At 46.8% G+C, this 286,663-nt stretch overlaps 6 protein-coding genes and 1 pseudogene across 19 annotated transcripts; 3 read left to right on the top strand and 4 right to left on the bottom strand.

Moving 5' to 3' along the window:
• Window positions 1–1,925: 1,925 nt before the first annotated feature.
• DSTYK (dual serine/threonine and tyrosine protein kinase) lies at window positions 1,926–73,628 on the bottom strand. 6 transcript variants are annotated; one of them, XM_009440229.5, is made up of 13 exons: window positions 70,601–73,628; window positions 46,836–47,197; window positions 28,576–29,245; window positions 23,143–23,375; window positions 22,344–22,427; window positions 21,457–21,633; window positions 20,669–20,798; window positions 19,522–19,678; window positions 18,960–19,092; window positions 16,680–16,793; window positions 10,094–10,208; window positions 7,614–7,748; window positions 5,565–7,163 (listed from the first exon to the last, which is right to left on the bottom strand). In XM_009440229.5, exons 1-13 carry the CDS (start codon window positions 70,866–70,868, stop codon window positions 6,976–6,978), a joined length of 2,766 nt encoding a protein of 921 aa, XP_009438504.1. In that variant the 5' UTR covers window positions 70,869–73,628; the 3' UTR covers window positions 5,565–6,975.
• Window positions 61,495–62,162, top strand: LOC107969867 (large ribosomal subunit protein uL22-like; annotated as a pseudogene).
• A 14,219-nt stretch (window positions 73,629–87,847) lies between the features above and the next one.
• On the top strand, window positions 87,848–133,284 carry TMCC2 (transmembrane and coiled-coil domain family 2). Of its 7 annotated transcripts, none has more exons than XM_001160985.5 (5): window positions 87,848–88,675; window positions 101,417–101,956; window positions 128,889–129,823; window positions 131,058–131,193; window positions 131,752–133,284. In XM_001160985.5, exons 1-5 carry the CDS (start codon window positions 88,469–88,471, stop codon window positions 132,061–132,063), a joined length of 2,130 nt encoding a protein of 709 aa, XP_001160985.1. In that variant the 5' UTR covers window positions 87,848–88,468; the 3' UTR covers window positions 132,064–133,284. The 7 variants fall into 7 exon arrangements, with proteins under 7 accessions (XP_001160985.1, XP_063648931.1, XP_063648928.1 ...); XM_063792861.1 differs by having other exon boundaries at window positions 88,044–88,675; window positions 131,735–133,284; XM_063792858.1 differs by lacking the exon at window positions 87,848–88,675 and adding an exon at window positions 88,859–89,032.
• A 28,655-nt stretch (window positions 133,285–161,939) lies between these two features.
• Window positions 161,940–181,696, bottom strand: NUAK2 (NUAK family kinase 2). Its single transcript, XM_003308709.6, has 7 exons — window positions 181,262–181,696; window positions 171,574–171,694; window positions 168,452–168,603; window positions 168,036–168,101; window positions 166,063–166,182; window positions 165,070–165,202; window positions 161,940–164,384 (listed from the first exon to the last, which is right to left on the bottom strand). Exons 1-7 carry the CDS (start codon window positions 181,622–181,624, stop codon window positions 163,321–163,323), a joined length of 2,019 nt encoding a protein of 672 aa, XP_003308757.3. The 5' UTR covers window positions 181,625–181,696; the 3' UTR covers window positions 161,940–163,320.
• Window positions 181,697–191,826: 10,130 nt separating this feature from the next.
• KLHDC8A (kelch domain containing 8A) lies at window positions 191,827–216,953 on the bottom strand. Of its 3 annotated transcripts, none has more exons than XM_009441285.4 (7): window positions 216,895–216,953; window positions 216,441–216,476; window positions 203,135–203,699; window positions 199,532–199,696; window positions 199,082–199,297; window positions 198,383–198,484; window positions 191,827–197,477 (listed from the first exon to the last, which is right to left on the bottom strand). In XM_009441285.4, exons 3-7 carry the CDS (start codon window positions 203,508–203,510, stop codon window positions 197,284–197,286), a joined length of 1,053 nt encoding a protein of 350 aa, XP_009439560.1. In that variant the 5' UTR covers window positions 203,511–203,699; window positions 216,441–216,476; window positions 216,895–216,953; the 3' UTR covers window positions 191,827–197,283. The 3 variants fall into 3 exon arrangements, with proteins under 3 accessions (XP_009439560.1, XP_054530027.1, XP_001161298.1); XM_054674052.2 differs by lacking the exon at window positions 216,895–216,953 and adding an exon at window positions 204,040–204,363 and having other exon boundaries at window positions 216,441–216,857; XM_001161298.5 differs by lacking the exon at window positions 216,895–216,953 and having other exon boundaries at window positions 216,441–216,870.
• On the top strand, window positions 211,110–211,432 carry LOC107969868 (small nuclear ribonucleoprotein G-like). Its single transcript, XM_054674055.2, has one exon. The coding sequence runs from the start codon at window positions 211,155–211,157 to the stop codon at window positions 211,341–211,343; it is 189 nt and encodes a 62-aa protein (XP_054530030.1). The 5' UTR covers window positions 211,110–211,154; the 3' UTR covers window positions 211,344–211,432.
• A 24,444-nt stretch (window positions 216,954–241,397) lies between the features above and the next one.
• LEMD1 (LEM domain containing 1) lies at window positions 241,398–281,919 on the bottom strand. Its single transcript, XM_001161560.5, is given in 7 exon segments — window positions 241,398–241,786; window positions 241,788–241,838; window positions 244,266–244,342; window positions 276,075–276,139; window positions 279,085–279,207; window positions 280,310–280,429; window positions 281,834–281,919. Coding segments are annotated over 6 exon segments (504 nt in total). The 5' UTR covers window positions 280,392–280,429; window positions 281,834–281,919; the 3' UTR covers window positions 241,398–241,680.
• Between the last annotated feature and the right edge of the window lie 4,744 nt (window positions 281,920–286,663).

Below are 286,663 nucleotides of genomic sequence, written 5' to 3'. Positions count from 1 at the left end.
TTTTCATGGATTTGAAATGCTAACTTCAAAATATACCAAGGGGGCCAGGCGTGCTGGTTCATGCCTGTAATCCCAACGCTTTGGGAGGCCAGATCACCTGAGGTCAGGGGTTCGAGACCAGCCTGGCCAACGTGGCAAAACCCTGTCTCTACTAAAAATACAAAAATTAGCTGGGCATGGTGGTGCGTGCCTGTAATCTCAGCTACTCAGGAGGCTGAGGCAGGAGAACAGCTTGAACCTGGTAGGCGGAGGTTGCAGTGAGCTGAGATCACACCATTGCACTCCAGCCTGGGAGAGTGAGACTCTAGCTCAAAAAAATAAAAATAAAAATAAAATATACCAAGGAATAGACTCCCCCTAGAAGGGTCACAAGAGGCCTCAATCAGTGCGTGTCTCCCCGTAGTAACTGCACTCCAAAGGAGGTTATTCAGTTAGCACTTCATGGACTCCTTGGGATTCTGCTAAAGACAGAAATTTTGAGGTTGAATTTAATAATGTTCAGAAGCCTGAACTCCACCGAAATAAAGGATCAGGAAGGCCACCCAAGTTGCCCTACTCAGGGCACATACCTACTGAGGGATGTGTTCTTGAAAAAGCATACCCAATCTGAAAATGTGTATACCACAAGCTATTTTTTTCCAAAGTAATAAGGGCAAAGGAAGAGGTTAAGAGAACTCCGTCACACTGAACTTCCTAGGAAAATACAGGGCATATGCATATAAGATGGGATATATTTAACTATGAAGGGTGGCTGGAGTTACTAGAGAGTTTCACAAGTGTTAAGAGGCTTATCTGGGCTGGATGCATGGCTCACACTTATAATCCCAGCACTTTGGGAGGCTGAGGCAGGATTGCTTGAGCCCAGGAGTTTGAGACCAGCCTGGGCAACATAGCCAGACCCTGTCCTTAAACAAACAAAAACAGCCAGGCACGATGGCATGCATCTGTGGTCCAGATACTCAGGAGGTTGAAGCAGGAAGATTGCTTGAGGTCAAGGCTACCGTGAGCTATGTTTGTGCCACTGCACTCCAGCCGGGGCAACAGCAAGAGCAAGACACTGTCTCCAAAATAAAAAATAAAATAAAATAAGGCTTATCTGCATTATTAGCATTAACTAACTGAGCTAACCGGCTTCAGTTGCATTAAATGAATACTGTGGCGGTATAGGTATAGGCTGAGAACCAGCGAGATCAACCTCAAGGAGCAGGAATACACCAGCTACTTAAGATGTGCTGCCATCTGCTGGCTAACCTTGTGTTGCAGTCAAACCAAAAGTACTTACAGCAAAAAATGACAGCCACACAAGCTGGACATGATATGATAACAAAAAACAAACCAAAGCAAACGCACCTCGTGCTGCACGCTGACCTTCCCTGGTGACTAGAAGTGGTGCCTGTCTCTTGGCGGTGGCCCATGGTGGTGCCTGTCAGGCACTGCTGAGCAAGCAAATCTCAGCACTGGGGTGAGCCTAAATAGAAAATGCAAAATACACTACATGCAGATAGGCCAGCGTAAGATTATGTGCCCAGTTCCCTCACCATGTATTATAATAGAGTAGCTAGGCTCATATATGAACTCACAATGCTGCAGGTTCGTGCTTAAAAGAAGCTGGAAAAAAGCATGTCACCCAGGATAGGCTCTGGAAGATACATGACTATCATCTCACCCCTTTTCTCCACTATCCTATCTCCCATTCCCTTGCCCCACCCTTCAGTAGTGATGATGTAAAGTACCCAGAGGCCAAGAGCCATGGTGGCTGGGGAGGGCCCCTGATGGGAGAGGAACATGTTCCATCCATCTCTCCTAAGACAAACTGAAAGACATCTGACTGAAGGTCACCAGTGGAAATGGAATGGATTAGGGAACGTCCTGTTACTATGGGTAGTGAGGTAAGGGAAAACCAAAACCAAACAGATAGAAACCTAAAACGTTAATGTGATCTTTATTATACAGCACATCTGGTATTTGTGTATCCCAACAAGTATACAGAATACTCTATAAAACCAAACCCAACCCTTCAATATTACACTAATGAAGATTAACCCAGAGTCGCATCTCTTCAAAATGCACACAATTAAGACGGTCCTGCTGTAACAATATTATGGAAAGAGCCAGGTAGCACAAGAAAGGAGAGAGGATAAAGACTGAAGTGTGTGCCAAAGTCATTGTCTTTTGTTATTGCACTTTTATTCTACACACTTAGTATCTTACACTTTTATTTAACACTGTAATAAACATTAGTCCTTTAAAACAAAGAAAAAACATTACATGAAGACAAAAGACAACAGGCTGCCCAGACCAATTTTCTTTTCAACTATCTGGGCAAGGTGGCCTCCCCAGTGCTAGATGTCCTGATGCACCTCTGAGATCACCTCAATTGGACTGGATGTTAACAAAACAGATGAAGTTAAAAATGAAACCCTTTTAGGAACAGTAGTCCTACTGGAAACCTCCAGGAGAGTTTGGAATACAAGTGTCTCAAGGCCACTCCCTCCTTACCCACTTTAACATCAAACAAGCTCTATTCATCCCACCTCCATAACTGAAGGATTAACCTTCTTTTTCTTTTTCTTTTTTTTTTTGAGATGGAGTCTTGCTCTGCTGCCCAGGCTGGAGTGCAGTGGTGTGATCTTGGCTCAATGCAGCCTCTGTCTCCTGGGTTCAAGCAATTCTCCTACCTCAGCCTCCTGAGTAGCTGGGACTATAGGTGCCCACCACCATGCCTGGCTAATTTTATCTATTTTTAATAGAGACGGGGTTTCACCATGTTACCAGGCTGGTCTCGAACTCCTGACCTCAGGTTTTACAAAGTGGGTTACTTGATCCAGAAAATCCAAAAGCTTTGGAAATTCCAGGAAAGCAACTACTCTTTTGGCAGTGGACTCTTCCAGGGTTGTTAATCCCACTCTGACGCAATATGGATGGACTAGGGAGGCTTCCTGATTATCCAAATGGAATACCAAGCATGCCATCATCTCTCCAAAGCAAGCCCAAAGGGGGCTTTAACTTCCCAAAGTACTACTGTAATCACCAATTCCCCTGGGCCTCCCAGTACTAAATAATAAGCCAAAGCCAAAAAATAAAGTGTCATTCAGTGCAGTTGTCACTTTGCAGCCCTGCAACCCCGAGGCACTTCTTCCATGAGGAAGAACACTTTGTGACCCTTCTTTGGCAGCTCAAGCAAAGACACAAGAATGCATTTGAGAGCTGACAGGTACTAGTCGAGAGTTCTATGAGTCCCCTATTTCTATCTGTGGTAGTAATGCATTCTTTCCTCCACTGCTTCCTTGAATTTTAGTGTTAAAAATTAGGAGAAGCTGCTGCCTAGGCTCTGTCCCCTTGAAGTTGATGGAGTCAAAAGTGACTCTCTTTGGTCTGGGAACAACCAGCACAGTCCTCCTGAAGTGCTTGCTCAGTCAATGAGCTACTCTTTGCAGAGGATCAGGGAACTAAGGTATGCCTGGGGAAACCCCACCCAAATGAGCCATGCCAGACAGCCCTTGTCATCAGCTCTCTAGGCACAGGGTCAGCCATTCCAGGGCCCCAGGCTCCACCATTTCTCCTGACTGCTCTGCAGGAAGGCCTCTCACTCATTTCTGAAACAAAATGAGAGACCAGACTTCAAGCTCTGGCCATTAAAAATGGCCAGGTCATCATTTTCATGTTGGGGTAAGCTGCCCTAATTATGTTGATTAGAAGGACAGACCACAATAAGGGTCATTCTTTCATGCCATCCTTTTTCTTCCTCCAGCCACAATCTCACCTCACCACTTGGGAACACATACAACCAAAGCTGGGAGGTAAAATCTTTAGGACTTTGGTCATGCTGAGCCCTCTATAACCCAAGTGCTGCCAGACTTCTTTGAAAACCTAGTGTCCTCCCAAGTAATATACAATACAGTACATTTCATGGCATTCCATCACTTATAATAAGAATGGATGCCAAAGAACAAAGCCAAAATTAGCTGACAATGTTATAAAACAAAAGCAAAGTATACACACTCTATACACACGTATACCTGCACTCAGCCTGCTGAGTATTTAAATAACATCCCCAAATATCCATATGTGGACTTTGGCTGGCCTAGAGACTTTCAAGAATATTTTGCACCTTTTCTCAAAATACTTTTTTTTAAAGAAAATGAACTGTAACACAACTACTCATCTCCTTACTTATATCAGTCCCTCCCTTCCACCCTCCCCACTGGGGAAAAAACTGTTGGGGAATCTGCTAGAGAACTGGTATCTGACAGCAAACTAAGCCGTGGGGTAAACTAAAAAGGGACTCTGGGTAGAGGAAAAAAATCTAACCTCCCATATGTGAATGAGAGTATGAGCTAATACTTCCCAAGAATGCTAGGAATGTGACCTTCATAATGGAAGCACAGACTTATGATTATAGTTAGAGTCAAAAGAAAACAGTCTGGAAAGGGAACTATATAAGACTTTTCCTAAAATTTCATACACAATAGACTTACAATGATTTTCCAGCAAGTAGAGAGTACTTACCCCTCCTTTCTTGACACCTGACTCCCTTGAAGCCCCATCATAGTTCCCAGAAGGACAGTAAGTTAGTGCAGAGAATAGAGTACTTGAAGTATAGCTAAATAGGTGGTAAAAATTCTGAGAATATACTGAACATCCTACCAAAACAAGGCTAAAGCCTGCAGAGCCCAAAGACACTGAGTCAGTTACTTTATCATTTGCAAGTAAAAAGGTTATTAGCACTACATGGAATTTCTGAAAGGCTCCAAGAGTTTAGGGAGCGACTATGCTCAAACATATCATGATCAGAGCCCAGGACAGCCAAAGAGTTAAAAGTTATATGAAAGACCCATTATAGACTCCATTTATACTCCATTAATATTTAAAAGATGGTCATTCTGTCATAGACAACCCTAGAAAATCCCAGCAGCAGATGTGCGACTCATCTTTGTTTTTTGTTTTTTGGTTTTTTTTGAGATAGAGTCTCGCTCTGTTGCCCAGGCTGGAGTGCAGTGGCGTGATCTTGGCTCACCACGACCTCTGCCTCCCGGGTTCGAGTGATTCTCCTGCCTCAGCCTCCCAAGTAGCTGGGATTACTGGTGCACGCCACCATGCCCGGCTAATTTGCAACTCATCTTATACACCTACCTGGGGACCTGTTTTACAAACTCTGGGGCTGAACACAGGGGCCAGACCACAGTTATTGGGGATTAGGCAGATGGAGGGAGACTACTCACTTCCACTGTCTACTTCCTCGTCTACTTGTTTTTCGGAATCTAATGGACCAGTTTGGTTGAGGAAGGCTTGAAGTCAAGTGCATCTGAGATGCACCAATATTTAAATTGTTCCCCTTCCTCTGCCTAGAATCAGAATTTCTTTCCTCAAGCACACTTCATGAGGAACCCTCCAAAAGACCACCCACCCGCCTCCCACCTTTCAGGGAAACTTCCCAGACACTAGCACACAGGGGTGAGGGGCACACACAGAACTACCAGAGGAGGGTTTTTCTCTTTCGTCTGCTTCTTTTTTTCTTCTAACAGATTTTTAAAAAGGTAAAAAGAAGGAACAAATTGCGGGAGAAACCGTGGTTAAAAGCTCATTGATCAAGTTTTCCAAACGTCAGTGTGTTAGATTCAAACACAAAAAGAAAAATTTCTGATTGTGTTAAGTTTTAAAAACAAGCTGGTTTTCTTCCAGTATGTTTGTACATAGGCCATGGCCTCCAATCATCTCCCACCTCTCAGTTCTCACCCAAATACTTCGCATTGGGTTGGTTTTGCTTAGACACTCACTCCTAAGTACCATGTTATCTGGAGCTTTCCCCCTTTGAGATGAAAAGAGGCAAACAAAAGAAAAGACTCAAAGGTAAAAGAACAGATTCTGTTCTGGGGTTAGCAGTAACTCTAAATCCAATAACTTCTGTGTGTATGTCTATATAGATAGAGATATAGACACACACACATATATACATATACACACAAATATATGCATACACATTCTATTTTTTTTTTTTTTTTTTTGAGACAGAGTCTCACTCTGTCGCCCAGGCTGGAGTGCAATGGCATGATCTCAGCTCACTGCAACCTCCGCCTCCCAGGTTCAAGCGATTCTCCTGCCTCAGCCTCCTGAGTAGCTCGGATTACAGGCATGCACCACCATGCCCGGCTAATTTTTTGTATCTTTAGTAGAGACGGGGGGTTTCACCATGTTGGCCAGGCTGCTCTTGAACTCTGGACCTTGTGATCCGCCCGCCTCAGCCTCCCAAAGTGCTGAGATTACAGGCGTGAGCCACCATGCCTGGCCTCTTTTTTTTTTTTTTTCCTCTTTTCAGGGCCTCTTGGTGATGTAACAGTGAAACCCTCCCCCAGAAACCAGGGATATGTGGTCCTATAAATGTAAACACACTGGCACTATGAGGAACAGATAGCTCTGTTTCTAGCTCCCTCACTGGGACTTCTGACCATTGCAACCTGAGATCCCTGGCTGCAGACAGCAGGAACCAGGCATCCACAAGTTATTGTTTTTGTCCCCATGTTTTCATAATCCCAGAACTAAGCTCAAATTTTCTGAGTCCTGACTAAACTATTCCTAGCTAGAGCCAAAAATCATGAGAATGAGATTTTTTAACACTATTGCCACTGCAGTGTCCCGCTTGCTGTCTTAGAAGTATATACAGTGAAAAGACAATGGTAACATCTGCCTCCTTTTCATTTGTGAAGCCAGAACACCACATTCCTCAGCTTTTACACATCTGAGACACTTTTTTGCTAAAGGGATAGCTTGGCGCTTCAGTGAGCTGCTGAATATGCTCAGTCATTCAACTCTTCACTGTCCAGCAGTCATCCCTGCCTGGGAAGGTTCCAAGTTTCCCAGCAAGCACCAGTTCCCTTGGGAGTGTGTCCTATAGTGAATAAATGTCAAATTCTCCCCATGGCCAAAAGGTGAGGGGGAAGGAAATAACTAGAGAGTGAAAGAGAAAGGTCTTTGCTTTCAAGTAGAATCATCTAGTCCTCTGTTTGGCTGCTCAGAATTGGACTTGCAGAGCCGATCCATGATGCCCTGGAGCATGGGCTGGACAATGCCCAAGAGAGGCCTCTTCAAGGGGTCGCCATCCCAACAGGCTTCCATCAACTGCCAGCACTCCTCATCAAACACAGGAAGACGTTCTGGGCGAGCCCCTAGAGAAAGGAGCATGGAAACAAGATCACAGTGAGAGGGACCCAGCACAACAAAGAGGCATGACCAGCTCAAAGGCTGACTTCCCAGTGGGGCTCAGAATACTAAGAATGCAAGGAGTTTTGACTTCGATTGCAAACATCTAGGTTAGAACCTAACAGTAAGAGTAATTTAAAAAAAAAAAGAAAGAAAGAGAAAAGAAAAACTGGAACACATTAGCATATGAAGTTGAAGAATCGGACATTTTTTAAAAAAGACTTTTTGAGATAGTTCAATAGAGAGTTGACTTGAAGCAAAGGTTGACTTAAATATCTTTTCTGGATTCATGACAGTTTAAACGTATCTACGGCCCTGCTATGGAGTGGCCAGATGGGATGACAGGAGGCCCGGTGACATTGCCTGGGCTCAGTCTGCGCTAGCCAGGGGGACAAGGTAGTACTTGTGGCTCTTACCCCTCCGCACATTGTTCCAGAGATGGTCTTTGCTAGCACACCTCTCAAATGCCTCAGGGAGCTTGACAGAGCCTGAGCAGATATACCAGAAAAGAATTCCAAAAGCGTAGACATCCACGGAATTATCGTACTTCCCTGATGGCAAGAAAGGATGAAACGTAATGAGCCGCGGAGAGTCAGGCAGCAGCATCTACACCACCTTGCCTCGGTAGAGGGTTGGCTTTTTCCAAAGCTTTTAACATCTATTATCTCTCAATAACAACCCTGCCAGGTAGGCAGGGTACATTTATAATGCCCATTTTACAATACAATCAACTAAGACATTGGGAGGTCACAGCTCAATACTAAGAGAGCCAAGCCTAGAACTTGACAAAGGAGAAGGAAAATAAGGCCTTTCATTCTGCTAGGACAGTCAAAAAGATTAATCACAAAAGGTCATATTAGGGAAATAAAGTTGGAAATACAGGTGGGTAGGTATGTTGGAACCAGAATATAATAATTTTTAAAGTCAGGTAGAAGAGTCTGGATTCAGTGAGAAGCAGTAGGTCATTTATGTTTTAGAGTAGGAGGTGACATGAAGAATATAATATTTTAGAAAGATGATTCCGACAGCAATAGGGTGGACTGTAATAGAAACAATAAAAGAAATTTAAGTATGAAGTAGCCAAAATAGAATAATAGCAGTGGAATTAGAAAGTGTTTTTTTTTTTTTTTTTTTGAGATGGAGTTTGACTCTTATTGCCCAGGCTGGAGTGCAGTGGCATGATCTCGGCTCACCACAACTTCTGCCTCCTGGGCTCAAGCGATTCTCCTGCCTCAGCCTCCTGAGTAGCTGGGATTACAGGCATGTGCCACCACGCCCGGCCTATTTTGTATTTTTAGTAGAGATGGGGTTTCTCCATGTTGGTCAGGGTAGTCTTGAACTCCTGACCTCAGGCGATCCACCTGCCTTGGCTTCCCAAAGTGCTGGGATTACGACGTGAGCCACCGCACCTGGCCGAAAGTTTTTTTTTTTTTTTAAGTAAATCAAGAGAAAGAAAAATGATGACTACCTACTTGGTTCAGATGTTGAGTACGACTACAGCTGTCTCACTAACACCTAATCCTTACATGTATCACCCAGTGAAGGGCTGGGGGAAGACTCGTACATGAAATGAAAGAAATTTAAATATATTGCTAATTTTAACTCTTACCAATACTAATGACTGACCAGGGACTACCTTTCTATCTTCGCTGGCAATGGAACAATCATTCGCATCACTTGGGCTCAAAACCTTGGAGTCATCTTTTAGTCATTCTTTTCTGTTCACTAACCATATCAAGTTAGCACCAAAATTTTGTTCATTCTTCCTCTGAATTAATCTCAAATTTCTCACGTTTGTTTGTTTTAGCACTAACACCAGCTTAATCATGGAGGCAACCATAGAAGACCAGCTATCTAGTCTTACCTTGGTTCTTCCCAAATCATCTTTACCTAGTGTTGCTAAAGCTCATCTTCTATCAACATTTTCCTCTGTCCCCTACTCAAAAGCTCAGTAGCTCCTTAAGTCTTGCACAACAAGCCTTGATTCTTCTGTGGGAATTTCAAACTCAATGTATTTTATCTCCAACCTTGTTTGCTACTATTCCCCAAATGGATTTCTTTCCTGTCATGCTTATTTCTATTCTGTGATTTTCTTCATTATTTCCCCTTCTTTAGCCTCCAGAATTTTCTCTCCTTCATGCTACAGGGTTATACTATGGAGACAGAAAGTCCTAGACTTAAATCATAGCTCCATTACCTTTTAGCTCAATGTTTTTGGGAGTAGGTTTCTTCATCAATCTGGTCTCAATTTTATCCATTGAATGGACATAAAAATACATCATCATCACAGAATTAAACAAAATATGTGAAAAACCTACCCATACTGCTTAGGTCAAGGTATATACTTAATAAATGAGTTCCCTTCTCACCTACCAATTTCCCAAATCTGACTCAAGTTCTATTCAAAATCTCACCTCCATCACAAAACCACCAAACATTTCCACCTTCATTTATTCCTTCTCTAAACACCAACAGTACATTATATAGCACTTAATTTAGCACTTAATCATACGTTGTGTTGTACTGCTTCCTATTTTACCTCTTAATATATCTCTATGTCAACGGTAAGTTCTTTAATGATAGAGGACAACTCCTATCACACAGGAGTTATTCAATCAATACTTTATGATTAAATAATTGGCTGATTATGGCAATTATGGCACTAATAACCGAGAGAGATGTCCAAATGGTGATTCCCATTTGTACTTTTTCTTTCTTACTCCTTTACCTCTTCACTTTCCCTGCTACTTGCCTTAGGTAGGTCTCCCCTCATCTGGTTTCTCCCTTGCCTGTGCCAGACCTGCCAGTAGTGATTGTGGAAACGAGCTCAAGGGGTAGCACTCAGGATTAAAGTAGTACGCCCTGCCCAGACCCACTGCCTGCCCTCCAGCCTTACCTGTGAAAAGTTCAGGGGCCATATGGATTGGTGTCCCCACAATGCTGCCTGACATCATGGCCTCTGGCTTGCAGAATCCTAAGTCAGTGATCTTGGCACGGTTCTGCTTATCCAGCTGCCAACAAAGCAGGGCAAGAGTCACCTTGTTTCTGATCCTGCACACAGCACTGCTGCGTACCTAAGCTCAAAGGTAGGTACCTCAAGGTAGTGTCACTGGATAGGATTATGCTCTGAAAATGAGTTGTCAGGTGATTTCATCCTTGTACAAACACCAGACTGTGCTTACACCAACCCAGATGGTATACCTGCTACACACCTAGTATGGTCTTTTGCTACTAGGCTACAAACCTGTACAGCGTATTACTGTACTGAATACCATAGGCAACTGTAACACAATGGTATTTGTGTATCTAAACATACTTAAACATAGAAAAGGTACAGTAAGAATACGGTATAAAAGATAAAAAATGGTATACATGTAGAGGGCATTTACAATGAATGGAGCTCGCAGAAGTGGAAGTTGCTCTGGGTGAGTCAGTGAGTGAGTGGTGAGTGAATGTGAAGGCCTAGGACGTTACTATACACCACTGTAGGCTTTATAAACACTGTATATTTAGGCTACACTAAATTTATTTTTAAAAGCTTTTCTTCAATAATAAATCAACCTCTACTTACTGTAGTTTTACTTTATAAACTTTTTAATTTTTTAAGCTTTTTGTTTGACTCTTTTGTAATAAACATTTAGCTTACAACACACATTGTATAGCTGTACAAAAATAGTGGCTTTTTGTTGTTGTTTTAAAGAGACAGGGTTGTGCTCTGTCGTCCAGGCTGGAGTGCAGTGGCACAATCATAGCTCAAGGCAGCCTTGAACTTCTAGGCTCTTCCTACCTCGGCTTCCTGACAGCTAAGACTATAGTTGTATGCCACCATGCCTGGCTAATTTTTTGATTTTTAGTAGAGATTGGGGTCTTTCTCTGTTGTCCAGGCTGGTTATAGGCTTTCTTTTTTTTTTTTTTTTTAACTTTTAAAACTTTTTTGTTAAGAACTAAAACACAGACATATTAGCCTAGGCCTGCATGGGGTCAGGATCATCTATATCACTGTCTTCCACCTCCACATTCTGTCCCACTGGAAGGTCTTCAGGGACAATAACACACATGGAGCTATAACAGCAACACCTTCTTCTGGAATTTGTCCTAAGGTCCTGCCCAAGGCTGTCCTTACTGGTTTATATATTTACTATATTATACTTTTTATTGTTAGAGTATCTAAAAGGTATGAAAAGATAAAAAGTATAGTACAGTAAATATATAAACCAGTAACAGAGCTGCTTATTATCAAATATTATATACTGTACATAATTGTGCTATACTTTTATATCAGTAGGTTTACACGAGCATCACCACATGTGTATTGCACTGTGCTGCAACATTACAACAGCTATGATGTCACTAGACAACAGGAATTTTTTAGTCCATTATACTTTTTTGTTTGTTTTTGTTTTTTGAGAAGGAGTTTCGCTCTTGTTGCCCAGGCTGGAGTGCAATGGCATGATCTCGGCTCACCGCAACCTCTGCCTCCCGGGTTCAAGCGATTCTCCTGCCTCAGCCTCCCGAGCAGCTGGGATTACAGGCATGCGCCACCACACCCAGCTAATTTTGTATTTTTAGTATAGACAGGGTTTCTCCACGTTGGTCAGGTTGGTCTCGAACTCCCAACCTCAGGTGATCAGCCTGCCTCGGCCTCCCAAAGTGCTGGGATTACAGGCGTAAGCCACCGCGCCTGGCCAGTCCATTATAATCTTATCGGACTACATCGTATATGTGGTCTCACTGACCAAACTGTCATTACGCAGTGCATGACTGTACTTCATAAATCCTGCCACCAACCTTCCTGTCTCCAGGTTCATTTCCATTACAGGTTGAGTATCCCTTATCTGAAAGGCTTGGAACCAGAAGTGTTTTGAATTTCATTTTTTTTTTTTCAGATTTTGGAATGTATCTATTATATTTGCTGATTCAGCACCTCTAATTAAAAATCCAAAATGCTCCAGTGAGCATTCCCTTTGAGGGTCATGTCAGTGCTCAGAAACTTTTGGATTTTGGAGCATTTTGGATTTGTAATTTTTGGATTAGGAATACTCAACCGGTACTGTCTTCCTCCCCATACTATGAGCAGCATGAGGGCAGGGATTGCTGTTTTCATCTTTGCATCCCCAGTGCTTAGCACAGTGCTTAGCCTGGTACATATGAAGATCCTAAAAAACCCTGGAAGAATGAGGAAGTACAGGTCCATGGAAGGACACCAGGGAAACACTTCAGTGCCTGACTCTCCTCCTGACCCCAGGGCAGAAAGTTGAGGTCCTCCGGTCAGCTAAGGAGAGTTTCCTAAAGTCCCTGTAGTTTCCTTTCCTAAAGGTCGAAGAGAATAAGTCTGTCTAATTTGGCTATTGATCAGCCTTTTAGGTTTCAGCTGTCAATTTTAGGGAGATCGTTCCCTTCCCCTAAATTGCTGTCATCTTTATAAATCATTTAAGTATTGTCAGAAACAACTTAATGATATGCCAGTATACTTTCAAGAGGAGTAGGTCGAAAGATTCTTTACAATTCAAATTACAGGACTGGAGGGTTCATGACCATCTCACCATTTAAGGTACACTTACCCATCTCAGCCTTCATCCTACATCTCTGATCAAACCTTAAGCAATAACAAGGCTCAGACTCCTCAAAGGCAGAAAGACTATTCTAGATTAAAGGAGACTAAAGAAACATGACAACAAAATATACTATATATTTCCTGGATTGGATCCTGTATCAAACAAACAAACATACCATATTTAGGGCAACTGAACATATTTGGGACAACTGAAAAATGTTAATATAGATTACATATTAAATAATAGTATTGTATCAATGTTAAATTTCTTGGGTATGATAATGACACTTTGATTATGTAGAACAATGTCCTTTTTCTTAGGCGATACTTAGGAATAAAATGTTTTCTGTAACTTACTTTCTTTTTGTGTGTGTGTGTGTGGCAGGGTCTCACTCTGTCACCAGGCTCCAGCCTGGTGCAGTGGTGCGATCTCGGCTTACTGCAACCTCTGCCTCCGGGGTTCAAGCGATTCTCCTGCCTCAGCCTCCTAAGTAGCTGGGACTACAGGCATGCACACGCCTGGCTAACTTTTTTTTTTTTTTTTTGTATTTCTGGTAGAGACAGGGTTTTACCATGTTGGCCAGGCTGGTCTCGAACTCCTGACCTCAGGTGATTCACCCACCTTGGCCTCCCAAAGTGCTCGGATTACAGGCATAAGCCACTGTGCCTGGCCTTGTAACTTAATTTCATATAGCTCAGTAAAAAAGTATGCACACGTGTGTGTGTGTGTGTGTGTGTGTGTGTGTGTGCATGTATAGAGAGAAAGAGAGTACATTTTGGAGAAAAGAATATGAATTTGGGTGAAGGGTATATGGGTCTTCATTGTACCACTCTTCCATAAGTTTAACATTTTTCAAAACAGTGTAGGGGGAAAAAACCTTACACAACATCAGCTAAGTCTATGATGAAACTCCTCCCTAAGCTTTAAGTCTCACACACCATCTTTCACCATGCTGTCAACTCTACTACTTTCTGATATGATTTGTCCCCATCCAAATTTCATCTTGAATTGTAACTCCCATAATCCCCACATGTCGTGGGAGGGACCTGATGGGAGGTAAGGGGCTTTTCCCCCCCTTCTGATCGGCACTTCTCCTTGCTGCCACCATGTGAAGAAGGACATGTTTGCTTCTTCCCCTTCCACTATGATGGTAAGCTTCCTGAGGCCTCTCCAGCCTTGCGGAACTGTGAGTCAATTAACCATTTTTCCTGTAAAAGGTACCCAGTCTCAGGTATGTCTTTATTAGCAGTGTGAGAATGGACTAACACAGTAAATTGTACCAAGAGTAGGCTGCTGCTGTAAGGATACATGAAATTGTGGAAGCGACTTTGGAACTGAGTAACAGACAGAGGCTGGAACAGTTTGGAGGGCTCAGAAGAAGACAGGAAAATGTGGGAAAGTTTGGAACTTCCTAGAGACTTGTTGAATGGCTTTGACCAAAATGCTGATAGTGATATGGACAATGATGTCCAGGCTAAGGTGGTCTCAGATGGAAATGAAGAACTTGTTGGGAACTGGAATAAAGGTCACTATTGCTATGCAAGGAGACTGGAGGCATTTTGCCCCTGCCCTAGAGATCCATGGAACTTGAACTTGAGAGAGATGACTCAGGGTATCTGGTGGAAGAAATTTATTTATTTATTTATTTATTTATTTATTTAGAGACAGAGTCTCACTCTGTCACCCAGGCTGGAGTGCAGTGGCGCAATCTCAGCTCACTGCAACCTCTGCCTCCCAGGTTCAAGCAATTCTCCTGCCTCAGCCTCCCAAGTAGCTGGGACTACAGGTGTGTGCCACCACACCCAGCTAATTTTTTATTTTTAGTAGAGACAGGGTTTCACCATGTTGGCCAGGCTGGCCTCAAACTCCTGACTTTAGGTGATCCACCCACCTTGGCCTCCCAAAGTGCTGGGATTACAGGTGTGAGCCACCATACCCACCCCGGAAGAAATTTCTAAGCAGCAAAGTGTTGAAGAGGAGGCAGAGCATAATAGTTTGAAAAATTTGCAGTCTGACAATGTGATAGAAAAGAAAACCTATTTTCTCGCTGGGTGCAGTGCCTCACGCCTAAAATCCCAGCACTTTGGGAGGCCAAGGTGGGCGGATCACTTGAGGTCAGGAGTTGGAGACCAGCCTGGCCAACATGGCAAAACCCTGTCTCTACTAAAAATACAAAAATTAGCCTGGCTGCCTGTAATCCCAGCTACTTGGGAGGCTGAGGCAGGAGAATCGCTTGAACCCGGGAGGTGGAGGTTACAGTGAGTTGAGATTGCACCACTGCACTCCAGCCTGGGCAACAGAGCGAGACTCCATCTCAAAAAAATTTAAAAAAAAAGAAAGGAAAAAAAAAGAAAACCTATTTTCTGGGGAGAAATTCAAGCCTGCTGCAGAAATTTTCGTAAGTAATGAGGAGCTGAATATTAACCAGCAAGACAATGGTAAAATTTCTCCAGGGCATGTCAGAGACCTTAACAGCAGCCCCTCCTATGACAGGCCTGGAGGTCTAGGAGGGAAAAATGGTTCTGTGGGCTGGGCCCAGGGCCCCCCCTGCTCTATGCAGCCTTCGAACATGGTGCCCTGCATCCCAGCTGCTTCAGTTCCAGCTGTGGCTAAAAGGGGCCACCATATAGCTCAGGCCATTGCTTCAGAGGGTGCAAGCCCCAAATCTTGGCAGCTTACATGTGGTGTTGGGCCTGCAGGTGCATAGAAATCAAGAATTGCGGTTTGGGAACCTCCACCTAGATTTCAGAGGATGTATGGAAATGCCTGGATATCCAGGCAGAAGTTTGCTGCAGGGGTGGAGCCCCCATGGAGAACCTTTGCTAGGGCAATGCAGAAGGGATATGTGGGGTTGGAGCCCCCACAGAAAGTCCCCACTGGGACACTGCCTAGTGGAGCTGTGAGAGGAAGGCCACTGTCTTCCAGAACCCAGAAGGGTAGATCCACACACAACTTGCACCGTGTGCCTAGAAAAGCCACAGACACTCAACACCAGCCCACGAAAGCAGCCAGGAGGTAGGCTGTATCCTGCAAAGCCACAGGTGTGAAGATGCCCAATGCCATGGGAGACCACCTCTTGCATGAGTGTGCCCTGGATGTAAGACATGGAGTCAAAGCAGATGATTTTGGAACTGCAGGGTTTAATGACTGCCCTATGGGATTTCAGACTTGCATGCGCCCTGTAGCACCTTTGTTTTGGCCAATTTCTCTCATTTGGAATGGGTGTATTTACCCAATGCCTGTACCCTCATAGTATGTAGAAAGTAACTAACTTGCTTTTGATTTTACAGGCTCACAGGCAGAAGGGACTTGCGTTGTCTCAGATAAAACTTTGGACTTGGACTTTTGGATTAATGCTAGAATGAGTTAAGACTTTGGGGAACTGTTGGGAAGGCATGATTGTGTTTTGAAATGTGAGGACATGAGATCTAGGAGGGGCCAGGGGCAGAATGATATGGTTTGGCTGTGTCCCCACCCAAATCTCATCTTGAATTGTAGTTCCCATAATCTGCATGTGTTGTGGGAGGGACCCAGTGAGAGGTAATTTAATCATGGGGACAGTCACCCTCATGCTTTTCTCATGACAGTGAGTTCTAATGAGATCTGATGGTTTTGTAAGGGGCTTTACCCCCTTTTGTTCAGTACTTCTCCTTGCTGCTGCCATGTGAAGAAGAATGTGTTTATTTCCCCTTCCACCATAACTAAGTTTCCTGAGGCCTCTCCAACCCTGTGGAACTGTGAGTCAATTAAACCTCTTTCTTTATAAATTACCCAGTCTTAGGTATGTCTTTACTAGCAGCGTGAGAATGGACTAATACACTTTCTGTGAGGACTTTTCTTAGGATCTAACTTACATTTACATGTACCCTCCAAAATCACTCAGCCACAGAGGTAGGGTATAATCTTGGGGAAACAGCTTTTACTTACCAGCACATTTTTCAGTTTGATATCACGATGGACAAGTCCCTGGCTGTGCAGGAAGCGGATTCCCTCCACCACATCTAGTGCTATCTGCAAACGTGTCTCCAGGGTCAGCCCAGCCTTGGGGAGACAAAAGAGCTTACTTGTCATGATAAGGCAACTCCTCAATTCAACTGACTATACTAGGGCACATGAGGACAGAAAAGTGATTTTTAAAAAGGGGAAGAGCCGGGCACAGTGGCTCATGCCTGTAACCCCAGCACTTAGGGAGGCCAAGGTCAAGAATTTCAAGACCAGCCTGGCAAACATGGTGAAATCCTGTCTCTACTAAAAATGCAAAAAAGAATTAGCTGGATGTGGTGGCAGGTGCCTGTAACCCCAGCTACCTGGGAGGCTGAGGCAGGAGAATCACTTGAACCCAGGAGGCAGAGCTTGCAGTGAGTTGAGATGGTGCCACTGCACTTCAGCCTGGGTGACAGAGCAAGACTCTGTCTCCAAAAAAAAAAAAAAAAAAAGGTGGGGGGAGAAAAAGCAGTTAGGAGAGGGAAGTAGAGGAAAAGCAAGGAAGAGCAAGTTGTAAAGGAGACAAAGCCAGATGAAATCCCTTGCAGGCTGCAGTTAAGCCAAACAGATAACTTCAAATGTGACTAGCAGATAGAACCAAACAACTAAGGCATGAGCTCATTTCTAACACTTGAAAAAATTCTGGAACTGCCCTTGAGGCTCAAAGTGACTATTTCTAGGTCCCTCAGGAAGATTTATTTCCATTGCTTTACAGGCCTGGTTAGCCCAGGTTTGGTTTTATGGATTCAAATACCAAAGTCACTCATATTACTTCAATTCAGGGTCTCCTGAATACTGGAAAATGTCACATCACTCATTCAAAAGCTCAAAGGACATTCTCTAGCTCACTTGTGGAAATGCATCAGACAATGCTTAACTCCTCTGAAATGAAGAGGGAAAGCTGCTTGGAGAGTCATTTTCTTCATCATATTGATTCCTCATGACTCTGAGAAGCATTTCTAAGGTTTCCTCTGCCCTACTTCTGGAAGCCTCCATATAAACTGGTCCAAGAGGAATCTGTGAGAAGGGATCTACTCGGAGACTCTGAGGTCAGCTTTTCTCTCCTTCTACTCAGCTCCTACATAGGGAACAGACAAAAGAAACCTCTCTAATTCCCTCTTGGTGGTTTAGATAAGGGAAACTCAACATCCAACTGAGGGTTTCACCTTCACTCAAATAAAATCCTTTAGTAGCTTCTCACAGTCTATAACAGAATTCGAATTCTATGGAAATTCTTAACATTTTGGGTCTTATATAATTTGTTCCCAACATCTCTTTGCACATTATGTCTCCTGATTCCCAAAATGAACCAGCTGCTCCAATGTGCCCAGTGTCCTTACCGGCCTTCGAATGCTCTAGGCATTAAGCTGTTCCTTCCCCTTGCTATGGCCTCTTCCTTCCACTGCCCAAATTCTACCCATCATGGTATATTTGTCAAACTCAAACGCCACATCTTCCTGAAATGGTTGCTGACTACAATTCTCTTAATAGTGCCTGTCAATTATACCTTCTGATATCCTCTAATGGTGCTTAATGCTGGACCTTGTACAAAGCAGTCACTAATAAATATCTGTTGACTAAACAACAAAAACTAGCTTTATCCTCTTACAGCAAAAATGAGAAAGAAGAGCAGAGTTACAGGAAGCTATACTGCTCTTCTAAGGAGTTTAGATTTTTACTACCACCACAGGGGTCTGAGTGGTGATGACAGTATTCTGGGCATATAATGGGGTGAAAATAGGTTCTGATAAATCTTTAAAATTTATTTTTATTTTTATTTTTAGAGATAGGGTCTTGCTCTGTCACCCAGGCTAGGGTGCAGTGGCATGATCATAGCTCATTGCAGTCTCAACCTCCTAAGCGCAAGAGATCCTCCCAGCTCAGCACCCTCAAGTAGCTGGGACTACAGGTATGAGCCACCATACTCAGCTAACTTTTAATTTTTTATAGAGACGAAGTCTCCCTCTATTGCCCAGACTCGTCTCAAACTCCTGGACTCAAGTGATCCTCCCACCTTGGCCTCCCCACGTGCTGGGATTACAGGGGTGAGCCACCATGCCCAGCTGAGAAATCTTTAAGGGTTTTTGGAAATAAGTGAAATAAACCCTAATTACTCCAACAATCTCTGATGAAAGCTAAAAGCTCTTAATAAACAGGAGAGGATGAGTGGCCAGAAAGGAATCCGTGGATTTGGCTGCCAGCTGGATCTTGCTCTCTCCTTACCTTCAGCCCTGTGTAGAGATCCCGGTGTAGCCGCTCCATAATGAGGAGCACAGCAATGCTGGAGCCACCACCATAGTTGTAGTCAATGACTGAACCATGGAGATCCACCAATCGCTCATGCTTCGGCAGAGACCTGGAGGGAAGGAGAGAGATCTGGGCTACAAGGCTTGGGCTCTAATCCTGCATGCCATGCCACAATGTATGAGACAATAATTTCCAGACCATGCTTAGGACAGGTCCAGAGGTAATGGCCCTCAGTGCAGACAGAGCCCTCAGTACAGACAGAGCATGGCCTCTTCAACAAGGATGAAGAATCCTGGATTCTAAAAACTGATAAGGCTTAAGGACTAAAGAAGAAAGTTAAATGGAATGATGAGTCTGAGAAATTAGGATGGTGGGGAAAGAGCAAGCAAAGACAGTAAAGGCCTGAAAGGGAGCACATGTCTGTTAGACACAGAAAACTAAATATAGAGAGGCCATGCTGTAGCTCTTGGTACAAAATCTAAACTTCTAGATTCTTCTCTGGATTTTTCTCATAGAGATGAATGAGACCAGGACCCACCTCATATAGTGAAATTCCAAAGCCAGATCATTCCAGTGCTTCTCATCTGGAGGGACAACTGATTTGAGGGCACAAGGGAAGTGTCCTCCCCAGTTGTCACACAGGTATACCACACCATACTGGCCCCGGCCCAGTTCCTGTCCCAGTTTAGGTTTACCTATAAGGTACAGAGACAGAGATAAGGCAGGAGGAATGGGAACTTCATGGGCAACCTCTGTAAGATTCTTTTTTTTTTTTTTTTGAGACAGAGTCTTGTTCTGTCACCCAAGCAGGAGTGCAGTGGCATGATCTCTGCTCACTGCAACCTCTGCCTCCTGGGTTCAAGCGATTATTCTGCCTCAGGCTCCCAAGTAGTTGGGATTACAGGCATACGCCACCACGCACAGCTAATTTTTACAGTTTTATTAGAGACGGGGTTTTGCCACATTGCCCAGGGTGGTCCCGAACTCCTGGGCTCAAGTGATCCACCCACCGTGGCCTCCCAAAGTACTGGGATTACAGGCATAAGCCACCATGCTGGCCCTGTAACATTCTTCATTATGAACCTGCCTTTAGGGTCAGGAAGCTGTAATCAAGCCCAGGGATAAAATTCTAGTGTCATTCTAACCCAGTAGAAAGTAATCTAACTGGTTTAATTCAAATAAACTGTGGTTATGTGGTTTTTTGTTTTTTGTTTTTTTTTTTTTTTTGGAGACAGAGTCTTGCTCTGTCACCCAGGCTGCAGTGCAGTGGTATGATCTTGGCTCACTGCAACCTCTACCTCCTGGGTTCAAGTGAATCTTCTGCCTGAGCCTCCTGAGGAGCTGGGGTTGCAAAGTGCCACCACGCCCAGCTAATTTTTTTAGTAGAGATGGGGTCTTGCCATATCGCCTAGGCTGGTCTTGAACTTCTGAGCTCAGGCAATCCACCCACCTCAGCCTCCCAAAGTACTAAGATTACAGGTGTGAGCCACCACACCTGGCCTGGTCATGTTATTTGAACTATATAAATAGCAGGAAGAGACTTTAGGAATTCAAAAACATCAGTAAGGGTTTAGGCAGCTTTGCAAAGAAGCAGCTTTAGACACTAGGATTCTCTGAGGCTGGACATAAGAATGTCAGGTATCCTGAACCATCCTCCAGTTTATCTAGAAGAAAACCAGACTCACGATGAAGCAAGACATCCTGTAAAGAACGGCTTTCCAGAGAAAGGCGGGCCAGGCGGGGAGCATGATCTTTCCGAACCCTCAGCCATAGATCTTCCGTTTTCTCTAACCGGCCTGAGTGGCCAGCTTCCAGCTGGGAGAGAAACAGAAAAATTACATATGACTTAAGCCCCTAGCTTCAGCTTCCTCACCTGTTATACAGGGATAATAACATCTACTTCATATAGATAATTGTGAGAATTAAACAAGATACATGTAACATGTTTAGCACAGAGACTGGCACAGAGTAGACTCTCAATAAATAATAACTTTTCCTCCTGGATGCATACTCACATCTATCCACTCTCTGCCTGGACACACCCACTCCCCGCCAGTGGACAATCAGATGTCAAACAATTATGAAATAATATAGAAGTTGGAAAGTCATGTCCTTCTGTCATTTGTTCCTAAAATACTATATAAACATATAAAATTCCTACTCCTATTATCTTTCCTCACTCTGAAATGGGCAGGAATTAACTGAGCTCACTCCATTCTCCCGAGAGTTAGGAAAATATCCACATGAAAAATTTATTGAAAAAACTTCCTATAACAATCTAGAAAGAAAATATACTGATGATTTTAATATACATATGTGTGTGTGTGTATATATATGTGTATATATATGTATACACACACACACAGACACACACACACACATATATATATGAAGAGCGGAGAGCAAAATATTCCCATCTGGATGAGGCTCTTCTCTGCTTGATCCAGCTGTATCTCCTTTCCTACATACCAACCTGCCGCAAGGAGGCTGCAAAAGCCTCGTGGGAACTATTGAGCCGAGTCCGGAATTGGCTGCAAATGCTCTTAGCCAATTTGGAGGCGCTGAGGCTCTCAATGGCTTCCTGGGCCACCTTCCTCTTCCATTCCAGAGTGATGGCAGGTGGGCTCACCCATGTGATGCGCTGGATGATCTACCAGGATGAAGACAGCGAGATCACCGAGGAATGAGAGACAAGAACCACTACAAAGATCCAGTGTCCTTCCTTTTCTGGGTTACCCATTCATTAAGAGCAGGCTCATAAGATGGGAGCCATACGAAGTCCAAAGTTCCTTTCCAATTCCATCTACCACAAAATCAGGTCCTAGCCCAGAGAAAAGCATCAAAGAACACCAGGCCTAGTCTACATGCTCACAAACCCTCAATATATTACATTCAGTGCCAGGGAGTGCCTGATAATCTTTCTGAAGTCAGTAAATAACTCTACATAAGAGCCAGATCAAATTCCAGAACAGAAACCACATTCACAGCCTCTGGCAACAACAAAGCCTAGTTCTGAGAAAAGATTTAGGCTGGGAAAAAGAAATATGAAGAAGCTAGTGTGGTAGAGTCTTATGGCTCCATGAAATATCATTTATCTTTTTTTTCTATTTTTCCATTGTCCACAAAGAGCACCCAACATAAAAATCATTTAAACCCAAAACTTCTGAGAGTTCAAGGGAACAATGTTAATAATTATTTAAGAATAGGCATAAACCAGAATTCTCCCAGGCAGGCAAACCAGAACAAATGGTCACCCTACCTTAACAGAAGATCCTAGATATCTGTTTCCTACTGGGGTCACTATGATTCATTTGAGCCAACTAGGGGCTTTGAAATCTTTCTCTAAGTAATAATCCCTACCTGTTTGATTTGCTCCCATAGCATCCTTGTAACTGACGACCCTGAGTGAAACGTGACTTCAACATGATAGGCAGCATTTAAGATCTGAAAGAGACAACGCCAAAGAAAACATGCCCTCAGTAGTGTGGCTATTTCAAAAATGCAATAAATGATACTTATTTCAAGAACACAGTCCAGACTCGGGGTTTCCAAACTTACCCCTCAATATATATGCAGAGTCAACTTAAGCTGATTATTTATTTTGTGACTATCTAGCCCCTTCTACCTCATCTTTATATTCATCAACTTATTTTTTTATTTATTTTTTATTTTTTAGACAGAGTTTCGCTCTTGTCCCCCAGGCTGAAGTGCAATGGCGTGATCTTGGCTCACCGAAACCTCTGCCTCCCAGGTTCAAGCGATTCTCCTGCCTCAGCCTCCCAAGTAGCTGGGATTACAGGCATGCGCCACCACGCCCAGCTAATTTTGTATTTTTAGTAGAGATGGGATTTCTCCATGTTGGTCAGGCTGGCCTCCAACTCCCAACCTAAGGTTATCCGCCCACCTCAGCCTCCCAAAGTGCTGGGATTACAGGCGTGAGCCACTGTGCCTGGCCTATATTCATCAACTTAACTGCAGTTTTACAGCTCACCAACATCTCCCACAGGCAGTGGTCATGTGACAGGAAAACAAAATAAAATTCAAACAAGATTCGCAAGAAGCTGAAAGGGAAATTCTTGCCTAATTTGAAGTGTGGACTTGTGCAGATTTTTCATGTGCTATCTATGACACCATGTCTTAAAAATCATTCTTTGTCTACCTGTTTGAGATAATTACTGGTGATGTGAACTGAGACATCCTGAGACTTCTCCAGGCTCTGCAGACATCGTTCCAGGGTTCCGACGAAGCTTTCCCTCAGGTAATCCACTGAGCTGATCAGCTTATTAGCCACTGCCTGATTAAGTCGGGAGATGATGAGTTCCTGGATCTGTCGGATGCAGCATTTGATCTCTCTGGTGCCTACTGGTTCTCCATTCTCAGGGACAATGACGTCTATGGAGGCAGAGAAATAAGCTGAATAGTTGTGAGGAAGAAGGGGCAGACACACTAAATAAAGTCATCTCCCAAATCAGAACCATGGAACTACCGTGATGATGATGGCTGCAAAAAGACATGATTCGTTGATGATGTCTAACTCTCACAATGATCAGGGGTCACATAACCCTCAACTACTAAAGGCAGCTAAGATCCTGAGAAGAAGCAATTAAGTCCAGGTGCAGTGATTCACGCCTGTAATTCCAGCACTTTGGGAGGCTGAGGCAGGAGGATTGCTTGAGCCCAGGAGTTCAAGATGAGCTTGGGTCACAGTGAGACCTCATCTCTACAAAAAGTAAAAAGATGAGGCAGGCGGGAGGATGGCTTGAACCTAGGAAGTAGAGGCTACAATGAGCGGTGATTGTGCCACTGCACTCCTGCCTGGGTGATGGGAGTGAGACCCCGTCTCAAAAAAAAAAATAAATAAGAAGCAATAAGTCTAGAATGAGACTGTTGATTTTGTTAGCTTTTTTTTTTTTTGAGACGGAGTCTCGCTCTGTCGCCCAGGCTGGAGTGGAGTGGTGCAATCTCGGCTCACTGCAAGCTCCGCCTCCCGGGTTCAAGCCATTCTCCTGCCTCAGCCTCCCGAGTAGCTGCGACTACAGGCACCCGCCACCACGCCTGGCTGATTTTTTGTATTTTTAGTAGAGATGGGGTTTCACCATGTTGGCCAGGATGGTCTCGATCTCCTGACCTCGTGATCTGCCCACCTCGGCCTCCCAAAGTGCTGGGATTACAGGTGTGAGCCACCGTGCCCGGCAATTTTGTTAGCTTTTATGTCACATTTATAGGAGGGGAGGAACAACATTTATGAAGTGCAAACTATTTGAAAGGCACTAAAATAAGGATTTTACACATGTAATCTAATTTCATCTTCACAATAACTTTGTTAGATGGGTATTATAGATCAGGAAACAGCCTCAAAGAGAGAACAAAGTAGACATGGGAAGGGAATAGTACAGTTAGGAAGTAATACAGCCAGCTTTTGAACCCAGTGCTCATTATTCCAAATCCTATGATCTTTGCAAAATTTCACACTCCCTAGCATATTAATGAGAAAAACCCAAGAGTCAGGAATTGTATTCTATGTTTTGTTTTGTTTTGTTTTTTTTGAGACTGAGTTTAGCTCTATCGCCTAGGCTGGAGTGCAGTGGCACGATCTCGGCTCACTGCAACCTCCGCCTTCTGGGTTCAAGTGATCTTGTGCCGCAGCCTCCCAAGTACCTAGGATTACAGGCACCCACCACCACGCCAGACTAATTTTTGTATTTAGTAGAGATGGGGTTTCACCATGTTGGCCAGGCTGGTCTTGAACTCCTGACCTCAGGTGATCCGCTCACCTTGGCCTCCCAAAGTGCTGAGATTACAGGCATGAGCCATTGCCGCCGGCCAGGAATTTTATTCTAATCAATTACTAGATAAATAAAAAGTAAAACTCAATTGTCCCCACCATGCTACACTATCTCTTAGGATTAGAACATCTATTAATATTGTAAATCAGAGGACAGAAGAACTTGAGAGAAGTCAAACTACTTGCAAAAAGATGTGCTCCTGAAAAGGCACTCTCATGTCTACTGGTGGAAACTTAAATGGGTGCCACTTCTTCAGAGGAAATTTGGCAATATCTATTAAAATGTTCAACCAACGAAGAAAAATCTACATACCCTTTGATCTAACTATTTTGCTTCTAGGAATTCTTTTTCTTGAGATATACCCTTACAAGTCCCAAGGTGTATATGTACAATGATGATTAATGCAGTACATTTTGTATTAGCGAAAGAGAAAATAAAAAATAAACAAATAAGCCTGGCCAACATGGTGAAACCCTGTCTCTACTAAATACAGGTATGATGGTGTGATGGTGCACACCTTTAGACCCAGGTGTGATGGTGCACACCTTTGACCCAGCTACTAGGGAGGCTGAGGTGGGAGGATTCCTTGAACCCAGGAGGCGGAGGTTGTAGTGAGACTAGACCAGGCCTCTGCACTCCAGCCTGGGCGACAGAACAAGATCCTGTCTCAAAAATAAATAAATAAAAATAAAAAACAAAAACAAACAGCTTAAATGTCCACCAATGAGAGAATAGTTCAATAAATTCAGGCATATCCATTAGAAGAAGACAAATTTGTATGAATATTTATGGAATGCCCTCTAAGATACATATTAAATGAAAAAGACAAGTGCAGAAGAACATACGGAGAAGAACTGGGTGGCTGGGGGATGGTGTCTTTATAACTCTGAGTTAAGTACTATACATATAGGTTTTATCTTAAAAATAAATTTTATAAAGTGTGAATATCATGATACCTAGCACATATGCATTGTCTTTATTTAAAAACAAACAGTAATAGTAATCTGGCTCAACGCTGGGCACGATGGCTCATACCTGTAATCCTAGCACTTTCTGGGGGCTGAAACAGGAGGATCACTACAGGCCTGGGCAACACAGCAAGACCTCGTCTTTACAAAAAAAAAAAAAAAATCTGGCTCCATAGAATATGTGCTAGCTTGCTTCTAAATCTTCTTATTGTTTCAAGGATACTCAGAAAGCACTTAGAACAAGGTAAGAACAATCGAATACTTTACTGTCTGCCCAACCTAGCTGTCCTGACCTCCATTCTGTGTAATATGATGCCGGCAGTGATGCTCTGGTGTCTTTAATCAAATATTGAGAAGACTTCCTAAGATTTCCACTGCAAGTAACACTTCTCAACAACTCCTCTCGCAGTGGGGAATTAACCAAAGAGGTATCTCTGTTCATCTTTAGAATGACTATAAGAAATCAGGCAACCTATGTTTGCTAAAGTCAACCATACTTCCTTTGTATTTATAAGTGTAACTTAAACTAGATACCATCATTCACGCACTCATTGATTCTCCAAAGACGTACTGTATACAAGAGTCTGTGTTATTTGCTGCAAGGAATATGATGATGAATAAGACCCAGATCCTACCCTCTTTCAACTCTAGGATTTTAGGAAGTAGTCCGCAGTACATAAATAACTATAATAAAAGATAGAAAGTGAAATATGCCAGAAATAAGTTACAGATGGAATGCTATGGGATTTCAAATGACTGCAATTGTTATTAGCTAAGAAAATTAAAGCAGAGCTAGGTGTGGTGGCTCATGCCTATAATCCCAGCACTTTTTAGGAGGCCGAGGTGGGAGGATTGCTTGAGACCAGGAGTTCAAGACCAGCTTGGCCAACATGGTGAAACCCCTGTCTCTAAAAAAAAATACAAAAAGTTAGCTGGTGTGGTGGCATGTGCCTGTAGTCCCAGGTGTGCAGGGGGCTGAGGCAGGAGGATTGCTTGAGCCCAGGAGATTGGGGCTGCAGTGAGCCATGACTGCACTACTGCACTCCAGTCTGGATGGCAGAGCAAGAACCTGTCCCAAAAATAAAAAAAGAAGGAGAAAATTAAAGAAGACTTCATGAAAAATGGCATTTGGGAGACAGGCCCTGATGGGTAGGTAGGATTTGGAAGTTCACAGACAAATCAAAGACATTCCAGGTTTAAGGCAGGGTGTTAGCAAAGAAAAAGTAAAGGGAGCGTATGGAGGACAGAAAGAAGTTAAGACCAACTGACATAGAAAATACAGGAAAGTGCATAGTGAGGAAATAAGACTGGAAAAGTTGGTAAGGGCTAGGCTTTGGGAGGTCTTTAATACTAGGTGTAGGAGTTAAACTTAGTCTGTAGAAGTAGGGAGCCAGTAAAGGTGAACTGGAGAAAGAAGTCAGGGAGATCAGTTAGATAACAATAGTTCAGTTAGACTTAAGACAGAATAGAAAAGCACAGATAGGTATCGAATATGTAAGAAGATTAATCGAGGCCAGGTGTGGTGGCTCACGCCACCCAGCACTTCGGGAGGCCGAGGCGGGTAGATTACGAGGTCAAGAACATCCTGGCCAACATGATGAAACCCCGTCTCTACTAAAATACAAAAAAAAATTTAGCCGGGAACGGTGGCACACGCCTGTAATCCCAGTTACTCGGGAGGCTGAGGCAGGGGAATTGCTTGAACCCAGGAGGCGGAGGTTGCAGTGAGTCGAGATCACGCCACTGCACTCCAGCCTGGGCGACAGAGCGAGACTTAATCTCAAAAAAAAGAAAGATTAATCAGTACTTGGCAACTGATTAGCCAAGGGAAGACCATTCAAGACCATGCTGAGGTTTTGAAGGTGGGTACCAGGAAGAAGGTGGCATCAGTAACTGGAAACAGATTAAGAAGCAGTAATGGATGGAAATTAAGAATATGGGCTCAGGAATCAGACTGTCTGGATTCAAATCCTGCCTCTAATATTTACTAGCTGTGTGACCCTGGGCAAATTACTTACTCTTTCTAAGCCTTAGTCCCTCATCTAGAAAAAGGAAATAAGCAGAATCTACCTAGGGAGGTTATTTTTTAAAAATACTGATGCTGGGTCCCATGTCAGAAATCGTGAATAAGTCTGCAGTCATCTTTAGTGGTCTTGAGCATCTGTATTTTCAGAAAGCCTCCCAAGGGATTAGGATACTCACAACTGAGACTCTAAAGGGTAACTTGCAAACCATGTCATTTTAATCTTGCATGGAGGTTTATACAGAAGTCAGTATACAAAATCAGCAGCATCTCAGACACCCAAAGACCTGACCAATCACTTTCACCCAATTTATTAGTAGCCATTTGTGAAGAATAGGACTGTCAAAAGGCTAAAAACACAACTTTGGGAAATCCTCCTGATGTGGGCTTCAGAAGCAGCCTGAAAGGAAATTAGACCATGAGACAAAAAGAACCAATAAAGAGGCATGAGCCATCCTGCAGGAGCAAAGGTTAAAGCACAATTTACTAACATTCTCCAAGCAGCTCTTCTCCAGCTCCATTAGGGGTTGAGGGGGTACAGGCAGAAAGTGGAGATTACAGAGCTATTAGGATGAATTTACCAAAAGTTGAGCTAATGTTCTTGGGAAGGAATGAGGGTGGAATCTTCCACAATGATCTTTGACAGCAAGAGAGGCCACCTTGGCTAAATAGTGGGCTCCTGCTGGTAACAGTGGGGTGGATGAAGTTACCCTGAGATTCCTTTAACCTTAGGAATTAACGTTCTTAATTTCCGGCTAGAAAATGGTTAGAGACTCCTCCCGTGCCAGCACCCCAACAAGCTCTCTGGGACCTACCTTTAAACTCCATGTTAGTAGCATCATCCAGAAGTTCCTCCTTCATGGTATTAAGTGTCTCAACAATCATATCCTTCATTTCCTCCTGCTTTCGGTTGGCAATATTCATCAATGATTCATACAACTCATTCTCCTTTTTTCGAGTATATTCCAGACGTTTGGGAGTGATCTGCAGGTCCCGCTGCATGTCAAATGCCTGGTTAATAAAGATGTCAAGGCAGTGGCAGTGCACCAGGTTCAGGGCCTTGGCTGCATCCACCAGGCGAGTCTGTAACACCTGGTGAGAAAATGTGCTCAAGTGTCTCAGCTTTTCACTCTGTTCCACCAACATGCTCTGAGCTTTAGTATCCTGGCCAGGAGCCCCACAGTTCCAGTGACTGCTGCTCAGATAGCCCAGGTCAATTAGCTGGCGATAAAGCAGTGATCTTTCGCTCTCCATTCTCTTGGTTGAGGAGTCTATTATCTCCGAGCCCAGTTTCGGCACTTTGAAAAAGAATACAGGAAAGGAGAAATACTTTCGGATTTCCTGAAGCTCTTGCTCATCCCTCTCAGAGAGTTCATCTTTGTGGAGTGCATAGGTTATCACAGGCAAGAAATCATTCACCAAGTCACCCAGAACATCCACTGTGGGCCGGAGGCCTTGGCATGGTGCTACCACAACGTCCACTTCCTGGAAGGGGAAGGGGGTCATATATCAGCGCCTCAGGGTCAGAACCAATCCCTGTCTCCCCAAAGTCCCACACTGAGACCAAAATCCTGATCTACAATGGAACAATTGGACTTCGGTACCCCAGCCATTGATCCACCTCCTTCCTCGGTTACCAACACTCCCTGGTGCAGCCTATGAAGGCAGGCACTCATCTAGAGAGAGTGAAAAAACAAAGAAGTAGAAAGGATGGCAACCCCTTTAGCCATCAGATTAAAAAAAAATTTTGGTCTCTGCCTTCCTTTATTGCTTAGACATTCCCACTGATTCCCTCTGATGAAGAATTAAGACAAATAATGGAAGAAAAAGGAATTGTAATGGAAATTATCAGACTGGGACTGAGTCGACCTGGGGCACTCCTCCCCCTCTTGCTCTCCTCTGACACCTCCATCCCTGCCATTCTGACCTGGCTAACTCCTAAGCATCCTTTAAGTTTCAATGTATATGTTATGACATATCCTTATAGAGCCTTTCCTATCACACAGTCCCAACCAAGCACACTTTACTTCCCTCTTCTTAAGGTTCAACATATTTATAATCCACTTCTTTAAAACCTTTCTTTCCCCCATGGGTCTGTAAACTCTTTGAGGGCAGGGACTGGGTCTATTTTGCTTACTATTGTAGCTCCAGTGCCTAGCATGTGGTAAGTCCTAAATACTGTTGAATTAATCAATTACGCAGGAAACGAAAAGCCAGGTTCACCAAACATTATTACTGTCCTGTTCTGAGTCTGTAGATATCCCAAAGTCTTAGCAACCTAAGTCTAAGAAATACCTTTAGGAATATGATCGATCACTTGGTATGGCAGAGACCAAGGTTTGCCTATCCAGTATCTAGTCTCCATGTTATAAGGGAAGGCAATGTCCTTTACAGATAGGGGTATCCAATAAGTGGGTGGGGTTTCCAGGAAAGCCCTTTAGGGTACAGGGGGTGGATTCTACCAGGAAATATGTCCTTTGGCCTTGTCCTTCTTCCTGCTTGGAGCACAGATATGACAGCTAGAACAGCAGCGATCACTCAGCAGCCCTAAGGCAAACCTGATGGTGGAAGCCAGCACTAAAGATGATGACACCAAAAGAAAGAGGGAGCTTAGGTCTCTGGTGATCACAGAACTGCCACGCCAGCTCTCAGTTACCTAGCTTCAGACTTCTTTCATGTAAGGGAAAAAAAAAAAAAACCCAAAAACTCTATCTTTAAGTTCCTGAGTTTTGGTTTTTTTGTTTGTTTGTTTGTTTGATGATCTGTTACAATTGAACCTAATCCTAACTGAAATACCCAAGTTTGCTAAAGTGAGTTTCGAGAATGATCTTTAAGCTCGGCACAGTGGCTCACGCCTGTAATCCCAGCCCTTGGGAGTCCAAGGCAGGAGGATCGCTTGAGGTCAGGAGTTTGAGATCAGCCTGGCCAAGATGGCAAAACCCCATCTGTACTAAAAATACAAAAATTATCCGGGTGTGGTGGTGGGCGCCTGTAGCCCCAGCTACTCCAGAGACTGAGGCAGGAGAATGGCTTGAACCCAGGAGGCGGAGGTTGCAGTGAGCTGAGATCGCCCCACTGCACTCCAGCTTGGGCGACAAAGCAAGACTCTGTCTCAATTAAAAAAAAAAAAAAAAAAAAGATCTTTGAGGTTTGAGGTTTAGAAACAAACCTTCCACAGGTCCTTTGCCTAGTCTGCACTTTCCACTTTGTGTTCTACTTCTTTCCTGTGAAGGTTCCAAACACACAAGAGCATATGTCCATCTACTGCATTTCCATCCATTGCACAGGTTGTTCCTCTGTGTCTCTAACATTGTCTACTTTGCCTGGCATTCCAAGTGTAAACGGTTAACTAGGGACTCACACATATTAATATATTACCATTGTAGGTACACAGACTCCTGATGTCTTCAAGGGTCTGCAAACTCAGAATCAATCCTCCCCAGAATTCTAGCATATTTTAGAGTTATAAAAGAACTCAACACAAATATGCTCAAGTTTGTGTCCTTAACAGTTATCAGATGTTGAATATTTACTTTGTCTGAAGTCTAAAAGATACACAATTTTGTTTCTTTCAGATGATTATGCTGTTTTTATTTCTTACCCTATCTGAGCAGCAGGTTTATTGATTGATTGATTGAGATGCAGTCTCACTCTGTCACCCACGCTGGAGTGCAATGGCACAAGCTCGGCTCACTGCAACCTCTGCCTCCTGGGTTCAAGTGAATTCTCCTGCCTCAGCCTCCCGAGTAACTGGGATTACAGGCACGCACCACCACGCCCGGCTAATTTTTCTATTTTTAGTAGAGATGGGGTTTCACCACGTTGGCCGGGCTGGTCTTGAACTGCTGACCTCAAGTGATCCACCTGCCTCAGACTCCCAAAGTGCTGGGATTACAGGTGTGAGTCACCACACCCAGCATGAGCAGTAGGTATTTTTGATAAAAGTTTTTCTGTTTGTTTGTGGTTTTTTTTTTTTTGAGACAAGGTCTTGTGCTGTTGCCCAGCCTGGAGTGCAGTGGTGCAATTAAGGTTCACTGTAGTCTCAACCTCCCAGGCTCAAGTGGTCCTCCCACCTCAGCCAGCCAAGTAGCTGATACTACAGGTGTTAGCCACTACGCCCAGCTAATTTTCATTCTTTTTTGGGTTTTTTTTTTTTGGTAGAGATGGGGTTTTGCCATGTTGCCCAGGTTGGTCTTGAACTCCTGAGCTCAAGCGATCTGCGCCTCAGCCTCCCAAAGTGCTGAGATTACAGGTGTGAACCACTGTGCCCAGCCTTGTTTGAGTTTTTAAAATCTTTTTTATTTCCAACAAAGCACAAATATCTCACTTTCTTTTCTCACAAAGAACTATGCTATATTCTCAGATAGGTCACATAACTTTAATTTGCCTGGCCACTTTGAACTCCCTAAAGCTCAAAGTGCTTTTAGCATCTCACCATTTGTCATTTTAGCAAACACTACATAAGTCAATCTACCCTTTATCCAACCCCAAGCCAAGAAGAAATTTGCTGTTTCATCTGTGTCTCAAGTTGCATGGAATGTTTTCTGGTTGGAAGACTAGTCTGATGCTCATCTTGCTATTCAAAACAAACCCCCTTTCACTACCCTGAGTCACACATGCTACAGTATGAATCATTTCAGTCAGGCATATTCAAAAAGTTGGTAAGTAACAAATTTTAAGGTTTAAAATAGAACATACAACTGCATAAATGACAACATTATAATCAAATATAACAATGAGATAAAGACTAAAAGGAAAGGAAAACAGTTACATTAGGCTGGGTGTGGTGGCTCACACTTGTAATCCCAGCACTTTGGGAGGCTGGGGTGGGCAGATCGTTTGAGGTCAGGAGTTCAAGACCAGCCTGGCCAATACGGGGAGACCCTGTCTCTACTGAAAATACAAAAATTAGCCGGACATGCTGGTGCACACCTATAATTCCAGCTACTCAGGAGGCTGAGGCAGGAGAATTGCTTGAACCGAGGAGACGGAGGCTGCAGTGAACTGAGATCCATGCACTCCAACCTGGGTGACAGAATGAGACTGTCTCAAAAAAAACAAAAAAAAAACAAAAAAAAGAAAAGAAAACAGTTACATTAAAGTAAAGAATTATAGGTGGAAATATTTTTTATATTACAAAGCTGCCCTAAAGACATATTTTTTAAAAGATATAAATCAACCAATCAAATTTATGAAAGGAAAGCCTAAATATTCAAAACCAAAGTATTGTTTAGAAATTTCAGGAAGAATTTTGTTTGTTTTTTCTGATGGATTATCTTAAAATTCTAGAATAAATTTTCAGGTTTTCCTTAAAGGACCATTTTGTGTGCACAACAGAAACATCAGCCAAAGCTGCCAAGTCCATTTGTAAGACAAATACGGTTGTTTTTTTTTGGGGGGGGGATGGAGTTTCGCTCTTGTCACCCAGGCTGGAGCGCAGTGGTGCGATCTTGGCTCACTGCAACCTCTGCCTCCTGGGTTCAAGTGATTCTCCTGCCTCAGCTTCCTGAGTAGCTGGGATTACAAGGCATGTGCCACCGTGCCCAGCTAATTTTTGTATTTTTTGGTAGAGATGGGTTTTGCCATGTTAGCAAGGCTGATCTTGAACTCCTAACCTCGGGTGATCTGCCTGCCCCAGCCTCCCAAAGTGCTGGGATTATAGGCGTGAGCCACCATGCCTGGCCCAATACTGTTTTTAAGAGACCAGTTGACTTTATTTGCTCATAGGTGTAAATTCATTATTAAAGAAATGAATTTTGGAAGTCAGGCACAGTGGCTCATGCCTGTAATCCCAGCACTCTGGGAGGTTGAGGTGGGCAGATTGCTTGAGGCCAGGAGTTCGGGACCAGCCTGGCCAACATGGCCAAAACCAGTCTCTATTAAAAATACAAAAATTAGGCTGGGCACAGTGGCTCACACCTGTAATCCCAGCACTTTGGGAGGCCGAGGCAGGTGAATCACGAAGTCAGGAGTTCAAGATCAGCTTGGCCAATATGGTGAAACCCCGTCTCTACTAAAAATACAAAAATTAGCCGGGTGTGGTGGCACAAGCCTATAGTCCCAGCTACTCAGGAGGCTGAGGCAGAAGAATCACTTGAACCCAGAAGGAGGAGGTTGCAGTGAGCCGAGATCATGCCATTGTACTCCAGAATGGGTGACAGAGTGAGACTCCATCTCAAAACAAAACAAAAAAAAATTAGCTGGGCATGGTGGCATATGCCTGTAGTCTCAGCTACTTGGGAGGCTGAGGAATCAGAATCACTTGAACCTGGGAGGTGGAGGTTGCAGTGAGCTGAGATCACACCACTGCACTCTAGCCTGGGCAACAGAGTGAGATACTGTCCAAAAAAAAAAATTAATTAATTAATTAATTTTAAAAAAGGGATTTCAGGCTTTATTTTTAATTTCTTTTTTTTTTTGAGACGGAGTTTCACTCTTGTTGCCCAGGCTGGAGTGCAATGGCACAATCTTGGCTCACTGCAACCTCCGCCTCCCAGGTTCAAGCGGTTCTCCTGCCTCAGCCTCTCGAGTAGCTGGGATTACAGGCATGCGCCACCACGCCGGGCTAATTTTTTCAGTAGAGATGGGGTTTCTCCATGTTGGTCAGGCTGGTCTCAAACTCCCAACCTCAGGTGATCCACTCACCTTGGTCTCCCAAAGTGCGGGGATTACAGGCACCAGCCACCGTGCCCTGCCATGGATTTCGGGCTTTCTAATGGTAGAGTATGGCCTGATATATTGGCACCCACAAAGAAGCTGCCCTTTTTTTTTTTTTTTTTTTGAGACGGAGTCTCGCTCTGTTGCCCAGGCTGGAGTGCAGTGGCGCAATCTTGGCTCATGCAAGCTCCGCCTCCCAGGTTCACGCCATTCTCCTGCCTCAGCCTCCCATGTTGCTGGGACTACAGGCGCACGCCCGGCAATTTTTTTGTATTTTTAGTGGAGTCAGGGTTTCACCACGTTATCCAGGATGGTCTCGATCTCCTGACCTCGTGATCCGCCTGCCTCAGCCTCCCAAAGTGCTGGGATTACAGGCGTGAGCCACCGTGCCCAGCCAGAAGCTGCCTATTCCTAAATATACCTTGTACTAAACAAAAATGGATAGAAAACAGATATCATGCTCTGTCTTCTCCCTTCCCCAGTTAACCAACATGTGCAGTTGGTCTCACTGCTCTGAGTATCATGATTGTCAGAAGATAGGCAAAGAGCTGCTGGCAGAGACCCTGGCAGCAGTACGAATTAGGCTGGAATGTGATATGCGATTCTGCAATACTCAGTGAAGGGATGACTCATGCTTGACGGTTATAAACAAAAAAGGACGCCAACACTGTTTCCTGGAGACAGGGAGTGAAAAAAAAAAATTAATATAAAGAGGATGAGCCAGAGCTGTTATGGGCCTTAGCATGGCCACCTGAGAGGGAAGTCTGACCTCAGACTGTTTCATGGATGGCTATATACCTTCTTAGCACCTAGAACAGTGCCTGGCACTTAGTAAGCATCCAATAAATAAACATAGAATGAATTAATGAAGAAATGATGCTCAAAGCCACTTTCAATCGGCATATGTAAACTCTTCTATCTTTCAACTCCCATCCCACACATTTTATCCCACACATTTATCTGAAATTGCATTTGCCTCTACTCCAAGAATAAAGCAATGAGTAAGCATTTTGCTCCTAACTCAATCAAGTAAAAAGAATCTCAAGGAATCATGACAGTAACCCATAATTCCTATATTGAGTCACAGTGAATTCCTAAAGAGATTTCTCTTGTAGAATGCATTCTGCATAAATCTGTGGAGTTTACAGAAGTTGATCTGTTACCACCCATTTTCTTGGCATGATTAAGAAATGCAATAGAGGCCGGGTGCAGTGATTCACGCCTGTAATCCCAGCATTTAGGGAGGCCGAGACAGGCGGATCACCTGAGGTTGGGAGTTCAAGACCAGCCTGATCAACATGGAGAAACCCCATCTCTGCTGAAAACACAAAATTAGCCGGGGTGGTGGCGTATGCCTGTAATCCCAGCTACTCGGGAGGCTGAGGCAGGAGAATTGCTTGAACCCAGGAGGCGGAGGTTGCGGTGAGCCGAGATCATGCCATAGCACTCCAGCCTGGGCAACAAGAGTGAAACTCCCTCTTAAAAAAAAAAAAAAAAAAAGAAATGCAATAGAAAGGAGCTTGCTACTCTACAAACACCAGAATATACTTCTTTGGTTTTGTTTTGGGTATAAAGTGTAAAATGACACTATTTTATTTATTTTTAAATTTTTTGTAGAGACAAAGTCTCACTAAGTTGCCCAGGCTGGTCTTAAAACTCCTGAGCTCAAGCGATCCTCCTGCCTCTGCCTCCCAAAGTGCTAGGATTATAGGCATGTGCCACTGTGCCCAGCCAGTGACGCTATTTTAAATGCCAAGAGGTAATCACTCAATCACTGACGAAGGCTGACCCCTTCCTAAGAATACTGACTCTTATAGGTAAAGAATCCTTACTCTGTAGCTCATGGCACATTACTAAAACTCTATTTTAACAAAGGATGATTATACTAACTGATAATTCAAACAGAAAACAGTGGCCTGACACAGTGTCTCACGCCTGTAATCCCAGCACTTTGGAAGGCTGAGGCTGGAAGATCCCCTTGAGCCCAGGAGTTCGAGACCAGCCTGGGCAATATGGCGAGACTCCATCTCTACAAAAAATAAAATAAATTAGCCGGGTATGGTGACATCCACCTATAGTCCCAGCTACTCAGGAGGCTGAGGCAGGAAGATCCCTTGAGCCTAGGAAGTTGAGGTTACAGTGAGCCGTGATCACGTCACTGCACTCTAGCCTGAACAACAGAGTGAGACCCTATTTCTAAAATATAAACAAACATACAAACAAAAAGCCAGAAAACAGTTATGTACGCAGGCTAAAGTTGGTAGGTAGCAGATGTCTTTGCTTTCTCTAGAGTTCTGAAGCCTCAGGTTCACACACAACTATATATTAGTAATCGTCCTGCCCTTGGACAGCCTTGACCTCTATCCTTGTCCCCATATTCTAGCTACTTTACTTCCAATTCTCCTCTCGTGACATTCTCATGGGGCATTTGAAAGGTTTCTCCTGTTTGTTTTCACACAGGGCTGATTCTTTTTCATTTCTAAATAGTTCCCTGAACCATCACTCTTAAATATTAATTACATATTAAGTAAAATACCTCCCTATTTTTGTAATTGTATAGAAAATACCTTGACTTGGCTGGGTGTGGTGGCTCATGCCTGTAATCCCAGCACTTTGGGAGGCCAAGGCGGGTGAATCACTTAAGGTCAGGAGTTTGAGACCAGCCTGGCCAACATACTGAAACCTTATCTCTACTAAAAATACAAAAATTAGCCAGGCATGGTGGCAGGCACTTGTAATCCCAGTTACTCAGGAGGCTGAGGCAGGAGAATCGCTTGAACCCAGGAGGCGGAGGTTGCAGTGAGCCAAGATCGTGCCACTGCACTCCAGCCTGGGCGACAGAGCGAGACTTCATCTCAAAAAAAAAAAAAAAGAAAAAGAAAATACCTTGACTCTTGTTGGTACATATACTTTCCAAGGGGGACCTGCAACCAAACAGGCTATAACATGTTTCTAGGTTATAATATGCCTCAAAGAAACTGGGATCAATGTGAAGGCAAACCAGAGTTTTATCCCAGTAGTCAACATTGAATGGATACGAGCTCATCTCCCTACCTAGTAAAAGCGTCAGTGTGTAACTCAGGCCAGATATAAGACTTAGAAAAAACAGAATCACAGTCATAGCCCTCAGTAGCCATAGAAAGCATGAGACCATCATGCTAAAAGTAGAAGAATATTTATAATCCCAAACACCCCAAAGGAAAGGCTTTAGCTCTGATTCTCAACTCATAAGCATGAAGACTTTAAGGATCTCAACTCTCTTCTATCTCAAATGACAATGGATTAGGTAACCGACAAGTTGATAAGAATATATTGAATGGTCTCTATGCATTCTACCTAATGGACAGTCAAACACCCAGGTATCTACTGATGCAGATAACAGTAGAAATCTGAATTTTATTCTCTTGCCACTTACTAGATTGAGAGAGAGAGACAAAATATTCTGTCTAGAATGGAGAAGAGGGAAATAGAAAGGAGGGAAAACTTTACCTTTCAACTTTTATATACTTCTGTATTATTAACCTTTTATAACAGCTTTCTCCTTTCATTTTATTACAAAAATAAGCCATAATGAATTATGAAGAACGTTCTCTCTAATAAGAGTAGAAGAATAACTATAAGTAAGTTGGAACAAGAAGCCTTAAGTTTTGGGAGGAGTTCCAGTGTGGATGATTGTCAGGGAAAGGATGGGTGACTGAGAGAGCAGGAAATCTTCTCAAGGACACTGATTTATTCAAAGGCAGGAGGAAATGGGCTTACTATGTGCCAGACACTGTGGTAGGTGCTTTCAACACATTCTCTCACTTTAGCCTCATACCAATTCTAAAAGATAGGAATTATAGGCCGGGCACACTGACTCATGTTTGTAATCCCAGCACTTTGGGAGGCTGACGCAGGCAGACTGCTTCAGCCTAGAAGACCAGCCTGGGCAACATGGCAAAACCCCATTTCTACAAAAAAATACAAATATTAGCCAGGCATAGTAGCATGCACCTGTAGTCCCAGGCACTCAGGGGCTGAGGTGAGAGGATCACTTGAGCCTGGGAGGTTGAGGCTGCAGTGAGCCAAGATCTTGCTACCGCACTCCAGCCTGGGCGACAAAGTGAGACACTGTCTCAAAAAAAAAAAAAAAAAAAGACAGGAATTATAGCCCCATCTTACAAATGAGAGAACAAAGTGACACAGCTAAGTGACAAAACCAGGATATAAATCCAGGTCCATGTAGCTACAAAGACAATGTTTAAACAGTCATTGAAGGCCCACTGTGTGTCAAGCACTGTCTGATTTGGTGTTTGGGAAGTTATGAAAGTAGAATAAAAGATAGACTAGATGCGGCCGGGCGTGGTGGCTCATGCCTGTACTCCCAGCACTTTGGGAGGCCGATGTGGGTGGATCTTGAGGTCAGGAGATCACGAGCATCCTGGCTAACGCGGTTAAATCCCATCTCTACTAAAAATACAAAAAAATTAGCCGGGCGTGGTGGTGGGCACCTGTAGTCCCAGCTATTTGGGAGGCTGAGGCAGGAGAATGGTGTGAACCCGGGAGACAGAGCTTGCAGTGAGCCGAGATCGCGCCACTGCACTCCAGCACGGGCGACAGAGTGAGAGTCCGTCTCAAAAAAAAAAAAAAGATATAGATGCTTTCAGGGGTCCTAACAATTCTAGCTAGGGTTCTGTATTAAGAAGTACATGCTGGTTACAAAGTAAAGGCTTTGTTATCAAACAAGATAATATCCTCTATGGATTGGCTGAGACATCACAATAGCAGTCAAAAAGAAAATATTGTTAATAGTCCTAACAACAGTTTCTGCCCGTTGACAATACTTTTCAATCTCTGAGTCTCTGAATTAGGGAAGATTCCCTACCCCATCCATCCTCTACTCAGAAGGAAACAAACAAATATGTGAGATAGTAAAAACAGAAAGGAAGCCATTTGGTGCAGGAAAGAGGTAGAATCCTAGCAAAGGCAGAAGACAAAAGAAGAAGATTAAGACTGTGACTGCTGTCAGATTTTTGCCTCAAGAGCTAACCCTGGAAGGCCAGAGATGAATCACTGACAGTGAATTGAGAAAATACAGCCTCAGCTTCAGGATGTTATTTTGTTTTGTTTTTTTTTCACTTTAAGTTCTGGGATACATGTGGGGAACGTGCAGGTTTGTTACATAGGTATGGTTTGCTGCACCTATCAACCCGTCATCTAGGTTTCAAGCTCCACCTGAATTAGGTATTTGTCCTAATACTCTCCCTCCCCTTTCCCCCCAGCCCCCGACAGGCCCCCGTGTGTGATGCTCCCCTCCTTGTGTCCATGTGTTCTCATTGTTCAACTCCCACTTATGAGTGAGAACATGCAGTGTTTGGTTTTCTGTTCCTGTGTTAGTTTGCTAAGAATGATGGCTTCCAGCTTCATCCATGTCCCTGCAAAGGACATGAACTCATTCTTTTTTATGGCCACACAGGATGTTTTTATTTAGTTAGTTATTTTTTGAGACAGAGACCCAGGCTGGAATGCAATGGCGTGGTCTCAGCTTACCGCAACCTCCACTTCCCAGGCTCAAGTGGTCTTCCCGCCTCAGCCTCCCGAGTAGCTGGGACTACAGGCATGTGCTACCACACCCAGCTAATTTTTGTATTTTTTATAGAAAGAGGTTTTGCCTTGTTGCCCAGGCTGGTCTCAAACTCCTGAACTCAAGCGCTCTGCCTGCCTCGGCCTCCCAAAGTGCTGGCATTACAGGCGTGAGCCACTGTGCCCAGCCAGGCTGTTCTTTCAAGAGATATCAAGGTTACTATAGTGAGCATAGGGATTAAAAAAAATTATTGCCTCTGAATCACACATATCCTTCATAGGTATATTAGCCTATAACAGGAACTCCCAGGTTTTTTGGTAAAGAGCAATGTATGCAGGATGGTTAGATTTTACTATGTATGCTAGTGCATGCTAGGGTAAAGGTGAGAGAGATATTAAAAACAAAATAGGATTACTGCCATAAAGAATTTATAATTTAGCATTTACCTGAACTTTCCACATCCTTTTTAAATATATCACTTCAGTTTCCTTTTTTTGCCACACAAAATAAGAGTTTTTAAAATTTTAATTATACCTCTAGAATATCATTTCTTGTTTCTCTGTCCTGTACATATAAATGATCCTTGTTTCTTTTCCCTTGGAGTTGACCATTTTTTGGCCCAATTCCATAGACTCCCTCCTCCAACAGTATCTTCTTGCCCTGAGGATCTCACTCAGCAGTCTTTCCTACCTTTTACCTATCAACTTTTATCTTTTAACCTAGATATACTCAAGAGACAATATGGTATCTAACTAAAGGTAAGTAATATATAACAAATGTTGGGTTTGTTTTTTTTGAGACAGAGTTTCACTCTTGTTGCCCAGGCTGGAGTGCAGTGGCATGATCTCGGCTCACTGCAACCTCTGCCTCCCTGGTTCAAGTGATTCTCCTGCCTCAGCCTCCTGAGTAGCTGGGATTACAGGTGCCTGCCACCATGCCCAGCTAATTTTTGTATTTTTAATAGTGACAGGGTTTTACCATGTTGGCCAGGCTGGTCTCAAACTTCTGACCTCAGGCGATCCGCCCACCTCAGCCTCCCAAAGTGCTGGGACCACAGATGTGAGCCACAGATGTTGGGGTTTGTGTGTGTGTGTGTGTGTGTGGCGGGGCGGGGGTGTGTTTTTTTTTGAGATAGGGTCTCACTCTGTCACCCAAGATGCAATGCAGCCTCGACCTCCTGGGCTCAAGTGATCCTCCTGCCTCTGCCTCCTATGTAGCTTGGACAGGTGTACACCTCCACACCTGGCTAATTTTTTGTAGAGACGAGGTCTCACTTTGTTGCCCAGTCTGGTCTTGAAATGCCAATACCTAGACAAGAATTGAGAGAAGCCAGTTTTCTAGCAACAAACAGTGTTTAGTAAATTTGGGGTTAAAATTTTATGTAAACTTGTCATTTTAAGATCCTTTATAATGCTTATGAGTTGTAAAAGCATTAATTACTGAAAATTTTAAAATACCAATATCTGTTTATTAAAAACAGGTTAGCAAAACAGACGAACAAACAAACAAAAACAATTAGTGGCCAGGCGTGGTGGCTCATCCCTGTAATCCCAGCACTTTGGGAGGCCGAGGCAGGCGGATTGCTTGAGCTCAAGTGTTCGGGACCAGCCTGGTCAACACGGTGAAACCCTGTCTCTACAAAAAACACAAAAATTGGTCAGGCATGGTGACGCACGCCTGTAGTCCCAGCTACTTGGGAGGAGGCAGGAGAATCACTTGAGCCAGAGGTTGCAGTGAGCCAAGGTCGTACCACTGTACCCCCAGCCTGGACAACAGAGTGAGACCCTGTCTCAAAAATTAAAAAGCCAAAACAAACCAAAACAAAAAAACAGATTAGCTATTAGTTGAGGACTATAAAGATAAAACTTTACTACTCCCATTGGTTAGAGTTAAAAACGGTTAAAAAAAAAAAAAAAAAAAAAAGGCCAGGCGCTGTGGCTCACGCCTGTAATCCCGGCACTTTGGGAGGCCGAGGTGGGCGGATCACCTGAGGTCAGGAGTTCGAGACCAGCCTGGCCAACATGGCGAAACCCCATCTCTACCAAAAGTACAAAAATTAGCCAGGCATGGTGGCAGGCACCTGTGATCCCAGCTACTCGGGAGGCTGAGGCAGGAGAATCGCTTGAACCTGGGAGGCAGAGGTTGCAGTGAGCCGAGATCGCGCCATTGCATTCCAGCCCGGGTGACAAGAGTAAGACTCTGTCTCAAAAAAAAAAAAAAGTTCCCCGAAGTAAACCCCAACAGATAACACCATGAGCCAAAAACCAAGTCAGTATGTGGAAGCCCAAAGGGCCAAAAGCACCTGGTGGGGATAAACAGGCTACTGATCAGAGCAGATCAACTGAAGCTATGTAACTGCCACAGTAAATGAAACGCCACCTCCAGGCTGCAGGAATCCCATCTTAGGCTGAGCAAGTTTAATCACTTCTGCTGCTGCTTCTTCCTTTTCTTATAGGTGTTCACAGGAAGAAAAAAAAAAAAAACCACACACACACACACACAGAGATATATGAGATTGAGCAACTCTAAGGCAGACAACTCTTCCATCAGATTTGTAAGAAGAAAGAAAAAGAAAAGGAGGTGTCAGATATACATGCTTGAAGGAAAGGCAGGAGGGTGGGGAAGGGGGAGTACTTTTGTATACAAAGACACAACTAGTGAATATGGTGAATGGTGAAATGTGCTGCCAATTGGAAAGTGACTATATTTGAACACTAAATGAGGTTTCAGATACTAATGGCTTGACGGTCTTCCTCTATTGTTGAATTATGAACTGAGAATCTCAGGGGATCCAGAATTAAAAAGGTGGAATACCAAGCAGTGTGGGTCCATGTGAGTTGGCCTATTCTGGAACAAACTGAAAATGGCTAATTTATGAGGACTTTAAAATAACGTATTAGAAGAATGACCATTGTATAAGAGGGCAGGGGAAATTCTGCTTTGATAATTTGACAGTTCAAAATGAACATTGCATTTCCCCTAATTCAATCTTGATTTCCTTTAGCTAAATGTTTCCTTTCTTTACTACCCTCTTCACAAATCAGATGGAAGGGCTGTTTAGAGCTAACTCACTGGTCCTAAAAATAACTGGAGCTAAACAAAAAGCTCATTCTTGCTGGCATGAACAGTCTTCCAGGTAGCTGCTGTACAATGCCCCCAGCAGTAAGCTGAGCATTGCTGATGTATCTAACAGAGACAGGAGCCGGGCTGCAGTGAGAGGGCAGTGCTTGGATTCCACAAAGGTTGCAAGACCCTCTGAGACTCAACATCAAAGGGTTCTAAACTTAGAACTACAGGGATCTGGTATGAGGCCTACATCAAAACCACTGGAGAATAAAGCAGATCTTGAGAAACACTGGCCAAGGAAGCCTCACAAACCACATGAAACAACATGAGAGGCTAGAGAATTCCTCAAGAAAAGAGAAGAGAGAATATATTTTTTTAACTATGCTGAGAGAAAGCTGATTTGGTAACTCAACATCCCATCCAAGTAGTCTCCTCAGTTGTTCCCTCTGTCTGCATGCTTAGCACACACCAGGAGCAGGCCCTGGGAGCTCTCAGTGGGAAGACACATGCTCAGATACGCGCTTGGGGGGATGGCTCATACTTTCCTTTTTGTGACTTTCTTATATCACCTCAATTTATGGAACAAAAGTAAATGAGCATTAGAAATTAAAAAAAAAATTTAGGGCCAGGCATAGTGGCTCACGCCTGTAATCCCAGCACTTTGGGAGGGTGAGGGGGGCGGATCACTTGAGGTCAGTAGTTCCAGACCAGCTGGCCAACATAGTGAAACTCCATCTCTACTAAAAATATAAAAATTAGTCGAGTGTGGTGGCAGGCGCCTATAATCCCAGCTACTTGGGAGGCTAAGGAAAGAGAATCGCTTGAACCCGGGAGGCAGAGGCTGCAGTGAGTCAAAATCACTCCACTGCACTCCAGCCTAGGCAACAGAGTGAGACTCCATCTCAAAAACACAAACAAACAAAAAAGCCCACAAAGTAATGAAGAGAAAGATCTTTAAAAAAAATTTTTTGAGACAGGGTCTCATTCTATTGCCCAAGTGTTGTACAGTGCTACGATCACAGCTGACCACTGCCTCCACTGGTTGAAGGATCACTTGATCCCCCAACCCCAGCCTTTCAAGTGGCTCAGACCACAGGTGTGTACACAGGATCTCACTAGGTTGCCCAGGCTGGTGTTGAATGTTTGGGCTCAAGCTATCCTCCTCCCTCAGTCTCCCAAAGTGTTGGGATTACAGGCACAAGTCACTGTGCTCAGACAAGCATTAGAAATTTAAACCAATAAAATGAAGGGACCGGGTATGGTGGCTCATGCCTGTAATCCCAGCACTTTGCAAGGTTGAGAGGCGGGAGGATCACTTATGGTCAGGAGGTTGAGACCAGCCTGGCCAACATGGCGAAACCCCATCTCTACTAAAAATACAAAAATTAGCTGGGCGTGGTGGCACACACCTGTAATCCCAGCTACTTGGGAGGCTGAGGCAGTAGAATTGCTTGAATCTGGAAGGCGGAGGTTGCAGTGAGCCAAGACTGCGCTACTGTACTCCAGCCTGGGCCACAGAGCAAGACTCTCTCTCAAAAATAAAAAAATAAATAATAATAATAATAGTAATTTAAAAAAATAAAATGAAGGGACTAAGAGAAAAAAGTCAAATGATTTGCCTCTCCTGCAGATGGCTTTGTCACATTCCAGGATTGTTATTAAAGGCAAGAATGGGGAAAATCACCACCTGACTCACAGCAGTCATTTCTGCTATTTAACAGTATTATTATTATTTTTTTTAGAGACAGGGTCTCACTATGTTGCCCAGGCTGGATACAACTTCTTAGGTTCAAGCAATCCTCATGCCTCAGTCTCCCCAGTAGCTGGGACTACAAGTGTGTGCCACTGAGCCCAACAGTGTTTTTTAAGCTACAGGTTATAATCTATCAGGTCATAGCATCAACTTAGTGGGTTGCTACTAACATTTTCAAAAAATGAAGTCGAAGAGAGAAGAAATTATCAGTATGTATTGCAGAAAGCAAAAGTAATATTTCATGAAACTTATATTTCAAATGTATATGTGTATATATGTACTGGGTCCTGAAAGAAAATGTATGTCTTACAGTGAATTAAAATATAAAAAAGTAGCCAGGCGTGGTGGCTCACGCCTGTAATCCCAGCACTTTGGGAGGTCGAGGTGGGTGGATCACTGAGGTAAGGAGTTCTAGGCCACCCTGGCAAACATGGTGAAACCCTGTCTCTACTAAAATTACAAAAATTAGCCAGGTGTGATGGTGGGTGCCTGTAGTCCCAGCTACTCTGTAGGCTCAGGCAGGAGAACCACTTGAACCCAGGAAGCAGAGATTGCAGTGAACGGAGATCGCACCATTGCACTCCTGCCTGGGCAACAGAGAGAGACTCCATCTCAAAAAAGAAAAAAAGAAAAGAAAAAAATATATATATAAGTTTGAAAACCATTGAGCTATTGGAAGCTTGAAGGAACTAGACCAAGACTGTATACTACAGAGAGACTGTGTATGGATGGATGAAATACTTGTGAATTGTGAAGAAGTTCATGGGTCAACTGAACATGCCACAGTTAATATACAAAGATTACTGCCAGAGTTACTATCAGAGCTATTCAAAAACCCTCACATTATCCTGGAGCTAGGAAATGTGAACTCTCAGTTTGAAAACACAGGAAACCACCACTGAAACTGAGCTGAGAGAGAATGGGGGCTTGTTACATAGCCCCCTGTGGCATTTATCAAGATGAAAGAAATATGGACTGTGTGGAAGGAAATGAGATGACAATTTTTACTTCTAGAGTGTCACAGGCCATGGCCACAACCAAAGGACTCATTCATTGACTGAGAAACTAAGCTTCTTAGAAGTGGGGTAGATGAAGTGGTTATAAGAAAGAAGGAAAGAAGAAACCACTCTTTCAGGTCCTGCCAAACTAGCCCATCCTTCCTGGCACAGTTAACCAAGAGTAAAACTCTGAGTATGGCTGAATTATTTTATCCCTACCCACTCCTGACCCTGCCATAGTCACATCCCCATTTGGTCTAATTAAATAGCCTGGTCCTAACTATCCAGTAGGAAAGGAAACGCAGACCAAGACAGAAGTATTTCCTAAGTGATAATGTATAAAGTCTTAGACAATATGATATCTTACGAGATGGCACAGATCTGTGCTCTCTTTGGGAGTTTATGACAGAAACTAAGATACTCTTCAAATAACAGGATTTCCGCGTCTCCTTACATTGAGCCAGACCTGTCCTCACATTCCCATGTTCCTTATAAAGTAGGAGAAACGATCTATCCTCTGTACTACTTAGTAAATTAATGGTTAGATCTAAGGAAGAACCCACAAAATTCTTCACTTGGTCTCAATTCCAATAAGAACAATACTCATCCATCATCTATCATTCCTTTTAGAAAGAGGTAACTAGAGACAATTCAAGCAATATCTTCCTGTTAAGAAATGAGAAAGGATTTCTAACTTTGATTACAATTATTCTGTAAAAGCATGCTAAGATACAAGTATCACATATTCCTTTCATTTCAGAAACAGAGATAAGGAAGTGAGGAGACAAGCAAACTACTCAGGGCCTTGCAGCATGGTAAGGAGAGGCAGGAATGGGTATTGCTACAGCCTTGTTTGTTTTTCAACTTCCCAGATTATGTTCCTCTGACTCCACTAGCCACTGCTGCTCAGAGTTCAGACTATATATCATCGAATTACTTTTTTAGAAAGTCAAAATAAAAGGAAAGCTGGTATATATGTATACAATTGGTATAGAAGTATGAGATTGGTACCTGTAAGAGAGCATGGTGCATCGTTACCTCCAGTTCCGCTAAAACATGAGCAGCATCCTCATTGTTCTCTTGGACCTCCAGATCCTCCTCAGGGATGGTCTCCCAGTTGCCCTGATGAGCAACCAGCGTGTGCACTAGTTCATACTGTCCAGGGAGCGCCAGGCTGACCCGAGTCTGAGTCCCATAGGTGAAGCGGAGGCGCCGAAGCTTACAGCTCTCCTCACTGCCCAGCTTGGTGGTGGGAAGCACCTGCACCCCCAACAGCAGATTCAACAGCTGGCACTTGACGTTACAATCCTGGCCGAGGATCAGTATGCAAGGGAGGCAGTCCACAATCTGCTGGAGGTACTTCTCTTCCTTAGGTGGGAAGGAAATGCAGCTCAGTTGGCCTGGTTGGGGAAGGGGAGAGTGGAGGAAGAGAAAGGAGTAGAGAGAGAGGAGTGAGGAAGGGGAGAGAGAGAGACTCACACAGAAATCCCATGAGGATGACAAGGTCCTAGAGGAGAAATTTCTAGGAACCTTGGTTGAAGGACATATCAGGGAAAAAACCCCAGTGAGAAAAGGCTCTTCACATATCAAACAGAATTCCTTTCCCCAGCTCACCCCCTAGGAACAAACTGTTATTTCTACCCAGAAATGTGGGAGTGACCTGATCTTCCCGCCCCGCTCCTTTTTCATTCAGTGGAGGGACAGCCTAAGGAGTTTATAAGGACTCCATCACAAACACCAAGATTATTAAAATAACAAAGCCAGAAAAAAACTACACTAGTTGGGATGTGAGCCCAAGGAGAAACATAACTGAATGTGTCAAAATTAAACCCTTCCTTCTGACAGAAGACCTAATACTTGAACACAGATTACAGTCATGTGTTGCTTAACAACAGGCATACATTCTGGGAAACGCATCATCAGGCAATTTTGTCATTGTGTAAACATCAGAGTGTACTTACACAAACTTAGGTGGTATGGGTATAGCCTACTACACACCTAGGCTATAGGGTGTAGCCTATTGCTCCTAGGCTACAAACTTGTACAGCATGTTACTGTACTGAATACTATAGACAGCTGTAACACAGTGGTAAGTATTTGTGTATCTAAACATATCTAAACATAGAAAACGTATGCTAAAAATACTGTACCTTTGTTGACCAAGATGCCATCATGCAGCACATAATATAGCACCATGGAGCCCTTTTAAATTATCTACCATATGCAGTTTTAGCTTATGTTCTTCATTGTGACATATTTTACTACTAAATGTATGAGCTATAAATGTATAAAATGTATAAATGTATAAAATGAAATGTTATTCAAGTTTGCATAAGCTCTAGAATCTTTTCCAGTTCATCTCTCTGATAGCTGGTGACAACGTCCCAGCTGCCAAGTCATCTGTTTCCTTAAAACACTGGGTGCTCAATTAACATCAATACCTCCTAATCAAATCACATTCCTTCTGTTTATGGGAGACAAGACCCTAAATAGGACAAAGGGAAAGAACTGCCTATTAGGATAAAATCCAGGCAAATCTAGAAAGAGATGTGATTTATTTCAAAAACATTCTCCTTGATGGACATCCCAATTACCCTGATTTGACCATTACCACATTGTTACCCACATATCGAAATACCACATGTATCCTATAAATATGTACAATTACTATGTGTCAATTAAAAAAATCTATTTTTCACCACCCTTATGTTTTGTACAAAAAATAATAGAAAATAAAAATCTAAAAAAAAAAAAAACAAAAAAAAACTTCTCCTTTCAAGGCAACTACTACTAATCTAAATGGATAACTTCCCCAAACACGTTCAAATAATGTTCAAGACAGAACAAGCTTCCTAAAGAATGAGAATCTGTGTTTGAGAAAAATAACCCGAAATTAGTTCACTGAAACTCTCAGCCTGAACTATATCACTTCCTTATTCCTTCAGTATCAGTGTCTGCCTATCTCTAAGACTCAGGCAATTCCTGCATTTGTTCAGAAAAGCACAGACACAGTTCTTAGGCTGCAAAAGGGCCAATCCTTAAGCCAAACACAACCATCATAACTGAAATTTTGAGTGGCACTAACTGAAACAGTATTTGCTTTAGTCACTTAACCATAAGCTGCATTAAATTATTTGTAGGCCATTTATTTTGTTTGTTTCCAGAATTGGAAGCAAAAGAGGCCTGAATCAATTAAGAGGTGGTTCTACTTCAGAGTGAACCTACCTAGCTACGATTTCAAATCCCCAAGCATCCTTCTCTTCCACAAACAGTAACACCAAAAGGGTTAAAGAGGTCTGTGTTCACGCAGATCCCTCTATGCATTTCATTAGGGCCCTTCTTTTCATGTCTGTCTATAAGGATATCAGCCTGGCTCGCACATATACATCAGCAACACCAGACACTGAAACAAGCAAATCTACTCTCCTGGGAAAGAGATGAGTGCCTTTCAAAAACCAACAGAGTTAACTAAGTATATAATTCTGTGCAAGGGTATTTACTAAATACAAGAGTGTAACACCAGACCACTAGTCTACTCTTTTGATCTACAACCTAAAAGCAAGAGGACACAGCCAATTGCTTGTGTGGCCACTTAACAAGTAGCAACAGGCCAGTCCTGAGTCCCTTCATACCTTATTCTCAACTGCAGAACACCTACCATGCTTTATTCTAATTATCTGTTTATAATCATCTAAAGCAGGAAGAACCATCCTATTTCATCCTCAACACCCAACACAATGCCTGACACTTACCAAGGGCTTAATGTCATAGATTTGTTTGTTTTGTTTGAGAATCCATTTAGTGGGGACAGCTACCTATAGAAAGCTGTAAGCAAACCCACTGAGTACTTTGAAAAGTCCAGTATCATGATGAATAGTTTAAGAGCAACCATCACTCCTAAAAACCTCCTTCATGTGGATAAAAGAATAGGACCCTTCGGCCACGTGCAGTGGCTCACACCTGTAATCCCAGCAGTTTGAGAGGCGGAGGTGGGCAGATCACCTGAGGTCAGGAGTTCGAAACCAGCCTGGCCAACATGGTGAAACCCTGATTCTATTAAAAATACAAAAAATCAGCCAGGCGTGGTGGTAATCCCAGCTATTCGGGAGACTGAGGCAGGAGAATCGCTTGAACCCGGGAAGCGGAGGTTGCAGTGAGCCAAGATCACGCCATTGCACTCCAGCCTGGGCAACAGAGCGAGACTCCATCTCAAAAAAAAAAAAAAAAAAAAAAAAAACAAGAGTAGGACCCTTCCATTCATCTTGTGGAATTTAACTATCATAGTCTCAGCTCCAGCAGTGAGAAGTCCAGCTAGACTGTCTTCACCTCATCTACACTTCCTAGCTTTCTTCTATTCCCTGTCCTCCCCAGATTTTCACATAAGTGTCTACGTGTGAATGCATACTGACAACCTTTAAATTCCTATAATAAAAATGGTTTCATCACAAAAAGACCAACAAACCTAAATAACCTTTGTTACTGCTACTACCAGGAGAGTGGATAATAGAGAAGAAAACCAACTAAATCACTTTTCAGGACGAGAGGGAGAGAGCCTCTGCACCTCTGAAACAAAGTGTCAACTATAGGACAGCCAATGAAACAGGCTGCATCAGCCAAAACCAGAGCAGACACACCCCATTATTCATCTGACCCAAATGAACACTTCCCCCCTCCATCTTTCCTACAAAAAGTCACCACAAATAAACTTGCTACTGTCAAAACGACCAAAGACCAGCGCAGTAGGAAAGGGTGCTGAAGTTGATCCCAGTACACTGTTAGAAGTCCATGGCAAACATCACCGTCTTTGTTTTCCAACATGTCACTATCCAAGCTCTTTGCTTCTCCCACTAAATCTTTAGCTTTTTCATCCATTTGACATCTCTACCAGATTTGAACAAGGGCATGGAGAGAAATGAAGTTGAAAGCAGATGGTTTTACTCCTGGATTCTTGCACACTGCTCAGTGATGTGGTGGAATGCAATATGGAAGCGGGAACAGCACGAGAATGAAGGCAGGCTTTGCCACTCTGACTAGCTCTGTGACCTTGGCAATCCACTCGATCTTTCTGAGCCTTGAAATGCTCGTCGGTAAATGGAGGGGGGTGGAGTTGGATTAGATAATCTTTAACATGCTTTCCAGTTCTAAAATGCCAGGTTTTAACTGCTGAAAGACCAATGATGTGAGGGGGATGGGTGGTTGGTGTGGTGGTTTTTATTTTATTTTAAATTATATGTGAATTTAATTACGCAAGCGCCCCTTGGACCACTATAACTGCAGAACAAAAAGTAGACTGAACTAGCCAGGGGCTCTGAGGACCTACAGTGCAGTCTTAGCAGTTCTCTAAAGAAGAGATTAAAAGCTGTAGACTGACAGTAGGAGGGAGGAAGAAAACCTGTTTCAGAGCTGGAGCAGCTGCCTCACTGACAGTTAAAGGACTTCAAGTTAATCGAGTTTTCTTTTGTAATTAATACAACAGCATCTGCATATGGGCTGCCAGAAGGTAACAGCATGGCTTCTCAGCTGGCTCACATTAACCCTGCCAACTCTGGCTGGAGGAAAAATCATATCAAATTGTCTTAAGTGCAAACCAAGGCTTTTGTTGTTGTTGTTGTTCTTGGTGGTTGTTCTTAAATACAGATTTTGATTTTTGTTTACTTCTAAACAAAAGTTTCAAGCTAGATGGAAGAGAAGAACAACTAAAGCAGCAACCTATTTTGGTTTTTGTTTTACATAACATTTATTGAGCCCTTTCTATGTATTGATCACTTTATTTGCTTCATTTCATTTAATGCTCACAATTCTACAAGACAAGGACTATTATTAACTCCATTTAAAAATGAAGAAATGGACCAGGCATGGTGGCTCACACCTGTAATCCCAGCACTTTGGGAGGCCGACATGGATGGATGGATGCATGGAGCTCAGAAGTGCGAGACCAGCCTGGGCAACAAAGGGAGCAACCCCCGCCGTGCCAGCCTGGGCAACAAAGGGAGCAACCCCCGCCGTGCCTTTGTTTCTACTAAAAATTTTTAAAAATCAGCTAGGCATTGTGGTGTGCTACTCAGGAGGCTGAGGTGTGAAGACTGCTTGACCCTGGGGAGATCAAGGCTGCAGTGATCTGTGATCACGCTACTGTGAGACTCTCCTGGGTGAGTCACCTACCTCAAAAAATAATAATAATAAAGATGAGGAAATGGATGCTCAAAAAACCAAATCAGGCTGGGCGCAGTGGTTCATGCCTGTAATCTCAGCACTTTGGGAGGCCAAGGCGGGTGGATCACCTGAGGTCAGGAGTTCGAGACCAGCCTAGCCAATATGGTGAAACCCCATCTCTACTAAAAATATAAAAACTAGCCAAGCATGGTGGCCGACGCCTGTAATCCCAGCTATTCGGGAGGCTGAGGCAGGAGAATTGCTTGAACCCGGGAGGCAGAGGTTGTAGTGAGCCGAGATAACGCCATTGCACTCCAGTCTGAGTGACAAGAGCGAAACTCCATCTCAAAAAGAAAAAACAAGAAACAGCTCAGGTTTCTCCATTTCTCTCAGCAGCTAACTGCAGAGCTCTGGGGGCCAGTAGACAATGACCCCTATGCCACATTGTTTTCCAGTCTGGGGTCAAATGCAATTTAGTGACTGTAGGACCTCAATGTAAAGCAGACTGATACAATCCCTATGCAAGTTGCCCCAAACCATGAGGAATAAAGCATATGGAGAAAACCGCAGCATTACCACTGGCTGGTACACACTTTCAAAAAATGTTATTCTACCTGAGATCTCTAAAGTCTCTTTGCTAAAAGAAAGAGTAGGCTCTTTTCAGAGAAATTCTTAGTGCTCTGCTCAACAGTCAGTGTGTATTACTGTTTGGGTGACTACTCTGAAAAGAGAAGATGGGAGGGAGGAAATACTCGTGACCTGTTTCTGTTGCTAGTGACTCTTTAGGATAGATACTTTATTTAAATTGTTTTTGGGGTAATGGCAATCGATTTGTAGCAACACACTCTCCTCCTTGCCTATTTTCCATCCCATCAGGCTCAGAAAACAATACCCCAAAGTATGGTGCTTTGGCATGCTGAGCACTTTGAACTAAAGGAGATTGGAAGGCTTCAGAAGCAAGGTTGCTCTCTGACCTTCTCCTGGCCTCCTGTCTGCCTCCCCTTTTTCTCCCCTTAAGGTACTCACAGAAACCAGAATTCCTCTTCCTCAAGACCATAGAAACTAGAAACCCTGGCTGGGCACAGTGGCTCACGCCTGTAATCCCAACACTTTGGGAGGCCCAGGTGGGTGGATCACTTGAGGTCAGGAGTTCGAGACCAGCCTGGCCAACATGGTAAAACCCCACCTCTACTAAAAATACAAAAATTAGCCAGGCGTGGTAGCATGTGCCTATAGTCCCAACTAGTTGGGAGGCTAAGGCAGGAGAATCGCTTGAACCTGGGAGGTAGGGGCTGCAGTGAGCCGAGATAGTGCCACTGCACTCCAGCCTGGGCAACAGAGTGAGACTCCATCTCAAAAAAAAAAAAAAAAGGAACTAACTAGCAAGCCTCTTCTCTGAAGCAAGCCATAAAACTAGAAAGGTTGCTCTCTTGTCCTCTGAAGACCCTCATTCCAGAGAGGACCTGCCACATCCCACACCCTGGGGGAAGGAATGCACATAAAGAGCCCAAGAATAACCTGAGCAGACCAGCCTTGCTGGGTTTCTCAGTCTATTACCATTAGATCATGTCCTACTGTCCAATCACTTTCTACAAAGTAGTCAATTCTTCATCAAACCTAAGCATAAAAACAGTTTTCCCTGGGTCTTTGTGACTTCATTTCTAAAGGCTCCCGTGTCACATAAATTTGTTATGCTTTTCTCTTGTTAAACTTTCTTTTGTTAGAGAAGTGTTGGCCATGACCCTCAAGATGAGTGAGGAAAACTATCACATCTTTCAGCCACTACCAATCAATAATACATACTCGTGAAAGGTAACTGAAGGCTCTTAAGGTACAGTCTATGTCCAAGGTAGGGAAGGCACTACAAAAGTTGGTGAAATAGAAAATGCTTTTGCTTTATTATACTCCTGCAGCTCATAAAGTTAACATGGACTTCAAAGTTAATTCAGGTCTCAACAGAGTTATTACTGCAATACTTGTTCCTGGTACCCAAGGATTTCCCTCCTTCAGTAGTTTTAAAAATCTCACTTTTTTTTTTTAAATAGAGATGGGGTCTCACTATGTTGCCCAGGCTGGTCTCAAACTCCTGGGTTCAAGCGACTCTCCCACCTCAGCCTCCCAAAGTGCTAGGATTATAGGCATGAGCCACCGTTCCTGGCCTAAAAAAAAAAAAAGACAGAGACAGAGCTCAAAAAAAGAAAACTCCAGCTCTGTCGCCCAGGCTGGAGTGCAGTGGCATGATTTTGGGTCATAGCAACCTCCACCTCCCTGGTTCAAGCAATTCCTGCGCCTTAGCCTCCCAAGTAGCTGGGACTACAGGCGTGTGCCAAAATTCCAGCTCTGTCGCCCAGGCTGGAGTGTAGTGGCATGATCTCGGGTCAGGGCAACTTCTACCTCCCAGGTTCAAGTGATTCTCGTGCCTCAGCCTCCCGAGTAGCAGGGACTACAGGCAAGTGCCACTAATTTTTTTTTTTTTTTTTTTTTGTATAGACAGGATTTTACCATGTTGGCCCGGCTGATCTCAAACTCCTGACCTCAGGTGATCCGCCTGCCTCAGCCTCCCAAAGTGCTGAGATTACAGGTGTGAGCCACCATGCCTGGCCAAAAATATCACTTCTAACATTGAATTTTCCATGCTTTTATGGGAAGTCAACTTAAGTCCCCTCTGAAAGTGAATGAAAAACAAAGGATTTTTATAGTTAACTGAGGCAACCAGTGACACAAAGATGCATTTCCACAAATAGGTAGTGATGTTTTATTTCTTACTATCTATACCAAAAGTAGAGAAAAGAACAAATCCTAAATTGAGAAAGTAATCTTATACAGTCTTTCTACTACAGTCAATTCTACCACAAGCTTCAAAGTACTAAGCTACAAAAATTCCAGGGACTGAGACAGAAAAAAATTCAGTCTAGAAATATTTATTTATCCTTCCTAAACAAGCTCTCTGACCTTCAGCTAAATTTTAAAGACTGACACAGAAGGCACCCTCATTTAAGGAAAACAGATGCTTAGGTAGTCTGGCTTTCAGAATCTTCAGGACCAAGTAGTACACACTATTTCTTTGGAAGGGGATGGTTATTGAAGATTAGAGACTGAAATGCACTCTAGTAGGCAAAGCTCTTGCTGGAATCGGAAAAGTCAAGTTGGCAGAAGTCTCTCTAAAGTTATTCTATGTCAGGACCATGTTAAGATCTCTCACAGCTTTTAAGAAGCAGATAGTATTGGCACCGGGGGAGAGGAGACCGCCTCCCTAGGGGCTGATACTCCCTGGGAGCCATGTGAAATGGGAACGCACTCAGCAGCATGCTGAACAAGCTCCTTTCTGGGTGAAACTGCTCCTGAGACTGGTCACACTACCGAGGGAACAGAATCACAGCTGGCAGTTGAAGCTTTAACGTATGGGACGCAGAGATGGAAGTAGTTCCTTGAAGGAAGCCGACCCCATGCTTTACAGAGGGCTTAGTTTCTGGCATTTGGAACGCAGTGTATAACAGTTTATAAGCATTACCAATGATCCAAAGGTGGGAATATGTCAAAAGGACACAGGAACCAGCTTGAAGGGAAACTCACTCACCAAAGTGGGGACAATTTATGCATAAAAAGTGATAGGAAGATATTACAATCCATTGAAAAAATTCACAAGTCTACACTGATTAAATAAACAAGAGAAAAGGAAAGCTCTTCTTTACAGTAGACTACAACTAATACATATAGAAGGAATGATGGATATAAAAATCACCATTGGGCTGCACACGGTCACTCATGCCTGTAGTCCTAGCACTTTGGGAGGCTGAGGCAGGAGGATCGCTTGAGCCTAGAAGTTCAAAACCAACCTGGGCAACATAGTGAGACTCCATCTCTACAAAAAATTTAAAAATTAGCTAGGCATGGTGGCATGTGCCTGTAGTCCCAGATACTAGGGAGGCTGAGGCAGGATTTCTTGAGCCCAGGAGATTAAGGCTGCAGTGAGCTATGATCACACCACTGCGCTCCATCCAGCCTGGGTAACAGAGCAAGACCTTGCCTGTAAAAAGAAAACAACAACAAAAAAACCCCATCACTGAGACAGGTGGGAGTTGTCAGGGAATGCTAGGTCTACTGGAAGGAGGTTTTTTGAGAAACAGGGTATCAGTGAAATACAAGAACACCTCTCCACAAACTAATCAATTGCAAAGGAAAAAATGGTGAATTCACAAACTAATCAATTGCAAAGCAAAAAATGGTGAATTTTTTTTTTTTTTTTTTGAGATGGAGTTTCGTTCTTGTTGCCCAAGCTGGAGGGCAATGGCATGATCTCGGCTCACTGCAGCCTTCCGGGTTCGAGCAATTCTCCTGCCTCAGCCTCCCAAGTAGCAGGGATTACAAGCATGCACCACCATGCCTGGCTAATTTTTTTTTGTATTTTTAGTAGAGATGGGGTTTCACCATAGTGGCCAGGCTGGTCTTGAACTCCTGATTTCAGGTGATCCACCCGCCATGGCCTCCCAAAGTGCTGGGATTACAGGCATGAGCCACTGCGCCTGGCCCTAAAACTGGTGAATTTAAGGTGGAGAAAACATCTCCAGGGATGGGTTGATGTCATATACCCTGTGATGAAAGGAAAAAAAAAAAAAAAAAAAGAGACATTGTTGGGACAGTTGGCAAAACCTGAACAGGGTCTGTGGACTGGATGGTAGTACTGAACCCATGTTAATTTCTTGATTTGGCGAGCTGTATGGTGATCATAGAAGCACATCCTTGTTTGGGAGGAATGCATACTGGAGTGTTTAGAGAAGATGAGAAAACCTAACTGCACTCAGCTCTCAAAAGGTTCAGAAAAAGACTACATCTAATATGGATCAGGAAGGAGAGAGACTGGGTGATGGAACAAATCCATGAAAATGTTAACAACTAGAAAATTTGCATGAAGCAGGTATTGGAACTCTTTTATTGTTCTCGCAACACTTACGTATGTTTGAAATTATTTCAAAATAATTTTTTTAGGATCCAAATATATACCTAGCAAAGCGTATCCAGCTCTTGATCTCAGAGGAAAGAGATCAAGAGATAGGATTTTACTTGACAAGAAAAACCAGCCGGAAAAAAAAAAAAAACATCAAATACAGCAATAACAGGATTTGAACAACAACAGTTTCTTCACTGTCTCCACTTTTGCCCTGCACATTACCTTCCATCCCATCAATCTTCCTGTGATGTTTACTATTGCTTGTTCAGAGTCTGGGGAGTTCAAGGCACTGATCTAAGCAAGTAGTTTAGGATCAGACTTAGAATCCAAATCCACAAGTCTGAGCAGTATAGACCAACATGATGCTCCAGTATAGAACAGTCTGATGAAAGTTACCTGTAACCATCAGGTTCATTAAATAAGAAACCACCAAGGCCGGGCATGATGGCTCATGCCTGTAATCCCAGCACTTTGGGAGGCTGAGGCGGGCGGATCACCTGAGGTCGGGAGTTTGAGACCAGCCTGACCATCATGGAGAAACCCCGTCTCTATTAAAAATACAGAATTAGCTGGGCGTGGTGGCACATGCCTGTAATCCCAGCTACTCGGTAGGCTGAGGCAGAAGAATCGCTTGAACCCGGGAGGTGGAGGCTGCGGTGAGCCAAGATCATGCCATTGTACTCCAGCCTCGGCAACAAGAGTGAAACTCCGTCTCAAAAAAAGAGAAAGAAAGAAAGAAAGAAAGAAACCAACAGAGAAAGCTTGACTTTGATTTTGCACTGCCTGTAGTGGCCCCTTATGTTTATTAGTGGTAGAGACTATATTGCCATTATACACTAACTACTTTTATCCTATACCAACAAACCACTTTTCCAAGTTAAAGCAGCAAAACTTTTCCAATTCTCTCCATGGGACAGAACCAGAAGAGCACGTCAGTTGTTCAATCAGGAGAAAGTGAAAGAGGTTTCCTCAGTGGGGTTCTTATATACTAAAAAATAAGAATGACTTTTCTTCTACTAGCTATATTCCCCCACATTCCTCCTTGCACCTAGATATCGCCATAATATTAAACGTTAAGGCTAGAGTATATCATATGGAATATTCCTAAAACGTAAACTCCATACTGGTTCATTCTCACTGTCCCTCTCATTTGAATAGAAAGAGCTTTTATTTAAAATAGTCTTGTAACCTAGCTGCATTTGTGATAGGGCTTTAGTCTTTGCTCTGGCAAGTTTGACTTGATTAAAAAAAAAAAAAACAAAAAACCCTGGGAAATTCTCTCCCCATTAAATAGACTAGAAAATATTTAAAAAAAGATCTAAACTGAAATTTGTCTGGCATAAATAAGGCACTAAAGCTTTTTTTTTTTTTTTTTTTTTTTGAGATGGAGCCTCGTTCTGTCACCAGGCTGGAGTGTGGTGGCGCGATCTCGACTCACTTCAATCTCTGCCTCCCGGGTTCAGGCGATTCTTCTGCCTCAGCCTCCCAGGCACTAAAGCTCTTAATCTGATGAAACTAAAGTTAGACACTTTGAGGATGAAAGTACTTTTTTAAAATAAGTGGAATTTTTTTAAAAAATCAAAGGCTTTTATAAATATATAACCTAGACATAATTATTTGGGACAATTCTGATGTATCATTAGTTAGACAAGTGAAAAGCAAAACAATCCTCAAGTCCTACTCCCATCATCCTGCCCAGAGCACACCACCTCAGGGAATGGAAGCATGTTATAATAAAGCCCAACTCCAAAGAAAGCGGTGGTCAAAAGGTTCCCACAGCCACGTGGCACACAGCTGGGGAATACATCCAAACTGCTCACACTGCCTAGAGAAGAAAATAGAAAAACACACTGCCTGTGACGGGCACTTCAACCAGAACCCGCAGGGGATACTGATGAGTCTCCATGCTCTGACCAACTTTCCCTCCAAGAGTTTTGGTTTGGACTTTGGAGGAACATTACGCATAAGGGAACTTTCTCAGAGAGTCTCATTTATAGCTCAAAGCAAAGGAGACACATATCTTAAGCATTTCTACATCTGTTCTCCTCTGGTCATGTAAGTGTCAAGTTCCAGGTTCCACAGGATCACCAAACTCCCTGTGTGGCAAAGAACTGAATCAACCTCCAAGCCTGGGAATGGCCTATACTGAGACTGGACGTCCTCCCACGGCACTCCAGTCAGAGCTCTGCGAGGTAAAATAGAAAAACTGCACCCCCACATGGACTCGCCCTCTGTAGTCTTGTTATGAATGACACTACTCAGATTCCCTGCACCACGTAGGAAGCAAACCCCGTCATCCCTAGAGGCTATTTTCCTGTAAGAAGGAGCAAATTAACCTTAGGTTTTACAACCATAACCAAAAAAACCACATCCACCCATAGCTCGTACTTTTCCTACCGGCTTCTCTGTAACTTCTAAGAAAGACAGAAATGAAAGAAGCTCTAACAGTAATCTTCATAAATGCATTCTGCATTTGAACCACAAAAACGAGATGATATAATTTTTCCATCAAAGAGAAAATAGGCTGATTTTCCTCTACTGTCAGAAAGTGGGCAGAACATTTCAACTCTTATTCTTTTTTTTAATGAGACAGAGTCTCGCTCTGTCACCTTGGCTGGAGTGCAGTGGTGCAATCTCGGCTGGTTGCAAACTTCGCCTCCTGGGTTCAAGAGATCCTCCTGCCTCACCCTCCCAAGTAGCTGGGATTACAGGTGCCTACCACCGCGCCCAGATAATTTTTTGTATTTTTAGTAGGGACAGGGTTTCACCATGTTGGCCAGGCTAGTCTTGAACTCCTAACCTCAGGTGATCCACCTACCTTGGCCTCCCAAAGTGCTGGGATTATAGGCATGAGCTACCACACCCAGCCAATTTTTTGTATTTTTAATCGAGATGGGGTTTCGCCATGTTGGCCAGGTTGGTCTTGAACTCCTCACCTCAGGTGATCTGCCCACTTCGGCCTCCCAAAGTGCTGGGATTACAGGTGTGAGCCACTGCGTCTGGCCTCAACTCCTATTCTTATCAATGCCATTTAATCTTACAATTTTCCATATGCCCTACACTCCTACCCACTCAAAGACAACTAATGATTAAGTAGGTAACCAATTTGTAGAAAATCCTCTGGGAGAGACATGATGAAACACTAATCCTTTTTTCCTTCATAACATCAATTTGGAATTAATAATCTCAGTTAGTTGGACAGAGTGGTTCACCAATGCGTGTCCTGTGCCTAGTACAGAGTCAGGCATTAAATAAAGATTTGCTGAGTGAATGAATATTAAGAATTTACTTCCCATATCATGGTGAAGCTCAGGTCTACTGGTATTGCATGCAAGTCATTCTTTGGAACATGAAAATAATTCTTTGGGATACTGGCACAGAATGCAACTGCACCTACTACTTGATAGCACAACAGGGTGACTATAGTCAATAATAATTTAATTTTTTTTTTTTTTTTGAGACAGAGTTTCACTCTTGTTGCCCAGGCTGGAGTGCAATGGTGCAATCTTGGCTCACTGCAATCTCCACCTCCCAGGTTCAGGCGATTTTCCCGCCTCAGCCTCCTGAGTAGCTGGGATTACAGGCACGTGCCACCATACCCGGCTAGTTTTGTATTTTCAGTAGAGATGGGGTTTCGCTATGTTGGTCAGGCTGTTCTCGAACTCCTGACCTCATGTTATCCACCCGCCTTGGCCTCCCAAAGTGCTGGGATTACAGGCATGAGCCACCATGACGGCCCAATTGTATATTTTTAAATAACTTAAGGAAAGTAATTAGATTGTTTGTAACTTAAAGAATAAATGTTTAAGGGGATGGGTACCCCATTCTCCATGATGTGTTTATTTCACATTGCATGCCTGTATCAAAACATCTCAGGTATCCCATAAATATATAAACCTACTATGTACACACAAAATTAAAAACAAAATTTTTTTAATGAAAAAAAAAAAGAATGCAACTGCAGCCTAACTAGTCACCTATGAAATGTATATCATTGTTCATTTTTAGGGGCCCAGAGAGTAAAATGTGTGTGAATTTACAAAAATCCTTATGTTCTATGGGGCCAAAAAAAACGCCCTTCCAAGGAAGGAATTAAATTGCATTTAATTTCAAAACATCATTCCAATATCCACCAGCTGTGGAAATAATTTAACAGATATTTATTTGCCCATTATGTACAAAGCACTATGGTAGGCACTACAGGGGCTACAAAATGAGTAAAACATACTCTTTACCCTTAGGGGTACACAATCTTGTCAGCAGGCTAAGACAAACATACTCACAGCTATCATACAAAAGAAAAGGCTGGGCGCAGTGGTTCACACCGGTAATGCCAGCACTTTGGGAAGCCAAGACGGGAGGATCACCTGAGGTCAGGAATTCGAGACCAGCCTGACCAACATGGTGAAACCCTGTCTCTACTAAAAATACAAAATTAGCCGGTCGTGGTGGTGCATGCCTGTGATCCCAGCTACTCAGGAAGGCTGAGGCAGGAGAATTGCTTGAACTTGGGAGGCAGAGGTTGCAGTGAGCCAAGATTGCGCCACTGCACTCCAGCCTGGGCATCAGGAAAGGAAATGTGGGAAACTCGGGAAGGGGAGGGGGGAAAGGGAGAAGGGGAAGGGAGAAGGGGAAGGGAGAGGGGGAAGGGAGGGGAAGGGGAAGGGGAAGGGGCTTCTTCCCCTACGTGGCCTGAGGTAATCTGTGAAAATGGTTCGCTATTCACTTGACCCAGAGAACCCCACAAAATCATGCAAATCAAGAGGTTCAAATCTTCGTGTTCACTTTATGAATACTCATGACACTTCTCAGGCCATCAAGGGTATGCATATACGAAAAGCCACGAAGTATCTGAAAGCTACCACTTTACAGAAACAGCATGTACCATTCCAACATTACAATGGTTGCGTTGGTTGGTGTGCCCAGGCCAAGCAGTGGGGCTGGACAAGGTCAGTGGCCCAAAAAGCTTGCTGAATTTTTGCTGCACATGCTTAAAAATGCAGAGAGTAATGCTGAACTTAAGGGTTTAGGTGTAGATTCTCTGGTCGTTGGGCATATCAAAGTGAACAAAGCACCTAAGATGCGCCGCTGGACCTGCAGAGCTCATGGTCGGATTAACCCATACGTGAGCTCTCTCTGCCACATTGAGATGATCCTTACTGAAAAGGAACAGATTGTTCCTAAATCAGAAGAGGAGGTTGCCCAGAAGAAAAAGTTATCCCAGAAGAAACTGAAGAAACAAAAACTTATGACACAGGAGTAAATTCAGCATTAAAGTAAATACAATTAAATATTTTTTTAAAAAAAGGAAAGAAAAGAAAGTAAATAAAGGCATAATCTGTATGAGCAGAGCCTATATTAACTGAGTAACAGGTATAAGGTAAAATTCATATTCCCCTTTATTTCTGTAACTTTTTTTTAGGTTTTATTCTGAAAGGATTGTTTTTGAGAAGTGCATTTATTGGAGAAAGATTCCCTGTTCTCTTAACCTAGTAAAACAGAGAACAGAAGCATGGAGAAAGAAAAGGAGAAAGTAGACAGAGCAAAACAAAATATAAAAACCAGATTGGATTTTTATTTAAATCCATGCCTTCTGTAAAAACTACTTGCAAGGCTGAAGAACTAACCATACTGAAATCAGTAATGACTTTTAAGACTAAACATATTGCAAATTATAATAAGCTTAAAGGCAATAATATTTTCTCTTTTAAAAGCAGGCAGGATGGGCATGGGAGCTCACGCCTGTAATCCCAGCACTTTGGGAGGCCAAGGTGGCCAGATCACTTGAGGCCAGGAGCTCAACATCAGCCTGGCCAAAACGGTGAAACCCCGTCTCTACCAAAAAAAAAAAAAAAAAAATAGCCAGGTGTGGTTCGCGCGTGCCTGCAGTCCCAGCTACTTGGGAGGCTGAGGTAGGAGAATCACTTTTATCCAGGAGGCAGAGGTTGCAGTGAGCCAAGATCCAGCCTGGGCAACAAGAGTGAGACTGTCTCAAAAAATAAAATAAGAAAAGGAGAGGGGAGGGGAGGGGTAGGAGAGGGGAGGGGAGGGGTAGGGAAGGGGAGGGGAGGGGTAGGGAAGGGGAGGGGAGGGGGCAGAATTTCCCAGTCTTTTTTAATAGCAAGCTGACCAGCTGGGCAAGGTGGCTCATGCCTATAATCCCAGCGCTTTGGGAGGCCGAGGCAGGCGGATCACCTGAGGTCAGGAGTTCCAGACCAGCCTGACCAATGTGGTGAAACCCTGACTCTACTAAAAATACAAAAATTATCTGGGCATGGTGGTGTGTGCCTGTAGCCCCAGCTACTTGGGAGGTTGAGACAGGAGAAATGCTTGAACCGGGAGGCAGAGGTTGCAGTGAGCTAAGATCGTGCCACTACACTCCAGCCTGGGCAACAGAGCGAGACTCTGTCTCAAAACAACAACAACAAAAACAGCAGGCAGACCTGTACCATGGGAAACAGATTACCCCCCGGAAAGGAAGATTCGGAAGGAGAAAGGCCAGAAAGGGAAAGGGTGCAAAGAGCCACTGTGGTTAGGGAGGCCATTTCCTCCCAGGGAGCAGGAGATAGCAAGATCAGCAACAAGGGGCCTGATGCCCTAAATGTCAGGGAGTGGAAACTAGAATAAGAGCCTGAGTAGGTAGTGCCACATTATACTCATTCAATCAGATAGTCTCCCACTCAGTAAATGACAGTTCCATACAAGCTGTGGAGCCTGGGTGATGACTCATTTGTAACAGAGTCTCTTTACTGCCAGGGTGTATTTTGTATTCCCATGGCCAGGTCAGAAAAGAACAAAGGAAGAGCCGCAGAAGCAGAATTGGACTGGGAGCCTAGAGACTCGGGCCTAAATCTGCCTCTAGCTCAAAACTGTTCTGTCCCACATTCCATCTTTCTGTTCCTCTCATTCTTCTGCCAACCCCATGTTCCAACTTTCTAAATCAATGCTCACCATACACACACACACACACACACACACACACACACATCACTCAAACAGCCATATATATTTAGCATTAATTATATGCCTGTGCTTTAAGGTATATTATCTCCAAATGTCACAACTTTGTAAGGCAGGTATTATCACTCCCATTTTATTTATTTATTGAGATATAATTCACCCCTTTTAAGTGTACAATTCAGTGGCTTTTAGAATGTTCACAAAGTTGTACAAGTATCATCACTATTTAATTCCAGAGCACTCTCATCTCCTCCCAGAAAAATCCCATACCCATTAGCAGTCACCCCTTATTTGCTCATTTTCTTCTCCCCACATCTCCTAGCAACCACTAATCTACTTTCTATCTCTATGAGTTTGCCTATTTTGGATATTTCATATCAATGGAATCATACAATATGTGGCATTGTGTATTACTCCCATTATATATATGAAGAACCCAAGATTCAAATAGGTTAAGTAACTTGCCCCAAGTCACACAGTTAAAAAGAGAATGCACTAGAATAGGAACCCAGGTTTCATTCAAATGCTATGCTTGCTTTTGGCCACTGAATGCTGCCTCCATGAGGGAAGAAAATTAAGAAAGAAAGACCAAGTTTTGGATATACTTGGAAAAATGGGATTTTGTTAATCTAAGGTATTACCTTAGAATAGATTATCTTTTATTAAAAGTAATAACCAAAACTATAGCACTATCTTTACTGAGCTTATGTTGAAATGCACTGGCAACTCTTCTAAACAGATGATAGCAAACTACCACAGAGTACACCCATCCCAGTCGCAGCACTGCTGTCACTGTGCTCCACCCCACAATCCCAGCTTCTCCCCACCCCTAAGCCCCATAAAGATGACAGCTCTATAAAATGAAGCTCTAAAGAATCTCCTCTTTCCCAACTTTTCATCCCTTCCCCAAATGTCACTCTGCCACTTAAACTTTCTTATCATACAAATTTCTAAGATGACCAAGGAAAATGCCTATTTATTTTATTTTATTTATTTATTTATTTTTGAGACACCATCTCACTCTATCACCCAAGCTGGAATGCACTGGCATGATCTCAGCTCACTGCAATCTCTGCCTCCTGGGTTCCAGCGATTCTCCTGCCTCAGCCTCCTGAGCAGCTGGGATTATAGGCCCGCACCGCCATGCCCAGCTAATTTTTTGTATTTTAGTGGAGACGATGTTTCACCATGCTGGCCAGGCTAGTCTCGAGCTCCTGACCTCAGGTGATCCACCTGCCTTAGCCTCCCAAAGTGCTGGAATTACATGAGTAAGCCACCGCGCCCAGCCGAAAATGCCTATTTTAAATAAGTACACTAGTGCTTTTCCCCTTCTTTTAAATGCTGGCACATTTAAAAGGTGTGACAAAAAGAAGGTGAAGAATGTTGGAGAAACATAGCTGTAAGCTCACCAAAGGCAAAGAGCTATAAAAAAACCCTGAGAATTATAACTCATATAAAATGCTTATAACCTCCCTTAGCATTCTGCTTTTTTATGTACGTGTTTTATGTGTTGCACACGTATATGGTTTAGATTAGATTATACCTTTCTAGAGGACCAAGTTCAGGTCTTCTTAGACCTTTTTAATCCATCATCCAACATAAATGATTATTGATGATAATTATAATTATTTTTTCTTTCTTAAAAGTATAGAAGGGAAAGACTGATCTTCACTGGCCTAAGGCCAAGGCCAATGTCTTTATTTGACTCTTTATCCCCCATACGCAGCACATTGCTCAGTACATACCAGGCACTCAGGTATTTATTGAATAATAGCTAATACTTACATAGCACCTTAGCAGGCACTGGGTTTTTTTGGGTTTTTTTTTTTAGTTTTTTTTTTGAGACGGAGTCTCGCTCTGTCGCCCAGGCTAGAGTGCAATGGTGCAATCTCGGCTCACCAAAATCTCCGCCTCCCGGGTTCAAGCGATTCTCCTGCCTCAGCCTCCTGAGTAGCTGGGATTACAGGCATGCATCACCATGCCCGGCTAATTTTATATTTTTAGTAGACATGGGGTTTCTCCATGTTGGTCAGGCTGGTCTCAACCTCTTGACCTCAGGTGATCCACCCGCCTCAGCCTGCCAAAGTGTTGGGATTACAGGCGTGAGCCACCGCACCTGGCCTGTTCTTTTTTTTTTTTTTTTTAAAGACAGAGTCTTGCTTTGTCGCCCAGGCTGGAGCACAGTGGGGCAATCTCGACTCACTGCAACCTCCGCCTCCCAGATTCAAGCGATTCTCCTGCCTCAGCCTCCTGAGTAGCTGGCATACAGGCACCTGCCACCCTGCCCGGCTAATTTTTGTATTTTTAGTAGAGATAGGGTCAGGCTGGTCTCAAACTCCTGACCTCAAGTGATCCGCCCTCCTTGGCCTCCCAAAGTGCTGGGATTACAGGCATGAGCCACCGCTCCTGGCCCAGGTCCTGTTCTAAACATGCACATAGATTCACTCCCAAGAACTCTAGAGATCAGTACTGTTATAATCCCTATTTCCAGATGAGGAAATAAAGGCGCAGCACAGTTGTGATTTGCCCAAGATCATTTGGTTAGTACGAGGTGAAACCAGGATTCAAAGAAGGCACCACAGACCACAGAACTCAAACAACACATATTTAAGTCACTCCAATATCTTTTTTTTTTTTTTTTTTTAGACAGAGTCTTGCTGCGACACCCAGGCTGGAGTGCAATGGCTCGATCTCGACTCACTGCAACCTCCGCCTCCTGGGTTCAAGCGATTCTCCTGCCTCAGCCTCCCGAGTAGCTGGGGTTACAGGCACGCGCCATCATGCCTGGCTATTTTTTGTACTTTTAGTAGAGATGGGGTTTCACCACGTTGGCCAGGCTGGTCTCGAACTCCTGACCTTGAGTGATCCACCTGCCTTGGCCTCCCAAAGTGCTGGAATTACAGGCGTGAGCCACCGCACCCGGCCCACTCCAATTTCTTAAAATTGAGAGGCTTATGACAAATTGCAACAGCTAGGAACTTTACTGGATCATAAAACAAGAAAAATACTTTCCCATGCCGGGCACAGTGGCTCATGCCTGTAATCCCAGCACTTTGGGAGGCCAAGGCAGGCAGATCGCTTGAGGTCAGGAGTTTGAGACCAGCCTGGCCAACATGGTAAAACCCTGTCTCTACTAAAAATACAATAACAAAATTAGCTGGGCCTGGTGGCAGGCGCCTATAGTCCCAGCTACTCAGGACGCTGAAGCAGGAGAATCACGTGAACATGGGAGGTGAAGGTTGCAGTGAGCCAAGATCACGCCACTGCACTCCAGCCTGGGCAACACAGAGAGACTCTGTCTCAAAAAAAAAAAAAAAAAAGAAAGAAAAAAATACTTTTCCCTCTGCTACTCTTAATACTCCACCCTGCCTTTCCTCAGAAGTGCTCAAAGCCTTTATTTATTTATTTATTTATTTATTTATTTATTTATTTTTTTGAGACAGAGTTTCGCTCTTCTTGCCCAGGCTGGAGTGCAATGGCGTGATTTCGGCTCACCACAACCTCCACCTCCCACATTCAAGTGATTCTCCTGCCTCAGCCTTCCCCAGCAGCTGGGATTACAGGCATGTGCCACCATGCCTAGCTAATTTTTTTGGATTTTTAATAGAGACGGGGTTTCTCCATGTTGGCCAGGCTGGTCTCCAACTCCCAACCTCAGGTGATCCACCCACCTCAGCCTCCCAAAGTGCTGGGATTACAGGTGTGAGCCACCGCACCCAGCCTTACTTTTTAAATTCTAAAATATCATGTACATTACATATTCTCTACACTGACCCCAGTGAATTCAGAACTATAAAATGTTAGAGGCAAATATTATTTTGGGGTCCTTTACTCTTTTGTGGGTGAAAGTGAGACAATAAAAATTTTTGGTATCATATGGCATTACAAATGGTATATAGACATGAAAATTGTTTTACTATTGTTACCATACTTATACTCCAATCATTTCAAATTTAGAGTTAATCCCTGGTCTTCTTTCAGTTGCTCAGATACCATACTACATCAACCTAGAGGCACAGTTCCATTCTGAAATGATGCTTAAAACCTACAGGTTTGTTAGGGTAAGAATTGAGTGTTCCTTCAACACCCAAGTTCCTATTAATCAGAGACTAACATTCATAAAAGAAAGTTGAGGGCTGGGTGTGGTGGCTGATTACTGTAATTCCAGCACTTCGGGAGGTTGAGGTGGAAGGATCGTTTGAGGCCATGAGTTTGAGACCAGCCTGGGCAACAAAGTGAGACCCCATCTTTACAAAAAATTTAAAAAAGAAAGTTGAGACAGTCTCTGAATAACTTGACCTTACAAAGATGGCCTATAAATGGGGAGAACAAGAGCTAGTTGTCTTTTTAGGAGTGATTTCTACTTTCTGACATGACCACCTAAACAGCTAGGAAAATGCATCCCTCAAATATACATATTAAGTGTCCCTTCGCTAACTTTCCTTGGTGCATTTTTACCCCCAAACTCTCCATGCTGAAAGGAAGAAAAGCATTTTATGGAACAAAACCAAATTGCTCCCACTCCTGCCATCTGCACCCTCCCAGGTTTTTATCTGGGATGGACAGACTCCCGATGGTGAAGAGAGTTAAATACGCAAAGATCAGTTCATGATGCAGTCAACTGGAAAAGCCAATGAAGCGAAATGCAAAGGTATATTTGTATGTCTTAAGTTGTTTTTTAAAGAATAAAAACAAGAGCCAACCAAAGTGCCTTGAAAACCTCCATCTCTCTGAGGTTAATCAATTCTCTTTGTTTTAGAAGCAAGTCTAAAATAAATAGTTGTTTTAAAATAAAAACAGCAATAAAGGGCTTTTTAAGATAAGCTGTGAGGGAAACTTCCGAGCAGGAGACACCTCTGGAAAGCACTGTTATGGGAGCGGGTGAAAGTACACATTCTGGGGATCATCTCAGAAAACATTAGCCCTTCCCATCAGCTGTTTTCTGGTAGCCTCACAGATACTAGTTCTCTCTACAAGTCCATCCCAGGTCAGTATATTTCTGGACGTAAGATGTCAAAGACACAACTTCAGAAAAACTAGTCATCCCCTTCCTTTTATGTTACAAGGTAAAATAAGGCTTTTTAAATTCCTATCCAAACCAACTAAATGGAACGGTATCATTTAGGACCCTGTCATGATCTTAGTATCTTATTTTTATCACCATTTCTGGATTCCCAGTCGGATGTAGGATATTAAGCGCAAAACTTTGGGAATATAAGACCTAACACGCAAAGTCAGAACAATTCATCCAGTTCTAAGCCTTGTGTTCAAATTTGCTATGAGCATCTAAATTCGTGGTTCTGAAAGTACTTTAACAGACCACCTGCATCACCTTCCCCAGTATCTTTTATTATTACTATTATTATTATTATTATTATTGAGACAGAGTCTTGCTCTGTCGCACAGGGTGGAGTGCAGTGGCACAATCTCTGCTCACTGCAACCTCCGCCGCCTGGTTTCAAGCGATTCTCCTGCCTCAGTCTCCCCAGTGGCTGAGATTACAGGCCTCAACCACCACACCTGGCTAGTTTCTTATATTTTTGGTGGAGACGGGGTTTCACCATGTTGGCCAGGCTGGTCCCGAATTCCTGACCTCAAGTGATCCGCCCCGCCTCTGCCTCCCAAAGTGCTGGGATTACAGACGTGAGCCACCGCGCCCGGCCTCTTCAGGGTCTTTTCATGTTAAATTAGATTCTTAGGACCCACTTCACACACCTATTCAATAGGAATTTATGAGCTAGAGCATGAGACATGGCATTTTCAATACGCCCCTGGGGTGAGTTTAATACACACTTTAGTTTGAGAATCACTAAATTAAACCCACAGACTTCTTTGCTGTTTTGTCCCCAAGATATCTATCTACGTGGAATGTCAGTCCCTTCTCCCTTCCAATCTAAAGTTATTTCCTAATTAGACGCAGTAGTTAACAAATCCTCCAGTTCCCCACCAACAGCAGTTTAAAAGGAAGCAAGACGTTAGGAAAGATTAAAGACTGCACGATTTTAAGTGTTTGGGGGCCTCTGGCACATCCTAGAAAGAATCATGCAAGAAAGAACAAGAGTAGCTAGTTCTCCATTGGCTCAGGACCAAAATGATCCCTTCCCTCTCTTCTTCACCATAAGCATGAGCAACATCTCTGGCAATTCCGTGGCACCCATCAGATATGATTTCCTCTGCGACCCCCAACCCTATTTAGAGAATGTCCCCTCTTCACAGAGCTGCCTCATGATTGGTGTGAATACATTTCACATACATCATCAAACCCACACACCCGACTACAGTCCCATGGCCTCCTCGGACTCCCGGGACTCGCTGCCGCCTCTGCTCCATCTCTAAACTGGGGCTCTGACCCACAACTGCGCACCCGCCCGCCCCCAACTCAGAGCAACTTTCCCCACTCCTCGGATTAACTGCTACCCTCTCCGAACGCCGGCCCGCCCCAGGTCCGTCAGCGCACACCCCGGTCCCCGGGGTCCTGCTCCGGGAACTCCGGCCCTCGGTTGCCCCTGGCTCCCGGTCCCCCAGCCGGGCCCTCAGCGGTCCCCTTCCTCCCCTCCTCAGAAGGATGCCCTCCCAAGGTATCCCAGATCCGGCCGGCCCAGGCCCGGGGACCCGGCCACACGACACGACTGCCCCTTTCCGCCAGCCCGAGAAGACTCGGGCTTGTTTTGCAGGGCAGGGGTGCGGTCCGTCCTCCGATGTGCCTCTCCTGCCCTCTCTCCCTCCGGGCTGCCCTCCTTACCCGCCTGCAGCCCGGTTTCGGCGACATCGCCTGCAGGGCCGCGCTCGGCCCCGCCGCCGCCCGTGAGGGAGGAGAGACAAGTGTGGTTGTGGGAGCACTTGATGTCGCGGAAGAACTTCTGGGTCTCGCGCAGGTTCTGTCGCAGCCGTCCCAGGTAGCGGCGGTAGCGGCCGAAGCCCCGGCACAGCTCGCGGATCATTCCGCCGCCGCCGCCGGGGCCGGGACCCGAGACGGGCTCGCTGCCCCATGGCACCCCGTCGCCCTCCATCGCCTCTGCCCGCTCTGTCTTTGCGGCTCGGTTCCCGGCCGCTGGCCCGGCCTCCCTCCTCCCCGCCCCCCGGTGCCGAAGGGAGGAGGAATCCGCCTCCTGACGCCCCCGCCTGCAGTCAGCCTGGCTCCCAACCTCCGTCACTGCCGTTGCAAACAAACCAAACCGCAGTGCGCCGCTATCGGAACCTTTCTCTCCACTATCCAGAAGCGTGAGGGAAGGATCGCTGGAGGACACCCTCGCCGCGGGGTCTCCTGGGACTTGCAGTCCGGGCTGGGACCAAACGCCAAAACCTCAAGGCTGGAGAAGGGGAGGCTGTGGATGGGACTGATCCCTTTTGGAGAAAACCCTCACTCGTTCTTGTGTTTTCGCGCTCTCTTCATTTTAAAAAGTGTTCCCAATCCCTCTATGAGCGTCCCTGAGGAGAGGGAGGAGCTGCAGAACCTGAGTGCCAGCAGAAGTGGGGGGGCCTTACCGAAATCGTAGCGAAAGATGTTAATAGTAGAGAAAAGGAAGGAAACAAGGCTGAAGACAGTCATATCTCCATGGCTACCCTAAGTGGCTCTCTAGTGTTTCGGATACAGTAGATACTGGGGAATCGGCTGAAAGTACCCTGGAAATCGGCTGAAAGTACCCTGGAAATAGGGAAATCTCTTATGTTTGCATTTCATTCCCCTATTCCAACTTTCCTTCTCCAGACTTGGAAAGGAAGGGTGTGAAAGGATCAACAAGAGCTGTAAGCTGAACTTCAGTGGGTTCCTGAAGTAGGGAGGCCGGACTGGGTAAGGGGAAGTTGAGGTTTGTAGACTCCCAAACTATTTCTGATTATCTTAACTTGGCTTCTGCTAGTATGGAGGACTTCCATTGACACACACAGTCACAGACTCCTGGACACAATTACAAAGGGGGCAAAACTTGACGTCACCTCTTTTGTGCTTCCTGAATTATCTCTCCCCTCTTCACCAGGCACAGAGCCCATCTGTATCTTTCTTGCTATAGAAAGACACCGTCTTTTACCTAGGCCAGACCTCTTCTCTGGTAGGCTACATGATGTAGTTCCTTGACTGAAATTAAGAGGAGATTTGAGTTTGGATCTGGACTCTCCCTATACCTTGCATTGTGATCTCGGGCAAGACCCCGTTTCATCTTCTATAAAGTAAGGGTTTAGAATGGCAGATCTTTAAGCCCTTTTGGTTTTAAATTTTTGTGAGTCCTGCTTCAGAAATTTTACTTCTCCTAACCTCTCATCGCAGAACACGCAGGTGTTCTTAGCCAAATGATGTCGTGATATTTGGATTAATTGTTGTAAGATGTGAAGGCCTTACCTTTCCAGGGGCATTAGCATTTTATAAAAAGGGGTCACTAATTCAAATGAATCTGTATTTGATAAATGTCTGTGAGGGCTGACTGCAAGGAGGGAGCCTCATGCTCCTTCCCATTTACCCACTCCCCCTTCTGCCTTTTACTTGGTCACGTATTTTCCATCAGCCATTCTTCTTTTGCAAGATTATATTCCCCATGCAATCCCCAAAGGTTCAGTAAAATAGAAATGAAAATTAAAAATGGGAATTTTAATACAAAGTAGATACCATTTTTAAAATAGAAGAGCTGTAAGAAAGCAATGTGTAATGATTTGCCACACACACGAATTTCTAGCACAGGAGATCAGATAAGAGCACTCAAGCTGGAGTTATCCAGAAAAGGAATCTATCTTGAAGAAGGGGCAAAATTTAGATAGGTGGAAGTAATCAGAGAGGGCATTATTTCAGGTAAATATCACAAAGCCCACCCTTTTAAAAACTATTCCTTAGTACTTTGCATTTATTTTCAAAATAAGTAATACACGAATGTGGTATAAAATTCAAATGGTGCAAAGGATATATAAGGAAAAACTAAGTCTTCCTTAGTTTTTCTGTTCACCTCCCAGTCACCTAGTTCCCCTCCCAGGAGGCAACCACTGTTGTAGATATAAATCATGTATAAATAGATCCTATATACGTATTTATATATGTATGTGTATGCATGTATTTTAAATACAAATGATAGCATACGTAATACATATTTGATTATGGCCTTGCAGACTTCTGCACCAAAACATAAAGGTCTGTTTCATTCTTTTTAACTGTGTAACATACTACCACATGGATTGGCATGTTTTATTTAACAAGTCCTCTATTGGCGGACCTTTAGGTTTTTTGCAGTCTTTTGATATTACAAACAATACTGCAAGAACTAATCTATGTACATCATTTTGAATATGTGTAAGTATATCTCATACCTATTTTTGATCTGTTGAGAAAAGCAATAATTTTTTGCTATTTAAAATCTTAAAAAATGCAAGTGACAATGAGCCCTTCGTAAATCATAATAACTTACCAATTAAAATACATATTTTCTTCAAATATCTAATTCAAAGGACAAATGGAGAAAATAAAGTTTTGAACGGTAAGAAGAGAGGGTTTAAGTTGGTATAGAAAAGTATTTCCTGGCCGGGCACAGTGGCTCACACCTGTAAACCCAGCACTTTGGGAGGCCAAGGCGGGCAGATCATGAGGTCAAGAGTTCGAGACCATCCTGGCCAACATAATGAAATCCCGTCTCTACTAAAAATACAAAAATTAGCTGGACGTGGTGACGCATGCCTGTTGTCCCAGCTACTCGGGAGGCTGAGGCAGGAGAATCGCTCGGGCTTGGGAGGCGGAGGTTGCAGTGAGCTGAGATTGCACCACTGTACTCCAGCCTGGCGACAGAGCGAGACTCTGTCTCAAAAAAATAAAAAACAAACAAAAGAAAAGTATTTCCTGGCCACGTGCAGTGGCTCATGCCTGTAATCCCAGCACTTTGGGAGGCTGAGGCGGGTGGATCATCTGAGGTCAGGAGTCCGAGACCAGCCTGGCCAACAGGGCAAAACCCTGTCTCTACTAAAAATACAAAAATTAGCTGGATGTGGTGGCATGCACCTGTAGTCCTAGCTACTAGGGAGGCTGAGGCAGGAGAATTGCTTGAACCCAGGAGGTGGAGGTTGCAGTGAGCCGAGATCATGACACTGCACTCCAACCTGGGCAACAGAGTCAGACTCTGTCTCAAAAAGAAAGAAAAGTATTTCCTGAACGTGTCGAGAGTTAAACAATTAATGAAGATGAACACACAGATCTACTTTTGTTCCCTCCTAGAACACCATTAAAATGACAGTAATGGGATTTTTTAAGGCACAAAGCCAGGATAATGAGGAGTTGGTGGCAAAAAAGAAAGTGGAAGATGAAAAGCAAATGGGCAAGTTTTAACTAAGAAACCTGAATCCTAAACCTAAAGTAATAAAGTTGAGATCCAACCTGATATATATTGAAGAATCCCCTAAGTCTTAGAAACTGGTGACAATAGGTCCCCCCACTGCCTATTGTGGAAGTATAGTTGTTTAAGAGCGGTTAAATCCTGAGGTCACTTCCTCATCTTCAACTTCCACCCCACCCTCCAAAAAACAAGACTAAAGTATTTATTCTCCAGAGACGGTTAAATAGCTCTCTGCATAAACAGGGAGATAAGTGAATGTATGGATATTGGATACCCTCTTCATTCAATTCCTAGATCTTTGGCTACCAGCTGTTTACCCTGCAAAGATAAAACTTAAAGTGTCATCATGAAGGAATATGAGCAGCCTAAGAGGAAAGACCCAAGTTACTGACATCAGAACTGAGATTTTTGTCTGGCTGTTTGTTTCACTGCTGTATCTCCAGCACCTAGAATGGTGCCTGTCACTTAGTAGGTACTCGTTAGATATTTGTTGAGTGACTGAGTGTTCACTGTAGATTGATTGATTGATTAAGTAGAGACAGGGTTTTGGGGTTTGCCATGTTGTCCAGACTGATCTCAAACTCCTGGACTCAAGTGATACACACCTGCCTTGGCTTCCCAAAATACTGGGATTACAGGCGTGAGCCATCATGCCCAGCCAACATTTTTTAACATTCAGGAAATCACAAAAGAGAAAGTAAAAACCACTCACACTTTTACTATCCAGAAAAAAACAGTAGGTTATATTGGTATCCATTAATGTTGTCATTGGAGGAAACGGGATAGGTGAGAAATATTCTTTCTAACTTTACTTTTCTATTACAAGTTCCTCTTGGTTTGATGATTTCTGGAGAGATTCTGAAGCATTGATTTTCCTGTTCATGTAGGTGGAAATCATTTTTTTAGAACACCATAAAACATTAACACTTAATTCCTCCATATGAATTAAGAACAGTTTACTAAGAGAAAGTATGACTATTTTCTGTTATGCAACATAAAATCAGAATCACAAATCCAAGAATTTTAAAAATCTACAAATTGAAGGAAAAAATAAAACAAAGAATTACATATTATTGAGTTTTATTATATTACATTGAAAAATTATATTGAGAAATATAAGTATTTCTTTACTACTTGTTTGCTCATTATCATCTTCTAAAGTTACCAGCAGGTAGGTAATATTTAGGTCCAAAAAAGGAAAGGACAAATTATGGAAGAAAAGATGAAAAATACAACCCATTAACCCAATTTTTTTCTATGAATTGGGAAAAGTCACCATTGTCGAATTTAACAACCAAACATACTTTCTTGAATCTCAATACTGATTCCCAAGGGAACATGTTTGAGAATCCCTGGTTCTAGACAATCTTGCCCTCTTCCCTGCCTATAGTGTATAATGCTGGCAGTGTTGCAGAACAGTGCTTCTGAAACTTCAGTGTGCTCATGAATCATGTGGAGATCTTGTTAAAATGCACTTCTGATTTAGTAAATCTAGGGTGGTGCTTGGGATTCTGCATTTATTTTATTATTATTATTAATTTTTTTTTTTGAGATGGAGTTTTGCTCTTGTTGCCCAGGCTGGAGTGCAGTGGCACGATCTCAGCTCACTGCAACCTCCGCCTCCTGGGTTCAAGCAATTCTCCTGCCTCAGCCTCCTGAGTAGCTGGGATTACAGACACACGCCACCACGCCCAGCTAATTTTTTGTATTTTTAGTAGAGATGGGGTTTCATCATGTTGGCCAGGCTGGTCTCAAACTCCTGACCTCAGGTGATCCACCCACCTCGGCCTCCCAAAGTGCAGGGATTACAAGCATGAGCCACTGTGCCCAGCCTATCTTATTTTATTCTATTTATTTATTTTATTTATTTATTTGTGAAGCAGAGTCTTGCCCTCTGTCACCTAGGCTGGAGTGGAATGGCACAATCTCGGCTCACAGCAACCTCTACCTCCCAGGCTGGAGGTAAGTGAAAGTGCTTTGAAATGGAAATCGGCCAGGTGTAGTAACTCAGGCCTGTAAATCCCAGCACTTTGGGAGCCCAAGGCAGGAGGATTGCTTGACCCCAGGAGTTGGAGACCAACCTGGGCAACATGGTGAAACTCCATCTCTACAAAAAACTTAAAAATTAGCCAGGTGTGGTGGCACACGCCTGTAGTCCCAGCCACTTGGAAGGCTGAGGTGGGAGGATCACCTGAGCCTGGGGAGGTTGAGGCTGCAGTGAGCCATGATCATGCTGCTGCACTGCAGCCTGGGCAAGAGAGTGAGACCATGTCTCAAAAAAAAAAAAAAAAAAAAAAAAAAGAAATCCTGTAAAAATGTAGGGAAAAGCAAGGGAATCAGAGAGAATCTAACCCGAGTTTCCAGTCCTGGCCATGCTGCTTACTTATTTCATGATCGTAAGCAAATTACTTAGAGCCTCATTCACTTCATCTGTAGAGGAGAACTAATACCCAACTCACAGGGTTGTGAAGATTAAATGACATAATGTTGAAAGCAGTTAGCACCTTACTTTGCACACAGACATGCTTAGGAAATGTTTTCTGTCTGTAGTAACTATTCACATTCAGGATTATGTATTTTTACAAGGGGGATAGCATTTCCAAGAATATTTTATGAGATTCTCTACATGAAGTTTTATTAACTTGAAGATTAAAACTCTATAAAATTGAACTGCTAAATGCTATTTAATTATACATCAAATATCATTCCAATGCTGAATATTTCATCAGTGCCATGCCTGGCTGTTAGGATGTAGAGCATTGGAGGGAAACAATCAAAGAGAATTTGGTATAACTCTAAACAGAGATCATCTTTGTTTCACTGCCAAGTAGAAGAACAAGGTTTTCCAGAAATGTTTTAGAGTAACTGATCCAAAGCTTTCCAGAAGCCCTGAACATAGTTTTGTCACAATTCATTTTTCATCAGTAAGACAGTAGATCGGCATTGCTTTTCTTTTTCTTTTCTTTTTTGAGACGGAATTTCGCTCTTGTCACCCAGGCTGGAGTGCAATGGCGCAATCTTGGCTCACTACAACCTCCGCTTCCTGGGTTGAAGGGATTCTCCTGCCTCAGCCTCCCGAGTAGCTGGGATTACAGGAATGCACCACCATGCTCAGCTAATTTTGTATTTTTAGTAGAGACAGGGTTTCTCCATGTTGGTCAGGCTGGTCTCGAACTCCTGACCTCGGGTGATCCACCCGCCTCAGCCTCCCAAAGTGCTGGGATTACAGGCATGAGCCACCGGGCCCATCCCCATTATTGCTTTTCTAAGTCTAAATGGCTGTGATCCTTTCTCCACTATGTTTTCTGACAGTTCAGTGGAACCCATATTTGGTTTATTTCCCTACCTACCTGGAATAACACCTTATAATTGGTTATATTCTTATCTCTGGGCTGATCCTAGGTGGATAAAGATAGATAAACACCTACCAGTACCCTTTTCTATGTCAATGTCATTTATTTATTTATTTATTTATTTTTGAGATGGGGTCTCTCTCTCTCTCTCTGTCGCCCAGGCTGGGGATGAAGTGGCGCAATCTCAGCTCACTGCAGCCTCAACTACACAGGGTCAAGCGGTTCTACCACCTAAGCCTCTTGAGTAGCTGGGACCACCATGCCCGGCTAATTTTTTTTTCATAGAGTCTCACTATGCTGCCCAGGCTTGTCAACATTATTTTGATAGAGGTTTTCTAGAAGATTCTGAAGCCCAATTTCTGAAACATATTCCATCCAGCTTAGTCTGTATCTATCCACATATGCCAAGCCCAATGCCTGAAACAAAGAGTATACTCAATATATATTATCTGAAAGAAAATATTTCCTTTCATTCCCCTGCCTGCGCCCTTTCTCATAAATCCAGCCACCTCTCCAGGGAGGTGGTTTGATGGAAGTGACGGTTAGGATTCTGAAGCAAAGGTGGAAGGCATTCTGGTCAAGAGAACATTCTCTATTCCCAAATTTCAGAGGAAAGAGGGACCTCCACCTATCGAGCTTCACGTGAGCCTCCAAGTGCTTGGAAGAAAGTTCCCGGCACCTGGTTGAGCCACCATCACATATCTCTGTGTTGACAGGGTCCTACCATTTTCCTAGAGCTGATTTCAGAAGCACCAGTCTAGGCACTTTCTCAAAATAAGGCTTAGGGATCCATTTAGGCAAGTTTCCAGTTTACATGCACAAATTTCTTCCATAGGGAATATGACAAATTTTAAGGATGTGGAGGAATAAAGAGTAAAAAATAGTATTTAAAACATTATAAAAATAAATCAATTTTACATAACATTTTAACAGTCTCACATTCTAGCATAAAATTTAGGATTATTTCTTAGCACTGCCTCCCATATTTATCCATGACTTACCCAAAATGTATCAATATAGTTTATATCATGTTTCTTTTTTTTTTTTTGAGATGGAGTCTCGCTCTGTCATCCAGGCTGGAGTGCAGTGGCGCAGTCTCGGCTCACTACAAGCTCCGTCTCCCAGGTTCACGCCATTCTCCTGCCTCAGCCTCCTGAGTAGCTGGAACCACAGGCGCCCACCACCACGCCCGGCTAATTTTTTTTTGTATTTTTAGTAGAGACGGGGTTTCACCATGTTAACCAGGATGGTCTCGATCTCCTGACCTCATGATCCGCTCGCCTCAGCCTCCTAAAGTGCTGGGATTACAAGCATGAGCCACCGCGCCCGGCCCAACATATTTAATTCTTACAACAACCCCAGATAGTTTTATCCTTATTTTACAGATGAGGAAATTGAGACTAAGGCTGTGATTTTTCTAAGTCCATATAGCTAATAACACAGATTTGTTTGACTCCAAAGCCCTAATTCTTCTAGCTCTACACAATTTTGCATTCTAATGCTTTCATTTTATATTACTTAAAGGCGGCTTTTAATATTTCTGTATATTCATCATATTATCCCTTTTAATAGCAGCACAATGTTCCGTTCCATTATATTGTTGTGCCTTGTTCCTCATCCATTCCCTATTCTTGAGACATTTCGGTAGTTTCAGGTTTTTCATTATTATTATTATTTTTGAGATGGAGTCTCACTCTGTTGCCCAGGCTGGAGTGCAAATGGTGTGATCTCAGCTCACTGCAACCTCCACCTCCTGGGTTCAAGCAGTTCTCGTGCCTCACCCTCCTGAATAGCTGGGACTACCAGTGCCCGCCACCATGCCCAGCTAATTTTTGTATTTTTTATAGAGACAGGGTTTCATCATGTTGGCCAGGCTGATCTTGAACTCCTGACCTCAGGTGATCTGCCTGCCTCGGCCTTCCAAAGTGTTAGGATTACAGGCGTGAGCCACTGCGCTCCGCCAGGTTTTTCATTATTATAAACAATGCTGCAATAAACTTTTTTTGTCATTGTTCATGTAGCTTGTTTTCTTCTTTTGAATTATTTCCTGGAGATCAATTCCCAGGAGGGTATTACTGAGTAAAAGAGTATAAACCTCTATATGGCTGTAGCTCTATGGTACTAAACTGCCATCTGATAGAACTGCACTGTGTCATTGCCTTTTGAAACAGAGTAATATCTTCTTTCACCACACCCTGTGAGAGATATAAGACAAGCCTGGGTGGTCTCATTAATGAAAACGCCTTTTGTCCCTATGTCTGCTTGGGTATGTCCCAGAGCCATATGAGCTGCCTGAAAATGGCTTATGACATAAGGATACATAGTCCAGAATAGTATCTCACATGGATGATGTGATTCCCCTTCTCACGAGAGACTTCCTTAAGTGGTCTTTTTGAAGTCACAAGATCAGCAGAAGGTTTTTCAAACAACTAACATTTTCCTCTTAATTCAGAGCAACTCTCCATTCCCATGTTGGAAAAAAGTGTGGTGCCCGTTAGAACTGAAGCCTAGACTTCAGTTAGAATGGCTCATTGTTTACCATTCCAATCTCAGTGTAAAAGGGTTGGGACATTTAGGTAGTTTCAGGTTTTTCATTATTATTATTATTATTTTTATTATTATTATTATTATTGAGATGGAGTTTCACTCTGTTGCCCAGGCTGGAGTGCAAATGGCATGATCTTGGCTCACTGCAACCTCCACCTCCCGGGTTCAGGCGATTCTCCCGCCTCGGTGGGTCCTTCCAGGACACCAAGGAAAGGAAGTCCTGACAGAGCTGAAAAGGTTTGAGGAACTGTCAGGAAGAAGCGAAAGTAAGGAAAAGTCATACTAAAATAAGAAAGCTCTATTCCAACTGATGGAAGGTGATATTGAGATTATATATTAATATGGCTCTGTCTTAGTTATCTTACATGGCAAGAATATCACTTGAGGCTGTTGAAAGTTTTAGATCTAAATTAGATGGCACATTCTTAGGAACTCAAATGATAGTTGTTATTATTAGTCTATAATTAGACTATACATAGTCTAGGTTAACAGTACAGTAGGCATTATAGAAAAAGTATGGACATTGAAAGGAAGTAGAAGTGGTTTGGCTGTCTCTTTCTAGCCAGGTTACCTAAGGCAAGTTTTATATCTTCTTTGAGCCTCAGTTTCATTATCTGTAAAATGATACTTAACCTACAAAGTTTTTTATTTTTGGCCAGGTGCAGTGGCTCATGCCTGCAATCCCAGCACTTTGGGAGGCCAAGGCGGGCGGATCACGAGGTCAGGAGATCGAGACCATCCTGGCTAACACGGTGAAACCCCGTCTCTACTAAAAATACAAAAAAACTTAGCCGGGCGTGGTGGCAGGCGCCTGTAGTCCCAGCTACTCGGGAGGCTGAGGCAGGAGAATCGCTTGAACCCGGGAGGCAAAGATTGCAGTGAGCCGAGATCGCGCCACTGCACTCCAGCCTGGAGACAGAGTGAGACTCTGTCTCAAAAAAAAAACAAGAAACTTTTTTTTTTTTTTTTTTTTGAGACAGAGTCTCGCTCTGTTGCCCAGGCTGGAGTGCGGTGGCACGATCTCGGCTCACTGCAAGCTCTGCCTCCCGGGTTCAAGCGATTCTCCTGCCTCAGCCTCCCGAGTAGCTGGGATTACAGGCGCACACCACCACGCCCGGCTAATTTTTGTATTTTTAGTAGAGACGGGGTTTCACCGTGTTGGCCAGGATGGTCTCGATCTCTTGACCTCGTGATCCACCCGCCTCGGCCTCCCAAAGTGCTGGGATTACAGGCGTGAGCCACTGTGCCTGGCCACAAAGTTTGTTTTATGGACTAAATGGGAAGGTGTGTTATGCATATAGTAAGTGCTCAACTAATTAATAAATCTATCAACAAATGTAATCAAACAAGTCTTCCCCTACATCAGTGGTTCTCAAACTTCAATGTACATATCACTTAGGAAACTTGTCTAAAAAGCAGAGTTTCAGGCTCCACCCCCAGAAATTCGGTTTCTATCAGGTTGCAGTGGGACCTGGGAATCTGCATATATAACTAAATTTCAAGGTGATTATGTTGCTGGTAGTCCATGAACCATACTTTCAGAAACACTACCCTACAGTCTCAGAGAACAAAGAGAAGAAAAATAATTCCGTTTTAATATGCCATACAACTCTATAGCATGCAGATATAAAATTAAGGAGATCCAAATATTGAATGTTCTATTTTCAAGATGATATTTAGTTCTTCCTTACTTAAAAGAATTAGAATCACCCTAAAGCAATATTTTATCCTTTTAACCTTCATGATATGGATGAATGTGTGAAAACATCTCTTTTTGGAGTCATCTTGATCCCTCATAGAGATCTCTCTCTCCTCCAGACCTTGGTACTTAATTAGCTCCCCTTGGAGTGTTGGCAGGCTTTACCATTTCAATCTTGTGTTGTTAATTGACATTTCATCTGTATCTCACCTCCCCAACTGGACTTTAAGGCAGGGACAAATGTCTTTTATTGTTCTATATCCTCCACAAGCATATTGTAAAGCCTTTGTACATGATATGTGTTTCATAAATATATGTGAACGAATGTAGAGATATTGAATTGCAGACTAATATTAATTAGAGTATTACCATAAAGTGACTCAAAATTATAGTTGTGAAAAGGTGAGCTATTAGGCTTTTAAGCTTAGAGTAGGGGTGTCCAGTCTTTTGGCTTCCCTGGGCTACACTTGAAGAAGAAGAATTGTCTTGGGCCACACATAAAATACACTAACGATAGCTGATAAGCTTAAAAAAAAAAGGAAAAATGTAATAGAGAAACATGTAATAATGTTCAAAATGCTTCTGAGTACATGATGGTTTTTTGTTTTGTTTTGTTTTTGTTTTTGAGACAGAGTTTTGCTCTTGTTGCCCAGGCTGGAGCCAGGCCACATGATGTTTCAAGAAACATGGAGCCAGGCCACATGATGTTTTAAGAAAGTTTACAGGCCCAGAGCGGTGGCTCACGCCTGTAATCCCAGCACTTTGGGAGGCCAAGGCAGGCAGATCACCTGAGGTCGGGAGTTTGAGACCAGCCTGATCAACATGGAGAAACCCGGTCTCTACTAAAAATACAAAATTAGCCAGGCGTGGTGGCGTGTGCCTGTAATCTCAGCTACTTGGGAGGCTGAGACAGCAGAATCGCTTGAACCCGGGAGGCGGAGGTTGCGGTGAGCCAAGATCGCACCATTGCACTCCAGCCTGGGCAACAAGAGCAAAACTGTCTCAAAAAAAAAAAAAAAGAAAGAAAGAAGGTTTACAAATTTGTGTTGGGCCTCATTCAAAGCCGTCCTGGGCTGCATGCGGCCTTTGGGCTGGGGGTTGAACATGCTTGCTTTAGAGTCAGACGGAGCTGAGCACAGATCTTGGACCTATTTTTAAGTGCTGTAACTTCTCTAAGCCTATTTCTCATTTGTAGAGTGGTAATAACACACCTTGTAGGGTTGTTTCAGGAGAGTGTTCACAAGGTTCCTAGCAAAATGTCAAACACCTGTGGATCTCTTTAAATGGTGGACTTTTACTATTACTATTATATCTAAAAGTACCACATATGATTATAGATAGAACTGCCCACAGATATTTATTTTCAGATGTAAAATAATAAACAATCGATTCTCTCTGAGCAAAGCTGATATTTTCTCTTTCTTTTTAAGGTCTAGAATTTTCAGCTTTAAGTAACAGATTGTCCAGAGGTTTGTATGGATTCCCTATAGAGATGGGAAAGGGCACAAAGCAGCCATTTTACCAGTCCCAGGCTTTCACACATAGTAGTACAATCAGGGTTTAAGTTTATGCTTCACAGTCCTCCTCTGTTCATGGCCATGATTATCATTTTTTCTCCCATTACAGAGGAGAAACCAGAATAAAGAATATGCATCCTACCTGAAATGAGAAGCAGGAACTTCTGGCTTTTTCATATTACAGATAGGAGATTCACCCACCCCAGGAATGAAACAGACATTGGAATCTCCTGTGTAAGTCTTAGGGATGCTGTGAGAGAAATGCTCACAAAGTTAGTAATGTGGGTTTGCTTACTCCTTTAAAACATTGCCAGTTTGGGCCAGGCGCCGTGGCTCACACCTGTAATCCCAGCACTTTGGGAGGCCGAGGTGGGCGGATCACCTGAGATCAGGCATTCAAGACCACCCTGGCCAACATGGAAAAACATTTTTAGTCTCTACTAAAAATTAGTCTGCAAAAAATTAATCAGGCTTGGTGGCAGATGCCTGTAATCCCAGCTACTCGGGAGGCTGAGGCAGGAGAATTGCTTGAACCCAGGAGGCAGAGGTTGCAGTGAGCCGAGATCACGCCACTGCTCTCCAGCCTGGGCGACAGAGCGAGACTCCATTTCAAAAAAAAAAAAAAAATTGCCAGTTTGGTATCAGAGATTCTGTGTTTTGAATGAAATAATGTATACAATTTCTGCATAAATATAGTAATGGCAGCTTTATTTCTAAAGGCAAAAAATAGAGAAAATTATGTCAAAGAATGAAGTGGATAGTATGTTAAACCATGATATCTTCAGTTGACAGAACATTAAGCAGTCATTTAAAATGTTTACTTAAACATATGGAATACGGCTAATAATATATGGAATAATATGGGGAAATGTAATAATGTTGAAAATGCTGCTGAGTACATTTCAAGTAAAAAATAGGATAAAATGTAGTTTAGGCTAATAAGAGCTTTCTCCAATCAGGAGTGATATAGAGCCTTCCTGGTCCTCTCTTCCTTTTACAATAGCCAATAAAAAGCCTGTACTTAGGTGGTGGGATTGTGACAACATCAACAATCCAGACAATCTTCCTAAGGATTATTTGCATAGTTTACTCTTCCTAATCCAACAGAACTCAATTTCTTTTAAGGAGTGCATTGCGTGGAAGTGGTCATCTCCAACAAAAAGGGAAGAGAATTACATTAACAAAGGAGTATATGCAATGATATTGGTATCAAAATTCAGTGACCAAAATTATTATATCTAGTCCCTCTAGAGAGTACTTTTACCTTTGAATCACTCTACTCAGTATGTTAAATCTTAAAATAGCGCACTGACAACCACTTATCCATTTGATGTTTAAATGTTTTTTTAAGTATTGCTATGGAATAGGACATAGAATTGCCTTGGATAATCTGCAAGCTTCTTACTATTGGCAAAAAGAGAAGCCTTTTATTTTTCAGACCTAATTGCTTTTACAAAAAGAAAGAAAACAAAACAAAACCCTACTCTACAGTTTGTTGATCTTGGCACCTTATCCTCTATAATGAAAGCTTCAACCATTTATCAAACTAAATGAACTGGGTGTTGACAAGAGAGCAGGATTCCATAATTCTGCCCTTTATACTCCTTGTGTGTATACTTATTGGTTTAGCAAATTTGATACTACCAGAGTGCTCCCTTTCATTAGTTTAACTGGGATTTCTGTTCACAAAAAGCATTCAGCTTATTGGGATAATTCTCTTTCTCATATGGTATATCGGGGGCTTGGACAAGTTAATTATTTTTGTTTCACTTAGTTTTACTGCACATATACCATGTGTCAAGCATTTTCACATGCATTATCTACCTTCATCCTCACAATAACCAGTGAAGATAGATAGTATTAGCCCTGGTTTATAGATGAGAAAACCAAGGGTGAAAGAGGTTAAGCTCACAAGAAGTAACCGAACTAGAATGCTTACATGAATTTTCTGACACCAAGACCAATGTTCTTCCCACTAAATCATGTTATTTCCTTGTAATTAACTAGGTGTGCCAAAACAGAATGGAAATGCTACTCCTACATAGAAAATATAATCACTTGCATTGTGTATCTGCAAACTTTTGTCTAATCTTGAATATCAAAACATAATTTGTGCCTATATTTTCCCAAAGAAACGTAGAATGATAGAATAATCTAATGCTGTAAACAAAATTTCAACCAACCAAAGTACTTTCAAGTTCTGATTTTCTTAGGTGCTCAAGAATTTGCTGCGGCTAATGAAAATTTGCCATTGGCTTCAAACTGGTGGTTATAGGTCACTCAGGTCTCTACACAGACTTCTCAGCCAAACTTCTTTGGCAGTAGCACACTTATTCCATAATATGACACTCAGTGAAAGTCAGAAATTGGTGGGACACATTTGAACTCCTGAAGATAGAAGCATTGGAGTGAAATGTGCAACACTTCTGAAACTGGATGACATCTGTGGTTATAGCTATGGCCCTCATTCTTTGCTAGGCAATGTCCAAGTGCTTTACATATATTACCCAACACCCTGTATGGTAGGTACTGTCATTATCCCTACTTCCAAATAATTCGGAAACTGGAGCATGAAGAGGTTAGATAACGTGTCCCCACTCACATGGTCAGTGAAGAGCAGAGCTAGGATTTGTCCCCTATCTGGCCATAGAGCCTGAGCTCTTAACCATTATGCTATGATGCCTCTCCAAAATGGAATGTAAAGTATTAGCTGATTTTATGAAACACACCACAGACTTTTTTGCTGACCTGAATCACACCTTGCAAATATGACCACAAGTAGAAAATGTGGCTGTCATGCTGTATGTATATGATAATATAAAAATCAAACTTAAGACCAACTTTTATCTAGTATAGAAATGAGGCATAATTCAAAATTATAATGCTCTCTGCTTCCTTAAACGAAACCAAATCCCTTCCTTAAACCAAATCCCTTCACTTTCCTTCGGCTTCGAGTCAGGTCATGAACATGTGTCAATGCATGCTCACCATTTGCTGGCCACCGCGTGCCCCTCAAGACTTGCTCAGGGTCTTTGGGGCCGCTGCACTTATCTGGGCCAAGTCAGGCAGGGAGCAGTATATTCCTCTGCTTGAAACCTTGCACCATGGGAACCTGCCCCCACCGGTTCTGTCTAGTCCTGCCCACGGTCTACACTGGCATCCTGCCATCCCCTCACCATTGAAAATGCTAAATAAAGGCTTATAGCTTTGTGTTTCCACATTGTGCTCGATTCTTTGTGGTAGATGTGGGGGGTGGTTCCACATTCCCAGCCCATCCTAAATTCCTATCTTCTAAAAGTGGAGCTGCCTAGTTTAGAAAGTAGCTGCTTGGCTGAAGTAAATTCTTAACAAATTAGTCTCTTCTAGGATACACATTAAAATGAGTGGTTGGAATGGGAAGAAGACAGAACAGAAAGTCAAGAAACTCCGACTAGTGAGACTGAAGTGAGGCTACAATGGCATGATGGGTGCGAAAGAGATTGGTAAACTGTAAAATCCTTTAGAGACCGTGTGGCCCCTTCACTGTCTAGGCCAGTGGTTCTCAAAGGGTAGTGTGTGTCAGAATTACCTGGACGGCTTGTCAAAACACAGATTTCTTGGTTCACTACTTCTGATTCTGTAGGTCTGGCTGGTGGCCAAGAATTTGCATTTCTATCAAGTTCCCGGGTGATGCTGAAGCTGCTAGTCCAAGGATCACAATTTGTGAACCACTGGTTGCTGGATGAGTAAAATCCATTGTGTCCACAGGAGGCATACAATAGACACTCAGATGGGGTTGTTATTATTACTACTCTCCATATCTTGGTAACCCCAACGTTTGCTCTCTTCTGCTTCCAGATTACTCAGCACAGTTTGGCTGAGATTTATGCAAAGAGAGACAGCATTCCTTTTCCACACATCTATATGTAGCAACCTCCTGCCATTAATACCCTTTCTTATTTAAAAGCTGCTTCACAGTTTGTAAGGAACTCTCACATACGTTATTGTGTTTTTATATGAAATTCTTCCCAATTTCTGAGCATAAATTATGCCAAGTAAAGTCTCATTAAGAAATAATGCACTTAAAGCGGGGGACGGGGCGATGAGGAGAGAACGCCCCCTCCCCTTGGCATTTGCAGCTCTGAATGTAGGCATAGATTTAACTCAGACCAAGTATCCTAGAGGGGATAGGTGTGTCTCCCTTATGGCTAGAAGGTGCAAAGTTAAGAGCCCCAAAAAGCAGTGATAATAAACATCCCTCTTGTGCTCCTTCTCGCCAAATAAAGCGAATGGGTGGAGGAAATCCTGGGCGAGCCCTCCCTCGGCAGGGTCCCTCAAGCTGGAGCCGAAACTGCGACTCCCACGCCCGCCGCCCCCGCCCCTGAACTGCAGCCCGCTCTCTGCAATGCAAAAACGCAGCAGCATCGTCCTCCAGCCCTCTCCTGGGGGATCGCACGGTGCAACCAACCCCAAAAACGAAGCTGCGCGACGCCCCCTCAGCCCCGCGGGCTTCCCATTGGCCGGTTGCCGCTGTCACTCCCTCCTAGCCTCGCCTTCCCGCTCCCGGGCGGAGGCAGCCGGGCGGGGTAGGTTGCGCGCTCGCCGCGGGCTCGGGCCGCGGTCGCGGCTTTGCAGCAGGCTGCGCGTCAGGCGGGGAGCGGGGCGCGCGGGCCGGGGAGGGGGCCGGGCGCGCTGCGGGCTCCGCGGCCGGACCATGCGGGGCAGGGGCCGGTTGCAGGGCCGGGGGCTGCAGCCGGCGCCGATGGCGGCCGACTAGGACCTGCCCGGCCGGCTGCCCCGCGCCCCGCCTCGCCCCGCAGCCCGGCCGGCCGGGAGGGATGCGCTGTGCCGCCCAGCTCCTCTCCGTCCTGCCCATGCCCTGAAGCAGAAAGTTTGGGGGCCGGGGGTTGTCTCCCTTCTCCCTCCTGCAATGACTGCCCAAGGACTCTTGCTGCCCAGCCTCGACTGTGACCTGTCTTCGCTCCCCAGGTCGAAATGAACTATTCCAAGCTATAACCAAGGCTCCCCCTTCTCGCCCCTCCCTCACCCGCCTTTAAGAATTTTTTTTTTTTAATTCAAGAAATTGTGGTCTGCCATCTCCCCTCCTTGTTAATAATTTAGACCCCAGGCCTCATATGAATATAAGAGGGGGTGCGGTCTTCCCCAAGACGGCGCGCTGGAAGGACAGATTCCCCTTGCCGACCCACATACACCATGAAGAGGTGCAGATCGGACGAGCTGCAGCAACAACAGGGCGAGGAGGATGGAGCTGGGCTGGAAGATGCCGCTTCCCACCTGCCGGGCGCGGACCTCCGGCCTGGGGAGACCACGGGTGCTAACTCTGCTGGCGGGCCAACTTCAGACGCCAGCGCTGCCGCGGCGCCCAACCCAGGTCCCCGAAGCAAGCCTCCTGATTTAAAGGTGAGCGCAGACCATCCCCCCGGCAAGCCCAGCCCGCGACTTAGCTCTCGCCACCCCACGCAGAAGTGCTTTAACAGGATAAAAGTGAGGGGGGAAGCCAGGCAAAGGTCAGAGAGGATGAGCGGATGCTTTGCTGGCACCCCAGGGGGGACGTCAGGTACCATTTATGCCTCTGTCTTTCAGCTCCGTGTCAGGTCTCTGTGTTTGTTCCCCATTATTCAGCAAGCGTTTTAGTGACTCACCCATCCGAGATTGTTTGAATAATGTGTGAAGTGTTATTCGCAGACAAAGGGCTGGAGAAATCCAAGATGCTAACCAAAAAGTGGACAGCAGGTGACCATTAGTTTTCCTTGCTGAGTAAGTCTCTACCCATTGGGATCTTTGTGTGTGTGTGTGTGTGTGTGTGTGTGTGTGTGTGTGTGTGTGTATGTGTGTGAGACGGAGTCTCGTTCTGTTGCCCAGGCTGGAGTGCAGTGGCGCGATCTCGGCTCACTGCAACCTCCGCCTCCTCGGTTCAAGCGATTCTCCTGTCTCAGCCTCCAGAGTAGCTGGGATTACAGGCACCCGCCACCACGCCCGGGTAATTTTTGTATTTTTAGTAGAGACGGGGTTTCGCCATGTTGGCCAGGCTGGTCTTGAACTGACCTCAGGTGATCTACCCGCCTCGGCCTTCCTAAGTGCTGGGATTACAGGCGTGAGCCACCGTGCCGGGCCCCATTGGGATCTTTGAGCGCTTTCCTGGATGAAGCTCAGTTTGCCGATCTGTGAAGGGGCGAGGGGGGGGGGTGTGTGGCGGGGGCGGGGGCGGGGGGGAAGGTGGATTTCCTGCCGTTAGGTGGAGCCAGAGGTTAAGATAGTGCTTGGAGATCTCTGCCTGCCTGCTGAACCAACCCCCAGGGTGGAGAACTGACAGGTGGTGGAGCAGTGCTTGGGCTGGTTTGGGGCCTCAGTTCAAGTTGCATACATGCTGAGCCAGCAGCTAGAACCAGAAGCCGAAAGAACTGTTCACATGGAGCTGTTTATTTTCCGGCCTGAGGTTGCCGAGACAATTGGCGAGCTGTCTTGAATATATCTCTATCAATTAAAACAGCAGCTGAGATAAATAATGCACCTTTGCCGGAACTGCCACAGGGACTGCAGGCTCAGGCTTCTCAAGCCAGCTCACCGTCCAGCTGAGCGAGATGTCAGCCCAAGGAAGGAACTTAGATGCCTTGGAGATTGATGCCTCACAGTTATTTTCTCCAGAGAAGGTGCAGGGTCTGGGCTAGGGAAACGGAAAGGACTCTGTTGCATTTAATAAAGCCTGTATCCTATGGCAGCAGCCACTAAGGAGCTCACCAGAATAAGCCAATGCCATTCCTCATTTGGCCTGAGCAGCTCAGAGTCAGGAAAGCAGAGCGCAGGTGAGTGTGTGTGCTCTTACCTGTGTATGTTACCTGTCTGTGTGCCTTGGGGAGGAGTGAAAAGGGGGACGACTAGGTTATTGTTGTGTGTGTTTTTTAAACTTTGCAGTAATTATTCAAATCTGAACTCTGGTTCTGCCGCCGTCCTTTTCAGAGCTTCATGGCTAGACTTATGTCTAGAGGATCTCTGTGGGATAGGCTCTCTCTGCACAAGAAGCTTGAGCTTTTGCCAGGCCCAGGGAGTCCTTGGTGTTTATCTCTGCTGTCACCCCCGAGTCCATCCCATGTGGTCAGGAGGTGTAGTTCCTGTTTTAAGTGAGATGGTGAGGGGGAAGGGGTCCCTTGAATGCTGTTGTAGGGAGGAGGCTAGCCTTCTGCTGCAGACTTCAGCCTCATTCTGAGCCGGTCCAGATGAGTCTGGCCAGCAAACCCTGAATCTTTGACCAATGAGACCCTCAGCTGAGTCTGTGAGAGGCAGCTTTGGAAATTCCCCACTCTCCAACTCAGGACAGCAGTGGAAACTGCTTTCTCCATTTATTCCCCCAGTTGCCTTCATGAGGAAAATGGGTTGGTCATGGCATGGGGGCTGCAGTGTCTCTGTAGAGGGACGCCTTAAGGGATGCCACGTTTCCACTCTCCTGTATTATCTTTTTTTCTTTTTTTTGGCAGTGCCCTCATTCTGGTCAGGGGCAGATGTAGTAACAACTTTACACTTGATATTAACTGCCGAACTGCCCTCAACCAGAATTGAAATCAGGTGTAAGAAAAGGAGGCTTCCCCTTACCCCGCCCCCCATCCACCCCATCCCCCCATCCCCCCCCCACCTCCAGAGAAAACATACCATTGAACCCAGCAATGTGGACCCAGTAAGGAGCAGAAAACCCAGCTGCAGCCTGCTTGTGGGAGCATGGGGAAACAAGCAGGGCTTTTCCTGTTTATCTCTGTCTGCTTCATCACAACATGTTTACTACCGAGTGCAAAGGACTTCCAACCAGATGTGACTTGGGGACTTTCACAGTTTGATTTGCTGTGTGGTCTTGGGCAAATCACTCAACTTTTCCGAGCCTTTTTCTGGTGAAAGGGACTAGGAATATCGGAGTGTGTCCAAACTTATTTATTTATTTATTTTGAGACAGAGTCTTGCTCTGTCACTCAGGCTAGAGTGCAGTAGCATGACCACGACTCACTGCAGCCTCAAACTCCCAGGCTCAAGTGACTCCCCAACCTCAGCCTCCCAAGTAGCTGGTACTACAGGCACACGCCACCATGCCTGGTTAATTTTTAAATTTTTTGTAGAGACAGGGTCTTGCTATATTGCCTAGGCTGGTCTTGAACTCCTGGACTCAAGTGAAACTCCCGCCTCATCCTCCCAAAAAGCTGGGATTACAGGTGTGAGCCACCGTGCCCAGCCCCTCCAAACTTGCTTTCCAGTGCTGGAAAAGTTGTTTTCCAATGCTGGCACTGTTTTCCAATGATAGAAAAATTCCATTATTGACTCTGGAACTGGGTAGAAGTTGACTTGTTTTAGATTTGATGGTGGTACCACAGAAGGGTGTTTAATTTTTAATGCTCCCCTACCTCATACCTGTGTTTGGTCAAGGCAGATAAGCAGTTCTGGTTTGCTTTTGTTTTCATTTTAAACTTTGGAGATGAGAACTTTTGGTATCTTAGTTCCATTTCTGTTTTCTCATGACAGCTCCAGGCACTGTGATGAATTAAGTGCATTGGAAGAAATCATCTTGAGAAAGGGGCAAAAATAATAATAATAATAAAGGACTCTGTGTAAAGCACCTCCGTAGTGGTTGGGGCAGTATTGGAAGAGGAGAGAATTTTTATCTTTGCCAGAGAAATCTGAATGGTGTTTAGTGACAGTTAGTGGTTTCATGGGCTCCTATGGTCTCCCTCTGGTCCTTCAGCACTGTGGACCATCTTACTGTACACTGTAAATTTCTGCTACAGTGCCCTGGGATCTGTGATTATAGGGTGGGAAGGGCCAGTGAAAAGTAGTAGTTAAGCAGCAATTTTAAAACTGTAATTGAAAAATAACCTAAAAATGGACATTGCCTCACAGGAGGCTCATGCAGATACATTGAGGGCCTTCTCAACTGTTCTACACACCTGTGGGACCTTCGGGGAAAATCTCAGTAGACATCCCGCAACAGGAGCGCAACAATTCAGTCCCATTCTTCAGCCACTTGCAGCTTGGATTCCTGTTGAAACACTCGAGTTCATGTTTCGATTCATTTGTCCTTATTGCCCAGCCTTTTGCTGCTAACAGATTCCCTGCTTGTTGGGAGGAGATGCTGGGGTTGCTAAGCCACAGAGAGTGCTGGCTGACCAAAAGTACACCAGAATTCTACAGCAAGAAAACCCAGTTCCATTGCATATGGGAGGAGAGGTGGGGCTTAGGGGAATACTGCAGACAGGGAGCACACATTCCTGCTAAGAATACAGCATACGGGCCGGGAGCGGTGGGTGGCTCATGCCAGTAATCCCAGCACTTTGTTAGGCCGAGGTTGGTGGATCACTTGAGGCCAGGAGTTTGAGACCATCCTGGCCAACATGGTAAAATCCTGTCTCTACTAAAAATACAAAAATTAGCCAAGTGCAGTGGCATACACCTGTAGTCCCAGCTACTTGGGAGACTGAGGTGGGAGGATTGCCTGAGCCCAGGAGGTTGAAGCTGCAGTGAGCCATGATCATGCCATTGCACTCCAGCCTGGGCTACAGAGCAAGACCCTATCTCAAAAAACAAAACAAAACAAAACAAAAACACACACACACAAAAAAAACAACAACCAAAAAAAAAAAAAAAAAAAAAAAACACAACGTGTGGTAGATACTTCTGAGGCCCAGGATGAGTGGCCAAGCATAAGAGTGAGCTGGTTCTATCCTGATATGTGATGGAAGTCTGAAGGCACGGGAGGAAATTACCAACCTCCCCACCTCTCTCACAGTGGGAAGAATTGAGTCTTTCCTGAAAGGAGGTGTCTGGGGATGCTGGCCATGGGCTTTCCCCCGGACTTCCCCTAAGGTTCTCTTTCCTCTCACAAAAGCCCCTTTAAGTAATTTCCCCGGAGATTTCTGAGCAGTATTAATATCTTTCCCTGAAGAAAAAGGGGGAGCTCCAAATTCCATCATTCCCCTCCTGGTTTGAAGCACTTTTGACTCAAGACTCATTTGGGTTCCAGTTCATGTTCCAGTCACACCATACACTGGTCTTCCTGCCTACTTAGTGAAGAGCAGGAAAGATAATTCGAAGCCAGATATCTGAGAGAAAGTCACAACTGAGTCCTGTGTGGTTCTCCCTGCTGGCTCTCTGCCTTTCCTGGTGGTCACAGGCAGCTTCCTCCCACTGTGAGTGGCGTGTGTTCCTTCAGCGCTCCTGCAGAGAGCCCACTAGAGAAGGGTTCATGCAGTCAGCAGATACCACCTTCAGCAGGAAAGGTGCTGCTGAATTAAATTGTGAAACATGCTTATAAAAGTGCCTGAAAACATGTACGCAGTTTAAATAACAGAAGCAAAACAGACACCTCGTCTACCCAAGTCAAGGAAAAAAAAAACTGACATTCCCGAGAAGCACCGGCTTGTTTTCTATTTGTTTATTTCTTATATATATATTTTTTCAGGGCTCAGGGTTTTGATAAAATTTATAGGTCTCAGTTTCTCCTTTTTTTTTTTTAAGGGTAGTCAAATGAAGCAGTGAGAGTGGAGAGTTTCTTCATTTTTTAAATGAAGGAGAAGACAAGCTACTTCATAAGAACGTAGGTGGAATGAAGATATGTATGTTCCCTGGGGCTCTCCAGGAGTGTTGTGATGGTTGCGATGGCTCTCTGAGGGCCTGCTGCATCTTGAGGCCCAGTAGATATGTTAAGGCTTGAAGATTCCTGCAATCTCAGGTGGGAGCCGGACGCCTGGGATAAGTTTTATCAGAGGAGGTAGAATTGAAGTATGCCTAAAAACAAGGACATGGGAGGCCAGGCGTGGTGGCTCACGCCTGTAATCCTAGCACTTTGGGAGGCCGAGATGGGTGGATCATGAGGTCAGGAGATCAAGACCATCCTGGCTAACACAGTGAAACCCCATCTCTACCAAAAATACAAAAAAATTAGCCAGGCATGGTGGCGGGCGCCTGTAGTCCCAGCTACTCTGGAGGCTGAGGCAGGAGAATTGCTTGAACCTGGGTGGCGGAGGTTGCAGTGAGCCGAGATCGCACCACTGCACTCCAGCCTGGGTGACAGAGCGAGACTCTGTCTCAAAAATAAAAAACAAAACAAACAAAAAAAAAGGAAATGGGAAATTAGTTATTTGGCCTCATCTCCAGCTGATCTCCAGGTCAAATAGGATGAAATACTTGTAAGAAAACCATCATGGAAATACATAGAAGTTAAAGGGTACTTAGAGCATCATGCAGTGCAATCAGAAACTTATGGGGGTTAATCAGGAAAGTTGTTCTGCAAGAGGTGGGTTTAGAGCAAGATTTTTTTTTTTTTGAGATGGAATCTCATTCTGTCTCAGGCTGGAGTGCAGTGGCGCAATCTTGGTTCACTGCAGCTTCTGCCTCCCGGGTTCAAGCGATTCTCCTGTCTCAACCTCCCGAGTAGCTGGGACTATAGGCATGCACCACCACACCGGGCTAATTTTGTATTTTGAGTAGAGATGGGGTTTCATCATGTTTGCCAGGCTGGTCTGAAACTCCTGACCTCAGGTGATCCACTCTCCTCGGCCTCCCAAAGTGCTGGGATTATAAGCGTGAGCCACTGCGCACGGCCTAGAGCAAGATTTTAAAGAAGGGGTGGGACATTTATTACCAAACAAGAGAAGAGGGGCTTTCTAAATGGGGGAAGTGAGGTAGCAAGTGCTTTTGTAGGGTCTTTGCCCTGTTTGACTAGAATGATCAGGAACAATGGAGGGTAGTGCAAATGCTGAAGTTAACTGTTTTGTCCCGCTTGCACCTTATATGAAGCAGGCAGAGGGTTGGAAGGCCCAGGATTGCCTCCCCCCCACCCCCTCCAGCCTAGGTAATATTCAGAGCAGCCCTGTATGTGGGCTCTGGGGGAACTGGTGACCGATGGGAAAGCATGTGGCAAACGAAACTCCCTGTTCTCCTGCCACATATTGAGTTCTAGATTAATTCCCAGCTGCCCTAGTTGTTCTAGTGGGAACTGTCTGGCAGGCTCAGTATTTACAGAATGTGCTTCTTTTTGTGTATCTAATTATGTCTTCACTGCCAATCCCATTAACAAGAATCTCCTTCAGCAAGGAGTTGAAACATCTGATAGGACCTAAATTTTGGGCTGAAGTTTTCAAAGTGTGGGGTTATCAGGAGCTGGGGAAAAGGGCTCAGGCAGCTTCTCAGTGGTGGTCTTAAAGGCCAACTCAAAACTCATTTCTGTTTTCATCTCTCCCTTAAGAAATGGCATCTGCCTTTGAAATCCCCATAGACTACTAGCATGCTACATTTTTGGAATGAGGCCATAGCTGGACAGGGTCCACCTTTGTCAGCCAAACACTTAAGTCTCTCTTCGTGAAAGAAGTTAGAAGAAAGCTGTTGGGAGATAACAGGTATGTTTTGTGACTGTGCTAGAAAAACAGTTATTTGGCTGGGCGCGGTGGCTCACGCCTATAATCCCAGCACTTTGGGGGGCCGAGGCAGGGGGGTCACGAGGTCAGGAGTTCGAGACCAGCCTGGCCAGCATGGTGAAACCCCGTCTCTACTAAAAATACAAAAAATTAGCCAGGCATGGTGGTGTGCCCCGATAGTCCCAGCTGCTCGGAAGGCTGAGGCAGGAGATTTGCTTGAACCCGGCAGGCAAAGGTTGCAGTGAACCGAGATCACGCCATTGCACTCCAGCCTAGGCGACAGAGCAGGACTCTGTCTCAAAAAAAAAAAAAAAAAAAAAAAGAACAGTTATTTTTAAACCAAATGACTAAAGGCTTCCTTATTTCAGCCAGGTTAACTGAGTGATGTCCACCAGGGAAAACAAATCTGGCTGTAAGGACATGAGCCCCCTCCCAAGCCCTCCCTAAGCCATTCGTGAAGACATCACATACATTCTGGCTCCTTGGTCTGTGTTCATCTCCTTCCAAGCCAACTCAATCTTGGTGGTTGCTAAGATAATAGAGTGAGAAGAGGGTTTAAACTTCAGCAGGAGAAATCTGAGTTAGACACAAGAAAAGGCTGTTGGAGCATTTGAAATCTTTGTGAAAGGTTATGTCTTTGGAAAAGGTAGTCATCTAAGGATTAAAATCACCTTTGTAAGATGGGTTTGTAGAGACTTGGATAGTGGCTGCTCAGAAAGTAAATGAACAAATAATTTACACAGCAGTCTTCCATGTTTGTGTTGAGGCCTCTGCCAGGTAATGTTAGGGACACAGAGATGTAGGCACTGTAGCTCCTGCTGTCCAGTCACTCATATTGTCATCAAGGGTTCCATCCATCAGCAGGTGAGAAGTTGGATAACAGTCAGACAGAGCACTAGAAGCGATGTCACAAGGCAGTACACGATTAATTGCAAAATGAGTGGTGCAGATAATGAGCGCTTATGTGTTCAGAGCAGGGTGAGATCGCTGCAGACTGGTGTGATCAGAGAGGGCTTTATGGAGTGGTGAGGTGGTGAAGGATGGGTAGGATGCAAAGAGGCAGAGAGAGGGCACGCCATGCTGAGAACTTTAATAAAAGTCTTCTATGTTGGTGTGTGCTGAATCAGTTCTGCCTAAAGACATGGTGGATGAGGTGACCTTTTCCCACTTGCTTTGGCTCCAGGCTGAATTCTCTAAGCAATAAAGGAAAGAGGAATCAAAATAAAATTGAGAATGGGGGAATTATTTGCCCGTGTGCCCATGAGTTGAGTTTTTTTTTTTTTAATTTCATCTGTGAGGCTGGGGAATAAATAAATGATTCCAAAAATCTTTCATCACTGGGTTTCCAGTAGAAACTCCAAGTGGGCCTGAACAGTTGCAGCTGCCTACTGTACACCACTGTGATCATCAGCGCCAAACCTGGGGTAATGGTTCCTCTCCTGCTCCCGTTCAGGCTCCCCACCCAGAGCTTCTTAAGGGCAATTGGAGACTTCTTCAATCCACTTTGGATCCTAAGAGTAGAACTTTGTGGGTTTTTACAGTGATTAGTTCTCTAATGCTGGCCCTGTTTCCATAGAGACCCTATAAATAGAGGAACGTTGGCGACCTAGGCTGGCAAAGGCTCAGGGTGACCCAGTCACCCCACTGAACCCTCACAGCCAAACTGTTGGTAGGGCGGAAGGAGTTTCAAACCCAGGTAGGAGGAAGGGCTGTACAGTCAGCTGCCAGGTGGGATAATTAGCTATAGATTAGTGTGACTTTAAGCTTTCCTGGGATTTGTTGGGAACACACGGACCTGTAAAAATTAGAAACCACTTTTGGTCATTTTTAACCAGATGGTGCCAATGACACTGTACCCCAAGGCATTTTAGTTTTGTATTCATGCAGCTGTGTTTGCAGATTTTGGAGCAAACTTCCCCTTTGGGGGACCCACACCCAGGGAGAAAGACGGATGAAGCCCAACTGTTGAGAAACCACAGCCTTCTCAGGAAGGATCTTTCAGAAGCCATCTAGTCCTCCCTTTCTTCCTGAAAGGACAATGCCACCCAAGGAGATGGGGCCCTTCCTGCCCTTTCAGATAGTTCTAGGGGAGGGACAGCCAACTCCCCTGACTTCCTTCCCCAGGGCGCCTCACCCTGGGAGGCTCTCCTTTCTGACTACCTTATGGCCAGTTCTGGGGACGGCACTTCTTGCTTCGGTCTTACAGATCATGAAAGCCCTGTTTGTTTGCCACCTCTAACTCTGAAGCATCTCAGCTCTCTAATGCATGGCTTCATTTGGCCACCAAAATGGTTTCTGGCAGCCAGGGAAAAGCAAAAGTCAATGTGGAAAAGCAAGTGACATTTTAGGAGCTGGAACCTGTTAGTCAGAGCAGGTGGTGCTTTCTGCTGCGTTGGCGGCTAAGTTCCCTTAAGCTAGTCACCATGGTTTTCCTCACTTCTGAAACTTGTAGCTGGTTATGTGTATGTGCTGAGTTTTTTTTTTTTTAAAACACTTACTGTGTTATGTCAAAACTCCTTAACCATCTCCTCCCTGACACCCACATGCAGAAGCGGCCCAGCCCTTGCGTCACTTTGCTGTTCCCGCCTCGCACCTTATCAGTGAGGAAAAACCCCTTCATTTGGAGTAATCTCCTCTCTCTGCACATTGTTCTTTGACTTCCTTTTTGTTATTTCCCTCCTGCCTGCCACAGACTTTAATAGATTCCTCGGTCTGCTGGGGCAAAGGTCCTGGGGTCTCCTGGTCACTTTCCCTAGGTTTCCTTCAGCTGCAGAACAGCTCAGGGAGGTGGGAAGTAAAGACTTTATAGTTGAGGGTCTTGTCCTATAACATGGGATGGGCAGGTCACAACTGCAGTTCAGGGGACCTAACAACCCTTGACCCAGGCATTTTTGTTTTGCTCCTGCCTCTGATACTATTCTGGGACACATGCAAATACCCTATCTACTTTAAATCTTGAGTCTTGAAATCTTAAGTCTTGAAATCAGTGTATGGGCCCATGAAGGTAAATTCAATTAGAAGTCGGGGGTTTCTCTGTGTGGCTTGGATGAGCCACTTAGCTATGCTGTACCTCCGTTTCTTCATCTGCAAAATAGACACTGATGCTGTGACATCTCACATTCCTAGCTCCTGAGATTAGGCTAGTGACAGATTATAATGACAGTATAAATCGGAACGCACTTTGCAAAATGCTGTTGTATAAATTTTAAAAGTAAATTGACCAAGGATTTTAGGCTCCAAGGCAATATGGCAGGCATCGGTGGCCACCGTAGCTCTCCCCAGCACCTCCACCGGCCTCCCGGGGATAGGGGAGAGGAAATGCCTCAGAACTCTAGGACCTCTGCTGAAGTCTTTAGAAGGGAAACTCTTTCTGCCTGAGTGGATCCTCAGTGTTGGAGAAGCCAGTTTAGGAATGGGGGGAGAAGAGGAAGGGACCTGGAATAGAACGCTAGAAAGACAATTCGTATTATGGAATGTGACGATTTGGCAGAGGCAGCTGGGCAAATGCCAGAGCCAGCTGGCCCCATCACAGTGTCTGGAGGGAGGTCTCACATCAGCTTGGGCCTGGGGAAGGGGGAGGTGTCCTGGCAGGTCCCTGGTCTGAAGGCTGCAGGATCTGGCCTGTTCCAAGTCCATGGCAGAGTTGACATCTTGGTTCTCCCCAGCACAGATTCAGGTGAGCCTTGTGACCCTGCCTCAAGCTGGCCCCCAGGGGATGGTAACTCCTGTGGGAAAAGCTGGCATTGTGTAACTTAACATCTCAAGGGCTGCCCCAGAATTCAGTTCTTGAGAAGGAATCATGGTAGCCTTAATTTCCTCTTCTCTAAATGGAGATGTTCCCGTTGTTGCTTTTGTTACTATTTAGGAGAATCAATGGGATAATGCAGGATACAAATCTCATTTGAAATGAAAAACCGTTAGTTCGTGATGAGTTGTGATGATGTAATTTATCTGGTCTGTAAAATGGGTGATGTAAGGGCCTCACCTACTTTAAGGATTCTGGGGATACTCAAATGAGGTGAAAAATGAAAATCCTAAAATTTTACACAAATACATAATAGTACAGTTATTTGTATCCAGCTGTAAGCGCAGCCATCTGCACAAACTCAAGGCTGAGTTGTAAAGTAACCTAAGAGTGGGGTCAGCTCATTTAGAGGATGTCAGGTTGCTTTTTCTTGGTTTCTATATGGTCTAGATTTTCTGCTCTGTAAGTTTGTTTCTAGGGAAAAAAAAAAGAAAATCCAGTCTGTGTAATTTTTTGGAACTTTTTTTAAATGACTGAGGCAGCCTGGTAAGATTGTGGGTTGTTCCTCACAGGAAATCCTGCTATGGCTCATTGAGTCCCAAATGGCTGGGTCCTGAGTTTTCCTCTAAGGAGCTGCAGAATGTGAGGTGTCTCCTGGTCCTCCAAGTCTCACCCCTCCTTCCAACGGCTCCAAAGCTCTCATAGAGGGCTCAACCTGGCCGGATAAGCCGTCCCCTGACAGAAGCAGCTGTATGGAATTATACCACAGTTGCTCGCCCTGGCAGGCCATCCAGCTGCCCCTCTGTGAGCAGTCTTGCAGGAAGAGCAGCTGGAGAATCTCAGCAACAGGGCTAAGAGGAAAGGCTGTGGCCTGGGCAGCACCGGGTTGCAGGGCCTCTGTGCTTTGGGTCTAAGGGGAAAGACACTCATTTGGATAGCTTGTTCTGATGTGTATGCTAAAGAATTGGTCACATTACTATGTCACAAGGTTTGCTCATAGAAGTAAAGTTTATTTCATTGCCAACCATATCAGGAATGAAATTGGTTGCAAATAACAGAAAATCATACTAAAGTTGTATAGACAAAGATGGGTTTATTTCATGCAACAAGAATCCCAGGATAGGGGTTCACAACTGGTTTGGTGTCTCCATAGACCTTCAAGTTCCCAGGCCTGTCCCTTGGGCTCCACCATCTGTGTGCAGACCCTCATCATCAACCATGTCATCTTGTGGTTGCAGAACGGCCACTGCATCTCCAGGCACTACGTTCCCATTCCAGATGGGAAGATTTGGGAAGGGCCAGTGCCTTTATCTGGAAAGCAAAAGTGCTCCCAGAAGCTCTCACCTTGCTTTTCGTTGGCCCAAACTGTGTCATGTGGCTACTCCTAGCTGCAAGGGAGTCTGATGAAGCAGGAATTTTTAGCAAGGTTAGTTAAGTCCTTGCAGTTTGGTTGGTAAGAAAGAAAAATAGATACTGGGTAGGCAATTAGCAGTGTCTGCTACAACAGTATAACTTGATTGTATGACCCTGATTTTCCTGGGGGAATGTTGGAATTAGGCAACTTTGGAAATTGATGCTTGGTGGCCTGAAAGAACTAGTACAGCTTGAAGGGTTGTCTAACTTGGAAGGAGGAAAGGACTGGGGGTGGGGATCAATCTAGAGGGATACAACCCCATGAGCCAAGTGCTACCTGTGTATGCCATTAAGCCCCAGACTGAAGCCCTGAGAGCATCATTCCTAGAAACTCTGAACCTTCATTTTGATTAGGAATGTCCCGTGGAAAACCGTGGGGGCACATTTCTTTCGGAATGAAAGGATGGGTCTGGGTTGCCACCTTTTCACAAAGTGACCCTTTATGCACGACAGGCCATCCACAGAGATCTTCCAGGTTCAGATGGCTGCATTAGCTATGCCAGTCTACCAAGGACAGACCCTTCACTTTCACCCCCCTACTGACTAGGCAATCAAGAGCTTTCCACTCACCAGGGTTCTTCATCTCTCCCCCTTAAGAAAATCCAGCAGCTGTCAGAGGGCTCCATGTTTGGCCACGGTCTGAAGCATCTGTTCCACAGCCGCCGTCGGTCTCGGGAAAGGGAGCACCAGACATCTCAGGATTCCCAGCAGCAGCAGCAGCAGCAGGGTATGTCCGACCATGACTCCCCAGATGAGAAGGAGCGCTCTCCGGAGATGCACCGCGTCTCCTACGCCATGTCCCTGCATGATCTGCCCGCCCGGCCCACCGCCTTCAACCGCGTGCTGCAGCAGATCCGCTCCCGGCCCTCCATCAAGCGGGGCGCCAGCCTGCACAGCAGCAGTGGGGGCGGCAGCAGCGGGAGCAGCAGCCGGCGCACCAAGAGTAGCTCCCTGGAGCCCCAGCGTGGCAGCCCTCACCTGCTGCGCAAGGCCCCCCAGGACAGCAGCCTGGCCGCCATCCTGCACCAGCACCAGTGCCGTCCCCGCTCTTCCTCCACCACCGACACTGCTCTGCTGCTGGCCGACGGCAGCAACGTGTACCTCCTGGCTGAGGAGGCCGAAGGCATCGGGGACAAGGTGAGATGGGCCTTCTGGGGCAGGGGGAGACTCAGAGGCAAGGGCCATCCGCTGAGGGGCCTTGAGACCTGGGGAGCTGAGCCAGGGGCCCTCCCTGGCAGATACTGACACCCCACCGTCTGCAGAGTTATCTACCTTGGTTAAAGGAGTCAGGTATGACTAGGCCAAAAACAAGAGATGATTCCCAGGATGGCTAATTTTTGTTTCCTTAGGGCTGTTTTTCAAAATTGTGTTTTGCTCATGCTGATATTAATGTTGATTTGTTTTCCTTAAATGGGCTATCAAGAAGCAATAGGTATAGTAGTTTAAAGCACAGACTGGAAGCAACTCTGGTTCTGCCACTTACTCAGTTAACCTCTTTGTGCTTGTTTCACCAATTGAAAATGAGGATAATAATAGTACAGTTGTAGGACTAAATGAGTTAATATATATAAAATACTTGGAATAGAGCCTGGCATAGTATCATCTTTACTATTGGCACCAACCAAAGAAGATAGGGGATCCATGAAGGGTGATTTGGGAAGGAGAAAAGCTAGTTTAGCACTTCGTGAATTTATATATTCGTTCTTTTATTCGTGTAACAAGTATCTATTGAATTCTTATGTTGTGCTACAAGAATGAACAAGTCAGTGTTGCTGTCCTTGTGGAGCTCACTCTAGAGGGGGTACAAGTGGGTGAATGGACAGAGAGATGGGAGCTGCTGTGGGAGCTTCAAGGGAGAGGGGGCTTGAGGAGAGAGCGAGGAGCTGGCAAAGACCTGTTTGAGGAAACCATTGAGCTGAATCTTGAATAATTTAGCCAGGGAAGAACTGGGAGAGGGGAAGGGGGAAGAGATGGCATAGTATGTACAAAAGCACACAAGCTGGTGCTAGGGGCTACTGGGGGTTCATTATGGCCAGAGCATCTAGCACTTTTGGGGATTGACAGGTAGGCAGAGGCCACATCACAAAAGGCCTTGCCATGTTGATTCTGGGAGTAGTGTGAAGCTATCAAAGGGTGCTAGGCAGGAAACTGGCAGGACGAGGTTCCTCTAGGTCTCAATATAAAGAGTAGATTGGGGCCAGGCACGTGGCTCACACCTGTAATCCCAGAACTTTGGGAGGCCAAGGTGGGTGGATCACTTGAGGTCAGGAGTTCAAGATCACTCTGGCCTACATGGTGAAACCCCGTCCCTACTAAAAGTACAAAAATTAGCCAGGCATGGTGGTGGGCGACTGTAATCCCAGCTCCTCAGGAGGCTGAGGCAGGAGAATTGCTTGAACCTGGGAGGCGGAGGTTGTAGTGAGCCAAGATCGAGCCACTGCACTCCAGCCTGGGAAACAGAGCGAGACTTCGTCTCAAAAAAAAAAGAAAAAACCAACAAAAAAAATCAGTAGATTGGGAAGGGAGTGCAGGACGGGAGTCAAGGAGACTTTGGAGCTAGTGCAGTAGTCTAGGCTGCAGCAGTGGGGATGGAAAGAAGGCGTCAAGTGCAGAAAACATTTGGAAGTGAAAGTCAGAAGTAGTAGGTGAGAAAGTGAATAGGAGGCAAAGGAAAGGGAGGCGTAGAGGATGATTCTAAGGTTATGGGCTTAGTGGCTTTAGAAATGGGGGAATTCTCTAGTTGAGGAATCACAGGAGAAGGAGCATGTTTTGGGGGGAAGGTGATGAGTTCAGTTTTGGACCTGTTGAGTTGCGAGTGCCTTTGGGAGCTGTCCAGCTAGGGAGGACCAGCTGGTAATTGGGTCTGTGGGGTAGGGGCCTGGGCCAGGGCCAGTGCTCTGGGAGCTGGCGCTGAGGTTGAAATCATGGGTGTGGGTGTGATCTTCAAAGGAGGATGTGTCGAATGAGAAGGAGGCTGTGGACAGACCCAACTGACATGTAAGTGACAGGCCAAGCACCAGGAGCCTGAGAGAGAGCAGTCAGATGGATAGAAGTAAACTTGCAGCAAAGCAAAAGGAAAATGAGCTTGAAGGAGGAGGAAGTAATCAGAGTGAAATGCATAGAAGGGGCAGGTCACATCTGGGTTTGGAAATGTGCACAGGCAGTAGCAAGCAGTGGCTGTCATTGGGAACCATGGCCTGAAGCCAGTTTCTGTGGATTAAGGAGAGGGTGGAAGTGCAGGCAGGTGTGTAGCTTGGCTGGGAAGAAGGAGGGTATCAGGTGGAGGCAGTCTGGTTTTGTTGGTTTTTTTAAGTTGGGAAGCACCTGAGCCCACCTCCATGCTGGCTGGAGAGGTCCCTATTAGGGAGAGATCGAAGATACCAGTGAGGAAGGGGAATTCTCACTGGGGTGAAGTCAGTGAGTAGGTGAAGGGGTGTGAGATCCAGAAGTCAGCATCGTCCTTGGTCACAAAGAGTCACCTCTGGGAGGCAGAAATGAATTCTTACTTTGTTTTTATTTTCTATGGGGGAAGAAACCAAAGGTGCAAATGTTTATTGAGAGCAGGAGGGGAGGTGGGAAGGGCTGGCTTGAGGAGGGCAGTAAAGCTTTGGCTTGGGGCAGAGCAAGGCTCTGAGCAGGAACTCACGGGTGACCTGTCTGGTGTTGTAGAGGCTGGTAATTTGTGCTGGCAGCACCCTAGTGGTTGCGATTTGTTTTCTCTCTAGTGGTCCTAGCCAGAGGGTAGGAACAGAGCTGAACGATTATCAGGCTAATGCAGGGTTGGGGGTTGCTGGGAGGGCATGTAAGGGTGACAAAGGAGTTGGGGGTTTGTTTGGGTCAGAGAATGCTCAAAAGGTTGGACCTTGAAACCTTGGCTAGCAGAGAAGGAGGTGGGGATAGGAGAAGGCTGATGAATGTGGAGAAAAGGAGATGGGGGTACTGAGGGAATGAGGGAGCAGGTACATTAAGAATAAAGAGGAGTGAGAGAGACAGGAGAGGACATTGAAGTTTACGATTTGGGGGGTGGGATAGGGAAGACAAAGGTCAGAGTATACTCATACAGCATGACAGACAAGGAATGAATGGAAAGATAATTTGCAGTGGCAAGAGCTGAGAGGCTAGGTTGTGGGATGGGCTGTCCACATGACATGGAGATGCCCCCTTGGACAGTGGTCAGGAAGGAGGGCAGCAGGTCTCTTTGATGACTGGAGGGTGGGGGAGAAGAGTGCAATGGCAGGGACCTCGAAGGCCAGGCTGAAGCAACACTGAGTACAGTAGAATGCTGGTCCCATCTCCAGAGGGCATAAAATGAGGGAGGAAGAGGAAGAAAAAATCACTGCAATTAATGAGGGCTCCAGGGCAAGTGGAGCTGCAGTAAGAGCCTGCAGCGGCCCAAGTGCTTGACTATGGGCAGGAGGCAGCTTGTTTGTTGTGGAAGGAGGAGTCTGGAAGGTCCAGTAGGAGGGCGGATGAAAGAGAAGACAGTTCAAGTGGAAGTGAGAGGAGACATCATGGAAGACCAAACAGTTCTACATTTGGGGGATGTGAGTCCCCGTGGATTTTCCAGCGTCAGAGTTCCAAGGGAAACTCAGATATAAAGTTGTTTTTACCTTAGATGATCACCAGAGCAGATCCATCTCCACGTACAGTTTTAAATTGTCCTCTCATCAACACAGACTGTTTCTCAAGTTCTTGTGCATGTTTACATTTGAAAATGTTTGGATGTTCATTCATTCAACAAGCATTTGTGTGTATGCCGTGTGCCTGGCACTCTATAGCAGCTCAGGTTTGGTTTTGCACTTTTCCAATGTAGAAAGTGCTTTTGTAGACATCATTTCATGAATTCATTAAAGCAATCCTGTGAGATAGCTAAGCCAGGTGAAGATATCCCAATTTTTTTTTTTTTGAGACAGAGTCTTACTTTGTCATCCATCTCGGCTCACTGCAACCTCCACCTCCTGGGTTCAAGTGATTCTCCTGCCTCAGCCTCCCGAGTAGCTGGGACTACAGGCACTCACCACCTCGCCTGGCTAATTTTTGTATTTTTAGTAGAGATGGGGTTTCACCATGTTGGCCAGGCTGGTCTCAAACGCCTGACCTCAGGTGATCTGACTTTCCTCAGCCTCCCGAAGTGCTGTGAACAGGGCGTGAGCAGGGCATCTGGTTCAGAAGCTGTTGAACTACTCTGGGGGTGGGGTGGAGTAGCTGTATTCTGGATTGGTTTCAAAGATCAAGCCACAAAGGTTTCTGATGATTCTATGTGGGCATGACAGAAAGAGAGAAGTCAAATGTGGTTCACAGATTTGCAGCCTGGCAGCCAGAAAGAAGAAATGGCCAATAACTGAGTCAAGGAAGATGGCAACTAGAATGAGTACCTGGCAAGAGGTGTGAGGTGGGGGCGGGCGGTGGGGGCAGAAATCAGAGCTAGGTTTGGGGTACCTTCAGTTTGAAGTGGCTATTAAACATCCACGTGGAAATGCCAAATAAGCAGTCAGCTGTACGAGTCTGGAGTTCTGGGGAGAGATCCAAGCTAGAGGCATAAATTTGGGAGTTGTCAGCATATAGATAGTATTTAAAATGATGGGACTGAACCATTTGCAAGCCTAGCCTCCACTGGGGAGAAGTCTGTTCTCAGAGTGAGGAGCTCTGCACGCGTTGGCTAAAAGGGTGGCGTGGCTTTGTGAAATTGAGAGCTGGAGGAGCCCAGCAGAATGAACCAGGTTGTTCAGCCCTTAATGAGCAGACACTCTGCGTGTAGAGGCAGCCAGGCCCACCTCTCATGGGTGAGTCAATGAATACATTTTAAAAATCAAATTAGAAAAATCCTGTCAAGCAGGAGTCTCTGGTATGCAGCTATTTTATGAGGAGGGAAAACGTGAACCTTGCTGTCTTTGGTTGCCTAGGGCTCCCATGAAGACCTCCTGAGCAGGGGGAAGACGTTGGGGTGGGCAGTGGGCACTGTCGGAAGCTGGTGAAGGACTGTGGATGTTTGCAGGGGCCTGGGGGAAGTGGGGCAGGCTCATTAGCTGGGGAGCTTCTCTGTGGGGCTCTGCCATGTGGCTCACTGTGCCCAAGATATCCAGATGGGAGGGAGGAACTCTTTTTTTTGCTGCTTATGGAAGACGAGACCCAGACACTTTGGGTGACCTGATGAGGGGACGGTTCCCTGGGTTCAGGGTGATCATGGGGGAAATGGTTGTTCTTGTGACTATTTTATATCCTTCTTTAGAACCCTCAGCTTTGTTAGGTGTATGGCCTGGTTGATCTTTATAACATACCTGTGAAGTTGGCAGAGCAGGTGTTATCTCCATTTTACAGATGAATAGACTAAGGCCTAGAGGAATCAAGAGACTGCTTGCCTATGGCACCCAGCTAGGTCTTGGCAGGGAGACAAGGGATCCTAGTCTGTACCCAAGACTCATCTGAGAGGTGACGTCACTGAACCCGGCTGGGGACCATTTTATGCAAAGTCTATGGAGAGCAGGTTTGCCTCAGCCCGAGCGGGATGATTTTATCTCTTGGTTGCCATTTCCCCTTCAGTTGCGTAGATTTCCTGACCTGGAGCTGTCCTTCCAGGAATGGGCGTGGCCCTGGGGGTCCTGAGGAGAGAAAGGTTGCTTCCCTGTCACAGAGGAAAAAGGTCTTCCAGCCATCGGTAAACCCTGCTCTGTCAGCTGACTCCCCCAGACCCAGAGGCCCTGGGCTGGTGTGAGAAGCAGTAGTGGTTCTGCCCTGATCTCTGGGCATGAATAGGAGGTATTCTTCTCTCCCTAGTAAACACAGCCCCACATGCTCTCTGCAAGATCCCTGGCGGTTACTAGCATCTATTTTTAATTCATAAGCCTCCCCCACTCCCCACACCCCCTGCCATTGTTTAGAACTCACCAGCTGGCTTTCGGACCAGAGCAGCCCTGGCAGGGTTGAGTTACCGAAACACCCTGGAGGCAGCTAAAGTTCCTCAGCTGTCCTGGAGAGGCTCACCCCAGCCCCACCCCAAGAAAGTAGGAGACCTCAAGCCCCAAAGGGAGCAGGGTGTGACGGGGGACAGATAGGGGCTCACGGTCCAGGGAAGCAGCTCAGCCTTGGTGATGGTAATTTGGCTGTTGGTTATTCCTGCTAGATCCACTTAGTTGTCTTTGAGGTTGTGCCTTCAATTACTTCCCTGTTTAAAAACAAAAACAAAAACAAAACATTGTTGGCTGGGCAAGGTGGCTCCTGCCTGTAATCCTAGCACTTTGGGAGGCTGATTTGGGTGGATCAGTTGAGCCTAGGAGTTTGAGACCAGCCTGGGCAACATGGTGAGACCCTGTCTCTACAAAAATAATTTAAAAATTAGCCGGGTGTGGTAGCGTGCACCTGTAGTCCCAGCTGCTTGGGAGGCTGAGGTGGGAGGATCACTTGAGCCCACGAGGTTGAAGCTGCAGTCAGGCGTGATTGCACCACTGCACTCCAGCCTGGGTGACAGATTGAGACCCCATCTCCATTTTAAAAAAATCGTCATCTCAGCCTCGCCATTCTGCTTTCTAGTATGTATGCGACACAGAAAAGTAACTGCTCTCTATGTCTTAGATTTGTAAAGTGGGGAAAAAATTGCCATCAATTGTGGGTGCACTTGGGCATTGGCAGGTGATTAGAGAATGCAGGTTTTCCATCCATGTGTTGCCTTAACCTCTGGGAGGCACAAGCCCCGGAGACTAGAGAGGGAACCACTGGTTATACGTCCAGTGGAGATGGCGTTGGGCCACCTGGCTCCTCAGAAAACAGATGAGGTCCCCACCCTCTTCTCCCTCTTCTTCTTTTTTTTTTTTTTAACAGCAGTTCCTGGAAAACCTAGGGTCAGAGGGTTGTATTTCCCCTTCTCTCATCTCTCCCAAGCCTGGTTAGGCATCAATCCCTTCTCTCCTTGTTCAGAACCTCTCCCCAGCTGATCCCTGGGATTGTGCATGGAGTGTCAGGAAGGGGACGCAGCACAGGAGTGCTGGATTTACAGCCAGCCAACCCCTGACTATGTCCTGCTCACCCCTTCCCCTCCTGCAATGTGGCTGAGAAGCAGCACCGGGCAGAGCTGGGAGGGCTTCTGGACAGCTTCAGGAGACTCTGTGGAGGTGCTGGGGACAGGAGGACTCTTATGACAGGCCCCACTTTGAGAGCAGGCAGGAAGGAAGAGAGGGCCAAGATCTCCCCAGTCGTGCTGCAGGTGAAGTGAGGAGGGTGGAGAGATGACAACGTCCTGACTGGATGCTTCCCTGTGGCCTCATGGTGTTATCTCCAGGCTCCAGACAGGGAAACCAGTAGAGTTCAGCCCATCACCTAAGCGAGAGCAGACTCTGAATGCCCTGTGCTCTCCGTCCACTCCCACACCAGATTTATCCAACAAGATTTCTTCTCTGCCCCAGCATAAATAAGCACCCCTGTTTACTCTGAAGGATGGTGAGTGAGGGGCCCCCCCAACCCCTGGCTCTTGCCAAGAAGACAGATCTTGGCAGCTGCCCAGGGGCCTTGGTTTGTTTATGTCTGGCAGTCTGCTGGTTCAGAGGTGGGTGGGGCGGGCTCTGCTGAGAGAGGTTTCCAAACATGACCGCTCAGCCAGCCGGCCGTGGGGGCCCCTGGTATAACTGAACTTGTAGGCCAGGTTGCATGGGAGGCTGAAGGGGCCCAGACGGGCCACTCTGCCTGTTCACACGAATGCATCCACCTTCTGAGCACACCACCACGCAGGTACATGCGCCAGCCTCTGCCGGCCTGCCCTTCCTCACGCCCAGGAGTGGTGGAGGGCAACTGCCTCCTCTGTTCCCCTCCTCCATCCCATCTCATCTCTTCTGCCCTTCTTTCTTCCTCTCTGCATGGAAAGGTCCCTTGGGCAGAGGGAGAGCCAGAGGCAGCCAGACCAGCAGCCTCAGAGGAGCCTTTCAAGGCCGTGCCTGTGCTGCCAGTGGCTCGCCAGGCCAGGGCAGGGCAGCTGTGTGATTTGCCATGAATTGCTGCTCCCTGTCTCAGTGACTCACAGCCCCTATTACCCAGAGGCCTTGGGGTCCCAGCACAGCTGTATATCCTCTTGTGCCTGGAGATCCGGGAAGTTTCTTCCTTTAGTCTGATTTGAATTCCTCATGTTCAGGTGAAGCCCTTGCCTTGTAGGGGTCCTGTCTGATTAGGAGAGGGGCCCAAAGTGAGGACTCTGTTTCTGACCTAAAGCTCTGACACCAGAGATCATAAGCTGCAGTGTCCTCTTGACTTTTCAGACAGAATCAGCCAGCAGGTAACTGGCCTCCAGAATTAGCCTTTATGCATCTTTTCCCCACTAACACCCACTGACTTTCTTTCTAGATTGAAAATATCGGCCGGGCACGGTGGCTCGTGCCTGTAATCCCAGCACTTTGGGAGGCCGAGGTGGGCGTATCACCTGAGGTCAGGCGTCCGAGACCACCCTGGCCAACATGAGGAAACCCCGTCTCTACTAAAAATACAAAAACTAGCCGGGCGTGGTGGTGGGCGTCTGTAATCCCAGCTACTTGGGAGGCTGAGACAGGAGAATCGCTTGAACCTGGGAGGTGAAGATTGCAGTGAGCTGAGATCGCGCCATTACACTCCAGACTGGGCAACAAGAGGGAAACTCCGTCTCAGAAAAAGAAAAAAAAGAAAATATCCAGTATTCTCCAGATTAACTCTGGCATCTGGGAGTACAGAAATCACCAGGATAGAGGGGGCAAAATTAGATAACTTCCAAGTTACCTAGCCAAGATGTGAGGTCATGCCTTGTTGACGCCTTTGTCCGTAAGCTCAGGCAAAACTTGGTGGGAAACAAGCTGTCTGTCTGCAGACACAGGTGGGAGAGGCCAGCCAGGTATCTGCCTGGGCTCTCCAAGCCTGCCCAAGGGGAAGGTGCGCTCAGGGTTCAGGTGTCAGACCCCTATGCCAGAGCTGGTAGCAGTCAGCAAGAGGAGCTGTCTGTCATCGGGTTCCAGACGGCAAGGAGCCGGCACTGATGATGTGGGCTGGGTCATGGGAGTTGGCTCAGGTCTCCCTGGCTACCCAGCACATTCTTCCCTGGATCTGCCACATCCCTGAGATGAGAAACGTGACCCCAGTCCCCTCTGGGGTGCCAGATGAGGCAATGGAAATACAGTATCATTAACCTGATCCCTGCTTCTGCCTCTTCTTTTCATAGGCGTATTTTGGGCTTTCTCTGTATACCCCACAGAGCAGAGGGCTCTGAAATAGAAGTAAAACTGAATGACTGAATGTACACACCCCATTGCATTCCTTCTAGGCTCCTAGGGAATCAGAAGCTCCCCTGAGCTGCAGCAGGGAGTTGGGGGAAGTGAGTGTCATTTCTGGGGACAGCCTTTTCCTACCTCCCTTCTCTGTCCAGGGACAGGCTCTTGGACCCCTAGCCCATTTCCCAAATCTTCCAGAGGCCAACCTAGAGGCCTCCTGCCCGCTTCTGCTTTTGTCCTCTTTGATCCCCCTCCAGGTCTGATTCTGGGAGTTCTCACTCTTCCTTTCCATTTCCTCTTCCTTACAGTTCTCCAGATACCCCACCACTGGGACCCTAGAGCTGAGCTAGTGTCCATAGCTAGTGAATAATTCAGCAGGCTCAGCAAGAGCTAAATCAGACCCGAGGTGATACTGTGACCAGGAGGCCTCCTTTGGGCAGCTGGAAAGGCGAATCCTGCCCTGGAAAGACAAGTGCTCTGTAACATTAACTTCATTGTATAAGGTTTCTTCATTGCCTGAGAAGGTAGCTTCAGATCCAAATATAATCTGGGCCCTGTGCCTGTCCACTGACTTCTCAGGGGCTCAATGGCTTATGGGCATGCCCCCCAAGAGGTGCCACTCATGTCCTTTTGAAAGCCTTCCTGGCATCAACAGTCAGCTGAACAGCATGCTACAGTTTGCAGAATGCGTTCACACACATTTCTCGTTTAGTCACATCAGCTCATGGTATGCTCTGAGCCCTTGAGTCAGCAGGAGCACACCAGAATTTGGTGTTTCAATCCTCTGCTTTTAGAAAGGAATTATTCCAAATTATTCCTGGCAAATAGGGTGGGGTAGAGGGTGCTCTGCTTCCTAAAAGTTGCCCAAAAAGGAGATGTGGCTTCCTCTCCGGGTCACTTTCTCTTGGGCCTATTCCCAGTAAAACCTCCTCCAGGGAGAGTGACTATAAAGGCATGAAATCATCCGTCTTTCCTACCTGCCTGCTACAGATTTTGATTTGCCACAAAAGTGACCTATGTAAGTGGTTCTGTTCACTGCCCAACATCTGGGCTCATGTCTGTGCCCAAGAAGGACTACCTAAACAGGAGTGTCTATGGCATTAGACGGGCAGAGGACCAGCAGGAGAGATGGCATGCTCCGTCCCTGGAAGCAGCTGAAAGGTGCCCTGGTGTGTGCATGTGGGTGCTGCCCTGCAGCTTCCTCCACTCTGGCCTGATCTGTCTGCTTTCCCAGCTCACACAGCTGTGCCTATCCACGTATTCCTAGGAAGCATGCCCACCTGGGTTGCTGCCGTTCACGCTGAAGAATATTATCCTTCCTCTCGCATTTCCCTGGGGGTTAGCAGAGCTCTTTGGTCACATGTGTTTCTAAGAAGATGCACCTTCTGGCTGGATCTGAAAGTGAATACTTGGGGAGGGAACCTCTGAAAGATGACCATTTTCCAAACCTCCATTTCCAAGCAGGCTTGGTGAGCATAAAAGAAACCGCCAGCCTTTCAAAGAGGAATCCTCACTGGGAGATTTTCACAGCACATTTGGGGCCTGAAATTTTTTTAAGGCCTCACCTTGTATTCTAAGCTACTAAATTTAGCTGCTTTTCAGCGTGGTTCTTTGCTCCTAAAGCCTATGACTTCTCCAGTTTCCCACCCTTCAAAATGTGTGGTTTGTGATTTTTTTTTTTAAGAGAAAGAAAAGTAGGCCAGGTGCAGTGGCTCATGCCTGTAATCTCAGTGATTTGGGAGGCCAAGGCAGGAGGATCACTGGAGGCCAGAAGTTCGAGGCCAGCCTGGGCAACATAGTGAGACCTTGTCTCTCTTAAAAAAAAAAAAATAATAATAATAAAACTAGCTGAGTGTGGTGACATGCACCTGTAGTCCCAGCTACTTGGGAGGCTGAGGCAGAGGATCGTTTGAGCCCCCCAGAGTTTGAGGCTTCCGTGAACCATGATCACACCACTGCACTCCAGCTTAGGGGAAAGAACGAGACCCTGTGTCTACAAGAAAAAGCAAGAAAAATAAGATGATTTTAAAAGGGCAGTGGGGAGAGAATGGAAGAATAACAGCAAGGCAAAGGAAGAGAAAATAAAAAAAATAAGATTTAAAGAATACTAAAGAAAGAAGGGGCATGGCATAAAAATTAAGGGAAGAGAAAGAAGGATATGGAAGAAAAAACTAAACTAAGGGGAACCCAGTAAAAGGGCTGAGACCTTCCAGACGTGCAGAGAGAAGAGCCTGTGCCCAGGACCTGGGCTTCCTTCCAGTCCACCCTTCTCAGTTGACAAGAGCCCATCTGTCACCCCCGCCTCAGGCTTAACTTGGAAGGGTGGAAAGAGTGAAGCCAGAGACCCCCTGCCACAGCTCAGCTGCCCATCCTGTGAATTGATAGTGACCACTCTGTGTCACTGAGATGTGGCCTCCATCTCTGCCAGGCCAGAGAGGAGGCGCCCCAGGGGTGTCCAAGACTGACCAAGAAGTGCAAGTGATGTGGCTTACTCCACAGCTCCTTTTCTTTGCAAAAGAAGAGCTGCTTTGCAAGTGGTGTCCTTTCAGAGCCCACTGCTTTAGTGCCCTTGGCAGCTTTTCCCAGGTGTGCCTGCCACTCTCTTTGCTCCTGAGGGCAGCTACTTCTTTGGCTTTTTCTGTTTCAGACCAAGTCTTCCAGGTACTGTCTGGAATACTGTGGTTTGTGTATGCATGTGCACATACATCCATGGTGAGGGAGCTTCAGGACCAGTCACCTATTTCAATAAAACTTAGAAAGTGCCATGTGTTTGCACGAGGGCCCTGGGAGATAATGGTCCTATGTACCATTTGCAGCTAGGAGAAGTGAGACTCAGCTGCACAGAGTCTCCAAGGCTTGGCTCATTCACCCTCTTCTCCATCTCCTGATGCCACTGGTCTCACTCTCCAAGGCTGCCTCGTCCAAGCTGCTGCTTTGTAGTTGCTCCTGCCTCCTCACAGTTGTGAAGCGGCACGGACAGAACGTGGAAGCCACACAGCTAGCAAGTGGCAGGGTGAGGATTTTAGACCAGGTCTTCTGACTCCCAAGCACTCTGTGGGCCACTGAAAGGCTCATCCAGTGCCCAGTGAGCCCAGCTCTGGCACATCTTCCTGCCAGACACATTCACCTTAACCCCCTGTCTTTACACTGTCCTCCCATCACATTTGTGGAAACAGTCTCAGCGCCTACAGTGACTTGACCAAGGTCACTTAGAAAGCATGGAAGTGAGTCTCACGCCCAGGGCTCTACAGGGACTTTCCCACCATGCCAGCATGCTTTGGGCTATCTGTTCCCCACCCCCACCACAGGAAGCTCTGCATCCTTGGCAGATTTGGGAACACGTCTCATGTATAAAGACAAGAGCAGGCTTAGAAAAGCATTGCTCTCCTGCTAGCTTGCCTGGCAGACATCTCCCTGGTTCTTGTTTGCTACTTTTCTCCTAGTGAACTATTGGTTCCCTCCTGAACCCCTGTTTTCCTGCTGTTCAGTTATTGTGCTGATGGGTAAGCCGCTCTTGGAGTGGAGCTATAACCTTCCATTAGGGAGCTGCCAGGTGCCTGTGTTGGGGGCAGCTGTCCCCAGTTCATTCTGGTGGTGCAGCATGGCCTTGCAGGAAACTCTTTCTGTTGCTTCTGAGCCCTCCTGATCCCGGGAAGCACAGAGAGACCTACCATGCAGAGTGAACCCCAGGGCTCTCAGCTCACTCGGCCCCTCTCCACCTGTCTCCTGCTGCCACTGCCTTCTCTTCCTTTTCCTCTGCTTAATAAGAAAAAGTTTAAAATCTTAGCTTGGGCTGGGCATGGTGGCTCACACCTGTAATCCCAGCACTTTAGGAGGCCAAGGCAGGTGGATCGTTTGCGCCCAGGAGTTCAAGGTCAGCCTGAGCAACATGGTGAAACCCCATCTCTGCAAAAATTAGCTAGACGTGGTGCACACCAGTAGTCCTAGCTACTTAGGTGGTTGAGGTGGGAGGATTGCTTGAGCCTGGGAGGTCAAGGCTGTAGTGAGGTGTGATCGTGCCACTGCACTCCAGTCTGGGTGACAGAGCAAGATCCTGTCTCAAAAAAAAAAAAAAAATCCTAGCTTGGTGGGGCCTAGCCTGGAGCGGGCAGAGAAGGGGTATCTTGGCCGGGTGCAGTGGCTCATGCCTGTAATCCCAGCATTTTGGGAGGCTGAGGTGGGTGGATCATGAGGTCAAGAGATCGAGACCATCCTGGCCAACGTGGTGAAACCCCGTCTCTGTACTAAAAATACAAAAATTAGCTGGGCGTGGTGGTGCACGCCTGTAGTCCCAGCTACTCGGGAGACTGAAGCAGGAGAATCGGTTGGACCCAGGAGGTGGAGGTTGCAGTGAGCCAAGATCGCGTCAATGCATTCCAGCCTGGTGACAGGGCAAAACTCCATCTCAAAAAGTAAAAAAAGAAGGGGTATCTTGAGTATGAGAAGACCAAGCTGTCTTTGTTGCTACCTGAGACAGAACTGCGGTGGCTGGACTGCCTTTCATGGCAGCTAAATGAGGTAGATCATTTCATTGTTTTACGATGTCAGTATTGAGGGAGGATCAGTCTTATGCTAGGCACAGTGAATGGTCCAGATGAACATAAGATCTGATCCCTGCCTTATCATTTAATAGGGGCATAAGACCTATTTACAAATAACCCTTATGCAAGAACAGTGCTTGGTGCCAAAATATAAAGTCAAGATCCAGTACCATAGGAGGGGGATCGTTTGCAGAAGTAGGGGAACTGCCAGAAGTGTTCCCTGGCCCTACAGGTCAGAGCTGGCCCCAGAAATTGGGACCTATGTAATATGCTTTGCCAGGCTTCTTCACAAACCCCAAGTCATCAGCCAACCACAAATGTTTGTATAGTTTCCATGAGCCCAGGGTATGAGGACTCCTGATCTTAGTGATTTTGGCTGCAAGCCCTGGCACTGGCTCCCAGAGATAGCACTGGGCCCTTATCTCTTCACACCTTCTTGAATTTGGGACTATGCAATCAACGTGATGCGTGTCGACCATCAGTATTTAAGCCTGGAGTCCTTCACCAGACTCAAGTGGGTGCAGAATCCATGTCTTTCTGAACGACAGTTCTGCTGTGAGAAGCTGCCATTAGAGAGATCCAGCAGGCCCCAGGACTCAGCTGGCCAGCCGGTGACACTGCTCACTGCTCATTGTCCTCAACTGTGGACCTCTGTCCCCCTCTGCTGGCCACTCACAGAATTTCCTGCTGGCACTGTCAAGATGAAGTCCAAGGAGGAAGAGACTGCTGTGAGTTTCCCATCTGTGCTTTATCTTGGGTGTTTTTGCCAGGGCAATGCTGGCAGAGACTGGGAAGCAGAAGCTAGTGCAGAAGTGGCCATTGGTGTCCAGGGCAGAGACTGGATTTCTGGGACAGGATCTCAGGGCAGAAGAATTCCCCTGGTGAGGCTGGCTGCTGTCAGCTTCCTCCAGGTGGTTATTGGAGTAGAGAAACTGCCTTGGAAGTGATGGTGCCTTAAGCCAACGGGCAGGGCAGCAGGGAGAGGAGGAGAGGACTCTGGCTGGAGCTGGCTGTGTTAGGATCTGCCAGGGAGCCCCCCTCCAGGCTCCAGTCTTTTTGGCTTTGGAGAGCTCTTTCCTATCCTGGAAGGCTGGCTAGGAGGCTCACTTCCATTCCGAATCCATGAGACTGCTCTGTTTGTGAGAGGAGCTTCTGATCATGGGAGGCATTTCTGTGAGATGGGAGGGGCGAGGTGGAGTGTCTGTCTTCTGGGTGGTTGAAGGATGCAGGTGCACATGTCATGTGTCCTCGTGCACATCCCTTTCAACCCCCTTTGCCCCCCACCCCCACCCCTCCTCATTGATGCCTGTCACACCTGGGTGTCCTTATGCACACAACTCACAGTGGAACAGCTGGACTTGGGGAGGGGCATCTCATCAGAGCTCGGTCCTCCCGCGCTCGGTGATCCTCCCTGTCTCCTGCCAGATGGGAAGGAGCAGCCCGTGAGCCCCAGGGGAGGGGGAAATCTCCCAGAGCAATCCGCCCCTAATCCCCAGGCTGTACCTCAGTCTGGAGATGGCGGCTGCAGAGCCTGGGAACTCAGGCACACCTGCTCGCAGGCCCCGACTTCCTGCAGCAAGCCCAGTGCTGCCCAGGGTCTGTGACCCCGGGGGCCTGACACAGTCCGCAGACAGCTGGGGCCTCAGAGCCCCGGGCACCTCATCACCGGCACGGCTTCGGGAAACAGTGCCCACACAGGTGAGGCGTCTGGTGGGTGGAAGGAGAGAATTTCACCGGGCGGGGTGGAGTGGGGGATGGGAAAAGGCCTGTTCTGCAGTTAGTCAGGTGGGCTGTGCTTACACTCCAGTCTCTCAGGGAGCTCTCCTCCAGGTATAGAGAACTGTTTGTGGGTGGGAGAAGGGAGGAGCCTTAGGCTGCCAAATGCTGGGAGAGCCCCTGGGGTTGGATGTGGGCGCCCTGTGCAGGAGGGCAGGTGAACCCTGGCAGAGATGCCTCCAGAAGCTGTGGCTATGTGGCACTTCAGCTGGGGCCCAGACACCTTATTAAGTGGAGGGGTGTTCCTGGTTGTGGTCGCTTGTGTCTGTGGAGAAACAGTGACAGGAATGGGGACTGTGAAGATCCAGTGAGTGCTGACCCCAGGGAGACAGTGGGAGAGGCCATAAGGAGTAAAATGTTTGGGTACTGAGAGTTTTTAGGGAATTCAGAGGATGGACAATGGAGAAGACCTGAATATGAGAGGGGAGCTCGGGGCCCCAAATGGGATCTGTGGGTGTGAGGAGATGAGGAGGGTGCAGGACATTTACTGGACAAAAGGGCTTTGTTCTCCACAGGGCAGACACTGAGGGGAGGATGTAGTTTTCATCAGAACTGAGGGGTGGCCCTAATGGAAGGGGCTAGAAGCCAAGGGTTAGATGAGAGGGATGTCTCCACCAGGACAAGAGAGTAGCCCTTAGGGTCAGGGCAGGAGGAAGAACTTGCTGGCCACAGGAGGTGGCAGGTGGAAGCCTCTACCTGGTGTCAGCTGATGATAGGCAGCTGGCTCTGCACTGCCTGGAGATGAGTAGTTGCTGCTTGAAAGGATGAGTGAGTGACTTTCCTTGTCTCTCGGTAGTTTGCACCTGAAATCCCCTTGTAGTAGAGCGAGATGCCTTTTAAAGCTACTGAGGGCATGCTCTGCCCTTCGAATCCCCCATGTGGCAGCTGGGGCCTTGCTACAGGGGTTTTGTCACCCCGTTGTGCCCATGGTGAACTGACTCAGGTCCATACTGCCCCACATGTGTCCCGTTCAGTGTCTGAGCACGTGGTGCCTGCCCTCTTGAGAAAAGCCGCTTAGGCTCCCAGGCACCAATTAAACCGATAGGTAGGCTCTTTCTCCACCCCCACCCCTTTGCCCACCTGGGAGCACCCGGGTCAGCTGTGATGACACATCCAGAGCTGGAGTGAGCAGCTTCCTGTTACCCACATATCCTCACCAGGAAGGCAGAGAGCCACCAGCCCCACCGGGCTATTCCTGCTGAGTTGAAAAAATGGAATGGGGAAAGCCTCCGACTTCAGGACCAAGGGTTGGAATAATTTTTCCAGCCTGCTCTTGCTGGAATGTTGGGTTGGTACAAGAAATGTCAGGTTCCTTCTCTCCCAACTTTACCGTAAGGTCACATGACCTCTTCGGGTTGAAGGATTTTAGCTGGCTGTAGGCTTTCCTCTCCATCCTAGTCTGGTTGACCTCCCCTTCCATCTGAGAATGGATAGAAAAAGGGAATCTGAGCGTTGTTTATCCCGAGAGGGCCACTGAAATCAGAGTCACGGGGCAGCAGTCAGCAGATTGAAGCATCTCTGCTGAGTCACCCAGGCCTGCCAGCCCCGGGGCCGCACTCGCCTGCTGGGCTCTGACCCACTGGGAGCCCAGACCTTGCTCCCAGGGGCGGTGTTCTGCACAGGCCTGGGCCTGCTTGTCGAGACCCATAGACAAGCCAGGGTTGACACCTGACTCCATTGTCAGGATGACTGGGCTGCCCTGCTTTCCTAAAGGGAAGCATAGGAACCCCCAAAGCTTTTTCTTTGTCTTTTTTTTTTTCCATCTAAGAGTGACCTTATATTGTCTTTCCAACTCCTGAGCAGATGGCTAACATGAGAAGGCCCCTTCCTCCCTGTCAGCCTGCTGTGGGGACCCTAACAGGGGTTCTTTGCGAGTCTGGGAAGGGGCTGCCTGCCTCAGAGGGAGGAGGGTCAGAGGTACAGCTCTCTCGTGCAGCTGGGAGCACAGGTGTGGAGCACATGTTCCTTGCAAGTGGCAGCTGTTTCTGTGGTCTATCTTGAAAACTGCTTAATCCATTTACATTATGAAGAAAGAGAACCACGATTCACATTTTCCAATTTACATAGCTAGTGCCCTTCCCCTCCCTCCACACAGCTTCACTTAAGCCTGGATACTTTCTGTTCCAACAGTGTCTACTGTGTGCCTCCTGGATATCGGGGATCCAGGCTGCTGGGCTAGTGTGTGAGAGGAAGCACCGGTGTCCCATGTCCAGGGCCGGGTTGACACGAGGCCACTGAGTTCAGGCCCTGGGAGGAGGTGGGAACCCCAGGAAGTTCCACGGGAGCCAGGGCTGGGAAGCCCTGATCCGGCAGCTCCTTATAATCTGGCAGAGAGCCTAATCCAGCTTCATTTAGTGTTGTGAAAGGGGCCAGGGAGGTGAGTCCGGGGTGCCACCAAGGCCATGTGGAGGGGAGCCCCCAGGTGTGCGTGGGCTGAGGGTAGATCTCACTGGAGCAGGAAGAGGAATAGGGAAAGTTGGGTCTTGGACACTTGAGAGAACGTCCCAGCTCTGGCTCATCCAGACATTCGTCAGCACTTCTCAGCCCTCAGCCTTTGTGTAGAGCAAGATGTAAGGCCCTGGCTGGTAGGGTCCCTGAGCAGGGGGCATTCTGGTGTGGAGGGGGATCATGGAAGATGTATGACTCTCCCTCCACGGTTCTCCTCTTAGAGCTTGCCCAGCCCATTCACAAGGATTAATCTGGAGTCAGGTACCTGTGGAGTGGCCAGCCTATCTCAGGCAGGATGGGGTGGGGTGAGGAGGTCATGGTGTGGGGGCCACAACTCCAGGTGTGGTGCTGGTGGCTGGGCATGGATAGGGAGCTGGGTGGCATGGGCCAAACAGGACTCTGTGATGGTCTGGAGAGAGGAGCAGTGGTTCCTGTGTAGCCCACCTGTGCCCTGCTTTGGGCTGGGGAACCTTGGGCATTTCTGCCTGCTGGTGACTGGGAGTTGAGTGATCTGGTCTTTTTAGTCAACCAGCTGCACGACAGGGGGATTAGGAGTGTGTTAGGAAGAGCTGCTGCTCTACTAAACCTGACACAGTGAGCTGAAGGACCCAGAGACCCTCCTGCATACCCACTCTGTAATGGACAATGGTGGGAGCTCTGGCCCAGGCCAGTGGAGGACCCTGGCCTTCCACACCCAATTGTTGAAACATCACCTCCATCTAGTTCCTAAACATTTTCAGCAACCCCAAGGAAACCCTGTACCCATTAAGCTGTTACTCCCCATTCCTTCCCCCACCCCCACCCCAGCCCCCTGGCAGCCACTAATCAGCTTTCTGTCTCTGTGGATTTAACTGTTCTGGATATTTCATATAATGGAATCATTCATTATGTGGCCTTTCTTGTCTGGTTTGTTTCACTTAGCCTAACGTTATTGAGGTTCACCCATGTTGGAGCATTACCGGCACTTTGTTTCTTTCATGGCCGAATAGTATTTCATTGCAAGAAATGTCACATTTTGTTGACCCATTCATCAGTTAATGGACATCTGAGTTATGTCCACCTTTTGGCTATTGTGAATATTGCTGCTATGAGCATTTGTGTACAAATGAGTGTTGAATACTCAGTTTCAATTCGTTTGGGAATTGAAAATATCTAGGAGTGGAATTGCTGGGTCATAAAGTAATTCTATGTTAACTTTTTGAGGAACTCCCAAACTGTTTTCCACATCAGCTGTGCTGTTTTATGTTTTAGGTATGTTGCAGAAAGCTTCCAATTCCTGCACATGCTCACCAACACTTATTTCCTTTTTTTTTTTTTTTTTTTTTTTTTGAAGCAGGGTCTCACTCTGTTGCCCAGGCTGGAGTGCAGTGGTATATGTGATCATAGCTCACTGCAGCCTCGAACTCCTGGGCTCAAGCCATCCTCCTGCCTCAGCTTCCTGAGTAGCTGGGACTACAGGCATGCACCACCACACCTGGCTGTTTTTTTATTTTTTGTAGAGACAGGTCTTGCTGTGTTGCCCAGGCTGGTCTTAAACTCCTGGACTCAAGCAAGTTTCCCATTTTGGCCTCCAAAAGTGCTGGGACCACAGGTGTGAGCCGCTGTGTGCAGCCCACTTATTTCCTTTCTAAAAATTACTAGGGGCTGGGCTTGGTGACTCATGCCTGTGGCCCCAGCTACTTAGGAGGCTGAGGTGGGAGGATTGCTTAAGCCTGGGACGTCGAGACTACAGTGATCCACGATCATGCCATTGCACTCCAGCCTAGGCCATGGAGTGAGAACCCGTCTCAAAAAAAAAAAATTATTATAGTCATTCTAAGGGTGTGAAGTGTCTCTTAATTTGTTCGTATTTGTTTCTAAGCACCTGCTTTATGCCCTTTACTCAGTGTTTCATCTCATCGTCCTGATAGCTCTCAGCTGGTAAGTGACAGAGCCAGGATCTAAATTAGTGCCCAACTCCAACTTTAAAGCCCTTTCCTTTACCTTCCGCAGACCCTGTATCCTGTCTCATGGCTGTTCTTTTTGGCAAGTCTTTCTCCTTTTCTCACCCTCTGTCCTGTTCCAGCACTCTGAACAGCTTTCTCATCTTTTTCTTCTTGTTCACTAATTTTCTTTCCTTTGTTAAAGCATAATCTTTCCTTTGTTAAAGCTGTCCCTATCTGTCTACCAGCTCCTTGGCTCTGTTTACCTTGGTTGCCCTCTCTCCATCGAGTCCTGAAAGGTAGCTGTCACCCTGGGTACATGTGCTGGGGAAGGCAGGGCATGGAGAGCTCCCCACCTTCTTCAGACACGCCAGCTCCCTCCACGGGGAAGGAGAGCAAAGTGATGTTCTGTGATTGGAGACCCAACAGCAGATCCCAGGCATTGTAAACCTCTGTGAGGGGTAGGAAAAAGCCGGCGTCCTGCTGCAGGACTCCCAGGCTGGAATCTTGACCCTGGGGTAGAGAAGAGGGGCTAGCAAGAGGACCAGGATCCCAGCCCAAGGCCCCCTCCACACACCAGGCCCAGGAGTGTCTCTTCTCTCATTCATGGGGATTTCCCAGCCAGCTCCGACTCTGCTTCTCAGAGTTGTAACTAGACAGCTCAGCCTCTCAGGGATCTGGAGGTCTTGGGTTTCCTCCAGGGACAGGGGCAGGGACTAAAGATCCTGGAGGGGAAGGATGGGGGGATGTCTGCTATTTCCTGTTAGCATGCAGGGTGTTTCCCTTGTTCTCCAAACTTTGAAATAACCTTTCCTGGGTTTGGTCAGCTTGTGTGTGAAGAAGGCAGATCCGAGTGAGATAAATGTGAGGTTTGCCCCAGAGGGAGGCTACCCCATTCTTGATTTGAGGAGTGTCTCAGTGCAGGCTGGGGCTCCAGGCAAACTCTGCCTACATCCCCGTGTCCTTCTTTGCATCCCTGATGGGTGGAGTTGGGGACTGCAGGATCTAAGGAGGAGGCTGGTGGTGGGGAGAAGCTCTTAGATGCTTTCCTGAGGTTGGGCTCCAGGCTACAAGCAGGAATGAGCTCAGTCTCAACTAGGATCTCGTGGTGAGTCAGTAGTAAAAGTCTCTGGTTGGCAGGGGGTGTTATTGAAGGGAGTTAATTCAGATGGAAGTGGTTGCCGAGGTGTTCCAGCCTCGAAAGCAAAAACCACAAACAGGATCTTGGTATCTCCCACAGAGTGTTCCCTCAAGCACCCCCCACCGCCTCCCGCAACACACACAAACCTCTTCTCTCTCTTGTTCTGAGGTTTGCCCACATGCATGCAGGTACACACACACACCCCCCTAAGCACGAGACGGGGCTGGGTGGGCAAGTAGAGTCTGCATGGAGACCAGTGAGATTAAGGGTTACCTCCAGTGAGGAAGGCTGGAGATGTCACCGTGATGTCTTCAGAGGTGATTTTAAATGCTATGGCCAATATTTGGACATTTCTAAGGATTTGCATGCCCTCAGATATGGAGAAGGCAGGACGGGGCTGGGGAGAACTCCTTTCTTTTTCCTTGCTCTCTCAGGGTGTAAAAACCCACAGTCTGGCCGAGTGCAGCTTGGCTCAGAACTGTAATCCCAGCACTTTAGGAGGCCAAGGTAAGAGGATTGCTTAAGCCCAGGAGTTTGAGACCAGCCTGGGCAACATGGCAAAACCCTTTCTCTACAAAAAAATGCACAGATTAGCCAGGTGTGATGGCATGTACCTATAGTCCCTGCTACTGGGGAGGCTGAGGTGGGAGGATTTGAGCCTGGGGAGGTCGAGGTGGGAGGATTTGAGCCTGGGGAGGTCAAGGCTGCAGTGAACCATGATTACCTTACTGCACTCCAGCACTCCAGCACTCCAGCCTGGGCAACAGAGTGATTCTGACTCAACAAAAAACAAAAAAAGCCTGCAGTCTTAGCTGTATGAAATTCCAATTTCATTGCTGTGGAGTGAGGCTGGGCTGTGGTTGATAACCACTGATTAGACTCTTGCTTCCTGAAAAGGTGGCAGAGGGCCAGCTCTCCCAGCCAAAGGTATCTTAAGCTGTGGATCTGTCAGAGCTACCCAGCCCTCCAAGGTGAGGTTAGGCCCTGAGTTTTGGAGCCAGACAGGATTTATATTCTAGGTTCTTTACTTACTAGTTGTGTAGTCCTGGGCAAGTTACATCTGTAGGCCTTGGTTTTCTCTCCTGTAAAATGGAAATAATAGTGCTACCCATCTTGTGAGGTTAATACTGGGATTAAATGAATTAATAGGTGTAAACACTTAGAGACAAGTCTGACGTATGTCAAGAAATGTTAGTGTTTGAAGGAGATTGGTTCCAAGACCCCCCGCAGATACCAAAGTTCCAGATTGCTTAAGTCTCATACAGTAAATAGTGTAGTATTTGCATAGAACCTACACACATCCTCCCTTTAAATCATCTCTAGATTACGTACAATACCTAGTACAATGTAAATACTATGAAAATAGAAAACAGTGTGACACTGTTGTTTTGTTTTTTGTTTTTTTTTTGTTTTTGAGACGGAGTCTCTGTCACCCAGGCTGGAGTGCAGTGGTGCAGTCTTGGCTCACTGCAACTTCCGCCTCCCAGGTTCAAGTGATTCTTCTGCCTCAGCCTCCTGAGTAGCTGGAACAACCAGAACATGCCACCACACTCAGTTAATTTTGTTTTTTTTTTGAGACGGAGTCTCGCTCTGTTGCCCAGGCTGCAGTGCAGTGGCGTGATCTCGGTTCACTGCAAGCTCCGCCTCCCAGGTTCGCGCCATTCTCCCGCCTCAGCCTCCTGAGTAGCTGGGACTATGGGTGCCCGCCACCACATCCCACACCCAGCTAATTTTTGTATTGTTAGTAGAGACAGGGTTTCACCATGTTGGCCAGGCTGGTCTCCAACTCCTAACCTCAGGTGATCTGCCCGCCTTGGCCTCCCAAAGTGCTGGGATTACAGGTGTGAGCCACTGCACCTGGCCCCTGTATTTTAAAATTTGTATTATTATTATTTTAATCCGTGGTTGGTTGAATCCATGGATGTGGAATTCTCAGATACAGAAGGCTAACTATAATTGTTATCCTTATCCTTTGTCCAAACATTTAGAATTTGAGAAAAAGAGAAGAGCCTAGAGGCCATAGGGAAAATATGCCACCTTTCTGGAAGCCAGTGGAGCTGAGTCCTCCACAGGGAAGAGAATAAAATGGGGATATGTTCTGTGACTGGAGACTGACCCGCTCAATGCAGGCATTGCAGACCTTCATGTCACCAAGGAGGTGTCCAGGCCTCTGTGGAGGGATGGAAGGAGCTGGTGTCCTGCTGCAGGACTGTTAGGCTCAAGTCTGGGTCCTAGGGTAGAGAAGAGGGGTGGGCAAGGGGGCCAGGGCTTCAGCCCAGGCCTCTGCACCCACCATCAGGCCCCAGCAGTTTTTCCCAGGAGTGTTTCTTCTCCTCTCATTAATGGGGATTTCACAGCCAGCTTCAACTCTGCTTTTCCATTTGTAAGCCAGAAAGATGCCAAATCAAGGGAGGAGAGAGCCAAGCTGCTAGGAAGCAGCCACGGCAGGTGGAGACTTTGCTATTTTACACTCCTGTATAGTCCTAAAACACTTTTGCTTTTCACAGCATTTCACATCCATTTCTTATTAGCTCCTCCCACTCTCCCCCTAAGTAGTTGGGACAGACTCTGTCCTTGTTACAAAGATCTGTCCTTGTTACAAAGATGAGCAAATGGCAGTGATGCAGCCAGACTCAGAACCCATTTTCTTTTCTTTTCTTTTTTTTTTTTTTTTTTTGAGACGGAGTCTCGCTCTGTCGCCTAGGCTGGAGTGCAGTGGCGTGATCTCGGCTCACTGCAACCTCTGCCTCCCAGTTCAAGAAATTCTCCTGCCTCAGCCTCCTGAGTAGCTGGGATTACAGGCGTCCACCACCACGCCCAGCTAATTTTTGTATTTTTAGTAGAGACAGGGTTTCACCATGTTGGTTAGGCTGGTCTCGAACCCTTGACCTCATGATCCACCCGCCTCAGCCTCCCAAAGTGCTGGGATTACAGGCATGAGGCACTGCACCTGGCCCCAGAACCCATTTTCTAGATATTCTTTCTCCCAAGAAGACAGTGAAAGAGAGCTGGGCATCTGTGGAAAGGGCAGCAGCTTTCTAAGAGAGACAGGTTCTGGGCTGGGCGTGGTGGCTCAAGCCTGTAATCCCAGCACATTGGGAGGCCGAGGCGGGCGGATCATGAGGTCAGGAGATCGCGACCATCCTGGCTAACACGGTGAAACCCCGTCTCTACTAAAAATACAAAAAATTAGCCGGGCGTGGTGGCGGGCGGCTGTAGTCCCAGCTACTCGGGAGGCTGAGGCAGGAGAATGGCGTGAACCCCGGAGGCAGAGCTTGCAGTGAGCCGAGATTGCGCCACTGCACTGCAGCCTGGGTGACAGAACGAGACTCTGTCTCAAAAAAAAAAAAAAAAAAGTTCTTGTAACATCAAAGGCCATGTGTTGCCTATAAAACATAATTTTGGGCCGGGCGCGGTGACTCATGCCTGTAATCCCAGCACTTTGGGAGGCTGAGGCGGGTGGATCCCCTGAGATCAGGAGTTGAAGAGCAGCCTGGCCAACATGGCGAAACCCCATTTCTACTAAAAATACAAAAAAATTAGCCGGGCATGGCGGCTCATGCCTGTAATCCCAGCTACTCAGGAAGCTGAGGCAGGAGAATCACTTGAACCCAGGAGGCATAGGTTGCAGTGAGCTGAGATGGCCCCACTGCATTCCAGCCTGGGCGACAGAGTGAGACCCCGTCTCCAAAAAAAAACAAAAAATAAACCAAAAGAAAAAAAACCCTTAATTTTGTGTAGTTCTAGCAATACGGAATAAATTTGTTGGTATAATCTCTGAAATAAATTTAGGCCAGCTTGATTGCAGGCATTTTTTCTCCCAGGGGAAAAAAGGGATTACGCTGCCTAGATTCAGACTCAGCGTTTAATGAGCACCTTCTGTATGCTTCGCACTATGCCAGCTTGCCAGACGTCATCTTGTATAGCTCTCACAAAAGACCTGAGAGTAGCTGTGATTACCCCCTTTTTGTCGGCGAGGACACTGAAGGTCAGGAAAATGGAGAGATGGGCTTTTTGCTGTCACTGCAGTGAACAAGGCAGGAAGAAGCAGCCTAATTGCAGGTTAGGGTTTTAAGTCAGGCTACTGGGACAGTTAAGACCTTGGAGCAGATCACTTAAGGGAGACTGTGGGTATGAAAGGTCAGAAATTCTGAGAAGCAGAGTCCTGAAGGTATGAGCACCTGCTGGGAGGTCAAGGGGGGATGAGGGGAGACCCAAAGCAAACATAAGAGGGAAGTCCTGACTTCAGGAGTGATTAGGGATGGGGTTGTGGTTGTCCACAGCATCCCCAGGGGGAAGTGTAACCTGGAAAAGCCCCAGTGGAAGCCCACAGAGGAGCCGCCCTCCCCTGGCTCCTGAGTTTGGCAGGGCTATTATTTTCAATTGTGTTTTCCAATAACTTTGCACCTTGGCAGAATCAAGCCAAGTGACTTATGCCTGTAATTGGCAGGGACCGTTTCCAGTTCTGGTGCATGTGACCGGGCCACTTTCTTTGTGTTTAACCCCTTCCCCCACATATATCTGACCACACCCCTGCCCCCTCCTATACATACTAAGGGCAAATGATCTGACCCAGCCTTGCTTGGGGTGTGCTGTGTGTAAAAATACATGGGGTTGAGCCATTTCCTGCTGCTTCCGTTGTTGTATGGCGATAAGACACTGGGGACTCAGCTGTGGACAGAAAGATCCTCCAACAGGCTGAGAGGAACCAGGCACCAGGGGAGCAGGTCTCAGGCCTCCCCGCTTTCAGCCCACCTTACATTTCCCATCTTTCCTATCTCCTGCGACCTTTTCCTTCTTTCTCTCCCTCCCCCTCATCCTTTCTTAGTCTCTCTTCTCCTTTCCTGATGCAGTCGGGAAGCCTGCCCGCCTGGTGGGGAGTGAAGGGGGCTGTCATTTCCTTCCTACGCATTCACCCTCTGCAAAGCTGGGCGGCTAGTAGCCTCAGGCCCCCAAACTGGTCCCTGCTTCCCTTGGCCTTTGAGTTACTTCTGGGGCTTTAGTCCTCGGGGACCTGGCCAGCAGGGTGGGGGTGGGGCATGCTCCTCTCCCAATTCTCGGATACTAGGAAGGACTGGGGGCTCCCACCATTATGAAGCGGAAAAGGTTACCAATGACTCTGGAGAGCCGTAAGGTAATGGAGGGCCTGGGAGAGGTGTCAGCAAAGGCAGGGTGGCCCGCCGAGCTGCGTTGTTAGTGAACATGGGGTGGCGAGGGCAGGCAGGCAGGGCACAAAGTGTAGGCTTTGGTCAGCCCTGAGGGAGGGGCCTGCTCAAGGCAGGAGCCTTATGAAGTGGTTGAGTCCAGAGAGAAAATTTGTCTCATTCCTCAGAAATCCAACCCCATGACTCCAGTGAGGCCTCAGACCTGCCTGGTCCATGTGCTGGAGCTTTAAGAGTTCTGGGCTGGGGCCAGGCGCAGTGGCTCACACCTGTAATCCCAGCACTTTGGGAGGCCAAGGCAGGCAGATCACTTGAGGTCAGGAGTTCGAGACCAGCCTGGCCAACACGGTGAAACCCCATCTCTACTGAAAATACAAAAATTAGCCAGGCATGGTGGTGGGTGCCTGTAATACCGGCTTCTCGGGAGGCAGAGGCAGGAGAATCCCTTGAACCAGGGAGGTGGAAGGTGCAGTGAGCTGAGATCACGCTACTGCAGTCCAGCCTGGGCAACAGAGCGAGACTGTGTCTCAAATAGATAAACAAACAAATAAATAAAAGAGTTCTGGGCTGGAGGTTCTGTCCCTTCCTGGCCGTGTGTCCCTGAACAACTTGTTTGACCTTTCTGGGCCAAAAGAGGAGCAGCTCTGCCTAGACTGCATTTTGGGGATGCTGTGGGGACGGGGTAGAGAGCAGATGTGAGAGCCCTGTGTAAGTGGCTGTCAGGGATACTGTTCTTGTGGTGGTTGTCTTCTTTTGGACTCCTGCATCCATTTTCTAGATAGAAAAACCAAGTCCAGAGGCATCCAGGGGCACTCCTATGGTCCCAGGGTTTACCCATGCTTCCTCTGCCTGCCTCTTTCCCCAGGTCGATAAGGGAGACCTGGTGGCCCTGAGCCTCCCCGCCGGCCATGGTGACACTGACGGCCCCATCAGCCTGGACGTGCCCGATGGGGCACCGGATCCCCAGCGGACCAAGGCCGCCATTGACCACCTGCACCAGAAGATCCTGAAGATCACCGAGCAGATCAAGATCGAGCAGGAGGCTCGCGACGACAACGTGGCGGAGTACCTGAAACTGGCCAACAACGCGGACAAGCAGCAGGTGTCACGCATCAAGCAAGTGTTCGAGAAGAAGAACCAGAAGTCAGCCCAGACCATCGCCCAGCTGCACAAGAAGCTGGAGCACTACCGCCGGCGCCTGAAGGAGATTGAGCAGAACGGGCCCTCGCGGCAGCCCAAGGACGTGCTGCGGGACATGCAGCAGGGGCTGAAGGACGTGGGCGCCAACGTGCGCGCAGGCATCAGCGGCTTTGGGGGCGGCGTGGTGGAGGGCGTCAAGGGCAGCCTCTCTGGCCTCTCACAGGCCACCCACACCGCCGTGGTGTCCAAGCCCCGGGAGTTTGCCAGCCTCATCCGCAACAAGTTTGGCAGTGCTGACAACATCGCCCACCTGAAGGACCCCCTGGAAGATGGGCCCCCTGAGGAGGCAGCCCGGGCACTGAGCGGCAGTGCCACACTCGTCTCCAGCCCCAAGTATGGCAGCGATGATGAGTGCTCCAGCGCCAGCGCCAGCTCAGCCGGGGCAGGCAGCAACTCCGGGGCTGGGCCTGGTGGGGCCCTGGGGAGCCCTAAGTGCAATGCACTGTATGGTGCTCCTGGAAACCTGGATGCTCTGCTGGAAGAGCTACGGGAGATCAAGGAGGGACAGTCTCACCTGGAGGACTCCATGGAAGACCTGAAGACTCAGCTGCAGAGGGACTACACCTACATGACCCAGTGCCTGCAGGAGGAGCGCTACAGGTAGGTGCCTGCCCACCCCCTCCTGCAGCCCAGCCGGACGTGGGATGAGGCAAGGAGCACTGGGTTTCAGACCCAGGGTGTGGAGGCAGTCAGAGGAGCATCCTCAGTGTCCTGGCTGCTGGAAGGAGCCAGCACGAGGCCCTAAGGAGCCTTCTTTCTTTTTTCCTTCTGTATTTTTTGGAGGCGGAGTGTCTCTCTGTCGCCCAGGCTGGAGTGCAGTGGCACGATCTCAGCTCACTGTAACCTCTGCCTCCTGGGTTCAAGCGATTCTCCTGCCTCGGCCTCCTGAGTAGCTGGGATTACAGGCACGCACCACTACACCCCGCTAATTTTTTGTATTTTTAGTAGCGACAGCATTTCACCATGTTGGCCAGGCTGGTCTCGATCTCCTGACCTCAATTCAGGGATGACATTAATCCCTTCTTCATAGGGTCATAAAGATACAATGAGTCCAGACCTGTAAAGTCGAAGCATGTGAATGGATGTATAGCTTCCAAAACATGAACCTCCAGTCGGAGCTCCTGGGGCCAGCCTGGAACACAGCTGACATCTCTCGGCCTCTCCTTCTGTGTCTCCCTCCGGTCCTGTGCTGCCCTTTTCTGCCCTTTGCTCTGTGCCTCTGCAGCACTTGCCGCTCGCTCCCTGGGCTTGTGGGGGGATCTTTTCCTTAGCTAGCACTTTCTCTTTTTCTTCTCCATATATATGAAGAAGGCTTGGAAAATTGAAGGGGAGCCCCACCTAAAAACTAACCACTCCTCACATAATAGTCATCTTATGCTATTTTGTGCCTTCAGAGCCGGGATTGTGTCTTCTACACCCATGTGTCCCTGGTACCCAGAGAGCATCTGAGCCTAGGGCTTAAGAGCCCAGGTTGAAGTCAGCCAATCCTTAACTCCTCCATTCATGAGCTGTGTGATCCTAGGCAGGCTCCTCAGCCTCCACACCTCAGTCTTCTCCTCTGTAAAATGGAGATGACACTGGCACCTACCTCATGGGATTGTGGGGAGGATCCTATGAGGTCATGTAGGTAAAATGCTTAGCACAGTGCCTACACCTAAGAAGTGCTGTGTAAATAGTAGCTTCTATTGTTGTTGCTGTTAAAATTAGAACGAGCAGAGCTGGACACGTGGGGTGGGCTGAGTCATTGTTTATTGAGAGAATGAATGAATCAACTGTGGGAGAGAATGGAAGCTCGGGGAGCCAGGACTGGTGTCACTCTCTCTCCCTCCGCCAGGTATGAGCGGCTGGAGGAGCAGCTCAACGACCTGACTGAGCTTCATCAGAACGAGATGACGAACCTGAAGCAGGAGCTGGCCAGCATGGAGGAGAAGGTGGCCTACCAGTCCTATGAGAGGGCACGGGACATCCAGGTATGGCCAGGGCAACCTTGGGAGGCCCCAGATGTGCTGGTAGAGGTGGCAGCAGCCAGAGGGTTAGGGTTCTTGTCACGTGGGGCATGATAGACACAGGCTGGCCTGTTGGCCGGGGCAGATAGGCACATGGATGAAGAGGGCAGCATAGCGGGAGCGGAGTGGAGATGAGCAAGACAGGCCTGAGGCTGACAGCGTGCACTGTGCAGAGGCAAGTCCACAGGGCAAAGGCCACCATGCCCCCCACCTCTTTGATGGCAGCTTCGCAAATGAGTAATTGGAGTTTCCAGGCTCCAGCCTGCCTCAAGAGGGAGCCAGCTGGGATTGGGCCAGCTCTTTTCCTTCCCTAGTAATCAAGACTCTCATTTCCTAGCATCCTCCCCAAAGAGTCATCCTTAAAGGTCTCTGACCTCAGTTGCAGCTGGTCAACCTCCACTCCTCCTGGCCTTTGGAGAGGAGACTTCGTTATAGGCACCTTCTCAGTGGGGTAGGTAGGTTTTCAGCCTAGGGGTCCTGCCCATCCTGAGCGCGCACATGCCAGCCCCTCTGCCCCTGCAGGAGGCCGTGGAGTCCTGCCTGACCCGGGTCACCAAGCTGGAGCTGCAGCAGCAACAGCAGCAGGTGGTACAGCTGGAGGGCGTGGAGAATGCCAACGCGCGGGCGCTGCTGGGCAAGTTCATCAACGTGATCCTGGCGCTCATGGCCGTGCTGCTGGTGTTCGTGTCCACCATCGCCAACTTCATCACGCCCCTCATGAAGACACGCCTGCGCATCACCAGCACCGCCCTCCTGGTCCTCGTCCTGTTCCTCCTCTGGAAGCACTGGGACTCCCTCACCTACCTCCTGGAGCACGTGTTGCTGCCCAGCTGAGTGGCCAGCCACACCAACCCCGTGCTCTCTGGCCCCCAGCTGGCCACACTTCTCCAGGAGGGACCCTTGGACTTCTTTGTGTGTCCAGTTTGGCCTCCTGCCCAAACTGTCCATTCCAGCAGCTCCTGCCCCCTTCTCTGTACTTGCTTCTGTCTGACACCTTCTCCCTGTTGGCCTGAAGGGAGCTTAGAATGCAGCCCTACCTGGAGATAGTGCGGGCACCTGTGGCCAAGTGGAGCAGAGGTGGACATGGGGTTGGATTGTTTTGATTATTTATAGTTACACAAGGACTTCTCCCAGCTGACCCTCAGGATGCCCCAAGTCAGGAAGACCATTAAGAATAGGAGGAGAGGGCTCTGCCTCAACTTTCCTAGGAAAGAGCCCACCTCGGAGATAGCTACGGTTTCCTCTGGTGGAGATGGTGAGGATGAAGGCTGGAGAGTGAGGGAGGAGGCTCTGCTGGCCGCAGAGAACACAGGGATGGGAGGGTCCCTAGCCTTCGGGCACCTCCAGGGCCAGAGAGCAGGCTCAGAGCAGCTAGTGTGGAGCTCAGCACCCCCACCCCACCCCTCCTCCCTGTAGAGCTGATTTGAGGCCTCCTTCTGGGGCTGGGCTCTGCAGGCCAGGTGGGTGTGGCCTGTGTTTTCCCTTCTGTTCTTTCTGCCTGTACTGGATCTGTTATTTTCAGGGAAACAGGCCCCAGGGCCCCCCTGAGCCTCACCCTAAGCCCTTAGGCCTCTGGGAGTGCTGTTGGGTTCTATTTATTTATTTATTTGTTCCTTTGTTCCCTACCCGTGCCCCCAGTGTCTTCCCTGCTGAGCACCAGGAGAGGTCCTGCCCCATCCTCTCTCTGAAGCCAGGGCCCTTCCATTCCATTTAGCCTTTGGATCATCCTGGCTGGGAGAAGTGGGACCGAGCCACCCAGCCCCACTATCCCCAAGCAGCCCTACAGCCGGGATGGGAGGCACGTGGCCTCTCTTTTATCCGTGTATTTATTTTGTAAGTGTGTATTCGTGTGGAGGAGGTTGTTGCTTTATTTTTTTAAGGCTCTGGAGTGTTGTGTATGGTTTCTTTTCACATCCCAGCCTCCCATGGGCACTTCCAAGAAGAGAGGGGATTTCTTGGAAAAGGAGAGAGGAATCCCCTAGAGCAGGGAAAGCAGTGCCTGCCAGCTGTTGTGCACCTTCCTGAGAAATAAATATCCTCTAAATTTTCAAACAATCCTGTCTGGTGTTGGTTGATTAAGTTGTGTCTGTGGGAACCACCACGTCTCTCCCCACACCCAAGCATTCTGGGTAACACAGGCTAGGCCTCTCCTGTTGACCTGAGGCCCTCTTCCTCCAGAATCCGAAAAGGAACAAGGCATGGCCTAAGCGGTATGATAGAAGGGATGATATCCACCCCATCCAGGCCTCTTAGAGTCCAGGCGAAGGCAATTAGGAGAGAGATTTCCATAGCTCGGAGCAGGTGAGCCACCAGCGGCCTGAATGGCAGCAGCCATGCCCAAGTGAGGCCACGAGAGGGCAGCAGAGTCCTTACGCTAACACTTTCTCCCGGTGCAGCCCCAAAGAAGGCAGCTGCTGGAGTTAGCTTGGTTTTCTCAGAGCCGTCAGCCAGAGCACAGAGCACCTGCTCTCCAGGCGCTGGAGCGTGGGCTTGAGTGTAGTGACCAGGCCCTCTGTGGCTGCAGCACCCACTCCCGGCAGTTCACACAGATGGGCACCCTAGATGGCACTGCACTCCCAGCAGTAACCCTGTGGGGGTTTAGGAGAGGCCACCTGAATCTCCCTGCTAGGATGAAAAGATGCTGACTTCCAGCATCTGGAACAGGAGGGATGGTGGGAAATGCACCCACCCCAGAGACCTGGGTCCTGGCCCATAGTGAGTAGATGGCAGCCAACTCACATCTCTCTGCACCTCAGTCTCCACATCAGCGGTAGAGGATGTGCAGCAGCTCACTTCGAAGGGCTTGGACATTCTGCAGTTCTGTGGGTCTGACAAATCAGAAGTTGCCGCTGTACTTGTGGCTTCAGGCTTGAGGAGACAACAAGAGTCAGGGACAGTGCTGTCACCAGATTGGAGAGAAGGCTGTGCTGGTGCCACGGGGGGTGGCATTGGTGGCTCATCCTCACCCTCTGTACAATGTAAGAGTTTCACTAGGTGACCTTGCCGGGGCCTTCCAACAGTGTCATTCCTGGACCCTGCACTCACCTCCCTTGGGGGCCACAGGTGGCCTAGAGCCCACATTCCTGGGCCCCAGGTGGGGGGTGGCTGCCCCAGGCTGCAGACATTTCCCACATTCCTCCCCAAGGTCAGGTGCCTTCCCTGAATTAAATGTCACTGCCAACCACAGCCCACATGGAAAGGGAGGAGGAAAAAGGGAGGGAGGGTGGCGGCCATGCTCAGCTGATCCTGAGACTGACAGCGAACAGAGGAGGTGGGGGAAGACCAGCCCCAGCTACACAGGGTCATCTGCAAAAAGGACAGAACACCAGCCTGTGTTTGCCTTATCATGACAACGTGTCTAATAAAGCCCTGCCTGTCTGGGACTCTGATGGTCACTGATGCTTCCTTGTTTGTGTTTGAGCCTTCTCGCCCTTTAGAAAAAAGGGGGTGCGGCCCGGCATGATGGCTTACGCCTGTAATCCCAACACTTTGGGAGGCCAAGGTGGGTGGATCACCGGAGGTCAGGAGTTCGAGACCAGCCTGACCAACATGGTGAAACCCCATCTCTACTTAAAATACAAAATTAGCCGGGCGTGGTGGCACATGCCTATAATCCCAGCTACTTGGGATGCTGAGGCAGGAGAATCACTTGAACCTGGGAGGCGGAGGTTGCAGTGAGCCAAGAGTGTGCCATTGCACTCCAGCCTGGGCGACAAGAGTGAAACTCTGTCTCAAATAAAAAAAAAAAAAAGAAGGAAAAAAGGGAGTGCATTGCCCCCACTTCAACCTGGCCTCCTTTGCTGGGGACCATTCTCCTTCAGAATGCAGGGCCAACAGGCAGGTCCTTCCCAGAGCATCTGTCATGCAGGTCCCAGCCCCTCACCTGAGGGTCCGGAGGTCTCAGCCAGGCTGGTATGCTCCCCTCAGCCTGGGTCCACTACAGAGGGAGTAGCTAAGAATTCATGTTGAAGTTGGCACGTTACTGCTCCAGCAGCACTGAGCAGGCAGGTGGCATGTTTACCATGCCCGTGCAGAGCTGGCACTCCCTGCCAACCTCATCAAAACTGTACGGCTACAACAGGTGCAGCCCTGGCAAACACCAAAGCAGGCAGACAGCACAGGCCAGCAGGAGGTGACTTAACCCCTGCCAGCACAGGTTACTCTGGAGTGGTTCTGAGCTGTGGAGGGAGGGAAGGGAGGAGGAAAGACTTGGGGCCGCAGGGTGGGAGAGGAGGGGAGCTGCAGCCTGGGCACCTGGAGGGATCTTCATGGCAGGCTCAATTTCCCTTTCAAAGCCAGGGCCCTTAAGTCAAGTCTGGATCCCAATATTAAGGAGCCAGCAGACCTAGGCTCAAACCCCAGTGCTGCTACTTACCTTGGACAGGGTTCCAGCTGCTCTCAGCCCAATCTCCTCATCTTCCAGGAGGAATGGAGATGACATGGCACTGGCTCACAGGCTTGGGTGCAGGAGACTTGACATTCTGCAGGTCAAGACTTAAGCACAAGGCCTAGAATATGATGGATTAACCCGAGACTAGACTTATTACTGCTCCTCATTCCTGAGCCTGTGAGATATTAAGGTGCAGAAGAACTCTTCAGGGAAGTCTAAGGCCGACCCCACAGGAACATACAAGGCCAAGGGTGGCTAAGTGAGCCTCAGCCTCTGATCCTGGAAAGCCTAATAGAGGTCCTTAGGGTTCCTCTTCCCTGGGAACCCAGAGCCTGCTTATTCCCAGTAGCCTCTCCCCTCGGTCTGGTAGACAAAGCTGGTCCAGTCCCAAGAGGCCAAGCCCCAGCTTGAGAGAGGACTGGATTCGGCCTATTTGACCCAAGATGGCTGCCAACACCCCAACTCCACAAGTGTATCAGTCTGTGGGTCCCTCCTGCCTCCAGCCCATGGTCCTGGGTGTGGGGTCTAGGAAGGAGAGCAGGAATCAAGACGCCTGCTTTTGAGTTGAGACTGTTGAGGTTGTGGGCCTCAGTTTCCCCAGCTGAAACATGGGGATAATCATATCCGTGCTGCCCAACTGTTAGGACACCGGTGAGGCTCGTAGGTGTCAGCTATGAGTGCCTGCCCCATGACACCCCAGGATCTCACTCTAGGGGAATGACCTGTTAGAATGCTGCCAGCCATCTGGGGCCCCCAGGGAGGGCTTTGATCTGCCCAGGGACAGGGCTGGGCAGGGCTTGGGAAAGCAGCCAGCAGTGACCCATGGGCCTGACGGCTTGCAGCCAAACTCCAGATGCAGATGGAAGGAGGAAGCTTGGTCCCCACTAGGCTGCGGGGAGGCATGTGGGGAAGGAGGGGAGGCTGAGACTTGTCCCAGCACATTTGGGCCTGCTGGCAGGTCCTGAGTCACTCAGCCAGAAGAGCAGTCGGGGTGGTGACAGCAGCGATGCCCGCCAGACACAGGGCCTCCCAGGAGAGCACTCCCACCTTGGTCCCCCCATACCCCAAGGCTCGACTGTCCGGATGAAGCATCCTGGGCCCAGCGGTGCCATCTCAGCCATGCGCCTGACTCCAGGCAGCCATCCACTAAGCTGGCTCTGATTCCAAAAGCCCCAGAGGTGATTCTGAGAGGTCTGGGTGCCCAGTCTCGGCACCCTGCCAGCCTCAGCCGAAGGTTCTCTTGTTGCCCTTACTTTGTTTTTTTGTTTTGTTTTGTTTTTAAGTGAAACGAATTATTTCAGTTTAATTTTCTCAGCATGTATCTGGCATTAAGTAGTTGTTATAATTTTTTTTCCATAGGTTATTGGGGAACAGGTGGTGTTTGGTTACATGAGTAAGTTCTTTAGTGAGATTTTGGTGCACCCATCACCCAAGCAGTGTACACTGTACCCTATTTGTAGTCTTTTATCCCTCTCTTGTTGCCTTACTTTGATTATTCTTTTTTTTTTTTTTTTGGGAGACAAAGTCTTGCTCTGTCGCCCAAGCTGGAGGGCAGTGGCACAATCTTGGCTCACTGCAACCTCCACCTCCTGGGTTCAAGCTATGCTCCTGCCTCAGCCTCCTGAGCAGCTGGGACTACAGGTGTGTGCCACTATGCCCAGCTAATTTGTTTTTTGTTTGTTTGTTATATTTTTTTGAGACGGAGTTTTGCTCTTGTTGCCCAAGCTGGAGTGAAATGGAATGATCTCGGCTCACCGCAACCTCCGCCTCCCAGGTTCAAGTGATTCTCCTGCCTCAGCCTCCCAAGTAGTTGGGATTACAGGCATGCGCCACCATGCCTGTAATACTAATTTGGTATTTTTAGTAGAAATGGGGTTTCTCCATGTTGGTCAGGTTGGTCTCGAACTCCCAACCTTAGGTGATCTGCCCACCTCAGCCTCCCAAAGTGCTGGGATTACAGGTGTGAGCCACTGCACCCAGCCTCATTTTTGTATTGTTAGTAGAGACTGGGTTTTACCATAATGTCCAGGCTGGTCTCGAACTCTTGACCTCAGGTGATCCACCTGCCTCAGCCTCCCAAAGTGCTGGGATTACAGGCATGAGCCACTGCGCCCAGCCACTTTGGTTATTCTTGCTGTGATCTCAGCTCCCTGAAGATAAGTCTCAAGTAAACACTTTAGAAAGATCTGAGTGTCTCTCTGGCTGGTCTGGGGCTCTGTTCTTTGCTCTCCTGTAGGAAGAGTGAGTCCTCTCCGTACCACCCTAGGTAAGAGACCATCCACTCCTACCTGGCGCTGTCTCCAGCTATTACTTAACTGGGGTCCCTCTGTCCTTTTTCTAGTTGGGGTCAGCCCCAGTCACCCATACTGAGGGTGGAGATGGAGAAGAGAGGATTTCCCATGAAACTGGTCATTAAATGAACTCATGCAAGAGACAAATCACCAACACAGACCTGATGTCTCTCTGACTGGCATCCTCCTCTCGAGCTTCTCAGCCAAGTGTGGCCTGGCCAGGCCAAGGGTGGGAAGACCTGAGAGTTGGGATTCCGACTTCTGAGAAGGAAGAGGCCAAGGAGGGGTTTCCTTCCTTCTTCTTCATTTTCTCCTCTGTTGGTCTTGAAGCTCTTATCATGGTTTGGCAGTCATGGAGTCCAGGTTTGTGACCCCCAAACCACCCAGCTTTAGGTTCAGTTAAATTCAAGAAACATGGTTTTGAGCTCTGGCTCTGTGACAGGCACTGGAGACACAGAGGAGCAAGACATGGTCTCTGCTGTCATGGAGCTCACGAGCTAGTGGGGACAGACACACACAAACACACACACGCACACGCACACACACACCATCAATACAAGGGCAGGCAGAGATCAATGCTGCCATAGGGCCTGGCAGGGACAGGAAGGTTTACAAGATGTAGAGCTTCCTTCTGATGGGGGCTAGGGGAGGTTTCTCCAAGCATTGGAGGAAGCATAAGAAGCAAAAAGGGACCGTGTTCTATAGCATGATGGCTTTGGTCACGTCCTGGGGTTGGAGTGGGAGACAGGGTATCCATGGCATGAGTAGCTGTGCAGTTATTTCAGGCATTAGTACTGCCTGGCCCACAACCCAGAGGGCAAGATACCTGAGGAAGGGGCTTCTAAGTCTGTGGCAGTGAGAAGGAGAATGAGGATGGCTTTCAGAGCGGGAAGGAAACTCCACCCCAGAACTCTGGGGCTTGGGGGCTTCAAAGGGGTTGTCTATGCTTGAAAGCCAAAGGTGGCTGGGCACAGTGGCTCGTGCCTGTAATCCCAGTACTTTGGAAGGCCAAGGCACGTGGATCTTGAGGTCAGGAGTTCAAGACCAGCCTGGCCAACATAGTGAAACCCTGTCTTTACTAAAAATACTAAAATTAGCCGGGTGTGGTGGCACGTGCCTGTAGTCCCAGCCACTCGGGAGGCTGAGGCAGGAGAATTGCTTGAACCCAGGAGGCAGAGGTTACAGTGAGCCAAAATTGCACCACTGCACTTCAGCCTGGGCAGCAGAGCGAGACTCTGTCAAAAAAAAAAAAAAAACGAAAAAAAAAGCCAAAGGGAAGGGAAACACAAAACCACAACAACCACGCAGGTGCCCCTGGCGTGGGGACAACCCATTGAAAGCCAAAGGGAAGCCAGAGGGAAGCTTTCAGAAAGAAGGGAAAGAAAAAGCATTCCCTTGAGGAACAGCTGGAGCCATCTGGCATTCTGGGGATTTGGGGATTGATGCTCAGATGTGCTGTGTGACACTGAGCCGGTAACATCACCTCTCTAGTCCTTGTGTCCCCATATCTACACAAATAAAGAACTAGAATGGAGAGACTGACATGGCTAATGAGTGACCAAGCCCTGGGGGCTGTGGGAATACCTAAGATGGTGTCTGTGTGCAAAGCCAACTCAAGGGCAGGTTCCCAACGTGGTAGAGGGGAGGCTTATGGAGTCAGGGTGGTGGAGAGTAAAGACAGGTGTGGGGCCGGGCGCAGTGGCTCACGCCTGTAATCCCAGCACTTTGGGAGGCCGAGGCGGGTGGATCACCTGAGGTCAGGAGTTCAAGACCAGCCTGGCCAACATGGCGAAACCCCATCTCTACTAAAAATGCAAAAATTAGCTAGGCGTGGTGGCGCGTGCCTTTAGTCTCAGCTACTCCGGAGGCTGAGGCAGGAGAATCGCATGAACCCGGGAGGCGGAGGTTGCAGTAAGCAAAGAAAAGACAGATCTGGGACCTGTGTTCTGACCACCAGAGGGGTCCTCAGTGCTGGATGGTCAGGCCAGTGAGGAGCTCCAGGTGAGGACAGGAGCAAGATTTGGGCTCCACTGGGCTTCCCTGGCCTCTCTGTCACCCTCCCCCAGGGGTGAGGCTAAAGATGAAAGCGATACCAGGGCTACCCTCTCTGCTTGTCAGCTGTAAGATTAAAAAGGAGGTGGCTTCCACGCAAAGCAACTGTCATCGACTCTGGTATGATTCGAGGGTGTGGGAAGGCCCCACCCTGGCCCAAAGTCATGGCAATATGAACGCTTTTTCTGTTCAGGCCCTTATAGCTCACAAATGCTTCTTGTGTGCTGGACTGAATCATTGTATCCTCACAGCAGCCTGGAGAATGGCCAGAGAGGTGTCACTGGACTCTATTTTACAGATGAGCAAGCTGAGGCTCAGAAGGATGAACGGAACTCACTCATGGACACACAGCTAGTGAACAGCAGACCCAGGATGAACCCAGGTTGGACAACAAAGCTCCTGCCTGTAACTGAAGCGTGACAAGCCATATTCAGGTTAGGCGTTACTTCTTCATGTAACATGCAGGTGTGGCTGGGTGCGGTGGCTCACGTCTGTAGTCCCACCACAGGAGGCCGAGGCAGGAAGATCATTGAGGTCAGGAGTTTGAGACCAGCTACATAGGGAGACCCTGTTTCTATCAAAAAATTAAAAAGTTAGCTGGACATGGTGGCTCACGCCTGTAGTCCCAGCTACTGGGGCGTCTGAGGTGGGAGACTTGCTTGAGCGTGGGAGGTGGAAGTCGAGGCTGCAGGCACTACATTCCAAACTGGGTGACAGAGCAAGACCATGTCTCAAAAAAAAGAAAACCAAAGAAATGGGCCCAGCATGGTGGCTCATGCCTGTAATCCCAGCACCTTGGGAGGCCAAGGTGAGTGGATTGTTTCAGCCCAGGAGTTTGAGACCAGCTTGGGCAACATGGCGAAACCCTGTCTCTACAAAAAATATAAAAGATTAGCAGAGGAGGGTGGCGCGTGACTGTAGTCCCACATACTTGGGAGGCAGAGGTGGTGGATCACTTGAGCCTGGGAGGCAGAAGTTGCAGTGAGCCAAGATCATGCCACTGCACTTCAGCCTAGGTGACAGAGGGAGGTTCTGTCTCAAAACAAACAAACAAACAAACAAACAACAACAAAAATGTAGGTGCCCCTCTATTCACAATAGCAAAGACTTGGAACCAACCCACATGTCCATCAGTGATAGACTGGATTAAGAAAATGTGGCACATATACACCATGGAATACTATGCAGCCATAAAAAAGGATGAATTCATGTCCTTTGTAGGGACATGGATGAAGCTGGAAACCATCATTCTCAGCAAACTATCGCAAGGACAAAAAAAACCAAACACCTCACTCATAGGTGGGAACTGAACAATGAGAACACTTGGACACAGGGTGGGGAACATCACACACCAGGGCCTGTCATGGGGTGGGGGGAGGGGGGAGGGATAGCATTAGGAGATATACCTAATGTAAATGACGAGTTAATGGGTTCAGCACACCAACATGGCACATGTATACATACGTAACAAACCTGCACATTGTGCACATGTACCCTAGAACTTAAAGTATAATAATAAAAAAAAAATGTAGGTGCCCCTGATGTGGGTGACAACCCATTGAACACTCTCCTGCTTTTCAGGAGAAAGGGAAGGTTGGAGTTCGGGAAGTTGAGGGAAAAAGTCACTTTCAAAGAGGCAGAAAGCAAGACAAACTGTCTCCAAATTCTGTTGACTTTGTATTTTTTCTCAAGTCTGGGTCCTTGAGCCATGGAGCTTAACTCTAACCCCAAAAGCGAAAAGCCAGGGAGAGGTTGCAAAGGAACTGTTCACGCTTCTGTTCTTCAAACCTGTAGAAACATTGGCTTGGGCCGGGCATGGTGGCTCATGCCTGTAATCCCAGCACTTTAAGAGGCCGAGGTGGGTGGATCACTGTAGGTCAGGAGTTCAAGACCAGCCTGGCCAACTGGTGAAACCCCATCTCTACTAAAAATACAAAAATTAGCCAGGCGTGGCGGTGCTGGCCTGTAATCCCAGCTACGTGGGGGGCTGAGGCAGGAGAATCACTTGAATCCGGGAGGTGGAGGTTGCAGTGAATTGAGGTCGCGCCACCGCACCCCAGCCTGGGCGACAGAGTAAGACTAAAAGAAAAAAAAAAAAGAAAGAAAGAAACATCAGGGCCAGGCGTAATGGCTCACACCTGTAATCCCAGCACTTTGGGAGACCAAGGCGGGTGGGTCACCTGAGGTCAGGAGTTCCAGACCAGCCTGGCCAACATGGTGAAACCTCGTCTCTACTAAAAATACAGAATTTAACCAGGTGTGGTGGCACGCACCTGAAGTCCCAGCTACTCAGAAGGCTGAGGCAGGAGAATCACTTGAACCCGGGAGGCGGAGGCTGCAGTGAGCCAAGATTGGGACACTGCACTCCAGCCTGGGCAACACAGCGAGACTGTTTCAAAAAATAAAAAAAGAAACATTTGCTTCATGTAGGAGCTGGGGTATCCAGAGGTGAGCTCGACAGACTCTTTCTGTGTGAACATCTTGAAATCTATCGGGAAAGACAGAGATAAAAATAGGTCAGTGACAACAGAGCTTGGTAAGTGCCAAAATAAAGTCAGGATCTGAGGAAGAGTACAGAGCAACAAACTGCCAGAGGCGAGCTGGATCAGCAGGCAGAGCTCTCTCGGCTCCATGACACACCCATCATCACACACTTCACCCATCCCAGCACCTCGTTAGCCTTCCAGCCAGAAAGTCCTTTTTTTGGGGGGGGATAAGGTCTCACTGCAGAGCAGTGGCACGATCTCAGCTTACTTGAGCTCCTGGGCTCAAGCGATCCTCCCACCTCAGCCTCCCGAGTAGCTGGTGGGACCACACCCACTACTGCACCCGGCTAATTGTTTTTTTATCGTAGAGATGAAGTCTCACTACGTTGTAGAGATGAAGTTCACTATGTTGCCCAGGCTGGTCTTGAACTCCTGGGCTCAAGCAATCTTCCCACCTTGGCATCCCAAAGCAGAAAGTCCTTTCTGTTACCTCGTTTAAGTGTCCCTTGTCCAGCAGTGCCCAGTACACCTGACCATGGCCAAGGACCTCACCCTATGATCTCAGCAACTAGAAGACAAAGGGCTGTTAGGCTGGATGCGGTGGCTCACGCCTGTAATCCCAGCACTTTGGGAAGCCAAGGTGGGTGGATCATGAGGTCAGGAGATCAAGACTATCCTGGCCAACATAGTGAAACCCCGTCGCTACTAAAAATACAAAAATTAGCCAGGCATGATGGCGTGCACCTGTAATCCCAGCTACTCAGGAGGCTAAGGCAGGAGAACTGCTTGAACCTGGGAGGCGGAGGTTGCAGTGAGTCGAGATCACGCCACTGCACTCCAGCCTGGGTGACAAAGTGGGACTCTGTTTCAAAAAAAAAAAAAAAAGAAGAAAGAAAGAAAGAAGGAAGGAAGGAAGGGAAAGAAAGAAAGAAAGAGAGAGAAAGAAAGAAAGAAAAAGAAAGAAAGAAAGAAAGAAGGAAAGAAAGAGGCGACTGTGGAAAAGGATGATTAGGGACGCTAAGGAAGGTAAGAGGTATTTTATCCTTTTGTGCAAATTTGCCTCAGCCTCAACTCCTCATCTCTGGTGACAAAAACGTTTCTTTCCCCCCGGGGACAGGGAGAAAAGGGAAGAGGTCAGAGTGTGTCTTTTGCATCAGCTGTTTTTCAAGTGAGAGTAACCCTTATGCTGAAATGGCATATTTTGGTGTGGCATATTCTGTCCCTCTTCAAAGATACATGAGACGACATATGCAAAGCATTTTGCATTGTAAGATGCTTATTACTGTCACCTCACAGATGGGAAATGAGATCTAGGCACCTCTCAGGGTCCAGCCAGCAGAAGGTTGAGGAATGCGGGCTCTAACCTACATCTGTCGACTCCAAAGCCACACTGCCGCCCACACAAGGTAGCTCTTTTCCTCACCTCACCCCCTGAGCTCTGGAACACCTTTGTTCCGCCCAAACGAGAATGAAGCAGCAACGGAGGCAGCGGCAGGGGAACTGTAAGGTGGCCCCAAACTCAGACTGTCCCCAAGTTGGAGGCCTGCTAGGGCCTGGGAGCACAGCAGTCCCCCACCAGGGAGTCTTCCCTTCCCCACCTGCCCACTGCAGACTGGGCACACCTGCTGCATGTGTCTGACGTCTGTGAACCTCAGTTTCCCCAACATACAATAACCCTGACAGTCTGTCATTCTGTGCTTCTGTGACGTCAGCCTTAGGAGTTATCAGGGACCCAAACTTGGGCTTCACAGGGGGCAGGATGGAGGCCCTGCCACTCGGACCAGACCAGGTTGTGGTGAGGGGCAAGGGTGGTGCCTCTAGGCACCAACCCAGAGTGACCTCACTCTCTGCAGGCTCCCCTGGGGCCCTGAGGGAGGGTGGGGTGCTGGACAGGCCTGCTAGATGGGAGCAGGTTTGGAAGGAGGTTTAGGAAGGGTGCGGTGGGGAGGGTGTGCCGCTCAGGTTCAGTGTGATCACTAGAGAGGGGCACGCCTGCCTGCATCGTCTGCCATGCCAGACAGGGCAGGACAGCTTCTCCCCCAGCCTGGGCCTTTAGGATCCACTGTGTGACCATCCTGAGCCCCTTAGCAAGGTGTGAGTGGGGTGGGACACCCTCCCCTCAACATCCATCTAATGCCAGCCACCAGCCCTGCCTTGCTGCATGATGGGCAATCATGGTAAGGGAGCCAAACCCCAGCTGCTCTCAGAGCTGTGAGGACAAGAGTGGAAAACCTGCCCTCACAGGCCCAGCTGGCCAGAGGGCTTGTCTCTTTCAGTCGCCCTCCCCCAGAGGGAGCAGGAGCAGACAATGGCCACCATGACTCACCAGTGAGCCATCTTCCCCTCCCCACCCCTCCAGCCTGGCCCACGACAGCTTAGCTTGTCCTCCAAGGGAGCTGCAGCCCAGCCTCCCAGGGCCACCAGCTTCCTCTCTCTTCACCCAACCTGGTTCCCCCCCTGCTTGTGCAACACCACATCAGAGGGTTGTGAAGTGGAGAGGGAGGAGTTTGACAGCTGCAGACCCAGGCAGACAGAGCAGACTCCTTTGTGAAGGAGACAGAGGCTGCAGGGGCCCAAGTCCAGCCTGTACTCCCCTGCCCTGACCCACAACGCATCACCCAGTCTCCCCAAACCCTAGGGAAGTGGTCATTGTCATTTATTTGTTCCTTTCTTAGATAGAGCTTGGATCCTGTCTGCAATTTATTCCTTCCTGCAAAACCAAGTATGTGAGGCAGAGGAAAGTCCTATTCCATTCCAGGAGGGACAGGGCTCCCTGTTGGAAAGTATTTCCTTTTGCTAAGTTTCTATCTGCCTCCCGGGTAGACTCCACTAGGCAGTATTTCAAGAAGTTAATGCACTTCCAATCCCCATCTAACCTATATTCTTTGCCGCAAGCCAAATACCCTTAGTTCTTTCAGTCATTTCTCCTAAGACATGGATTTAAGACCTTTTGACAGCTTGGCCTGTATCCTCTGGAAACATTTCCATTTACCCAAGTTCTTCTTAAAACATGATGTCTTTGTCCAGGTGCAGTGGCTCACGCCTGTAATCTCAAAGTGGAGGCTGAGGGAGGAGCATCAGTTGGGTCCAGGAGTTTGAGATCAGCCTGGGCCAGATGACAAGACCCCATCTCTACTTAAAAAAAAAAAAAAAAATTACTGATTCTCACCAAAAAAAAAAAAATAGCCAGGCATGAAGACATGGGCCACCTACTTGGGAGGCTGAGGTGGGAAGATCGCTTGAGCCTGGGAGATCAAGGCTCTTGAGCCTGGGAGATCAAGGCTGCAGTGAGCTGTGATCACGCCACTGTACTCTAGCCTACGCGACAGAGTGAGACTCCATCTCTAAAAAAACGAAACTAACCAACCAAAAAAAAAAAAAAAACCACAAAAAGCATGTTGTTTTGAACAGAGTGCAGTGCTCCAGCTAAGGTCAGGCCAGCACAGAGGGTGCTAATGAAATTCACCTCGCAGGCTCTGGCACTGTGGTTCTCATGAGCTCTGTTAGCTTGCCGGTATTTTCAGACCCACATAGGCATGTCCTTGTTGAGCAGGTCACTTCGGTTCATGAATATGGCCACCAAGGATTTGAGGCCCCTCTGCCCGCCCCCCATGGAGGGAGCCCCAGGGCTCAGATGGTGGCTCTTAACAGATCTCAAGGGTCTGATGAAAACTCTGCATCCTCTTCCAAGAAAAACGCATCTACTCAAAAATTCTCTATATGACACCAGGACTCCCTGCAGACCATCCTCAGACCCCAGGTTAGGAATCTCCATCTGGAAGCTGATACTCAAAAATAAATTCTGAGGCAGCCTCCCTATTCAAACTGTGGGGCTCAGGGCAAATTCAAAGTAATAAAGTAATAACCTCTCACACGAGTGCTGTGCTCGACAACTCACAATGCACGTTCACGTACATTGCTGGGATAGACCCTAGGGTCTGGATTATAATCGAATAAAGGAGGTCAAGGCCCAGAGAGGTCCAGTGACTTGCTCAAGGTCACACAGCCAATCTGGGCAAAGTCACTCCAGACTCTCTTACCTTCATGGGGCCTCACAGAAGCCCAACACAATTTGCCCACCAGTGGGGAAGATGCAATGGAGAACAGGTTGCATTTGGCCCCTGGGGAAACTGGTCCTGGCTGTGTTCAGCCGGCTCCTGCCGCTGCTCCACAGAGGCACACCCAGCTTGGCCTCTGTGGTGAGCTGTGGTGAGCTGTGGTTTGAGCAGCCTCCCTCCTAACGAAGGCAGAGAGAAGGCCAGGTTGTCAGGCTGTGTCTTGTGAGAAGGAGGGAACCAGAGGAGGGGCAACGGCAGAAACCAGACCTGAAGCCTGAACCCCAGGAACCCAGGGGACAAAGACTCCCTGGCCACCACTTGTCCCAAGACTGCAGACACCTCACTGGCCAGGAGCATACAAGCAGGAGTATACAATGTGGCCGGGGGTGCATAGGAGTCAGGATACAGAGCCATGTTCTGTGTGTATGATGTTCACATACAGGAGCCAGACTTGACCATGGGAGACCAGTTTTTAAGTTTCCAAGGAATTCTTGCTCCCTAAACATGTACTTGACCCAGAAAACTCTTCAGCCTGCAAGGCCCAACTCCCTCCACGAAGAATCTGTCCAGTGTCTGATGACTAAGGGCCCTGGATTCAGATCCAGCTTAGGCACCGCCTGGTCATTATCTGACTTCTCTACAGACTGTGCCTCTAGTAGGCTGGAGCCCTGGACTCAACTCAGTATTTCACCCCTGCCCCTAGCAATAGGGGGTCAATGGACATTTGTTCAATAAGCTCTAGACACCAGAAAGGGTGAACTGTCTCTTGGCTTCAGTTGTTCTGTGACTTCAGGCTAAATCCAAAACCTCTGCGGTCAAAGAAGGCCATTGCCACCCCTCCCCACCCTGTTCCCTCTTAGGTGGAAGGCAACTGTGGCCCTTAGAAACCCTCTGAAGAAGCATCTAACAGCTTTTCTCAGGCCGAAATGGGAGAGGGTGAAGGTTTAGGAAAGAAAACTGTCATTCTTATGTCTTTCCCCAAACCAGATTATTTCCCTTTGTTTCAAACAGTTGACAAAGACGTCTGGGCAGAGAAAGGGTCCTGACTTGATGCACTGCTCTGCAGGCAGCTGGGTGACTCCGGCCTCTGTTGGTTTGCAGCCTGGGCCAGGGCTGGGGAGTTGCTGAGGGGTGGGCTCAGGCTCACAGTAGGTAGGCTGCTGCTTGGGCCTTCAACTATTACCTCTGATCACAATGAATTCATGAATTTCTATTAGTTTGATGCATATCTCTTCCACTGGACTTCCAAGCTCTGGAGAGCAGGAACCACACTGTATTTAATTCTGGAGCCTCAGGGCCTGGCACAAGGTCAAGCACACAGTAAGTGCTCAGTAAGTGCTAGAGACAAAAACGCACTGCAGCCTCCCTGCCAGCCTGATTTCTGGAGCATCCCTGACTCTCTTAATGGAAAGAGCTTCTCAGAGCTTCCCAAGCTGACCAGAGGAGGGACTGTCATGGTCATGGGCCCTGCTTCCCTCTTATAGTTCTCTTAGCTGGAAGGCAGGGCCCTTCTCCTCTGAGCTGCTTCTGAGGCCACTTATTTGTTTATTTCCAAACCCAAAAATGCTTCTTAGGTTTTGCTGCCACCTGACTTGAAGCTCTGACCACCCCAGCACTACTTCTGCTCTGCCCCATCCAGACCTCAAGCGAGATTCATTCCCCCAGCCTCAGACAAACCATACCCCTATCACAACCATAACTATTTTTAGCGGAGCAGGAAGGGGGGGGCTGCCGAATGACCTCACTGCCTATACAGACTTCAGTCCCCTGCCCCACCCACCCTTCACTCACCCGGTGTCACGTCCCCCTTTTAATAACAACAACACTGACACCAAGTTTCACTTCCACCACTTCCTGTGGGTTTTGTTCATCCTCAGCTGCTGAGGTTTCTAGAGGGTGGGTGAGTCTCTGGCCCAGCTGCAGGAAGGTCCCTCTGACTATAAACTCTACCCCTAAGAATTTAGAGGCTTGCCTTTCAGGTCCTCAGACACATTCACCTTTCTTTTTTGTTTGTTTTTTTTTTTTTTGAGATAGAGTCTCACTCTGCCGCCCAGGCTGGAGTGCAGTGCAGTGGCGCGATCTTGGCTCGCTGCAGCCTCTGCCTCCCAGCTTCAAGTGATTCTCCTGTCTCAGCTTCCTGAGTAGCTGGGATTACAGGCGTGTGCCACCATACCTGGCTAATTTTTGTATTTTTAGTAGAGGCAGAGTTTCTCCATGTTGGCCAGGCTGGTCTTGACCTCCTGACCTCGGCCTCCCAAAGTGCTGGGATTATAGGTGTGAGCCACCGCACCTGGCCATATTCTCCTTTTTTTTTTTCCCAGACAGAGTTTTGCTCTTGTTGCCCACGCTGGAGTGCAATGGTGTGATCTCAGCTCACCGCAACCTCCGCCCTCTGGGTTCAAGTGATTCTCCTGCCTCAGCCTCCCAAGTAGCTGGGATTACAGGCATACACCACGACGCCCGGCTAATTTTGTATTTTTAGTAGAGACGGGGTTTCTCCATGTTGGTCAGGCTGGTCTTGAACTCCTGACCTCAGGTGATCCGCCTGCCTTGGCCTCCCAAAGTGCTGGGATTACAGGCATGAGCCACCACACCTGGCCCACATTCTCCTTTTTTAAAGCTGTCCAGAATAGGGGATTCTCCATCCTTCCCTGGGTCAGAATCCCAATATCTGATCCAAGTTCATCCTGTTGTCTAACCCAAATCTCTCCTGCTATTAGGGTTGCCATATTTTGCAAGTAAAAATACAGAACACAGAACACCCATTTAAATTTGAATTTCAGATAAACAATGAATAGAAGGCCAGGGGCAGTGGCTTATGCCTGTAATCCCAGCACTTTGGGAGGCTGAGGTGGGCGGATCATGAGGTCAGGAGTTCGAGACCAGCCTGATCAACATGGTGAAACCCTATCTCTACTAAAAATACAAAAATTAGCTGCGTGTGGTGGCGTGCACCTGTAATCCCAGCTACTCAGTAGGCTGAGGCAGGAGAATTGCTTGAACCCAGGAGACGGAGGTTGCAGTGAGCCGAGACTGTACCACTGTACTCCAGCCTGGGCAAAAGAGCAAGACTCCGTCTGAAAAAAAAAAAAAACAAAGAAACAACAACAAAAAAATGAATAACTTTTTAGTTAAGCATGTCCTGTGTAATATTATACTAAAAAAAATTCATTGTTTATCGGAAATTCAAATGTAACTGGACATCCTTTATTTTATCTGGCAACTCCCTGCCTGCTGTATTCCTTCTCTTTTTGTTTGGAGACAGTCTTACTCTGTCACCCAGGCTAGAGAGCAGTGGTGCGATCTCAACTCACTGCAGCCTCAACCTCCTAGGCTCAAGGGATCCTCCCACCTCAGCCTCCCAGATAGCTGGGATTACAGGCATATACCACCATGCTCAGCTAATTTTTGCATTTTTAGTAGAGATGGGGTTTCGCCATATAGCCCAGGGTGGTCTTGAACTCCTGGCCTCAAGTGATCCACCCGCCTCATCCTCCCAGAGTGCTGGGATTACAGGCGTGAGTCGCTGCACCCAACCTTGTATTCCTTCGCATGAAAGCAGCAGTTCTCAACCATTTTGATCTCAGGATCTCTTTACACTGTTAGAAATTATTGAGGACACCCAAAGAAGCTTTGTTGATGTGGGTGAATGATAGCTACTGATATTTACCATATTAGAAAGGAAAACAGACATTTTAAAAGTAGTAATTAAGGCCAGGCGCAGTGGTTCAAACCTGTAATCCCAGCACTTTGGGAGGCCGAGGCGGGTGGATCACTTGAGGTCGGGAGTTCCAGACCAGCCTGGCCAACATGGAGAAACTCCCGTCTCTACTAAAAATACAAAAATTACCCAGGCATGGTGGCAGGCGCCTGTAATCCCAGCTACTTGGGAGGCTGAGGCAGGAGAATCGCTTGAAGCCAGGAGGTGGAGGTTGCGGTGAGCCAAGATCTCATCATGGCACTCCAGGCTGGGCAACAAGAGCAAAACTCCATCTCAAAAAAAAAAAAAAGAATACAAAAATTAGCCGGGCACGGTGGCACAAGCCTGTAATCCCAGCTACTCAGGAGGCTGAGGCAGGAGAATCACTTGAACCTGGGAGGCGGAGGTTGCAGTGAGCCGAGATCACGACACTGCACTCCAGCCTGGGTGACAGAGTAAGTCTCAAAAAAAGAAAAAAAAAGCAGGAATTAAGATAACAGTAATATCTCATTATGTACATATGTACAAAAAATAATTTTTCAAAACAAAAAAAATTATTGAGGAGAGTGGCATTGTTCTACATTATTTTACAAATATTTTTTGATTTTTCAATTTTAAATTATGTTAAAAAACATAACATAAAATTACCATCTTAACCATTTTTTTTTTTTTTTTTTTTTGAGACTGAATCTCACTCTGTCGCCCAGGCTGGAGTGCAGTGGTGCGATCTCGGCTCACTGCAAGCTCTGCCTCCTGGGTTCAAGCGATTCTCCTGCCTCAACCTCTCGAGTAGCTGGGACTATAGGTGCCCACCACCATGAGCAGCTAATTTTTTGTATTTTTAGTAGAGACAGGGTTTCACCGTGTTAGCCAGGATGGTCTCGATCTGCTGATCTCGTGATCCACCCGCCTCAGCCTCCCAAAGTGCTGGGATTACAGGCGTGAGCCACCACGCCCAGCCCATCTTAACCATTTTTAAGCATATAGTTCAATAGTGTTAAATATATTCATCAATTGAGACCAGAAGGTCAAGGCTGCAGTGAACCATGATTGCGCCACTGCACTCCAGCCTGGGCGACAGAGTGAAACTCTGCCTCAAAAAAATAAATAAATATATTCACATAATTGTGCAGAGGTAGATTCTTATACCTCCAACTGCTGCATTTGGTATGTTGTAATATCACACACCGTGAATCTCTGGAAAACTCCACTGTACACTCATGAGAGAATGAGAGTGAAAAAGGCAAATGATGTTTCCTTATTATTAGTAAAACAGTTCTAGGCCTATAATCCAGCACTTTGGAAGGCCAGGTTGGGTGGATCACTTGAGTCCAGGAGTTCGAGACCAGCCTCGAGGGCAACATAGTAAGGCCCTGTCTCTACAAAAAGTACAAAAAATTAGCCAGGGGTGGTGGCACGTGCCTGTGGTCTCACCTGAGCCCAGGAAGTCAAGGCTGCAGTGAGCCATGATCACACCACGGCACTCCAGCCTGGGTGACAGAGCAAGACCCTGTCTCATAACACCACCACCACCACCAACAAACCCCACTTCTGACTGTGTGTACCTTCTGAAAAGATTTGGGGAGCCCCCAGGGGTTCCCCCAGGGGTTCCTGGACCACACTTGGAGAACCAGTGCTCTAGCACAATGCCAGAGACTTCAGTGGTGATCGGTTATCTACTCCTTTGCCCTGCAAGTTAATTTGGGATGGGGGATGATGTGACACCACACACATAATTTAATGCAATTCCAAGCTGGTTCTTTTTTCTGAGATGAGTGGTGCAGATGTGGGGAATCTTGGGGCTAGAGAGACTGCCCCAAAAGGCCTGGGTATGGGACTCAGTTGTGAGGTGGACCAAGCTGACTTAGCTGTGAAGGACAGAACTGCAGTTCTGTGTTCCCGGAGCCTTAAAGAGGCATCTAAAGAAAGTCAACCCTGCTAGGCGGCGAGACAGAATGGGTGAGCCTGGTGGGAGGCCAGGGTCAAGGAGCCAGCCGTGTGCTGCCCACCCCACCCCCAACCATGACTGGCGAGGGAGGGAGTTGACCAACTCCACCCCTCACCCCTACCTGGCATCTGTCTGCCTATTCTTTTTTTCCCCCCTTTTTGTGGAGAATGGGGTCTTGAGATATTGACCAGGCAGGTTTTGAACTCCTGGGCTCAAGCTATCCTTCCGCCTCTGCCTCCCTAAGTGCTGGGATTACAGGTGTGAGCCACTACGCCCGGTCTGTCTGCCCATTCTGACCCTCGTGGGCATTTCCAGCAAGGGCTGGGACAGCAAGGCTAACATTGCTTATGAGGAATGACTTGGGCTCTCAAATATCTGCTCTACTAACTCTGCCCCTGGGCCCAGGCGCGCAGAGCCCCACAGCTGGGGGGCTTATTCCTTGACTGACCAATCCAGTGACGCAAGAGTGGGGACCGAAAACAGCCAGTTTTCGTCAACACAAGCAGTCCCATGACAACCAGCTCTAGTGGAACTGGGGCGTCTTACTACACACACCCTTGGCACACTCACCTCTGTGCTGTTTTTGTTTTTTTTTTTTGAGATGGAGTTTTTGCTCATGTTGCCTAGGGTGGAGTGCAATGGTGCGATCTTGGCTCACCTCAACCTCTGCCTCCCGGGTTCAAGCAATTCTCCTGCCTCAGCCTCTCGAGTAGCTGGGATTACAGGCATGTGCCTGGCTAATTTTGTATTTTTAGTAGAGACGGGGTTTCTCCGTGTTGGTCAGGCTGGTCTCGAACTCTCGACCTCAGGTGATCCGCCCGCCTCGGCCTCCCAAAGTGCTAGGATTATAGGCGTGAGCCACGGTGCCCAGCCACCTCTGTGCTGTTAACATCCATCCTGTAGGTGTTAGTTTATGGCCCCAACTTTATTATAAGTAAATTCCTTGAAGGAGGGGACGTGCCTCAATTGCTTCTGTATTTTCCATGGCACCTAGAACAATAGTAAGGTCTCAATAAATGTTGATGTGTTTATTAGGGAATGGGTTTTCACTTGATTTAACTATCAAGTTCCCCTTTATAAGGGGCTGGGGCCAGGAAAGCGGGTGGAGGCCCTTTATTAAACATTTATTGAGTACCTGTTCTCACTCCTTAGGTTTTCTCTGGTGATGTATTGCTTACAAAGCATGTTCATGTGTTGTCTCATTTAATCCTTGCAGTAATGTGATGGGTGTGAGCTGACTGTGAAAGTGACTCTCTAAGTCATTGCAACGCACTCTGTGGGAAGAATGTGCTAGCCCAGCAAGGCTGTCTTTGTGATGTCCAATGTGTGCGTGCGTGGGGAGGCGCTCCCAAAAGCTGCGCTGGGGCAGGGTGTCCTGAACGGGGTTACCAGATGTATCTTGACAAAGAGGTTGGCACCACCATGAAGACCAATTCAACCAGCTCTCCTAGCCCAGCTTGCATGCTCTTCAAGGAAACTTCCCACTGAACTTCGGAATACCCTTGTGTGAAATTGCCACAGGCAGTGAATGTGCTCATCAGCAAACCCAAGTATCTGGTTGGTTTGACAGGGGTTTTGTTATTCATTAGAAATGAATGAATTGGCATGTTGGCTGAATCCATTCCTCTCCTAGAGCTCAGTGAGTCTGCTCCTGAGCCTCCTAGCCTGTTGATAAGCAAGGTTTCTGAGCAGCAAAGTGAGGCTCCGAATGGCAAACAGGTCTTCAGGTGAGCCCGGCCACCATGTGAGGCCCTGTTGGCAGGCCAGGCTCTCCCCAGGCCCCACCTGGCCTCACCAATGGCTCTTGGATTCACAGAGGACTGCACATTGGACTGGGAGACAGGGCAAGCCAGGGGTCCCTTAGCAGAGAAGGGATCCCTGCCAGTAACTAGCCTGCTGTGAGTATGAAGTTGCCACTTACCAAGGACCCTCCTGATGGACACAACAAAGGCGATGGGTGATTGCTGCCAGGGCTCATAAAGAGGTGATTCAGAATCTAGCTGGGGGAACTTTGAAAGGTCATTGCACCTTGACCCTAGCTTCCAGGCGGGACATGTGGTGAGTTCTGCTGCAATAGCTGGGTGCCCTCACAGGCCAGAGCTCAGGTTAATGCAGCTCGGAGCTCGAATTCTGATCACAGGAAGAGAATGGTGAGGAGGATGGAGGCAGGGGTGCTGGCTGGGCCCAGAACACCAAAGGCAGAGCTGAACACTTCCACTGGGAAGTGGGGGTTTTGGCCTCTTGGGCTGGGAAATTCCTGGCCGGCACTGTCTGTTTATCAGGGAAGCTGAGTCAGACTGAAACCTATCTCCTAAAAAGCTCTGCTATTTCTAGGATTCCATCCGGTCAAAGCCAGCCTCCTCTTCCCTGGGGAATTCCTTTGAGGGTGGAGAGATAGAGGGGACAGACTGGCCTTTTCCTAGACATGGAAACCTGAAATCTGAGTTTTTGCCCATTTATGGACCTGAAATCCCCTCCCCCACCTAGGATGACTCATCCCCTAGCTTGACCCAACTGCCCCTAGAGAGGGAAAAGGGTGAAACTGAGACGGTGGGATTAGCTCAGGGAGGGGGTTGGAGGCTGGAAAGAGAAAGGAAAAGACAACTGAAAAGGATGGGGAATTCCTTTGCAAAGAGATGGTGAGGAGAGGATTTCAGAGCCAAAAAGAGGCAGAATGAGAAAGAGAGAAAGATTTTCATCCCAGAGGGAAGCTGCATGCCTGGCAGAGTAAAAATCTTCCAGGTTAAGGTAGGTTCAGGCCCTCATCTTGAGTAAATTCTGGAACTTTAATGTGATCAGAGCCACTTGCCGTGCTTGTGAAAATGCAGAGATTCCCGTGCCCTCCCTGGGCTGTGCTCCGCTTCCAGGCTCCTTCAGGGATCTGAAGTAGGAAGTTCTGAAACACAGAAAGAGGATTGACTGGGAATCCTTCTCCCAGCCTGGGGCCTCTGCTGTATAAAGCGACTCACAACCCCTCTGCAGGTGCCAATGTCAGAGGCAGAGCCCTGGTCCAAGGGTGACGTTTCTAACATTCTTCTAAAAATCTGTGAAAGACTTTGGCCAGGCCCAGTGGCTCAAGCCTGTGATCCCAGCACTTTAGGAGGCTGAGGCAGGTGGATCTCTTGAGGTGAGGAGTTCGAGACCAGCCTGGCCAACATGGCAAAACCTGTCTCTACTAAAAATACAAAAAAATTAGCTGGGTGTGGTGGCATGCACCTGTAGTCCCAGCTACTGGAGGAGCAGGGGGGCGCTGAGGTGGAGGATCGCTTGTGCTCAGGAGGTCGAGGCTGCAGTAAGCTGAGATTGCACCATTGTACTCCAGCCTGGGCCACAGAGTGAGACCCTGTGTCAAAAAAAAAAAGACTTTTTATCGGGTGGAGAAAGCCAGTCCCCACCAGGCCAAATATGCCTCATCGCAGCACTGCCCACCTCCCCACATAATCATATCAGAGAAGCTTTGGAAAGAACTGCTTTCCTAGTCAATACAATCCTAGAATCTTTACAGCCAGAAGGGACTTCTTCAGGTATCATCTGGCGGGATTTTTCACCTGAAGCAGAAATTCCTTCTAGCAACAACCCCCACATCTCTATCTCCAACCCAAATCTCTCAAACTCCAGGCTCCTCATACCACTTATCTTTGCCTGGAGGCCTAAGTGCCTCTGACTTCACCTCACACCTCCTCCATCTGCAAGTCTTCCCCGACCCAGCTAATGGACACTCCACCCTCCAAGTTTCTCAGGCCAAAGACCATGGAGTGATTCTTGGTTTCTCTCTTTCTTTCATACCCTACATCTAATCCATCAGGAAAGCCTGTTGGCTCTAGCTTCAGAATATGTCAGAAATCTGACAAGTTGTCATTTCTTTACTACTGACTCCAGTCCAAGCCCCATTACCTCTTTCCAGAATTGGACAATGTCGACCCTCCCATGGCTAGTCTCAACAAGCAGAAGAATTTTTTTTAATTCTATCTCAAAAAAAAAAAATGTCATTCTTTTGCTCAGAACTTCTTGGTGGTTGGCAATTTCATTCTGAATAAAAGCCACAGCCCATATAACGGTTCACAAGGCCCTGTGTAATCTACCTTCCCCACCCTTGTTACCTCTCCTGACACGTCTTCTGCTACTCTCTCATGCACTCTGCTCCAGCATCAATGGCTGTTCTAGAACTTGCAACCTGCTCTTGCCTTCAGGTCTTTGCAATGGTTGTTCCCTCCACCCTGAACACTGTTCCCCCAGATAGCCACATAGCTAGCTCCACCCCCACCCCCTGCCACCAGGTCTTTATTCAAATGCCACCTTCTCAGGAAGGCCTTCTCTGATCACTCTTATTTAAAATTTCAATCCTTTCTCCTCTCCATCCCCGTACCCCATCCTAATTATTAGTATTTTCCTAATTCTTATCATGACTATTTATTTATTTATTTATTTTTTGAGATGGAGTCTTGCTCTATCACTCAGGCTGGAGTGCAGTGGCACTATCTTGGCTCACTGCAACCTCTGCCTCCCGGGTTCAAGCTATTCTCCTGCCTCGGCCTCCTGAGTAGCTGGGATTACGGGCGCCTGCCACCATGCCCAGCTAATATTTGTATTTTTAGTAGAGACAGGGTGTCACCATGTTGGCCAGGCTGGTCTCGAACTCCTGACCTCAGGTGATCCTGCCTTTCTCTGCCTCCCAAAGTGCTGGGATTACAGGCATGAGCCACCATGCCAGGTCTATTTATTTATTTACTTATGAGACAGCATCTCACTCTGTTGCCCAGACTGGAATACAGTGGTGCAATCTCTGCTCACTGCAACCTCTGCCTCCCGGGCTCAAGCAATCTTCTCACCTCCACCTCCCAAGTAGCTGGTACTACAGGTGTGTGCTACCATTCCTGACTTTTTTCTTCTTTCTTTCTTTTTAGAGATAGGTTCTCACTCTCTTGCCCAGGCTGGAGTACAGTGGTACAATCTTGGCTTACTGCAGCCTTGACCTCCCAGGCTCAAGCAATCCTCCCACCTCATCCTCCCGAGTAGCTGAGACTACAGATGTGAACCACCACACCCGTCTAACTTTTGCATTTTTTTGTAGAGACAGGGTTTGGCCATGTTGCCCAGGCTGGTCTGGAACTCCTGGACTCGAGTGACCTGCCTGCCTTGACCTCCCAGAGTGCTGGGACTATAGGCTTGAGCCACTGTGCCTGGCCATGGCCTTTTAATATACTATATCATTTAATTATTTACTATACTTGTCTTTCTCCACTAGAATGGATGCCCCATAAGACAAAAATCTCAGTTTTGTTCACAGATGTATCTCCAGAGCCTGGAACAGTATACACTGTTGGCACTCAATAAATACTGAATGAATGACTGAATGACTGAATGAACATCATACTTTTTTTTTTTTTGAAACAGAGTCTTGCTCTGTCCCCATGGCTGGAGTGCAGTGGCGTGATCTTGGCTCACTGCAATCTCCACATCCTGGGTTCAAGTGACTCTCTTGCCTCAGCCTCCTGCATAGCTGGGATTACAGGCACGTGCCACCACACCTGGCTAATTTTTGTAATTTTAGTAGAGACTGGGTTTCATCATGTTGGCCAGGCTGGTCTCGAACACCTGACCTCAAGTGACCCACCTGCCTCAGCCTCCCAAAGTGCTGAGATTACAGGCATGAGTCACTGCGCCCGGCCTGCATGAATGTCCTATGTAGGTGGTTGCCTTATCAAGCTGAATCTAGTGTCTCAGTAGCCCCCACTCACTGGTCCTCGTCCTGGTCCTGGTCCTGCTCTCTGAGCCATGGCCTGTACCTCTATTCTCTTTTCCAGAAGATCAACCGTGTCATCTATTATGTGATTCCCACCCACTCCCCTTCCCCTACTTTAAAAGTGCCCAGACTCTTCAGCTAAGACCCAGGACTCTTCCTTTGTCCTGGGTCCATCCTTGTCCTCAAGACATGTGTGGGCTATCAGTCAGCGGGCTTCAGATTCTGACTTGCAGAGCTGAAGTCCGCCTCTAGAAGCTCTACTGGAGTGTGGGCATTGTGCTTTGCAGAGGACTGTTGCTTCCCAACAGTGCTCTGGATCACTGTCTCCCCTCTCACTTTATCTGCCCAAGGAGGGCCCAAGGCAGCTGATGGTATGGGGCAGGGGGAGAGGTGAAGGGGTCATCTTGATGGTGGGTACTAACATGCTGCTGCAGTTTCCCTCCCTCTACACAGAGGACTGCCTGGACTTGCCCCGGGAAAGGGCTGAGGATGGGGAGAGGATTCCTACCAGGATTACATGGTCCTGGTTGCAGAAGGCCCTTTGCTGTCTCTCAAAGCTGCTTCCCCACCTCCCCCAACCCTCGTCATCGTCTGGGTTCTTCACATTCCGGAAGCACTGATGTGGCACTAAATATTCCTGCAGCTTCAGCCTTCTCCCTTGGGGGCCCACGTCATCGCTGTGAGCCTGGTTTCTGGAATGTTTTTGATATGAAGCATCCAGGCAGGTGAGGGGAAGGGCTGTGCAGGGTGGGATCCACAGTCCCTCATCTAGGTCTCTTTGGAACCAAGAAAATAGATATTCTCTTCCAGCTCAGATTTTCTTTCCCCAGAAGGCTTCCCCCACATCCACCCCCTCACCTTGCCCACCCTTCCCTCCACCTGGCTTAGAAGAGGTTACATAAGCAGATGCAGGAGGACACAGAGTTAGGACCGAATGGTTATGTTAGGACACAGATGTTAGGACTCTCCTTTCCTGGAAAGTCCACCTCCCCCAGCCCCTGCTGAGATAGCACTGATGGAAAGGGCTGTGTCCTCTCCCTCCCTCCCCATTCCACACCCTGCGCGTCCCTTAGGTACAGGCTCTCCCTCCACTGTGTCCTCCTCTCCTCCATCCCCTCCAATTCTGGTCCTGTCCCTCACCCTTCAGCTTCTCGCCAGGCGCAGTGGCTCATGCCTGTAATCCCAACACTTTGGGAGGCAGAGGCAGGCGGATCATGAGGTCAGGAGATTGAGACCATCCTGGCTAACATGGTGAAACCCCGTCTCTACTAAAAATACAAAAAATTAGCCGGGCGTGGTGATGGGCGCCTGTAGTCCCAGCTACTTGGGAGGCTGAGGCAGGAGAATGGCGTGAGCCCGGGAGGCGGAGGTTGCAGTGAGCTGAGATCACACCACTGCACTCCAGCCTGGGTGACAGAGCGAGACTCTGTCTCAAAAAAACAAACAAACAAAAAAAACACCCTTCTGCTTCTCCCGCTCACTCTCTCTCTTTCTTTTTTTTTTTTTTTTTTTTTTTTTTTTGAGACTGAGTCTTGCTGTCACCCAGGCTGCAGTGCAGTGGCGCAATCTAGGCTCACTGCAACCTCTGCCTCCCAGGTTCAAGCAATTCTCCTGCCTCAGGCTCCCAAGCAGCTGGGACTACAAACATGCTCCACCATGCCTGGCTAATTTTTTTTGTATTTTTAGTAGAGACGAGGTTTCACCATGTTGGCCAGGCTGGTCTCGAACTCCTGACCTCAGGTGATCCACCCACCTTGGCCTCCCAAAGTGCTGGGATTACAGGCATGAGCCACCATGCCTGGCTTCACTCTCTTCTTTCTTAGCTTTCTCTTGGGGCTTGTGGAGACTAGGAAAGGGCACTTGGGAAATTGGCATATTCCTTGTGCCTGCAAAAGAACCTGGCATATAATGGATGCTCATATAATAAATATTTATAAATAAACTTGGCATATAAATTTATAGTTCCTTCACTTACATTCTTTTATCCAATTCTCCAAACACCATGCCGTTCAAGTGAGTCTGTGGGATGCCAAACCTGGGTTTGAGGTCTGATTTCTCCATTTGCTATCAAGTTCCTTTTTTTTGAGACAGAGTCTTGTTCTGTCGCCCAGGCTGGAGTGCAGTGGCACAATCTCGGCTCACTGCAACTATCGCCTCCCAGGTTCAAGGGATTTTCCTGCCTCAACCTCCCGAGTAGCTGGGCCTAGAGGAGTGCGCCACCATGACCGGCTAATTTTTTGTATTTTTAGTAAAGTCAGGATTTCACCATGTTGGCCAGGCTGGTCTCGAGCTCCTGACAAGTGATGCTTCTGCCTCGACCTCCCAAAGTGCTGGGATTACAGATGTGAGCCACTGCACCTGGCCTACTTAATGTTTTTGAGTCTCCATTTCTTTTATAAAATGAGAATGATAAAAATAGTACTGAACTAACAAGACTATCGTGAGCATTACATGAGGTAACACACCTAAAGGGCTTGACCCATAAGCACTTAGTGAATGGTAGCCCCTATTATTATCTCCGAAGATGCAATTCTTTCCATCATCCAAACTCCCTTTCTTTCTTTTTTTTTTTTTTTGAGACCAGGCTGGAGTGCAGTGGTGCGATCTCTGCTCACTGCAAGCTCCGCCTCCTGGGTTCACGCCATTCTCCTGCCTCAGCCTCCTGAGTAGCTGGGACTACAGGCGCCCGCCAGCACGCCCGGCTAATTTTTTATATTTTTAGTAAAGACGGGGTTTCACCGTGTTAGCCGTGATGGTCTCGATCTCCTGACTTGTGATCCGCCCACCTCTGCCTCCCAAATTTCTGGGATTACAGGCATGAGCCACCGCGCCGACCCAAACTCCCTTTCAACATGATCTGAACCAATAACAATTTCTCACTGAATTGCAGTGAGTTACAGACTCCCAGTCTGTAACCTCCTTGAGGCTAAGATCTCTGTTTTTTTTTTTTTTTTTGCACCAGGGATACAGCAATTACCTCTGTCTTCTACTAAGCTTAGCACACAAAAGGGCTTGATTCATGAGAGGAATGAATAAAGGAGCACTGCTAACCCCACAGCTGAACTCTAAGCTTCTGGAGATAAACCCACCCCCTGGATTTTTTCCATGTTTACCCAGAGTCTAGCCCAGAGTTCCAGCACTGAGTAGGACCTCAGAGACTTAAGACCTAAGTACTCCAGTGTCACCTAAGCAATGTCTTGTTTGCTCTCCCATCTTGACCTCATAGTTGCCTTGCCCTCCCCATCTCCTTTGCAGACTTGTGACTTTGCCAGCTCAGCTCTCCAGGTGTGGGAGGGGAGGTCCAACGCGCTCCACTGGGCAGGCACCGACAGCCGGCAGGACAGGTGTGTTGTGGGGCCAGAGCCAGAGCTGGGGACGTTTGGAGGCCTCCTGTGACTACCAGAGGGGGTCGGGGTGGGGGAGGGAGGCTGCCTGAAGCCAGAGCCAGCCGGCTGCTGGCCGGCACTTTGTCCTCATCCTCCCTTTCATCCCCAGCCCTCGGAGCCTGGGAGTTTCTCAATGGAGCAGGCGTGCGGGGAATGCTCTGCAGGGGGCTGAGGGAGTTGGCGTAGGGTGGGGGTGGACATTCCAGGCATTCTTTGCTTTCTCTAGGAGTCAGGCAGTGAGGACGGAGGGGGGAAAAGCTGCCCAGCACCAGAGTAAAGGGGATTTCTTAGGAAGGAGAGAATAAAGGCTGTGGGGGTGTCTTTACGCAGCAGGAGCAGGGCTCAAGCAGACAGGAGCAGGGGTGGGAGGAGAAGGAGGCAGGTGGTGGGGGCAGGGTGGGATAATCTGCCAAATCCACTTCTACTTTAGTGCCAAAGGCCGGAAGAGCAACTGGGACTCTGAGCCCAGGGCCTTCCCACCTGTGTGCTTAATAGGGTCAGGCCAGAGCTACTGAGCTCACGTTTGTTTTGATTCGGCAGTTTTTCTATTTCCCATCCTTGGCAGCCTAGGGGAACGAGTATTAGGAGAAGGCTCAAAAACCTGCTCAGCACCATCCCTCCCCACCTCAATCACCAAAGAGAACAGCAGGGCCTGCTTCCAATCACCTTTCTGGTTTTAATGGTACTTTTTGGCCACGGAGGTCCATTAGGTAGAGACCATTAGGTAAAGAGACTCAAGAGTGTGGAGTGGAGTGTGGGGGGTTGTGGAAGGAGGTGGAAATAGTTGCAAAAATATCTCTCTGTACACAAAACTTAGATGTCATAGTGGATTTTCCCAGAACATAGCATTCACATTATTGAAAACAGCAAGATTCACTTTTCCTAAAACACAAAGCCAAGAACATAAAAATAAATATGGACATTCTAGAGTCCTGAAGGCCTAGAGAACACATCCATAGTCTGGACTTTAGAGCAGCTTAGAGGCAGAAGTTCTGAGTCACTGAGGTCCAAGGTGGAGTCCAGAGGAGGCTGGGCCCCTTGAGATGAAGTCCACACAGCAGGCGGAGGCTTTTCAAGTCTTTCAGATTCACAGCAGCAACTTCAGGAGGCTCAGGCCAGGTTTGGAGGATGGAAAAGGGAAGAGAACCATTGAAGAAACAGAGATTGTGTTCTCTTACTCCTAGGCTAAATAAGGAAGGGTTAGGTGGGGCGCAGTGGCTCACGCCCGTAATCCCAGCACTTTGGGAGGCCGAGGCGGGTGGATCACCTGAGGTCGGGAGTTTGAGACGAGCCTGACCAACATGGAGAAACCCTGTCTCTACTAAAAATACAAAATTAGCCGGGCATGGTGGCAGGCGCCTGTAATCCCAGCTACCAGGGAGGCTGAGGCAGGAGAATCGCTTGAACCCGGGAGGCGGAGGTTGAGGTGAGCTGAGATCGTGCCATTGCACTCCAGCCTGGGCAACAAGAGCGAAACTCCGTCTCAAAAAAATAAATAAATAAATAAAAATAAAAATAACAAAGGGTTACTCCAGACCATTCCCAGAATGCCTCACGCACATTAGGGGTGCCACCATCCAGTTCTGGTGGTTGGTAGGAACGGGAATGTGTGTGTAAAGAGGTCTGGCCCCACTTGGGCAGGGAATGAGTAGGGAAGGAGCTGTCCTTAGAAGGCACCATGTGTACAGAGTATTCATGGGATGCAGGAGATGGGCCCTGGGAGAGTTCTCTTTCCAGGTCTCTGTGGCCCCTCCATGTACACAAGAAACAGGCAATGTGGACTCTGTCGCGGGCGTTCCCGTTCCCCTCTCTATATTATCCTCTTCGTTCAGCAGGGCTGAAGACAGACACTGAACCCTTGATGCATTTCATTTGCCTACTTCCCATATCCTGCCCTGCCCAGGGCTCCACTGCAAACCATCTCAGCCTTCTGAGCTGGGATGCAGGTCCTGGGAGGTGGGGGAGAAGGCATCTCCCCTCCGGGTGCAACCAGCTGCATCTGAGAGCCTGACCGGGCTGGGGCAATGCCTACCCGACTCAGGTGAGCTTTGAGCAGACCCTCAGTGCCTGCCGGTAGGTCGCTGTCACCTCCTGGCAGTCTGTCAGGGAAAAGCAGCTGTCCCCCAAAGGATCCTGCCGCCAGCGCCTCAGGCAGCTTCCAGGGCCCTCTGAGGGGGGCTCCTCAAGCCCCATGAGGTTGTCCACAGACACACAGCCCCGCAGTGGGGGCTCTGGGAGCCGTTCAGGCAAGTCCAGCTGGTCAAAGGACTCAGAGGACAGGATGCTGTCCTCGCTCACAGCCCCTGAGGGTCGGCTGGCCCGGGCCAGGGGGCGAGATGGGGCGAGTTCATCCAAGGAGCCGAAGGTGGTGGGGGCCGCGAGCTCCAAGGCTGTCTGGGAGAACTTGCCATTGAGTTTGAGGATGCCTTTGCGATGGAGGAGCAGCCCTGAAGCTTGCGGAGGCTTCTGCTCCTTGGGATCCCCACTCACAAACACGTCGCCTGCGTCTAAGAGCTCCCCAGATTCACTGGGCTCGGGAGAGGAGTAGTAGCCAGACTCGCGCTGTTGGGGCTTCTTGAGAATGCCCTTCTTGGGGAGCAGGGGGGCAGCCTGCCCTGGGCTCGCAGGGATTGGGCTGAGCTCCGGAGGGTCCTCTTGTGCCCCCTCTGCAGAGGCTGACACCTTCTTCTTGAGAATGCCCTTTGGCAGCTTGAGGTTGCTCTTGCCAGGGCGATGGGCAGTGTCATCAGCCGTGTCACTGTGGAGAGACTGGGCCATGTCATTCTCCTTGCGGGACTTCTTGAGCGAATGCTGGCGCTCCAGGCCAGGGGTGGTGCTTCCCCCACCAGGTGCATGCTGCTTGAAGAAGCTGCACACCTTGGCCCCATTCTCCAGGAGGGGGCGGGAGGAACGCCGGAGCCAGTCAGCCACGGAGGCGCGGACAGAGTCACTGCCAGGGTGCCCACCCTCATGCGGAGCCTCCTGCTCTCCCACTCGGGTGGCGTAGCCCCAGTTGACCCACCAGTGACTGGCCACATCCTCCAGGGTGGCCCGGCGGGTGGGGTTCACCATCAACAGCCACCGGATCAGGCCACAGGCATCTGGAAGACAAAAGGCAGGTGCTTCAGTTTGCCAGCTCCCAGAATAGGCACTCCCTGTCCCCTGTCCCCAGCTCATCCCCTTTTGAGCTATGACACTGCATACTCCTGGGTCGGATGCGTCCCTTCCAACCTAGGGCTCTATACATGCCTTGGCCCAGGACAGCTCCCCAGTCCAGAGTTCCTGGACTGACTCCTCCAGCTGCCTCTCTGTCCTCTGACCCCTCAGGACTGTGACCCCTTCATAAGCCCTTGTGTGTATGTTGGTGTCTATCCTCTCTCTCTCCATTGAAATTCAACCCTCTGAGGGTAGAGACTGTGTTCACGGTAAACTGGGTCTCTCACACCCTTCTTCCTGCCTTCTGAGTCATAGTGAAGGACAAAAAGATTTCTGAGGATGAGAACAAAAGCAATAGGAAATGAGACAACTGTAGCAAAGAAGATCTAAGTGAGACCTTAGGAACCACTTCCCAAATATAATCAAGCATGCCCCTGTGGGAAAGAAAGAGCTATCCCCTCCTTCCCCAGAGGTCTCGACATTGGACATACGGTGGAGGGTACCCTAACCCACCATGGGCCATGATGGACTGTTGCCCTTTTGACTTTAGTGCCACTGTGTAGTTTCTGCCTTAGGAATGAGTGAAGGACAACCCAGGCCTGGATAAGAACGCCCACACCTCTTACTCACCAGAGGGTTTAGGTGGCTCCCGGTAGGCCCCGTTGCTGATCTGTTTCACTAGGATCTTATGGTCATGCCCGTCAAAGGGCATGGTGCCATGCACCAGGATGTAGAGGAGAACACCCAGGGACCAGCTGTCCACCTGAGAGAGATGGGGGAGGTCAGCAGGGATGCCCATACCAGACAGGAAAATGTTACATGCTGGAGAACTCAGAGGCCAGCACACCTGAGGACGACCCACCTCTCCTACCCAGGGGCCAAGACAGGGATGCTGCAGAAGGGGTCTGAGATGTTGTCAATCGCATTCCCTGCGAGGGACAGCCACAAGCACAAGAGCTATAGCCAGGTCATCTCTTCCAGGCTGGGGAAGGGGTGGTTGTGACAGATATCATCTCTACATCACTCTCAGGAGGCTGGACTGGGTGCTGGGAAAGGTAACAGGAACGAGGAATGTGAGGGAGGCAAAGAACTAACCTAGGAGTCAGGAGACCTAAGTTCTAGTTCTAGGGGTTTTTTTGGTTTTTGTTTGTTTGTTTGTTTGAGATGGAGTCTTGCTCTGTTGCCCAGACTGGAGTGCAGTGGCATGATCCTGGCTCACTGCAACCTCTGCCTCCCAGGTTCAAGTGATTCTCCTGCCTCAGCCTCACAAGTAACTGGAATTACAGGTGTGTGCCACAAAGCCCCATTAATTTTGTATTTTTTTTTTTTAGTAAAGATGGGGTTTCACCACATTGGCCAGGCTAGTCTCGAACTCCTGACCTCAAGTGATCCACCCACCTCGGCCTCCCAAAGTGCTGGGATTATAGGTGTGAGCCACTGTGCCCGGCCTAGTTCTAGTTTTGCCATTCCTGGCTAGACATCTGGCAAGTTACTACTTTTTGGGAGGCTTGAGTTTTGTGCTCTGAAAATGTGAATAACGAGAAAACTAGCCCGTCAATCTCCCAAGATCTAAAGTCATAGTAAACATCTGAGGCAGGCTGGCAGGGGAGGGTGGCCACTTACCTCTGGGCCTGTGTAGGGCTTTCCATTGACAATCTCTGGCGAGGCATAGAGGGGGCTCCCACAGAATGTCTGCAGGAACTTGCCTTGATGGTAGAGGTTGGAGAGGCCGAAGTCAGCAATCTGCAGGATTGAGTCAAACACGGGCACAGGTCATGTCAAGGCCTGGGTTTTTCTGTAGCTCTTGGCCCGCCCTTCTCCAGACCCTGGGGAAACCCAGGCTCCAATAGAAGGAAAGGGTCCCCATGACCCCTACCCCACACTGAGCACTGTCAGCATAGCTCAGGCCCTGGAAGAACGAACCCTGAGGAGCTGTGTCAATAAGGAGCATCTAGGCAGAGCTTTGTGGGGGCTCCAGGATCCTCACTGCTCCCCAGACCACTTTGCTCACATGGCATTCCACTACAGAGATGCTCTCTCATGCCCATATCCCTTGGAAAGTCTCCCATCTCCTTCTAGAAGCCTAGAGTTTCCAATGCCTCCCTGGAGCCCCTGCTCATTAGATCTGCCTTCCAGACAGACTGTACACTTCCATGCTGACCTCCTTGCCCCCACCTCTCCTGCAGCTGCTAGCCCAGGTGAGACCCTGCATGAGGCTCTAATGATGTTTAGTGATGGAAAGGAGGGTCAGCCAGATGGAGGGGGAAAGCCAGCACCTCGTGATAATGGCATGGCCCTCAGGAACAAGCAAGCCCTATAACCAATGAACCACATAAGACTTGAGCTGCCCTTCCTAGCAAAGGGCTCATTCCTGTGTGCACACCGGGGCAAGAACTTGGTGGCAGGAACCTGGGGTCAGCCCAATATAGCTAAGAAGCAATAATGAGGGCAGAACAAACATCAGGGCTGTGGTTACAGCCCAAGACTCCCTGAACCATCTGATATTGAGGGCTTGAGAACCCAACCCCATTGTCTCGTTGCCCGGAGAGACCCTTTCCCACCTATCCTCAGTTAGAGGCTGAGGCCATGCCCTGGTGCTCCCCACCTCTTCACCCCATCAGAGGGTTATGTGTGTTCAGGGTGGGGAGGGGCTGTTTATGAAACTCTGGCTCCTTTGTTTATGGTTTTATTGGCCTCTTATCAAGCAGTTACCAGTTGAAGCCCATAATGAAGCACATGATTGGTGCAGATAGGAAAGTTCATGCCTGTCCATGTTTGTGCCTGATTATGCGGGTTTACTGGCTCTGGCTTCCCTCCCTTCTGCTCAGCATCAAAGAGAGCCCCACCTGCTCTGGGAATTGGCTGGTAAGAGGGAATGAACTCAGTACCAGGGCACCTCAGGGTACAGGTCAAAAGCCACTGGAAGAGACTATGTCCTGGGTTCAGGAAGATTCTGAAGAGGGTCAGAGTGCAGCGTCACCTTCCCAGGTGCCTGCAGGGGCCAGCCTCCCTGTGCCATGTCCTTCCTCCAGCCCTGAGATCTCAGTTTATCCCATCAACGTGAACTTCTCCATACCTAAATTTAACTACTTAAGCATGGAAATCTAGCAGCTGCAGAAAGCAGGAAGCTGGAGCTGGAGTCCTTCATCTGTGGGAAGTTTCCAAAGGGCTAATTGTACCAGATTAAAGCATGCATGTGTGTGTGTATGCAAGTGTGTACACACATGAGAAGAACTCAGGCCGGGCCTGTCCCAAGGTTGTAGCAAACCTGACCTTAGATCTAGACTCCTGTCAGCCTTATGACATCAAAGGAGCACTCATCTGGGAATCAGAAGATCTTGGTTCTAGTCCAGGCTCAGCCACGCGCTAGTTGTGTGATCTTGTGCAAAGCACCCCTCAGCTGAGGCTCCAGCTCTCCATCCACACAATGAGGTGTTGGAATGGATGATGGCTGAGGTCCCTACCAGTACCAATGAAGGTCAGCCTTGCTCAGCTCCTTCAGGAATCCACCAAGAGCTTAGAGCTACTTGGCTGGGGACAGTGCAGAAAAGCTGGGGTGGGCAAGGAGGCTTCTAGAAATAAGAAGTGGGACTCACCTTGATATTCCCATTGGCATCCAAGAGGATGTTCTCCAGCTTGAGATCTCGGTGGACAACTCTGTTCTGAAAGAAGGAGAGGGCAGTCACGGGAAGGTCACCAGGGAAGGGAAGATGATGAGGGGCCCAGTCTGGAGACTGAGGTAAACACAAAGGGAGCCAAGTGGGCTTGAGCACAGGTAGGCTGGGAAGGCCTATCTTTATTGGTATGTGCTGCAAGAAATCACAGGCCCTTCTATCCCCGGGGAAGGGACTCAAAGTCAGAGACACTGACATTTCCCTGAGAGTCCAGAATCTAGTTTTGCCTCTGTTTCTGTGTGATCCTGGACAAGTCACGGAACCTCTCTGGTCCAAAACAGCCCTAAAGCCCTGGGGACCACCCACTGAGAATATGGCTGGAGCAGGTAGGTGCTCACCTGATGGCAATAGTGCACGGCAGAGACGATCTGCCGGAAGAAATGCCTAGCTTCGCGCTCACTGAGCTGCTGCCGCTCGCTGATGTAGTCATAAAGGTCGCCCCGGCTGGCATACTCCATGACGATCACGATCTTGCTGCTGTTCTCAAACACTGGGCAGAGCAAGGCAAGGAACGTCAGGCCCTCCCAGAGTGCACTGCTCTCCACTGGGGGTGACTCACTCCTCCCCGACCCCAGGCCCCAAATCAGACAGGACCCCCCTCCAGGAATATCTGCTAATGGGGCTATATGGTGGCAAAAAAGGGCAGAAGAAGGGCCTTGGAATTTCTCAGCATCTTCCAGGAGCCATGAGTTAAGGCCAAAGACACTGGCTCATCCTCTGCCTCCTTGGAAGTTCAGGCTTTTGGGAATTCTGAAAATGACCCTGCCCTTTCAGGAAGGCAGAGACATCACTAGATGGGAATGAAAGGCCAGGCTCCTTGGTTCAAGAACCTGGTACTTTTTCACCTTGTGGCCTTGGGCAAATCTCTTCTAGATACATGAGTAAGAATGCAGGTTTGCTGGGTGATCTTGGACAAGTCAGTAAACCACTGTGCCTCAGTTTCCTCATTTGAAAAGCAGGATAATAAGGCAACCTCACAGGGCTGGGGTGAGAAATATAAAAAGTCAGCAGCAGTTCCAGGGCTGGCTGAGCAAGCTGGTATAGGTCTGACATATAAACAAGCACTCGATAAATGGTACCTACAGTTATTTATTTATTTATTGAGACAGAGTCTCGCTCTGTCACCTAGGCTGGAGTGCAGTGGCGTGGTCTCGGCTCACTGCAACCTCCACCTCCCAGGTTCAAGCGATTCTCCTGCCTCACCCTCTCGAGTAGCAGGGATTAAAGGTGCGCGCCACCATGCCAGGCTAATTTTTGTATTTTTTAGTAGAGACGGGGTTTCACCATGTTGGCCAGGCTGGTCTTGAACTCCTGACCGTGTGATTAGCCCGCCTCGGCCTCCCAAAGTGTTGGGATTACAGGCGTGAGCCACCGCGCCTGGCCACAGTTATGTTTATAATCAGTGCCCTCATGCATACATTTGAAAAATAAGGCCAATAATAATGTCTGTCTTGAGGATCAGAAGAGGGAATAAAAGTATATTAAAGTGGATCATGAACTGTAAAGCACCAGGGAGAGCTGAGATATCCATCACCATCTCTGACTTCCAACCAGAGGATCCAGGGCAGGGCCTCATGCATAAGGCCTTGTACACAGAAGCAATCAATACATATTTGGTAATTAATTGACTGGCTGGGTTCCTGGAAGCCACCTCATCCCAGCTGGCTCATCTCTCTGGGTAGGAGTGGCCCTCTTGCCACTTGAAGACTAGGTAGGGAGTGGCTGGTTCACCAAACTGGCCCTTCTGCCTGGTGTGTGTTAGAACATGTATGTCCCTGACATTGCACCTTTGTGTCAAACGGGTCCTATGAGTTTGGCTTGCTTGGCCTGCCCCAGAGCTAATGCTGTCTAGACTCTGAGAAGGAGTGAGTGAAGTGAAGAGCCTTCTCCCTAGAGGAGTCCCAGCTTCCAGGGAATTGGATACGTGGCCAGGAGGACTGTTGTTTTTTCCAGGGGGACAGGAATAAATGGCCCTTATCTGTGGAGGCCCAGCCTCCTGGGGATGCCTGGCTGAGACTCCACCCCTATGGCTCTCATCATCTCTGCAAGGGTGCATGCAACCTTTGTGCCATAAAATCGGGAGTCAAAAGCCAGCCAGGGCACATTTTGGAGAACAGCTAGGTTAGAGGTCATTTCCCAGGACTGAGGCACACCCACTACCTCACATCCCTTGAAGCCAGTAGCAGGAAGGGGATGAATTTGGGGGAGCCCCTCCAGACACACAGTAACTATGATGTTCTTATGTCTGTTGAATCTGAAGGTGCCAGAGAAGCCATACCCTGAGCTGCAGTGCTCAGTTCCCAGATCCAGTTGGAGATATGAGTGTAAGGCAGAATTCACACACACATGCACATGCACACACATGCAGACACACACACACCAATCACCACACTCAGCCTAGCTGGAGATATGGGTGTAAGGCAGAATTCATATACACACACACACATATATATACACACACACACCCCAATCACCACACTCAGCCTGGCTTAACAATACTTTGTTATCTCCCCACTCTCCCCTGAGGGAAGCACACAGAGATAAAATTAGCCTTCTCAGACACTTGCCTGGCTCTTCATGGGACAGGCTCAAGCCACAGGGCTATGTCTTAAGGCTCTACCCTTAAGGCTCCACCCTTAATCTTTCTATGAACACGACCCAAGAGCAGAGACTGCTCTATTTTTTCCCCACCAGGAATATACAGACAAAGGGTAGAGTTACAGTCTCCCTTTCTTCCCTCCTGTTGCTATCCCTCGCTTCTCATCTAACTGATATTATGTAAAGTCTTGACGCAGACAGGTGTGTGTAAGAGAGGGCTCCCCATCTTTCCTTCGTCACCCTCTCTTGCTCACTTTGTTGTCTGGGTCATGGAGAGGAGGGCAGCTGGAGTGGTGAAATCAGCACTGATGTCAGAGAAGAGGAGGCCAAGAAAGACAAGGAGAGGTAGGAGCCAGCCCTGTGGCAGGAATGATTCAGAGCCCAGGTCAGACTCTAGGAGGTCTGGCTCTTGGGACGCATGAAGAATAGCACCCACGCACCTGAGACAGGTGCAGGTCTATGTATGTTTCAGCCTCCCCCAGATTGCTAAGGAGCTCACTGGGTTGGGAAGGTAGTGTTCAAGTAGGGAAAACCGAATTATAACAACAAAAAAACCTGCAATTCCTTGAGTACCTCCCATGAGTGGAGCATTCAATGACATAAACAGTTTGATCTTTGCAACCACACTGTGATGTAGATGGGATTACCCCATTTTATAAATGAGGAACTGAGGCCCAGAGACTAAATTCAATGAGTTGTGCAAAGTCATACAGCTGAGTTTCAAATCCAGCTCCTGCCCTTCTCTAGAGCCTATTTTTTTTACTTCTTTATGTTGTTTCTTCTGACACATGTACACACGCATGTGAACACACACATGCACACACATAGACCCCCAAGTTCCAGCTTTAAGTGCCCACTGTACCTTCATGGATGGCAATGATGTGAGGGTGGTTGAGTGATGACATGATCTCAATCTCCCTCCGTATGTGCATCAGATCTTGCTCATCTTTGATTTTGTCCTTCCGGATTGACTTGATGGCCACCTGGGAAGAGAAGGCATGAGAGTGAGGAGAAAGGTTTGGCAGAGGACACTCTGGGGGCCCTGGTCCCGGTGGTTTGCCTGTAGCTGCTATAAAGGCCACAGAGTACACCCATAGAAGCCACTCCATCCTTCACCAGGGTAGGTGGCAGAGAGGCTGGAGAGCACTTTCTCTAGAAAAAGATCTCACCTGAGCTGAGTGCACATGGTCCATGCAGTAGGAAGGAATATGGACCAGTCACCTCCTTATTCATAGTCTACAGATAGACAAGGAAGGTAAAAACCTGCATTTGCAAGGCTGATGCTTTATGAATTATAAAGCAAATGTGCCAATCTGCACCATGAGGACAAGGACCAGCCAGTTTTGCTCACCACTGAATTCTTGATGCTGAGCACAGTAGGCACAGAATAACTCCTTGTTGCATTAGTAAATGAACTGGCCCTCACAACAACCTTGGGAGGTGGGCACAAAAAGCATCATCAATACCCTTTACAGGTGAAGAAACTGGGACCCAGAGAGGTTAGATGATGTGCTCAGTCATACGGTCACTAACTGGTGCACGTGGATTCGACTACTGGCCATCTGATTCTGAGTTTGGTACTTTTTCTGCTCCAGTTCTGTAACTTGCTATAAGCAATCAGTCCCTAGCCACAAAATGGAAACAACCCAAATGTCCATCAAGAAAAGTAGGGATAGGTCTGGGTGCGGTAGCTCAAGCCTATAATCCAAGCACTTTGGGAAGCCAAGTCAGGAGGATCATCTTGAGGCCAGGAGTTCGCAACCAGCCTGAGCAACATCGTGAAACCCTGTCTGTACAAAAAATTCAAAATCTAGCCAGGTGTGGTGGCACATGCCTGTAGTCCCAGCTATAGGCACGTGCTGAGGTGGGAGGATTGCTTGAGCCCAGTAGGCAGAGGTTGCAGTGAGCCATGATTGCACCACTGGATTCCAGCCTGGGCAACAGAGTGAGACCCTGTCTATAAAAAAATAAAAAAAGAAATGTAGGAATAAATTACATGTGGTACGTCCATAGGATGGAATAGAATATTATTCAACCATAAAAAGGAATGAAATTCTGACACATGCTATAACATGGATGATCCTTGAAAACATTATGCTAAGTGAAATAAGCCAGTCACGCAAGGATCAATATTGTATGCTCCCACTTAAATGAGGTACCTGGAATAGGCAAATTCATAGGGACAGCAAGTATTAACAGAACGGTGGTTACCAGGGACTGGGGGAGGGGAAATGGGGAGGTGTTGTTTAATGTGCATAGAGTTTCGGTTTTGTAAGATGAAGAGAATTCTGGAGATTGGTTTACAACAACGTTAAATTTAACACTACTGGTACACTTAAAATGGTAACTTTTATATTATGTATGTTTTACCATGCTTTTAAAAATTGGTCCCAAAATTATGAAGAAAAAAAAAAAAGCCCCTAAACACCAGTCTATTCAGTCCAGATGAGAAACGTTCCTCCCCTGACAACAAACAACTCAACAGTTGCTTGCTATCTCAGGGCCTGCTATCTTAGCCCGGCAAGATGAAAAACACCACATGAGGACGAAGCCCTCCAGGCAGTATGTGTGGTGGGCTCAGGAAAGGCGGAGAGAGGCGGGAAGAAATGGAAAGAGGGCTGCCGAGGTGCAGCTAGCAAAGCTCTGAGCCACCGAGGGTCTCGGTCCCTCTCTGCTCCACCCTCCTCAGCAGCAGCTCCTGGACAAAATCCCAGAAAATACCAGGGAGCAGGGCCTGAGGCGCGGAGCTGGGGAGAGACACTGCCTAGGGAGTCTGTCACTGTCCCCCTGGGCGAGTCCCCACCCCTTCTCAGAGCCTCGGGTTTTTTTTTTCTGTGAAACAAACAGGTTGAACTAAGAGATCTGAGGGGCTTTCCTGCTCTGAGTCTATGAAATTAGCCGTACAGATGCCACGGGGCCCTCAGAGGCTGCAGGGCTAGGTGGGAGCTGGGTGGGGGTGGGGTGTCACAGGGCCGGCCAGTTCCTGGCAAGTGCTGCCCAAGGACGCAAATGGTAAATACGAGACTTCCTCTTATGGGGGATAGGCAAGTTGTGAGAAATCTGAAGACCTAGACTGTGGTAAACAGCTCCTCGTTCAATTTCCCAGGAGGGTTTGCGTCCCCTCAAGATTCAAAGGGAGAGAGAAAAAAGGAAACCCCTGCTCGAGGGGAGGAGCCTCTAATCCACCCTTTCACAGGGCTCTGGAGGCAGACAATGGTTTCTGGCTTGCAGGGGCAGCAGGCCCTGCCGGCCTGTGTTCTCCATCGGACAAGAATGCGGAACAGCCCTAATCCCGTAAGAGGAGCTGCTCACAATGCCCTGGCCCGGTCACCCCGGCAACGGGCCAGGGATGGCGTGCCCTCCATCCCACTCCTCCCCCAGAGCTTCATCTTTGAAAGAGGGGAGGCCCTGCTCTCGGGCCCTCCCTGAGCAGGGCAGGGAGGACAATGGCAGGCGGGAGGGATGGTCACCATGGAGCCTCCTCCCCAAGATGCTGAAGAGGCCCATGCTGCAGCTGCAGGGGATGCGATGGGGCTATCCCCCTTCTGCTCCAAACCATCCATCTCTCCCTAGTGAGCTAAGCAAAAAACAAAAACAAAAACAAAAACCTGGGCTTGGAACTGGGCAGGGGGCCAGGGGTAGATGTAGAGAGGGCCTGAATCCTCCTTTAACTAGGAGGTACCTCTCTCTCCTGGATTCAACTTGGAGTATCATTCCCACACACCTCTCGCCTCCATACCCTTTTTCCTCTCCCTGAAGGGGAGATTTTATGGACAAGTTATTTTCTCTCTAAAATTCTTTGTTTAAAATAAAACAATGGATAAAGTTCTATGAGCTCTTCAGAGATAAAGGTCCATAAAGAGCAAAACGATCAATCATATATAAACACAAATCCCATATCTAGATAATCAAAACTATTTCAGAACTTAAGATGTACGCATAGGCACATCTTGGATGTACAGTTGTGTACTCGCAGATACGATAGCGAAATAAATCATCATAGGCTTAGGGGGCAGAACTCTAAAGATGACAAGGCCTAAAATAAATGAGGTTCCAAAAAAGGGAGAAAGGGGTGCTAGAGGGGCTGGGAGGAGTCTCTGCATGGGGGAGAGTGCACAAGTTGAACCCCAAGATCCATCTCTTTCAACTCCAGAAGCCCATGATTCTACATCAGAATTGTTAATCCTCATTGAACAGTTCCAGCCTCCTGCAAGTTTGTGCTCTGGCATCAGGGGGTAGGTTAGGGACCCACCAGGTATCCATATTAGGTCCCAGGAGATCACAGTACGGCTGGCACTTTCCAGGAAGCAAACAAGTTATGTCATCAGGCCTCTATCAGTCTCCAAGCAAGTGGCAGACAAAAAGAGCCATGCATCACCACCCTGGTAGGGCTAGACCACTGCTCCCCAGCCTATCCTGGCCCCACAGGAGAGGGCTCTAGCTATCTGCTGGCTAGCCTGTCAAAGTAAATTAGAGCAACAGCTCAGGCCTAGACAGAGCTCAGCATATAGAAAGTGTTCAACAATTGTTTACTGGTGAACATAAATCACAAATATTTACTAGTTAAGTCACTGGGCTGATGACCTTTGACTGAGATGGGAGCAGTGCTCAGATAAGATTTTCTCCTCTTCTTCCTAGACATGGGTGAAGTCCACCTCGGTTATAAGGACTAATTTTTAGGGACCTTTGTTCTCATCTGCAAGATAGCCAGGCAACTATTCTCTAGAATAAAAATATGTTGATTAGGCTGGGCGCAGTGGCTCATGCTTATAATTTCAGCACTTTGGGAGACCGAGGCGGGGAAATCACTCGAGGCCAGAAGTTCAAGACCAACCTGGCCAATGTGGTGAAACCCCATCTCTACTAAAAAATACAAAAATTAGCTGGGCCTGGTGATGCATTCCTGTAATCTCAGCTACTCCGTGGCTGAGGCACGAGAATTGCTTGAACCCGGGGGGGCAGAAGTTGCAGTGAGCTGAGATTGCACCACTGCACTCCAGCCTGGGTGACAGAGCAAGCGTCTATCTTAAAAAAAAATAAAAAATAAAAATAAAATGACTAAAACCAAGGAAGAGGGTAACAATTGCTGAACCAATCACCCAGAGGCAGGAAGGCCACATGCCTGAGACAGTCCTGGTCTAATTACTAATATTGCCCCTTTTACTCTCCAAAGTATCCAAGTTTAGATAATACAATATATGGCCACCCTACTCAGAAGGGGAAAGAAAACCAGATTCAATGATAATAACATAAACTTGAACATCTGATTAGTGGAGATGTCATCAAGAGCCCAGGAATCGAATCCTTATTTGCCCCTATAGAGCTATGCAACTCAACATAAGTCACTTGACCAGATAAGTCTGTTTAACTCATCTGGCTGGTTTTCATGTCCTCATCTGAAAAACGAAAGGATATTTATTCTCCAGTCATCTGCTGAGTGCCTACTATGTGCCTGGCTGGCACTGTGCTAGGTGTTAGGGATTCAGATAAAAAGTGGACAGTCCCACAGTCCAGTGGGAGGACTGACAATTAATTAAACTCCATTCTATTGTGATAAATGTGGCAGTTGATGTCCCTGCCTGCAGAGAGGCTCCAAGAGCACTGGAGAGAACTTCCTTTGCCCATAGGAGGAGCAGGGAAACCACTTCTGGGAGAAAAACTGCTTTCGATTTTGAAGGATGAGTGAGGTTTGCTAAGCCAAGGGAGGTGGGCTAGGGAGGGGCAACAAGGGCATTCCAGGCAGAAAGAAAGGTTTGAGCAAAGGCCAAAAAGAAAGAGCCATTCACGAATTTGCACATCACGATCTCTACGCACCCTTCCAAACTCTAGAATTCTATGCTGAACTTCTTCAGAAATGGGCCACCTGCTACTATGCCAGGAAGGTGCTAGCCAAGTATTATTATAAGCAGCCCCATACTATGGCCACGGTAGCCTGCTTGAGCATAATTTCTGATTCTGTCCCAGTGGTTTTCTTGCCCCTGTAGTCCTAAACGTTGGAAAAGGCAGCAGGGTTAATTCCTCATTCTATTTTGCAAACAGCACACACTGAGGTCCAGAAAGGCACACTGACTTTTCCAAGGTTCCACAACACATCAAGACACAATCAGGATTGAAGATGGAAAGATGGTGCCTGGAGAAGCTTCCATCTCAGCCATAGAGATTTCCCTGCCTGCCTCCCATCCCTGGAGAAGGGAATGCCCCATATCTTGCCCTAGGCCAGGCTGTGTAGTATCACCAGCCACCCCATCCCACTTACAGATATACAAATATGCCCACTCCTCTGCCAACACCCTGGAGAGGTAGGTGCTGTGGCTCAATTGGTAAACACTGCCTCCCTCCCAGGGACTCAGATCAGGAACGATCTGGATTCAGGAGAGGATGGTAGAAAGGTCTTAGAAAAAGAAGATCCAGAGATGCTGGTTCCAGGTGGAGGGAGAGAAGGTGCAAGCTGGGCATCTCTGGTCATAGTTATCACCCAGAGCTGGAGCCAAGATCCTTGATTTCTCTCTGGCCTTTTGTGGAGCAGCTGCTGTCTGGGAGGCAGGGCAAGGAGCTAGGGGATGACCCATTTAGATAACGGAGGAGAGGTTGGGCTGGGCTGGCCCAGGCTGGGCAGAGTGGGGGTGGGCCTAGGGGTGGCTCGCCATCCCACCACACCAGCCAGAGAGCTAGGCAGGGATCAGGAATGGGCTCCGAGGGGAGCCTGAGCCACCTCCCTATACTGTGCTGCCCCCTCCTTGCCATCCTCCAGCCCCCTCTACCGGGTTGCTGGGCAAGGAGCTTCCCTGCCCAGCCTTCTTGTGTGGTTTGGCTGGGGCTCAAGGACAAGAGTGGCCTGCAGCCTCCCTCCCTGCCGCTTAGCAGGCAGGTGCAGAGGGAGCTGGGAGGGCAGTGTCCCGCCAAGCAAGCCCTTGGCAGCCAGCCAGGCAGGAGTCCTTCTCTGGAGCTGGGGCCGAAGGAGAGACGATGACTTTGAACAAAGCAGCAACCAAAGTGGTTTGGCTTAGGGAAGCCAAGCACAATCCATACTCTTTCTCAGGGTAGGACAGACCTCCAGGACGCAGGGATTCCCCAGGAAAGGGAAGGGCAGGACTTCATCAAAGCCAGCCTTGCTGGGATAATAACACTGTGTGTGTCAGATACTGTGCTAAGCACTTTACATATGCCATCTTACTTAATCCTAAGAGAATCCCACGAGGTAGGAATAATTATCACCCCTACTTTACAGATAAGGAAACTGAGGTACAGAGAGGTTGCACAGCTGGTAAGCAATGGAGCCACGATTTGAATGCTTGCAACCTTGACTGTCAGCTAGGCAGCATCCCCAACAAGGTTTGAAACCCAGGAATACAGTGTAGTTCACCCACCCAGAATCCTTCAACACAGTCACTCTATGTGAGGGTGGGGGTTGGTTCCCAGTGACTCTTCCCACCTGAAGCACTGCCTGGAGTGCTGGGAAAGGCAGCGGGAGCTAACTGTTGGAATAACAAAGCACACTGAGGCAAGCCTGGGCTCATCTCAAGGCCAACTCCCAGTCTAGGACTCAGTACTTGGTCATCCAGGAGCCCATATTGCAGGCATGCCACTCACCAGCTACAGGATAAGTCACTTCCCCTCCTCGGGCCTCAGCTACTCTGTCTGTCAATGAAGGACTCGGACCACCTCAGTCATTTCCAAACATTTTGAAATCCTGCACTGCACTCCAAAACATAAAAAAGACAGAGCACTCTTGCTCCAGAGCACCACACACTTGGACTCACGCCCCTCATGGTTCCCCTTGGAGGTAAGACTTCCATGCAGATCATCCAAAGGCTTTGGTGGACTCCACCATTTCAGAGACCCCAGCATGTGTTTTTCTCTTTAGGGGAAGGGGTGGCCAGGGGAGCTGGGTGAGTCCCAGGAGGAAATGTCATTTGGATACCAGGAATGTATTGAAGAGCCAGAGCAAATATTTGTTTTTCCTTTGATGTCCTCCTAGAGCAGCCATTAGTTCCGCCCACCTGCCCTTCCCTCAGCCAATCCCATCTGGCCCTGATAATCCCATCTAGGCAGGTTGGGAGCGGGAAGTGTGCTAGAAAGGTGGAGAGAAAATTGGGATGGAAGTCACCCAGCTGGCTTTCCTCTGAATCTAGCTCCCACCAACAATCTCAATTCATTCTGGGGGAGGTCTTGGGCAAGCTCCCACACCCCTCTCCCGCACTGAAGTATCCTGAGGCACTAGGTCTCTCTCGATTCACGAAGGACAGTCAAGAGGCAGGGGTGGGGTGGGGTGGGGAAGAGGCAATGCTCCAGAATTGAGAAACCATTAGCACAGCAGGCAGCTGCTCTCCAAGAAGGAAGGAGACCCTGAGCAAGTTCCCAGCTGCAGAACTGGGTGGTCTATGGATCAGGGAGGTTCACAGCAGGTCCCATGCCTACTGATCTTGGCTTCCTATATAGAGCAAGAGGCATGAGGCCAGGGAGTATCTTCTGATGTAATAAGAGCTGGAATCCCTGCCTAAATCCACTGAAGTTTGAAAACTGAAAGCTAGTTTATCTCATTCTGGAATCAAATGAGATCTCTCTCTTACCCTCTCTCTCTCACGCACATCCACACACACACCCCACAGTGACCTGGGTCAAGAGCCTGATGGGAACTCTGAACTTCAATCTCAGTTTCTCAGTCTCTGGGCCACCCCAGTCCCCACGACCCAGTGTCTCCACCCCCAAGAGGCACGAAGCACAAGCCACCAGCAGCTATTTTCCAGCTAAGCCCCTGACAAAGCCTGGGTCCAACAGCCTCAAGCCTGGAGCCTCACCGGGCCCTCACACTTTGTAGAAAGAGAAAGAAAAGGCAAGCCAGGAAGTACATGATTGCCCAATAGCTGTAACCTGGCAGCAGGCAACTGGGGACTGTGCCAGGCGATAGCAGGAAAAACATACTCGGTCCTATTGATGGGGCCATAATCTACCCCTTTCTCCAACATCCACTCTCCTTCACCAATGAAATGACTTCTTGAATTTCAAACCAGCTACTGGCTGCAAAAGCAAACACAACCTGGGGAAGTAACTGCTGATGTAGCCAATAGGGCAAACCATACACACACACACACACACACACACACACACACTCACAACCAGCACCCAACTGGATTTGGCAAAACATAATAATGCCTAAACCACCTGCTCTAAAAGGCTTGTTAAAATATACATTATATGGCCCTATCCTAGACCTTCAGAATAAATTACTCTGGGTGTGGAACCAGAGAATGTAAGTATTTTAAACAAACACCCCGGTGATCCTTACGTACTTTAAACTCAAGTTTGAGAACCAGTTAACCATGCTAACTAACTTTTGACAAATTTGCCATCCTTTCTAGGCTGCCCTTTCCAGAAATTCTCACTGGAAGTTCTTTTTTTTTTGTTTCGTTTTGTTTTGTTTTGTTTTGTTTTTGAGACGGAGTCTCGCTCTGTTCCCCAGGCTGGAGTGCACTGGCACGATCTCGGCTCACTGCAAGCTCCGCCTCCCGGGTTCAGGCCATTCTCCTGCCTCAGCCTCCCGAGTAGCTGGGACTACAGGCGTCCGCCACCACGCCCGGCTAATTTTTTGTATTTTTAGTAGAGACGGGGTTTCACTGTGTTAGCCAGGATGGTCTCGATCTCCTGACCTCACGATCCGCCCGCCTCGGCCTCCCACAGTGCTGGGATTACAGGCGTGAGCCACCGCGCCCGGCTATCTCACTGCAAGTTCTATGTGTTAGGAGCAATATAAGTTCATATTTCGATCTTATTCAATCCTCACAGCAGCTTGTGAGGCAGGCTGTGTTTTCTACAGTTCTGCAAAAGGGGAAACAAAGTACAGAGATGAAGGAAATTGCCCAAGGTCACACAGACTGCTAGACTCCTACACTCGCACCAAAGTAACAGGGCATGTTCTTGAAAAGGCCCCCAAACCGAAAGGTGTCTCTGGTACAGTGGACCTGGTTTCACATTTTCCAGAATCAAAAACTCATCATAATGAAATTTCAACTAAATTTTAGAGCTGGAAAGGACCTAAATGTCAAAACCCACCCCCTGTGCCAGAGCTCCAGTGTGCTGGGTTGCCAGATTCTTGGAGTTGGGGAAATCCACACCTCATCCATTCATTCAACCACACACATATTTACCAAATACCTATTAAGATGGGGTGCCTTCTACTTCCTCTTTCCATTGCACTCTATTGAACAGTCTTTTCCCAGCAAAACTCAACTTAAGTCCCATCCATCTTATCCCAGGACACGACACGATTCGTTTTTCCGCGCCAACTATCCATAGCCTCCCTTTTATTTGGCAATCATCACAGCAGTACGGTGTTGCTGGCTGGGGTTCGCAAGTTTGCGACCACTGTCCCTGCAATCACGGACTGACACATCTGCCAGGGACACCCCGCAGTAGCCCCGCAAGCTCAGCGCGGTAAAGACCACGCTGGCCTCTCCGCCGAGCAACGAGCGAGCCGCCGCCCGCCCTCCTCCGCTCCCTGCCAGCGGCCAAGCCGGAGCCCGCCCCGCGCCGCGAGAGGGAGCCGCACTCACCAGGCGCCCCGAGCTCTCCCGCGCCTTCTTCACCTTCCCGTAGGTGCCTTTGCCCAGGGTCTCCAGGAACTCGTAGCGGTGCCGCAGGTTGTGCTTGTGGTGGTGCCGCTTCACCGCCTGCTTCTTCATTAGGGGCTTGGGCGACTTGATCAGCCCTTCCGCCAGCGGCCGGGCTAGCTCTGCGGCCGAGGGAGTGGGGCCGGAGCGCCGCGTGAAAACCAGAGACTCCATGGCGAGCAGGAGGTGAGCAAGGGCGGCAGGGGAATCAATAGGCTGTGCGGGGAGGGCTGAAGCGCGGGGCACAGGTCCCGCACCAGGACGGGGAGCCACAGCAGTACCAGGGCGCGCAGTAAAGCACAGCATTCCAAGTTGTTATAAAGGCCCTGAGCCCGAGGCCCTGGACACGCCCCCCGGCGCCCATTGGCCTGCTCGACGGCGGCGCGTGACCACGGCCGTCCACATTGGCTCTCCGGGGCTCCAGGCCCCGCCTCCTCCCCCTCGGCGTGGCCAGGAAAGGTGTCAATGGAACCCGCCCACCAGGAATGGGGACTAGGGGATTCCAGCGAAGGCCGCCTGAGGCCCAGAAGCTTACTCTGAGGGCCCTTGGAGCTGCACTTGCCTCTGAGTGGCGCTTGGTCCTGGTTAATGCCCTGTTGTTTTATTGTACTCTGTTCTCAGTTGGCAAGGGGCGATCTGAGGGCACTAAAGGTCACCAAAGTATTTCTTCATCCTGAGTAATTTGCTTGTCCCAAGCCAAAATCTATAATTGCTTGACCACTTCATTGAGTCCATAAAGGAGAAAGGGAGCTGGGATGGGACAGAGGCAGAATCCAGCCTAGTGGGAGGGTTAGTGCAGAGCTGTCCTATGGTTCGAGTTCACTTGTCTTCAGTTAGATCAACCTTACTTGGATATTGGAATCCAATGGCCCTGGAAACTTCTTCCTTCTTCCTCAAAGAGGGCTTCTTAGGCGAATAGCTTGAGGTCCAGGAGTTCAAGACCAACCTGGCCAACATGACGAAATCCCATCTCCACTAAAGATACAAAATTAGCCGGGCGTGGTGGTGCGCGCCTGTAATCCCAGCTACTCCGGAGGCTGAGGCAGAAGAATCGCTTGAACCCAGGAGGCAGAGGTTGCAGTGAACCAAGATGGCGCCACTGCACTCCAGCCTGGGCAACAAAGTGAGGCTCCGTTTCAAAAAAAAAGAGGGCTTCTAAGGTTGAGTAGATTCCCTCAACCACTTAGTGGAATTTATTTATGATGTGTCGGCTGGAGGTGGAGAGAACCCAAAGGGATACATATTTATTTAACATTTTTACATGCCGACTATCTAACCTGTGTCCCTAAGTCTGAAAATGGTTGCTCCACCCAAGGTTTTCTTGTGATTTTGGTGCCAGGAGCACTGGTGGTAGGTTATGAGGTTTGACTTGAGACGGAGTCTCCCTCTGTCGCCCAGGCTGGAGTGCAGTGGTGCGATCTGGGCTCACTGCAAGCTCCGCCTCCCGGGTTCACGCCATTCTCCTGCCTCAGCCTCTCCGAGTAGCTGGGACTACAGGCGCCCGCCAGCACGCCCGGCTAATTTTTTGTATTTTTAGTAGAGACGGGGTTTCACCATGGTCTCGATCTCCTGACCTCGTGATCCGCCCGCCTCGGCCTCCCAAAGTACTGGATTACAAGCGTGAGCCACCGCGCCCAGCTTGACTTAGTTTTTGAGGCCTGGAGTTGCTAGGTCCAGAATCTCCACTCTGAGTGCTCATTTACAGTGAAATGAGAATGGCCATAGGTTTTCCTTCTTGCTTTAAATGGCAGAAAGGGAACATTTCCCCTTTGGCCATCTTGATAACCTAATCCTGTGAAATGAGTATTATTCTGTCCAAGGCCACACAACTGGTAACAAAGTGGCGGGATTTAGACCCTGGTCCTGAGGAAGAGAATAGAGGACAATAGACCTGGATCCTCTTCCCTGAGGGAAACCCCTTCTGCCAGCCAGTTTAGGGCCCTGGATGGATTCTAGCTATGCTGGAGAGCCAGCCTTCCCCTCAGGCCTTCAGGAGGATGGTGCCTCCCCTGTGTATCCAGGGCACGCTGAGGATGGAGAAGGACTCACCCCCAGTGGCTGCCCACTTTTCTACTTCCACTGATCCTTTGATTATTTTTCTAGTGTGAGTTACAGATGTCTCCATCCCTCCATGGAGCTCTTTATCTCCTTTGTGACTGGAGAGGATCCATCTTACACAGGAAACCAATGTATCTCTCCCAAATTTGGAGGGCCACAGGAGGTGGCGGCTGGTTTGGCATTCTTCCCTCCACCAGCCTCCCCTTTTGCTGTGGGTTTTCTATGCAAATAGGATGAGGCCCAGAGATAGTTGCCTTGACTTGCTATCTCCTTTCCCCTCTGAAATCTGCTTCTATTCCTGGGGGCTCATCCAGATGATTAGGATTCTCAAAAGGAAGTATGGATAACATAAGAGCAAGCACAGGGCCGAGTGTTGGGGGATCTGAGTTCGAGTCCTGACTCTGACACTAACCAGTTCTGTGGCCTTCTACTAATTACTTCATTCTACAAATACTGGTGCCCACTAGGTGCTGAGCCTGGGGACACAATCATGACAAGATTCCTGCCTTTGGAATGTTCTCAGTCTAGTGAGAAATAAACAAGTAAATCCTGTACAGAGGGAGAAGGGTCCATGATGGAAGAAGAACAGATTGCCTTTTCTTTTTTTTTGAGACGGAGTTTTGCTTTTGTTGCCCAGGCTGGAGTGCTATGGTGTGATCTCGGCTCACCACAACCTCCGCCTCCCGGGTTCAAGCGATTCTTCTGCCTCAGCCTCCTGAGTAGCTGGGATTACAGGCATGCGCCACCACGCCCGGCTAATTTTGTATTTTTAGTAGAGACAGAGTTTCTCCATGTTGGTCAGGCTGGTCTCGAACTCCTGACCTCAGGTGATCTGCCCGCCTTGGCCTCTCAAAGTGTTGGAATTACAGGTGTAAACCACTGCACCTGGCTCAAATTTTCTTTAAGATATGTATCCCAGGTGGGAGGAGGCTGGTCAGGGGCAGGTTCCTAAAGCCAGGGCTTTTTAAGTTGAGACCTGAAGGACAAGTGGCAATTGGCCAGCTGAATCAACATTTCTTCATAAGATGAAAGAATTATACAGATGAGCTTAACACTTCTTTTAAGGCTTAATCTAGCTACACTCCTGTAATTTTTTCCAGGTATCCCCAACACCCAGTGTGCTGCGAGGCACCTAAAAGTCACTCTATAGATGCTTATGAACTGAAGGAATGGATGTGCGATGGAATCCAAAGATGAAACTAAAAGCACCTACATGTGATTGGGCCCACTCCATTACCAGCTATCTGGCCATGGTCGGGGGGAATCATCTGCAACTTCTTGGACCTTCTCACCTCTGCTCCAGCTTCCTTTGACTACAATCTGAATTCCCATCTAGGTGAGGAGCCATGGGTGACCAAAGATCACAGCAGGTAGGCAAGGAAGACACAGAGCCAGAACAGCATGTGACTCGGAAATGATCTAAGCTGCTGAAACTCAGATCTCAAATTCCTTAAAGGAGGTCTAGTTGGTGGGAAAGCGAGAGTGCCTGACAGGGAATCCGTGTTGGTCAGGGACTCTGCCACCAGCAGTCTTGGGGAATTCCTGGGTCATGTGGTCGGATGTGTGGATGTGCTGAGATATCTGGGCTGAGCTAAGCTACTCTCAATCCTGCCTGCCCCACTATTGACTCCTGGAAGGGAGACGCCTACCCCCCAGCCCCAAGTCCCATGGCTGATCCATGTCTGAGGGGGTCATGGGGGAAAGCTGTTTATTGGATCTACTATGTGCTGTGCTGGGAAAACAAGTGGGAACAAATGTCTGTCCTTGTCCTTACACACTTCACAATCTGTGTGTGTGTCTGTAGGGGAGTGGGGGTAGGTCCAGACTGGTAAAAGGGGATTTGAAAGCAGCTCAGTGTGTGGACTGCTGTGATGTGTCCTGGTGGAAGCAGGGTGCAGGTAGGAGCAGAGGTGAGAGGCACCAAGGCCATGCCATGGGGGTCAGGTGAGGGTTGGGAGCAGGTAAGGAAGATCTCAGATACCTCTAAGATGAGTCTTGAGCCCTGAGGATGAATTACAGCCTGTAGTATTCCCTACCTCCCCTCCAAGAAAGGGATGCAAATCCTGTTAGTCGCTGGCAAAGTGGGAAGCCTAGCTCAAAGCTGCCCTCTTCTGACCAAACTAAGCCTAGCATGTTTCATGGGATGCCCAAAGCTGTGACCACAAGCAGAAATCGGCTTAGGCAATTTGTTCCTCCAGTAAACCGTTCATTTGTTCATTCATTCATTCATTCAACAAATATGGACTGAGTAATTGCAATAACAGCTATAATGATATCTAACATTTATTAAGCCAGCCCTGGTTCTAAATTCTAAATTCTAGTATGTCTTGCCGGAAGTTTTTAGAATTTGTGCCGCAAACACTGAAAACAGCCCTCAAACTCTCAATTACCCTGAGAAACCGAATGTTATTCACAGACCAGGCCTGGGAGGGGATGTGACTGAAGGAGAAGCTAGCTCTTCTCCCCAAGCCAAAGAGCTTGCCCTGTCTCCATCCTGGATTGGGAGGGAGAGCACACGCAGAGAGACAGGACGCAGGCGTGCCGGGGTCCAGCTCCACTTCCACCACCAACCCACACCATGCCGTGGCCAAGGACTTTCTCTTTTAGGGGTGGTTCCTTATCTGTAAAAGGAGATTTGGATAAACCAACTCTCAGTTTTGTTTCAAATCTGCTTTAACTTCACTGCAATATCTAAGCAGGGACAAATTAGAAACCTCAAGGGCTGGGCGCGATGGCTCACGCCTGTAATCTCAGCACTTTGGGAGGCCGAGGCAGGCGGATCATGAGGTCAGGAGATTGAGACCATCCTGGCTAACATGGTGAAACCCCGTCTCTACTAAAAATACAAAAAATTAGCCGGGCGTGGTGGCGGGCGCCTGTAGTCCCAGTTACTCAGGAGGCTGAGGCAGGAGAATGGCGTGAACCCGGGAGGCGGAGCTTGCAGTGAGCAGAGATCGCACCACTGCACTCCAGCCTGGGCAACAGAGCAAGACTCCGTCCCCCCCACCCCCCCACCAAAAAAAAAATTAGAAATCTCAGCCACTCGCTTTCTTTTGCCACCTGGTAACTGATTCCTTCAGTACTGGATATTTAGGGGCCCCATTCCGTCTCGCATCCCCAGGCTGGCATAATGTTTTTGGCTCAAGAGTCTGGCAACCTCGGCTTCAGGCTCTGCTCTGTCACTAACTGACTGTGACTATAACTCATGTCTCCACCACTTCATGTATAAATAAGAATTATTCTTTTATGCAGCTAACATACTGTGTGTCAGCCACTGTTCCTTAGATTTCCTGTATTCATGAATTCAATCCTTTCTACAACTCTATGAAGTACATACTAGCCTATGATATCCCCATTGCGTGTGAGGAAAGTGACACAGAGCAATTAAGGGCCTATGCAGGGTCACAGAGTTGTCAAGTGGTGAAGCCAGATTGCCTGGGGTCCAATCTGGCTCCAGAAACAGCACTCTTAGCCCTCATACTTTGGCTTAGAGAGGATTCCTGACTTGCCTAGAGTGTCAAGTAGACTAAGCTGCTCTGCGTCATACTTTCCTCATCTGAAATGACTACCTCTTGGGCTTGCTGTGGGATGAAATTAGAAGTGAGGTCGTCAGACTGATGGTTTCCTATCCGTCTGCCTGGCGCTTTGCTGGGCTCTGGTCCTCCCAAGTCCCCTCCCTCAATTTTGGCAGAGACCCAAGAGTGTGTGCGCGCACCTAGTGTGTGTGTGACAGCGAGGGGTTATCAGAGTTCCCTGAGCTCCAGCTGACCTGATTTGGGACAGAAGACAGTTAAGATAAGCTCAGAGCTAGGAAGTGGTCATTGAAACAGCCCAAGGCTGGACCTCTGTGTTAAGGGAGGGAGGAAGGAGCTGATCTGAGAGAGAAAAGAAAGGACCTCTTAACAACTCTTAGTGCTAGATTTGAACACCTGAAGGAAGTTGTTCTGAGAGTTGGGAGGTGGAGGGGTGGATATATATGTAGATTTGCAGTCTAGAGGGACTGGGCGCAGTGGCTCACGCCTGTAATCCCAGCACTTTGGGAGGCCGAGCTGGGTGGATCACCTGAGGTCAGGAGTTCGAGACCAGCCTGGCCAACATGGTGAAACCCTGTCTCTACTAAAAAAACAAAAATTAGCCAGGCACCTGTAATCCCAGCTACTTGGGAGGCTGAGGCAGGAGAATCACTTGAAACTGGGAGGCGGAGGTTGCAGTGAGCCGAGACCCTGCCATTGCACTCCAGCCTGGGCAACAAGAGTGAAACTCCGTCTCAGTAAATAAATAAATAAATAAATAAAGTCTAGAACTTCCAGTCAGTGTTTTAGAAAGGGTCTCCTTACCCCATTGTTAGTAGCGAAACCAGAGATTTTTCTCTTTTTCTGCCCTTCACTCCTGTGTCCTTTTCCCAGTCACGGAGGATCTGTCACTTCCATTGCTGTGGAGTTGGGAAGTGTGGGTGCTAGGGAGTGGAGAAGCTATGCCGGCGACTGGGGAAAATTTTCATGGGATTCCTCCATGGGTCTTCAAGTACTTTCTACTAACTCACTCTATTACGTTGTAGTCACCTGAGACCCTTTTTGAGTAAAGGATGAGTAAAGAAAAATAACCCCCCATCTTTACAGGTGTCCACCCTTTCACACTCACTATTTTATTGATTCTTCACTGACCCTGTGAAGTCGGGGCTTCTGGTTAGATGTTGGGGTACAGGGGCTGTTGATATAGATGTGGCAGGAGGTATAATGAGCCTGGGAATGGAAGTCAGGAGATGAGGTGCTACACCCAACTCTGCTGCTTGCTGGCCACATGACCTGGGACAGGTGACTCGATCTCCCAGCCCTCAGTTCCTAATTATTCAAAGAAGACCCCAAACTTGGAGATACTTTGTAAGCTGTTAAAGGCTCCCCAGCAGGTGGGGGTTTATGGCAGTGGATACTAGGCCACTTCACACTCCATTTAAATGCTGCTCCCTATGAAGGGGCTGAGGGTCTTCCTCCTGGCCCTGCCTCCACTTGGAATGACCAGGCAGGGCAGGGCATGGGAAGTGTGCCCAGGAGGGAGGTGGGAGAAAGGTCTGCCCATTGCCACCCCCCTTCCCCGTGCCTGGCTCCCAATGGCAACCTGAGCCCTTGGCCTCCCAAGCCGATCCTGGAATGTAAACCCCAAGCAAAGCACATTCTTTAGCCGGGTCACCAGCTCCTGGCCCTTGGTAAGGAAAGGCAGGAGCCAGCATTTCTCTTGGCCCCAAATAACGGTAGCACAATCTGGTACTGAGGGGCTATTACTACAAGGCTGGGTTAATCAGCTGGTTCTCACCCACAGCTCATAAAAAGCTCAGGTCTGACCTAGCACCCCTGTGAGCGCCCACAGTCAAGGGGAGAGGGAACTCAATCCCTAAGCAGGGGGAGTTGAAATATTGCTTATTTCCTGGATCTGGTTCCTTGTGTCAGTTGCAGGCCATAGAGGAACTCAGAGGGAAAGGGAGCACCCTAAAGATTCCCTCAATGCTGGTGCTGCCTCTGGACTCTTTGATTTCTAGCTTTTATTCAACAGTTGTGTGCTACATATTTAGATATCGCATGCCAGGCACTCTGTGTGATGCCCTGGGCCTATAAGAGTTAATAATATCATTACAGTCCTGAGAAGTACCTTAAAAGTTTTGTGTGCATGGGGATGAGGTGGGGTGGGGAGACAGTGGATTCGCCAGGTACACCATTGAGGGGGCATTCCGGGCAGAGGGGACAGGCTGCTTAGGATAGGGAGTCAAGGAGCAGCTGGACGCATTCAGGGAGTACTGGGCAGAGGTAAGAAGCGGAGGTGGGAAGGGTGGGACTTCATGAAGATCCTTAGAGGGAGGCTGCTTACGCTTCCCAAGGATATGGTCGGATATGTAGACAAGAAGAACAGAGGGAGTCTAGCAGCCATGTGGAGGGTGTCTGGTGGGGAGCCTGAAGGTAGGGGAAGTGAAGTTGGGAGGCTACTGAAACTGTCCTTTCAAGGGACGGTGACGGTCTGGACTAAGCTAGTGGCTGTGTGAGGGAGAGAAGAGTGAAGATAAGGAGGTCACCTGCCACCCAGGGTTGAGCTGGCTGCCCCGAGGCACCGGGAGCGAAGGTCTGGGGTGGAGTAAGATGAATTTGGAAGGGAAGCTCCAGTCCAGTCTCCTTCTACAGATGGAACAGGGGAGCCTGGGAAAGGGATTTGTAAATTACTGTTCCCTTACAAATGTTTGGTGTTGAGACTATGAATTGCTAGGCTGTGATTAGGACCAAGGCCCATTTTCTGTTGAATGGCAGGCAGAGTGCCCCGAGGTCCTGTGTCGTCCTTCAGGTAAGGAGGGCAGGGTGGGCCACCGTGAGATGGTGCATGGGGCCATGGAGGTTCCCAGCCCTGCTTGCACAGCCATGTGCTCCCTTCCAAGGCTGAGCAGGGGAGGAGCCCCGACAGCCCAGTGAGAAGCCAAGCAGAGCAGAAGGCCAGCAGCTGGCACCCTGGAGCTCCTTCCTGTCCCACTGTCCATGCTGCAGGTACGCTGAAGGGAGGAGGATAGATTTCTCCCCAACCACCTGGAAACCCATCAACTCTGAAATGTCACTTCAGGCACCAAGTGTTCAGATGAGTCTCTGGCCTCCAGCTCTCATCCCATGGACCCTCCTAGTCATCTGTTTCCTTTTTGGAGGGGGGCAGTGGCTGAGGGATCATGCATGAAAAAAAGAAACTCAAGAGCCAGGAGAGTCCAGTCTGGCTAAATTAGGAACTGGGACTTCCCCTCACTAGGATCTTTCCCAGTTCTTCCCCACAGGGAGCCATCCAGTCATTTACTCGACACAGGTTTATCAAGTGCTGGTTCTGTGCCAGGCACAGGAGGTGCTAAGCATGTGAGGGTAAGTGAGGAAGACCGGGTTCCCTGCTTCATGGAGCTCAGGAGCTCTTGTGGAAGTCACAGGACTTCTTGAGTCTCCATTTCCTCACCTGTAAAACACCTCACCATCTTTAGAAGGGTGCAAAAGATTCCCCTAGCCATGATGGCAAACTGCAGCTTGGGGTTCCAGAGGGAGGGGTGAGGCCTGGGTAACGTTGCAGCCACTCACCCCCAAATTAAAGGACTCCGAGCCTGGATGCCTGCTCAGAATGTGAGTCTGGGAATGTGAGTGTGTGAGTGTAAGAGCAAAAATATTTGCATGAACATGTGTGTAGAAGCGCATATGGGTGTGTGTGTGAACGTGTAAGAGTGTAAGGTGTGTTATTTGAGGCGTACAAATGAGGATAAGTGTGTAAGGCATGTGTGGATTTGAGGGGTAAGAGTACAAGGAGAGTGTGAAGCATGAATGTGAGGTGTGCGTGTGAGCATGAATCATCCTGTGAATGTAAATATGTGAGTGTTTCCATAAGGTGAGTGTGTAAGAGTGGGCAGTTTGTGGTATAAGCATGTGTGAGTGTATTTGTGGGATGTGTGAGAGCGTGTGTGTGAGCATGAGTGAATGTGCAAGCATGAGAGTAAGAAAGAAGGGGGAGAGTGTGGAGAGAGTGTGTGTGTGTGTGTGTGTGTGTGTGTGTGTGTGTTGGGGCAGGCAGGTCCAGGGTGTGCTGGCTGGAGTTGCGGGAAGCTCATCTGGTATGAAATAGCAGCTGCACAGGATCTGCAAAGAGCTCACTCTTGGAAAGAAGTTCACTTTGCCCTCTGTGCTGCGATGGTGGGTTCTTGGTGCTCTGCTTTGTGGAGGGGACAGGCTGTTCAGGACAGGGAGTCGAGGAGCAGCTGGACGTATTCAGGGAGCACTGGGCAGAGGTAAGAAGGGGAGGTGGGAAGGGTGGGACTTCACGAAGATCCTTAGAGGGAGGCTGCTTACGCTCCACAAGGATATGGTCGGATCTGTAGACAGGGCCTCTGGGGGTTCTTTGAGCCAAGTACCTGCCTGGGGAGCTCAAAATGAATGGAGTATTTGGGAAACAGCCCATAATTAAACCATTAAAATAAAAAGGATCATACCGTGGGGGAGCACGCAAACTCTAAAGACATTTTGCAGCTAACTGGCCCTTCCCCTTCCCCCAGGGATTGTTTCTCCCTCCTCTGTCACCACTTGCCCTGTGGGTAGAGAGGGGTGAGGTCTGAGAGGAACAGCCAGAACAGCTCCATCACACTTAGGCTGACCTGCCCCAAACCCTTCCTCCTGAGGCATTAACCCTCCAACTCAAGGTTTGCACAGACTCCAACGTGCCTTCTGAAGTCTCTTCACACCACTCCCCCAAAGGCCCCTTTGCTCAGTGTGCTTGGCACCTCAAGTCTCCCTTCCCTGCAGGCCCAGTTATAACAGTGGGCTCCTGTAGGGAGCCTTCCCAGAGGCGCTCAGTCCCTGGGGGGTTCTTGCTCTTCCCATCTTGCTCATCCATCCATTACATTGAGTTTTGAGTTGAATTACACCCCCAAAAAGATATGTTGAAGTTTTAACCCCTGGTACCTGTGAATGTGACTTTATTTGGAAACAGGGTCTTTGCAGACATAGTCGAGTTCAAATGAGGTCATACTGGATTAGGACAGGCCTTTAATCCAATGACTGGTGTCCTTATAAGGTCACGTGAAGATGGAGGCAGAGATTGGAGCTGTGCCGCCATAAGCCAAGCAACACCAAAGATTACCAGCAAATACCAGGAGCTAGGAGGAAGCGCGGAAGAATCCTGCCCTCCCCACCCCCATCCCAAGAGCCTTCCAAGAGAGCACAGCCCTTCTGACACCTTGGCTTCAGACTTCTAGCTGCCAGAATTGTGACACAATCCGTTTCTGTTTTAAGTCACCTACTTGTGGTATTTTTGTTAGAGCAGGCCTAGGGAACTAATACATATGGTCATTTTGATCCGCCCAGCTTGCCTGGGTCCTTCTGTGTGCCCTCCTCGTCAGCTCTCGCCTGGCTCCTGCCTCGTGTTGTACTTCTGCAGGTGTTTTATCCTGACATGAAGCTCCTGCCCTCACTCATGTTTGATCTCACTCAGACTACAACTTGAGCTCTCTCTTAAGCTGGAGGCCTTTGGCTCAAAGCTTTGGGCATGTTCTGTAGGTCACATGGTGGCATGGATGGATACACTGACCTCCCTTGCTATTCCCCTTACCGTAGAGCTTAGAGACAGCAGCAGGTGATGGGGGAGGGACGCTGTACACTGAGCTGGGTTAGATTTTCATTCCTATCACTTATTAGCTGTGCCACCTAGGTTAGTCACAGGATTCCCAGTTCTCAGTTTCTTCTTCTGTAAAATGGGGATTGGAAAAGGCTAACTGTACCCTACCTCCCATGCAGGAGCTTTGCAGCTCATAAAGTCCAGTGCAAATGCAAGAGATTAGTAGAAAACAATCCTGGGGAAAGAGAAGTGATGGAGGGCGTGGACTGGTCCACTCTCCTGCAGTTCTGGGGTCTCCTGGCCCTCTCTGATTGCCCAGTAGATGGGCCTTCCGCAAGAGAAGGCCTAAAAAGCTTGGTCTGCACATTGTCCCAGGATTCCAACCCCAGCTGGGGTTCCTTCTGATTTTTTTTTTTTTTTGAGATGGAGTCTCACTCTTGTCACCCAGGCTGGAGTGCAGGGGCACAATCTCAGCTCACTGCAACCTCTGCTTCCCAGGTTCAAGCAATTCTCCTGCCTCAGCCTCCCGAGTAGCTGGGACTACAGGTGCCTGCTACCATGCCCGGCTAATTTTTTTTTGTATTTTTATTAGAGACAAGGTTTCACCAGACGAGGTTGGCCAGGCTGGTCTCGAACTCCTGACCTCAGGTGATCCACCTGCCTCAGCCTCCCAAAGTGCTGGGATTACAGGCATGAGCCACCATGCTCGGCTGTTCCTTCTGATCTTAGATGATGTCTTAGTGATTTCACTTACTTTCTATTCCTTAGAAAAAGAACTCAGAATATCTCATGCTAGGGATGTACAAGTCTACATCCCTACAGAGGTACAATTCTGGTCACACTGCTCTTACCCTTAAAACCCTTAATTTATCCTAACTTCCCACATGCATAAACTCCAGACTCCTTAACAAGGCATATAGTAAGGCCTTTCTTGGTCTGCCTGCCTGCATTTCGAGGCCCATCTTCCCACATCCTCCCCCTACATGCTCCACTACATGTTTTCCCCCAAATAAGCCAAACCCTTTCCCTCAGTGGGCTTGAGAACACCTCTACCTCTCCTTCAACAACAATGAAATAATAATGCAGCTACTCACTGAACACACATACATCACTTTACATATAGCAGGTAGCTCTTAGCCTCATAAGTGAGGCCTTATTTTGCACATTTTACAAATAAGAAAACTGGGACTCAGAGAGGTTAAGTAATGTACCCAAGATCAATTAGTACATGACAATCGTGATTTGAACCCATCTTTCTTGCTGCAAAGCCTGTGATCATCCTCCTCTGCCTGGCTGGTCTCCCTCTTCTTTCTTTTTTCTCTTTCTTTCTTTCTTCTTCTTCTTTTTTTTTTTTTGAGACAGAGTTTCTCTCTTGTTGCCCAGGCTGGAGTGCAATGGCACAATCTCAGCTCACTGCAATCTCCACCTCCCGGGTTTAAGTGATTCTCCTGCCTCAGCCTCCCGAGTAGCTGAGATTACAGGCATGCACCACCATGCCTGGCTAATTTTGTGTTTTTAGTAGAGACAGGATTTCTCCATGTTGGTCAGGCTGGTCTCGAACTCCCGACCTCAGGTGATCCGCCCGCCTCGGCCTCCCGACCTCAGGTGATCCGCCCGCCTCGGCCTCCCAAAGTGCTGGGATTACAGGCATGAGCCCCCGCACCTGGCTTCCCTCTTCTTTCAAAGTGCAGTTTGAGATTTATTTCCTGGAAACCTGCACTGAACTCTTCATCTCAGCTCTCTGCAACCACCCTGAGTAGGGTGCCTCTGAGTTGCACTAGCAAAGGCTGACACTGATCAAACAGTAACGGCAGCCATGGTCCCCTGTCTTCCTCCCAAGATGTAACTGCTATAGGGCATGAATCTAGCACCATGCCAGGCACAGAATAGGTGTTAAATGTTAAATAATGGAATGAAAAAGTTAGAAGGGAACTTACCGGGGAGTATACATTTAGGAATAATCTATGCCCATTTCACATGAGGAAACCCTTCTCACCCATTCCTTGCGAATACTCACACTTATTCCTTAGGAAACAATCTCAATCCTTCTAGATTTTGAGACATTTTGAACTTCCTACATAGTATAGCGCAGTTGATTTTCTTTCCTTTCCTGGTGCTATTTCACGTGAGGCAATGCAGTGCTGTGGTCACAAGTTTTGGGATCAGACCTGGTTCAGTCACTTACGAGTTTGTGACCCTGGAGCCCCAGTTTTCTCATCTGCAAGATGGGAGGATACTACCTACCTCATGGAGTTGATCTGAGGGTTGAAAGAAGTACCTTACCACCTGTGAGACAGCATTATGATTGCTGTTGTGTAGGTTGGGAAATGAAGACAGGAAAGGTGAGGAGCCTTCCCACAGTGGAAAGGGGACGGGAAAGCCTATGGGGGTGGGGGAGCGAGACCTGGGCCAGGCCATCTTACCCCAGATCCTGTGCTGCCTCTGCAGCACCATGAGGTACAGGACCACATGGCTTAACAGACATTCAGTATTTCCCTCATTCCTCAGTGAGGCACCCCTAAAGTCTTTCCAGAATGGACTTCCAAGGGGTGAGTTCTCAGCAGATACCAGCTCCAGCCCGGAGTTGCCCTCACAGGTTCCAGTGGCTAATTCAACCTTTTAGAGCTCTCTGTACTCCCAAGGTTCCGTCTGACCGTTCAAAAATACCTCATTGTCTGGGAATGGTGGCTGAGGCTTGTAATCTAGCACTTTGGGAGTCCGAGGCAGGAGGATCGCTTGAGTCTAGGGCCAGTTACTTGGGAGGCTGGGGTGGGAGGATTGCTTGAGCCCAGGCGGAGAGTGCAGTGAACCTTGATCGCACCACTGCACTCCAGCCTGGGCAATAGAGCAAGACCCTGTCTCAAAAAAAAAAAAAGCTCAGCCCTATCCATGCATATGGGACCACTTTGTGTGCTTGGAAATGCCCCCTCCCATAAGGCTTGGGTTTCTCTTGCAAGGGGTGGAGGCACTCCAGTTGCTAAACACCTTTCTTGGGTAGGGGATTGAGGAGACAGGATGCCTTTGGAAGAGCATCCCCTAATGCACAGTTCCATCATCCCTTATAGTATCTGCAGCTCCTCCAGCTCCTGTTTCTATCTGTTACTTCAGGGGCTGAACTCAAATATAGGGATCCAGAAGCAGCAGGGGAGGCCTCTCTGCAGTCTCCTCACTAGGGGGCAGCAGCGGCTACGGGAGGCCTCCCAGCTCTGGGAGGGGGAAGGGAAATGCTGGGCCAGCAGGTGGCAGTGCCCTTCTTGGACCCAAGTAAGGAAAAAGTCCAAGTACCCAGAGAAAGGGAGGGGGAAAAAATCCGTATCCTGTAAAGACCCAGGTTCCACTTGTCCTTGAAGATCCCGCTGAAGGTGTCACACTCCCTCCCTCCAGGAGGCTCCCTGGACCCCTCAGATCCAGATAGGTGATCCTCCTCCATTCCTGCCTCCCGGAGAAAGAATTACACTATCACCTGATGAGTGATACCTGACTCCTCCAGAACCCTTCAGGGCAGGCATTTTATTCATCATTTATTTTTAAAATAACTGGGAGTCAGAAACAGATGCTAAGAGGAGGCACATTCTTCAAGTTTTCTAAAAGAACCCTTTCTACTTTGGATAGGACAAAAATGAGCTTTGGCTGAATGAACTGAGACTAGACATAAGAAGGACTGAGCTGCTGATGAGTTATGAATGGAAGACTAACATGCAGTCTCAAGGCAGGAGAAGAAGAATATGTGCTGTTTTCCTGGGAGTGGGGCAACTGGTGGTGGCTGTGAGAAGGCAGAGCTCTTCAGAGGGGACAGCCAAGAACAGGTAGTCACTGGGGGCCCTATTTAGCCTGAGAATGCAGGAGGGATTGTTTTATGGGGTCCTCCCTGCCCCTCAAGACACCCTTCCGCCCCATCCCCACACCAGGGTGCTAGAGAAGATAGGAATATAGATTTTAATCATTGTGCTGCTGCTATTAACCAGAGTGCAATTAATCCATCTTTTGTGGATTTTGATGCCACAGTGTAAATGAGAGGGTTTCACACAGAAACACTCTGGGGGCCTTCGGTGACAAAAGGGCTAGGCCTCTGGTGGGGAGGGGGTGGCAAAAGGTGAAGTGGAATTAGGAGAGATGTGGGGAGCAGACCCAGGGCTGGGAGACTGCTCCTTCCCCATCACACATGCCCACCAAGGACCCCAAGAGGAAGGGATTCTTCCTGCCGTGGCCTGGGCTGTCCAAGTGAGCCTGACTTCCCTTCCAAGGCAGCTGCCTCTAGCTTCATGTCCAATTCTCGCTGAGTAGATGAGGTCCAGGGTAGGCCCACAGTTGACCACCAAATGGTGAAGAGATATAAGCCAAGGGAGAAGAAAGTGGTTTGGAACCCCCAATCATTCTCAATTTTTCATCCTAAGCTACCTTAAAACTAGTTCAGAGCTGGGGAAAGACAGCAACAGCAGTCTATCCTCTCGGTCAGAACTGCTCTACCTGCCTCCTGGAGATGGGGGTGGGGGGAGGTGGGACTCACAGGAGGGAGAGGTAGGAAATATTCCTGTGCCTTTCTTTGCCTGTGCAGTAAGTGAAGACTCTCTTCAGAGTCAGCTCTGCAGCTGGTGGAGTCATCTGTGCCTCTTACAGTTTTCTGAGATTGGTAGGATTTGGAGCTATAGAGAGGTCAACTTAGAGCCCCAAGGCCAGACTCCACTGGTTGCTAACAGGAGCTGACATTCTCGGAAGTAGCCCCGACTGCTTGGACAAGATCATTCCTCATGTTAAGAGTGAAGTGATATGGTCCAGGGCAAAGGTACTGAGCCCAGAGACAGCTAGGAGTCAGAGACACACAGGGCCTCCACTGCGTCACTCAGACCCTGGTTGACACCTCCCACAGCGAGGAGGCAGTTCTTGACGACTATGCTGGAGCAGGCACAGCGGGGTGTGGGCATGGCAGGGAGGATCTCCCATTTGTTCTTCCCTGGGTGGAATGCTTCCGCCGTCTCCAGGACAGTGGGTTGATTCCCTGAAAGTGTCAAGGGAATCAGACCTTACAAAGGAGTCCAACCACCAATCCATGCCCCACGGTCACCCCACCTCCCTCCCTTGGGCACCCACAAGCAGAAGCCAAGCAAGGTCAACTTCCTTGGCTACAGGATTACTCCCTTTTCTAAGCCAGTGGCTTTTGTCAAGCAGCCACTTTGTCCCTCCTACCGTCTTCCTGTCTCTTTAAGAGTAAGCTTTCTTTCCCTACCCATTGCTTTTTACCAGAGCTTTCTAGCACACTACTGCCTCACTGCTGCCCTTTCCTAAAAAAGCTACTGACATGGTCTAGTTGACACGGTTCCTTCATGCCTGAGTAAAGTGGGAGTTTGTCCACACTAAGTAGACTTGGGGTACCTGGAAGCCCTGCTGCCTGGATCTCTCTTCCTTGATGATGGGGAACTTCTCGCTTTAGAGTCCCTCCTTCAAAATACTAGTAATCTCTGGCAGAGTTAATACATCAAACCTAAGATTCATCTGTTGAACTTATTTAATCAGATTGCTTTCCTGTTCCACGATTGGGCTGGAACAGGATAAGTAAGAGACTGGTCAGAGGAGGACCAAGGCTAATCCCCTCCACAGTTTGTCTCCAGTCATTCCCGTTTAGGGATCTGTGCTCAGTAAGCCTGTGCTGCACGGCTACGGGTGTCCCTTATTCTCTCTGTGTCACAGTTTCCCTGTGTAGGAGGACGGAAAGGCCACACCTGGGGCCCACAGTGGACAGGTAATATCTAGGCTGGAAGAAAGGGAGTGCTTCGAATTTTTTGGAGTAAAGTGGTAGGCAGGTGGTCTGCAGGGAGTCAGTACCCTTTCCTGCATATGCAAAGTGCCAAGGATCCACTGAGCACAGAACCACAATAAATTCCAGCGTGAAAGCGCCATCCTTACCAAGTCCCCCAGCCACTATGACCCGTCCACTCAGAGAGCCAGCCACAAAATCTGCCCGCCGCTTCTTGAGGAAGAACGATCGTTCCATCTTCAGCCATCCCCCTATAGGCCATGGATAATGGTGGGTTATATAGACAGAATAAGATACAGATCACTCCCACCAAATACAGATTGTGGCCCAAATAGCTTTCACCCTGGGCAGTGTCTTCACTCTATTTATCCTTTATGCTTGGGGAGTACACAGTTCCTCCTGCTGTTTCAAATTCTCTGTGGCTTCCCCCTCTCCCATGCTTGCTGCTCTGTAAGGCATCATCATCCCCTACAATGAATCACCTTGACTTCTGGTTAGGAGGCTAATAGAGGCAGTGAGGGAGGAGTCAGGATCCTTCTGTTTCTCCATCAGTAAAAAGTAAGAAAAATCCCTCTCTGACCTGGTTCTGTGTGAATATTGTAAGAAAAGACAATATAGGTAGAAAAGGGGCTTTGATAAAAACCAACCAAGCAAAAAGGGGACCTATACCAATGAAGGAATTTGATTCCAAGAGTAGCCCTGAGTGGAGAGGGGTGCTGAGACTTCTGAGAAGCTTGCCCAGCTGGGTAAATGGCCCTGGAAGATGGCTGGAATAGGGGTAAGGGATGGGGAGCCAGCCAGAAGGGCAGTGGGCAGCCAGAGCTTCCTGGGGAAGGTGACCAGCTCACCCTGTTCCATGTCGAACACGTCCATCGTCCGCAGGAACTTGGGCTGCCGGTAGAGGCGACCTTGCCGCAGGCCTCCCAGGCTGTACAAGTGGTTGTCCAGGGTCACAAAGCTGGAGAAGGCCCGCTTATAGGGAATGTTGGGAAACTTGGTCCAGGAGCGAGTCTCGATGTCAAAGACCTCGAAAGCGTTGACCGCATACTTGGACTGTCGTCCCCCTGGGGGCCAGAGCAGGATAGAGGTTGGGCAGAAGGGTTGTCCCTGAGGACAGCGACAGTGAAAAGGGTTTCCCCTTTTGACAGTTACTCATTCATACAGGAAGCTCCCGGTGGGCTGGGCAGTGTGATTATCCCCAGTGCTGAGGAGATGCTCAGCACACAGGCACTGCTTCCCATGGGAACTGAGCCAAGGGAAGGAAGGAGGGTAGGTATAGAACAGTAACCTGTCCTTACCCAGCACGTAGATCTTGGAGCCTCGGAGGAAGGAGGTGGCAGCATATCTCGGGGTGGGCATGGGTGCTAGGGACACCCACATGTCCTTGAGCATGTCATAGTGTTGGAGGTGGTTGTGTGGACGTAGGTCCAGGCCCATCCCGCCTGCCGCATATACTCGGTAATCTAAGAAGAAAGGCCATACATGCCCCTGGCTTAGCTCACAGGTACAGCAAGACAGGCCCACCAGCATCTATTGCCTTCCATGGCCAGGCCAAGCTTTCAACCACTGCTCAGCCAGAGTGAGTCATATCTGTATCAGGGTGGTTGATAGCACCAGTCAAAGAAGTTCCTGCTATAGCTAAGCCTGAGAGTCTGTTTCTTTTTTTTTATTTTTATTATTATTATTTTTTTAGATATGGTCTCATTCTGTCATCCAGGCTGGAGTGTGGCATAATCACGGTTCACGGCAACCTTGACCTCCTGGGCTCAAGAGATCTTCCCATCTCAGCCTCCCAAGTAGCTGGGACTACAGGTCCATGCCACCTGTAGAAAAGGGGCTGTGATAAAAACCCTTTTGTATTTTTGTATTTTTTGTAGAGACAGGGTTTTGTCATGTTGCCCAGGCTGGTCTCGAACTCCGGGGCTCAAGCAATCCTCTTGCCTCGACCTTCCAAAGTGCTGGGATTGCAGGTGTGAGCGACTGTGCCCAGCTGCCTGGGTCTTTTGAAGCCATGGTACGACTACACGCCCTAGTCTTCCTTAGTGTCCAGCCCTTTGGCTAAGCCTGAAACACTGCGTGAAGTTTAGGCCTGGAAAACCCTTTGCAGGTCTTATCCCCTTCACTGTCCTCCCTGGGCAGCCAGAGGGGAAGCCAAAGAGGAGAGGTATTCTTTTTTTTTTTTGAGACAGAGTCTCGTTTTGTTGCCCAGGCTGGAGTGCAATGGTGTGATCTCAGCTCACTGCAACCTCTGCCTCTCGGGTTCAAGCGATTCTCCTGCCTCAGCCTCCAGAGTAGCTGGGATTACAGATGCCTGCCACCACACCTGGTATTTTTAGTAGAGACGGGGTTTCACCGTGTTGGCCAGGCTGGTCTCGAACTCCTGACCTCAGGTGATCCACCCGCCTTGGCCTCCCAAAGTGTTGAGAATACAGGCATGAGCCACCATGCCTGGCTTCAATGAGTAGAGATATTCTTCTGATGCCCTTTCCCCAGGCATTCACAAACTGGAATTTTTAGATATGGCAGGGGCCTTTAGAAATAAGATGAGTCATGCTGTCACTGGCCTATGGGACACTGGACTGCTGCTGGTTCTGTGTCTGCCAGCCCCATTGGGGAATGCCATCTTCCTTCACAAATTGGGAAACTTGTGGGATCCAGGAGTCACTTCAACTAAATGAGATAGGGCTAGGGGTGAATGAAGGTGAAGCTTTGGAGAGAGTACTGGTCCCTTTAAGAAACCCTGCCCAGGAAGTGAGCTGGGATACTTTGAGAAGTGAGTCTCCTCTCATTCTCTACTACTCTTGACTGTAGGTGGCCTTTCAAAGGACTTCACTACACCAGAGAGGATGGGCAAGGCATCTGTGTTTCCCTGGGTCCCACCCCAGGACCTCCCAGGCCTCTCTTTCTCAGGGAGCCACCCCTGCCCGGGATTCTGTCTGCCAGCAGCCAGTCCTCAATGCTTCTGGCTCCAGGAGGCCTTTATTCTTAAGGTGATTGCAGGGATGAGTACTATTTTCCTCCTACTTTCCAATCTTATTGGAAAAAAAAAAAATGCCAAGCCTAGCCTGAGGCTGGAAGACGGTGCCTGCTAATGAGGAATTCACCTTGCACAAGCTCCACCCCTCCCATCCTGTGTTACTTGAAACTCCTCCTCCTGGGAATCCTCCCATCCACTCCTCACTACTGTTTTTGTGCCCAATTCTTACTCATCCTTTCAGACCCATCTGGGCATCCCTGAACTACAAGCCTGGGTCGACAGCACCGGCTCAGTGCCTTCTGTTACCCTATTCCATCACCCTAATTGCCACGTGTTACTGAATAATCTTTGTTTCTTTTTTTTTTTTTTTGATACGGAGTCTTGCTCTGTCGCCCAGGCTGGAGTGCAGTGGCGCGATCTCGGCTCACTGCAAGCTCCGCCTCCCAGGTTCACGCCATTCTCCTGCCTCAGCCTCCCGAGTAGCTGGGACTACAGGCACCCGCCACCGCGCCAGGCTAATTTTTTATATTTTTAGTAGAGACGGGTTTCACCGTGTTAGCCGGGACGGTCTTGATCTCCTGACCCATGATTCGCCCGCCTTGGCCTCCCAAAATGCTGGGATTACAGGCGTGAGCCACCGCGCCCGGCCAATCTTTGTTTCTTTCAATAGACTGTAGGCCCTTGAGAATTTGTTAAATCTACAGCCCCAGCATCTGGCACAATGCCTGGCACACAGGCATGTAAATGCTTATTAAACTAACTGCAGAACCCATTCTGTGCCATAGTAAGAGCACAGACTCAATCATCACTATCTGTGTCACCTTGGGCCAGTGGTTTAACTAACTCTTCGGGCCTTACACTGCTTCTCTCTAAAATCAGAGTAATACTAGCACTTACCTGTATACAAAGCACAAATGGTAAGGATTCAATGAATGTTAGTTCTTAATCTTTCAAGACCATTTATTGAGGCCTGGGATGAAGATGTGCTCTTTCCCTCCCTTGCTCTCCGTGGGCCTCCAGGCCTTCCATCCTTCTTACTGGGAGGTCACAGAAGCCCCACTGGCCATGCTGCCCTGGGGGATTCTGCACTAGAGTTTCTCTCTAGTTATTTTCATTGGTCAGATCCAGGCTCCTGAAGGCAGGGAACAGATCTTCCGCCTCTTTCCTTCCCTCCTGGAGCCTGGCACTGTGCTGGGGACAGAGCAGGTGCTCAAGAAATACTGGTTCCCAGTCTATAGTAGACTTGACATGCAGCTAGTATGGTTTAGCAGAAGAGGGAGGGAGGAAGAGGAGACAGAGGGAAGGTTGCATCCCACTGCAAGCCTGTGCTGCTCAGGTGTGTCTGAACTTGGTGTCTCCTAATTCCCATTGAACCATCTCCCACAAAACCCTTTGTGTTTTAGCAAAAGAGCTTTCGGAGCTCTAGGTTCTGGGCTGTACTAGGCGTGAAAAGAATGAAATGGGGGCTTTGAGAAAGGAAAATGAGAATCACAAAACCATGTAGTGAGGACATGCATGCCCTGAGGACTTAGTGAAACGCGGCCAGACGTGAACCCTCAGGAACATTCTGGTCTCCACTGAGCGTCTCTGAGATTGGGAGGCAGAGGGGCAGGTTGAAGGTGGAAGAGGCCCCTGGAATCAGGTCCCAAAGCCCTCTCAGTGGGGCCTGGTGACGCTACAAGGATGGAGTGAGCATTGTCAGGACCCCAAATAGGTGTCTGGCGGTGGTGGCACCTGCAAGGCAGGTTTCAGGGGCTGGGGTGTGGCGGCGGGAGGTGCAGGCATTCTGCTGAACGCATGGGGTCTGCAGAAATATGGCACTAAACTCCACAGCCCACAGCAAATGCGTGTTGGTTTCCATCTGTTTCCCTCCTGGCCCCCCACTTCCTTCTCTCTGGCCGCCCTCAGCCCTGGCCCCACTTGCCTTTGGCCGTGACAGAAATGCCCATGGCGGCCTCACGCAGCATGCTCCTCTTCTTCCACTTGCCCTCATCGATGTTGTACATCTCCACGACCTTCAGGGGCAGCTGATTGGTGCCCACGCCCCCAATCACCATGATCCGCTTCCCCAGGGCGGTGACGGCCACCCCCGCCCGGGCTGTGGGCAGCCGGGGCAAGGCGGTCCACTGGTCGGCCTCGGGGGAGTAGACCTCGAAGCAGTCCATGGGGACGCCGTTGTCGTCACATCCCCCGATGGCATAGACCTGGCCCCCGGTCTCCAGCAGGGAGCAGTAGACCCGGCGGCTGGGCAGTGGCGCCAGGCGCTTCCACTGGAAGTCCTTGACGTTAGGCACCTCCATGGCAGCCTCGGGGAGCGCCCGGGCGCCGGGAGAGGTGCGAGCGCGGGGGTCCACAGGCTACTCGGCGCCGGCTCCCACGGCCCCTATCTCCACCTCCATCTGGCTCCCGAGCGCCGGACCCAGCCAGACGCCGGCCAGTGCTTCACCGTGCCCCGAGTCTCAGCGGTCCGGCGGCGTCCACGCCTGGCCCTGCGGGGGGAACGCGGCGAATCAAGGGCAGCTGGGGCCACGCGCCCTCCGGCGGGCAGCGGATGGGCTCCGCAGCCCCTGGTCAACTTCACTGGGAAGACGCGGCGGCGGAGGGCGCCCCCCGGGGGCAGCACCACACCCTGCACTGCTTGGTCCCCGCCCCCTCCCCACCCGCTGCTCGGACACTGCCGAAGCAAGCCGCAGGCCGGGGCTTTCAGGGGTTCGGGGTGCCGGGCAGTCCCCGGGCGGAGGAAGGAGTTAGCGTCTCTCGGCGTCGACGCCTGTCTTTCCCCGCGCCCCCTCCCCGCAGTCTCGGCGCCCCCGCCCCCGCATCACTTACGCTGCCAGGCCCGGGGAGCGCGGCGGCGAGGCGCAGACGACGCATCACTGGGGAGCCCGGAGCCCCCGCCCCGCTGCACGGGAGCCGGGGAGAGGGCGCTCTGTCCTTCCCCAGTCCGCGCGCCGCTGTCACACATGCAGATGAGGAGATGAAGTGAACAGCAGGAAGGAGAAGCGGAGCCGCCGCCGGGAGGAGGCCGGCGAGCCTGCTACGCTCCGTCCCCATCCGCAGCCACCACACCTGTGCAGGAATCCGCGTGCGTCCCGGGACACAGCGTGCTGTGACCTCTTTACAGAAGCCCCGCCGCGGAAGCGCTCACCTTGTCTACAGGGGGTCAAGGAAAGCAGGGCACTAGAAACAAGCACCCAGATGACGGGCACAGACTCCCTCCGGTGTGGGGGCGGGCTTTTGTGTTTGTTTTGGATGAAGAGGCGGAGAGTCCAATTACCCAGTTTATCTACAGTACACAGACTCAGTTCGTGACCTGCTAACTCAATAGCCAGCTTTGCTGGGGGGAGGTATTATCATATAGTTTAACCTCATGAAAACAACTTATGTGGGTGGGATGCACGCAGACCTGGCACAGGTACTTTCAAATATAACATATACACCCACTTGCACATGGAAGCATAACTTACACATCACCCTGCCCCCCCCCCCCCCGAAATAGACACATCCACAGAGACACTGACCAATGATGCACAGACAGACATGTGGACACAGCCAGAGACACCAACATAGACAAACACACACGGGAAGTTTTTCCATCTGCCACACACATGCACAACCCACCACCGCCACCATCACCCTTCACAAGCTTCAGGAAGGGGAAACCTGATGATCAAATCTCCGTCCTCGGCACCAACTCGCAGGGCTTGACAAACAATCCTTGCAAGCCACTCTCTAATACCGTTTATAGGACAGTAGTCCCCAGTAACAAAGGTGCCCATGAGGCCAGAGAACCAACCACCTGGTCTGGTGGACTGCAAGGCCGATGGGATCTTCCTCCTACCTGGTTCTTTCAAATGTAGCCAAGTCTTGAAACACCCAGGCTTGGGAGGCTGGAAGACCTGGGTTTGAATCTTGCCTCTGAAAATTATTTAACTACTCTGAACCTCAGTTTCTTATACAGATAGATAGATCTATGTCTATATATTTTTAAACTAGAGTTTTAATTTTGAGAAAATTTTAGATTCACATGCAGCTGTAAGAAAAAATACCCTTTACCCAGTTTCTCCCAATGGCAACATCTTACAAAACTATAGCACAGTATATATCACAACCAGGGTTTTGAAATTGATCGGTCAAGATACAATATAATTCTGGCCGGGTGCGGTGGCTCATACCTGTAATCCAGGCACTTTGGGAGTCCCAAGCAGGCAGATCACTTGAGGTCAGGAGTTCCAGACCAGCCTGGCCAACATGGTGAAGCCCCATCTCTACTAAGAATGCAAAAAAAATTAGCCAGGCATGGTGGCATGCACCTGTAGTCCCAAATACTCGGGAGGCTGAGGCAGGAGGTTCACCTGAGCCTGGGAGGCGGAGATTGCAGTGAGCTGAGATTGCGCCACTGCACTCCAGCCTGGGTGACAGAGCAAGACTCTTGTCTCAAAAACAAAACAAAACAGAACAAACCTTCCACCCCCAAAAGTATAAAATCGAGGCCGGATTTGGTGGCTCATGCCCGTAATCCCAGCACTTTGGATGGCCGAGGTATGTGGATCACCTGAGGTCAGGAATTCGAGACCAGCCTGGCCAACATGGTGAAATCTCATCACTACTAAAAATGCAAATTAGCTGGGTGCCGTGATGCATGCCTGTAATCCCAACTACTCAGAAGGCAGAGGCAGGAGAATCACTTGAACGCGGGAAGCGGAGGTTTCAGCAAGCCGAGATTGCACCATTGCACTCCATCCAACGGGCCCATCTTACTACTTTGAGTTCTTGGCTTAAAAATTCCACTGTTTTTTAGTTCGAATTCTCTGTACTTACAAAGTAAGCACCTCTAGAACCTTCACAGAGGAAGTCTGTGTCTGTTTTCCCTATTCAATCAGAACTCATAAATTCCAAAAGCATGGGGTGTGAATTCATGAAATTTCACGGAAACACCAAACATTTCCCTTTCTTCCTAGGAGTCTCTATCTGCCTGGAGAAATAGGGAACGCACCTTTACCTCAGCTTGAACTGTCTTCACAAAATCAGAACAGGTGATCGGGAAGATTTAAAGCCATAGACCTTCCTTAAAAGCGCTTGTTGGAGTCCATCCTCAGCTTCTCTTGCCCACTGAGCCTTCTACCAAAGCAGTGAGGCCAGGCCTCTTAAATGAGCCTTCACCACCCCAGCTGGGGCAGCTTAATAAGCAGATAGACAGAGCTCCACTCTGTATGTTTTATTTGCGTCACTTGTTGAGATCATCTAAGCCCTTGCACGTCCATTTTCTTGTAATCTTAAAACAGCCCTGGGAGGGGTTGCAGGGGTAGGTATCAATATCCACTTTTTGCAGTTGAGGAATCTGAGCCTTAATGAGATGAAGTGACTTACTTAGGACCATGCAGGCCGTTCAGGGTGGGTCCAAGGTATGAATTCCAAATCCAGTGCTCCTTCACTTTATCACAATTAAATCACAAATGAAAGAATTGTGCCTTATGAAGGAAACCAAGTGGGTCCACTCTCCACCTGGCTTCTGGTCTTTATTCCACTGCAGTGAAGAAAGGAGCCCAGGCCACCAAGGAGATTCCAGCGGCTGCCCATACTGTTTGTGCCAGGCAGTGCAGGTAAGGAAGTGCTGGAATCCAGCCCCAGAATAGGCCCCCATTCTAAACTAAGGCTCATATCCTACAGGCACCATCTTCTATGGAGACCGTGAGATCTAGGGACTCAGACCCTTGGAAAAGTACTAACAACAGGATGTCTTCCAGACCATGACCTAATTGCTTGTTCTGGAAGTCCTGGCTTCTCTCCATCTCCCCCATCTCTCTTCCTCTCCGCCAGGTAACATCCTTTAGCGCTTACACTGAGGGCACATCGAGGAAGCTTGTAACCTAGCAACTGCCACTTAAGATTCCCTGAGTCACCTGTGGTTTCCATTGCCTGGGTTGAGTGCACCAAGATGGGGCCTTAAGGAGTGCTAATCGGAGGGAGAGTGTCCAGTGACTCCTTGGTCCCCTCCCTACCCTATTCTAGTGTGTAACCATTTTCCTGGTCAGAAAGTTCTTGCTCATGTCAAATCTAAATCCTTCTTGCTCTAAAATCTTGTGTAACATTGAGCCGGTGTTTCTCTTTTGCCTTAAAAAGCATTTGAGTTTTTAGGCTGGATGTGGTGGCTTGTGCCTGTCATCCCAGCACTTTGGGAGGCCAAGGCAGGTGATTACATGAGTCCAGGAGTTCGAGACTAGCCTCAAAAACATAGTGAGACCCTGTCTCTGCAAAAAATAAACAAAAATTATCTGAGCTTCGTGGCACATAATCCTAGCTACTAGGGAGGCTGAGGTGGGAGGATCACTTGAGCCCAGGGGGTAGAGGCTTCAGTGAACCAAGATCGTGCCACTGCACTCCAGCCCAGGTGACACAGCAAGACCCTGTCTCTCTAAAAAAAAAGTGTTTCATTTTTCCCCTTCATTACAAGGTAGGAGTGGGAGGTTGGGGAATTAAGGGAGGGAAAAGTCATAAAAGCCTCTAAAGATTACACCTTTGGTGCTGTGGAGTCTTTATTATAGATATTGGTGCATCAATCAAACTTGAGGATGCTCAGCCCCAGAAAAAAGTCACTCAGTACGTTTTGGGTTTTGTTTCTTTTTAAAAAGATGGGGTCTTGCTATATTGCCCAAGCTGGATTTGAACTCCTGAGGTCAAGTCATCTTCTTGCCTCAGCCTCCTGAGTAGCAGGGATTACAGGCATGCACCACCTTGACAGGCTCAGTAAGTCTTGGATTTGTTAAGGTCTAATTTACATACAATGAAATGCACAGTTTTACTCAGTCTCTATTGTCTGGTAGGCATTCAGCAGGATCCTGCCTTCACTAAACTGCGGTACCTTAGGGGGAAGTTGGGGGTGTTGTGGGGAACAGTTTCTTCCCAATAAACCAGGCAGATTCTCAGTGTGGCAGGCCATGGATGGAGTAACTGTGGGAAGGGTTTCAACGTCTGCTGGAATTCCAAGTGTAGGGAACATTTCAGGGGGATAGGAGGGAAGAGGAGTTGTTTAGTGATTAGCTGCTCCTTATCCCTCCCCAGAAATACTCTTTACCGGAGTACCCTCTGCAGGGTACCACGCTGGCTGGAGGCACACACCAGGAACTCCCCAAGGCCAGGATTACCTTCTTTATGCAGTTTTCTTTCTGCAGCACCCCACAGACCATGTGGTCAGCATCAGACAGGCTGCATCTGAATCCTGGTGCAGCCACCTCCTAGCTGTGTGACTATGCACAAGTCACTTATGTCCTTGAATCTGAGTGTCCTCATCTGTGAGAAAGGGAATAAGCAAATCTACTTTCTAGAGTTGTAGGAGGAAGGAGATGCCAGGCATAGTTCCTGGGCACGTGGTAAGTACCTCATAAAGACTAGTTTCTTTCTTCCCCTTGTGATGGCAAGTTTCTGTACCTCTGAGTTTCAGGCTAGTGTGCCCCCCAAGAGCAGGTGCCAGTTTCACAAGATAGGCAGCCTTACCAGGGCCCATACCCTCCTGTAGCCAATCACTTCTGGGCCTGTGTCTTAGACAGGATATCTTTTCTCCTAGCTAGCTGAAATCTCATCTGCTGCAACCTAAATTGCATTCTAATCTGGAGAACAGCTGTGCCCTTCCTTTAGCTAATCACCTTCTCATTCCTAACCAGAAGCATGGTCCTTATTCAGGGAGTGGGGAGTGAGGCTGACTCATCCAATTAGGACTGAGGCTGCCAGCAGACCAAGGAAAGGGTAGTTCCTCCCCCAGCATAGAGAAGCCTCATTAGGGCCTCCTCCCCACCAGTCCCAACATCAGCCCAGAGGAAGGATTTAGAGCTCACGTGGACTTGATGGGAGATGGTATGACACAGTTGCCGGCAGTCAGAACCAGGATCTGTATGTGATCATGTGGCACTGCTGCCTTGCAGGTGGAGGGCTGGAGTCCCGCAGAATGGCCTCAGCTATTCAGGTTCCCTTCCTGACCACGCAGCCTTGATTGGACAGTTGAATCAGCCACATTCCTTCAGCTATCCTCCCTGCTCCCTCCCGCTCCAGTGCATAGCTGGTGCCTGGAACCTAGAGGGCCTTAGTGGGTATCCATTAACGAATGCATCTGTTCATCTGTAAGCAACTTCCTGCTACTTAGGTAGAACTGGGACATTGGAAAGTGGACCCCAGATATGGGATGATGGGTAAAGGGAGGGAGTCATCTTCGTTTTCAGACTCAGGAGTTGCACAATGTAGAGAAGGAAGGGTTGGGAAGCCACACGCTCCTCTGCTGTTTAGTGCGTGCGGGAAGGTATGCTTCTCAAAGACCTCAGCTACTTCCCTGTGCTTACTGAGGAAATCGTAAGAGGAAATGGGGCTTACAATAAAGCCTGAGGATTTGAGTTATAAACAAGGAAGAATTTCCTGACCAGCAATGTCAGAAACTTGAAACACCAGCATGAGGTGAGGTGAGAGGCCACGGAGCTGCCTCCTGTATTGCCGCCCGGGCCATACTAGAAAAACACAGGACAGTCAGAAGACCTCTGCTACGTCTTGTTACGATGAAGGCTATGACCTCCAGCCTACGTTTTGTTGTAACCGGGCTGTGCAACTATGGGCAAGTCATATCCATTCTGGTGCCTGTCAAATTAGAAGGAAGGAAGGTGAAGAAGAGAGCAGCTGGGGTCCCTCCCAGCTGGAATATTCTGTACTCTTGGGGTGCTATACAGGCAGGGAGCCCTAGAGAAAGAAGCATTTAGCCATAGTGACAAAGCAGCAGATTCTAGAACGAACACCCTCACATTCTGCCAGGTGATACAATCGCAGAGGTCTGGCCCCACCAGCTCTCACAAGCGCTGCCAGCTACCCCAGGTCCAGTCACCAGTGAAGACTTTATCAGGGCTTCCCCTGGCTACCCTCTCTTGCTACCACCACCCTCCTTTCTCTCCAATCAGCCCAGGACAAGGGGGTGCCTTGTGACAGCTGCAGCTGTGGCGAATGGGCTGGCTCCCTATAGACCTTGGGCACCCACCTGCTTCCTGTTGGGTTCTGACCTTTCTGGGGTGCCTGCTGCCAGGAGAGTATGCAAGGGTGGCAGAGGATGCAAGAGCTCAGGTCATCCCGACATGGCTCTTTCTCTAAAAGTGAAAATGTGCCCATTTGTCCCAGGTCACCAGGCTGGGGCCCTTAGGGGGCCTAATCTTCACCCCTTCTCATGTAGAGGACAGCAGAGCCTTTATGAGGGCAGCTCTGCAGAGGAGAAAAGGCTATAGGCTGGGGAAGGCTGCAGCAGACCACTCAGACACGGCTCTTTAAATGCCCATTAGTAAGTTCATATTGCCCCTTCCAAAGTCAGCAGCATCCTCCATTCTTCTTAATTAAAAAGAGCTCCATGTCCTGGCAGAGCTGAGAGACGGCTCTGAATGATTTACACACCAGCCCTGCTGCTTCCAGCTGGGAAATCAGCAAGGAAGATTGATTGGCAGATGGGCCAGCCTGCCTATCATGATGGCGTGCATGCCTGTGTGTGCATGTGTGTGTGTGCATGCGTGTGTGTGCGCGCACACGTGTGTGTGCATGTGTGTGTGTGTGTGCTGAGGCACTGGGAGCTGGCTCTCCTGCTGGCAGGCTCTAAATGAGCAGGGCCACAGACCCACAGTCCAGCCCCATGGGGCTCTGCAGGCCTAGAGGTAGAGGGCCTGCTAGAAACAGAAGGCTAAACAAAAGGCTGGCCTGCTCACCCTCACCGGAGTCCCTCTTCCTAGGAAAACTGCCTTATTTGGAAGACAAAAGCTCATTTGTTGTCTCATCCCCACCCAGGAGAGAAGGGGCCACTCCCCGAAGATTCCTCTTGTTCCACATAGAGATTCCTCACCTGGTACATAGCATATATTGGGCTTTTATTTGATCATCACTGCTCACTTTAAGAGGAGGCTTTCGATCTGTGAGCCCGCGGAGTATACACCATGAGCAAAGCTCACCCTCCCGAGCTGAAAAAATTTATGGACAAGAAGTTATCATTGAAATTAAATGGTGGCAGACATGTCCAAGGAATATTGCGGGGATTTGATCCCTTTATGAACCTTGTGATAGATGAATGTGTGGAGATGGCGACTAGTGGACAACAGAACAATATTGGAATGGTGGTAATATGAGGAAATAGTATCATCATGTTAGAAGCCTTGGAATGAGTATAAATAATGGCTGGTCAGCAGAGAAACCCATGCTCTCTCTCCATAGGTCCTGTTTTACTATGATGTAAAAATTAGGTCATGTACATTTTCATATTAGACTTTTTGTTAAATAAACTTTTGTAATAGTCAAAAAAAAAAAAAAAAAGAGGAGGCTTTCTCGGCCGGGCGTAGTGGCTCACGCCTGTAATCCTATCACTTTGGGAGGCTGAGGCAGGCGGATCACCTGAGGTCGGGAGTTTGAGACCAGCCTGATCAACATGGAGAAACCCCGTCTCTACTAAAAATACAAAAATTAGCCAGGGATGGTGGCGCATGCCTGTAATCCCAGCTACTTGGGAGGCTGAGGCAGGAGAATCACTTGAACCTGGGAGGTGGAGGTTGCGGTGAGCTGAGATGGTGCCATTGCACTCCAGCCTGGGCAACAAGGGCGAAACTCCGTCTCAAAAAAAAAAAAAGGAGGTTTTCTCATGGCCTGCCTCTCCTTCCTTGCCTCCCTCCTAACTCCAAATTTTGTCTGACCCTGACATCCAGGGGGATCCAAGGCTGTGGGCCCTTTATGGGGCTGGGAAGAGGATGATGAGGTTCACAGTTTAGGCTGTTTAGGCTGGCATGACACTCAGCCCGGGCCCTCCAGAGAGCCGGGAAGTGACAGCAGTCACCCTGAAAGGTCCTAGGCCTCTTTGCTTCTCCCAGCAGGCCTTGGGGCAGCCTTGTTGTCCATCCCTTGCCTCTACTCACATCTAAGAGCCCACCAGCCTCCCTGGGTGCCAGAGAGGGAGGTCCCGCTCACTCTCCAGATGGAAGGAGGTGCCAGGTCACTGGGGCAGGACCTGTACAGAGGTAGGGAGTGGCTTTTGCTCTCTCCTCACCTCTCCCCTTCTCCTCTGGCACTTTACATTACACACACACACACACATACACACACCACTTGTCCCCAGAGAAAGGACCAGACAGAGGCACACTGGAGAGGAGGGGGTGAGGACTGGAGCCCAGGCATCATCCAGTGCTTTGCTTTCACCCCCGCTCCCTAGGGAGACGGCAATCTGCTGCAGCAGCAAGTTTGCCATCTGGCGTGCTGACCTGTGCTCTCTGTGCTGGAGACAGGAGAGGGCGGGGACGCGTGATGAGCTGGCTGCGAGTGTGTTGTGTATATGTGTGTCTAAGAAGCCATGAGAGTCTGGAAAGGTGAGAACCAGGCCAAGCTTTGGGTGAATCAAAGGATCTGCCTGTCCTCATCACTCGGCACTCCTGGGGCAGGTGGGTGTGTACCTGAGGATCTCTAAGAAGCCCCAGGAAGCCTGCATTTCTCTCCCAGTGAAGGAGGGAGTGGCAGGGCCTTGGCCCTTGAGCATCCTCCTGTAGCCTGTCGCCAGGAGAATGTGGCTGCCTGCTTAGCACCCAGGAGCTGCCAGTCCATCCCTGCACATCACTAGGCAAGAAACAGAGGGACACTTTTATTCACACCCAGACCTAACAGCTGCCCCCCAAGAGGAACCACCACTAGGGATCCAGTGTGTCCTTTGTTCCTCTCTAGTCCTGGCCCAGAAAGGACTATTTTCTTCCTTGGATGCCATCTCCCTGCTTTGGTCCCAGTCTTGGAAATTATGTTCTGAGAGATTCCTTGATAAAAATCCTCCCTAAATCACAGGTTGTACCTCAGTGCAGGGGTCAGCAAGCTATGCCTGAGGGCCAACCCTGGCCTGCTGCCTGTTTCTGTATGGCCTGAAATCTAAGAACAATTTTTACATTTTTAAATGATTGGGGAAAAAAAAATCAAAAGAAAAATATTTTGGGATACATGAAAGTGATATGAAATTCACATTTCAGCATCTATAAATAAAGTTATATTGGAACACAGCCACACTCACTCATTTACGTGTTGTCTATGGCGGCTTTCCCACTACAACAGCAGAATGGAGTAGTTGCAACAGACAGCGCATGGCCTGCAAAGCATAAAATGTTTACTATCTGGCCCTTTACAGAAAATGCTTGCGCCCTCCCCTGCACCTTAGGCTGTTTTAAGGGAACAAGGGGAATGCCACCTTATTCTTTTTGTTTTTTGTTTTCTTGTTTGTGTGATACAAGGTCTCACTCTGTCACCCAGGCTGGAGTGCAGTGGCACCATCGTGGCTCACTGCAGCCTCCCAGGCCCAATCAATCCTCCCGCCTCAGCCTCCTGAGTAGCTGGGACTATAGACACGCACCACTCCCAGCTTGCCACCTTATTCTTGACAACGTGCTTCACACCACCGTGGCAATGTTAAGTTGACACGGCAATATCTAGTGGCAATAAAAGGAAACGAACATTTTGAGGGCCCTTGTTGTATACCAGGGACATTTACTCTGTTTATCACATAATCTCTACAACAACCTTGAGAGAAACAAGCACTAAGAGGTCTATTTACATAAGGAAGGAATGGGAGAGATTAGGAAACTCACCAAAGCTATTAGAGTTAGGCAGAACAGGATGCTGGATTCAAACTCAGATCTGCCTAACTCCACAGCCCATATCCTCTCCAGGCCACCATGATTCTAAGATGACCACCAGCAGCCCAGCGAGGACCCACTCAAATGGCTGCTGGTTTGGGCTACCCCCATGAACAGGCAGGGCAATTGGGACTTAGGCTTTAGGGACCCAGGCCCCACCTCAGCTCCCTCCACCTCAGAGCCTGGTCCTGAGCATGGGCCACAGACAAGCCAACAATAGTGACAGCTCCACATCAGCGCCATCTCCCTTTTCTTGCCTCTTTCCTCAACCTTTGCTATCTATTTTCATCACCTTTTAGCTTTCTTTGGAAAGATTAAATTTGCATTTAAATAGAAAACCTCTTGAATGACTCTGATGTAACTTTAGGTACTAATTACAAATTCATTCCTCTTTAAATATTAAGGCACTTCAGTTCATCTCAGGGGTGATGGACAGCAGCAATGCTTGGTATTGATGTGTAATGAATATTGAGCTGTTTATTGCAAAGCGCTTACAATCCCTCACCAGCAGAGGGCAGACAGGAGATGTTCTCAAGACCTATATGGGAGATGTCTTGGGAGCCTAAAATCTGCTAAAAATAAATATCTGTAAGCAATAATCGTTGAGAGAAATTGGAAGATGGCCAGTGGGATGGAAGCTGCTGGGGATAGGGTGGGAGCACCCAGAAGTCCTCGGGTTGCCAGTTTCCTCAGTTGCTTATAAGTGTCTCAAGGCAGGTGCATTCATCACTCTTTCCCATCACCAAAACTAATGCCTGGCATTCAGTGGGGACCCAAGGAATATTTACTGAATGAATGAGGGAATGAATGAATGAATGGATGAATAAGGCAATTAATCATGATGGGAGAGATCATTCATTCAACTACTATAATGAGTCAGTCATTGCACTTGATAATTTACGTAAGTCTCTTTGTTAAATGATTGATTCCTTTGGATTTTTCCCAGGGTCATGCAGATGACACACAAATTTTCCTTTCTCCTGAAGAATTGCACTTGGTATTTTACCTGCTGATTTCATAGGTGACAAAACAAACTCAGAGAGGTGAAGCAATTAGCCTCAGAGCACCCAGTTCAATCTGAAGCTCAGCCAGGACCCAAACGCTGGTCTCAGGCTCTGAGCCTGGCTCTCTATAAAGTGTATCACTCCCCCTCATCCTGGTGCTAGGCTGGTTATTCCAGTGTTCACAGTGTCACACCCTAATCTTGGCCCTTGTCCTCAAGATGCTGGGAGCCCAAAGTCCAGTCCAGCCTCTCAGCCAGGCTTAATGCCTGGGCTCCAGCCAAACCACTCTATTGCCTGATGCCCAATAGGCCTTTCATTTCCTGCCTCCATACTTGGCTTTGTGCTTTCTGCTTCATATGCTCCTTCCTGCTTGTTGACATTCTATTCATCCTTCAGGGCTTGGCCTGAACGCCGCCTCCTCCACGCCTTGCATGATCCCTGCAGGCAAGAGTCATTTTTCCCGTTTCTATAGAACTTCATCTATAACTGTGTTAGCATGATAATAACCACCACTCATTATTCTAAACACCACACTACATTCTTTACATATTTTGTATAATTTGAACCTCATAAAAAGTCAATAATAACAATAATAATAATCGTTAACAAGTATATGGTGCTCAATATGCGTCATGAACTGATCAGAGTTTGATGTGTGTGTGAGTTGTGTGTGTGTATAATTTAGCCTATAAAGTAGGTACTATTATTATTGTCATTGTACAAAGGTGAAAACTGAGACTTAGAGCGGTTAAATGACTTGCCCAAGGTCACACAGCCAGAACAGGGATGTGACATCTAGCTTGCCTGGCCCCGGAATCCCCATACCTGTCTATGTAGATATTCTTTCTTACCAGATGGTAAGCATCGGAAGGCAGGAACCATGTTATGTGCCATTGCTGTCAAAGCACTTTCCCTTCGGAGCCAAGCACAGCAATGTGTATGTACACAGTAGGTAGTCCATAAGTTTTAAAAATCTTAATTTTAGACCCAGGAGGCATGTGTGCAGGTTTGTCACAAGGGTGTATTTCGTGATGCTGTGGTTTGGGTTTCTATTGATCCCGTCACCTGTAGAGTGAACATAGTAACCTAATAGGAAGTTTTTCAGCCCTTGTCCCCCTCCCTCCCTCCCTCCTTTTTGAGTTCCCAGTGTCTATTGTTCCCATCTTGATGTCCATCTGCATCCAGGGTTTACCTCCCACGTTTGTAAGTGAGAATATGCAATATTTGGTTTTCTGTTTGATATTCCATAAAGTTGAGCTGAATTCGGATCAGAAGCCAGAAGTTCTGGAGGTTGGCTGTATGTTGGTCAGTCTGTGCCCTGGACAGCAATCTTTGGAGTTAATTAGCTGGGTTAAAACCAGATAGGAAGGAACCTTTAACTTCAAAGCTAGAGAGGCCCAGCTGAGGAGAAAAGGCCCTTGGAGACCCTTGCCCCTCCTGACCCCCATGCCAGCCTGTCTGACCTGGGCAGCCCTCCTCTCACAGACACCACTGCCTGTCTCCCCACCAGCAGGCACTCAGAATGCCAAGGCATCACTCTGCATAGATGGATTGAAATAAAACTTACCTGACTAGAGGGAAAAGGAGGACACCCGGCGATCATCTGCAAAAGACAAAGAAGGGGAGGGGCCGGGAGAGGGTCGAGCGGGTGTTGGCTCTGAGGCTTGTCCTAGGAGCTGGCTGGGAATAGAGTCGGCAAGGTCCCCAGGGTCCCCAGGGCTTCCTCCACAATTGATGAGTCCACTGCTGCTGCCTCTGGCTGATCGACTGGGATGCAGCCAGGCCCCTATGCACAGGGCATGGGGCCAGCCCCGCCCTGAATGCACAGAAACTTGGGGTCCCTGAGTTCCAGGAGGCGTGACCCCCCTACTGAGAGGGCCTCAGCCGGCTCGTCAGAGCCCCAGTGTCTCCGCGCCTCTCCCTCCACCCAGTCTCAGCTGCAAAGGCCCGCTCTGCGAGGAGAGCGGGTGAGGGGGCGGACACGCTCACACACACAGACAATAACTGCCATGGAAACTAACCAACAAAAAGAAGATTTAGGGAGCCGGACTCCTCTGCCAGATGGGAGAGAATGGAGGGAAGAGAGAAAGGGGCTGTCCTTTGCAACGCAGCCAGTTATGCAAAGGGCAAATGTGCACCTCAGCCCTAATCCAACAATTGCAGATTTTTCCCTCCTCAGGGGTGGGGCTGTGGGTAAAAGGCAGAGAAGTGGGTTGACCTTTTTATATGAAGGTCCCAAACAGCCACCCCATACCTTTGCCTTTCTATGCACAGAGGAGGCATCAGTGTGGTCCAGCGTGGGTGCGAGATTCCCGAGGAAATGCTCAGCACCGCTGGCAAAGCGAAACTCGTTCCACAAAGCAACGTGTTTTACCAGGTCAAGCTGAACCTCAGGGGAATTTGATCACTTTACTTGGGCAGATGGCTTGAAGGACTTTCTTAGATGAAAAGCCCACTGTTTAATGGGTAGCAAAACAAGGCTTTTCTTCAAGCCCAACCTTTCTATCCATGATGTTAAAGCTGACTGCCCATAGTTTAAAGAAAGCCGGGGATGGAGTGGGGGCTAGCATCGATATGGCTTTCCTTCCGATGGCCTTTAGTTTTGTTTGGGGAGATTTTTCTCTCTGGGATAAAAGAAAATCTAATGAGGGAACTTCAAAAAAATTCTCTGGAGGTACTGTAAGGGAAATAAGGTAATCTGAGCACCAGAAATCCTGCTCTAACTCTTTAGCTGTCTGACCTTGGGCAAGTTTCTTCGTCTGTAAAATGGGACCAATGGGGTTGTAGAGAGGATTAAATGAGGTAATATGTGTAACGTGCTTAGAACAGTACCTGGCTCATAGCATTTGCCATTGTTATGGCTATTGTTGTTAATCTTTCTGATCCTCCCTTTCCTCAGCTATAAAATGGAGCCAGTGACACCAATCTCTCATGGATTAAGTGTGAGGATGAATCATGCCGTTATAACTGATGGAGTGGTGGTTATAAGGGTGTATACATTTGTCAAAAACCATCAAACTGTGGGTTTTGTTGTGTGTAATTTATACCTCAATTTTTAAAAATATAGGTTTATATCACCAGGTAAAGCAGCCATGAGTGTCTAGAACATAGGAAATATTTATTCCCTTCTTCCTCCCTAGCCATCTTTTCAGGAAGAGAGGAAAGAGAAAGTGAATGTTAGAAGAAAGAAGTAAAATAGAGAATTGCTGGGTGCAGTAGCTCATGCCCATAATCCCAGCACTTTGGGAGGCCAAGGTGGGAGGATCACTTGAGACTAGTCTGGGCAACATGGCAAAACCCCACCTCTACAAGAAATACAAAAATTAGCCAGGTATGGTGGTGTTTACCTGTGGTCCCAGCTAGTTGGGAGGCTGAGGTAGGAGGATCATTTGAGCCTGAGGAAGTCGAGGCTGCAGTGAACCGAGATCATGCCACTGCATGCCAGCCTGGGTGACAGAGTAAGACCCTGTCTCAAAAAAAAAAAAAAAAAAAAAAGTAAAAAGGAGCATTGCATAAGAAAGAGGCCATATTGATTTTGTAGGTAATGGGCCATCTATTGAGACTCAGTTATTCTGGCTATTTCCTGAGTCTTGAATATCAATCTGTCACCTGCAAAGGCAACACCTGGGTAACTGAGTTGCCTTTCTTAACCCTCTCCTAATTTCATATCCTAGTATAAGAAAGTGAACTGCACTGCAGGGTGCTTCCTACATCTGTTCTGGAAGCCTTTTCATCACTATTACTTCTCCACCACAACTATCCCTTTGTCTCCCAGATGCCCTGCTAGGCTGCACTTTGGTTCCTGAACAAGGCGGCCTGGGGACCATTGGCTGCAAGGTGTCACACCTAATGAAGTGTTGGCCAGGGCAGACTGCTGTCCATCAGAACAGCCCACGATGAACTGAGTTAGACGTACCTGGAAGAGACTGCTACAACCTAATTAAAGAGGAATTGTGTGTGTGTGTGTGTGTGTGTGTGTGTGTGTGTGTGTGTGTGAAGGGACTGGGAGGATGGAGAATAGTATGTAATTAAGAATCAAGTAAAAGTAATCCCTGGAGTTAGACTACAGACCTCAAGCTGACAGCTTGCCTGAACCATAACTGCTTGGGTGATAGTGGAGATTGGAGTCATGCTGCCAAGTGGTCCCAAACCAAAGGGAAGCTTGCTGTTTGTCTCGTTTGTTCTATGGGGTGAAGTCTATAAATAAATAAATAAGATAATTCACATCCGAGAACAATTTAAACTCAATTTGTAAATATCCATTCTAAGCAAATATGGATGGGCGATGGCTCTTCAATTTTGTTTGGGATTACAAGACTGAAAAAGAGGCAAATGTGGCCGGGTGCGGTGGCTCAAGCCTGTAATCCCAGCACTTTGGGAGGCCGAGGTGGGCAGATCACGAGGTCAGGAGATCGAGACCATCCTGGCTAACACAGTGAAACTCCGTCTCTACTAAAGATACAAAAAAAAAAAATTAGCTGGGCATGGTGGCGGGCGCCTGTAGTCCCAGCTGCTTGGGAGGCTGAGGCAGGAGAATGGCGTGAACCCGGGAGGCAGAGCTTGCAGTGAGCCCAGATCGCGCCACTGCACTCTAGCCTGGGCAACAGAGTGAGACTCTGTCTCAAAAAAAAAAAAAGAAAAAGAAAAAAAGAAAGAAAAAGAGGCAAATGCAAAGATGGTGATGAAGAGGCTTCAAAGATGAAATCCTTTCAGGATCATGGCTCTCATCCCTCCAGAAATGTTTATATCTAGGGACAGGGAAGAAAGGAGGATGAGTTCAGATTGTGATAACTAAGATAATCACTAAGATGATTGTAGCCCTACATTACAATTCTGCATGTCAAACCCTGGAGATGAAGAGGTCTAACATTTAGCCCAGAACCTTTCCAGTGATGAAAACAAACAACGACTCTTTTGGCATTGGTCTGATATTCAGTGACAGAATAAAGTTTGTTCCAGCCGAAATTAGCAGGCTAGGGTCCAGGTTAAAATGCAAACAAAGAAAGCAGCCCAGAGGCAGCTGGGATTCTGGGACACAGATAAGTCACAAAGCTGGGTTTATCTGCAGGGTTCAGGATTGATCAGCTCAGCGTATATTTCCAAGGCTCTTCTCTACTCAGCCACCCCTCCCCGCTCAAAAAACAAGAGGCCCACACCAAAATATAAAAAGGTGCTGGATCTAAAATCCTGCCTAATTTAAGCTCTGCTCACAAAGGAGGCCAGAGAGCAGAGGGAGGGGTGGAAATCAAATAAGTAAATGTCAGCCCTGCAGTTGGGTAGAAGCCATTAGCCAGGCAGAGCATCCAATTAGAAGCCATTGAATTAGAGCAGTGAAAGAAGGGCCTCACGTCAGAGGGCACTGCGGGGAGGGCCGGCACAAGTGGGCAGGAAGGAACGCGGGGTGGCGATCAATGGAGGATTACCGGAAGATGTGCAAATGGCAGGAACAGATGCCTTCCAAATGACAGGGCACCCGGTCCAGATACTCTACATAAAATGCCCACATGGTTCCTTTGTCCTCCCCCAAATCCTGTCTGAGGGAGTCCAGCCATCTCATGGGCTATTTTGGAAAACACCGCTCCCTTTTGCCTCAACCCAGAGATAAAATGGGCAGCTCTCAGCCACTCTCGGATTAATCTGAACAGACAAAGAAGGGGAGCAAATCCCTTGGCAAATGGTGCCTGGGAGATTTCATTTTTCCGCTTTGCAGTACAAACCTACTCAAACAGATACTAAAATACAAAGCGAAGTTTGTTCACATGGAGATGTTTTTATTTAAAACTATAATATTATTTTATTTTGTAATCAGTAATTGTCAATGCTCAATCTTTTTTTTTCTTTTAACAAATTCTTATTTCCTTGTTCAGAGAAGAAAAAGATTCACATTTCCTTCCTTTCTCCTAAATTAGAAGATTTCAGATTCAGTCTCTTAGAAGCCATGTAATTTGCCTGTGATGCCCATGTCCCACTGATCCTAGAACTTTAGGGAGAAAAGTCCACTGTGAAAATAAAAATAGAAAGTAGTTCTGATTTAGGACAATCGAGTCTTACATATTCATTTAACAACCAGCTAATGGCACCTCCTGAGTACGCAGCATGAGCTGGCAGAGCACATTGGTCTGGTGCTCAGGAAGCTTCCAGGCTCAGGCAGGGTTAAGACACAAGGCTCGCCTCTGCAGAGTGGAAGGAAGCATGTGTTACGGGACACACGATGGGTCTGCTCTTTGCGCTTTGGGAGTGGAGAGGAAGAAGTAATCATAACTATCAGAGGATGCCAGAGAAGACCTTGTGGGAGAGAGGGTCTTTGAGCGGGGCCTTTGAAGAGGTGTCAGATTTGGGCCAAAATGAGTCGGGGGCATTCCAAGCAGATACAGTGCATCGATGTTGCAGACTGGAATGTGGTTGAGACTAACTGTAGGGCTACCAGATACAACACAGGATGCCCAGTTAAATCTGAATATTTAGGATAGCCCAAAAAATGATTTGTTGTTTAAAATTCAGATTTAAGTGAGTATCTTTTACCCACTATCTATTTTTTTACCCCCTGTCTATTATTCCTAGAAATTTCTCTTTGTTTTTGGTAGAGTTGGGATCTCACTTTGTTGCCCAGGCTGGTCTTGAACTCCTGGACTCGATTGAACCTCCCACCTCAGCCTTCCAAAGTGCTGGGATTACAAGCATGAGCCACCATGCCTGGCCCAACATTTTTATTTCCTGAATCTGGCAACCTCATGACAAGAGCAAATGACCACTCTCATACTTGGAGTTTCCTGCAGCCTGCCCAACTCCAAAGTTGCCTTGTGAGTTCTGAAAGGAACTGGGAATGGCAGCCCTTGCTTGGATGTCATGTTAGAGGACTAGGCACAGTGGTTGACTCCTGTAATCCCAGCTACTTGGGAGACTGAGACAGGAAAATGCTTGAAGCCAGGAGTTTTAGACAAGCCTGGGCACCATAGTGAGACACCTGTGACACCTCCCACCCCCAATCTCTATCAAAAAAAATTAGCCAGGGACAGTTAAATGTGCGTGTAGTCCTAGCTGCTCAGGAGGCTGAGACAAGAGGATCACTTGAGCCCAGGAATTCAAGGCTGCAGTGAGCTATGATCACACATCATTGCATTCTAACCTGGGAGATAGAGTGAGACCATGTCTCTTAAAAAAAAAAAAAAAAAAAAAAAAAAAGAGCAGAGCTTCTCAGAAGGCAGTAGAGAGACCTTGAAAGTTTTTGAGCCAAGAAGTGAAGTGATCAGAGCAGTGTTTGGAATATTAATCTGGCAGCAGCATAAACAGTGTTTAGTCCAGGAGAAGAGTTTCATGATAAGGAGATCACACAGTCTTCCTTTGTGATTATTTGTGGGGCACCCACTATGTGCCAGACACAATGCTAAACACCAGGGGCATGATGGTGAAAAAGAAATGAATAGTTCCTGTCTTAGTGAAGCTTATGAATAAATTAACAAGCAATTGATTTCAATAGAGCGAGGTGCATTTCATCAGAGAAGAACTTGGCCTACTTAGAAGATTATCAAAATAGCCTACTGGTGAGAAGATGAGGACCTAAATTAGGGTCATGGAAATGGGAATGTAAGATGTTTTTGCAAAGCGAGATTTCAGAATATATTCAGGACATGATCAAGTGATTTGACTCTTAATTACAAGCGTAGTTGGAGCAGGAGAAAAACAGATCATTAAAATCCAGAGATAACCCCAAATGCCAATTACTCAGGCGTTTCATGCTTCTCTCTCATCCATGGGTTATGACTGTATTTGTGTCTTTATGCACACACAAAACAGTAAAGCATAGTGGTTTCGAGAAAGAGCTTCAAAGACCTAAATATAAAAGCTAAAACTATACAACTCTCAGGAGAAAACATAAGCATAAATCTTAATGACCCTGGAGTAGGCAATGGTTTCTTAGATATGACAGGAAAGCACAAGCAACAAAAGGAAAAAATAGATACATTGTAGCATGTATCAGTACTTTCTTTTTTGCCTAACAATATTTCATTGTATGACTAGTCCATGTTTTATTTATCTATTCATCAGTTGACAGGATTTCTTTTAGGGCTGATAAAATGTTCTAAAATTGATGGTGGTGAGGGTTGCACAAATCCATTTGGCAAAAGCCATTGAATTGTACATTTTAAATGGCTGAATTGTGTGGTGTGTGAATTATTTCTCGACAAAGCTGTTTTTCTTTTTAAAGAGCAAAGCCTTGAGCATCAGATAGATATGGGTTCATATCCTAGTTCTCTGCTTGACCCTGAATAAATCAACTTTCCGAGTCTCAGTTTCTTCATCTGTAAAATCAGATTATTATAGTACCTATTTCACAGGACTGTTGAGAGGATTAAATGAAATAATGTGTGTAAAATACTTAGCACAATTCCAGGCATATAAGCTTTATTATTTTTTTTTTTATGTTGCCTAGGCTGGTCTCAATCTCCTGGGCTCCAGTGATCCTCCCGCCTTAGCCTCCCAAAGTGCTGAGATTACAGGCGTGAGCCAGTGCACCCAGCCTATAATAAGCTTTTAATTAATGTGACTTATACTAGTAAGGTTGGATGATTAGCAACTTTAGTGTGTGACCACAGACCATCCTTAATTCTAGCACCTTAAGTTATACAAGGGTATTCCCTGAAAACTTCATGGGACTAGGTATACATTTAGGGAAGTAACAGCTGTGCAATCCCACATATCATTTCAAAGCCAAAAAATAGAGTTCTCAGTGGTCAAAACACAATCCTCAGAATTAAAAACCAAAACTAGACGACACTCAGAGTTAAACCAATTCTGGCTTTGATAGCCAAACTCAGTTGGGGGTATTTATATTAACTTCACATCCTTTGAGTGGAATTCTATGAAGATATCTTAGGTAGATATGTGATTGACTAAAAGATGGTATAACCAGGAACAGAGCAATAAGAAAAAGTTCTGTCATAATTTTCATAGCTTCCACATGTTTATTTTCCATCATCTAAATGTGAATTGTAAAAATTAAATGCTTGTATTTACACATAGAAGTTATACTGTGAAAGCACAGCTGCCTGTGTACATATGAAAAGATTTGTTAACTAGTTTGATTGGAAAATAATGTAAAAAAAATCTTAAGTAGCAACTTTCACAGTTTAAATTTCTTTTATTAATCCTCTTGTCCAACTTAAATGAGGAAAGGCTTATAAGAGAAGATAAACAACCAAAGGAGCCTGAATCTAGATAAGAAAGTACCACCTGCATTAATAATAACTACTGAGGTAATAACTGCATATTATTATTATTATTATCATTTTTGAGACAGAGTTTTGCTCTTGTTGCCCAGGCTGGAGTGCAATGGCGCAATCTCGGCTCACTGCAACCTCTGCCTCCTGGGTTCAAGCGATTCTCCTGCCTCAGCCTCCCAAGTAGCTGGGATTACAAGTGTGCACCACCACACCAGGTTAATTTTGTATTTTTAATAGAGACACAGTTTCACTATGTTGGCCAGGCTGGTCTTGAACTCCTGACCTCAAGTGATCTACTCACCTCAGCCTCCCAAAGTGCTGGGATTACAGATTTGAACCACTGTACTCGGCCCATATTATTATTATTATTTGACTAGTCCCCCTTTTTTTTTGAGACGGAGACTCACTCTGTTGCCAAGGCCAGGCTGGAGTGCAATGGTGTGATCTCGGCTCACTGCAACCTCCGCTTCCTGGATTCAAGGGATTGTCCTGCCTCAGCCTCCTGAGTAGCTGGAATTACAGGCATGAGCCACTATACCTGGCTAATTTTTGTATTTTTAGTAGAGACAGGGTTTCGCCATGTTGGTCATGCTGGTTTCGAACTCTTGACCTCAAGTGATCCATGTGCCTTAGCCTCCCAAAGTGCTGGGATTAAAGGCATGAGCCAACATGTCTGGCCTATTTCACTAGTTACTACAAGATGTTTTCTATATATTATTTACTGCCCAAAACTTATGCAAGTGAGATATATATATATATATATATATATTTTTTTTTTTTTTTTTTTGAGATGGAGTCTCACTCTGTCACCCAGGCTGGATTGCAGTGGCATGATCTCAGCTCACTGTAACCTCTGCCTCCTGAGTTCAAGCAATTCTCTGCCTCAGCCTCCCGAGTAGCTGGGATTACAGGCACCCGCCACCATGCCCTGCTAATTTTTGTATTTTTAGTAGAGACCGGGGTTTCACCATCTTGGCCAGGCTGGTCTTGAAATCCTGACCTCATGATCCACCCACCTCGGCGTCCCAAAGTGCTGAGATTACAGGCATGAGCCACCGTGCCCGGCCGCAAGGGATATATTTTAATCCCCTTTTTATTTATTTAGTTTTTGAGATGGGGTCTCACTCTGTTGCCCAGGCTGAAGTGCAGTGGCATGATCTCCGTTCATGCAGGCTTGACCTTCTGAGCTCAAGTGATCCTCCTGCCTCAGCCTCCCCAGTAGCTGGGACTACAGGCATGCACCATCATGCCCGGCTAGTTAAAAAAAAAATTTTTTTTTTTGAGATAGGGTCTTACTATGTTGCCCAGGCTGACCTCGAACTCTTGGCTCAAGTGATCCTCCTGCCTTGGCCTCCCAAAATGTTGGGATTACAGGTGTGAACCATTCCTGGTCCCCCCCATTTTATATAGATAAGAAACTGGAAGCCTAGAGGTAGTTTTCCAAAATCATAGAAGTATTAAGTGGCAGCACCAGACCCTGAGGCCCCTGAGTCTGATTCCATATAGAAGCTTCTCCTTTTACTACACCACCAGGACCCAGTAATTCTTGGCCTGATTTGCCAATGAGGAAGAATCTTAAAGTCATACTCTCACTTTTTGTCTGAGCAAAACTCATTTGAAAATGTTTAACCTTCTCTAAAGTGGTCTTCGTGAAGGCACACTGATGCCTGTGTCTCTCTCCCAGAGATGCTGATGTAATTGGTCAGGGCTGCAGCCTGGGCATTGGAGAGCATTAAAGGGTCCCCAGAAGATTCCGATGGGCCGCCAGGTTGAGAACCATTCACTTAGGGGAATCTGTGCAGTAATGATTCCAAGCCTTTAGCCCAAACCTGCATCCTGAAGGACTCCGAGGAGGTGCCCTGATTCCACTTAGCTTTGGCCCAATCAGATTCACCAGTGAGATGCTGGGCCTTTAAGATAAAGAAGGAAAATGTTCCCTTACCAGGCCTAAGGCATCCTAGCTGACTCTCCTGTTGTAGGCTCCTGTTAGATAAGAAACCCAAACCCGGGGCTCCAAGCCAGCAATCCCAGGGTCAGGCGATTGTTTAACCAGTTTAATTGTTGTGTGAACAAAATGTACCACTGCAGCAGTTTCTGGAATTTGATCTCAGAGGGACCGGCTCTCCTCTCACCTCTGCCTGGTGGCCTGAACAGTAAAGACAGCTGATTAAGCATCCTAGTGCTCTTTCCTCTGGCTCCTGTCTGGTCCTCCAAGAGCAAGGGATGGCTAAGCTCCAAAACAGGCTGGGAGAATCGGTGTCATTTCAGGAAATAGACAAGAAAGACATCAAAGGAGAATGACGGGAGTATGATTAGGAGCTGCAGGAGACAAACACCCACGTGGCTTTTCCTCTGGGGTTCTCTATTGTTTGCAAAAACCACAATATTAAGACACTCTGCCCATTGTGGGGATCATGGAAAAGAAAAGAATTTTAATATTCCGAGTTTTAGTCTTCATGTTAACATAAATCAAAATATAAAATCCATCCTCCCTTTTTCCTTTTAGTATCCACGTATTTTGTTGTTGTTGTTGTTGTTTTGCAATGGAGTCTCATTCTGTCACACAGGCTAGAGTGCAGTGGTGCAATCTCAGCTCACTGCAACCTCTGCCTCCCGGATTCAAGTTCTTCTCGTGTCTCAGACTCCCAAGTAGCTGGGACTACAGGCACAAGCCACCATGCCCAGCTAATTTTTTGTATTTTTAGTAGAGATGGGGTTTTACCATGTTGGCCAGGCTGGTCTTGAACTCCTGACCTCAGGTGATCTACCGGCCTCAGCCTCCCAAAGTGCTGGGATTATACGCATGAGCCACCAGACCTGGCCCCACATATGTATTAATACCTATTTTTAATCTCAAAATAACTGACCCAGACGCCTCAACCATCCAGAACTAAAATTTATGAACTTTGACTCATGCAGCAAACATTTAGGCCCTCATTTTGAGTCTCTCACATTTCTTTCTGTTTTTTGGGGGGGGCGGCGAGGGGCAGGGTCTCGCTCTGTCGCCTTGGCTGGAGTTCAGTGGCATGTGAATAGCTGGGTCTACCGGCGTAAGCCACCATGACCAGCTAATTCTTTTATTTCATTTGTTGGTAGAGATAGGGTCTGACCTCACCAAGTTGCCCAGGCTGGTCTCTAACTCCTGGGCTCATGCAATCCTCTGGCATCTGCCTCTCAAAGTGCTGGGATTACAGGCGTGAGCCACTGGACCCGGCCTATTTCATTTCAATTCTTATTAAAATTATATTTTTAAATGTATCCCAAATATCCTTTATTGATCTCTATTATCTGCCGGCCCTGGGCTGGGCATTAAAGAGACTGATAGATAATTAAGACATCGTCCTCATGCCCTAAGAGCTCACAATCTAGTTGAAAGCTACACATCTGCAATTTACCACGTGACAAGTCAGACTAGGCCAAGAGACAATAATGACAATAAAAACCCAATCGATTCTCCTAAGTCTGGTTAGAGGATTTCTCCAACCAATAGCAGATTAGAGTCAGAAAATTCACAAGCAGGGAAAAACTGTTTGAGATGGCTGACAGCCTGGAAGCAGGGGAAGAAACAAACAAAACCAACAACTCAGAAACACAACAGCCTGGCACTGGCTAGTGTAGAGGCAAGTGTCTTACAGGTCTCTGTAGTCCCCTGAAGACATCCCTATTTTAATATGGTTGTAAAATAACCTCTGTAATAATTACAGCAAGAGTTATTGCTAGTGCTGTACTAAGTGCTTCAGGATAGACTATATCCTTTAGTCCTCACAACCACCCTATGAGATTGATGTCGCTCCTCCACTCCAGATGAAAGACCTGTAGCTCAGCCAGGGCCCTCAGTTGCTAGGTGTGGGGTCAGAATTCGAACCCAGGTCTATCTCCCTTTCCACTCCATCCCTGAAATGATGCTCATGGTTATAACTTCAAAAACACGTAAGAGTTGGCAAGGACTGGGCAAGGTGATTCATGCCTGTAATTCCAATACCTGGAGTCCAAGGAGGGAGGATCACTTGAAGCCAGGGGTTTATGACCAGCCTGGGCAACATAGGGAGAACCCAGCTCTACAAAACATTTAAAATTAGCTGGGTGTGTTGGTGCATGTCTGTAGTCCTAGCTACTCCAGGAAGCTGAGGTGGGTGGATTGCTTGAGTCTGGGAGGTCGAGGCTGCAGTGAGCCATGATCGTGCCACTGCACTCCAGCCTGGGTGACAGAGCGAGAACTTGTCTCAAAAAAAAAAAAAAAAAATAGAGTTGGTAGGAATATCATCTAATTCAATGTCCTCAAAGAAAGCTATAAATTTCAGGAAGATTTCCACCAAATATTGCCCCCATAACACTGTCATGAGTAGGGTTTTGTAGAAGCAGAGCCTCAGACAGGGATCCAGGCATATGATTTATTGCAGTAGTCTCTCCGGAAAGACCTACAAGGGTCGAAAGCGCATAAGGGGAAGCAGCCAAACAAACCTGTGGTCCCAGGTAAAGTCTAGCCCTGGCCTGATTCACAGTGGATGGGTAGGGTCTTCTGGAGCATAAATAATATTGCAGAGTTATCCTCCATCCACCTTAATGCTTATTTATTTACTTATTTATTTATTTATTTATTTATTGGAGATGGAGTCTCGCTCTGTTGTCCAGCCTGGAGTGCAATGGTGTGATCTTTGCTCACTGCAACCTCGGCCTCCCGGGCTCAAGTGATTTTCCTGCCTCAGCCACCACAGTAGCTGGGATTACAGGCATCTGCCACCATGCCCAGCTAATTCTTGTATTTTTGGTAGAGATGGGGTTTCACCATGTTGGCCAGGCTGATCTTGAACTCCTGACTTTAGATAATCCACCCGCCTTGGCCTCCCAAAGTGCTGGGATTACAGACATGAGCCACTGCGCCTGGCCAATGCTCCCCCTTTTAAAAATCAGGGTCTCACTCTGTCACCCAGGCTGGAGGGCAGTGGCACAATCTTGGCTTACTGCAGCCTCAACTTCCCGGGCTCAAGCAATCCTCCCATCTCAGCCTCTCGAGGAGCTGGGACTACAGGTGTGCACCATGACGCCTGGCTGATTTTGTTTATTTTTTGTAGAGATGAGGTCTCCCTAGGTTGCCCAGGCTAGTCTCAAAGTCCTGGCCTCAAGTGATCCTCCTGCCTTGGCCTCTGAAACTGCTGAGATTATAGGCATAAGCTACTGTGCCCAGGCCACATCAGTCCATCCTTTGGCTGTGGGCTGCCAAAGGGTATAAGGGAGTGGGTGGGTATAAGGGAGTAGGAGAGGCAGCACCCATCATCTGAGGACAACTCTCAGGAGGAGAGGGGCACCCATGAGCCATTAGCAGCCAACCCCCATGCTGCAGAGGTGGGTGTGCTGAGCCAGGGAAGAGGATCTGGGTAGAGCACCAAAACCGCATCCATCCAAACACTCAGGACAGGTTATAATCATCTGTTTATGGCTCTGCTTCCCCCACTATTTGGTGAGCTTCTTGAGGGAGGGGAGAGTGTCTTACTTGTTATATCCCATCTCCTAGCACAGTGCGCAGCACATAGTAGGCTCTCTATACTTGCCAGCAGAATGATAAACAGGAGAAAAATTGTCATGGCTCTCAAACAGGTAAACCGTAGTTGTCTGGGGAAAAGTGCTGATCGAAAGAGGCATTGCTGGGCATAGGGCCACACTGAACCACATGGGTGGTTGGGCAGAAAGACTCACTGAATACAGAGCCTACAGCCTTCCCATAGCCAGCAGAGCAGAATTTCCTGAGAATGCAGATCTGTTTATCTAAGCAGTACTTCTGCTTCCCCACTTAGGGAGAGCATAGCACATCCAAAAGTACCTTTTGATGGCTTCTTACAAGCAAGAGACATCTGCGCTGTCACTGAGAATTAATTGTAGAAAGTCTAGCCTAAGGAAATGCTCAAGTTTCTCCTTTTTGCTACCAGATTTGGTATAAGCAGGCATCGAACTGGCAGATGATTAGTGATATGTTCCCCACACTTCTCCAAATGGCCTACTTTTGCAAACAACGTCCCACCTTTAAATGAAGCTGCTAGCAAATGTGGAATGCTGCCTATGTCATTTTGCCAAGTTGCAGTATCAGGCTTATAAGTGAAATACAGTACAGGCGACCTCTAGAATCTGCATGGCTGCTACTACTCCCATAAAGTATAAAACCCTTGTACTCTAGAAGCTTACATATTGGGATGTATTTTCCACACTTGTCAAAAATCAAGAAAGATGCATGATATCATCTGACTTCTTTTTTTTTTTTTTTTTGATACAGGACCTTGCTCTTTTGCCCAGGCTGGAGTGCAGTGGCACAATCTCAGCTCACTGCAACCTCTACCTCCCGGGTTCAAGCAATTCTTCTGTCTCAGCCTCCCAAGTAGCTGGGATTACAGGCATGTGCCACCACACCTGGCTAATTTTTGTGTTTTTTTGGTAGAGATGGAGTTTCACCACGTTGGCTAGGCTGGTCTCAAACTCCTGACCTCAAGTGATCCGCCTACCTCTGCCTTCCAAAGTGCTGAGATTACAGGCCTGCACCCGGCCTCATCTGACTTCTGAATATGGTAGTGAGCGTGGACATCAGATGTAGTAAGGAAGCTGGTTTTACACCAGAAATTAAGAGAGCAAAGGCATGGAGTGTGATGGGAGAGGAGGTGAGAACTATTTCACTAGGTCTCCATTGAGAAAACTAAGAAAACAATGATAAGAATTAGTAGAATTCTTGAGGTAAAAGTGAGTTTGGGGCTAGAAAATGCACATGTGTACCCCAGATCTCTGATAGGCTCTGCTAGAATGATGGCAGTGTTGATGCCATTGCACCTGCCTATAGGTGGGTGTACCCTGCCTATGCTGGCATATTCTGGCTGGGCTCCCATAGGCACACAATGTAGAAGGTCAATGGACTTATCCAGATAGTTTGTCTTGGCCAGAACCTGTTATTAAGGGAGATGTGTGGGGGTGGGAATGCTGGCAAACAAAGAAGAAAAAAAAGTAGATGCTACAGACTGGTTACCTACAGAGAGGCAGAAAACAGAATCTCACCTGCAGATGTATTTTGTTTGCCCACAGTTTGTTGCTTTTTAAAATTTTGAATTAGTTGCCAATTTAAATAATTAAGACATTTCACATAAATATCCAGAATATTCCCTTCCTCTTGAAAAGTCTAATCACATTCCTGCATGGATGGTTTGGCTGGGCTGGGAGCTACTACCTCCTCTGTACGCTAGGCAAGACCGTGGGCTCACTCATACAAATGGCCTGACCCCCATGGGTGCTTGAATTTGAGACTCCTGATACTTTGAGTGAATGTTGTGGATAGTTGCTTAGTTTATTTTATAATATATATTGTGAAAGGCCAGGCACGGTGGCTCACGCCTATAATCCCAGCACTTTGGGAGGCTGAGGCAGGCGGATCACCTGAGGTCGGGAGTTTGAGACCAGCCTGGCCAACATGGAGAAACCCCATCTCTATTAAAAATACAAAATTAGCCGGGCATGGTGGTGCATGCCTGTAATCCCAGCTACTCAGGAGGCTGAGGCAGGAGAATCACTTGAACCTGGGAAGCGGAGGTTGCGGTGAGCCGAGATCACACCATTGCACTCCAGCCTGGACAACAAGAGGGAAACTCCGTCTCAAAAAAATAGTGGTAAAATATACATAACAAAATTTACCATTGTAACCATTTTTAAGGGTACAGTTCAGTGGCACTAAGCACATACATGCTGCTGTGCAGCCATCACCACCATCCATCTTAGAACTTTTTTCATTCTCCAAAATGGATATTCTGTACCCATTAAACAGTAACTCCCCATTCCCCACAGTCTCCAGCTCCGGCAACACCATTCTGCTTTCTATCTCTGTGAATCCGACTACTCCAGGTAGCTCATGTAAATGGAATCATACAGTATTTGTCCTTTTCTGACTGGTTTATTTCACTTAACGTAATGTCTTTAAGCTTCCCCATTGCATAGTTTCTGGCTCAGATCATTCTAGTGCTCATTTTACAGATGAGGAAGCTGAGGCCCCACGGGAGCCTGCCAGGGCAGAGGTAGAATTGGATCCTGGATCTTCTGCTTAGGACACTCTCCCTAACGTTGCCCCGTTGAGGTAAACTGAGGAATGGAGAGACCGATATGGCAGAACAGGAGGATATTTATTTTAAGATATGCACCGGCTCAGTGGATTCACATCCAAAAAGCTGAGCATTGAACAAAGACAGAGCGGGGTTTTTATAAGCGGGCTTACAAAAGCAAAACAAAGGCAGTTAACCATATAGTGCATAACTTGTGGCCTTGCATAGCTGGTGGCCTTGTAGCTGAGTCAAAAGAAAAACAAGAACTAGCTAAATACAGACATTTGTAAAACATAGTTATGCTTAAGAAGCCAGGGAAAGGAGTAACAGTAAAGGAATTTGTCTTTCTTTTTTTTCCTTTCAACCTTGCTCTGGAGGAAGGAGTGGGTGTCTGGAGCCCATTCCTTTAGCCTTGGCTTTTCGGACAGCGTTATCTTATAACTGTCCTTGAAGTGAGCTGCTAAGCAGAGGAAAACTTGCTTCTTTTCTTTTTAACCCTTGCCTTGCCTGTTACTTTTCTCGGAGTGAATTAATGCATATTTATTTTTAAATTTCTGCCTCAGCCCTTCTTAGACCAGATCTCACCTTTCTTTTCTAGTAATGCAAGTGAGAGCAACGTGTTCTTCACAGCAGCAAAGCCATCCCTGTTCATACAGGTTGTGGAGTTACCCTTCTCTCTGTTTGCCAATTTGAAGGGTTGCCCAACATTAATCTGGGAAGGGAAAAAGAGCTGCCTCCTAATCAGAACAGTAATGAGCATTAATAATCCATTCTCCTTCAAGGGACAAATTTTTAAAAACCCAGTAGCAATAAACTAAAAAAAAAAAAAAAAAAAAAAGGACAAACTCATCCTTTCCCCTCCACATATTTTTAGCTAACTCTTGAACCCAAGGAGGATTTTACCAATGGCTCTCCAGGAATTAGAGTTGTCACACCAGTCTCCTGTTGCCAGGAAATGAGGAGAACTGTCCTCATCCACATCTGCAGTACCTAGAATAGCCCCCTCTGGCTCTCCAGAGATTGATTCATTAGGCAGGGTTGTGTTTAGGTGACGCCCACACACGAGAACATTCATAGCAGCCATCATTTCTCAGTGAATGCGGTCCTGTAAATGCTGGCGATCTTGTAGCAGTGCTGATTAGCGAGTTGCTGCAACACCTCCGCATATTTTTTTCCTGCTCCTCACTCACCTGCTTTGTCAAAATGAACAAGAAGGAAGCATGATTGGGCTGTGCACCGAGGCGGCAAGGAAGCCCTGGATGACCCTCTTAACAGGTTCATTTCTTCTTCAGCAAGCTTGTTAAAAGTTAGCATTGCTTAACACAGGCTAATTGGCTTCCCTTTCATTTTCTTCCATCCAAGTTTCTATCGGGAATCTTCCTCAGAATAAAATGCCAAGTTGGTTAGGCACTTTCTTATTTTAGTCTTGAGATTACGTTCTTGCTTCAGGAAAGAGTCAAGTTTAATTTTACTTCCAAATCAGCCCCTTCTTGTTACTCTAATCAACAAGACTTTTCTTGGCTGGGAGGTAGGGGTAGGGGAGGAAAGGAAGGGAGGAAAAAAAGCAAGAAAAACAACCTCCTAAACATCAACAATCATTTTTCTTGCATGTAAGATTATCAACTACTATAGATATAAACATTGTGGTCTAGCACTTCTTTATTTATGACTGTGGCAATGAAAATAACTTGGTACTTAACCAATTATTTTTAAGAGGTGGTAGCACACTATTTCTTTGAATGTCGAAGAACAGAAATAGAGCCTTTAAGAATTTCTTCCATCTGCCACCCTGAATATTGACTGGGTAGAGATTTAAACAGCATGCATGCAATAGAATTGGCCTCATCGCCCCATCTGTAGAACACAAGCCTGTGAAATCCAGTGTGTCTGTGTGACATGCAATTAGCTCAATCCTGTTTCTCCAGCCAGGGCTCCACTTCATTGTTTGGCCATGGGATGGAGAACACCTTTGCTGGGTGGCAGGATTGACCCTGCTGTAAATAGTGACATTTATAGGAATGAGGACTTTGGATGCCGTGGGAATGACAGTGTGTTAGAAGGCTAAACACTGCATAATGAGGTTGATTGGGAATGCCTTTCAACAGCAGTTTGCTCATTTTAGGGACTTCTCATCACAGGGATAAACAGGAGGCAAAATCTGGGGTATTGGTTTTGTGGTTTCAAATGTCTATTTGAGTTGGAAACTGCTCAAAATGGAAATGGGCTCTTTCTGAAGGTAGCACAGACATCACTTCGAGAGGAGATCCAGAGATGATTAAGATACAGTCCTCGACACAAGGAGCTCCAAGATTTGTAGGGGAGGCAGACGAGTCATTAAAATTGAAAAAATAAAACACCTCGCTGGCAAGGAGTTTGCTCTTGACAAGAAGAAATCAGTCTCTAGACTAATTCTCTTCCTATTGCTGAGACTAGACCCCTGCCTTGGAATTTGATTTGGCCCAAGGTCAAGAAAATCTCAAGATCATGGGTCCTTGTATAGCTGGGATAGGGGTGGGTCAATGACTCTGCTGTTGGAGAAGGCACTGAGGTAAGGCCAGTTTTTTACGTACCAGGTCCCCAGCCGTGCTCTAGAAACTGCAGAAACAGAACGAAGCATAAGATTTGAAAACAAACAAATACACTCTGCACGTTGGAAGCAGGAGAAATCTTGGCATAGTATGCTGTTGTGGAGTAAGGGAGATTTTTCTCTTTCTTTATATAGATTCAGGCAGGATTGTGTCTGAGACCAGCACTACGTCTGAATCATTGTGAGCCACTGGGAGGGAGGTATAACTGTGCCCTGTAAGCGGGTCTCAGGGTGGAGAATCACTCTGAAGGATTAAAGGTGGGGCCCTTGGAAAACGATGAATCCTGAAGCAGAAAGCAAAGCTAGCCACTTCAATGCACTTTTAATGGGGTTAGCACTTTTCATTTTCCTAGGATTCTGGGAATGATTCATTTAGCATTTGGTGTTAAGGTTCTTCCCTCCCCACATTTCAATTTCATATACATTTTCCCTTCCATCTAAAATGTCAGAAAAGCCTGTTACACAGCCTGTGTCACTGTATTGTGGAGAATGTAGGGACAGGGCAGCAGTGGGAGAATTGGCCTGGCCTGCATCAGCTCTCTGCGGAAGTCAGCTTGATGGCAGTGATCCTGGGATGTCAGTCAGCCTCCACTCCCTGGACCTATTTTCCCCAAATTACCAGGGAAAGGTGAGCCTTAAAAAGAAGATCATGAACTGGGTGCAGTGGCTCACACCTGTAATCCCAGCACTTTGGAAGGCCAAGGCAGGTGGATCACCTGAGATCAAGAGTTCAAGACCAGCCAGGGCAACATGGAGAAACCATATCTCTACTAAAAATACAAAAATCAGCTGGGTGCAGCGGTGCGTTCCTGTAATCCCAGCTACTTGGGAGGCTGAGGCAGGAGAATCACTTGAACCCGGGAGGCAGAGGTTGCAGTGAGCTGAGATCGTGCCACTGCACTCCAACCTGGGTGACAGAGTGAGACTCTGTTTCAAAAAAAAAAAAAAAAAAAAAGAATCATAAAACACTTGGGTCACATCACAAATACTCAAAAAACAGGGCAAGTGCATTCTTAGAGTTTTCTAAGCAGAGAGGTTTTAACTGTTCCTCTTCACCCCCGATTCCCCTGTCCTATCTATTTGCACTGGGCAATTGCAGCCACAATTCTGTTCTCCCTGGGAGCCCCACAAAGCTATCTCAGCCACCAGCCAGCACCTCATTATTCCTTCTCTGCTGCTTTTGCTCCAGTAGCATTGCCCCATTCACTGCCCGTATCAAAGGCACCCACATTGGGCTGCCCACATCTGTTGCTGCCAATACACTGCAAACTGACCTGCCTCTCCCCTGTCCCAAGTCCCTCAAGGGATTCAGCACACAGCTCCTTGGTTTGGCCCCTCCTTAGAAGCCTGTCTCTCCAGCTCTCAGGCAGGGGGCTGTGGCAACTGACATGGAAGACATTCAGGGAGGCAGACACTGTTAGTCCTTAGAAGAGTTACTTTTCTTATGCATTGGCTTCCATTAAAGTTCAAACTTTAACATAGACCATATTTTCCTTCCTATGGTCCCAAGACCCTCTATGATCTGAATCCCACCTTCTTTTCCAGCCGCATCTCTCCCCACCCGCTTCACTCTCTTGTGGCTTCCTAAACCTGCCATGCAGTCTCTCACACACTAGTCTTTGTAAATACTGCTCCCTCGCCTGGCAGACTTTTCCTTTAGCCTCGCCCACTTTTCCCTTATTTGGACTGAGTCCTACTCATCCTTCTGGCTTCAGCTGTGATACCACTTTTTCTAGGAAGCTACCCCTGTCTATTCCCAATATAGGAGAAGGTTGCTCTTTTGTGCTTCCAGGGTACCCTATGCCATCATCAAAAGGATGTCACTTAACACCGTACTATCTGTTGACTTTTCCATCTCTCCTGTCAGACTGTGTGTTCCTTAAGAGCAGGAACTATATCCTATACTGATTTAAAAAAATTTTTTTTTAGAGACAGGGTCTTGCTGTGTCACCCAGGGGGAGTGCAGTGGCACAATAATAGCTCACTGCAGCCTCCTTGAAATCCTGGGCCCAAGTGATCCTCTGGGCTCAGCCTCCTGAGTAGCTAATTTTTCTTTTTTTCTTCTTTTCTTCTTCTTCTTTTTTTTTTTTTCGTAGAGACAGTCTTGCTATGTTGCTTAGGTTGGTCTTCAACTCCCAGCCTCAAGTGATCCTCCCACCTCTGCCTACCAAAGTGCTAGGATTACAGATGTGAGTCACTGTGCCTGGCTGGTTTTATTTGTCATTTTATTGCAAGGGAACAAGAGGTGCTAATCGACTGTTGAATAAATGGTGACACATTGCCTGGAACCAAACTTGTATGCCTTGAGTCTCTTCTTTTAAGACAAGTTTTTCTCCAAGAGGGAACACGTCCCCACTGCACTTAGGTTCCTGATAGACTTAACTCATTGGTCCTCTGGCCTGAGTTTTAGAGACTCCTCCTATATATGGATCAATTAGAGATAGGAAAAAAACAAAAGTGTTTTTTCATTTATTTGTTTGTTTTTGGGTTTTTTGTTGTTGTTGTTTTGTTTTTTTGAGACAGGGTCTCACTTTGTCACCCAGGCTGGAGTGTAGTATCGAAACCATGGCTCACTATATCCTCGACCTCCAGGGTTCAACGATCCTCCCACCTCAGTCACCCAAGTAGCTGAGGCTACAGGCATGCACCACCACACATGGATAATTTTTGTATTTTTTGTAGAGACAGGGTTTTGCTATGTTGCTTAGGCTGGTCTCAAACTCCTCAGCTCAAGCGATCCGCCCGCCTCAGCCTCCCAAAGTGTTGGGATTATAGGTGTGAGCCACCATGCCCGGCCAACCAAAGTGTTTTTTCCTACTCCCACCCACCACAACAGTTCTGACACCAGATGTGTGGGTTTTTTCCCCACACACCAAGCAATTCTGACACCAAATTCTCCATCAGACACCAACTGGATGCCCTATAATTTAATTCAATTCCAACACTGTCTGCCTAGGCACAGCATCAAATCCCACAGGTTCGGAGCTCAGTCTCAGAAGACTGCCCCCCACTTCCAATGCCAGTTAAGAACCCTACATTGTGACCTGTGCTTCTGAACAACCGACTATAAATCAAGATTCCTAGGACCCTGTCCTTGGGTTAGATTAATTTCCCAGGGTGGCTCACAAAACTAAGGGAAACACTTCCCTTACATGTATTGGTTTAATAATAAAGGGGGCAGATGAGCATTCAGATGGAAGAGATGCACAGGGTGAAGCATGTGGGAAGGGGCACGGAGCTCCGCGCTGTTTCTAGCACTCCACCCACCAGGCATCTCCACAGGTTCAGCTACCCAGAACCTGCTTCTGAACCCAGTCCTTCTGGGTTTTTATAGCGGCTTCGTTATGGAGGCAAGATTGATTAAATCACTGGCCATTGATGATTGACTTAACCTTCAGTTCATCTCCCTTTCCTGGAGTTTGGGGGATGGGACTGAAAGTTCTAACCCTAGAATCCTGCCTTGATCTTTCTGGTGACCTGTCCCCATCCTGAAGCTATCTAGTGGCCCCCAGCCACCAGTCATCTCAAATAGCATAAAAAAGACACTTACCACTCAGGAGATTCCAACAGTTTTAGGAACTGTGTGCCAGGAACCAGGGGCAGAGACAAAATATAAATTTTTTATTGTATCACTATGTCACAGCATCTGATAGGGATGGGCCACCACAATGCTTCCCAAACTTTAATTTGGGTAGGAATCACCTGGGATCCTGTTGAAATGCAGATTCTGGCTCAGTAGTTGGGACGGAGCCTGAGATGCTGATACTGCTGGTTGGGAATTCACACCTTGAATGGTCAGACACAAAAGTAATTGTCTTGTGCAGTCTCTTTAAACTGATTCCAGAATTCTAACATAAAAGAACTGGGAAAAGTTGAAAATAATGGAGGAAACTTTCTAGGCGTTTTATTTTTTATCATGTTTGGTTTTATTAAGAACAGAAGTTTTGGTGGAGCGCAGTGGCTCACGCCTGTAAACCCAGCACTTTGGGAGGATCACATGAGCCCAGGAGTTCGGAACCAGCCTGGGCAACACGGTGAAACCCCATCTCTATAAAAAATACAAAAAAAATTAGCCAGGTGTGGTGGCGCAGGCCTGTAGTCCCAGCTACTCGGGAGGCTGAGGTGGGAGGTTCACTTGAGCCCGGGAGGTGGAGGTTGCGGTGATCCACCACACTCCAGCCTGGGTAATAGAGTGAGACCCTGTCTCAAAACAAACAAACCAAACAACACAACAGAAGTTTTCTTTTTTAAGTGCATGTGGCCACCACTGTAGGTTGGCTCTGCTTACTCCTATGACCAATCCTCTTCTCCCTCGTCTAACACAGAGGCTGCCAAGGCTCCAGTGCCCACTTTCTCAGCCTCCCTTGCTGCTCAGGATGAAATATGTAGAGCTGGAGAAGAGACATGGTTAGTCCTTACGTCCTGCCTTAAATGATGATGTGATGGCCATTATCTGGATCCTTCATGGAATTTCAGCAGTTCCAACGTGTCAGGCCAGTGTCTGGGATTCTCTCAGCCTTTCGCTTTTTCCCCTGGGAGTCGGACAGCTGCTGCAGCTCAGTCAGACTAAACCTCTCTGAATACCACCAAGAATCGGGTCAGTTTCACATCTCCTTGATCATAATTTTTTCTGCAGTTGGTTTGTTTGAATCAGAATTATATTACATTTTTGGTCATTTTAAACAATACTGGACATCTTACACTCTAGACTTTTTTTTTTTTTTTTGAGACGGAGTTTCAAAAAACTCAGGCTGTAGTGCAATAGCATGATCTTGGCTCACCGCAACCTCCACCTCTCGGGTTCAAGTGATTCTCCTGCCTCAGCCTCCCGAGTAGCTGGGATTACAGGCATGTGCCACCACGCCTGGCTAATTTTGTATTTTTAGTAGAGACACGGTTTGTCCATGTTGGTCAGGCTGGTCTTGAACTTCCAACCTCAGGTGATCCTCCCACCTCGGCCTCCCAAAGTGCTGGAATTACAGGGTTGAGCCACAGCGCCTGGCCCTAGACTTCTTTTTTATGAGATAAAAATAAATCTCTGTTTAAGCCAGTCTTACTAGAGTTTTATGATCCTTGCATTCAAACTGTAATACAGTATGCAGTTTTTCAAAAATTTCTTCTTCTTTTTTTGTTTTATAGGCAGGATCTTGCTATGTTGTCCAGGCTGGTCTCAAACCCCTGGCCTCAAGCGATCCTCCCACCTCAGCCTCCCAAAGTGCTGGGATTACAAGCATGAGCCACCACATCCAGACAGAATGCAATTTTTAAAAATTAATATTTATATTCTCTCATTAGCAAACTGATACACACTGCTTACGGAAATCTTTAAAAATATTAAAAAAGTAGAAATAGGGGGAAAAATTAGAGCTCCAGTCACCGAAGTACTCTTAACATTTTGACATATTTTCTTCCAGTGTTGTGCAGTTGTGATAACATGGTACAACAAATTTGTGTCCTTTTTTGTTTACCATTAAAATGAGCACCTTAAGAATTTCTTTTTGGAATGATGAAAATATTCTAAAATTTATTGCGGGAATGATTGCATAACCCTATGAATATACTAAAAATCATTGAACTGTAACTCTCAGTAGGTGAATTATATGGCATGTAAATTATTTATCTCTCTCTCTACATATATATTTTTTAAGAGACAGGGCCCAGGCTGGAGTGAAGTAGTGTGATCACAACTCGCTGCAGCCTTGAACTCCTGGACTCAAGCAATTCCCCTATCTCAGCCTTCCACAATAAAGCTATTTTTTTAAAAAAATTTTTAAATAAGCATTTTCAGGCTGGGCATGGTGGCTCATGCCTGTAATCCCAGCACTTTGGGAGGCCGAGGCAGGTGGATCATGAGCCCGGGCTGTTGCCCAGGCTGGAGTGCAGTGGCACGATCTCTGCTTACTGCAACCTCTGCCTCCTGGTTTCAAGTGATTCTCCTGACTCAGCCTCCCCAGTAGCTGGGACTACAGGCATGTGCCACCACACCCGGCTAATTTTTTGTATTTTTAGTAGAGACAGGGTTTCGCCATGTTGGCCAGGCTGGTCTTGAACTCCCGACCTCAAGTGATCCACCCACTTCGGCCTCCCAAAGTGCTGGGATTACAGGCGTGAGCCACCATGCCCAGACTTTGGTGCTTTTTTGTACCTAGAATTAGCTCCTCCCATATTGTGCCAAAGTGTAACATTGCTTAAGCATTTATTGAGTGCTTGCTACAAGTCAGGTGTGGACCACACTAAGTCCACTACTCACATTATTTCTTCAAATTCTTCATTACCCTAAGAGGCCTATTCTACCCCTATTTTTGAAAGCTGAAATTGAAACTCCAGGAGGACAACTAACTCACCCAAGGTCACAGGGCCGATAAAGAGATGAGCCGGGTGCCTACACAGCTCTGCCTGGTCCCTGAGGCCATGGTTATTACATTCCTTTGTCAGATGGTAATTTTTTAGAACCTTGCTAAGTTTCAAAGGCAAAAATGCTATCCTGTTCTAAATTGTTTTCATGGTGTTGGACATTTCTTTGTGTTTACTAAACTAGACACATTCTTCTGCTGTAAATTAGCTGTTTCCCAGAGTTGGCTATACAATTGGAGGAGTGAATAAAATGCGGCCTATGGCTTGTCACCATACTTAGAAAGAAAAACGCCAGACAGTTTCCTTGTTTGACGCCTGCTCAGATACGGAAGCACCTTTAATGAGAGTTGACATGACTTGGGGGATTTCCTAACCATCACGCTCTTAACACAGGTGCCTGGTTTTCCCACTGGTTCCTTCCACCTGGCTGAGCCCAGATACCGATCTGTGAGAGCAGCACCGTGCAAGGGAAGGCTCCCTGCAAGGGAGGGCTGCAGGCTAGGCTGGCCCTTCGGGGTAGTGTTTTGGTTCTTTCCTGAAGCAGGAGGCCTCGCTTGGAGCATTGCTTTGCTCCTAAATTACTTAACCAAACAGCGACTTATTTTCCACAGTCAGGTAGACAAACACCACAATGATGAAAATACCAAGCACAGCAAGCTTCAAGCCCACCGGGAAACCTTCTTCTCTCTTTGGTGATAGTCCCATATGTGATTCTGGTGCTTGGTGCTCTTGCAGCCCACCTGTGAAAACATCAGTGGCTCTTAGGATTGTGGACAGCTGTGGTGCACCTGAGTACCCCCTTAAAGTGTGTGGGTCTTGAAGCCCAAGGGTGCAGTCATGGTGGGGCTTTAGAGGTAGCCTCTCCTTACTAAAAACCTAGGCTAATTTCTTTTTTTTTCTTTTAAGACAGGATCTTGTTCTGTTGTCCAGGCTGGAGTGCAGTGGTACAATCACAGCTCACTGCAGCCTCAACCTCCTGGGCTCAAGACATCCTCCCACGTCTGCCTCTCGAGTAGCTCGGACCACAGGTACATGCCACCACCCCCAGCTAATTAAAAAAAAAAATTTCGTAGGCCGGGTGTGGTGGTTCACACCTGTAATTCCAGCACTTTGGGAGGCCAAGGCAGGCAGACTGCTGGAGCCCAGGAGTTCGAAACCCTGTCTCTACAAAAAATATAAAAATTAGCTGGGCATGGAGGCTGAGATGGGAGAATCAGTTGAGCCGAGGAGTTCGAGGCTGCAGTGTACTATGATTGTGCCACTGCACTCCAGCCTGGGTGGCAGAATGAGACCCTGTCTCCAAAAAAATTAAAAAATAAATTTTTTTGTAGAGACGAGGTCTCACCATGTTGCCCAGGCTGGTCTCAAACTCCTGGGCTCAAGGGATCCTCCCACCTCAGCCTCCCAAAGTGCTGGGATTACAGGCGTGAGCCACTGTGCCCAGTCTCTAATTTCAACAAGTGATACTAACAGCGTATTGGGGGATATGAGGTCTCTCAAATCCCACAAAACATTTCTTCATTGTTTCCACCCACTTGTGTATCACTTCTCAATGCCGGCATAAAGCCTGACTTGGCACAGGCCTTGCAGATCCCCAAGTACTCGCTGGGAAATTGTATAAGTGGATGGGAAGCCTCAGTACTCAGGCCCCCTCCTTCCTCCCTTCTCAAGTACAAACACCACCTTTCAGGGTGGAGAGGAAAAGCGCCTTTGCAATCTGCTTATTTTGCACTTAAAAAGGCAAGAGTACTTTCTGAAATTTTTTTGCGAGAGCCTTATGTTTCCACTAGTCTAATTCTGCAAAACCTGCTGAAGTTTATTCAGAAGTTAGGAAACTCTCCAGAAAGCTTTACTTTCTGACTAATACAATTGCCTGTCTTGAGCTTTTATTTGAACTACCTACTCTTTTTATTCATTTTTAAAAATTGATACATAATAGATTTACATATTTGGGGGTATATGTAATTTTATATTACATACATATTTTTTTGAGACAGGGTCTCACTCTGTTGCCCAGGCTGGAATGCAGTGGCGTGATCATAGCTCACTGCATTGCAGCCTTGAACTCCTGGGCTCAACTAATCCTTCTGCGTCAGCCTCCCAGGTAACTGGGACTGTAGGCACATACCACCTTGCCTGGCTAATTTTTAAATTTTTCTGTAGAGACAGGATCTCACTATTTTGCTTAAGCTGATCTCAAACTCCTGGCCTCAAGTGATCCTCCTACCTCAGCCTCCCAAAATGCTGAGATTACAGGCATGAGCCACTGTGCCCAGCCAACATGTGCTATTCTGATACCTTCATATAATGTGTAAAGATCAAATCAGGGTAATTGGGATATCCACCACCTTAAATATTTATCTTCTCTTTATGCTAGGAATGTTTAAATTATTCTCTTCTAGCTATTTTGAAGTGTTCAATAGGTTGTTGTTAACTAAAGCCACTCTTCTGACCTATTGAACCCTAGGTCTTATTTATCCTATTTAATTGTGTATTTATATCCTTTTTTTTTTTTTTTTTTTTTGAGGCAGAGTCTCGCTCTGTCGCCCAGGCTGGAGTGCAGTGGCATGATCTCGGCTCACAGCAAGCTCCGCCTCCCTGGTTCAAGCAATTCCCCTGCCTCAGCCTCCCGAGTAGCTGGGATTACAGGCGCATGCCACCACGTCTGGCTAATTTTTTTGTGTTTTTAGTAGAGATGGGGTTTCACCATGTTGGCCAGACTGGTCTCGAACTCCTGACCTCAGGCAATCCATCTACCTCGGCCTCCCAAAGTGCTGGGATTACAGGCAAGAGCCACCGCACCCGGCCTTATATCCTTTAATTTTTTTTTTTTTTTTTTTTTTTTTGCCTCTTGCCCACCTTCCAAGGCACAAATAGAAAGAAATGTTTCCAAATGGCTACACATCAGGAGACTTGGGCTGTGATCTCAGTCCACTGTGACTTTTGCCCTGTCCTCCCAATTCTCCCGGGCCTATTTCCTTATCTCTAAATATGAACAATGAACTAGTAACTTTGGCTTTGAAATTGTTGGATATTACAAATCTTTCTCCTTTCTCAACAGATTCTTTTCAGGCTAAACCCTTCACAGCAATCTGAATAATTAGTTTTTTCCAGAGCTACAGAATACAATAATATCAATTTCCACATATGCTAACAAACATCATTACCTTCTTCCCTTGGAAGGCTTATAATCCAAGCAATAGTTATCTACAGCTTTGGGTTTAGTGGTGGAAGCCTCAGGCCACTGATAAACAGAAAGAAAATGTCAAGAGGAATTTGTTTCCAATGTCTTATACAAATAACCTTGGTTTTTATTCTAGAAAAAGTCACATAATGTGCCAAAAGTTTTTGGCACATTAGGTAGTTTGGTACTTTAAAATACAAACTTGTTTGCCTTTATTCAAGAATTAGCAAAAACATCCAAGTTCCATAGAGTAATATTTTACTTCAGTGACTCGCATGAGAACAATACACATGCAAGGGACTAGGGCCACGTGATGAGAACAGCACTCTGTTCTTAAATATCAGCTCTATTTTGCTTCTTTATTTGTACTTTATTGCTTGGAGCTCTTTTTTATGAGCATGCATCATTTTCTACAAAGAATAAAGTAATTTTAACAAAGCAAGTTGACTATGAACAAGGACTAGAAAATAATTTAGGAAAATGAAATATTGCTTTGTAAGAGAAGTAGGAGCAATTGTAGGGGACTCCCAGGAATGTGAAGATGGGATGTCAGATGATGTTGCTAATTCTATTGATCAAGCGCTAAGCCCCATTTACCCATTAACTCACTGAGGCCTTCCAGTGAGCACCACCTGCGAGAGAGCACTCCACCCCTATCTAGTAAGCACTATTTTGTTTTGGAAATGAGTCTGAGACACAGAAAGGTTAAGTAACTTGCTAGAGGCTACACAGTATTATCAGTGGAGAACTATGTGCTTGGACTACTACACTAGACTTCTCTCTACCCTTCAGTTTCTAAAAGTAATTTCCCCCATAGGAAATCTTGATTACTCTCATCCACTCAGATCACTCTTCTATGCTATATTTCTTCAGCCCTAATATACACATTTTGTACTGTAGTGTTTTGTTTGTTTGTTTGTTTTTGGAGACAGAGTCACCCAGGCTGGAGTGTAGTGGCACGATCTTGGCTAACTGTAACCTCTGCCTCCTGGGTTCAAGCAATTCTCCTGCCTCAGCCTTCTAAGTAGCTGAGATTACAGGCACGCTTCACCGCACCTGGCTAATTTTTGTATAATATTTTTAGCAGAGACGGGGTTTTGTCATGTTGGCTTGGCTGGTCTCGAACACCTGGCCTCAAGCAATCCACCCGCCTCAGCCTCCCAAAGTGCTGGGATTACAGGTGTGAGCCACTGTGCCCAGCCCTTATGTTTTATTTATTCATTTAACAATTATTTGTTGGGTGCTGCTGAGTGCCAGCCCTGACGCCGGCTGTGAAGATTTCAGAAGGGCCTGCCAAACCGTCCCTGTCCAAAACAGCTCACTATCAAGCATGGTTATTTTGTAAGTGTTCTGCACTGGCTTCCTTCTTCCCTAATCAGACCATCTGTTGGATCTCATGGAGCTGTCTCCTATTTCTCTGTAATCAAGCCACAGTATCTAACATTTGGGGCCACTGGTAACTTGCCGTCTACTCCCATGCTGGAAGCCCAGGACCCTTGAACATAAGAGGCGCCTTCTGACACCTGCGGTGCTGTCAGAGCCTGCAGGCTGCAGACAGTGAGTCAGGAACTGGAGAATTCCCAGGAGTGGTATAAGGAGCTGGGACTCGCGTCAGACAGGGAAAGGACTGACAGAGACCAGGACAGAACAAGAAGCACAAGGAAAGTCAAGAGGAGAGTAGTGACCGCAATCCCAAGGTAGACTGGACTGGAGTGTCTGGAGGGTCCAACAGGAGAGGGGCATTTGTGTTCATCACGGAGCTACTAGGAGAAAGGAGAGCCTGGGTCTTAGCAAGGGTGTGGTCAGGACACAACAATAGAGTGGACCCCTCCAGTGAGTGTGGACTATGACTTATGGCAGGCCCAAGGGTCCCAGCGCAGGGTGGGGTGGGGAGGGCATGGCTTGCTGTAGCATCACGCACTGCTAGTCACCCTCTACCCAGTACAGGTCACCAATGATGGAACAGCTACAGCCTCCTCCCCTTCCCCTGTACTCCCTATGCCCCCTTCTTCTTTTTTTTTTTTTTTGAGATGGAGTCTCGCTCTGTCACCCAGGCTGGAGTGCAGTGGCGCGATCTCGGCTCACTGCAAGCTGCGCCTCCCAGGTTCACGCCATTCTCCTGCCTCAGCCTCTCGAGTAGCTGGGACTACAGGCACCTGCCATGATGCCTGGCTAATTTTTTGTATTTTTTAGTAGAGGTGGGGTTTCACTGTGTTAGCCAGGATGGTCTCGATCTCCTGACCTTGTGATCTGCCCGCCTCAGCCTCCCAAAGTGCTGGGATTACAGGCCTGAGCCACCGCGCCCGGCCCCTGTGCCCCCCTTCTTAAACATGTTCTCAACAGTGGTTTAGCGATAGCCAAGCAAGGCCTTTGCATATGTGGGAAGTTGTGCACCATGCAAGAGTGCCACATGCAAACAGCACCTTTCCCCGTGTAGACACTGTAGATTTACATACCCTTACCACATACCCTTCCAGGAACAGGGAAGCAAAGGCTCTTGAGGAAGAGATTTCCCACAAAGGTGCTATGTGGGTTAGTGTTGGCATGCTCACCAAGAGATATTTCAAGCTATTTCCAAGGGTATTGGAAAAATCATTTATAAGCAAATTCTTTTTTTACTTATGGAAAATTTTAAGCATATACAAAAATAGACAACAATATCATGAACCTCTACATATCCATCACATGCAACTTCTTTTTAATTCGCTTAAATTTAAAAATAGATACGTTAAATAAAGCATTTGGGGCAGAAGTTCATTGCAAAATCAAATGATAGAATTTCACAGCTCCTAGGCAATCAAAGACTCCCCTTGTGCCATAAGGAGATTTAGGCCTTTTATTTCCTTTTCTTTTACAATTTGTTTTCTTTGCTATCATTCATATGTAGAGTTCTCCTGCAGTATGTAGAAGGTGGACATTGTCATTTTCAAAAATGGAGTAATTATGGCCTATCTACCTGACTGTGCAACTATCAATAATAATTATTATTATAAAGACCATATAACAGGGAAAAGTGTTATTGATTAGTGTTAATAAACAGGGTATAAATTGTACATAAACAGTGATGTCTACTGTGTAAACATATACTAGATATGCATGTAAACAAAAACTAGAGGTAAATTGAAAAAATAAAATCAGTTTTTGCATCCAGTGGTGTGTTTGCAGTTGATTTATATTTCATCTTTTAAAAAATTCCATTAATGCTGTTATAATATGATTTTCACTATAAACAACATTTACAGTAGAGCTAAAAAATATTGGTGTTTATTAAAGCAGTGGCTCAGTGAGGGTAAATGGCACCCAGGAGACACATAATATCTTTGCTCTCTTCTCCTTAGGCCCAGAGCTAGAATCTGCAAAGATGGCTGTTTTAGCAAAGCATTTGGAGCCCAGAGCTGGGGAATATGTGGCCCCCTCTGCTTTTCCACCCTCTTTGCTATACCTCGGCATTCAAGTCCGAAAATTCCACCACACTCCCAAGGCCTGAAGCATATTGCTGGCCACAGCTGTAGTTAGTTATAAAAGTAGTAAGTCAGAGATATGCCAATAAAACAAACTGTGACTGTCTCACTACAACACTAGCTAACACGTATATGGCATTCCCTGTGCACCGGGCACCATTCTAAGCATTTTACATCAGTAAACTAATTTCATTCTCAAAACCACCCTATGTGAAAGGTGCTTTTATTGTGCCCATTTTACAGATGAGAACCCTGAGGCATAGAGTGTTTAAGTAGCTTGCCCATGCTCACACAGCTGGTGAGGCAATGGAGCTAATGAGCCCCACAGTCCCTGCCCATAATCACCACATGGTACTGCAGCATGATAGTGGAGGGAATTAGAAATACCATGTTCTGAACATCTATTATCTTGGGCATTTAACATACTTCAATTCACTTAATCTTTCTTTTTTGTGTGTGTGACAGAGTCTTGCTCTGTTGCCAGGATGGCGTGCAGTGGCATGATCTCGGCTCACTGCAATCGCTGCCTCCCAGGTTCAAGTGATTCTCCTGCCTCAGCCTCCTGAGTAGCTGGGATTACAGGCGCGAGCCACAACACCCAGATAATTCTTTTGTATTTTTAGTAGAGACGGGGTTTCACCAGGATGGCCTTGATCTCCTGACCTTGTGATCCAACTGCCTCGGCCTCCCAAAGTGCAGGGATTACAAGTGTGAGCCACCATGCCTGGCCAATTCACTTAATCTTTCTAACAACTGTAGGAGGTAATTATTACAGTCACCGTTTTACAGAGGAGGAAGTAGAGGCTTAGGGAGCTGAGTTATTTGCCCTAGACAACACAATTCATAAAAGGCATAGCTATAATTTAAACCCAGATATTCTGGCTCCAATGCTGTAAAAATACATTTCTATTATTATAGAAGAACTCATCATTGAAAATATGTCAAAACATGTTTTTAAAAACTTTTCATTAATTAATAAATTATCAAAATCATTAATTTCCTACGGAAGTAACATTTTTAGTCAGTAGTTCCATTCTTAATTATCTCGGATGAATTGACATTTTCATAAGGGTGTTTTTTTCCAGGTGGACTATTTTGTGCTAATTCTGGCCTACTTAGGTATATCATAGTCAGTCTGAAATAATATTGCGTATGACATTTTATGTCATACTGTATCACATTACAGTTAACTACAAAACACTGGGCTAACATCCAGAGCCAGAAAGAACAATAATCATTTTGTATTCTCTTTAAAATCATCAAAAAGTACATTTGCTTTTTTTTTTTTTTTTTTTTTTGAGATAGAGTCTTGCTCTGTCGCCCAGGCTGGAGTGCAGTGCCACAATCTCGGCTCACTGCAACCTCCGCTTCCCGGGTTCAAGCAATTCTCCTGCCTCAGCCTCCCGAGTAGCTGAGACTACAGGTGCATGCCACCATGCCTGGCTAATTTTTGTATTTTTAGTAGAGATGGGGAGTCACTATGTTGGCCAGGCTGGTCTTGAACTCCTGACCTTAAGTGATCCACCCACCTCAGCCTCCCAAAGTGCTGGGATTACAGGCGTGAGCCACTGTGCCCAGCCTACATTTGGTTTTTTAAAAATAATCTACCTTGACTAGAGCCATCACTAACTGTCCATAAAGAAATACAAGTTTGTTTGCATTTCCACAAGACATATATTTACCGTGTAGGCTTGAAGCTGGCCAAAATTTCACAGGCTGACACCTAAAATTAAGCGTAGTCAAGAAAAGGGTGCTGAGAGCCCAGTTTCCTACCCTTTCTTTCTCTTATTCTCCCAAGACTCCTTACCGCTGGACTTGGAGAAGTCAGAAGGCAGGGATGTCCCTGAAGCTTAGGGATGGCATTCTCTCCAAACTGAAACATAATACATTCTCCAATTGCTCTAATTCAATAATGCAATTACTTCTTAAAGGCCTATATGTAGAATTGGACACTTTTACAAATGACATAGCAAACTGGAAGTTATGACCTGCTTACAGGCAGAAAAAAAGAAAAACTTCCTTTTGATTTACAGACCTTTAAAACTGAGTTAACTCCAAATCCCTTTATTGACTAAAAATTATTAAGTTGGTAAAAGATCTATAATCATAGCAGACTTTTACTTCATTGTTTTTGCCTGAATCCTGGTATGATAAAGCTTGTATTTAAAACGTTGTGTTCTCTTAACCCAAGTAATGATTTTGAATTAACTAAAAGGCTTTAAAAATTATCTGCACCACATTAACAAAAGCAAGGTTAAAAACCTTATGATCATCTCCATTCCTGGTTTTTAAAAAATCTTCTAGCAACCAGGGGAGGTGGCTCACGCCTGTAATCGCAGCACTTTGGGAAGACGAGTCAGGTGGATCACTTGAGGCCAGGAGTTCGAGACCAGCCTGGCCAACATGGTGAAACTCCACCTCTACTAAAAATACAAAAATTAGCCGGGCATGGTGGTGTGCACCTGTAATCTCAGCTACTTGGGAGGCTGGGGCAGGAGAATCGCTTGAACCCGGGAGGTGGAGGTTGCAGTGAGCCGAGATTACGCCACTGCACTCCAGCCTGGGCGACAGAGCTACACTCTCTCTAAAAAAAAAAAAAAAACTTTTAGTAAACCAGGAATAGGAACTTCCTTAACTTGATAAAAGACATGTTCAAAAACCTACATCATAAGTCATATTCAAAGGTAAAATATTAGAAGTATTTCCTTTAAAATCAGGACCAAGGAAAGAATGTCCACTGTCATCGCTCTCCTTCACTAGTATAATAAAAAGTCTTAGCCAGCACAGTAAAACAAAAAGAAATTAAAGCTATACAAACCAGGCTACAAAATAATCTGCAGAAAAAGTATTACAATTGCAAAGAGTTTATTGTTGTAAAATCAATATACAGAAGTCAAGTTCATTTCTATACACCAGTAACAATTTAAAATATGCTTTAAGAGGTCCTATTCCCAATGGAGCAAAAATTAAAAGCCTACCTACTAATAAAGCTAACAAAAGATGAGCATATCCTTTACTGAGAAAATTATACAATCTTACTGAAGGACATTAAAGGAAATTTCAATAAATGTAAAGAAATTAAAATTCCCATTTAAATACACAGGAACACAAAGATGGGAACAATAAGCAGGGGATTCCAAAAGGGGCAGCGAGGAAGGCAAGGGCTGAAAACACATGTTTATGTTTACTACCTGGGCGATGCGATCATTAGAAGCCCAATTCTCAGCACCGCACAATATACCTGTGTAATACCTGTGTAACAAACCTGCGCAAGTACCCCCTGAATCTAAAATTTTAAAGTAAATAAATAATCCATTAAAAATACCGATGTATATATGGAAACTTGATATATGACAAGAACTAACATTGCAGCTCAGAAGGAAAAAAAATGGACCGTTGGAAAACAGTATTGGGAACAAATTGGGGTAGATGTACTTCTCTTGATTTATTCTGCTAAGTACAGCCAATCCCCCTGGACATTATACCTAAAACAAGCCTATGAAGACTCTGGAAGATATAGAGAGAAGGTCCACAGGCCAGGGAGCTTGAGACTTAGGGAAGACAAGGTGGTGAGTTCCCAGGGTTTTGTTTTTTTTTTAATTTATATATCCTGGACTGGGAGCTGGAGTTGCTGACAACCTGGAAACACCAAGGGATGCAGGTGAAAAAAAGCTCCCGGAAAAGCCAAAAGACAAGGAAAAGGGCAGCCTAGTAAAACAAAAAACTTTTTGATGTTAACTGCCCTGTGGCAGCCAAACAGCCCATCTCCGCCCCTACTAGCCAAGATGCATGAGAAGCCTGGACTTTCACCCCCATGTGGCAAACCCTCCTGCTCCCCGCCTGGGTGGTGTCAATGGAGCGCACATGGGAGCCCTCTCCCAGCAGCCCAGGAGTAAGGAGGCATCCCCCGCCTCCACGCACACCCCAAGGTGTCCCCAGTGGGAGCCTGGACTTTTACCTCCACCTGGCAGCAAAGAGGCAGTGCCCCTCTTTTCCCACCAGCATAGAGTCAGAAAAGGTCTACTAAAACAAGATTTAAAAGCCACCCAGAAGGCCGGGTGTGGTGGCTCATGCCTGTAATCCCAGCACTTTGGGAGGCCAAGGCAGGTGGATCACTTGAGGTTAGGAGCTCGAGACCAACCTGGCCAACATGGTGAAACCTCGTCTCTACCGAAAAAAAAAAAGAAAAAAAGCCGGGCATAGTGGCAGGCACCTGTAATCCCAGCTACTCAGGAGGCTGAGGCAGGAGGATTGCTTGAACCTGGGAGGTGGAGGTTTAAATGAGCCAAGATCACACCACTGCATTCCAGCCTGGGCGACAGAGAGAGACTCTGTCTCAAGAAAAACAAAAAACAAAAACCATCCAGGGTCTCATGAGGGGAGATCATAATAGACACTGATATCAAGATGACACAAATGTTGGAATTATGTTACCAAGATTTTAAAGCAGCTGTCATAAAATGTTTCAATGAACAATATGAACATGTTTGAAACAAATGAAAAAATATAAACTCTTTGCAGAGAAGTAGAATATATAAAGAAGAACCAAGTGTAAATTTTAGAACTGACAGCCTGCGCAGCAAAGCAAGATCCCATCTCTAAAAATAAAAGATAAAAAAAATTAGCCAGGCATGATGGTGTGTGCCTGTAGTCCCAGCTACTCGGGAGGCTGAGGCAGGAGGATCGTTTGAGCCCAGGAGTTTGAGGTTACGGTGAACCATGATTGTGCCACTGTACTCCAGCCTGGGTGACAGAGTGAAATCCCGCCTTAAAAAAAAACAAATTAGAACTGAAAAAAATACAACCAAAATATGGACTCAATGGCAGAATAGAGAAGACAGAGAAAAGAATCAATGAATTTGAAGATAGAACAATATAAATCACCCAAGCTGAATGACAGAGAGAAAATAGAAAAAAATAAACAGTGTCTCAGGGTCTCATGAGACTGTAATGAAAGACCTAACATTTGTGTCATCAGAGTCCCTAAAGGAGAGAAGAATGAGGTGGGGCTAAAAAATTTTTTGAAGAAATAATGGCTGAAAATGTCCCAAATTTGGCAAAAGACATAAATCTACACATCAAGAAGCTGCATGAACCCAAATCAGATAAACCTAAAGAAATCCATGCCAAGACACATCATAATCAAACTTCTGAAAACTTTTGTGCAATAAAGGACATTATCAAGAAAGTAGCCGGGCATGGTGGTACATGCTAATAGTCCCAGCTATTCAGGAGGCTGAGGCAGGTGGACTGCTTGAGCCCAGGAGTTTGAAACTACCCTGGGCAACATAGTTAAAAAGACAATGTATAGACTGGAAAAAAAAAACTTGCACATCATATATCTGGGGTCTATTATCTAGAATATATAAAGAATTCTTACAACTCAAAAAGAAAAAGAAAACCCAGTCTAAAGATGGGCAAAGGACTTAAACAGACATTTCTTCAAAGAAGATATAGAAGTGGGCAATAAGCACATAAGATTCCTTATAATAAGATAATGACCTATCTTGATATAATGATGTCATAAGATAATGACATCATTAGTCATTAGGGAAATGCAAATAAAAACTACAATGAGATACCACTTTATACCCAGTAGAATGGCTATTAAAAAAAAAAAAAGGCCGGGCACGGTGGCTCACACCTGTAATCCCAGCACTTTGGGAGGCCGAGGTGGATGGATCACTTCAGGTTAGGAGTTCGAGACCAGCCTGGCCAACATGGTGAAACACCATCTGTACTAAAAATACAAAAATTAGCCAGGCATGGTGGCAGGCACCTGTAATCCCAGCTGCTTGCAGGGCTGAGGCAGGAGAATCCCTTGAACCCAAGAGGCAGAGGTTGCAGTGAGCCGAGATCGTGCCACTGCACTCCAGACTGGGTGACAGAGAGAGACTCTGTCTTAAAAAAAAAAAAAAAAAAAGGAAAATAGCAAGTGTTAGCAAGGATGTGTAGAAACTGCAAACCTCATACATTGTTAGTGGTAACGTAAAATGGCCCAGCCACTGCGGAACACAGTTTGGTACTTTCTCCGAAAGTCAGACATAGAATTATTATATGACCCAGCAATTCCACTCCTAGGTACCTAGCCAAAAAAAAAAAAAAAATGGAAATCAGGTACTCAAATTCTTGAACGTGAATGTTCATAGTGGCACTGTTCACAACAGCCAAAAGGTAGAAACAACCCAAATGTCCATCAATGGATGAATGAATAAACAAATTGTGGTATATACATATAATGGAATATAATTCAGCCATAAAAAGGAATGAAGTGCTGATGCAAATACATGGACAACATAGATGAACCTCAAAAACCTTATATGAAGCGAAAGAAGTGAAACACAAAACATCACACATTGAATGATTCCATTTATGTGAAATCTCCAGAAGAAGTAAACCCATTAAAACAGCAGATTAATAGCTGCTGCAGGGGTGGGGTGGGGTGGGGTGGGGGGTGGAGCGACTGGGGGGTAACTGCTTAATGGGTATTGGTTTTATTTTAGGGTGACAAAAATGTTTTGGAACTAAAATAGAGGTGGTGGTTTCACAGCATTTTGAATGTACTAGATGCCACTGGATTGTGAACTGTATTATTTGTTTATTTATTTATTTAATTAATTAATTTATTTATTTTTTGAGATGGAGTTTCCCTCTTGTTGCCCAGGCTGGAGTGCAATGGCACAATCTCGGCTCACCACAACCTCCACCTCCCGAGTTCAAGCAATTCTCATGCCTCAGCCTCCCAAGTAGCTGGGATTACAGGTGCCCACCACCAAACCCAGCTAATTTTTGTATTTTTAGTAGAGATGAAGTTTCACCATGTTGGCCAGGCTGGACTCGAACTTCTGACCTCAGGTAATCCACCCGCCTTGGCCTCCCAAAGTGCTGGGATTACAGGCATGAGCCACCAAGTCTGGCCTATTGATTGATTTATTTTATTTTGAGACCCAGTCTCGCTCATGCCTGTAATCTCAGCACCTTGGGAGGCCGAGACAGGCAGATCACGAGGTCAGGAGTTCGAGACCAGCCTGACCAACGTGGTGAAACCCTGTCTCTACTAAAAATACAAAAATTAGCCGGGTGTGGTGACGTGCACCTGTAATCCCAACTACTCTGGAGGCTGAGACAGGAGAATTGCTTGAACCAGGGAGGCAGAGGTTGCAGTGAGCCGAGATCTCCCTACTGCACTACAGCCTGGGTGACACAGTGAGACTCCTTCTCAAAAAAAAAAAAAAGTTAATTTTATATTGTGTAAATGTCATCTCAATTTTTAAAAATCTTGATTCTTGTCATTGTACTGTGATTATATAAGTGATATTATGTCTTTATTCTAAGGAAATACATACTGAAATTTTGGGCAGAGGTCAAAAAAACATGATGTCTGCAGTTGGATCTGAAATAGGGCAAGGAAAAAAGATAGATAAAATTGTAAAACACCAATGGAAAAATCTTAACCACTGGTAAATTTGGGTATAGTTAGATTCAATATGACCACGTAAGAATTCTTTGTTGGAAACTTTCTGTAATTTTGAAATTATTTCAAAATAGGCCGGCCATGGTGGCTCATGCCTGTAATCCCAGCACTTTGGGAGGCTGAGGTGGGCGGATCATCTGAGGTTGGGAGTTTGAGACCAGCCTGACCAACATGGAGAAACCCTGTCTCTACTAAAAATACAAAATTAGCCAGGTTTGGTGGTGCATGCCTGTAATCCCAGCTACTCAGGAGGCTGAGCCAGGAGTATTGCTTGAACCTGGGAGATGGATGTTGTGGTGAGCCAAGATCATGCCATTGCAATGTAGCCTGGGCAACAAGAGCGAAATTCTGTCTCAAAAAAAAAAAAAGAAAAAAAAGAGAAAGAAATTACTTCAAAATAAAAACTACAAATATTAGCACATCTAATTTTTAAAAGGCACCAAGAAGAGAGTAAAAAGACAAGCCAAAACTACTGGAAGATACGTGCTACACATATAGCTAGCAAAAGATTGGTAACCACAATATATAACGAGCTTCTATAAATTAAAAAGAAAAAGGTAAACAACCTAATAAAAATGGGCAAAAGACATGAATAGGCATTTCACAGATGAGAAAACACAAATGACCAATAAATGTGAAAAGATGCCCAAACTTATTAATAATAAAATACATAAAAATTGCAATAATAAAATACCATCTTACACCCACCACACTGACAAAAATAAATCTAGCAACGCTAAATTCTGAAGAAGATTTAGAACAATGGAGCATTTGTTTTTTTTTTAAGACAGGATCTTGCTCTGTCGCCCAGGCTAGAATGCAGTGGCAGGATCAAAGCTCATTGTAGCCTTGAACTCCCAGGCTCAAGCCATCCTCCTGCCTCAGTCTCCTGATAAGCAAGGATTGCAGCTGGGCACCACTATGCTCAGCTGATTGTTTTCTTAAATTTTATTTTTAGAGACATGGTCTTGCTATGTTACCCAGGCTGGTCTTGAACTCCTTATTTGAACTCCTTCCACCTTGGACTCTCAAAGTGCTGGGATAATAGGCATTAGCTACCATGCCCATCCCCTGGAGTTCTTAATATATTACTGGGGGAAGCAAAAAATGGTGCAACCATGTTGTAGAGCAATTTAATATAATCTCTTAAGTTGAACATGTGGAGACCCCTTCCATTCAGCAGTCCTACTTGTAGGTACATTCATGCAATCAGAAAAAAAAATTCTTCCACATATACACACTGGGTCCTGTACCACAAAGTTTGTAACAGCATTGTTTGTGTTAGAAAAATTTGAAAATGATCCAAATGTCCAACAAATAGGGAATGAATAAAAATACTTCTCCAATAATTCTATATAGCAGTGAAAATAAATGAACTAAAGCTACCAATAATGACCATGTAAGCTCACAGCATGATGCTGCATGGTAAGGGAAGCTGCAGAAGAAAACCTGCAGTATAATATCATTTAAATGAAATACAAAATCATGAAAAACTGAACTAAAGTTTGTGGATGCTATAAAGAAAAGGGAAAGAAGGATAAGTAGAAAATTCAGGTTAGTGGTTGCCATGGGGGAAAAGGAAGATGTCCCAAGAGGGATACACTGGGGGCTTCAGCTGATTCAGCAATGATTTATTTTTCAATCTTTTGGGTGGGAATCCAACTTCTCATTACGTAATTCTTTATTCCTTTTCATATGCATAATGTATTTTATTTTAAAAGATTTTCAGACACAGTTTTTTCCTCCCCACTTGGGCAAATTCCAGCTACCAATCTGCATATGTCAGCCCATTTCTAACTGTGCTGATTTCTGTGCCATGGTTTTAGTTTGTGATTGGAAGGTTCACCAAGAAGTGCCTCCCATGGACTCTCACTACGTAGCAATCATCAGAAAGACGAGCCTTTGCTTCCGCGGGAAAACAGATGTCCCGAGTCCTTCTGTAATACCATGGAAAGGACACTGAGGGGAGCTATTTCATCACTCAGGTGCCTGGTCTTTTTTTCCTCCCCTGTGGCCTTTTGATATAATGGAGAGGGCAACAGAATGGAAATTAGGCCACTAGATTTCTATTTCCAATTTTCCTCTAATCCTCTATGTGGTCTTGGGCAAGTCATATTCCCTTTCTGCCTGTGTCCTCATCTGTGAGATAAATCACATAGCCTCCTCCAAGAAGGCTGGGCAACACAGCAAGACCTCATCTCCACAAAAAATGTAAAAATTAGCAGGGTGTGGTGGCACACACCTGTAGTCTTAGCTGCTCAGAAGTCTGAGCCCAGGAGATTGAGGCTATGGAGAGCTATGATCACACCACTGCACTTCAATCTGGGAGATAGAGCGAGACCCTGTCTCAAGAAAAAAAATGATCTATAATAAATCATTCCTGGGCTCATGAATTGTAATGAATAATGCCTAGTGCTTACGAAGCCCTGACAAGTCTCAAGAGATTAAAAATAACTCAAGGGTGCTCATATGGGAGGTACAACAGGAAACTCCTCTTCCTAAAATGAGGACATAGATCCCTACTCACAAAGCAAAGTATAATTTAGCTAAAGCCAGTATTGGTGTATTCTTAGATGAAAAAGAAAAGAAAGCTGAGTTTTCTAAACAAATCCATATTTTTTTCTACAGGAGAACACCACTGCTCATAACTCAGTTTTATGAAAATAAGTAAGTTTACCCTTATTATCATCTTGGAATCATTGTAATCAGTGTTTGGTTCCACGATTTCCTCTTGCTGCTCTTGAATTTCAAAAACTGGGTTCCATTACACAGAAAAGAAATCAACATTTCATCAATAAGATCAAGATATATTGATCATATCTACCAGGAGGTCAATATTTTTACAGGAAGAATGTTAAATTACATTCCTTGTAAAGATGGCATTTAGCAGCCCCATTAGCACACGTCAAAGGTAAGAAGAAAGGGCTTATTAAGTAGTTAAGAGACTATGTAATTTTCTCTTCACTTTGACCCAACTTGAATATACAACTACTATTGGGAATAAGGAAGTTTTTCAATTAATTAAGAAACTATTAGAGAGATGTTTAACATCAGGTCTTCTAAAACCTGTATATACAACTTGAATCACACACTACTTAATGGTAGTCCTTTAATATATATTCCCATGATACACTAGGCCTGCTGGTGGCAGCCTTTGGGGTGGGCCCTGCACATGCTATTGTAGGCTTACAAGGTATCTCATAAGCAACAATAGAAATTGAGGCACAGAGAGTTAAAATCCCATTAAAGTTTTGGCAGAAAGACGTTGAAATACACTTAAAATTTGGAAGCAAAAATGAGACGTGAAGTTTTCCTTCCCTTCCTTATCGTCCCCTGGGGTGTCAGTATGCTCTACACACTAAGAAAAGAGGCAGAAGGGACATGGACACAGAAGTGTTGGCATGCCTGGAGGCCAAGAAATGGAGTGGTGAGGTTGTGGAGGGTTTCTGCCTGCCTGGTAGTAGAAGAATTAGAGCAGTGGGAGGGGTAGGGGGACCAGCATGGACACATTAGTGTGCCCTGGGGCAAGGAAGAGGGACAGTGAGGGGAAGGAAGAGGGCTCTCTTGTAGTAGGGGCTGCAAGGGGGTGTTGGTATGTTCCGTGGTCACGGACGTAGTTACGGGTGATACAGAGAAGAAAGTGGTTATTGTGACTGGGTGATTAGTTACACTGAGAAAATTAGAAAATTGAGGCTGAGTGTGGTGACTCACGCCTGTAATCCCAGCACTTTGGGAGGCCAAGGCGGGTGGATCACCTGAGGTCAGGAGTTCAAGACCAGCCTGGCCAACATGGTGAAACCCCATCTCTACTAAAAATACAAAAATTAGCCGAGTGTGGTGGCGCACGCCTGTAGTTCCAGCTACTCGGGAGGTTGAGGCAGGAGAATTGCTTGAATCCAGGAGGTGGAGATTGCAGTGAGCTGAGATCACACCATTGCACTCCAGCCTGGGCAACAGAGCGAGACTCCGTCTAAAAAAAAAAAAATTAGAAAGCTAAGTGAAAATGTACATACAGTGAGGCTAATGGAATCTATAATCAGAGGATAATGGAATCACTGTCAGATAAGTGATTTTATAAAAGTGAATGATTAGAAAGAACATTGGATTGTTAGATTGCAATTGGAGATAAATAGAAACTCAGTTTTTAATTTACATAAAAATAGAGATGTATGTGTGTATACGTACACAGATACATACATTTATTTTCTAGCTCTGTCCACTGAAAAGGGCCTAGAAGCAATGAGACCCAGTAGAAAGGTGCTCACTGAAGGCCTAGATCTTGGTTTCCAAACACCTTGTGAAACACCAAACATCTTGTGAAAGGAATCAAGGCTCCTGGGGCAGGAAAAGTATAAGATGAGTCTGAAACATCTTTTGTGCCAGAAACCAAGGAAGTGCTCAAATAATGAGGAGGACATGTCAAAGGACACAGTATCTATCTTGAAGGGGCTCCTACTAGCCAAATCTGGGAAGATTTGAGTATGAAAATAGTGATGTCAGTGGATACAACCCATTGGATGAAAAGAAATCAATGAATTCATACTTACATGAATGAATGAGTGAGTGAGTGAGTTATTGAATGAATAGGGAGAAAGGAAAATGCTTCTTACACTAGAATGCCAACTAATAAATGTAGAAGGACTGATAGAAATAGAAAATTTCAATAGGCCATCACCACAGTGGAAGCTGATTCAGGCAGAGTGTTCTACAGATGCTAAGGCTAACGAGTGAGGGTCTGTGAGGAACAATATGTTGGTGTCATTTCAGAATATCTCCCCACAGAATGCTGTTCAATTACAAAGGCAAAAATAATGTTTTGGGGTTTTTGTTTGTTTTGACACAGGGTCGCTTTGTCAACCCAGACTGGAGTGCAAAGGTGCAATCTCACTGCAGCCTCAAACTCCCAGGCTCAAACCATCCTCCCACTTCAGTCTCCCAGGTAGCTGGGACTACAGGCACGTGCCACCATGCCCAGCTAATTTTTATGTTTTTTTGTAGAGAAGAGGTCTCACTATGTTGCCCACTATTGAACTCCTGAGCTCAAGCAATCCACCTGCCTTGGCCTCCCAAAGTGTTGGGATTACAGGCGTGAGCCACTATGCCTGGCCAAGAAGCCTGACAAACATCAACTTTTCCAGGTAATTAAGGTTAACATTACTAGCAGTGGGACACAGTGACATTGTTTGTCCCACGGCAATGTAATGAGAAGAGCACAGCGCCATTTCTAAAGAATTCCTGCCGAGAACGCATGGCCTCTAATACTAATCAAAAGGAAAAATCAGACAAATCCAATTTGAGGTTCACCCTTGTGATGTGATACAATAAGAAATATACACGTGGTCTTCTGTTCCCTCTCCTGGCACAGAGCTCCTGAAGCCCTTGTAATTTCCTGAGTAATAGGTGTGATAGAAGCATCTTTTATTATAGTATTTTTGTCTTTTTTTTCCTTTTTAAAATTATTATTATACTTTAAGTTCTAGGGTACATGTGCACAATGTACAGGTTAGTTACATATGTATACATGTGCCATGCTGGTGTGCTGCACCCATTAACTTGTCATTTAGCATTAGGTATATCTCCTAATGCTATCCCTCCCCCCTCCCCCCACCCCACAACAGTCACCAGAGTGTGATGTTCCCCTTCCTGTGTCCATGTGTTCTCATTGTTCAATTCCCATCTATGAGTGAGAACATGCGGTGTTTGGTTTTTTGTCCTTGCGATAGTTTACTGAAAATGATGATTTCCAATTTCACCCATGTCCCTACAAAGGACATGAACTCATCATTTTTTACGGCTGCATAGTATTCCATGGTGTATATGTGCCACATTTTCTTAATCCAGTCTATCATTGTTGGACATTTGGGTTGGTTCCAAGTCTTTGCTATTGTGAATAGTGCCGCAATAAACATACGTGTGCATGTGTCTTTATAGCAGCATGATTTATAGTCCTTTGGGTATATACCCAGTAATGGGATGGCTGGGTCAAATGGTATTTCTAGTACTAGATCCCCGAGGAATCGCCACACTGACTTCCACAATGGTTGAACTAGTTTACAGTCCTACCAAGAGTGTAAAAGTGTTCCTATTTCTCCACATCCTCTCCAGCACCTGTTGTTTTCTGACTTTTTAATGATTGCCATTCTAACTGCTGTGAGGTGGTATCTCATTGTGGTTTTGATTTGCATTTCTCTGATGGCCAGTGATGATGAGCATTTTTTCATGTGTCTTTTGGCTGCATAAATGTCTTCTTTTGAGAAGTGTCTGTTCATATCCTTTGCCCACTTTTTGATGGGGTTGTTTGTTTTTTTCTTGTAAATTTGTTTGAGTTCATTGTAGATTCTGGATATTAGCCCTTTGTCAGATGAGTAGGTTGCAAAAATTTTCTCCCATTTTGTAGGTTGCCTGTTCACTCTTTTGCTGTGGTAGTTTCTTTTGCTGTGCAGAAGCTCTTTAGTTTAATTAGATCCCATTTGTCAATTTTGGCTTTTGTTGCCATTGCTTTTGGTGTTTTAGACATGAAGTCCTTGCCCATGCCTATGTTCTGAATGGTAATGCCTAGGTTTTCTTCTAGGGTTTTTATGGTTTTAGGTCTAACGTTTAAGTCTTTAATCCATCTTGAATTAATTTTTGTATAATGTGTAAGGAAGGGATCCAGTTTCAGCTTTCTACATATGGCTAGCCAGTTTTCCCAGCACCATTTATTAAATGGGGAATCCTTTCCCCATTGCTTGTTTTTCTCAGGTTTGTCAAAGATCAGATAGTTGTAGATATGCGGCGTTATTTCTGAGGGCTCTGTTCTGTTCCATTGATCTATATCTCTGTTTTGGTACCAGTATCATGCTGTTTTGTTTACTGTAGCCTTGTAGTATAGTTTGAAGTCGGGTAGCGTGATGCCTCCAGCTTTGTTCTTTCGGCTTAGGATTGACTTGGTGATGCAGGCTCTTTTTTGGTTCCATATGAACTTTAAAGCAGTTTTTTCCAATTCTGTGAAGAAAGTCATTGGTAGCTTGATGGGGATGGCATTGAATCTATAAATTACCTTGGGCAGTATGGCCATTTTCACGATATTGATTCTTCCTACCCATGAGCATGGAATGTTCTTCCATTTGTTTGTATCCTCTTTTATTTCATTGAGCAGTGATTTGTAGTTCTCCTTGAAGAGGTCCTTCACATCCCTTGTAAGTTGGATTCCTAGGTATTTTATTCTCTTTGAAGCAATTGTGAATGGGAGTTCATTCATGATTTGGCTCTCTGTCTGTTATTGGTGTATAAGAATGCTTGTGATTTTTGTATATTGATTTAGTGTCCTGAGACTTTGCTGAAGTTGCTTATCAGCTTAAGGAGATTTTCGGGCTGAGACAATGGGGTGTTCTAGATATACAACCATGTCGTCTGCAAACAGGGACAATTTGACTTCCTCTTTTCCTAATTGAATACCCTTTATTTCCTTCTCCTGCCTAATTGCCCTGGCCAGAACTTCCAACACTATGTAGAATAGGAGTGGTGAGAGAGGGCATCCCTGTCTTGTGCCCGTTTTCAAAGGGAATGCTTCCAGTTTTTGCCCATTCAGTATGATATTGGCTGTGGGTTTGTCATAGATAGCTCTTATTATTTTGAGATACGTCCCATCAATACCTAATTTATTGAAAGTTTTTAGCATGAAGGGTTGTTGAATTTTGTCAAAGGCCTTTTCTGCATCTATTGAGATAATCATGTGGTTTTTGTCTTTGGTTCTGTTTATATGCTGGATTACATTTATTGATTTGTGTATATTGAACCAGCCTTGCAACCCAGGGATGAAGCCCACTTGATCATGGTGGATAAGCTTTTTGATGTGCTGCTGGATTCGGTTTGCCAATATTTTATTGAGGATTTTTGCATCAATGTTCATCAAGGATATTGGTCTAAAATTCTCTTCTTTGGTTGTGTCTCTGCCCAGCTTTGGTATCAGGATGGTACTGGCCTCATAAAATGAGTTAGGGAGGATTCCCTCTTTTTCTATTGATTGGAATAGTTTCAGAAGGAATGGTACCAGTTCCTCCTTGTACCTCTGGTAGAATTCGGCTGTGAATCCATCTGGTCCTGGACTCTTTTTGGTTGGTAAGCTATTGATTATTGCCACAATTTCAGAGCCTGTTATTGGTCCATTCAGAGATTCAACTTCTTCCTGGTTTAGTCTTGGGAGAGTGTATGTGTCGAGGAATGTATCCATTTCTTCTAGATTTTCTAGTTTATTTGCGTAGAGGTGTTTGTAGTATTCTGTGATGGTAGTTTGTATTTCTGTGGGATCGGTGGTGATATCCCCTTTATCATTTTTTATTGTGTCTATTTGATTCTTCTCTCTTTTTTTCTTTATTAGTCTTGCTAGCGGTCTATCCATTTTGTTGATCCTTTCAAAGAACCAGCTCCTGGATTCATTAATTTTTTGAAAGGCTTTTTTTGTCTCTATTTCCTTCAGTTCTGCTCTGATTTTAGTTATTTCTTGCCTTCTGCTAGCTTTTGAATGTGTTTGCTCTTGCTTTTTGAGTTCTTTTAATTGTGATGTTAGGGTGTCAATTTTGGATCTTTCCTGCTTTCTTTTGTGGGCATTTAGTGCTATAAATTTCCCTCTACACACTGCTTTGAATGTGTCCCAGAGATTCTGGTATGTTGTGTCTTTGTTCTCGTTGGTTTCAAAGAACATCTTTATTTCTGCCTTCATTTCGTTATGTACCCAGTAGTCATTCAGGAGCAGGTTGTTCAGTTTCCATGTAGTTGAGTGGTTTTGAGTGGGTTTCTTAATCCTGAGTTCTAGTTTGATTGCATTGTGGTCTGAGAGACAGTTTGTTATAATTTCTGTTCTTTTACATTTGCTGAGGAGAGCTTTACTTCCAACTATGTGGTCAATTTTGGAATAGGTGTGGTGTGGTGCTGAAAAAAATGTATATTCTGTTGATTTGGGGTGGAGAGTTCTGTAGATGTCTATTAGGTCTGCTTGGTGCAGAGCTGAGTTCAATTCCTGGGTATCCTTGTTAACTTTCTGTCTCGTTGATCTGTCTAATGTTGACAGTGGGGTGTTAAAGTCTCCCATTATTATTGTGTGGGAATCTAAGTCTCTTTGTAGGTCACTCAGGACTTGCTTTATGAATCTGGGTGCTCCTGTATTGGGTGCATATATATTTAGGAAAGTTAGCTCTTCTTGTTGAATTGATCCCTTTACCATTATGTAATGGCCTTCTTTGTCTCTTTTGATCTTTGTTGGTTTAAAGTCTGTTTTTCAGATACTAGGATTGCAATCTCTGCCTTTTTTTGTTTTCCATTTGCTTGGTAGATCTTCCTCCATCCTTTTATTTTGAGCCTATGTGTGTCTCTGCATGTGAGATGGGTTTCCTGAACACAGCACACTGATGGCTCTTGACTCTTTATCCAATTTGCTAGCCTGTGTCTTTTAATTGGAGCATTTAGTCCATTTACATTTAAAGTTAATATTGTTATGTGTGAATTTGATCCTGTCATTATGATGCTAGCTGGTTATTTTGCTCGTTAGTTGATGCAGTTTCTTCCTAGTCTCAATGATCTTTACATTTTGGCATGATTTTGCAGTGGCTGGTACTGGTTGTGCCTGTCCATGTTTAGTGCTTCCTTCAGGAGCTCTTTTAGGGCAGGCCTGGTGGTGACAAAATCTCTCAGCATTTGCTTGTCGGTAAAGTATTTTATTTCTCCTTCACTTATGAAACTTAGTTTGGCTGGATATGAAATTCTGGGTTGAAAATTCTTTTCTTTAAGAATGTTGAATATTGGCCCCCACTCTCTTCTGGCTTGTAAGAGTTTCTGCTGAGAGATCCGCTGTTAGTCTGATGGGCTTCCCTTTGTGGGTAACCCGACTTTTCTCTCTGGCTGCCCTTAACATTTTTTCCTTCATTTCAGCTTTGGCGAATCTGACAATTATGTGTCTTGGAGTTGCTCTTCTCGAGGAGTATCTTTGTGGCGTTCTCTGTATTTCCTGAATCTGAATGTTGGCCTGCCTTGCTAGATTGGGGAAGTTCTCCTGGATAATATCCTGCAGAGTGTTTTCCAACTTGGTTCCATTCTCCCCGTCACTTTCAGGTACACCTATCAGATGCAGATTTGGTCTTTTCACATAGTCCCATATTTCTTGGAGGCTTTGTTCGTTTCTTTTTATTCTTTTTTCTCTAAACTTCCCTTCTCGCTTCATTTCATTCATTCATCTTCCATCACTGATACCCTTTCTTCCAGTTGATCGCATCGGCTCCTGAGGCTTCTGCATTCTTCACGTAGTTCTTGAGCCTTGGCTTTCAGCTCCATCAGCTCCTTTAAGCACTTCTCTGTATTGGTTATTCTAGTTATACATTTATCTAAATTTTTTTCAAAGTTTTCAACTTCTTTGCCTTTGGTTTGAATTTCCTCCTGTAGCTCAGAGTAGTTTGATCGTCTGAAGCCTTCTTCTCTCAACTTGTCAAAGTCATTCTCCATCCAGCTTTGTTCCGTTGCTGGTGAGGAACTGCGTTCCTTTGGAGGAGGAGAGGCGCTCTGCTTTTTAGAGTTTCCAGTTTTTCTGCTCTGTTTTTTCCCCATCTTTGTGGTTTTATCTACTTTTGGTCTTTGATGATGGTGATGTACAGATGGGTTTTTGGTGTGGATGTCCTTTCTGTTTGTTAGTTTTCCTTCTAACAGACGGGAACCTCAGCTGCAGGTCTGTTGGAGTTTGCTAGAGGTCCACTCCAGACCCCGTTTGCCTGGGTATCAGCAGCGGTGTCTGCAGAACCGCGAATTTTCGTGATCCATGAATGCTGCTGTCTGATCGTTCCTCTGGAAGTTTTGTCTCAGAGGAGTACCCGGCTGTGTGAGGTGTCAGTCTGCCCCTACTGGGGGGTGCCTCCCAGTTAGGCTGCTTGGGGGTCAGGGGTCAGGGACTCACTTGAGGAGGCAGTCTGCCCATTCTCAGATCTCCAGCTGCGTACTGGGAGAACCACTGCTCTCCTCAAAGCTGTCAGACAGGGACATTTAAGTCTGCAAAGGTTACTGCTGTCTTTTTGTTTGTCTGTGCCCTGCCCCCAGAGGTGGAGCCTACAGAGGCAGGCAGGCCTCCTTGAGCTGTGGTGGGCTCCACCCAGTTGGAGCTTCCCGGCTGCTTTGTTTACCTAAGCGAGCCTGGGCAATGGCGGGCGCCCCTCCCCCAGCCTGGCTGCCACCTTGCAGTTTGATCTCAGACTGCTGTGCTAGCAATCAGCGAGACTCCGTGGGCGTAGGACCCTCCGAGCCAGGTGTGGGATATAATCTCCTGGTGCACCGTTTCCTAAGCCTGTTGGAAAAGCGCAGTATTCGAGTGGGAGTGGCCCGATTTTCCAGGTGCCGTCTGTCACCCCTTTCCTTGACCAGGAAAGGGAACTCCCTGACCCCTTGCACTTCCAGAGTGAGGCAATGCCTCACCCTGCTTCGGCTCGCGCATGGTGCGCTGCACCCACCGTCCTGCGCCCACTATCTGGCACTCCCCAGTGAGATGAACCTGGTACCTCAGATGGAAATGCCGAAATCACAGTGTCTTCTGCGTCGCTCACGCTGGGAGCTGTAGACAGGAGCTGTTCCTATTTGGCCATCTTGGCTCCTCCCCCCAATATTTTTATCTTATTCCTAGGTTCCTGACACAAGAACTTCTAAGGACCCTTGGAATCTCTGGAGCTACAAGAGTTATCTTTTTGTATGCTAATAAGTTGGCTGGTGCCCAAAGACCCTTAGACAGCTTCAAAATGGGGTCTGGTTGTCAGAAAGGCCAACCATGTGATAAGAAGATTTGAACTTGTGACTGGGCACGGTGGCTTAGACCTGTAATCCCAGCACTTTGAGAGCCTGAGGCGGGTGGATCACGAGGTCAGGAGTTCAAGACCAGCCTAGCCAACATGATGAAACCCTGTTTTTACTAAAAATATAAAAATTAGCCAGGTGTGGTGGCACGTGCCTGTAATCCCAGCTACTTGGGAGGCTGAGGCAGGAGAACTGGTTGAACCTGGGAGGGGGAGGTTGCAGTAAGCTGAAATTGCACCATTGCACTCCAGCCTGGGCAACACAGAAAGACTCCATCTCAAAAAAAAAAAAAAAAAAGGATTTGAACTTGGAGCCACACCCCCTGACCTCCAGGTAGAGGAGGGGAGCTGAAGGTTGAATTAATCACTGATAGCCAATGATTCAGTCAATCATGTGTAAGTAACAGAACCTCCATAAAACTCCTAAAAGACAGAGTTTAGAGAGTTTCTGAGTTGGTGAACGCATTAAGGTACTTAGAGGGCAGCGCGCCCAGAGAAAGCATGGAAACTCTGCGTCTCTTGCCCTAGACCTTGCCCCCTGCATCTCTCCCATTGGCTGTTTCTGAGCTGTATCCTTTAAAATACACTGGTAAGGAAAGAGCACTCCTGAGTTCTGCAAGCTGTTCTAGCAAGTTAGCAAATCCAAGGTGTTGTGGGAACCCTTGATTTTTAGTGAGTCAGTTAGAAGTATGGGAGACCCAGGACTTGAGATTGGCATTTTAAGTCGGGGGCTGGACTGAGCCCCTTAACCTGTGGGATCTGACGCTAACTCCAGGTCTATAGTGTCAGAATTCTACTGAATTGTTGGACACCTGGCTGGTGTCTGGAGAGTTGGAGAACTGGTTGGCATGAGGAAAAAAACCCACACATTTGGCATCAAAAGTGTTTTGTGGGTAGAGATAGTTCCTAGTAACCCTACAGAATGAATGGCCGGTACTCTTGAAAACTGTCAAGGGCAGGAATGACAGGGAAAGACTGAGGCACCGTGGCTCCAGATCGAAGGAGAAAGAAGAGATGACAACTAAAGAGAGCGTGTGTTCCTGGAGTGGTTGTGGATGAGAAAGCAAAAAGACATCGTTGGGACAGTTGGTGAAACTTGCATGGGGTCTGAGTACTGGTTGGAAGCAATGAATCAGCGTGGATTTCCTTATCTGGAGGATCATATGGTGGTTATGTAGGAGAGTGTCCTTTGGTAGGCAGAATACTTACTGGGGAGCCAAGGGGCTTCATGTCTGCAATTTGCTCTCAAATCATTCAGAAAGAGACAATGGTAGGGTACACACACACACACACACACACTCCTCAAATGTGGTACCAGGTACCAACTGAGGAACTGGAGTGGAAGGAATGTGGGAGGTGTTTGTACTATCCTTGCAAGTTTCTGTAAGTTTGAAAATATTTTGAGAGGTGTGGAAAAAGATTTAAGAACTTTTTCTTTCTTTCTTTCTTTCTTTCTTTCTTTCTTTCTTTCTTTCTTTTTTTTTTTTTTTGAGACAGGATCTCACTCTGTCACCCAAGCTGGAGTGCATTGGTGCCATCACGGCTCACTGCAGCCTTGACCTGGGCTCAAGCCATCCTTTCACCTTGGCCTCCCAAGTAGCTGGGACCACAGGTGCACACCACCATGCCCAGCTAATTTTTTTGCAATTATTGTAGAGATGGGGTTTTGCCATGTTGCCCAGGCTAGTCTCGAACTCCTGGGCTCAAGTGATCCTCCCTCCTTGACCTCCCAAAGCGCTGAGATTAAAGAAGCGAGCCATCAAGCTCAGCTAAATTTAAGTATAAGATTAAGAAGGCGTCCCAAATACCGGAAGGGCACATGTGACTTAAACAAACAACAACAACAAAAAACAAGGCCTCTGTGACCCAGGCAGGAGTGCAAGTGGCATGATCTGAGATCCTGGGCTCAGGTGATCCTCCCACCTCAGGCTGTCAAGTAGCTGAGACCACAGGTGTGCGCCACCACACCGGGCTAATTTTTTGTGTTTTTAGTAGAGACAGGGTTTCACCGTGTTGCCCAGGCTGATCTTGAACTCCCGGGCTCAAGCAATCCACCCACCTCAGCCTCTCAAAGTGCTGGGATTACAGGCATAAGCCACCAAGCCTGGCCGGCATATTATTGTTTTTTAAAGTTCAGTCTGCCTCATTCAACACGCAGGGCTTACAGAAAGTAATCTTTAATTGTATCTGTATATTTACTTCTATAAATATATCTGTAGGCTCTCGATAAATCACATTCTGCAGCACTTAAAAGTTCAATACTAAACATTCATTTTCCATTATGTTATTTTTCACTAAGTATGTTGTTTTGTACTACAGGTAATTAAATATCATGCTTTTCATGTAACAATAATGTTAATGATAATAATAGCTCTTATTTGTACTTGCCTCTTATTACATATACATATACTACCCTGCTTTGCATATTTTAACTCAATCTTCACAACACTCTGTGAGGTTGATACTGTTCTTAACCTTATTTATAGATGAGGAAACTAAGACATAGAGAGGTTGAGTGTCTTGTCCAAGTTAGTAGTAGAGCTGAGATTTGAACCCAGGCAGTCTGGCTCTACAGTCTTTTTTTTTTTTTAAGAGAAGGCCTCACTCTGTTGCCCAGGCTGGAGTACAGTGGCATGAACTTGGCTCACTGCAGCCTCAACCTCCTAAGCTCAAGCAATCCTCCTGCCTCAGCCTCCTGAGTAGCTTGGGACCACAAGCGTGCGTGCCACTATGCCCAGTTAATTAATTAATTTTTTTTTTTTTTGAGACAGAGTTTTGCGCTTGTTGCCCAGGCTGGAGGGCAATGGAGCTATCTCAGCTCACTGCAACCTCCACCTCACGGGTTCAAGTGATTCTCCTGCCTCAGCCTCTGGAGTATCTGGGATTACAGGCATGCACCACCACGCCCAGCTAATTTTTTTGTATTTTTAGTAGAGATGGAGTTTCACCATGTTGGCCATGGTTGGTCTCGAACTCCTGACCTCAGGTGATCTGCCCACCTCAGCCTCCCAAAGTGCTGGGATTACAGGCTTGAGCCACTGTGCTCAGCCCCCAGTTAATTTATTTTTATTTTTCTTGTAGAGATGGGTTCTTGTCATGTTGCCCAAACTGGTCTTGCACTCCTGGGCTCAAGTGATCCTCCTGCCTCAGCCTCCCAAAGTGCCAATATTACAAGCATGAGCCACCACACCTGGCAGAATCCATATTTTTGATATGCATATTCTTTGTTTCCAGAGCTCATTTTCAAGTTTCTTCATGATAGGATCTATGCCTTTTTCTGCACTTATATTCTTCCTCAAGAAAATCTAGCACAATGTCCTGTATTCAATAAATAGTTATTGACTCACAGGCTGAGATCCAGGGGTGGAAACTCTGTTGCAACCATTCCCTGAATGGTCATCCATTCACAATGATCTAAGTATCATCTCTCAAGAGACTACATCAAGGTACATCTAAGTGACAACGTATATGGTACAGAATAGGAAGTCAGAAAGAGAAAGATCATCAACATCAGTAGAGGAAAGCTCCTTTCAGTTCAGCCAACAGGGACTGAGTAAGTCCCTGCCCCACCCCCAAATGCCTGGCATGGAATTCAATGCAGAGGAGTCAAATTATGGGTTTTCACCTTCAACATTTTACAGCCTGCGGCAAAAACTCATGGGCAGGGGTGGAGTGGAGACTGAATGAAAAAGTAGCGGGGCATGGTGCCCCGTGCCTGTAGTCCCAGCTACTTGGGAGGCTGAGGCCAGAGGTTAACTTGAGCTCAGGAGGTCAAGGCTGCAGTGAATTATGATGACGCCACTGCACTCCAGCCTGGGCAACAGAATGAGTCTCCGTGAGAAAGGAAAGAAAGAAAAGAAAAGAAAGCAAAGGAAGGAAGGAAGGAAGGACAGGAAAGAAAAGAGAAAGAAAGGAAAGGAAAGGAAGAAATAGAGAAAGAAAGAAGGAAAGAAAGAAAGGAAGGAAGGAAAGAAAAGAAAAGAAGGAGGGAGGGAGAGAGGAAGGAAGGAAGGGAAAGAAGGAAGGAAGGCAGGAAGGGAGAGAGGGAAAGAAAGAAATGAAGGAAAAAGAAGAAAGAAAAAAGAGAAAGAAAGGAAGGAAGGAGGGAGGGAGGGAAAGAAAGGAAGGAAGGAAAAAGAAAGAAGAAAGAAAGAGAGGGCCAGGCGCAGTGGCTCACGCCTGTAATCCCAGCACTTTGGGAGGCCGAGGCGGGCGGATCACGAGGTCAGGAGATCAAGACCACGATGAAACCCCTTCTCTACTAAAAATACAAAAATTTAGCCGGGCGTGGTGGCGGGCGCAGGTAGTCCCAGCTACTCGGAGAGGCAGAGGCAGGAGAATGGCGTGAACCCGGGAGGCGGAGCTTGCAGTGAGCCAAGATTGTGCCACTGCACTCCAGCCTAGGCCACAGAGTGAGACTCCGTCTCAAAAAAAAAAAAAAAAGAAAGAAAGAGAGAGGAAAGGAAGGAAGGAAGGTAGGAAGGAAAGAAGGAAAGAAGGAAGGAAGGAAGGAAAAGAGAAAGAAAGGAAAGAAAGAAAGAAAGAAAAGAAAAGAAAAGAAAGACTGATTCTTGGGCCCAGACCCACAGAATGTGCAGGATGGGTGGGAGATGAGAAGAGAGCATGCAGGCTGGGAGAACAGAGTAAACTGAGATTCTGGCAGGGATGAGCATGTTGTGCCTGGGAGAGGGTAAAGAAACACCCAGGTGGCCCAGGAGGGCTCAGAAGTACACACCTCCCAGGGCCAGCTGCCCTCTGGTTGTTGGATGCAGCAGCCCTCTGAAGATGGGACACAGATATAAACACTTCCAACCTTGGAACCGCTCCCAAACCCAGGACCATTTGCCCCTATTTGCCCAAGATAGTCCCAGTTTACTCCTATTGTTCCAGCATCCCTTCAGGTTAGTGTCCTTTTTCAAAAGCATACTGGTCAGGATGATAAATTATACGGCCACCTTACTCAAAGCCCACTTTATGTAGCTTGACATTGTAGATTACTCTGCCTCCCTACCAATCAACCCCAAATCCCATTTTCCCGTTTGGTAGAAGGGCACTTAGAGACTGAGTTACACATACTGACTTAATGTCCCACTCCGTTATTGGTAACATAAGCTGTGTCTAGTGTCTTTCTGATGGAAAAAATCCCCAATTAAAAAAAAAAAATTTGACCTGGCTTAATGAGTGGTTTTAACGACCAAATCCAATGGGCTGCATATGTGATTTGATAAAGCAGACACATACAGTGTAAAAAAGAGTCCAGAAACTGCATATTCCATATCTCTAAGTGGCTTGCATTCCACTAGAAACCAACTAAAAATGAGAGGAAAATGTGGTATTTCAAAGAAATGCAAATACTACCTATCTAGGCACTCAGAAGACTGTTAGGTACAAACAAATGCTCTTAAGTAATTAAAGTCTACAGTGTTAGACAAGTGTCTCAATAAACACACCTTCTACCACCTTTTACATGGAAATGTGAATGCTTATTTACATTTCCTTTCAGATTTAAGGATGAACAGATGTCTTGAGGCCCTTCTGAGAATGAAAATGGCTTATATAAATCCTTCAAATCAAAACATTTTATGCCATTGCAAACTTCCTATTTAATTCTATTGCCAATTCAAAATATCGATGTGGTTTTATTTCAGGTTTATGTAAAGTGGAGACCGAAGGCCACTGGTCCTAGCTGATGCATTTGCAATACTCAGGTTGCTTTTTCTGCTGTAGCATCTTTGCAGGAATTATATTAAAGGGTTTTCTGCAGAACTGAGGTTTACCAAATGGAAAGGATTCCTTTAATGAGCTATTTGGAAGTTAAAATGTACTTTTAGAAATTTTGGTATGATATCAGAATTACTTCATCAAATTTGAACTATGTTTAAACGGGAAGCTGAAGCTATAGCATACATGGCAATGTTTACTTGACGATTTCTTTTCATTTGTTTAAACTTAGCAACTAGTTTAAATACAGACCATATTTGCAAACTAACCTTTTTGCCATTGGAGCTGTTTGGTAGATTTGGTGAAGTGAGCTTTGAACTCCTACTATGTGCAAGACCCTGTGATAGCTACTAAATGAGGATAAAATATCATTTTATTTTTTATTTTAATTTTTATTATTTTTTTGAGACAGGGTCTCGCTCTGTCACCCAGGCTAGAGTGCAGTGGTGTCATCATGGCTTACTGCAGCCTTGACATCCCAAGCCTCAAGAGATTCTCCTACCTCAGCCTCCTGAGTGGCTGGGACCACAGGTGCGCATCACCATGTACAGTTAATTTTTACAATTTTTGTAGAGACGAGGTGTCACCATCTTTCCCAGGCTGGTCTCAAACTCCTGGGCTCAAGCCAGCCTTCTACCTCAGCCTCCTGAATAGCTGGGATGACATGTGTGTGTCACCATGCCCAACTATTTTTTTTTTTTTTTTTTTTTTTGGAGATATGAGGTGTTGCTATGTTGCCCAGGATAAAATGCCATTTTTTTTTTTTTTTTTTGAGAGTCTCCTCTCACTCTGTCACCCAAGCTGGAGTGTAGCTGCACAATCTCGGCTCATTGCAACCTCTGCCTCCCGAGTTCAAGTGATTCTTGTGCCTTAGCCTCCTGAGTAGCTGGGACAACAGACACACGCCACCATGCCCAGATAATTTTTTGTATTTTTAGTAGAGACAGGGTTTCGCCATGTTGGCCAGACTGGTCTCGAACTCCTGGCCTCAAGTGATTTACCCATCTTAATGCCATTTTAAAAGGACTCACAGAAGTGGCCATTGAGATATTCCTTAAAAGATCACAGGGTTTTAACAGGAAGAAAAATGTGGTAGGGGGTGAGAAGAGTGAAAAGAATTTCAGGCATAAAGAACAGTTGAAGTAATGGTTCATGGGAAGACAGTGTGAGAGGTGCAGAAACAAGGTAAGAATTTGTTGGGTTGGATGATGAGGGAGATGAGGTTACAGGAGATACTGGAGTTGACTCATGGTGCATAGCAAGTTTGCATCTTGTTTTGAAAGTCTCTGGGCAAGTCAGTAACATGATTAAATCTCTGCTTGTAGATCTGAACTGGAATTGGGAAAAGTTAGAGGCAAACACAGGAGGATTTTGCAATTGTTCAAATAAAATAATAATATGGAGGCCGGGTGAGGTGGCTGATGCCTGTAATCCCAGTGCTTTGAGAGGCCAAGGCAAGAGGATCACTCGAGGCCAGGAGTTCGAGACCAGCCTGGGCAACAGCGTGAGACCCCTGTCTCTACAAAAAAAAAAAAAAAGTTTTTTTTGTGATGGGGTCTCATGCTATTGCCCAGACTGGAGTGTAGTGGTGTGATCATGGCTCACTGCAGCCTCAACCTCCCAGGCTCAAGCAGTCCTCCCACCTCAGCCCCCCAAGTAGCTGGGATCACAGGTGTGCACCACCACACCCAGCCAGTTTTTTTATTTTGTAGAGACATGGTCTCCCTAGGTTGCCCAGGCTGAGTCTTGAACTCTTGAGCTCAGGCAATCCTTCCACCTTGGCCTCCCAAAGTGCTGGGATTACAGGAGTAAGCCACCATGCCCGGCCAGAATTGTTTTTCAGTTACCCAGGTGTGGTGGAGTGTACCTGTAGTCCTAGCTACTTGGGAGGCTGAGGGAGGAGTATTGCTTGAGCCCAGGAGTTCGAGATTACAGTGAGATATCATGGTGCCACTGCACTCCAGCCTGGGTAAAAGAATGAGACCCTGTCTCTAAAATAAATAAATAAGTAATGTGGGTGCAAGCTAGGATAGCAGCAGGGGGAAGAGACAGAAGGGATGGATTTTTTAAAATCATTCAGATCCCTAAGACTTGGCAGCTCTTTGTATGTGAAGAGCTGCAGGGAGGGGGCAGTCCAGTAACTCCAAGGCTTTGAGCCTGGACAGTGGGGAGGTTGTGGAAACATCAGGATAAACCCAGGCCACAGATGCAGGTTTAGGGTGGGCTGAAATGTGCATGGTCATTCCTGGACACCTGAGCCTGAGGTACAGGGGGATAACCATGGGGAGAAGCATGAACACGTCTGTGTAACCCACAAAATGTTCATGAAGTTAGGTAACCATTTGTCAAATGAATGCAGGAAGAAGCGAGGAAGGAAGGGAAAGAGAAGGAAAAGGGAGGCACTTCCCAGTAGGCAGTTGGATCTGCAGACCTGTGCCTCAGGAGAGAAGCGTGTGTGGGGACGCCGCAAAGAGGGGGTGAGGGAATGACACTGAGCAGAGGCTGAAGGAGGAGGTCTCAGGCACAGGCACATCAGGGGCCAAGAGGAAGACAAAAAGTCAGAATAGAAACAGAGATACAGAACCAAGAACCAAGGAGTGGCAGAATTCTGAAATCTAAGAAGGCAGGCATCTCCAAAAAAAAATGGTCAGAGGTCAAAAGACAGAAAAAGTCACTAGAGTTGGCACCTTGGAGTTCATTATTAAGCACTAGTTATGGGCTGTGTTTGATGCTCAGAGATTTACCTGCCTTTCACTTCGCATCCACCCTGTGAGGTAGGCACTGCTGTTAAACTGTGCTAGGAGGCTTAGATCCGTTCACTGACTTCCCCAAAATCACGCTTCCAGGAAGCTGAGGGCAGAAATCCTAAGCCAGTTAGGCCTCACCCCAAAACCTGTAACCCTCACACACTTGGCCGTGTGCTTCAATACGGTGCTGGGGGTAGAAGCCAGATGTTAGGGGCTAGAAAAGCGAACGGGATGGAAACTCACATTTATTCTATGTTCACTGTGGGCCCAGAACCAAGCTAAGTGCTATATGTGAATGTAGACAACAGATAGTGAAAATGGGGAGGGGGCGTGACAGCCGGGGAAAGCAGAGTGGTGGCTTTTTTAAGAAGGGGCAGGAGGGACCCTGTCATTCTGGGTCCTCTGCTAGATCATGGAAATTTTTTCATCATACAGAAATCTGCATTAAAATGATCCTCTTTAAACTAGGATTTTACCACTATAACAGAATGTAGTGACTTGCTTCCCCTTTCTTAATACAGATGAACAGAGCTACTCCCTGTTTTTAATATATGGGTATAAGTATTCAGGCATTAGAATGGTACATACTTTTTTGAGTTTCTTGCTTTTTTCTGTTGAGAGTATGATATTTCCTTGCAAAATGATATTAAGCTCTGGATCATGGGAAACAAAAGGAAAATAGGCCATGAGAACATTTGAGCTAGCAAAGGGAATAAACATCAATCATCAGGGTGAATTCTCTCAATTAGAGGACATTTTTGCAAGGGGATGAAAATTCACGTGGCTCTTCTGACGGAAAAGAACATTTCTCCTGAGCTGCAGCAGCCTTCGTGAAACAGACTTAGGCCTTCCTCTGGGAATAAGGCCTGTCATATTTGCATGCCTCCAAGAGAAATACACAAGCTGGCTGCCCATCTGGGCAGCTGTTTGCAGTCTAGTCATTGTCCCTTTGAACCAGCTGTAAGCCCCGTGCATCCCTGAATGCCAAGATAGGAAGGGAGGATTTTCTCCTTCTGGATCCAAAAAGGCACCCAGGGAGGGCAAGGCCAGACCTGTGCTAAAAGCCTTTAAAATTGGGGGAACTGCTAGGGACGGAAAAGGATGTTGTTAATTAGCCTGCAAAGAAGCATTTTGATAAACCTAGAGGAATGGTGGAGTTGCACATCCATTTTAAATGAACTCTCCAAGTCAAAAATATTTGGAAAGTTTGAAAGCAGTTAGATAATTAAAGCTGTGTCTCCCCACTGACAAGACAGTCAGTTAGTGAAAATGAGAAAAATCAAACCCACTGATTGTTTGGATGACCTCATACTCAGCCTCAGGTCTAGGACTCCCTGCACCTCCACCTCCACTACAAGCCCATTCCAGGACTAGGTGTTTCCATGAAAGGAGAAGGCTAAGCCCACAGGATACCCCCGTCCAGTTCATTACAACTCCTCCACTCTAATGGTACCAGTGGCTATGAGACTTTTCCAATGAGCAAATTCAAATGTATGGTTCAAACCTAACTTGGAGAACCAGGTTTGCTACTTGTGGCAACCACAGAATTGCATTACAAGGGTAGGACTGAATCAACGCTTCCACCTCGACCTGATGGCCCGTAGTTGGCTTAGATAAGGTAGGCACTATCTAAAGCAGTGGCAAACCTTATAAACAGAAGGACCAATTTTCTCCTAGCCCTAGCATCAACACACTTCTGTGGAGGGCTACATGCTGGGACCCAGGACGGCAGGGACTGAGACCACAACAGCTTGGTTTTGTAGCTTTAACCCGAAGTCCTGGGCAGTCGTGAACAGTTCTGAAATCTTCAACCTGGCATTGCTTTTCACCAGAGTGTTGGTTTGGTCTCTTGAGCCCCTCCCCAGGGCAGGAAACAGAAGCAGGCTTGGATCTGGGACAGGACTCTGAACACAATCTACAACCAGGAGAGGCCTGGGGTAGCCACTTTCCCTGAGGCACCCCCGTGCTAACTGCCTGCTCAAGGGCCAGTGAAGTTTATCCCTAAACCTTGCCATCCTTTTCAAGTGAGGCCAGCGGTGCAAAACCCCTGGGGAAAGCTTTCAGTATCTGTGCCGCCTCCAATGTCGGGATTACAGGATTTTTCAGAGGGCCCCAGGCACTTGCATGGTTTATCCAGTTTCTAATTTGAACTATATGATATTGTCCTTTTTTTTGTAGATCAGACATGGTAAAAAAAAAAAATGTAATGTGGTCACTCGCTCACAATAGAAATTACGAGAAAAATGTAGGGTATGGAGTGGAAAGAGCAAAGTTTGGAGAGCCAGACTGGGTCCAAATCTCAGTTCTCTCACTTTCTTTCATCCAACAAACATACACCAAGTTCTGCTATGTGCCTGGAACTGTTCCAGGAGCTGGACACAGAGTGGTGACAAAGACAGATGGGTCCTGCTCTGCATGGCCTGTGCTAACGTATGCTTATCTTCTGGGGCTGCTTCTGAGCTTAGTGATGCTGGGCCAGTCACTTGGCCTCTCTGAGCTTCTACTAAGTGCTGTGAGAGTTAAATGGGATGATGAGCATTCGGCCCAGGTTGCACTGGTGGCCTTCAATAAATGGTAGTTCCTGTCATTCTACTATGGCTCATAGAGAACTCATGATAAATATTTGTTGAATGGAAACGCCTTGGAATGTATTGTGGGAATCCCCAAGCCCTTCCCCTAAGATCCCTGAAGCTAGAAACCACTGCAGGAGAATGGTGTACCCAGAGCAGGGGCCACTGTCAGCAAAGCCCAGAGATCCTGGAGACCCCTGTTCCCTACACATTCTGTGACCTGAAAGAGACCAGCTGCTGTCAGTTGTCATATAAATCAGGAGGGCAGTCAGCATAGGAGGGGTTTCAGGGAGGTATAATCTGGTTCATCTTTTTTTTTTTTTTTTTTTTTTTAGACGGAGTCTCGCTCTGTCCACTGGGCTGGAGTACAGTGGTGCAATCTTGGCTCACTGCAACCTCCGCCTCCCTGGTTCAGGCGATTCTCCTGCCTCAGCCTCCCAAGTAGCTGGGATTACAGGTGCGTGCCATCACGCCCAGCTAATTTTTGTATTTTTAGTAGAGACGAGGTTTCACCATGTTGGCCAGGCTGGTCTCGAATTCCTGGCCTCAGGTGCTCCGCCGGCCTCGGCCTCCCAAAGTGCTGGGATTACATGTAGGTGGGAGCCATCAGTGTGGCTCATCTTTCTTAATAGGCATAAAATCATTTAATCCCCCCAAAATAATGGTCAGATTTATCAACTGAGGCAAAGCAGAGGTTGAGACCTCAACGGAGGCCCAGAATTTACCTGTAGGAATTTCTGATTGTAAGGCATCACCACACATTTGGCTCTAGTTAGTAAAAGGACATGCACGTTGAGCAGTCATTCCCCCAACTTTCCACCCAGTTAAGTCACTGGCGTGAATACAGATGTGAAGTTAACAGATTCTTTTTACAGCCCAGGGGCCTATTTTCCAGGCTTTCTGTGCAAAGAGGCCCCATGGCTATTTCACAGGTCAGGCTGCACACCATTTAAAGCTGCATAAATCATGCTGGACAAGGTATTAATAAGTGCAAAGTTGCCATTTAGCAGTACAGCTTATGGCGGTACCTTCGCTGTCATCACTGTCCTGAGCTCCGTCCAGCTCTCTGGGTCCATTCATCACAGGTGGTGCACAGGGAGGTGAGACCAACAATTGTACTAACTTTTTTTCATACAACTTTCTGGTGGAAGCTGAGGAAGAATTTGGAGAACAAATTAAATTGTTCTGTTTTTTGTATATGAGCCTACTAGGTTCAAGGTATTTCATAACTCAGAATTTTATTCTTAACCCTTACAATATTGGTTAATTATGGCTTTTATTTGAGACAGGGTCTCACTGTGTCTCCCAAGCTGGGTGCAGTAGCTTGATCTCAGCTCACTGAAGCCTCTGCCTCCCAGATTCAAGCGATTCTCCTGCCTCAGTCTCTCCAGCAGCTGGGACCACAGGTTCACCACCACACTCGGCTAATTTTTGTGTTTACTTTAGTAGAGACGAGGTTTCGCCATGTTGGCCAGGCTGATCTTGAATTCCTGACCTCAAGTGCTCCACCTGCCTCGGCCTCCCAAATTGCTGGGATTACAGACATGAGCCACTGCGCCCTGCCCAATTATGGCTTTTTAAATGAGGTAGACTCATAGCTATTCAACTCTCTTCTTCCTTTCCATACAGTTAGGTGATACCTGTATGGATTAACCACAGAGTCAGGCATTGGACACATCTGAGAACACAGACAAGGCTATGCATCCTATCTATGGGGAATACAGATAATAAATAAATAGTTAACAGGGTCCACATACTAAAAACAAAACAAAAAAATTGAACAACATAATAAAGAGTAACTGGTTTTTCACTGATGAAAAACACCCAATCCATGGGCTGGGTGTGGTGACTCACGCCTGTAATTCCAGCACTTTGGGAGGCCAAGGCAGGTGGAGTACTTGAGGTCAGAAGTTCGAGACAAGCCTGGCCAACATGGTGAAACCCCGTCTCTACAAAATACAAAATCATTAGTGGGGCGTGGTGGTGTGCACCTGTAATCTCAGCTGCTTGGGAGGCTAAGGCAGGAGAATCGCTTGAATCTGGGAGGCAGAGGTTGCAGTAAGACAAACACCCAATCCTAATCTGTAAATAGGATTTGGGTATATTTACCGCCTCTTCCCTCTTTGTGGTTTTCTGTTTTCTCTATGTTCCTATTTCTATTTTAATGGCTTTACTGCATATGTTCCTTCTATTGTAAGTTGTTTATAAACCATAAATGACAAGTCTGTAATATTTGCTGCATACTGTACATACGTAGTATTGGGCCAGGTGAAAATCCAAGCTTCTCAAGTTGGTTCTGCAATTTACAGTCACTCAGACACTTCACATCCACCATGGTGATAGAAGTTTGGCCTCTTTTCTGATAGTAGAATCCTTGAAATAACAAAACATTAAATTCATTAAGACAGCCTTACCAATAAGTACTAAAATGTTACCAATCCACATAAGTGTTTATAATCCTATCTCCCCAACCTCCTAGGTGCACAGGCAATAAAGCAAAAATCAACACTTTCTAGTTCTGCCATAAATCCCTGCTGGGATTAGTTGCCTCCAATGTAAAACTTTGGATGGGTGTCATTTTCCCCAGTGTCTTTAGGGCTCAATTAGTTACAACTGTTCTGTTCAATGAATATGAGAAAAATCTTCTGGACAAAATAAACAGATATTTCCATTACTGCTCAGGAACTCTGAGCAAAACTCAAGCTCTGAGAAGATAAGAAGTTAATTAAATATGAAAGAGCTGAGAGGGTTTTTTTTTTTTTTTTTAGTGAGTTAAATAAAAGTTATTTATCCCTGCCCTCCTTTTGATGACAGGACAGAGAGTACAGAGCATTCAGTTATTGCAAACAGTAGCAGCTTTCACACTTGTAATTTAACTCTGAACGTAACAAGATGGTAGTTTTTAATTAACCACCAACAGACTTAGTAATTGCTGAACTGGCATTTGAAAAAAAGTCAGCTATTCATTCTCTGGCACACAAATTGATTCATATAGATTTATGCAAATCTTGATATGGCTTTCCAAATCTGCACAACCTCAAATTCAATCAGTTTTATCCAGTTGATCCCTTGATCTCCCAAAGTTGACCCTTCTACCTACGTAACAAAATCTGCAAAAAGACAGACCCATTTGTCAAACCTTTTAACAGAGATTTTTAAATTTTGGAGTTTATTGTACCACATTTCTATCATGTTTCAAGGCTTTTTAATACTGCAGTGGAAACAACAGCAAGATAATTATTCAGCATAGGAGGATCTAGACCAATTTTAAATAATGACTTTGCTTTTGTTGGTGATCAATCAATGTCCAATTAGGAAGAACACTGTATACAAGCTAGAAAAAGTCATGAATTGTTATATATAATAGGGTTGTTCTGGAATACCTAGTTTGACAGTTCTCTACTTTAAAGCCATGCTTTAAAGAGAGGTACATTCTAGTACACATAGTAGGTACCTAGTAAATGTTAGTTTCCTCCTTTTCTATGTGTTTGGGAAACTGACTTAACACTTTTAGGCCAGTGGGAAAAAAACTAATGCTAGGAAGAAAAAGGACAATGCATCTCAGCACCTCAGATTTTTTTACTGGAAGCTTGCTTCGGCAGATCCTATGACATTCATTCCTGAGAACAGCTGTCTGTTGTTTCACCAGCTTCCCAAAAATAACTTCCAATAGAGCCCTCATCAATTTCAAGTGACACTAGACAATTGCCTAGAGGGGACACACATACGGAAGAAAAATATTCAAATGGAATCCAACTGGATGATTAATTCACTTACCCCTTCACATGGTTATCTAAAGTCTATGCAATCGAGTTGGTTACTAAAGCTGGGTGAGTTTCACCCTGAGGTTTCCACTAGCAACCAGTCCCTTTTTGCCTGTTAGATATTATGGTAATCATAATACTGACAGTGTGACATCAGTAACCCCCATAGCAACAGATTGATGTGCAAATCAGATGATTAATTTAACCAAAGTTCAGACAAAAGGAGGTACTGGTTGACTTCATAGGCACACTGCCATGATACAATGTCAAGAGATGCAGAGAAGTTATCATTATGCACAGCAAGTAAGGAGCTGCTACCAAACCAAATGGTGTCAAGAAACGAGGAAGAGAAAGGAGAAATCAAACAAACCCAACTGTCTAGACCACCCATCAAAAGGCCCATACTAGTAGTTGGGCAATTTGACCATCTACTCCAGGGAAAATAGGAAAGCGGAAGAAAGCTATATTAATTTGTTAAGGATTATTCAATTAAGAAAATAAGAAATCAGGATGGAGGGCAGATAAATAATAATACATTACAGAAGTTTGATGGATTTGGCCTTTTCAAAGCATGTTCGTATCATCTCATTTCATCCTCTGGATACTCTTATAAGACAGCTGAGACAGATATTCATCTACGTCGCAAAAGCCTACTTCTTGTTGTTGTCTTATTTTGTTTAAGGAAAGATCTGTGAGACTATTAGCCTGCATCTTTCAAGAAAGACTGCTTAGATTTTAAAGACGTGTGCAAGACAAAATGTAACTGTGAGAAAACGCAATGCCTTCATTAAATTGCAGGGTAGAGGGAATGATCTGAAAGGGGTGAAGAGGACAGTGAAGACAGCCTGCTTAGAGTCAAATCCCAGTTCTGTCATTTACCAGCTGGGTGACATCACATCAGGTAAGTTACTAACTTCACTGTGTCTCCTCTTCTTTGTCCATAATGGGGGATAATAAAAATGGTACCTGTTTCAAAGGGCTATGTTATTCAATGAGTTATAATACACATAAAGTGCTTGGCACATAGAAAGCATTATATAAATGTTTTCCATTATTCTACTCATGAGCCCTAGCCCCAGAGAGTTTCCACATCCAGTATCTTCCTCAGGAGGTTTCATCTCATTTACACTTGCCCTTGGGAGTCTATAGTTTCAGTCCTTTCCAGATTCTGGGAAAGAGCTAAACGTCTTTGGGTGGGTGGTTATGAAGGCTCATTGAGTCTCCCAGGCTGTGGCTCCAAGGGCTATGGCTCCACAGTTTCTGAATAGAGCATCAGTTTTCAAACAAACATGTAATGCAAACATTTACCAACACCCAAACATTGCATTCACCAAACAAAGACTTTGAAAATTGACACATTTGTTTCCATCAAAGCAAATAAATGATAGGCTTGGGTTATTAGGAAGCACAAGCATTTTGTTTACATTTCCCAGAATTGCTTTCAACAAAAAAGCAGCCAGCAGGTGGAACTGCTTCCATTTAAACAGTTAGACTATTGGGATGAAACAGACATTTCTAAAATATTTTCTTGGTTAAATCTATGGGGTTTAAAACAAGCTAGGTAGAGAAGGATTAAATCAGATGATTTCAGTCAACATCTATGGGTTGCGCCCTATATTATGTGCAAACTATTCTGCTTGAAATTATTCTCTTGAAAATCCACCAGCATAGTTATGATTCTATTGTCAGCATTATTCCATTTATGAATTCCTGTACTCTGTGCTATCCTGAAATATTTGGTTTCATTGTTTGCAGCACACCATCTCCCTCAGTTTTATCTGTGCAGTCCTGAGCATTAGCTTGTTTTTTATTTTTCATTCTCCCCATGGCTGCTAAGATATTTTATTCCATTTCTTGAGGGAAGCAAGTTTTAATTGCCAATTGAGTAGGTATTCAACATGATAAGGTATCTAAACCCTGAGAGCTTCCTCCTTTCATTAAAATGTAGATCCAATTTCTCTTCCCTTAATGCCACATGCTGTTATTAAACTGAAATAACGGAAATAGTAAAAGCCAGATGTCACTTCAGTCTCAGGTTTGACGTGGGGCACAATTTCCTCTCCTCAAATTTAATCTTCGAATTATTTACTAACTTCATTCTTTGGAAGAACGCACAATTTAAATGTAAATGCAATTTACATAGGGGAGAAGATAGTAGATTTGCAGTTTCAATTGCCAATAACCATTTGCAAAAGGAGAAATCAACTAAAGCAAAGATCAGCAGTTGTCGGTCTAAAGCCCGCATCACTCATCATTCTCAGATAACTTCTGAAGCCACCTGCCTCTGAGTCTCCACTATGCAGGCAAAAGGAAGTGGAAAGCGGAGGCATTTCCCCAGATATTTCAGGCCGAATTTACTACTGACCGGAGGGAAAAGGGAGAAGTTTGGGTTTCAGTGAGCTGATCTGGTTGGCATCGTTGTTGAAATCATTAGCTGATCAATTTCTTTCAAAAATTACTTATTGATCATCTCCTGTGGGATAGGGGTTATGCTTGGCCTAAATCAAGGAGAGGTAGAGGAGACTACAAAGATGCAAAAGCTATAGCCCCTCTTTCAAGGAGCTGACTGTCTCCTTAAAGAGAAAAGGAAACAAATAGCTATAAAAAATAAGATAAAGAGTTAAAAGAATGCTGCAGGAGCCCAGAATCTGAACCGTAAGCATCCAAAGGTACATTGAAGCTAAGACTTCGAGGATGAGCAACAGTTTGCCCTATAAACAAGGGGCTGGGGACAGACATTCTAGGGTGTGATGAGCAAGACGAGAAATAAGTCAGGTTGAATAGGTGGATCCCTCCAATTTGTGAAGGATCTGGTGTGTCACACTAAGGGCTCTCTGCCTTCACCTCTGGGCACACGTAGAGGTTTATAAGTAGCTCATGGTATAATTACACCTAGTTTGATATCGAGTGGAGGATGAATTGGTAAGGAACAGTCTGGAGGCTACAGGACTCCTTGGAGGTTATTACAACACTCTAGAAAAGAGATGATTCCATTTGGGGGAGGACTAGAGAGGAAGATACACGATTCATGAATGATTTAGAAGGCAGAATAGCCACAACAGGATGGCTGATTATGTGTTTCCTCCTCACTTCACTTGCACAGGCACCATCTCAGTACAAATCTTTTGTCTCAGCCATGAGCCTGCTTACATAAGGAACCATATGGAGTTTGGTCTACACAGCACTGACACTTTGAAAATTATTCTGCACTTGTCTAGTCAACCCTTGATTATCTACACTACTTGAAGCCAGCAGCAATGCAGATAATCCATAACCCTCTTCTATTTGGCTTCGGAATTAATTACACCTTTTAGAGCAAATTTGCTTTCCTAATTAATCTTTCCTAGGCTAATATTAAAATTAACTAATATTCTCTGAGCCCATGCCAGCTGGGCAGGGGAAGTGGGGAGGTGGGGAGGGGGAGGACAGGGAAGCAGCTCAGGCTTAAGCTGAGCAGCAGGAGGATGCCAACACCACATTAAAATTCACCACGGATCATCCGCAGAGCTCGTGAGCCAGGTCTAGCTCGTTGAGAGGTGGCTGTATAATTAAAGACTCAAACCCCTTGGGAGTTCAGTTACTGAGCACCTACTACGTACCAGGCACCCTGCTAAGGCTGCAGATGAGGAAACGAGTGAGCCCAGTAGACTCCACTCTCAAGGAGCAGCCGGTGTAGTGGGGGAAATGGAAGAGTAAACAGAGCCTTTACTCAAATGCAGTGAAGGTTCTGGCAGAAGCATCTTCCCTTCAAAAGCATGAGGCATGAACAAGCTTGACAGAGGGAAAAAAACAACAAATGTGTATAACAAAGGGGAAAATGCTGCCTAATTGCCATTCTAAAACATAATAGCAAATATGCTTTTAATAAAATGAGTGCATATAATTTCTCCTTTCAATAATCCAAATTAGTAAATTCTTTTTATATGGAGTAAGATGTGATTTTTCCTAGCAATTTTTGAAACTATGATACTCCAGTCCCAAGGTTTCCTCCGCAGTGCCTGGAGCTGCCATGGAGGGGTGGGGGACACAGAGCAGCTCCACTCCAGGGGAGCCAGAACAATTCCACCCTCACCTGCTTTACACACTGGACTCATATGAAGAGTACACTTAAAGGAACACTTTCCCTGCTATACAAAGTTAGGAAGATATCCATCTACCCTATTTTCTGAGCTGCTGCTTAAAAGCTAACCAGTCCTAACCTCCCGTCCTGTGATGAAGGCAAATCTGACCTTTGATGCTGGTAAACATGAGCTGGGGGCTCCTTTCCTGGTATCCTATGAGTCCTGCATACAGAGATTTATGATACAAAAACCGCATGCAAGAAATTATGGACAACCCACAGGGATAGATAAACATGTAAGATGTAGTTCTTCAAACGGATTACATTCTAAATGGAGAAACCAACCAGAAACACGCATGAGCAAAGGTAAGAAGTGAAAGTTCATAATCAAATACCAATAGAGTGGTAGCCATAAATGCCAAAGAAGGTCAGAAACAGAGAAAAATCTCCCCTGGTTGGGGGTGGTGTTGTTCAGGGAAAGCTTTCTGGAGGAGGTGGAACTCAGAGTGGGAAGAACAGGTAAGGTCTGGATTGGCAGGAAGCAGAAGGATGGGCATTGTAGGCAAAGGCATATCATGAACAAGGCTTGGGGGTAGAAGTGGGGATGAGACCAGGCTGGCTTCAGCAAAGGATGTGCTTTAGCTAAATGGATGGATACGGTTGAACTAGCTTGCAGAGAGCTCCAGGATTTCCCTGAGGGTGTTTAGGCCCCCAGGTCCCTTCAGGTTCCAGGATCCTTCCGGTCTGGGGCCCTCTGAAGCTGATGATGGGTTGCCACCCTGG

The sequence above is a fragment of the Pan troglodytes genome, chromosome 1 (assembly GCF_028858775.2).
Source record: "Pan troglodytes isolate AG18354 chromosome 1, NHGRI_mPanTro3-v2.0_pri, whole genome shotgun sequence".
In the NCBI taxonomy this organism is placed as follows: Eukaryota; Metazoa; Chordata; class Mammalia; order Primates; family Hominidae; genus Pan; species Pan troglodytes.
The sequence above is the reverse complement of the archived record's forward strand: the minus strand, read 5'-3'. Positions and strand labels throughout refer to the sequence as shown.

Coding starts and splice junctions, on each gene's coding strand:
- DSTYK (XM_009440229.5), bottom strand. CDS start 70,868: ATGGAGGGCGACGGGGTGCCATGGGGCAGCGAGCCCGTCTCGGGTCCC. Junction 19,093..19,521: donor TTGGAATTTCACTATATGAG/GTGGGTCCTGGT, acceptor CCTTCCCTCCAG/GTCTCTGCCGAAGCATGAGC. Junction 7,749..10,093: donor GGCCCCTGAACTTTTCACAG/GTAAGGCTGGAG, acceptor TCTTGCCATCAG/GGAAGTACGATAATTCCGTG.
- TMCC2 (XM_001160985.5), top strand. CDS start 88,469: ATGAAGAGGTGCAGATCGGACGAGCTGCAGCAACAACAGGGCGAGGAG. Junction 88,676..101,416: donor GCAAGCCTCCTGATTTAAAG/GTGAGCGCAGAC, acceptor CTCCCCCTTAAG/AAAATCCAGCAGCTGTCAGA. Junction 101,957..128,888: donor CCGAAGGCATCGGGGACAAG/GTGAGATGGGCC, acceptor CTCTTTCCCCAG/GTCGATAAGGGAGACCTGGT.
- NUAK2 (XM_003308709.6), bottom strand. CDS start 181,624: ATGCTGTGCTTTACTGCGCGCCCTGGTACTGCTGTGGCTCCCCGTCCT. Junction 168,102..168,451: donor CCGTGCACTATTGCCATCAG/GTGAGCACCTAC, acceptor TCCTTCTTTCAG/AACAGAGTTGTCCACCGAGA. Junction 164,385..165,069: donor GGAGCCACCTAAACCCTCTG/GTGAGTAAGAGG, acceptor TTTGTCTTCCAG/ATGCCTGTGGCCTGATCCGG.
- KLHDC8A (XM_009441285.4), bottom strand. CDS start 203,510: ATGGAGGTGCCTAACGTCAAGGACTTCCAGTGGAAGCGCCTGGCGCCA. Junction 199,298..199,531: donor CTCCAAGATCTACGTGCTGG/GTAAGGACAGGT, acceptor TCTGGCCCCCAG/GGGGACGACAGTCCAAGTAT. Junction 197,478..198,382: donor CATAGTGGCTGGGGGACTTG/GTAAGGATGGCG, acceptor TGACACTTTCAG/GGAATCAACCCACTGTCCTG.
- LOC107969868 (XM_054674055.2), top strand. CDS start 211,155: ATGAGCAAAGCTCACCCTCCCGAGCTGAAAAAATTTATGGACAAGAAG.